Source organism: Rutidosis leptorrhynchoides, chromosome 4 (genome assembly GCF_046630445.1).
Source record: "Rutidosis leptorrhynchoides isolate AG116_Rl617_1_P2 chromosome 4, CSIRO_AGI_Rlap_v1, whole genome shotgun sequence".
Lineage (NCBI taxonomy): Eukaryota > Viridiplantae > Streptophyta > Magnoliopsida > Asterales > Asteraceae > Rutidosis > Rutidosis leptorrhynchoides.
In genome coordinates this window covers 539566890-539855247 of record NC_092336.1, presented here as the reverse complement: position 1 = coordinate 539855247, position 288358 = coordinate 539566890, and the positions used below count along the sequence as shown (strand labels likewise).

Below are 288358 nucleotides of genomic sequence, written 5' to 3'. Positions count from 1 at the left end.
CCAACTTTTCCCATCGAAGACCAAATTATTTCGCCTTTTCCAAATGATGTAAATACAAACCCACCTAACGGCTTGCCATATCATTCTCCCTTTTGTCGATAATGCGGAGGGGTTATCGGTTGAGAGAAGATGAGATATGGAGTTCATCGTGTTGGGTTGTACATTCCACCATTTAAAAATCCGATCCCACACCTTTCCACAAAAGTAGTTAATATTATCATGTTTACAATTACTAAAAACACCCCTAAATATTATTTTAAATATTACTCCTTATTGTTATTGTCTTTAGAGGTAATTTACATCAATAAATTACAACTAATTTATCAAAGACATGAAAAATAATTAACTCTAGAGTTCATCTTCAAAAATAAGCTCAAGCATTAGCTATAAGCTTTAGCTGTAATTTGAGCTATAAGCTTCAGCACCCACTATTTTCGTTCAAACACACCATGTATAAGTTATAGTTACACATGTCAAATCAAGATCACATACATACATACCTTATTGATTCTTATAGTACTATACTAAATAATAATGTTTTCATATTTGTAACTAATCGAGAATGGTAGTAAATTGTTTTGTGACTACTTTTATCCATGATGCATATCTTCACAGTCACACTGTGCGACATCAACGTTACCTCAACACTTCATTTTTATCACTTACTCATCACGTTGCACTAGCATCCATGACATCTTCACAATCACATTGGCTCCACTTCTATTATTTTATTTATTATACTTATTATTATTATTATTATTATACTTATTATTAATTATTAACTATTATTGAAATACAATTAATAAATTAAAAATAACATTTTTAAAAAAATAACGTTACAATTACATAAAAAATCTTATGAATACATTAAAGTAAATAAAAAATATTACGATTACATAAACGAAAACTACAAGTGCGTAAATTAATCTGTGATATCCCTCATCACTGCTATGAGGAAGGCCATCAAATATATGCTTAGAATAAAACTCAAATCGTTTCGAGCATACTATAACTTTCTCGACTATTGTATACCATTTTTTTTCGTTTTTAAGAAACACGAATTCTTTCCAGTCTTCATCATAATATGCAAACTCCGATGCCTCAAGACCACGTTGTCGTCTTAAAAATCGAACAAACACCCTAAATTAAAGTCGGTAACGTCAACATCTTCTAACGTTTTTTTCAAACCACCGTGGTACTGTCTCATGTCTTCGCTAAAAAAATCCACCATAACGAACGTCAAATGTAACGAAACACGGAGTCATTAAGAAGTTCAATAAAATTAAAATAGTAAAATGGTAGTGAGATTGTAGTGAAGAACTATGAAGTGTTTGATAATTGGAAGTGAAATGGTGGGTTGTATACTTATATTAGTTGTATACATTGTCGGGTATATATATATATATATATATATATATATATATATATATATATATATATATATATATATATATATATATATATATATATATGGTGATGATTCATGGAGAACTTAGGTGTGTAAAGAACTCAGAGAACTCACATATCAAGGTGCAGATTGACTCAATCTGTGTGCAGATTGAGCTCAATCTGTGAGTTCAATAGGTTCTCTTCCACCCCACCTGACAATGTCTTCTGCCCGGATTGACCCGCCGAAGCGAGTCTTGGGTCAGGCCCCTATGTGTGTGTCGCCGTCGCTACAAAGAGATCGAGTCAGGCCGCTATCGTGCTGCCATCTCTACAACCGTTCCACGCCTTGATGTGAGGGGGCGTGTTGGGAAGTTATCCCACATCGGCCATGGGACAAAAATAAATGTATGTATATAAGTCAAAGGGGAAGTCCCTCTATCACCAATTGGTTTTAGAAAAGGATGGATTCTTGGGCTTATATTTTGGACATGTTGTTGGACTATACGATTTATCAATTCTGTCATGGTATCAGAGCTTAGGTAAGTGGTTTTACAAAGCGAGTCCGAGTCAGGCCCCTATGTGTGTGCCGCCGTCGCTACAAAGAGATCGAGTCAGGCCGTTATCGTGCCACCATCTCTACAACCGTTCCACGCCTCGATGTGAGGGGGCGTGTTGGGAAGTTATCCCACATCAGCCATGGGACAAAAACAAATGTATGTATATAAGTCTAAGGGGAAGTCCCTCTATCACCAATTGGTTTTAGAAAAGGATGGACTCTTGAGCTTATATGTTAGACATGTTGTTGGACTATACGATTTTTTAATATATATATATATATATATATATATATATATATATATATATATATATATATATATATATATATATATATATATATGGTGATGATTCATGGAGAACTTAGGTGTGTAAAGAACTCTGAGAACTCACATATTAAGGTGCAGATTGACTCAATCTGTGTTCAGATTGAGCTCAATGTGCAGATTGAGCTCAATCTGTGAGTTCAATAGGTTCTTTTCCACCCTTAGTTCTCTCTGGATCCCTTAACTATATATATAACCTGTAGCGACCCGACAAAATTGTCATTGACGGCGCCGACTACTTAGGTCTCGTTACGTGGTCATAAGTCTTTAAAATAACGTTTGACCAAAATATTTCGCATTCATTTCAAATGTAAAGGTTGTTTCAAAGTTTACAAGAATGGTTCAACCATTAGTTACGTTATAAAGCTATAAGTACAAGTGGAACCTATGCGATACAATTTAAAAGTAGCCAAAAGACGCTCCTTGTATGCATATATACTCGACATCCAATGAAAGTATCAAAATAATGAGCGGAAGCATGTATCACATATTGTTCAAAGACCTGAGAAAAATATAGAAATCTGTCAACGAAAACGTTTTTGAAATCATAGGATTAAGTAAGTAAGTAAGTAAGTAAGTACAAATGAACCACAAGATTTATAACTTTGAAGTAATAGTAAACCATTCTAAAAGTTGTCACGAGCACCCAATTATCAAGGCTTAACTTTCCATCCATAGAACCTCGTCACAATAGTGTTAGAACATACACTGTTTCTCGAAAATATATTTCATCCGAATAACGGTAGCGATCTGTCCGAATGAGGGTTTGTCAAACCCATATGGCCATGCAACATAAGTTCTCGCTTACACCCAGCAAGTGTAACTAATGATAATCGAATTGAGGATTTTTGTTCTAACTCGTATGTAGAATGTTTGTTTCTGTACTTGTGTTCACTTTGTAAAATGAAACGTTTATGTTTTCTCATCCCAATGTAAGTTTAAAAGAGTAAAAGTGGGACTATGATCTCACCTTGAGTGCACGAGTAATAAAGTACTTCACAAGTAAACGTGTGTAAGGACAATTGCTAGTCTTGACCTAAACAAGTAGGTTGTATCAATAACGGTAAACACAGTTGGTCAAAGATGTTCAATTAGTCTTATGGCTCGTTACGACTCGATTAATGTAGCATGTGAATCAAATTGTCAAGTTTCATGAAAGATTCGAGTATAAAAGTATGTTAGAAACGATCGCATAAGTATTCGGTTAAATTTGATTAAAAGTCAAACTTGGTCAAAATTGGTAAAAGTCAAAGTCAACGGGGTCGGGTCGGGTATCCGACAATTTTTCTATGAAAGATAAGCATATATAAGTATGTTGGCCAAGTTTCATGTTAATCGGACATGTAAAGCATAGCGGGAATTAAACGAAAAATAAAAATAAAAAATTTGGACAGCAGCCTTCAGATGCGCCGCATCTGAAAGGACCCGTTCATATACATTATAAACGATTCACAATAGTTGATTACATCGCGAGGTATTTGACCTCTATATGATACATTTTGCAAACATTGCATTCGTTTTTAAAAGATAAACTTTCTTTACAACGAAAGTTGACGGCATGCATACCATTTCATAATACATCCAACTATAATTGACTTAATAATAATCTTGATGAACTAAACGACTCGAATGCAACGTCTTTCGAAATATGTCATGAATGACTCCAAGTAATATCTCTAAAATGAGCAAATGCACAGCGGAAGATGTCTTTCATACCTGAGAATAAACATGCTTTAAAGTGTCAACCAAAAGGTTAGTGAGTTCATTAGTTTAACATAAATAATCATTTCCATCATTTTAATAGACCACAAGATTTTCATTTTCAGTTCTCATAAAAATACGTCACATGCATAGAGACAAAAATAATCATTCATATGGATTGAACACCTGGTAACCGACATTAACAAGATGCATATAAGAATATCCCCTATCATTCCATAAAATCCTTCGGACATGATAAAAAAACATCGAAGTACTAAAGCATCCTCTACAACGGATGGGGTTTGTTGGGCACAATATATCTATCTTTAGGATTCGCGTCAATTAGGCGTGCACTAATTCTCAAAATTAGTGATGTTCCCTAATTCTTAGGTTACCAAGCAAAAAGGGGTATATTCGGCTTCGATCATTCAACCATATAATGTAGTTTCAATTACTTGTGTCTATTTCGTAAATTAGTTATAAAAATTGCGCATGTATTCTCAGCCCAAAAATATAAAGGGTAAAAAGGCAAATGAAACTCACCATACTGTATTTTGTAGTAAAAATACACATGACTACATTGAACAAGTGTAAAGTTGGCCTCGGATTCACGAACCTATATTATTTGTGTATTCATCAATATATATAATCGTAATTGAATAAATATATATATTATCATTAGTAATATGCTTGTTAAATTATTTGTTATATGAATGTAGATATATTCAATATACACATTTTATTTAACTAGTGTTTATCTTTCATTATATCATGTTAATAATAATAATTTATATTAGAGTTTCTATATGATAAACTATATATGTATATATTTAGCTGATATATTTTATATGTATATATTTCATTTGTTTGTTAAAATAGTAATTATAATAATACTAAAATAATATTAGTAGTGATTAAAATAATGATAATTAATAATACTAGTATTAAAAATAATGATAATGAAAATAATAACTTTTATAATAATACATACTAATAATTATTATAACAATTTTGTTACTAATGGTAATCTTAATAATATCACTTTTGTTAATAATAATAAGTCTAAAATGATACTAATATACTAATATTAATAATAGAAATAATAGTTTGTATTGTGTTCATAATAATAATAATAATAATGATTTTAATCGTAACAATACTTATATCAAATCAATATTAATATACTAATAATAACAATAATGTTCATTTTACTTGTAATCATGGTAATAATAATAATAATTATAATCCTAATAATATTTAGTAATAATATCATTAATAAATTATAACAATAATAATAATAACAATAACAATAACAATAACAATAACAAAACAACAACAATAATAATAATAATAATAATAATAATAATAATAATAATAATAATAATAATAATAATAATAATAATAATAATAATAATAATAATAATAATAATAATAATAATAAGATAACAAGATTACTACCTCACATAAACTAAGCTTCAAAAAGAATAGAATGGCATTGCCCGGACTTGTAATGACCCGTCCTAATCCTCCTGGACGAAGTCATCAACATTTAGTTCCATTGCAATGATCGATTCCAAGATATGTCCTTAACATGAGCAAATGCACAGCGGAAGACTTAATTCGTACCTGAGAATAACATGCTTTAAAAAGTCAACATAAAGTTGGTGAGATATATAGGTTTGATGCTAGCAGCGTTATAACAATGGACCACAAGATTTCAAGATTATAAACATAATACACTCGCAAGTGTATGAAAAGCATTCCAAGTTGTGGGCACCCGGTAACTAGCCTTAACAAGAGTGTGTACCCCTGAGTTATAATAATATGTGCACCGAATCAAGTGCGTTCTGTTAACCTCGAAGTACTAAACACCCGTTCTTCTAGTTTACTAGAACAACATCTGGGTGGGGGTGTAAAACCCGATAGATCTATCTTTAGGATTCGCGCCTACCAGTTCATAAACTAATAGTTAAAGTTACCAAGCTAGGGGATTTTTGATTCAAACCCATGTAGAACGTAATTTTAGTCACTTGTGTCCATAACGTAAATCATTTATAAAAATAGCGCATGTATTCTCAGCCCAAAAATATTTAAAGTTTAAAAGGGATCTATATACTCACCATACTGTATTTTGTAGTAAAAATACATATAACATCATTTAACATATGCGAGGTTGGTCTTCGATTCACGAACCTATATATCATTCATATTTTATATTAAAACATATTCTTGTAATTGAATAAGTTTTATATTATTATTTTAATTATTTATATTTTTATATTTATTGTATATACTTTTGTATATGTTTTATAATAGTATTTTGATAACAATTTTTGTCATAATAATAATAATAATAGTAATTTTGATAATAATAATAATAATAATAATAATAATAATAATAATAATAATAATAATAATAATAATAATATAGTAACAACAATAATAATAATAATAATAATAATGTTTCTAGTAATAATAAAATGATAGTAGTAATAATAATATTAAGAAAATAATAATATTAGTGTAAAAAAAATAATAATAATTATAATATTAACAATAATAAGAATACTTTTAATAATTAATAATAATAATAATAGTAATGATAACTAAAATTCATAATTTACTAATAATTATCATAATGATAATTTTAATTAATATTAATGATAATAATAATAATTAATACATAATAATAATAATGATAATAATAAAATGTTAATAATAATAAGAATAATAATTAAAATCAATAAGACTACCTTTAAAAGCTTCTAATAAAAAGAATGGCCTCGGTGAGGATCGAACCCGAGACCCTTGGCTAACCCGAAACACCCCTCACCATTGAACCGATTGTGTTTTTCTGAAATAGAATGGTTTTAACCAAATATAAACCGTATAACTACCATGCCTTCTTCTCCACTGATTCGATAACAATCCAGGTACCATAACATCAAATAATTCATGTGGCTTTAGGACACTCAAACAAAACAGGAACGACTACTATATGATTGAATTGAATTTTATAACAGAAAAAAATATAAAAAAAAAAATCTGTTTCAGTCTCGATGTCACGGTTTTAAACTCAAAATCGATTTCGAAATTAGAGGCCTTTATAGACCACGATGTCAACACGAAAAATGTTTCAAATACCTATTAGAAACTTTCTGTTATCTTTAATTATCCTGAAGCATCGAATTAAGCTTGAATTTTACAATGAACGAGAAGTTTAACTTTTTAGTATTTCACTAAATTCGAAATCAATTCAAAGAGTTGAAAGCTGAAAACTTTCAGACAGATCAAATGGTTCATTCCTAACACAAACGTATTTTTAGATTTTCCTAATTGATATGAAGTTGAGCCATCGACCTAAGCCGTTCTTGAAGAAAAGAAAAAAAAAACAGAACCTGTTCTTTATTTTTATTTTTTTTCTAATTAAAATAACATAGCAGCTGGATAATAGATATTCGATGTTAGAACTTGTTGTGATCGACTGCCTCAAACACCCGTGATATAAATTGATATTTAGGGTAAATTCAAAGTTGTTTTCTAGTGGTAATTGGGGAACACGAATGGGGAAAAAAATAGGGATGTGGAGAAATTGGAAAGCTGTCAAAATAAATGGAATCTAATTCCCATCTATCTATATCTGTATACCATAATGTTCATATATAATATTAATATATAAATAAATATTAATATTAATAATAATTATTATTATATTAATAATCCAAATAAAAATAAGATAATAATAATAAATTGTATTATTTTTATAATAGTAATGATAATAATAGTGATATCTATAATAACAATAAATATAATCCTTTTTAATCATAATGGTGTTAATTCTTATAAATAAGAATGATATTAATAATAATATTAATCTTATTGATAAAGAAACTAATAAATAAAAATAATAATAATGATATCTATATCAATAAAAATAATAATATCAAAATAATACCAATGTGTTTATTAATGATGGAAGTAATAAAAGTAATGTTATAAAATAATAACTTTTTGTGATAATAATAACAATAATCATAAATATATATATATGATTATACTTTTTCTACTAATTTTAATAATAATAGTATTATTAGTGATAACAATAATATTACATCCATCAATCATATAATTTATTGAATTTTTAATATTTAATTATAATATTACTTTTGTTCCAAATTCTTATATATATATATATATATATATACATACATTCTATTATAAACAATTATTCGTGAATCGTCAGGCTTGGTCAAAAAGGGTAACTAATTATTCAAATATAGATTTCAAACTTTCTAGACTCAAAATTAGGGTTTTTGCTTATCGTGTCGGAAACATATAGAGATTAGGGTTTAAATTTGGTCGAAAATTTCCGGGTCGTTACAGTATCCACCCGTTAAAGAAATTTCGTCCCCGAAATTTGATAGAGGTTGTCATAGATAACACTAGGAATATTTTCATGACAATTATGAGGTAAATATGGAGTTTTATCATATTTAAGTAATATAATTCGATTATGCGAAGAGTATGAGTGAAGCTATTGCGGGAGAGTGAAATGAGTAAATATGAAATCGTTTTACCCGTTGACGTAGTTATGATTAATTTCCGGAATTTATGGGATTCAAAGAAAATCTTACGTATTAAGATTTGGTTCTTCGGCGATCGGGATCTTCTTAGATTTAATGCGGCAATCTGTTTCGATTTCTTTGTCGGATATTTCACTATAAATTCACCTCTTTCCCTTCCTTACTTCCATACCTCACATCTTCTATTCTTCCTTCTCCAATTCATACCTTTCAAAATACTCCATCCCGTTCTGATTTTTATTATTCTTCTAACCTCCATATCTTTCATTCTTCTCTTTCATCTGCCGCTAGAAGAATCTATTTACTTCTATTATTTTCTCGGAATTATAATGTTTTTAATTCTCCCGTGTCTTTACGTTGCAATACGTATTGATATACACGGTTTGTAAATCCTGGGTGGTCTTCGGCCTTTGTATTCTTCATTATTTTTCAAAGTTTTATGTTTTCGTTTTCTCTTCCCGACTTGAGTCAAGCGAATAATGGTTCGGAATTCGTAGGTATGAAATTCAAAATGAACATAGCTAATGCTCTTAGAAAGAAATAGTCATGGCACGATTTAGACTTGTCAAATTACCAGAATATCCTGTAAAGATTGAATCATCAAGAGAATACTTTCTTGATATGTTTAGAGATTAGATAGAATGTATGAGCCGTGTAACATGGCACATGATGATGGTACTGTGAATTATCACATTCCATTAGAAACTTAACATGACTTATTGTAATATAATGAAGTTGATCAAGTTTCATTATATTATACTAATTCATGTATCAGTTTCCAACACTACTTCAATACATTCATATTTTAAACTCGAAGGGTTCAGAATTTAGAAACTAACATAGTTTCTTTTATGTTGTAACACAGATATTACGGAGGGATTCATGATCTCGGATAAGTTGTGAATATATCTTCAGAAATATTGAGGATATTTATAATGAAAGATATGATAATATCTTGGAACTTCTAATGCCGAAGGATGATGATGAAGAATAGTGTCAGCAAAGGTTTTAGAGTAAGGAGTAGGGTATGTACTAAGGATTTCAGCAGGTACTAAATCTTTTAAATTCTTTGAAGTCAAACTTATTCTTTGTGATTTGTCCACGGCTTACTTCATAGTTTCGCATAATCCGCTTTTTGATACTAAATTTTCTATTGAGTGTTTCCAATACTCCGTTCTTTATCATCAACTTTTGGCTATTAAGACCATCTACAGCATGCTGCTTCGTCAGCATTCTCAAAGTTAACGGATCTGGGTCATCAGTTATCAAACTGAGGTGGTTTCAGGAGAATTGTGTTTTTAGATGGTTAAATGCTGATGATGGAATATAAAAGATTCTCCGGTAACGACAGCGAAAGAATAACGCGTATATATATCGAAACTAACCTTTCTGAGAAGTCGAGGTTAACTTGCTGGAGCTGTGACAAAATTGGCTAATTTGAAAAGGAATTGCAAAGTTATTTTGGGTAATAATAACACTAAAGAAATTAACACTGCTGCGTGTTAAACGTTGACTCAGTCTCCGAGAGTCTTACAGGAGCATAAGTCTTTTCTTCCGTAGATGAAACGCGGTTGGTTCATCCTCTCGATCGAGGTGTTTTCAAGAATCATGAAAAGATTTGAACGCGGATTGTAATTGTCGAGGTACAAATGAGGTTTAAGATGAAATCAAGTGGCAAGCTTGAAGAATTATTTAGTTTCATATGTTATAATCAATATTTTAATTCATTTTAATTGTCCAAAATTAGCAGTCCAGTTGTCCACTAGTCCAATATATTCATATATAATTTAATATATAATATTCGAATTAATTAATACGTATCGTGACCCGTGTACCGGTCTCAGTATTGATCACAACTCAAACCATATATATATTTTGAAATCAACCTCAACCCTGTATAGCCAACTCCAACATTCACATATAGAGTGTCTATGGTTGTTCCGAAATATATATATAGATGGGTCGATATGATAGGTCGAAACCTTGTATACGTGTCCCGTTATTTAAAGTGCGTAAAATAAATAACAGAACTTAAATGACAATAAATTAAATTGCGATAAAATGTAATACGGAATTAACAGTTAGCTGGGAACAGTTAACTAGGAACAGTTAGCGTGGATTCCTAACAGAATTTCTCATAATTAATTTGTTTGTTTCTAACACTTTTTATTTCGTCCAATGTTTTCTTCATTATGCCACCTGTTGGATTCTGATAGATAAAAATCCAAATATGAAATTTGAATAAAAATGGTTATTCGGTGGTGAACAGATACAAATATCGGTGGTTGTAAGTAGAATAGCAAATGACCGTTGAATCAGATTCGAAGAATATACACTGTAACTTATTAATGTGAGATCTAAATATTCCTCGGGTACTACCTACCCGTTAAAATATTTTCATCATTAACAGTTTGTACGAAAGAATTTTTTTTAATTACGGTCTTTATGAAAATATACTTGCATATATATTTTCTTCAGATGTAATTATGGATTTAATGAGTCACTAGGATATTAAACTCATTTGATTTATCGTTATCACTAGATTACATGATCTTTAAAACATTAAAGATTACATGATCGCCATGTCGAATGGAGTAAAACGTTACGTAAAACAAAAATAATCGATGTAGAACGATATGTAGAACGAAAATCATACTCAAAGTACAGTATGGTGATATTGAAGCGTGTGAGGCTGATATCCGAGATACAGATTACGATGTTGAGGTTTACAACGCGGTTGTGGTTGAGGGTGATAAGGGTACTGTTGGCGTTGATGATTGTGGTACGGTTTATGCCGCTGGTGCTGCTGCTGGTATTTGTAACCTTCGCACCATGTTTTCCAAAGCCGTCACGCGAGCGCGAAGTTCGTTAACTTCTGCTAGTACACCGGGATGATTGGTGGTTGGAGTGAGCGAATGAACAAGATCTGAAATATGGGATAGTATATAATCGTGACGAGATACTCTAGAAATGAGAGAGAAAATGGTTTCTCGAACAGGTTCGCCGGTAAGTGCTTCAGGTTCATCGCCAAGAGGGCAATTTGGTGGATGGAAGGGATCGCCCTCTTCATGTCTCCAGTGACTTAGTATATTACGAACCCACCCCCAATTCATCCAGAATAGATGATGGGAAATTGGTTGATCCATTCCAGTGACACTGCCTTCGGAGCCCGAATGAAAATCCATATCAGCGTAACTGTCGGAGTCGGAGGAATTCGAACTGGACGCGGAGTTCATCTTGTATAGTCGGGGAATGAATTTTTGGTTTGGGATAAATTATAGGAGTTGGGTTTGATATTCTTCAATACATAACTTACATATGTATTTATAATACTCAAAATCCCGTGATTTGCGGAGAATCTTTGAAATTCGCCAGACAATGTCTATAGCAACAGATACGCTAGGATACGAATTTTGTCTATACACTACTGATGCACTATATGCAGTAAAGCGTGTCTAGACTTGAGAATACTAAGCAGGCAATTCCTATGGATGATAAGCAGATGATTTCCGACTAAATATGATAAGCAAAACTTTTGACATATAGACACGGTCAAAGTCCAGACTCATTAATGTATTCTAACAACTACTAGTCAGACACACTAATGCAAGATCTGGTTCACTAAGACCAACGCTCTGATACCAACTGTAATGACCCGTCCTAATCCTCCTGGACGAAGTCATCAACATTTAGTTCCATTGCAATGATCGATTCCAAGATATGTCCTTAACATGAGCAAATGCACAGCGGAAGACTTAATTCGTACCTGAGAATAACATGCTTTAAAAAGTCAACATAAAGTTGGTGAGATATATAGGTTTGATGCTAGCAGCGTTATAACAATGGACCACAAGATTTCAAGATTATAAACATAATACACTCGCAAGTGTATGAAAAGCATTCCAAGTTGTGGGCACCCGGTAACTAGCCTTAACAAGAGTGTGTACCCCTGAGTTATAATAATATGTGCACCGAATCAAGTGCGTTCTGTTAACCTCGAAGTACTAAACACCCGTTCTTCTAGTTTACTAGAACAACATCTGGGTGGGGGTGTAAAACCCGATAGATCTATCTTTAGGATTCGCGCCTACCAGTTCATAAACTAATAGTTAAAGTTACCAAGCTAGGGGATTTTTGATTCAAACCCATGTAGAACGTAATTTTAGTCACTTGTGTCCATAACGTAAATCATTTATAAAAATAGCGCATGTATTCTCAGCCCAAAAATATTTAAAGTTTAAAAGGGATCTATATACTCACCATACTGTATTTTGTAGTAAAAATACATATAACATCATTTAACATATGCGAGGTTGGTCTTCGATTCACGAACCTATATATCATTCATATTTTATATTAAAACATATTCTTGTAATTGAATAAGTTTTATATTATTATTTTAATTATTTATATTTTTATATTTATTGTATATACTTTTGTATATGTTTTATAATAGTATTTTGATAACAATTTTTGTCATAATAATAATAATAATAGTAATTTTGATAATAATAATAATAATAATAATAATAATAATAATAATAATAATAATAATAATAATAATAATAATATAGTAACAACAATAATAATAATAATAATAATAATGTTTCTAGTAATAATAAAATGATAGTAGTAATAATAATATTAAGAAAATAATAATATTAGTGTAAAAAAAATAATAATAATTATAATATTAACAATAATAAGAATACTTTTAATAATTAATAATAATAATAATAGTAATGATAACTAAAATTCATAATTTACTAATAATTATCATAATGATAATTTTAATTAATATTAATGATAATAATAATAATTAATACATAATAATAATAATGATAATAATAAAATGTTAATAATAATAAGAATAATAATTAAAATCAATAAGACTACCTTTAAAAGCTTCTAATAAAAAGAATGGCCTCGGTGAGGATCGAACCCGAGACCCTTGGCTAACCCGAAACACCCCTCACCATTGAACCGATTGTGTTTTTCTGAAATAGAATGGTTTTAACCAAATATAAACCGTATAACTACCATGCCTTCTTCTCCACTGATTCGATAACAATCCAGGTACCATAACATCAAATAATTCATGTGGCTTTAGGACACTCAAACAAAACAGGAACGACTACGATATGATTGAATTGAATTTTATAACAGAAAAAAATATAAAAAAAAAAATCTGTTTCAGTCTCGATGTCACGGTTTTAAACTCAAAATCGATTTCGAAATTAGAGGCCTTTATAGACCACGATGTCAACACGAAAAATGTTTCAAATACCTATTAGAAACTCTCTGTTATCTTTAATTATCCTGAAGCATCGAATTAAGCTTGAATTTTACAATGAACGAGAAGTTTAACTTTTTAGTATTTCACTAAATTCGAAATCAATTCAAAGAGTTGAAAGCTGAAAACTTTCAGACAGATCAAATGGTTCATTCCTAACACAAACGTATTTTTAGATTTTCCTAATTGATATGAAGTTGAGCCATCGACCTAAGCCGTTCTTGAAGAAAAGAAAAAAAAAACAGAACCTGTTCTTTATTTTTATTTTTTTTCTAATTAAAATAACATAGCAGCTGGATAATAGATATTCGATGTTAGAACTTGTTGTGATCGACTGCCTCAAACACCCGTGATATAAATTGATATTTAGGGTAAATTCAAAGTTGTTTTCTAGTGGTAATTGGGGAACACGAATGGGGAAAAAAATAGGGATGTGGAGAAATTGGAAAGCTGTCAAAATAAATGGAATCTAATTCCCATCTATCTATATCTGTATACCATAATGTTCATATATAATATTAATATATAAATAAATATTAATATTAATAATAATTATTATTATATTAATAATCCAAATAAAAATAAGATAATAATAATAAATTGTATTATTTTTATAATAGTAATGATAATAATAGTGATATCTATAATAACAATAAATATAATCCTTTTTAATCATAATGGTGTTAATTCTTATAAATAAGAATGATATTAATAATAATATTAATCTTATTGATAAAGAAACTAATAAATAAAAATAATAATAATGATATCTATATCAATAAAAATAATAATATCAAAATAATACCAATGTGTTTATTAATGATGGAAGTAATAAAAGTAATGTTATAAAATAATAACTTTTTGTGATAATAATAACAATAATCATAAATATATATATATGATTATACTTTTTCTACTAATTTTAATAATAATAGTATTATTAGTGATAACAATAATATTACATCCATCAATCATATAATTTATTGAATTTTTAATATTTAATTATAATATTACTTTTGTTCCAAATTCTTATATATATATATATATATATATATATATATATATATATATATATATATACATACATTCTATTATAAACAATTATTCGTGAATCGTCAGGCTTGGTCAAAAAGGGTAACTAATTATTCAAATATAGATTTCAAACTTTCTAGACTCAAAATTAGGGTTTTTGCTTATCGTGTCGGAAACATATAGAGATTAGGGTTTAAATTTGGTCGAAAATTTCCGGGTCGTTACAGGACTCGAACCCGTGACCACCCGCTCACCCGTCACACCCTCTAACCATTCTTCTGCATTTGTTTTTCTGATAAAAACTGATTCCTAAATTTATTTATACCTTATTCCTGTTATCTCCTTCTTCTTCCTCGCATGATAACTCGACTGACATGGGCAGCTCCATTATAATATCTAATTACTGAATTGAGTTTAATCCTAATTAATCTGTGTGGAATACGTTTAATTAACAGACAACAAAACAAAACAAAAAAATGAAATAAAAAAAAAATTGCTGTACAGCCTTCGTGAAGAACACCCACAACTCAAAACTTGTTTGAATGATTAAGACGTTTTTAGACAAAAATCACAACACGAAGTAGGTTGGAAATCTCTTTTAGAAACTATCTGTAGTCTTAATTAAACTTAAAACATAAAGATAAAATCGAATTTGTTCATAGAAAATCTGTTTGACTTTTTGATTGAATCTTTGACTCTCAAAATTCGAATTTGATATGAGGATTTGGGAATTCATACTTTGCAGATAGTTTATACGTATGATTACTAACTTATCTGCATTAACACGTTTTGAAAAGTAATTCGAATTCGAGCTTTTGGAAATAAAGATGAAGAACAGGGCAGTCGATGGGTTTCTTCAAAATTGGAACTGAATTTCTGTGTTTTTGTTCAAGTTACGTTATCAGAAGGTTATATAAAGATTACGTAATATTATTATAACTTAATTGATTCAATTATCATTCATTTTATAGCTAATTGGACTAGACAAAGAAAATATCCTGTCAGAAAGAAAATATAAAAAGTAAGATCGATTCTCAACCGCTTTTGTTTGATTATATGACTTAATTGGAACGGATGGTACCAGTTTGCAAATAAATAAAAAAATGATTCAAACACAGTTGATAATGATAGGAACAGATTTTAATTATCTTAGGATTAATTACGTATCTATATTTATTTATAAATATATATAATTGTATTTATATAAATATATATCTGTATATGCGTTTTTATATATGTATATTTGTATTATATATATATATATATATCTATAAGTGTTTATATAAATCTGTTTATATATATTTGATTATATATAATTCATAAACTTTAATATTTATAATTTTATTAATAATAAAATACTAATACTAATAATAACTTATAATAAATTTATTAATAAAATTTCGAAATAATATTAATAATAATAAGAATAATATTAATGATAGTAATATCTATAATAATAATAATTGTTTTAATAATAGTTATAAATAGTAGTGATATTAAGAATCACAAAATTTGTAACAGACTCGTCCCACATCGGTGGGAGAGGAAAACAAAGCACTCCTTATAAGGGTGTGGATACCTCTTCTGGTATGACGCGTTTTGAGGGTGTTTACCCGAGAAGCAAATCCGTGAGGTAGAAGTGCGATCCGGGGTTGTACTCGTGTGCGGGTAGCCCGTCGGTGATCGGCTTGTGTCCAAAGCGGACAATATCATACTACGGGCTGATGGTGATGTTACTTATGGTATCAGAGCTGGGGCCCGCATCGATGTGCACTGCGGGGACGCAGTGTCCCGAACGGGGGGAGAGTTGTAACAGACTCGTCCCACATCGGTGGGAGAGGAAAACAAAGCACTCCTTATAAGGGTGTGGATACCTCTTCTGGTATGACGCGTTTTGAGGGTGTTTACCCGAGAAGCAAATCCGTGAGGTAGAAGTGCGATCCGGGGTTGTACTCGTGTGCGGGTAGCCCGTCGGTGATCGGCTTGTGTCCAAAGCGGACAATATCATACTACGGGCTGATGGTGATGTTACTAAATTGATAATCTTAATAAGTTTACTAATAACCATCATAATAAAACAATAACAATAATATTTTTATTAATACTAATAATAATACTACTCTTCATAATATTGTTGATAATAATAATATTAGAAATTTTGATAATATAATAACTTACATCAAATTTCATATATACCTATATATTTGTATATTAAATATATAATGAATCATAATAACATTAATTATACAAATTTTAATATCTAATATTAATGAAATAGATGATAATAATAATAACAATGGAACTTATGATGATAATAAAACTAATGTCAAATTTCATATATACATTATATAATAGTATTAATGATATCAATATTGAGGATAATAATGAATTTAATGGTAATACTATTAATATTACAAATATATTACTATCAACTATATAACTTATTGAATCTTTAATATTTATAAATTACAATATATATAATATTACTTATGTATAGCATTTGTTTATACATATTTATTTACTTATTTATTTACACATAATTATTCGTGAATCGTCGAGCACAGTCAATGGGTGATTAATTTCATGGAATAGTTCAGAAATTTTGAGATTCAATTAAATAGACTTTGCTTATCATGTCGGAAACATATAAAGATTGAGTTTAAATTTGGTTGGAAATTTCCGGGTCGTCACAGTACCTACCCGTTAAAGAAATTTCGTCCCGAAATTTCAGTGAGGTGGTCATGGCTAACAATAAAAATATTTTCATGACGAATATAGGTTGATAAATAGGGTTTTTATCTTTATTGAGTAATATGGATAAAACAATTTGATTGCGCGGTGAGTATTAGTGAAGCTATCGTAAAAGAGTGAAATGATAAAGATAAAATTTCGTCATATCTTTTGACATAGACAGGTTGATTTTCGAAATTCTAGAGATTTGGAGAAGATCTTAGTAATAAGAGTTGATTAAGAAAATTAGGATCTGATTTAAATGCGATCATCCATTTTGATTGTTATGTCGAAGAATATCTTACTATAAATCCACCTCCTTCGTTTCCTTACAACTTACACCTTCCATTCTTTCTCCTCAATTCATATTTTAAAGCATTCATTAATATGCTTCATCCAGTTCTAATTCTTGATATATTCATCACTTTCATATATGTTGTTCTTCTTTTTCATTTGCCTCCGGAAGAATCTATTTACTTTTACTATACTCTTGGGTTTATAGTGTTTCTAGTTCTCCCATGTCTTTATATTGCTATATGCATTGATATATACGGTTTATAATTTCTGTTAAGTTTTATATCTTCCCTTATATTTCGAAGTCCCTGCTTCTGTCTTCTATAATCATTGTAATCCCCAGTTAATGCTCTCTTTTATTTTCTGCGATTTATACTCTAATTTCTATTTCGGAGCCTTGTCCCTTCGTTTCTTCTTCTTGTGATTGGACATCTCTTGTAATGGTTCAGAATTCGCAGATATAAGTTTCAGAATGAACATTGTTAATGTTCTAAGTAAGAAACGGTAATAGCACAATATGACTTGTCAAGTTACCAGAATTCAAGGAAAAGGTAGGACTATCAAAAATATGTTCTTGATTTGTTTATAGATTAGATAGAACGTAAGAGTCGTGTAACCTGGCATATGATGACATTAAGATCTGTGAATCATCATGTTCCATTTAGAAACTCAGCATGACTTACTGTAATATAATCACGCTGATCAAGTGTCATTATATTATACTAACTCATGCTTCAGTTCCCAACACCACTTCAAAAACATCCATATTTTAAACTCGAAGGTTTCAAAATTTAGAAACTAAAATAGTTTTTTTTTTATGATGTAACACAGATAGCGCGAAGAGATAACTAATTTTGGATAAGAATAGTTATGAAATATCTTCAGAAATATAGAGGATATTTATAATGAAAGATACGATGATATCTTAGGATTTCTAATATCAGAGGATGATGAAGAATATTGTCCGTAAAGGTTTAGTATCAGGAGCAAGGTATTCGTTAATGACTTCAGCAGATACTGAATCATTTGGATTCTTTGAAGACAGGTTCAGTCTTTGTGATTTGTCTACAACCTCTTCATACTTTGCTCAATCCGTTTTCCAGTTTCAAAACTTCTCTTTTTCTGAGCTTTGCCAATACACTAATCTTTATCATCAAACTTTTTACCGTTAAGGTCGTCTACAGTTTTTGTTGCTTCATCAGCATTTCGAGAACTAGTTCGCGGTTCAGAGTGTTTTTCAGAAACTTCACATTCGAAGTATGTAAGCCTTGGAGATAGACGTTATATGTATAACTGTTGGCGTCAACATGCTGCGAGATTTCAAAATACTGATTGCTAATTCCCAATGATTCGTATGGCAATTCTCGTTACAAGAGGCAGATGGGGTTTTGATAAAAGGAATGACTTTTCGGAAAATCTCAGATCATTACGGTTGCTGATAAGTTTACTGCTACTGTGGCGAGATATGAAAAGTTCTCCGGTAACAATGGCGAAAGGATAACATATATATCAATATTATGATAAGGCTACTCCGAATGAAAAATCGAAGTTGTCTTGCTGGAGCTGTGATAGAATTTGCTACTTTGCAAAGGAATTGCAAAGTTATTTTTGCTAATAAATTCCAAAGGATCTGACACAGATATGTGTTGAATTATGACTTTGGTTTCGAGATCTTTTTAAGTACATAACTGTGGGTAATATGCGATTGAATCATCATCTCGATTGTTCATTATTTGAAGTGTCTTCAGAAATTTTCGAAGGGTTTGAACACATATTGTAATCATTAATATACATTTGATGTTCTAACACAGTTTTGAAGTCAATGTATAGCTTTGAAAGATGTAAGAATCTAAAAGTGATGGTACCGGTTATATTTTGTATTGAATTCTGAGGGTTCAAAATTAGAATATGTAATTGGGTTTGAATGAGTATTGTTGTTTTGATTACTATGAAAGAATGTATATTATTGTGAAAGTAGGAAGTATAGTTGATTATTTGCTTAATCAGATTCGAAGAATGTAACATATTAATTGTGAATATATATATATCTCTCGGGTATTACCTACCCGTTAAAAAATTTCACAACTAATATTTTGTACAAAAGAATTTTATTACAGTCTTTATGAAAATATATATGTATATATTCTCTTCAGATGTAACATAGATTTCAATGAGTCAATACTAAATTAAACTCATTTGATTTATTGTTGAAACCAAAATTGAATAATCCCTTGAAGGCCTTAGAGATTACATAAGTATTTCTTCAATAATATTGAAATTATGAATCAATACTTCGTTATTTGTTGAGATGTGATGTTGGTTTTCGTTAAATTCTTGTGAACTTCGCAAAGTACGAATGATTCTTTCTGAAAAGTTTCGGTTACATCAATGATGAAGTGTAAAATCAAATATATACTTGATTTATTAGGAATTGGAATTTGTTGAATTGGGACAGATATTGTAGTTAACGATGGTTAAGTCGCGGGTGAGGGACGTACATTATTGCATATTTGTAATATGAATTAACCGCGTAGTTAAGATTCACATACAATAGCTTAGCACGGAAAGATTTATTTTTATTTCAAACTATATATATATAAAATATACATATAATTTCTTCAGAGGGAATGAGTTAATTCTTCATAACTTGTTGATACAATGTACGCGTTATTGATTCGTAATGATGTCCATAGTGATTCTTGAACTGATGGAGTTTGTGATGTTATAGGTGTTGTTGATTCCGATGTTGACTGTAATGACGATGCTGGTGACGCTGACGGTACTGCTGATGCTGTTGGTAAAACAAGTTTAGCTTATTAATCACACACCATTTTTGTCAGAGTTTCTACTCTTCCTTCTATCATTTTGGTTCGCTTAACTGATTTATGGTTAGGGCTAGATTAGATAATCTCTAAGACTTTAGAGATTACATAATCGCCGCGGAATGTTTCTCCAATGAAGTTATGAGTTAATACTTCGTCAGTTATTGTTGTTGGTACTCCTTGGTATCTATGGTGCGTATGACGTTGATGTTCGTGGGACAGATTGTGAATTTGAGGTTTACGACGCGGTTGTGGTTGAAGGTGGTAATGGTACTGTTGGCGTTGATGATGGTGGTACTGGTTATGCTGTTGGTGTTTGTAATCTCTGCACCATATTCTCCAAAGCCACTACCCGAGCGCGAAGCTCGTTGACTTCTTCCATTACTCCGGGGTGATTTTCGGTTCGGACGAGTGGATAAATAAAATCTAGAATTTGATGTAGTATATAATCGTGACGAGATACTCTGGAAATGAGAGAGAAAATGGTGTTTCGGACAGGTTCGCCGGTAAGTGCTTCAGGTTCTTTGTCATGAGGGCAATGTGGTGGATAGAAAGGATCACCTTCTTCTTGTCTCCAATGACTGAGGAGGCTACGAACCCATCCCCAATTCATCCAGAATAGGTGATGATTAATTGGTTGATCCATTCCTGTCACACTGTTTTCGGAGCTTGAGTGGGATTCCATTTCAGAATCCGAAGAACTTGAACTAATGGCGAATTCCATTTTGTACGATTGAATAAAGAATTTTTCGATATGAAATGATCTTCTGGCTATCGGATGGTATTCTAATTACATAGAATATCTATATATATAGAGCAAAAGATTTCATAAATTACGGACGAATTTACGAAATATATCAGGCAAAGTTTAAAGTGATAGATACGATAAGATATGATTTAGCAGATACGCTAAGATATGAATTTTGTCTGTACACTATACATGCAATCAATGCAGCAAGATGTGTCTAGACTGAGAATAATAAGCAGGTAATTTCCTAAGGATGATAAGCAGATGATTTCCGACTCAAAATGATAAGCAAAACTTTTGACATGCAGACACGGTCGAAGTCCAGACTCACTAATGCATCCTAACGACTTATCAGTTAGACACACTAATGCAGACCTGGTTCGCTAAGACCACCGCTCTGATACCAACTGAAAGGACCCGTTCATATACCTTATAAATGATTCACAATATTTGATTACATCGCGAGGTATTTGACCTCTATATGATACGTTTTACAAACATTGCATTCGTTTTTAAAAGACAAACTTTCTTTACATCGAAAGTTGACGGCATGCATACCATTTCATAATATATCCAACTATAATTGACTTAATAATAATCTTGATGAACTCAATGACTCAAATGCAACGTCTTTCGAAATATGTCATGAATGACTCCAAGTAATATCTCTAAAATGAGCAAATGCACAGCGGAAGATTTCTTTCATACCTGAGAATAAACATGCTTTATAGTGTCAACCAAAAGGTTGGTGAGTTCATTAGTTTAACAAAAATAATCATTTCCATCATTTTAATAGACCACAAGATTTTTATTTTCAGTTCTCATAAAAATACGTCTCATGCATAGAGACAAAAATAATCATTAATATGGATTGAACACCTGGTAACCGACATTAACAAGATGCATATAAGAATATCCCCTATCATTCCGGGAAATCCTTCGGACATGATAAAACAACATCGAAGTACTAAAGCATCCGCTACAACGTATGAGGTTTGTTGGGCACAATATATCTATCTTTAGGATTCGCGTCAATTAGGCGTGCACTAATTCTCAAAATTAGTGATGTTCCCTAATTCTTAGGTTACCAAGAAAAAAGGGGCATATTCGGCTTCGATCATTCAACCATATAATGCAGTTTCAATTACTTGTGTCTATTTCTTAAAACAGTTATAAAAATTACGCATGTATTCTCAGCCCAAAAATATAAAGGGTAAAAAGGCAAATGAAACTCACCATACTGTATTTTGTAGTAAAAATACACATGACTACATTGAACAAGTGTAGGGTTGGCCTCGGATTCACGAACTTATATTATTTGTGTATTCATCAATATATATAATCGTAATTGAATAAATATATATATTATCATTAGTAATATGCTTGTTAAATTATTTGTTATATGAATGTAGATATATTCAATATACACATTTTATTTAACTAGTGTTTATCTTTCATTATATCATGTTAATAATAATAATTTATATTAGAGTTTCTATATGATAAACTATATATGTATATATTTAGCTGATATATTTTATATGTATATATTTCATTTGTTTGTTAAAATAGTAATTATAATAATACTAAAATAATATTAGTTGTGATTAAAATAATGATAATTAATAATACTAGTATTAATAATAATGATAATGAAAATAATAACTTTTATAATAATACATACTAATAATTATTATAACAATTTTGTTACTAATGGTAATCTTAATAATAACACTTTTGTTAATAATAATAAGTCTAAAATGATACTAATATACTAATATTAATAATAGAAATAATAGTTTGTATTGTGTTCATAATAATAATAATAATAATGATTTTAATCGTAACAATACTTATATCAAATCAATATTAATATACTAATAATAACAATAATGTTCATTTTACTTGTAATCATGGTAATAATAATAATAATTATAATCCTAATAATATTTAGTAATAATATCATTAATAAATTATAACAATAATAATAATAACAATAACAATAACAAATCAACAACAACAACAACAACAACAACAATAATAATAATAATAATAATAATAATAATAATAATAATAATAATAATAATAATAATAATAATAATAATAATAATAATAATAATAATAATAATAATAATAATAATAAGATAACAAGATTACTACCTCACATAAACTAAGCTTCAAAAAGAATAGAATGGCATTGCCCGGACTCGAACCCGCGACTACCCGCTCACCCGTCACACCCTCTAACCATTCTTCTGCATTTGTTTTTCAGATAAAAACCGATTCCTAAATTTATTTATACCTTATTCCTGTTATCTCCTTCTTCTTCCTCGCATGATAACTCGACTGACATGGGCAGCTCCATTATAATATCTAATTATTGAATTGAGTTTAATCCTAATTAATCTGTGTGGAATACGTTTAATTAACAGACAACAAAACAAAACAAAAAAAAAATGAAATAAAAGAAAAAAAATGGCTGTACAGCCTTCGTGAAGAACACCCACAACTCAAAACTTGTTTGAATGATTAAGACGTTTTTAGACTAAAATCACAACACGAAGTAGGTTGGAAATCTCTTTTAGAAACTATCTGTAGTCTTAATTGAACTTAAAACGTAAAGATAAACTCGAATTTGTTCATAGAAAATCTGTTTGACTTTTTGATTGAATCTTTGACTCTCAAAATTCGAATTTGATATGAGGATTTGGGAATTCATACTTTGCAGATAGTTTATACGTATGATTACTAACTTATCTGCATTAATACATTTTGAAAAGCAATTCGAATTCGAGCTTTTGGAAATAAAGATGAAGAACAGGGCAGTCGATGGGTTTCTTCAAAATTGGAACTGAATTTCTGTGTTTTTGTTCAAGTTACGTTATCAGAAGGTTATATAAAGATTAAGTAATATTATTATAACTTAATTGATTCAATTATCATTCATTTTATAGCTAATTGGACTAGACAAAGGAAATATCCTGTCAGAAAGAAAATATATATAGTAAGATCGATTCTCAACCGCTTTTGTTTGATTATATGACTTAATTGGAACGGATGGTATCAGTTTGCAAATAAAAAAAACGATTCAAACACAGTTGATAATGATAGGAACAGATTTTAATTATCTTAGGATTAATTACGTATCTATATTTATTTATAAATATATATAATTGTATTTATATAAATATATATCTGTATATGTGTTTTTATATATGTATATTTGTATTATATATATATATATATATATATATATATATATATATATATATATATATATATATATATATATATATATATATATATATATATATATATAAGTGTTTATATAAATCTGTTTATATATATTTGATTATATATAATTCATAAACTTTAATATTTATAATGTTATTAATAATAAAATACTAATACTAATAATAACTTATAATAAATTTATTAATAAAATTTCAAAATAATATTAATAATAATAAGAATAATATTAATGATAGTAATATCTATAATAATAATAATTGTTTTAATAATAGTTATAAATAGTAGTGATATTAAGAATCACACAATTGATAATCTTAATAAGTTTACTAATAACCATCATAATAAAACAATAACAATAATATTTTTATTAATACTAATAATAATACTACTCTTCATAATATTGTTGATAATAATAATATTAGAAATTTTGATAATATAATAACTTACATCAAATTTCATATATACCTATATATTTGTATATTAAATATATAATGAATCATAATAACATTAATTATACAAATTTTAATATCTAATATTAATGAAATAGATGATAATAATAATAACAGTGGAACTTATGATGATAATAAAACTAATGTCAAATTTCATATATACATTATATAATAGTATTAATGATGTCAAATTTAATGGTAATACTATTAATATTACAAATATATTACTATCAACTATATAACTTATTGAATCTTTAATATTTATAAATTACAATATATATATTATTACTTATGTATAGCATTTGTTTATACATATTTATTTACTTATTTATTTACACATAATTGTTCGTGAATCGTCGAGAACAGTCAATGGGTGATTAATTTCATGGAATAGTTCAGAAATTTTGAGATTCAATTAAATAGACTTTGCTTATCGTGTCGGAAACATATAAAGATTGAGTTTAAATTTGGTTGGAAATTTTTGGGTCGTCACAGCATCTGTATCTGTTTCAGTGAAACTGCCTTAAAACATAACAAGTCTCGAACCAAACTTCAATTTAACGCAATTTATGATCCGTAAACATCTAAACATGTATCTTATATCGTTGGAAAGGTATTTTGACAAAGAACACAACTAACCACATTCCGTCAACCAAAATCATCACTTACAATAATCAAAATCAAATTGAAAGCTCATTAAATGCTCACCATAAATGTTTTCAAGTTCATAAATACATTAGATGATTCGGGAATTTAATGCACACATATGATACGCCGTTTTGTAGGTAATCAAGCATGCAATCCAACTAAACACTTACCAACAACATTTCATAGCATTCAATGCATCAAAAGTTCGTTTTAAAGTTCATTAAACCCTAATCCAAAATCACAAAATCAATAATCATGTTAGTGGAGTTTTCTTAATCAACCTACACATCAAATTGAATCTAATGATGCTAGTAACATATTTAATACATGAACTTTAACATTTAAACAATATTTAATCACCCAAAACTCAAGATTAAGCACACCCATTTTTCATAATCAAACTAGTTACTCAAAACAACAAATCGAGCAAACTAAACACATATTCATGTTAGACTTGAGCCATAGACACTAATTAACACCATTTCAAGTCTATAAAACGAATTTAGAGAAATCTAGTGTTTTAGAAATGTTACCCAAAATCGATGAAGTTAGTATCAAATCGTAGAGGATGAAGAGAGGATCAAGAATATGTAGTCGGATTTGTTGTGAGCTTGCTAGATGTGAAATGGATGATGAATTCTTGTTTGAGTGTTTGAGAGAAAAAGAGAAAGTAAGAAAGAAAGAAAGAGATGAATGAATGAGTGGAGGTGGTGAGGTGGTTGACTAGTCAACTACTAGCCACCTCTTTGGTCAAGTGGCAAAACTAGTCCCTCGATTTCGGATGCGGGTGCGTGAATTACTTAAACGAAATATTTTTAAAACGCGTATTAACGGAAGATGTTATAATTAAATAATGGGAAATATTAAGAATGTTAGCTAACGGAGAATACGAATCTAGATACGAAGGGTATTGTCAAAATAAAAAGACGGGCGTTAAAATAATTTAACGAAAAAATGCGGGATGTTACATTACCCACACCTTAAAAGAAATTTCGTCCCGAAATTTAGTTGGAAGTTGTGGTCTATGTTTCTTCCTCGAGACCCTGTGTTGTTAATTCTACGAATAAGTAAAGGTACTTTCTTTTCATTTGATCTTGCCTTTCCCGAGTAAACTCGGGTACTCTTTTGGCATTCCAACGAACTTGAACAGTCGGGGTTTTACGTTGTCTTACGGTTTTGTCTTACGATCCATAATTTCAACTGGTTCTCCTATGAAGTGGAGCTTGTCATCGATAGTAAGTTTATCTAGAAGAATAGCACGTTCCTGTTCCGCAGGACACGTCTCTAAGTTTGTTATATGGAACGTAGGGTAAATGGAAACTTAATTGAGTCGGAAGATCTAAACGGTAGGAAGCGGTTCCAATATGCCCCAAGATTTCAAAAGGATCAATATTGCGGATATAACTTTCCTCGATTTCGAGAATGGATTACACCTTTCCAAGGTGCGGTTTTTCAATATTCCACGGTTACTGACTTGGAATTCGGAAGGTTTATGCCTAACATCGGCATAGTCCTTTTGGCGACTACGGGCCGTCTTGAGCCCTTCTCGGACTTGAACTATCTCAACGGTTGTTTCTTGAATTGTAGCGACCCCGACAAATCGTCAAGTGACGGCGTCGGCTACGTGGGTCCCATTACCTGATTATAAGTCTTTAAGATAACGTTTGACCAAAATATGTCGCCTTCATTTCAAAATAAGATTGTTTCAAAGTTTACAAAAATTGTTCAACCAAAAGTTAAGTTACAACGTTATAAGTACGATTGAAATCTAGGCGACACGGTTTAAAGTAAAGTCAAAAGACGCTCCATGAAATGCATGTATACTCGACATCGGATGCAAGTATCAAATAGTGAGCGGAAGCATGTATCACATATCGTGCAAGACCTGAGAAAAACATAGAAGAATCTGTCAACGAAAACGTTGGTGAAATCATAGGTTTAGTAAGTATTAAACGTTGTCTTTGAACCACAAGATTTTTGTATATCCATAATGTAGATTATCCAAATCATTTGCATTCCAAAAGTGTTGTTATACGCGAGCACTCAATTATCAAAACTTAACCAACGTTACCCCATCACACAGTGCTAGAACCCGCACTAAGACACAAAAATATATTTCATCCGCATAACGGTAGCGAACCGTCCGAATGAGGGTTTGTTAAACCCGTATGGCCACACAATATAAGTTCTCGCTTACACCCTGCAAGTGTAACTAATGATAATCGAATTGAGGCATTTTTGTTCTAACTCGCACGTGGAATGTTTGTTTTCACACTTGTGTTCAAAACATAATAGTAAGTAGTACAAGATGTAACAAAGTAGATGTTTTCTCAGCCCACGATTTAAAAGTATAAAAGTTGTTGAAAAAGGTGGGACTATGATCTCACCTTGAGCGCGAGAGTTAATAAAGTACTTCAACAAGTAAACGCGTGCAAAGACAAAGCTAGTCTTGACCTAAACAATAGGTTTGTATCAATAACGGTAAACACGATAGGTCAAAGATGTTCAATTAGTCCTATGGCTCGTTACGACTCAATAATGTAGCATGTGAGTCAAGTTGTCATGTTTCATGCAAGGTACAAGTATAAAAACATGTTAGAACGATTGCACAATTATTTGGTTAAGTTTGATTAAAAGTCAACTTGGTCGGGTTAAAGTCAACAGAAAAGTCAACGGGGTCGGGTTGGATATCCGACAATTTTTCTAAGTTATATAATCATATATGAGCATGTTGGCCAAGTTTCATGTTAATCGGAGGTCCGTAGCATAGCAAACATTTTCATGTCAAATGACCAAGTGAACAGCCAGTTTTAGCACAATGGGACGGCGTCCCAAATAGCTAGACGGCGTCCCAAATTGAAGAGTGGGACGGCGTCCTAATGGGCTAGACGGCGTCCCAAATTGAAGAGTGGGACGGCGTCTTGAGTTTCTGGACGGCGTCCCAAATGCCTTCCAGGCCCTGTTTGCTGAATTTCTCAATTACACGAACCAAAACACAAACCAACACATTTTACAAACCGCAAACAATTAGAACATGTATTTTATATCATCGGAAAGCTCTTTCGACAAGGAACGCAACTAAGCACTTTTCATCAAGCAAAAACATCATATACTATAACCGAAATCCCGTCAAGCGATCAATAGAGGTTTATTTTCAAGTTTTAAGTTTATCAATTGCAATTCAAGTTTCGGGAATCCAATTTATACATATGATATGCCGTTTTGAAGGTAATGAAATGTGTAATACAACTAAACACTTATCAATAACATTAACAAGCATTCAACGCATCAAAAGTTCGTTTTTAAGAGTTGTCAAACCCTAACCAAACCTCAAAATCACTAATCATGTTAATGTAAGGTTTTCATGTCAATCAACACACCAAAACGAAGCTATTGAAGTAACTAACACTTTGAACACACAAACATTAACATCTAAACACATTTCATCATCCAAAATCAAAGATTAAGCATACACTTTTCATTATCAAGCTAGTTACACCTAAACATCAAGATCGAGCATACAAATCATATATTCATGTTATACACGAGCCATAGACACTAACTAACAACATATCAAGTCAAAAACACGAATTTGAGAAATCTAGAGTTTTAGAAATGTTACCCAAAATCGAAGTGGTTAGCATCAAATCGAAGAGGATGATGAGAGGATCAAGAATATGTAGTCGGATTTGTTGTGAGCTTCCAAGATCAAAATTAGATGATGAATTTGTGTTTGTGTTCTTGAGAGAAAAGGAAGAAAGAAAAAGAGGAAGAAGATGGTGAAATGAAGTGTGTGGTGGTGAGGAGTCACTAGTTAGCCAAGTTTACCCGAGTGGCGAGATTAGTCCCTCAAGTTTGTTGTCGGGTGCGGGAAATAACCAAACGACTATTTTTAAAACGCAAGTTAACGAGAGATGTTATAATTAAATGACGGAATTATTATGAACGTTAGTCAACGGAAACTACGAATTTAAATAACGAAAGGTATTATTTAAAAGAAAAAGACGGTGTTAAAAATAAATTTAACGGAAAAACGCGGGATGTTACATGAATAAGTTCGGATCCTGTGATTTCTTGTCACCTACTTCGGTCCAACGAATAGGAGAACGACATTTGCGGTCATTTAAAGTTTCAAAAGTGCGGTGTTAATACACGAGTGGTAACTACTGCTGTAAGAGGGAAACAACTAAAGGCAACAATACATGTTTGTAACATGTCTTTCTAAGATTTGAATTGCACGTTTGCTTGGTCCGTCGGGGTGTGGATGATACGCGGTACTCATGTCTAAACGTGTTCCCAAGGTGATAAGGCTAAAAAGGAACATATATTTTATAGCAATATCCCTCCTAAATAATAGGTTTTCATATGTAATTGTATTATATTTTCATTGTAATTGTTTAAATAAATAAGTGCGAAGACAAAAGGCGAAAATGAAGATTTGAAGACACAAACGTCCAAAAAGCTCAAATGTACAAAATACAAATAAAAAGGTTCAATTTATTGATGAGAAACGTCTCAAAATGACAAGAGTACAAGTTACAAAACGCAAAGTACAAGATATTAAATTGTACGCAAGGACGTTCGAAAATCCGGAACCGGGACATGAGTCAACTATCAACGCCCGACGCAATGGACTAAAAATTATGAGTCAACTATGCACAAGAATAAAATATAATATATAAATAATTATATAAATTATTTATATATTATAAATATATATATAATCATGTCGACAAGCTATGAGACAAAGGATCCTGAGCTGGATTTTCAAACTCCACGACTCGCGGAGTTTGCAGGCATAAAACTCCACGACTCGCGGAGCTGTCAGAAATCAAAATGCCTATAAAAGGCCATGCATTCGTTCGATTTTAATATATATAAAAAAATATATATAAATAATAATAATAATAATACTAAATAATAAATAAATATATATATAATATATATATATATATATATATATATATATATATATATATATATATATATATATATATATATATGTATATATATATATATATATATAGTATAGGGTAGTTTTGTATTAGATTAGTCCGGGTTATGTAAATGTTATTTTACGGGTTTTGAAGTCGAAATTCTGTCCGTGTACCACTACGCGATAAATAATCAATGTAAGCTATGTTCTCCTTTTTAAATTAATGTCTCGTACTTAAGTTATTATTATGCTTATTTAAGATGAAGAAATCATGATGTTGGGCTAAAATATTAAAATTGGGTAATTGGGCTTTGTACCATAATTGGGGTTTGGACAAAAGAACGACACTTGTGGAAATTAGACTATGGGCTATTAATGGGCTTTATATTTGTTTAACTAAATGATAGTTTGTTAATTTTAATATAAAGATTTACAATTGGACGTCCCTATAAATAACCATATACACTCGATCGGACACGATGGGCGGGGTATTTATATGTACGAATAATCGTTCATTTAACCGGACACGGGAATGGATTAATAGTCTATGGAATTATTAAAACAGGGGTGAAATTATGTACAAGGACACTTGGCATAATTGATAACAAAGTATTAAAACCTTGGGTTACACGCAGTCGATATCCTGGTGTAATTATTAAACAAAGTATTAAAACCTTGTTACAGTTTAAGTCCCCAATTAGTTGGAATATTTGACTTCGGGTATAAGGATAATTTGACGAGGACACTCGCACTTTATTTTTATGACTGATGGACTATTATGGACAAAAACCAGACGGACATATTAAATAATCCATGACAAAGGACAATTAACCCATGGGCATAAAACTAAAATCAACACGTCAAACATCATGATTACGGAAGTTTAAATAAGCATAATTCTTTTATTTCATATTTAATTTCCTTTATTTTATATTTAATTGCTCTTTTAATTATCGTACTTTTATTTATCGTTATTGTATTTAATTGCACTTTTATTTATCGCAATTTCATTATCGTTATTTACTTTACGCTTTAAATTAAGTCTTGTATTTATTTTTAATATTTTACATTAGGTTTTAATTGTGACTTAAAATATAAAATCGACAAACCGGTCATTAAACGGTAAAAACCTCCTTTTATATATTATTAATATAATATATTTTGTACAAATATAATTGTTTAAAAATATAGTGTGCAATAAGCCCGCTCCCTGTGGAACGAACCGGACTTACTAAAAACTATACTACTCTACGATTAGGTACACTGCCTATAGTGTTGTAGCAAGGTTTAGGTATATCCCATCTGTAAATAAATAATTAAAACTTGTGTAATTTTTAACGTATTTCGTAGTAAAAATATAGTACTATCACGTACCCCCACGCTACCACATCAAGTTTTTGGCGCCGCTGCCGGGGAACTTGGCGAAACGCTAGATTTTTAATTTATTTTTGTATAAATATATTTATATATCATTTTAGAAAAACAATATAAAATTTAAAAAAAAAAAAAAAAAACTCCACGACTCGCGGAGTTTGCAGGCTTAAAACTCCACGACTCGCGGAGCCGCCCTGTCAGGCCACAAAGAAACCCTAAAAAGCATTAATTACGGGGTATTATTAATTATTATTATTATTTAACCCTAATTAATTTATTATTATTATTATTATTTAGTTTAAGTTTTTAAATTAATTAGTTATAATTAATTATATTTAGTTTTAATATATAAAAAATTAATACTTTTATAAAATATAAAAATAAAAATATAAAAATAATATTATTTTATAAAAATAAGTAATTTTATCACTTTTTATAATTTGTATCCTTTTATTTAGTGTAATCGTAATATTTTATATATTTTTTGTTCGCAATTAGTTTTAAAATTAGTTTTTCCGTAGTTATTTTATATGTATAGATTCTTAGGCTTTGCCGTAAAATCCCTTAAGTGCTATTTCTTTAGACTAAGATTTAGGTGCTTTAGAATTTTGCGACGATTTTAAAATTTTAGTGCCTTTTAAGTCACGACTCGCTACTTTCTTATTTTTATTTTTCGACGTTTTTCGACGCGCATTTTTTTTCTTTCTTATTTCTCGACGCTTTAGTTTTTAGGACTTAGAAATTTTCTCTATTTCTTATCTACTATCTCAAACGGAAAGAAAAATTATTTAAGTGGTTAAATTAATGGACGTTGACAATTTTCTGCTTCGTAGTAATAGTTGGATTTGTTAGTGGCTGAGTTGTGAGCTTCCGATTTAAAGGGTTCTGGCTCCCTGCTGCATCTTTTGGCTATTCGAAACGTGGGCAAAAGCAAAAAAGTCTATTAATTGGACAACTTATATAAGTTTTTCTATTTTTATAACTAATAGGATAATTAGTAAATACACCACATTGTAGCTAAAATTTGGCCATCGCAATAAAATGGAAAATTTTGAAAACAAGGCTATGGAAACTCTTTTTGATATCCAAAATCAATTAAATCAATACTCTCAAACGGGTGTTGATGACAATTCATTCGGTCAATCTTGGATCATGAATGACGAAACAATAACTGGTTGTGAAATCTGTGGAGATTATCACTCAACATGGGAATGTTATTATTACATTCCTATGGAAAATTACGCACCCACGGAACCTGAATCGAATGATTATGAAGAATACAATTCAAATTGGGATTATTCCCAAGAATATTTCCAAACTCAACAACCAGTAGACGAGGAAAATTACGTGTCTGAAAATTTATTAGACAATATGAAAATCAAACTCGAAGAACTCAATGCTCAAAATGAACAAATGAGAGAGTTTGTAAACCGGCAAGCTGAAACTCTATCAGACTACACACCTGTTGATCTGAGGAGTATTGTGCAAGAAAATCTCATATCATCGAATTTTGATGAATTCGAGAGCTCCGAAATCACCAATTATCCCGATGATACTTTTTATTCAGTCTTACCAATTTCACAACATATCGACACATTAGCCTCTACCGACGAAATCATCGATCCATCAATGGATAAAGAAGAAGTAAGGGTGACAAATTGGTACTCTTGGGAATACGATAACGTTGAAAATTTTACCCCCGAGGCCAAACCGAACTTCACCATTCCACAACGTTCCAACCCAATATTCTCAATAGACGAGTCATCCACCGGAAATGAACTACGAGCTGTAATAGATAATGACACCTCGAATTTCACCCAATTGGGTAATAGAGGTGAAAACTTTGATCCTGAGAATAAAAGGAAGGAAATATTAGGAATTGTCCACCCTATAGAAATAAGTATGTCGGTGTATATCGATCCATTTGACCAAGAACCAGAAAAGAGACATATCCATTTACTAAAAGCTACACTTAAAAAAGAATTAAGTAGTGACGATCTGGTGAGTCTAAACTTTAAACCCATTGATATATTATACACCACCCGAAATGTAAATAACTGGCTCACTACTCTAATTCGTGGAACTCATTCTACCGACTTCACATGTCGTCAGCTAAGTGTGGGGAAGTCTAACCCCACTTAACGTTAAATTAGGGGTTCGGGTTAGTGCATAACTCGTTAATAAAAATGCATGATTAGGGTAAAAGACACTTTTTCAAATATTAGTAAACAGTTCAGAAAAGCAGCCATTTTTGAAAGAAAAAAAAAGCATGTGTGATAAAACAAGAAGGAATGAACGATGAGGCGCGACATCTATCATTCGACGAGCTTTGTAATTACAAACTGGGTATTTTCAATCACTTTTCTACACTAATCACCCTCATGAATTTATAATTAGAGTCTGATTTCATGCAAATGAGGGCATTGCATGATCTCAAGTGTGGGGAAGGGTTATAAATTCTCTCGGGTTTATACTTGGTTTATTTGCCAAATTTTATGAAAATTTGAAAAAATTTTCAACAAAATGAATTTAAAATCATGTTTATATATATTTATGAACGGTGAAAACTAGGTGTTAATACCGAAATTATCGTTACCTCGGAAAGGACATAAATTGAGAAACACCCTAAAACGATTGAATTCATTTAAAATGGAATAAAGGAGAATAAAAAGGCAAAGAAAGAAACTAAGTGTGGGGAGAATGTGCCAAGTTATTCAATTAAAAACTATCTATCACATGTTTCTGTAAAGTTTATTGCAGGTGCTTTTGTTTTGGACTAAATTAACTATTTTACCCGATGAAAGAAAAGAAAAGATGGATCTACACGATGAATCAATTCCATCATTAAAAGGAAGTAAAGTCTTCCGAAAAAGACACTCGCTTCTTGATTTAGGTCAAGAAGTTGTCATCCAGACCAGTTGTAGGTTGACGAAAAATCTAGAAAAGTCATCACTAAAATCAGCAGGAAATCCACGGACCTCAGCATCAAACAGGGTCGCCAAGTGGTCAGACTTATCCTAATCATGAGAGGGTCTGTCTCGTAAAATGGGGAGGGCGCCGTGCAAATTAGCTTGATAAGACTAATGAATCAGATCCCCAGAAAGGATAATCTCCTTAAAGATTAAAAATCAGCTTTTAAGCCTGATATTACTCAATCCTTGAGATTGACTTTAAAGATTGAGAATTACAAACTCATGGAATTCATTGATATCTAAACTCGAGCTTGAACGAGAAAATATTTTGATCAAAAATTACAAACCGATTTGTTTTCTGAAAACCTATTTTCAATGCGTTCATTACCATTGAACATAAAATCCTAGGAATTCACCTGGAATTCATTAGGTCACCTGAACCAAATCGGGTGTCAACCGTAAGAACGGTGGTTGCATAGCATGGTCAAAGACAGGACCTTGTGCCAGACCGAAAAAATTATAGGATGATCTTTACTATTGCTCCTACAAAGGATAGTAATTGCGTCCGACACGTTATAGACCATAATTAAATGCATGTCATTAGACATTGCCTTAACAGTTTCTTGTTCATCGCTTTCCTTTACAACCGGACGGTAGTTTACCGAAAGGTAATTTACGGAGCAAGTATACTGGACGTGTTGCTTTCCCAATACAAGGTTAGCAAGTGGGTAACACAAAACCACAAGTGTTGAGCTAAAATTTTCAAATCTGAAACCCACACAACCCACACAAAAAAATATTTTGCAAACAACGGTGAAGGGTTATTCCGGAAAACTTATCTAGGGTAAAAGCTAGATTGAATTTTCAAAAGATCAAATATTTTCATAAAGATCCAATTTCCTTAAGGATCTACATTTTCATAGTCATGTGGGACTGTAAACCGCCTTTCAAATGTGCACTTTGCTTTAGAAACCGAAAGTAAATCGGCTATTTGATTGCAAGTATCGTTGACCTAAACCCGAGGCAACTGTGGATGACACACCCACCTTTAACCATGGTTCTATCGTTACTATCATTGTTTATACCACCATATCAAAATCACTAATGTACAAAGTGTGATGAATAAAAAAGTGATTCATGTATGTTTTTATTTCAAGTTCTATATTGCTTGAGGACAAGCAACGCTCAAGTGTGGGGATATTTGATAAGGCTAAAAAGAAACATATATTTTATAGCAATATCCCTCCTAAATAATAGGTTTTCATATGTAATTGTATTATATTTTCATTGTAATTGTTTAAATAAATAAGTGCGAAGACAAAAGGCGAAAATGAAGATTTGAAGACACAAACGTCCAAAAAGCTCAAATGTACAAAATACAATTCAAAAGGTTCAATTTATTGATGAGAAACGTCTCAAAATGACAAGAGTACAAGTTACAAAACGCAAAGTACAAGATATTAAATTGTACGCAAGGACGTTCGAAAATCCGGAACCGGGACATGAGTCAACTATCAACTCCCGACGCAATGGACTAAAAATTATGAGTCAACTATGCACAAGAATAAAATATATTATATAAATAATTATATAAATTATTTATATACTATAAATATATATATAATCATGTTGACAAGCTATGAGACAAAGGATCCTGAGCTGGATTTTCAAACTCCACGACTCGCGGAGTTTGCAGGCATAAAACTCCATGACTCGCGGAGCTGTCAGAAATCAAAATGCCTATAAAAGGCCATGCATTCGTTCGATTTTAATATATATAAAAAAAAATATATAAATAATAATAATAATAATACTAAATAATAAATAAATATATATATAATATATATATATATATATATATATATATATATATATATATATATATATATATATAGTATAGGGTAGTTTTATATTAGATTAGTCCGGGTTATGTAAAGGTTATTTTACGGGTTTTGAAGTCGAAATTCTGTCCGTGTACCACTACGCGATAAATAATCAATGTAAGCTATGTTCTCCTTTTTAAATTAATGTCTCGTACTTAAGTTATTATTATGCTTATTTAAGATGAAGAAATCATGATGTTGGGCTAAAATATTAAAATTGGGTAATTGGGCTTTGTACCATAATTGGGGTTTGGACAAAAGAACGACACTTGTGGAAATTAGACTATGAGCTATTAATGGGCTTTATATTTGTTTAACTAAATGATAGTTTGTTAATTTTAATATAAAGATTTACAATTGGACGTCCCTATAAATAACCATATACACTCGATCGGACACGATGGGCGGGGTATTTATATGTACGAATAATCGTTCATTTAACCGGACACGGGAATGGATTAATAGTCTATGGAATTATTAAAACAGGGGTGAAATTATGTACAAGGACACTTGGCATAATTGATAACAAAGTATTAAAACCTTGGGTTACACGCAGTCGATATCCTGGTGTAATTATTAAACAAAGTATTAAAACCTTGTTACAGTTTAAGTCCCCAATTAGTTGGAATATTTGACTTCGGGTATAAGGATAATTTGACGAGGACACTCGCACTTTATTTTTATGACTGATGGACTGTTATGGACAAAAACCAGACGGACATATTAAATAATCCATGACAAAGGACAATTAACTCATGGGCATAAAACTAAAATCAACACGTCAAACATCATGATTACGGAAGTTTAAATAAGCATAATTCTTTTATTTCATATTTAATTTCCTTTATTTTATATTTAATTGCTCTTTTAATTTTCGTACTTTTATTTATCGTTATTGTATTTAATTGCACTTTTATTTATCGCAATTTCATTATCGTTATTTACTTTACGCTTTAAATTAAGTCTTGTATTTATTTTTAATATTTTACATTAGGTTTTAATTGTGACTTAAAATATAAAATCGACAAACCGGTCATTAAACGGTAAAAACCTCCTTTTATATATTATTAATATAATATATTTTGTACAAATATAATTGTTTAAAAATATAGTGTGCAATAAGCCCGCTCCCTGTGGAACGAACCGGACTTACTAAAAACTATACTACTCTACGATTAGGTACACTGCCTATAGTGTTGTAGCAAGGTTTAGGTATATCCCATCTGTAAATAAATAATTAAAACTTGTGTAATTTTTAACGTATTTCGTAGTAAAAATATAGTACTATCACGTACCCCCACGCTACCACATCAAGTTTTTGGCGCCGCTGCCGGGGAACTTGGCGAAACGCTAGATTTTTAATTTATTTTTGTATAAATATATTTATATATCATTTTAGAAAAACAATATAAAATTTAAAAAAAAAAAAAAAAAACTCCACGACTCGCGGAGTTTGCAGGCTTAAAACTCCACGACTCGCGGAGCCGCCCTGTCAGGCCACAAAGAAACCCTAAAAAGCATTAATTACGGGGTATTATTAATTATTATTATTATTTAACCCTAATTACTTTATTATTATTATTATTATTTAGTTTAAGTTTTTAAATTAATTAGTTATAATTAATTATATTTAGTTTTAATATATAAAAAATTAATACTTTTATAAAATATAAAAATAAAAATATAAAAATAATATTATTTTATAAAAATAAGTAATTTTATCACTTTTTATAATTTGTATCCTTTTATTTAGTGTAATCGTAATATTTTATATATTTTTTGTTCGCAATTAGTTTTAAAATTAGTTTTTCCGTAGTTATTTTATATGTATAGATTCTTAGGCTTTGCCGTAAAATCCCTTAAGTGCTATTTCTTTAGACTAAGATTTAGGTGCTTTAGAATTTTGCGACGATTTTAAAATTTTAGTGCCTTTTAAGTCACGACTCGCTACTTTCTTATTTTTATTTTTCGACGTTTTTCGACGCGCATTTTTTTTCTTTCTTATTTCTCGACGCTTTAGTTTTTAGGACTTAGAAATTTTCTCTATTTCTTATCTACTATCTCAAACGGAAAGAAAAATTATTTAAGTGGTTAAATTAATGGACGTTGACAATTTTCTGCTTCGTAGTAATAGTTGGATTTGTTAGTGGCTGAGTTGTGAGCTTCCGATTTAAAGGGTTCTGGCTCCCTGCTGCATCTTTTGGCTATTCGAAACGTGGGCAAAAGCAAAAAAGTCTATTAATTGGACAACTTATATAAGTTTTTCTATTTTTATAACTAATAGGATAATTAGTAAATACACCACATTGTAGCTAAAATTTGGCCATCGCAATAAATACACCACATTGTAAAACTAGAAGTGAAACGAGTATTGTGATCCGAGATAATTGACAATGGTGCACCGTGTTGGAATAGAATTCTTTAAGATGTGTTTGAACAAGTTAGTTAGGGCTCGAAAACGTTTGTTGGAGCAAGTTTCTTATCGGCATCTGAAAACGTTCGTCAGGGCTATTCACCCTCGTGGCGAATACTAGTCATACGTGAAGAGTCTCTCTCTCCGTTGAAAATTTAGATAAAAGGTTTCCTTATACGGAAGTATGAGCGAAAAAGATAGGAGCGAAATGAGAATTTAGAGTATGATGAGTTTACATCTTGATGTAGCCATATTGCGCATCTTGTGATCAAATGTTAAGACTTGGTGGGAACGAGATAGTACACGTAGTTGTATAGTTCAGAGTTGGGTAATAGTTAGCTGTATTTCAGAAGCATAAGGACGATGAGTCAAAGAAGAAAGAGGTATCCTTGGATTGTGTGTTATTTTAGGTTCCAGTAATATCAGACGGTAACAGTGAAATAACAGAGTTATGTAATGTGGTACGGTGTGATGAGAAAATTGATCGGACCCATAATTTAAGTATTCGAATTCTCCGTGCAAAATAACGAATTTCAGTTTCCTTGATTTCGAGTCGAGTGGGTATGCCCTTCAGGCGTTCACGTAGAAGTATTTCCATATTTGAGTTTCATCTTGTGCTACACGAATTTAGCTGGTAAGGTTGGTGTGGATAATCACGTTCGAGGCTCGGACACGGAGAGATTCAAGGACGAGCAATATAGGAAAAATCGGAAATGAATCTTCGGTAGTAACCGGCGAGATCTAGGATTTTACGAATTCAAGTCGGAGTCGTGAAGGTTTCCCGATTACGTGTGGCTTTGATTTCGCGAGATCTACTTTAATACCTTGACCACTAACAACATGGTTTAGAATTTGGACTTCGTTTAACCAAAATTCTCTCTTGGAGAATTTGGCATAGAGTTGCTCTTTTCTCAAGAGTTCGAGCGTAGGACAGAGACGTTGTTCGTTTTCTTCTTCACTTGAATTGAATAGGTTAAGACATCATCTATGAATACCATAACGGATTTGTCTACATACGTTTACATACGCGATTCATGAGATCTATGAATACGGTCAGAGCCTTAGTTAAACTGAACGGTCCTAAGAGAAATTCATGAATATCGTAGTGAGTTCGGAAAGCGGTTTAGGAGACATCGTCTCCCTTAACCCTAAATTGATGATAACCAGAATGAAGGTCGAATTTGGAATACACGCGAGATCCTTGTAACGGTTTAAGAGGTTGTTGATACGGGGAATTACATATCGGTTCTTAACCGGAAATTATTTAGTTCACGATAATCTATACACATGTAAGGAATCATTTTCTTCTTAACGAATAGGTTTTGAGCTCCCTAGTTCTATAGGTATCAAGTCAAAAATTCAAATTATCCACCCAATAAGTTTAACGTACACCCTCCGATAAAATTTATCGGTACGCAATAGTTTTCTGTTGGTCACTTGAATGACGTAAGTAGTGTCTAGTGAAAGTGGTGGTGTGCAAAGAGTAGGCTCCAAAGCCTTGGATACGAAACATTTATCGACACCAGCATCGAATAAACATGAAACATAAGAGTTGTTGAGAAGAAACGTACCCGTGACTAGTTTTCATCCCGGGCATCCTAGGTGTTGATGTTGAAAGTTCAATCGCGTGCGTTGGGGTTGGCTTTCTTACTTGGGCATGCATTCCTAAAATGACCCAGTTGGCCACATTTGAAACAAGCACCCGTTCTGTGTGCATTGGGCGCCTGTTGAGCGACGGTAACGGTACTCTTACAAACATGGGCCACATGGCCACTTCTTTGACACTTGATGCAAAATGGTTTGCCACATTCACCCAAATGATGTTTGCGACACTTGTTACAATAAGGTAGGTTTTCGGCATAACCTTTCTTACCGCTGGGGGTGAAATGCTTCTTGGTGAAGTCGTTGTGGTTGTGGTTGCTTGATTGAGAGGCTTCCCATTTTCTTTTGTTGTTACCCGTTTGGTCCTCAGTCGTTGGTGTCGGCGCTTCAATTTCATCTACCGTTTTTATAAATTTGCTGGCTGTCGTTAAAGCCTCTTGTAGGTTAGTGGGTTTGGATGACATTACCCCATGTTGAATGCTCTTAGGGAGGCCATCTATGTAAAGTTCAACTCTTAGGGACTCGGGAGTCATGAGGTTCGGACACCTTAAGGCTAGTTCGGCAAACCGTTGATTATAAGCTTCGAGATCATTCCCGACCGTTTTTAAATTTCTTAGCCCCTGTTCAAGCCTTCGAGTCTCGTCACGCGGGAAGTATTCGGTGATCATTCTTTCTCTTAATTCGGTCCAAGAGAGTGTGTGGGCTTCATCGATACCCACCGATTGTAGATACGTGTTCCACCATGAGAGAGTAACACCGGTGAAAGTGAGGGTGAAAAACGTGACCTTATCTTGGTCCCGACAACTGCTTATGCTAAAAACAGCTTCCGTTTGATCAAACCATCGGGTGAGAGCAACCGGTCCCCCGGTTCCATCGAAAGTGGGAGGTTTGTATCCCATGAAGTTTTTATAGGAGCACCCCACGTTTGAATCACCGGTTCCATGATTGTTGTTGTTGTTAGAGAAGTGAACGGCCACGGCCTCACCCACGACGGTGGCTATCATTCGTTGAAGAGCTTGTTCTAGAGTTTCAGGAGGAGTATTGTGTTGACCTTGGTGAGCCATTGTTCCTTCATGACATAAGAATATCGTTGATTAGTATTCTCAATAATACTAACCATGATATGGAATAATGATGAAGAGAAAATTTTCCTTGACCCGTCTTAAATTCTTTATGTCATAATGTCCGAACGTCCATATGGGTCACCATAATATAATCCCGGCAAATATATTACCCTAAATCATATGTGCATTCGACATTATCTCACAAAGTCAAGGTGATGTGTCAATCAAACTAAATAACTGAGATTAAGATAGAATAAGAGTTAGGTATGAATAAAAGAGTTCGAGTATAAATGCACAAGTAGTCAAGTAATTCCTACTTCAAATCTATATGCCGGTTGTAGTCTAGACTCACTAATGTACCCTATGACTCGGGGTTGACACCAATGAACTCTAAATCCCTACAACCAAAGCTCTGATACCATCTGTAGCAACCCGACAAAATCGTCATTGACGGCGCCGACTACTTAGGTCCCGTTACGTGGTCATAAGTCTTTAAAATAACGTTTGACCAAAATATGTCGCATTCATTTCAAATGTAAAGGTTGTTTCAAAGTTTACAAGAATGGTTCAACAATTAGTTACGTTACAAAGTTATAAGTACAAGTGGAACCTATGCGACACAATTTAAAAGTAGCCAAAAGACGCTCCATGTATGCATATATACTCGACATCCAATGCAAGTATCAAAATATTGAGCGGAAGCATGTATCACATATCGTTCAAAGACCTGAGAAAAACATAGAAATCTGTCAACGAAAACATTAATGAAATCATAGGTTTAAGTAAGTAAGTAAGTACAAATGAACCACAAGATTTATAACTTTGAAGTAATAGTAAACCATTCTAAAAGTTGTCACGAGCACCCAATTATCAAGGCTTAACTTTCCATCCATTGAACCCCATCACAATATATTTCATCCGAATAACGGTAGCGAACCATCCGAATGAGGGTTTGTCAAACCCATATGGCCATACAACATAAGTTCTCGCTTACACCCGGCAAGTGTAACTAATGATAATCGAATTGAGGATTTTTGTTCTAACTCGTATGTAGAATGTTTGTTTTTGTACTTGTGTTCACTTTGTAAAATGAAACGTTTATATTTTCTCATCCCAATGTAAGTTTAAAAGAGTAAAAGTGGGACTATGATCTCACCTTGAGTGCACGAGTAATAAAGTACTTCACAAGTAAATGTGTGCAAGGACAATTGCTAGTCTTGACCTAAACAAGTAGGTTGTATCAATAATGGTAAACACGATTGGTCAAAGATGTTCAATTAGTCCTATGGGTCGTTACGACTCGATTAATGTAGCATGTCAATCAAATTTTCAAGTTTCATGCAAGATTCGAGTATAAAAGTATGTTAGAAACGATCGCATAAGTATTCGGTTAAATTTGATTAAAAGTCAAACTTGGTCAAACTTGTTCAAAGTCAACGGGGTCGGGTCGGGTATCCGAAAATTTTTCTATGAAAGATAAGCATATATAAGTATGTTGGCCAAGTTTCATGTTAATCGGACATGTATAGCATAGCGGAAATTAAACGAAAAAAAAAAATTTGGACAGCTGTCACGACCCTACTTTTTCCGTTATCTTTTTCAGTTAATTATTTAACGACCGTTAACTGTTAGTGTGCCACGTCATTTCTATGACCTATATTATTATTTTTATATATATATATATATATATATATATATATATATATATATATATATATATATATATATATTAATTATTATGTGTTATGTGAATATTTGTATTCATATTTTAATTTATACGTTTCTACGTCTCGCGGATTTCCATCCGGCGAATCTTTTTGGTTTTCAAACCAACGGACGCGTTTTTGGGATATTTAAATCCTAAATATTTTAAATATGATATTTTAGGATCATATTATTATATAGTGTATTTATATTTATTTTTCGTCGCGCGTTTGTTATCTTTCCGAATTTTTAATCGCGTAAGTGCGTTTTCGCGTTTCGGGACTCGTTCGGGCTTTCGGGCCACAAGGAATATACATTTAAGTGAGATGGACCAAGTGGGGCCCACCCCACTGAAAATTTCGGCTGAATGGGGGAGGGAGGGAGTATTACTCCCTTGATTTCTTTTTTTGGAGATTATTTTTCATTCCACCAAAATATCCCTAAAACCTAGCTTTCAATTTTGATCTCCTTTTCTCTCTTCCCCTTGCCTTGGCCGTCGCCCATCCACCACCATTTATCACCATCATCATCTAAAATTAAAGCTTGGATCAAGGATTGATTAATACCAACGCGCTCCTCTCGTTCTTCTCTACGCGATTACATAAATCGTTTCTCGATTAGGGTATAAACCCTAACCCTAGAACTTTCAATTTTTCAATTATTTTCTGTATTTTGATGTTTATTTAGTAGTATGATGTTTGTGGATTATTGTAATGATGTTGGTATGCATAGATGTACTCGAAATCACATGTTTTCGGTTTGTAAAATTCTGGACAGCAGCTAATTCGTGTATTCTGAGTTTGTGACTGATATAAAAGTTAAAATAAACTATCTACATGAGTTCCTCTCATCAATACATTAATTTTAGACTCCGGATTCATGTCGTTTCGATTCCCGGAGCCCTAGTTATGATCAAATTACTATTTTGTTAAAATTGAATTGTGGATTGACATGAAACAGGTTTGGCCCGACCTTGTGACCTTCCTTGGTGTATTTAGGGTGTGTTAGTGTGTTAGGACTGATGGTGGGACGAACTTTCATGTTCGGGTTACCTAAATCCGAGCCACGGTTCACCCGTTACGACTAAAACACGGTTTTGAGAAAATTGAAGGTCCAAGTGGTGTCATGGCTGATTACCAAGACTTGTGGACTGTTCTTGGTGTGTTCTTGAGTGCATCATTGTGTCGGGTGGTTTAAATAGGCGGAGATGCATATAAGGCTCGCCATAAATCGACACCCGGGGCTCAAAATACGACCCGATGAACTTTTGAATTAAAACTTATGATTAATTCTAAAACTTATGATAAAAATAATGAAACTCATTATTAATTAATTACTTATGATAAAAGAAGTAATTATTATTATTTAAGAATTATGATATAAATATTTATTATATCATTTAATTATTATTTATGATTTAATTAACATTTTAATTTAACTTATGATTAATGACACTTTTATTATTAATGGAAAATACTTATGATAAGTATTAAATTTATTTTATAAGAATATTATTATAAGACTTATAATGAAGATTAAATAATTATTTAATTATTATAAGACTTAATTATTATTTAATTATGACTTAATTATTAAATACTTATGATTTAATAATTATATTTAGAAACTTATGATATGATTAATAATTCATTATTAATTAATAATACTTATGATATGATTTAAAATTTATTATTAATTAATAATATTTATATTATGACTAATATTTAATTAATTAATTAAATACTTATGTTATATTAATTATATCATTTCAACTTATATTAACTTTAATAATTCATTTTATTTAATTAAACTTATGTTATGACATAATTATACACTTTTAACTTTAATAAACATTATAACTTATGTTATTATTATAACTTACACTTTTCAAATTAACGTTGACTATGTTTGACTGAGTTTGACTTTTGAGTTGACTTTCGGTTCACTTTGACTTTTAGTTGACTTTTGTTGACTTTCTAAATAAGGAAACTTTCCTAACTTAAAAACTTTCTAAATATAGAACTTTCTAAATTTGGAAACTTTCCAAAAATAGAAACTTTCCAAAAATAGAAACTTTCCAAAAATAGAAACTTTCCTAAAATAGAAACTTCCCAAAAATGGAAACCTGCTAAAAATATAAACTTTCTAACAATAGAAAGTAAGTGTCCGTACGCTGTTCCAGTCAAACCGATGCGTGCCGAGTATTGTTCTATGTCTACTTGCAACATGTACAATAGCTATCATACTAAGACTTGACCTAAGTTAGTTATTTATATCGACCTGCTTTATTTATAGGTTGGCGTTGTGATCGTTCCTGATCACTTTATTCTATTTGTTGTTCGCTTGTTTTGTGTGGTTTCTTCAGTTGCTTTTAAAGTGAGTTATAGTCCCGTTTTTACATACTTTTCAAAGTATATTTTTGGGATGTGATTACATGCATTTTCATTTACGTTTAGACACAAGTAACAGTTAAATTTAATTATTCATTGTGAGTCGGACAAAAATATTCTCTAGTCTGGTAACTGTAATCATTGGTTTCTACCGGTGAACGCGAATCCTACGGATAGATCTATCGGATTTGACAACCCCATTTCGAGCTAGTCGCGCTAGCAATTTATAATCGGAATGTTTAGTACTTCATAATTTGTTGTAGATACACTGTCCAAGTGTATATTTTTATTGTGTTTGGCAAGGGTAAATAAAGGGTTAAGTGGTTACCAGGTGGCTCATTGATAATGGAATAATGTTTAATGTTTTCTAACATTTTTAAATCTTGTGGTCTAAAGTTTACTTATTTATTTAAACCTATAATTCACTCAACCTTTGTGTTGACAGTTTACTTGCATGTTTTTACAGGTACTTGAGTTATATGATGCTTCCGCTGTCTTTAGAAGAGTCTGCATGCATTTGGGCAGATTTTATTGAAATAATTTATGAAACTTAAGCTTGCATTCTATTTATGGATAATTTAAACTTGTGGGTTTGTTGGCAAGGTTTTGTGTCAACTTTTAGTTTATTACTATGGTTGGTTGTTTTGAAACTACATATTTTGGTTTGTTTCCTTTTTGGGAAACTTTTGAAATAAAAGAATGCAACTTTGTTTATTTAATTCATTTAAGTCCGATCAAGCTGTGGGACCAACTGACGGATCCGTTAAGTGTTTTGACGAGGTCGTCACATGTGGTATCAGAGCGTTGGTTGTAGGGAACTAGGCGGTCTTAATGTGGTCAACCCGTGGTTATTAAGGTGCATTAGAGTCTAGTCTACAGCCCGACCTTTTTGCTATAGCATTATTATGCATTTCATTTCGTATAAGTTATATTATTAGCTTTCATATCTTTTTGGTATGTGGTTTGCGGTTTTGCTGTTTGCAGATGTCGACTTCGAGCGATAACTCTGTTGCTGCTCCTGCTCCACCGTCTCCTGCTAGACGCCGTGCTAATCAACCAGAGATTGATGATCCTATTCATTACTATTTTTCTACCATTACTCATATGAATCGGGCTTATAATGAGGTGACACGTATTAACGCCCTTAGTGATTGTTTGCACACTTTGCCACATAATGAAGTTATGGACGAGATCCGTGCCGACATGGGTAACTTTATCACTTTCAAGCATAGGGTTGAGGATGTGAACCATAAGCATGATCGAGAAGTTAAGGCTAAGTTCGAGGCTCTCGAGAGCACTGTTCGTGTGTTGAAGGAAGAGTTGGATGTTGTGAAAGGGAAGTTGCGTAAGTATGAGGATCCTGCCGAGACTCAAGCTGGACCAGCTTATCACACCCGCTCTAAGCGAATGTGATGTGATTATTCATATTGATTATCTATTTCATCAGACTTAATGTCCTTTTTATACATACATTTTGGGTTATGTACGGCGTTTTGCCGAGGATTTTATTAAGTTTTTGTTATGGGATACTTTTCATTATGTATGGATGGTTATTTTTATGACATCTATTATCATTATCATGTTTTATTTCTGATGTTGTGGCTCTTGGCATGTTATATTATGCGTAATATATGTTCATGTATGTTAGGTGCTATGTATGTTGTATGATGTTATCATAAAATATGTATGCATGTGATGGTTATTTCTATAACAATCATAACTGTCATGTTATTACTCATAGTGTTAGTTGACTAATATCTTGATGGTTAATCTTTTCGTGTTTTGATCTATTCCTTTATGACACTAGTATTATTCTTGGTACTAACAGATGTGTTATTCTATTTTGAAGATCATGCCCCCAAGAGAGTCCACTGAAGCGCGTATGCAACGCCTGATCAATGAAGGAATTGCTGCTGCTATGGCAGCAAATGCTAATGTTAACGCCAATGTGAACAACAACGTGGGATGCTCCCACAAAACTTTTATGGCTGGTCGACCCCAAGAATTCAGTGGTACGGAAGGACCAATAGGGCTTACTCGTTGGTTCGAGAAAATCGAATCTATTTTCAGGGTCAGTCGGGTCCGTGAAGAGGACAAAGTTAGTTTCGCTAGTTGCACTCTCAAGGATAGTGCCTTGACATGGTGGAACAATCTGGTTAGTAGTTTGGGAAGCGATGTAGCTTATGGGTTGGCCTGGAATGATTTTAAGGAAAGATTGATCACCCGATATAGACCTCGGGGTGAGGTTAAGAAGCTAGAGGTTGAGCTCAAGAATTTGAAAATGCATGGCACCGAGTTAGATGCCTATGAACGAAGGTTTTTAGAGTTAACTTTGCTGTGTCCTAGGGTTTATGCGGATGAGGACCGCAAAATTGAGGCTTACATTGATGGTTTGTCCGAGAAGATTGAACACGGGGTTGAGTCTAGTGAACCCCAGACTATTGAGGCGGCTATGTCTATGGCCCACAAACTTAATGACAAGGTGTTGAGAAGAAGCAAGACTACAGTTGTTGAAACTAGTGAGGAGGTTGTCAAGAAGGCTGATAATGGGAAACGAAAGTGGGATGACAACCGCAATCAAAACCAAAATTAGCAGAAGAAACAGGATACCTCAGGTGCTAATAACAGAAATCAGCGTGTGTGTCCTTGTTGCTATAAAGCTCATGATGGTTACTGCACAGTTACTTGTAAGAGGTGCTCTAAGCAAGGGCACATTGCTAAAGATTGTACAGTGCTTTTGCCGGGGTCTGCTACTCTCGCGACTGGTGGTAACAATAATAATGTTGGTAATAGAGGTGGTAACGGTAAGGGTAATGCGAAATCGAATAATGGAGGTAATCCAAGGGTTTGTTATGAGTGTGGGAAGCCGGGGCATTTCCGAGATGCTTGTCCCAACAAAAAGACTGCAGAGACTGCACGCGGCCGAGCGTTCAACATTAATGCTAAGGATGCGGAGGAAGATCCTAAGCTTGTTACTGGTACGTTCTCATTCAACGATTTATCAGTTTATGTATTATTTGATTCAGGGGCTGATTTAAGTTTCGTGTCGAGTAAATTAAGTCCGAGAATCAAAACGCCGTTAACTCTCTTAGACAATACTTATGTTGTTGAAGTAGCTAATGGTAAGGAACTTACTGCTATGACTGTACATCGTAAATGTAACATTAATCTGGGTGGTAGGGATTTTGAGATAGATTTGATACCGATTGAACTTGGTAGTTTTGATATTGTTATTGGTATGGATTGGTTGTCTGCGAACCGTGCTGAGATCGTGTGTTGTGATAAGGCTATTCGTATTACTGATGTGATTGGAGAGCTACTGATGGTCTTTGGATATAAGAAATGCACACAGTTAAACCTTATTAGCTGTATGAAAGTTCGTAAACATCTCCGCAAAGGCTGTCATGCTATTCTTGCTCATGTTGTTGATCCTAGTAAGGAAGTAAAGAACGTTGATGACGTTCACATTGTTAGGGATTTTCCCGAGGTGTTTCCCGATGACTTACCTGGCCTTCCGCCGCAACGCGCGGTAGAATTTCAGATTGATCTTGTTCCCGGCGATGCTCCTGTAGCACGTGCTCCTTATCGTCTTGCGCCTTCCGAACTTCAAGAATTGTCGAGTCAACTTCGTGAGTTGTTAGACAAAGGTTTCATTCATCCTAGTTCGTCCCCTTGGGGAGCTCCCATTCTGTTTGTTAAGAAGAAAGATGGTTCCTTTCGTTTATGCATTGATTACTGTGAACTGAATAAGCTCACTGTTAAAAATCGTTATCCTCTTCCGAGAATTGATGATCTGTTCGATCAACTTCAGGGTTCGTCTGTTTATTCAAAAATTGATCTTGGTTCTGGCTATCATCAGTTGCGTGTTAAAGAATCTGATGTTTCGAAAACTGCTTTTCGCACCCGTTACGGTCACTTTGAATTTCTTTTTATGCCGTTCGGATTGACAAATGCACCTGCTGTGTTCATGGACCTCATGAACCGTGTGTGTAGACCCTATCTGGACAAGTTCGTTATTGTTTTCATCGACGACATCCTTATATATTCCAAGAGTGATGAAGAGCACGAAGAACACTTGAGGTTAGTGCTTGATTTGTTAAAGAAAGAAGAGTTGTACGCTAAGTTCTCTAAGTGTGCTTTTTGGTTAAGAGAAGTTTAGTTCCTTGGTCATATTGTTAGTAAACAGGGAATACAAGTTGATCCTGCTAAAATTGAGGCGATTGAAAAGTGGGAAACCCCGAAAACTCCTACTCAGATTCGTCAGTTCTTAGGGTTGGCAGGTTACTATCGAAGGTTCATCCAGGATTTCTCTCGTATTGCGAAACCTCTGACTGCTTTAACGCATAAGGGGAAGAAGTATGAGTGAAAGGATGAACAAGAGAATGTTTTTCAGATTTTGAAGAAGAAGTTGACTACCGCTCCGATTTTGTCACTACCGGAGGGTAAAGACGATTTTGTTGTTTATTGTGATGCATCGCGACAAGGCTATGGTTGCGTTTTGATGCAATGAAAGAAGGTTATTGCGTATGCGTCACGACAGTTGAAGATTCACGAACAGAACTATACAACTCATGATTTAGAGTTGGGGGCTGTTGTTTTTGAGCTTAAAATTTGGAGACACTATCTTTATGGTGTTAAGAGTACTGTGTACACCGATCACAAGAGTCTTCAACATATCCTCGATCAGAAACAGTTGAACATGAGACAACGAAGATGGATTGAGACGTTGAATGATTATAATTGTGACCTTTTGTATCACTCGGGTAAGGCCAATGTTATGGCTGATGCATTGAGTCGTAAAGAAAGGACTGAACCTCGCAGGGTTAGGGCCTTGAATATGACAGTTAGATCAAACCTCGTTAGGCAGATTCTTGAGGCACAACAAGAAGCCTTAAAGGAGGAGAATTTCGTGAAGGAGAATGTAGAAAAGGTAGCTAAGAAGTTTGAAGTACGAGCTGATGGTACTAGGTATTTTACGGGATGTCTATGGGTTCGGAAATTTGGAGGTCTTCGACAACTTGTTTTGGATGAGGCTCATAAGTCTAGATACTCTATTCATCCTGGTTCAGGAAAGATGTATAAGGATCTTAAGGAGCTATATTGGTGGCATAATTTGAAGGGTAATGTGGCTACGTATGTGGCTAAGTGTTTGACATGTGCTAAGGTCAAAGCTGAACATCAAAAACCGTCTGGACTTTTGGTGCAACCAGAAATTCTCGAGTGGAAGTGGGAAGGTATCACTATGGATTTTATTACTAAGTTACCAAGAGTTTCGGGTGGCTATGATGTGATTTGGATGATTGTAGATCGACTCACTAAGTCGGCTCACTTTTTGCCGATTAGGGAAACGGATTCGATGGAGAAACTCACCCGTTTGTATTTGAAAGAGACTGTTTCTAGGCATGGTGTTCCCGTGTCCATTATTTCCGACCGAGACAGTCGATTTGTGTCGAGGTTTTGGCGATCTTTACAGGAAGCCTTGGGTACTAGGTTGGATATGAGCACCGCTTATCATCCTCAAACGGATGGTCAAAGTGAAAGGACCATTCAGACATTAGAAGATATGTTGCGAGCATGCGTCATTGATTTTGGAAATGGGTGGGATAAATATTTGCCGCTAGCTGAGTTTTCTTATAACAACAGTTACCACGCAAGTATTAAAGCCGCACCGTTTGAAGCTTTGTACGGTAGGAAATGTAGGTCTCCTATTTGTTGGAATGAGGTTGGGGATGCTCAACTTACAGGTCCAGAGATTATTCACGAGACTACTGAGAAGATTGTACAAATTAAAGAAAGTTTGAGAACTGCTAGAAGTCGGCAAAAGAGTTTTGCCGATAAGGGAAGGAAAGATGTTGAATTTCAAGTTGGTGATCGTGTTATGTTAAAGGTTTCGCCTTGGAAGGGCGTAATCCGTTTTGGTAAAAGAGGGAAGTTAAGTCCTCGTTTCGTGGGACCTTTTGAGATCATTGAAAGAGTTGGACCGGTGGCTTATCGTTTGAAATTGCCACAAGAACTCAGTGTTGTTCACGATGTTTTCCATATTTCGAATTTAAAGAAGTGCTTGACTGAATTTGATCAGACTATTCCTTTGGAGGAACTTCAAGTTGATAAGCAATTGCATTTTATTGAGGAGCCTGTTGAAATCATGGACCGAGAGGTTAAGACTCTTAAACAGAGCAGAATTCCTATTGTTCGGGTCAGATGGAACGCTAGACGCGGTCCCGAGTTCACTTGGGAGCGTGAAGACCAGATGAAGCAGAAATACCCGCATTTGTTCTCAGATGTCGAGTCAACCCCTGCGTCTGCTTAAATTTCGGGACGAAATTTCCGTAACGGGAAGGTACTGTCACGACCCTACTTTTTCCGTTATCTTTTTCAGTTAATTATTTAACGACCGTTAACTGTTAGTGTGCCACGTCATTTCTATGACCTATATTATTATTTTTATAATATATATATATATATATATATATATATATATATATATATATATATATATATATATATATATATATATATATATATATATATATATATTAATTATTATGTGTTATGTGAATATTTGTATTCATATTTTAATTTATACGTTTCTACGTCTCGCGGATTTCCATCCGGCGAATCTTTTTGGTTTTCAAACCAACGGACGCGTTTTTGGGATATTTAAATCCTAAATATTTTAAATATGATATTTTAAGATCATATTATTATATAGTGTATTTATATTTATTTTTCGTCGCGCGTTTGTTATCTTTCCGAATTTTTAATCGCGTAAGTGCGTTTTAGCGTTTCGGGACTCGTTCTATATATATATATATATATATATATATATATATATATATATATATATATATATATATGATGGACCAAGTGGGGCCCACCCCACTGAAAATTTCGGCTGAATGGGGGAGGGAGGGAGTATTACTCCCTTGATTTCTTTTTTTGGAGATTATTTTTCATTCCACCAAAATATCCCTAAAACCTAGCTTTCAATTTTGCTCTCTTTTTCTCTCTTCCCCTTGCCTTGTCCGTCGCCCATCCGCCACCATTCATCACCATCATCATCTAAAATTAAAGCTTGGATCAAGGATTGATTAATACCAACGCGTTCCTCTCGTTCTTCTCTACGCGATTACATAAATCGTTTCTCGATTAGGGTATAAACCCTAACCCTAGAACTTTCAATTTTTAAATTATTTTCTGTATTTTGATGTTTATTTAGTAGTATGATGTTTGTGGATTATTGTAATGATGTTGGTATGCATAGATGTACTCGAAATCACATGTTTTCGGTTTGTAAAATTCTGGACAGCAGCTAATTCGTGTATTCTGAGTTTGTGACTGATATAAAAGTTAAAATAAACTATCTAGATGAGTTCCTCTCATCAAGACATTAATTTTAGACTCCGGATTCATGTCGTTTCGGTTCCCGGAGCCCTAGTTATGATCAAATTACTATTTTGTTAAAATTGAATTGTGGATTGACATGAAACAGGTTTGGTCTGACCTTGTGACCTTCCTTGGTGTCTTTAGGGTGTGTTAGTGTGTTAGGACTGATGGTGGGACGAACTTTCATGTTCGGGTCACCTAAATCCGAGCCACGGTTCACCCGTTACGACTAAAACACGGTTTTGAGAAAATTGAAGGTCCAAGTGGTGTCATGGCTGATTACCACGACTTGTGGACTGTTCTTGGTGTGTTCTTGAGTGCACCATTGTGTCGGGTGGTTTGAATAGGCGGAGATGCATATAAGGTTCGCCAGAAATCGACACCCGGGGCTCAAAATACGACCCGATGAACTTTTGAATTAAAACTTATGATTAATTCTAAAACTTATGATAAAAATAATGAAACTCATTATTAATTAATTACTTATGATAAAAGAAGTAATTATTATTATTTAAGAATTATGATATAAATATTTATTATATCATTTAATTATTATTTATGATTTAATTAACATTTTAATTTAACTTATGATTAATGACACTTTTATTATTAATGGAAAATACTTATGATAAGTATTAAATTTATTTTATAAGAATATTATTATAAGACTTATAATGAAGATTAAATAATTATTTAATTATTATAAGACTTAATTATTATTTAATTATGACTTAATTATTAAATACTTATGATTTAATAATTATATTTAGAAACTTATGATATGATTAATAATTCATTATTAATTAATAATACTTATGATATGATTTAAAATTTATTATTAATTAATAATATTTATATTATGACTAATATTTAATTAATTAATTAAATACTTATGTTATATTAATTATATCATTTCAACTTATATTAACTTTAATAATTTATTTTATTTAATTAAACTTATGTTATGACATAATTATACACGTTTAACTTTAATAAACATTATAACTTATGTTATTATTATAACTTACACTTTTCAAATTAACGTTGACTATGTTTGACCGAGTTTAACTTTTGAGTTGACTTTCGGTTGACTTTGACTTTCAGTTGACTTTTGTTGACTTTCTAAATAAGGAAACTTTCCTAACTTAAAAACTTTCTAAAAATAGAACTTTCTAAATTTGGAAACTTTCCAAAAATAAAAACTTTCCAAAAATAGAAACTTTCCAAAAATAGAAACTTTCCAAAAATAGAAACTTTCCTAAAATAGAAACTTCCCAAAAATGGAAACCTGCTAAAAATAGAAACTTTCTAACAATAGAAAGTATGTGTCCGTACGCTGTTCCAGTCAAACCGATGCTTGCCGAGTATTGTTCTATGTGTACTTGCAACATGTACAATAGCTATCATACTAAGACTTGACCTAAGTTAGTTATTTATATCGGCCTGCTTTATTTATAGGTCGGCGTTGTGATCGTTCCTGATCACTTTATTCTATTTGCTATTCGCTTGTTTTGTGTGGTTTCTTCAGTTGCTTTTAAGGTGAGTTATAGTCCCGTTTTTACATACTTTTCAAAGTATATTTTTGGGATGTGATTACATGCATTTTCATTTACGTTTAGACACATGTAACAGTTAAATTTAATTATTCATTGTGAGTTGGACAAAAATATTCCCTAGTCTGGTAACTGTAATCATTGGTTTCTACCGGTGAACGCGAATCCTACGGATAGATCTATCGGGTTTGACAACCCCATTTCGAGCTAGTCGCGCTAGCAATTTATAATCGGAATGTTTAGTACTTCGTAATTTGTTGTAGATACACTGTCCAAGTGTATATTTTTATTGTGTTTGGCAAGGGTAAATAAAGGGTTAAGTGGTTACCAGGTGGCTCATTGATAATGGAATAATGTTTAATGTTTTCTAACATTTTTAAATCTTGTGGTCTAAAGTTTACTTATTTATTTAAACCTATAATTCACTCAACCTTTGTGTTGACAGTTTACTTGCATGTTTTCACAGGTACTTGAGTTATATGATGCTTCCGCTGTCTTTAGAAGAGTCTGCATGCATTTTGGGCAGATTTTATTGAAACAATTTATGAAACTTAAGCTTGCATTCTATTTTTGGATAATTTAAACTTGTGGGTTTGTTGGCAAGGTTTTGTGTCAACTTTTAGTTTATTACTATGGTTGGTTGTTTTGAAACTACATATTTTGGTTTGTTTCCTTTTTGGGAAACTTTTGAAATAAAAGAATGCAACTTTGTTTATTTAATTCATTTAAGTCCGATCAAGCTGTGGGACCAACTGACGGATCCGTTAAGTGTTTTGACGGGGTCGTCACAAAAGCAGCCTTCAGATGCGCAGCATCTGCATGTGATGCGCCGCATCTGCAGCAGATGCACTGCATCCAAGGCAGATGCGCCGCATCTGTATCTGTTTCAGTGAAACTGCCTTAAAACATAACAAGTCTCGAACCAAACTTCAATTTAACGCAATTTATGATCCGTAAACATCTAAAACATGTATCTTATATCGTTGGAAAGGTATTTTGACAAGGAATACAACTAACCACATTCCATCAACCAAAATCATCACTTACAATAATTAAAATCAAATTGAAAGCTCATTAAATGCTCACCATAAATGTTTTCAAGTTCATAAATACACTTAGATGATTCGGGAATTTAATGCACACATATGATACAATCCAACTAAATACTTACCAACAACATTTCATAGCATTCAATGCGTCAAAAGTTCGTTTTAAAGTTCATTAAACCCTAATCCAAAATCACAAAATCAATAATCATGTTAGTAGAGTTTTCTTAATCAACATACACATCAAATTGAAGCTAATGATGCTAGTAACACATTTAATACATGAACTTTAACATTTAAACAACATTTAATCACCCAAAACTCAAGATTAAGCACACCCATTTTTCATAATCAAACTAGTTACTCAAAACAACAAATCGAGCAAACTAAACACATATTCATGGTAGACTTGAGCCATAGACACTAATTAACACCATTTCAAGTCTATAAAACGAATTTAGAGAAATCTAGTGTTTTAGAAATGTTACCCAAAATCGATGAAGTTAGTATCAAATCGTAGAGGATGAAGAGAGGATCAATAATATGTAGTCGGATTTGTTGTGAGCTTCCTAGATGTGAAATGGATGATGAATTCTTGTTTGAGTGTTTGAGATAAAAAGAGGAAGTAAGAAAGAAAGAAAGAGATGAATGAATGAGTGGAGGTGGTGAGGTGGTTGACTAGTCAACTACTAGCCACCTCTTTGATCAAGTGGCAAAACTAGTCCCTCGATTTCGGATGGGGTGCGTGAATTACCTAAACGAAATGTTTTAAAAACGCGTATTAACGGAAGATGTTATAATTCAATAACGGGAAATATTAAGAATGTTAGCTAACGGAGAATACGAATCTAGATACGAAGGGTATTATCAAAATAAAAAGACGGGAGTTAAAATAATTTAACGAAAAAATGCGGGATGTTACATAACCGTTGATATAATAACGAACGTAATTTCAATTTTTTTTTGTTTTTTATTTATTTATCCTTCGTGGTTGAAATCGATGTACAACGACAAACCAAACCGCGCTCATCAACGGTGGCCTCAACGACGCTTGTTAGTATCGGCGCCGTCAAGCCACACAACTAACGATGGCCTCAACGGTTCCCCGACATAAGCGGTTTTATACGAGTTATTAAAATAGGGAGAAACATTTTAAAATTTGTGTTGAGGGTAATGTTTATCTATTTATAGAAATTAAAATTTGGAAAAGCACCGGAAGATGGATGTTCTCGGCATGTTGGATTTCAAATGTGACATTTCAAATTTAGAGATTCATATGCACACCCATCTTTGGTTACGTGGAAAGTGGTACCCCACTTGTATTTTTGTAGCTTATGTGAGACATTTTTTAACCTTTTTATTTAATATAAACACCTTTTTTACATTTGGATAAGATTTTATATACCTATTATATGTTTTTCTAGAATGAGATATTGGCACTCACCCACCAGATCATTTTATGTTACAAACATTACACTCCTATCGCTCTTCAGAAGGAAACTCATACGACAAATTCATACGGGCATCACGTGAGATAAAAATTTTCTTGGAGAAGCTTGAACGCAATACATCTGAGACCTTCGAGGCCCTTGAATAGGCGTGTAAACTTAAGAGAAATATTTTGCAGCTAACTGAGGTCGAACCTCTCACCTCCCTTATGAAAGTCAGGTCAACACTAATGATCCAACACATTGACGTTTATATACTTATATATATATAATATGTGTGTGAGTGTATATATATATATACACACACACACATACACACACACACACATATTATATAGGATTCATGGAGAACTTAGGTATGGTGAGGATCTGGGGAACTTATTTATGCATATGGGTATTTTTGACATTTTACAATTGATTTCAAGTCTCGATTTTTATTTTAAATGAAAAAACACGTGGCTCTATGAGTTAACTCCAATCAAAACTTCTCTGTGATTCCTTGTAACACCCTCAGACTGGGCCTGACAAGAAAGGACCATTTTACCCTTGTATGTTATCATTATTGATTTTAATATTCATGTGATAATAATTATTTAGTTGTTTAGGTAGATTCGTTTTGTGACAAGGGTCGCAGAACTTGATTGTTTTTAGATGTGGACCCCATTAGGGCTGCCAAACAAGGTGTGTAAGACGTCTGGAAACTGATTAATACCCGTGTGATATGGGGTATGGGTTACCCATTTATGTATGTGTGTGTCTGGATACTTCTTCAATTTTCCCAATTAGAAACAAACAAGTACGCACCTAACATTTTAAAGCTCTAAACCCTAACTTGAATTCTTGTTGAATTTGGATAGAATCAAGTTTTCTTCTTATTCCTTGCGATTTTAGTAGTTTAAAACAAGGTGGGTGTTATCTGATTCATGCTTAGATTCTTGTTAAATTTAGGGTTTTTGTTCATAAGTGTGTTAAATGGATTTTGGTTTGATTCTTGCTTAAAAGTGTTTGTTAGGCCTGTTTGGGGTATAGAGCCGGTTTAAGCTGCTGCTTATGAGCTTAAGCTCAACCGATCGGATGAGCTTAAGCCGATCGGACGAGCTTCTCGTCCGATCAACTTAATCTCATCCGATCGACTTTAGCTCATCTGATCGGCTGATAACCTCGTTCGATCAGTTGACAAGCTCGTCCGATCAACTGATCGAACGAGGTTATCAACCAATCAGGTGAGCTTAAGTCTATCGGATGAGATTAAGTTGATCGGACGAGTTTATCAGCCGATCAGATGAGCTTAAGCCGACCTATCGGATGAGCTTAAGTCAATCGGATGAGCTAGTCAATTGAATGAGCTTAATCAGTCATTCGGACGAGCTTAAGCCGATCGGGTGAGCTTATCAGCCGATCGGATGAATTGGTCAGTCAATCGGGTGAGATATTGAAGTGTGAATTGTTTTGGTGTCACCTGATCCAATGAGAACCTCAACTGATCGTGTAAGATCTCAGTTGATTGAATGTGATATGAGCCGAATTACCTGCTTGTGCGTTTATGTAATTCTATTGTTTGTCTGACTTGTTGTTGATATTGAAATATGATTACTGACTCGAGTTTTATCTTTCTGAGATGATAAGGACAAGATAAACCCTTCTAGATATATTTTAATAAAAAGTGAATGGAGTATGGTGTTATTTTACATATATAGTGCTTACGGAGAATAAGATAAACACTTCAAATAAAATTATGTCGAGATTTATTTCTAAAATAAATTTCATTTTGAGTATTTGTGGTAGGATCAAGAGGGAAGTAACTAATTGGGGGAAACGGGGGGAAGCAATATATTTTTTTTTTCGTTTTTTTGAAAAAAAAACTATGTTCGCGAACATTATAGATTGGATGAAAATATGAACATTTAATAAAGACACTTTGTGATAAATGTTTTTATTTTGGCGGAAAAACGCTCGAAGAACTAATATATAACAATTATCGTGTTTTTCGAGCCTATGTTGAGGTTTTAGATATTAGGGTTTAGATATTAGGGTTTATAGGGTTTAGATATTAGGGTTTAGAAATTTAGGGTTTAGGGTGTAGATTTAGGGTTTAGATTTAAGATTTAGATTGAGTTTTAAAACGAACGGTTTAGAGTTTAGGGTTTAGGGTTTGGTGTTTTGGGTTTATGGAATAAACCCAAAACACCAAACCCTAAACCCTAAACTCTAAATCGGACTAAATTTTTGTTTCACAAAACATGAAGAAAAAAACGTTAACATTCTTCACGAACAATATTATCTTGAATGTTATTTTTGTCGATCGTTTTTCCGCCTAAATAATAACATTCATCACGAAGTGTCTTTTCTAAATGTTCATGTTTTCGTGTGATCTTGGTGCCTGAAAAAAAATAAAAAAAATAAAAGAATTTTTTTTTTTTTTGCTTTCCCCCGCTTTCTCCCGATTGGTTACTTCTCCATCGATCCTGCACCTTGAGTATTTTATATTATATATAAATATAAATAGTTGATCAATGGTTTACATAAGTTTTTATTAATACCTAATAATAACACGTGTTTTGTATAATGTATAGGATAGATAGATAGATATAGTAGATAGATGTTTATGGATAATTTTGAATATATAAACTTAAACTATAAACTAATAAAAAATATATATTTGTACCTATATAATTTGGGATATAATAATGTGGTGTATAGACACCTTCAGATACGTTACGTTACTGTATTGTGTTTCATGACCAAATCCTACGTGGCGACCACCAATCTTGTCTGCCCAAGTAAGATCTCATTACCTACTCGTGAAGAAAAAGGTCCAAGTACCACTGCACAAAGTACTACCAGTTGACTGCTCAATTCTGTCCCTTCGTGACTCCCTGGAGACGCTTTTTAATGCCACGTCAATAATACTTCTTACCGTCCCACGTGGTACACTAGCGTGCCGCCAACTTGTCACCTCTCCCTGCTCACAAATTTTATACGGAGTAATTATTATTATAATTATTACTATAATTATAATTATCAACTTCATTTTAATAACAAATAATTTATTTATAATATATTCAGCAATTAAGGTTTACTTTTAATTTATAATAGGAAATAAATATATATGATGAGAAAATATTATATTATGAAATAATAATGTAAATGTAAAGACTTGTAACGCGACAAAGTTAGTTGATGACAATATTATAATGTAAAAGTAAGGTTTCGCATTAGCATCGAATTATTAGAAAATTAAAGTTTTACTCACAATATAATTGCCAAATTCTTTATGGTGATTTAAAATATGAAATATATAACCTACCATTAATTGTTAGTTTAGTTCATTGTGACAAACTACAATTTTAGTGTATATATATATATATATATATATATATATATATATATATATATATATATATATATATATATATATATATATATATATATATATATATACTAGGTTTTTAGCCCGTGCGATGCACGGTCATTGATAAATCAATTAAAAGATTAGTTATGATATATCGTGTTCATTATATCATTAAGCCCCTGTGATACATTGCATGGTCGCTGAAAAATCATTAAAAGATTAGTTATGATAAATCACGTTCATTATATTACTAAGTCATGCCATGAACCATACAATTATTGATAAATTAACTAAAAGATTGGTTATGATAAATCGCATTCATCATATCATTAAGCTTGTGTGATGCACGACCGGTAAAAAATAAACAATTAATTATGATTTATTTTAATATAATACTGTAATATCATATGTAAAAGGTAGTAAGTTTGCAAATACAAATGTTATCATATACAATTATTATATATACTCTAATACGTAGTATAACTAATTGAAATTTGATTGTTCTCATAAATTGACATGCCAATAATTTTTAAAATAAACGGTAAATAAGGTTGCCACACAGGATGTTTACTTGGTTTTATATAATGTACTATGTTTTAGCCCGTACGATGTACAACCACAAAAAGACAATCATTATAAGATTAGTTTGATTTTCTCGGGTTAGTGATTTTGATAACATATATAAACCCTAAGTACCAAAGAAATAATTACGGTTAAATTAAAAATAAACAACATTATATTTGAGCGAAATATTAATGATCCGTTTGGTCGACGGAATTTTTTTTTTTTAACATAATAGAATATGTGGAAGGATTAAAATATGAAAGAATTATAATTTCTTGGGATTTTTCATGAAATGTCGTTATGAATGGATCAAATAAGCATGCATGTTTGGTTAATGTGGAATGTAATTGAATTTCATTTTACGTTAGCGTATGTATATTTATTTTACATATATTTAATTTCGTATATATTTATTACCGATTAAAATGACGTGTTTACCTATCAGTGCCGCTTTTTGCATTTCAGTTTTCAGAATTTGAAAAATATGCATCGGTCGACCCGTCTAAAAAAGTTGACTCGTTCGTCCAGTTTAAAAATATAACCCGCTTGACCCGTTTAAGAAGTCTAACCCATTCGCCCTATTTAAAAGGTTTGACCCGTTCGACCATTTAATAACCTTTACCGTTCGATCCGTTTAATAAAGTTGATCCTTTCAACCCGTCTTAAAACTCGTCTAAATATCACATGTTCGTCTCGTGAAAAAATATGACACGTTCGATGCGTCAAAAGATAAGACACTCTCGACCCGTATATAAAACTCAAATATTACACCCAAATGAACAAAAATTAAAACTCAAAGATTACATTTGAAGCTAAATATTTCTTTAATGGTAGATTAATAGAATTATTCGTAGATGCTAAATTTCAATGTAAATAATTAAATAATTAAAATGTAATTGTAATCATGGAGTACCAATTTACGTTGGAGTATTTTACAATATTTCTAATGGTGAGTAAACCCATCATAGTGTTTGATTTAAGAGTAAATTTGTTATAAGATTCGAGAATTTTAATTCAAATATTACAATCATAAAATAATACTCCGATTTTGTCTCTAAAAATAATGCATCAAGATCGCATAGTGTTGTTGTATTTTTTTTTTTTTAATAAAATAATACGAAGTAATCCCCCTATAATTTATCCAAGTCACCCGTTAACCTCTTTGAACAATATTTACTTTGTTATGGTATTTTTTATATTTTAAGATTTTTGAGCAATATCTTAATTTATTTTGTTAATTTTAATTTTATCTTAATAAAATTTTGTTTCCATAAATAATCTCTTTTGTACTTTCTTTTATAATAATAATTATTTAATATTTAATTCAGTTTAATAATAAAATGACACATAGGATTAGTTTAATTAAGAAATTGACACATAGGATTATTTAATTTAGTTTAATTGAGAAAATGACACATACGATTTATAGCACGTGCTTTATAATAATGTATAGATAGATAGTGGTAGGATCAAGAGGGAAGTAACCATTCGGGGGGAAGCGGGGGGAAGCAAATTTTTTTTTTTTCGTTTTTTGAAAAAACTTTGTTCACGAACATTATAGATGAGATGAAAATATGAACATTTAGTAGAGACACTTTGTGATAAATGTTTTTATTTTGGCGGGAAAACGCTCGAAAAAGTAATATATAACAATTATCGTGTTTTTCGAGCGTATTTTGAGGTTTTAGCTATTAAGGTTTAGATATTAGGGTTTAGATATTAGGGTTAATAGGGTTTAGATATTAGGGTTTAGAAATTTAGGGTTTAGGGTTTAGATTTAGGGTTTAGATTTAGGATTTAGATTGAGTTTTTAACACGAATGATTTACAGTTTAGGGTTTAGGGTTTGGTGTTTTGGGTTTATGGAATAAACCCAAAACACCAAACCCTAAACCCTAAATTCTAAATCGGGCTAAATTTTACTTCACAAAAAATGAAAAAAAAACGTTCATATTCGTCACGAACAATATTATCTTGAATGTTATTTTTGTCGATCGTTTTTCCGCCTAAATAATAACATTCATCACGAAGTGTCTCTTCTAAATGTTCATATTTTCGTGTGATCTTGATGCCGGGAAAAAAAAATTTCAAAAAAAAAACGAATTTTTATTTTTTTTTGCTTCCCCCCGCTTCCCCCCGATTGGTTACTTCCCCATTGATCCTGCCCCTATATATATATATATATATATATATATATATATATATATATATATATATATATATATATATATATATATATATATATATATATATATATATATATATATATATAGTGAAAGGATCCCTAGAGAACTAGAGTATGTAGAGAACTCATAGAACTCATAGATTGAACTTCAATGTATGTGGAGATTGAGCTTCAATCTATGAAAAAAATACAATATGGAAAAAAAACTGCAAAAAAAAACTGCAAAAAAAAAACAGCGAATCTACACAGAAAAAAAAGTGAATCTGCAAAAAAAAAAAACTGCAAAAAAAGTCAATCTGCACGCAGATTGACTCAATCTGCACAGAAAAAAAGTCAAATCTACACAGAAAAAAGTCGATCTGCAAAAAAAAAACTGAAAAAAAGTCGATCTGTAAAAAAAAAAAAAACTTGAAAAAATCGTCAATCTGCACGCAGATTGACTGAATCTGCAAAAAAAAAAAAAATCTGAACAGAAAAAAAAAATCTGCAAAAAAAAAAAAATGTGAATCTGCACGCAGATTTAGTGAATCTGCACGAGTTCCATGAGTTCTCTACTACCATGAGTTCTCCATGGATCCTCACCCTATATATATATATATATATATATATATATATATATATATATATATATATATATATATATATATATATGCTGCATATGAGTTTTTTAACGACATACGATGGATGCATGTAAGGACAATCAGGATAGCCACGCTCAATGATCGATTTTTTTTTGTATTTATATGTTAAATTTCGTTTAACACCATTTTTTATTGTCTTTACAACTTTTAACGTTTAGCACCCGTTCAAGAAGATTTTGAATCCGCCACTCCATCAAACATTGTTGGTTAATATGAGCTAAAATATGCATTCAATAAGTGTAGTAATTAGTTATATTCTCATACTGCATTAGAGTATTTTATAAAAAAAATTCGGAGTAAATAATTACCAACTAATCATTACTTTAATTGAATTTTATTAATTGAATTAGAACTTTTTTTGTGACATGGAAACAAACCACAAAGTTTACAAAGAATAATTCACAATTTAATGACGTGATTTTAATTAATTTACCCGGCCTACTAATATTTACGTTAATATAATATATGTATATAAGTTCGTATTATAACAACACATGCTAATTATCAGAATTCAACGTTAAATTATTTTTTTTAAATGTAGTAAGATAATATAAACTAAAAAGTTGGTGCCCAGAAAAGAAAAGGATTATTCCATTATTATTCCAAGTCTGATCCATCCCATAATTCCATGTTCAGCTGTTTATTTTCAAATTATTGTATATTTTAATATTTAAATTTATAGATAAATGTTTTAAGCTTTGACATATCTTTTTTCTTTGTGTTGAAGTAATTAATTATTTTTTTTGGTTTGTCTAAAATATTTTTTATAATTAACCTTACGAGTACAATTTTCGTGTATGAAAAGGTGCCACTTCTTTAATTAATCATCACGAATTCATTTCATGATAATAATTATAATTATATAGGTAAAAAAGTTCAAATTGCGATCTACCTATTTCTTTCAAATAAAATTAAAAGGGTAAACTGAACTAAATAATAAAATATATATACAAACTAAGGAATCAATTATATTAAACATTTGATCATATGACAGAAGATCTTACCTAATATTGCAATTTTCTTTTAATTCTATAACCTTTTACTCCGTATATGTTATTCCAAAGAAGAAGAAAAAACTCAAGTTTCAAAAACGTTTAGCCCGTAGTAAAAGGAACTCTTTTTGTTTAATACATGCAATAACAAAATACTCATTTTGACACTTCTAAGCGTAATTAACATTTTACCAAATTCATATGCATAACGAATTAATCAATTTCAAGTACGTAGCACCATAAAATATTACTAGCATTTAGACCCAAGTAACAGACACGTTTAATTAAATAGGTTAAATAAATTCAAGATTGAGATAATAGGAGATAATAGTACTCTGTACTCGCATACAAGTAATACAACAGAATATATAACCAACGGCGATTAAGTTTGTCCACGCATTGTTACGAACGGGATGATTTTTGATGTCCAAAACTATATTTTTCATTAAATATTTACCTGAAGTGATCTTAATAAATGGAAAAATAGCAATAACCTGATTGGTGGTCTGACTCCTTTAAAGGAGGTCGGGAGTTCGATCCTCGTTGGCTACATATTAACCTACAATTTCATCTATGCATGCCATTAAGTTCCACCTATTGCACCTTTCCCACATCGCGTTGGGGGATAAAGGGGATGTGGTTTTACCGTCCATGCTCCGTATGAGATTGGTGCGGGTTTTCTCCTAGGCACGCAGTTGGGAGGCGGGTATAATTGTGTAGGAGATGAACGTGTGAGTGGTTAAGTCCTCCTGTGTGATCCTAACAGCTGTAAAAAAAACATATTAAATTCAAAAAATTTATGTTTTTTATAATTAATCTAATCTAACCTAACCCCACATAAGTTGAATTTTTCTTTTTTCAATCAATAGTAACATCTGAAAAAAGCTATGTAAATAAATGAAACAAAAAATTAATTTCCTATCGACAGCTCATCAAATGCACCACTAAAACGAAACCAAACAAAAACAGCCAAATCGAAAAACAAACCGCCTATATGCCATCATTATAAAAAAATTATCCAGCTCGGCCCCATGTACTTTACATTACATATAAGGATAAAACTGACGTTTATCATACCTATTTTAAATCCAACAAATATAACTACTTGACATTTTTTTTTTGGACGAGAGGAGTATATATGTAAGCCCCTTTTTATGTTCATTCAAATCCCCTTTTAAATTATTTTTTATTAACTTAAGTTTGAATGCTCTAACTATATTCATTTACTTGATTTTTTTTGGATTTTGCTATACAACCTTTAGAGTTGTCGTTAACATGCATAATATATTTATATAATTCATAATCGCCAATATAAAGTCAATGTGTAACTGCCATGTACAGTGGCGGAACTTGACCCCGACTCGGGAGGGGGCGAAACTAATCGAAGGGGGGGTAAACACTAAAAAACCCTTATTTTTTCGTAAATTTTTTTTTTTTTAGTGTAAATTTTTTTTTTCCCGAAATCGAGGGGGGGCGGATACCTCCTTTGATCCCTTAAATGTTCCGCCCCTGGCCATGTACAAACATTTTAGATACGTTAACGAAAGTTCTAAGGGGTGTTTGTTAACAAATTCTTTTATCTAATACCGAGTATTATTTACTGGCCGTTAACTTAATATAAAATTAAGGTCTTGAATATACTAATATTTTATATTTGTAGGTGCAACTGAGTTTATGGTAATTAACATATAAATTTTTTTAGCTTTAAGAACTAATTTACATCTATTGATGTAAGGGTATGTTTGGAAAAAATACTTGGTAACTAGTAACTTATAAGCAATAAATTATAGTTTGTAGTTTGTAGGGTAGCTAATAGTTTGTAGCTTGTTACACTTAGATTTTTATAAGTATATAGGTTCTTAAAATAAAGAATAAAACTAATAACTTATAGGTTGTAATTTGTAGGGTAGCTAATAGTTTGTAGCTTGTTACACTAGGCTTTTTATAAGGGGGATGATTCTCACATACTGTTTTTTAATCCTCACACACCCTTTTACCCTATTATTAGGGAGGAGTTCAAGTAAATTGGTGTGTGAGGATCAAAAAACAGTGTGTGAGAATTATCCCCTTTTTATAAGTATATAGGTTCTTAAAATAAAGAATAAAATTAACGATAAGCTATGAATTTTTTTAAACGTTAATTTTATAATAGGTGGACAGATCGAGATATTGAGTGTAAATTAATGATAGACTTCGTGGTCTTCTAGACTAAACGAACCTCCACATCACGCCTCCAAAATAATTATTATTTTATATTAAATATAAATTAACAATTAAATTAACTTAAGCTAAAAAAAATATATGGTTTATTCCAGGATGCTTCGAATAAAGATTCTATATTGAGTAATAACTAAAATAAAAAACAAGATTAGGTCTAATTTGATGATCGTTTTCGCCACGTATAACCGAACCTCCGCATCACGCCTCTCAATTATTTACTTAATTAAATATAAATAAATATATATAAAATATAATGCAGATATAATTGCTTATAAAAAAATTACTATTAAATTTTACGAGTACATATACAACAACAACAACGAAATTCAATACCACATGAGTGCTTTCGAGTGGACCTCCGGCCAATAACTAGGAAACAAAAATTTTAAAAAAATAAAATAAAACTAAAAATAAAATTGAGACGCGATGAAAATGGTAAAATAATCAAATTTCCATGACTGAAATTTACTTTATATAAATATATATATTATACATATACATTTTAAAATTTTGATTGTTTTAACGAACTCGTTTAGAAATATCTGGTGAAGTAATTTACTGGTCCAAGATAAAGTATAATTGTACACGAAAAATAACGCTTTTTAGAATTAATTTTATTAAAAAGGTAATGCTAATTAAATAAAAATATTGATTTTTAAAAAATAATAATAAAACAACAATCGATCTTCCCCAAGATTGAGGCCTCACCTTCATTGGTTATTTTTTGATAATCTTTAGAGTTTAGAGATAATATATACTAACAATCTAAATCGATCTAACATCATGCATGGTGTCATTTGTTTTCGACCAAATCCTCGCTCATGTACCTTTCCTATAACTTTCATATGAACCTATAGAATTTTTGTTTTATTTCAAAATAGTTATAGCATAGTTTTGATGATAACTTTACGGAGACAAAACATGAGTGAAAATTGAAGCTAGGGAAATACGTAGTAATTAACTGTTTAAGCATGTGACGATAAGGAAATATAACGGTGATTCTAGAATCAAAACTCAATGGAATCAAAAAAAGCTTATTAGATAGAATACTTGCACGAAATATTAAATGTGTCGGGTAAAATCAGGTCAGGTCACAACTAAAACACAAGCATAAAATTGATAACAGTCACAAACTATAAGATCGTTGATATTTTTACTGTTGTCATTGCAATCACCATCAAACAAAAGCATGTCAATAATACAAAAATATCACATATTCATTCCACTAAATACTAAATGTAAATTTATACTTTTGTCTATGAGGTTTCATACGATAAAATTCATTAATAATTGCATCATTGTTAATACCATCTAACACATCTTTCTCAATATATGAAAATAGAAAATTATTCATAAATTGATCTCTCGGATCAATTTTTGTATACATTATGAAAGGAGCTTGATGTTCATCTTCGTCAAGTACTTCTTCCTGAACATGATGTTGTTCTTCAACGGTGTTTACTGACGCACTAGCATAAATTTTATATTAACCTGACTTTTTGAAGCATCTTAACATAACATGTTAACATTAGTTATCAATTTGAAATCACAATCAATTTATACACTTCTAGCCACCCACTTGATCATATTTAGGAAGTCAAATGTCATGCTCAGTTCGAATTTTGTGTTAAATTGAACTTGCCACCTATTGTGTTGCCTGAGCCAGTTAGTGTAGAAGTAGATGATGGTAAAACCATACCCGTCACAACGTTTGTGTCTAGGGTTTGTATTGAGATTGAAATGAAGTCATTTTCGCTTACTTGTCTGGTGTTACCTATTCCTAGTTTCGAAGTAGTGTTAGGAATGGATTGGATGAGCCAACTTAGAGCAGTGGGAGTGGAGCCCGTCCCCAAGCTCGTTCCCTGGCTCGTCGCCGGTCACCCCACTCCCCGACCCCGTCAGTTTGCTGCGTCCCACTTGTGTCAGTCGCGATGGCGACGGATGAAAATGTTTACATTGAATAAAAAAAATTATATATATATATATATATACAACGGATACATAGCCGTTGGAGGCTTTTTCTGTTTTTTTTTTCTTTTTTACTTTCTATATATATACAACACATACACAAACACAAACATAAACAAAAATCTCATTCACAAACACAAACAAAAATCTCATTCACAAACACAAATCTCATTCACAAAAAAAATGTCAAATTATTATCATCCACAATGGAGTCCACTCTCACCCTATTCACCCGGATTGGCTCAAGGTTCAGCTAGTGGTGGTGGTGAGGCTAATATCGGTTTTTCAAATTTTGCCAATTCACAATAATCATTTCCACAAATGTCTCCCGAGCAAATGCAAGCGTTTATGTTGTGGCAACAACAACAACAACAACAATCACAATTTCCACAAACACAAGTTCAACAAACACCACAAGCACCAAAACGCAAGTCGAGAGCAAAGGCTAAAGGAAAAGAAGTTGCGGTCGATTCGTCTCAACCTAGAAGACGAACTGAGTACTTGTGGGAACCCGAAGATGAGCTACGTTTAGCTCAATCGTGGATTGCGGCTTCTGAAGATCCAAACCAAGGCATTGATAAAAAGTCATCTTCGTTTTGGAACGTGGTTATGAATGAGTACCATTCTAGGAGTCCACCTTACAAAAGAACAAAGGATATGTTGACCTCCAAATGGACAAAAATGAATGAATGTTGCAGAAAGTATGGTGGAATCGTGAGTCGCCTCAAACGAGTTCCACGTAGTGGCAGGGTGATGTCAATTTCAAAGAACGTTGTGATGCACAATACAAGGTGGAGACGTTTAAGAAGTTTAACAATTACCTAGCTTGGGAATTCCTAAAAGACAAGCAAAAGTGGAACAACCCGACTCCACTTAAAATAACCAAACGTGATTGTATTAGTTTGGATGATTGTGATCTAGATGAGGAACCGGAAGAACGGGAAGAGAATCCAAATGCGGAGCTATATAGGGAGGATGCAACACCACGACCTCTCGAAAAATCAAGAAAATCAAAATCACAAAAGACGTCTTCGAGCTCCGCCGCTTCCGCAAGATCCTCGTTTGATGAAAGTGCAAGCGGCACTTTTGATTCAATGACTAGTTACTTTGATTTGAAAATACTACAAATGTCTACCGCGGGAATGGATGAAGAAGATGCATTGGTTCTTCAAGCGAAGAAAGCGGCGATTCGGGCCAAGCTTCGAAGTGGAAATTGAATCATTTCGTATTTGTTCTTAATAAATAGGAATTGTAATGTTTTTTTATTTATTTAGGAATTGTAATTTTTTTTATAGGAATTGTAATGTTTTATTTTTATTTTAATGAAAGTTATTTCTATTTATGTTAAATTTTATAATTATATTCATTTATGTTATATTTTAAATCATAAAAATAATAACAAAAATATAAACTGACATGTCCAATTGACAGAGGTCACCACTCTTCACTTTTTCTGACTCAGCAAATCAGGCCTAACATGCCAAGTTACCTCAGTCACCACTCTCAGTGCTCTTAGAGCTAGTATTAGAACTTATAAAATAAAAAAGAAATAATGAGCCACATCACATCTGCAAAATTACCATGAGCTCAGTCAATTACTTTCACTTGGAGTTTCAGTCGGTGATCCGTATTCAAACGAAACTTTCAGTTGAGTTGATCCAAACTACTTTCACTTGAAGATACGAAATGCTCTTATAATAAAACCTCCCACACCCTCGTGATAATATTAGTGAATCCAATGAAGTAGTTGAACATGAAATCAATCATAGTTTCACATTATAACCATTAACAACGTGTATTTCAAAATAATTACTCCGCATATAAATGATGAAATCATTTTTGTTTATCAATCTTTTTATTGATCACGAGTAGCCTCAAGGCCGTCACCCAGGTAATGGGAAATGTCACGTTCTTATCTTTTCACTTTTGTTCTCCACCTTAGGAGCCAACATCACCATTTTACATCATTTATTATTATTATTATTATTATTATTATTATTATTATTATTATTATTATTATTATTATTATTATTATTATTATTATTATTATTATTATTATTATTATTATTATTATTATTAATTTGAACCCTTTCAAATACATTTTATTTTATTATTAATTATTATAGAATTTTATCTATTGTTGTTAACTAAGATTCCGATGTCAGTTACAACTAGGGATGACAATGAATCAGATATGGATCGGGTAACGCCGTATCCATATCCATATCCATTTAATTTTTGTTCATCCATATCCATATCTATATACATATACATTTAGTTCCAGGTCATCCATCTATATCCAGTAGATTAAGCGGGTTAATGGATATCCAATGAATATTAAAATTTTGTTATAATATTTTGTAATATGTGATTAAAATAAAAATGTAATATAACAAAAATGAATATAACATGACAAATTAAAATCTATCCATAAGAATGTATAATCTTTGTGAAGATATAAAAAAAATTGTTAAATTTACTATAAAACATAGATTATAAAAAATTAAATATGAAATTTGTACGTGTTTTATTGTAATATATTATAGTTATTTTATTATAGGGTTTAAAGAATAATGTAAATCTAATAGTAAATGAACTTGTAATAGTAAATATGTAACCATATATCTATATTTATGTATTTGTATATTGATAATGCTAAAAATAAACATATATTTCATAGCATTATCCTTCAAGAAAGACAAGCTTTTGGTTGCAATCGTTCTATTTACAAGTGATATTCGTTTAAAATATAAAAGGTGAAGACAAAAGACAGATTCAACGATTTGAAGACGCAAACGACCAAAAAGCTAAAAAAGTACAAATTACAATCAAAGTGGTTCAAATTATTGACGAGAAACGTCTAAAAGTTACAAGAGTACGAGCCGCGAAACGCAAAGTACAAGATATTAAATCGTACGAAAGGACGTTCGAAAATTCGGAACCGGGACATGAACCAACTATCAACGCGCGACGCAACGGACCTAAAATTACGAGTCAACTATGCACAAGAATATAATATAATATATATATAATTATATAAAATTATATATATATTATATTATATATTATTAAATAAAACATCGGCAAATAAGAAAACAAAAGTATGTGAGCTGTCCCAGGTGGCCATGCGATCACATGGCCAGGTAGTGTTAAATCTATGCGGTCGCATGGAACACTGTAGCTGCCCATGTCCTATAAATTGGAACGTTTTCTGCCGAGTTTGAGTACCCCTTTTCTACTTCATACTCTCAACATATATTTATATTTTAATTTTAATTTTAATTTTAATTTTAAGTTAATAGTAATAAGGTTATAGTGGCGAATGTTTTAAGTTTGTAAGTCGAAATTCTGTCTGTGTAACACTATGCGATTAATACTCATTGTAAGTTATGTTCAACCTTTCTAAATTAATGTCTCGTAGCTAAGTTATTATTATGCTTATTTAAACCGAAGTAATCATGATGTTGGACTAAATATTAAAGACGGGGTTATTGGGCTTTGTACCATAATTGGGGTTTGGACAAAAGACCGACACTTGTGGAAATTAGACTATGGGCTATTAATGGGCTTTATATTTGTTTAATTGAATGATAGTTTGTTAATTTAATATAAAGATTGACAATTGGACGTACCTATAAATAACCACATACACTCGATCGGACACGATGAGCGGGATATTTATAAGTACTAATAATCGTTCATTTAACCGGACACGGGGATGGATTAATAGTCAATGGACTCATTAAAATAGAGGTGGATTACATACAAGGACACTTGGTGTAATTGATAATAAAGTATTAAAACCTTGGATTGCACATAGTCGATAACCTGGTGTAATCATTAACAATGTATTAAACCTTATTACAGTTTAAGTCCCCAATTAGTTGGAATATTTTACTTCAGATATAAGGATAATTTGACGAGGACACTCGCACTTTATATTTATGACTGATGGACTGTTATGGACAAAAACCGTATGGACATATTGAATAATCCAGGACAAAGGACAATTAACCCATGGTAATAAATTAAAATCAACACGTCAAACATCATGATTACGGAAGTTTAAATAAGCATAATTCCTTTATTTTATATCTCATCGCACTTTTATTTATTGTCATTTTATTTATTGCACTTTAATTATCGTACTTTTAATTATCGTACTTTTATTTATCGTCATTTACTTTACACTTTAAATTAAGTTGTATTTATATTTAGTATTTTACATTAGGTTTTAATTGCGATTTAAGACATAAAATCGACAAACCGGTCATTAAACGGTAAAAACCCCCTTTTTATAATAATAATACTTATATATATATATATATATATATATATATATATATATATATATATATATATATATATATATATATATATATATAAATATAGTTTAAAAATATAGCGTTAAACTTGGCTAGCTCCCTGCGGAACGAACCAGACTTACTAAAAACTACACTACTCTACGATTAGGTACACTGCCTATAAGTGTTATAGCAAGGTTTAGGTATATCCACTCTATAAATAAATAAATAATTTGTGTAAAATTGTATCGTATTTAATAGTATTTCGTAGTAAAAAAAATAAATATTTCGTATACACCTCGCATAACATCAAGTATTTTTAGCGCCGCTGCCGGGGAAACGAGCGAAACGCTATAGAAAAAATATTAAGTTTTTAATCTATTTTTGTAAAAAAATTATATTAATTTAAAAATATAAAAACATAAAAAAAAATAGTTATTTCTATATTCTTAAGTATTTAAATTAAAAAGTTTATATTTTTATTTTTCGTTTGTTAAAAATTAAGATTAATAAGTAATTTTTTTTATATAAGTTTTTATTAGATATTATTTTTTTTATAAATTAAAAACAGAAAATTAAATTAAAAAAAAATAAGTAAAAGTAATCGGGCCTAACTGTAGCAGCCCAAACAATTGGCCTGGTACCCGAAGCCATGCGACCGCATGGTATTAAAACACTCAGCTCATGCGATCGCATGAGCTGATTGGACAGGTCTGAAACCTTAGACAACAGAATTAGGGTTACGTATTATTAATTATTATTATTAATTAATAATCTAATTAGGGTTTAAATATTTAATTAGTTATTAATATTAGTTTATAATTAGTAATATTAAGTTTTAATATTATTATTATTTATATAAATTAATACTTTTATAAAATATAATATAAAAATAATATTTTTATAAAAATTGTATTTTTATAACTTTAAGTTTATTTTTATATTTTGTATATTTTTATCGTTTATTCATAAATTGTATATTTATCGTTCGTAATTAGTTTTAAGTTTAGTATTTTGCCGTAGTTTATTTTTATTTCTAGATTTTTAGGCTTTGCCGTAAAATCCCTTAAGTGCTATTTCTTTAGATTAAGATTTAGGCGCTTTAGAATTCTACGACGTCGCTTATCGCCTTAGTATTTAATAGATTTTAGTGCCTAATTAAGTTATTGTCGTTTTGGATATAGAATTCCTTTAAGCTTTAATACCTTTAGACGCAACTTTTAATATTTAGTTTTTAGAATTTTAAGTTTCGACGTGCTACTTTCTTATTATTTTTCAACGCTTATTTTTCGACGTTTTCCGACGCACTCTTTTTCTTTCTTATTTCTCGACGTTCTAGTTTTTAGGACATAGAATTTTCTTTATTTTCTTTAAAACTTTGACGAAAAATTATTTTAAGCGGTTAAATTGATAGACATCCAAAATTTTCTGGTTCGTAGTAATAGTTGGATTTGTTAGTGGCGAGTTGTGGGCTTCCGATTTAAAGGGTCCTGGCTACCTGCTGCATCTATTGGCTATTCGAAACGTGGGCAAAATCAGAAAAGTCTATTAATTTGATAACTTTAATAATTGTTGTCTTTTATAACTAATAGGATATTCAGTGAATGCACCGAGCAAAACGTTCACCACCTTTCATACGTTCACCACCTGTAACTCGATCAAGACATCTAGCCAATATTGTCGCCGTTGATTTTTCTTTAGAATCGTCATCTAGTCGATCAAGTACTCCAATTCAAATTTTCAATAATCCATTTTTTGAACCCGACCTCACAATTGAGAATCCGGAGGATATTCGGGGACAATTCAGAGATCCTGAACCACTAATCATTCCTCCTGAACCACAAATCACTCATCCAGAGATTGTCGAGGAAGAAACCATTAAATCAGAATCCTCTAGTGATTCAAATTCAACAATTTTAATCATGGAAAATCTGGAACCTCTAAGTATGGAAGACCGAATGAGAGCTAAACACACTGGCCAAGGTCACGCAATTACTCAACCAGACATTAATGCACCAGATTATGAAATCAAATGACAAATCCTACACATGGTAACAAATCAATGCCAATTTAGTGGTGCGCCGAAGGAAGATCCAAACGAACATCTTCGAACCATTAATAGGATCTGTACACTATTTAATATCCGAGAAGTGGAGGATGAACAGATCTATCTCATATTATTTCCCTGGACTTTAAAGGGAGAAGCCAAAGACTGGTTAGAATCATTACCTGAAGGGGCGATTGATACATGGGATGTTTTAGTTGAAAAACTTCTTAAACAATTCTTTTCGGCATCTAAAGCCGTGAGACTTCAAGGAGAAATTGTTACATTCATGCAAAAGTCAAATGAAACATTATATGAGGCATGGACAAGATTTGGAAAGTTGTTGAGAGGATGTCCTCAACATGGTTTAGACACCTATCAAATAGTACAAATATTCTATCAAGGATGCGACATCACTACAAGAAAACACATCGACATAGCAGCTGGTGGTTCCATTATGAAGAAAACCGCAACTGAAGCTTTCAAAATTATTGATAACACTGCTTCCCACTCACATGAGTGGCACCAAGAAAAAGATATCGTTAGATCATCTAAAGCGGCTAGAGCCGATTCTAGCCATGACTTTGATTCCATTTCTGCAAAGTTAGATGCTTTCGAGAGACGAATGGAAAAGATGACTAAGGATATTCACGCAATACGAATTAGTTGTGAACAGTGTGGAGGACCACATTTGACAAAAGATTGTCTCAGTATTGAACAAACAATGGAACAAAGAGAGAATGTTTCATACATGAACCAAAGGTCTGTAAATAATTATCAGAATAATTATCAACTGCCAAGACCAATCTACAATCAAAATCAGAATTATAACTGAAATGTTTCATACAACAATCAATAAGGTCCTAACAATCATCAAGTATCCAATAATACTTACAATCAGCAAAGACCTATTTTTCCAAATAAACCACCACAAACAGATGATAAAAATCCAAATTTAGAAGATATGATGTCGAAGCTAGTTGAATCTCAAATGCAGTTTTTCACATCTCAGAAACAAACTAATGAACAAAATGCTCAACCATTTAGAAATCAACAAGATTCTATTCAAAATCTGGAACAAGAAGTAAGCAACCTAGCAAGGTTGATAGGTGAAAGAAAATCGGGAAGTCTACCTAGCGATACAAATGCTAACCTCCGAAATGAAACAGCTAAAGCCATTACCATAAGAAGTGGTATTACACTTAAACCACCTGAAATACCTGAAATTTCTGATGACTCTATTCCTACTCCACAAGAACCACAATCTGAGCAAGAGAAGGAATCAGAACCGGTAGTTGAAAAGGTTAATGAAGAGAATACAGTTAAGGCTGAACCTTATGTTAAACCATACCAACCATCACTTCATTACCCAAGTAAAATGAGAAAAGAAAGACTTGAAGTCGAGTAATCCAAATTCCTGGATATGTTTAAACAAATAAATGTCAATCTTCCTTTCATTGATGTGATTTCAGGAATGCCTAGGTATGCCAAATTCTTGAAAGATCTAATCACAAATAGAAAGAAAATGGAAGAACTCTCGGCTGTTACAATGAATGCTAATTGTTTTGCAGTGCTGTTGAATAAGCTACCAGAAAAACTCTCAGATCCAGGAAGTTTCACAATTCCATGTTTTCTGGGTAGTCTAAGTTCAATAGAAGCATTGGCAGACTTAGGTGCTAGTATAAATTTAATTCCATATTCATTATACGCTAAACTAGACCTTGGAGAATTAAAACCAACACGAATAAGCATACAACTAGCCGATCGATCAGTAAAATATCCTAGAGGGATAATGAAGAACATGCTAGTTAAAGTTGGTACTTTAGTATTTCCAGTAGACTTTGTTATTCTGGACATGGAGGAAGATTCTCAAGTTCCTCTCATATTAGGAAGACCATTCTTAAACACGGCTAAAGCAATAATAGACGTGTTCGGTAAGAAACTAACCCTAAGTATAGAGGACGAGAGTGTTACCTTTTCTGTTGATAGAGCCATGCAACAACCGCAATCTGCAGATGATACATGTTATTATATTCAAACTATAGATTCACATGCAGAATTGTTAGAAGAATTTCCAGAATTACAAGGAACAGGAGAATGTTCTTTAGGAGAAGGAACTGAACCAATTGATGAAGCTAAAATGTTAGCCGCACTTATGGCTAACGAATACGAACCAACAATAGAAGAACTTCAAATGCTAAAAGAGAAAGACAGATATCGATAAAATCATCGATAGAAGAACCACCGACATTAGAGTTAAAGCCACTTCCAAACCATTTGGAATACGCTTATTTACATGGTGAATCTGAATTACCTGTAATAATATCATCTTCTCTTACGGAAAATGAAAAATCTCGACTCATTTCTGTGTTAAAAGCTCATAAACCAGCTATTGCATGGAAGATTCATGATATTAAAGGCATAAATCCTTCGTATTGCACACATAAAATCCTTATGGAAGAAGGTCATAAAACGTATGTGCAACACCAACGAAGACTAAATCCTAATATGCAAGATGTTGTTAAGAAAGAAATTATTAAACTACTAGATGCACGTTTAATTTATCCAATCTCTGATAGTCCATGGGTAAGCCCAGTTCAATGCGTACCTAAGAAAGGTGGCATGACTGTCATCACAAATGAAAAAAATGAGCTTATTCCTACTAGGACTGTAACAGGATGGCGTGTTTGTATTGATTATAGAAAATTAAATGACGCCACCAGAAAAGATCACTTTCCCTTACCTTTCATTGATCAAATGTTGGAAAGGTTGGCTGGGAACAGTTACTATTGTTTTCTTGACGGTTTTTTCGGATATTTTCAAATTCCAATAGCACCTGAGGACCAAGAGAAAACCACGTCCACGTGCTCTTATGGTACTTTTGCTTATAAACGCATGCCATTTGGACTTTGCAACGCCCCTGCAATCTTTCAAAGGTGCATGATGGCGATTTTTCATGACATGATAGAAGAATGCATGGAAGTTTTCATGGATGACTTTTAAGTCTTCGGTGATACTTTTGAATCATGTCTAGTTAATCTTGAACGAATGCTTATTAGATGCGAACAATCAAATCTAGTTCTTAATTGGGAGAAATGCCATTTCATGGTTAAAGAAGGCATCGTTCTTGGTCATAAAATTTCAAAGGAAGGTGATGTCGTAGCGTGGGGGTACGAAATAGTTTATATTTTACTAGGAAAAACTATTAAATACGATACATTTTTACACAAGTTATTTATTTATTTACAGATGGGATATACCTAAACCTTGCTACAACACTATAGGCAGTGTACCTAATCGTAGAGTAGTATAGTTTTTAGTAAGTCCGGTTCGTTCCATAGGGAGACGGTTACACTATATTTTTATATAATTATATTTGTACAAAAATATATAAATATATATATATATATATATATATATATATATATATAATAATATATAAAAGGGGGTTTTTACCGTTTAATGACCGGTTTGTCGATTTATATTTTAAGCGAAGCGTAAAGTAAATGACGATATTTAACTAACAATATAAAATAAATAACAATAATTAAAATGACAATAAATAAAAGTACGAGAAAATATAAAATAAAATATATTATGCTTATTTAAACTTCCGTAATCATGATGTTTGACGTGTTGATTTTTAGTTTATTCCCATGGGTTAATTGTCCTTTGTCCTAGATTATTTAATATGTCAGTCTGGTTTTTGTCCATAACAGTCCATCGGTCATAAATTTAAAGTGCGAGTGTCCTCGTCAAATTATCCTTATACCCGAAGTCAAATATTCCAACTAATTGGGGACTTAAACTGTAACAAGGTTTTAATACTTTGTTTAATAATTACACCAGGATGTCGACTGCGTATAACCCAAGGTTTTAATACTTTGTTATCAATTATGCCAAGTGTCCTTGTATATAATTTCACCCCTGTTTTAATAATTCTAGTGACTATTAATCCATTCCCGTGTCCGGTTAAATGAACGATTATTCGTACATATAAATACCCCGCCCATCGTGTCCGATCGAGTGTATATGGTTATTTATAGGGACATCCAATTGTAAATCTTTATATTAAAATTAACAAACTATCATTTAGTTAAACAAATATAAAGCCCATTAATAGCCCATAGTCTAATTTCCACAAGTGTCGTTCTTTTGTCCAAACCCCAATTATGGTACAAAGCCCAATTACCCCGTCTTTAATATTTAGTCCAACATCATGATTACTTTGGCTCAAATAAGCATAATAATAACTTAAGTACGAGACATTAATTTAAAAAGGAGAACATAACTTACATTGAGTATTTATCGCGTAGTGTTACACGGACAGAATTTCGACTTCAAAACCCGTAAAATAACCTTTACATAACCCGAACTAATCTAATATAAAACTACCCTATACTATATATATTCTATATATATTTATTTATTTATTTATTACAGAGTATTATTATTATTATTTATATTTTTAAACTCGGCAGAATGCATGGCCTTTTATAGGCATTTCGGATTTTTGCAGCTCCGCGAGTCGTGGAGTTTTAAGCCTGCAAACTCCGCGAGTCGTGGAGTTTGAAAATCCAGCTCACACAATTTTGGAGCCTTGCTTGTCGACGTTATTAAATAATAATATAATATATATATAATTTTTAAGAATTATTTATATATTATATTTTATTTATGTGCATAGTTGACTTGTAATTTTTGCACCGTTGCGTCGCGCGTTGATAGTTGACTCATGTCCCGGTTCTGAATTTTCGAACGTCTTTTTGTATAATTTAATATCTTGTACTTTGCGTTCCGCAACTTGTACTTTTGTCATTTTAGACGTTTTTCATCAATAAATTGAACCACTTGGATTGTATCTTGTACATTTGAGCTTTTTGGTCATTTGCGTCTTCAAATCGTCGTTTTCGCCTTTTGTCTTCGCACTTATTTAATATAAACGATTACAACTTAAAATAGGACAATTACAACTAAATAATTTACATATTGGGAGGATATTGCTACTAAATATATGTTCATTTGGAGCACTATCAGAAGGAATTGAAGTAGATAGAGCTAAAGTAGATGTAATTGCTAAACTTCCACATCCCACCAATGTTAGAGGAGTTAGGAGTTTTCTAGGGCATGCCGGTTTTTACCGACGTTTCATAAAAGATTTTTCTAAAATTGCCACTCCTATGAATAAACTCCTTGAAAAGGATGCTCCATTCATCTTTTCGGATGAATGCATCAAATCTTTTAATATTCTTAAAGAAAAACTCACTAATGAGCCGATCATGATAACTTCAAATTGGAATCTACCATTTGAACTTTTGTGCGATGCAAGTGATTTTGCAATGGGAGCCGTTTTAAGACAAAGGATTGAAAAACAATTTCAACCTATTTATTACGCTAGTAAGACGTTACAAGGAGCACAAACGAATTACACAACTACTGAAAAAGAACTCCTTGCTATTGTCTTTGCTTTTGACAAATTTCGTTCATAACTCGTTCTAGCAAAAACGGTGGTCTATACCGACCATTTTGCTCTTAGATACATATTTTCAAAACAAGATGCCAAACCACGATTAATCCGTTGGATCTTACTCTTACAAGAGTTCGATATTGAAATTCGAGACAAAAAGGGAGTAGAAAATCTCGCCGCTGATCATCTTTCTCGCCTTGAAAATCCTGAATTAGAAGTTCTAAATGAATCGGCCATACAAGATAACTTTCCTGATGAATATCTATTGAAGATAGATTATAATGAAATACCATGGTTTGCAGACTATGCAAACTACTTAGTATGTGGATTCCTTGAAAAAGGGTTGTCGTACCAAAAACGAAAGAAATTCTTTAGTGATATAAAACACTATTTTTGAGAAGATCCAAATTTGTTTAAAAGTTGTCCCAATGGAATAATACGTCGATGTGTATTCGGAGATGAAGCTAGTCAAATCTTAAACCATTGTCACACAGGACCAACAGGAGGGCATTATGGGCCTCAACTCACAGCAAGAAAAGTTTACGACGCTGGATTCTATTGGCCTACAATTTTCAAAGACGCACACCTTCTTTGTAAATCCTGTGATGCTTGTCAAAGGGCCGGAAAAATAAGTCAACGTGATGAAATGCCACAAAATGTCATTCAAGTATGTGAAGTATTTGACGTTTGGGGTATTGACTTTATGGGTCAATTTCTAAAATCTCATAATAATCTCTACATTCTCGTTGCCATTGATTATGTATCTAAATGGGCGGAAGCACAAGCTCTCCCAACTAACGATGCACGAGTTGTAGTCAATTTCTTAAAATGTCTTTTTGCTAGGTTCGGAACACCGAAAGCTTTAATAAGTGATCGGGGTACTCATTTTTGTAATAATCAACTTGAGAAAGTTCTCAAAAGATATGGAGTAACTCATAAAATCTCAACCGCTTATCATCCATAAACAAATGGACAAGTTGAAAATACCAACCGAGCATTAAAACGTATTCTAGAGAAAACCGTAGGATCAAATTTGAAGGAATGGTCCATGAAATTGGAGGATACACTTTGGGCTTTTCGAACAGCCTACAAAACTCCAATTGGAACCACACCTTTTTAACTCGTTTACAGAAAAGCATGTCATCTTCCAGTAGAAATTGAGCACAAAGCATTTTGGGCTTTGAAGACATGTAATCTTGATTTGCATGAAGCCGGACGTCTACGATTAAGTCAATTAAATGAATTAGAAGAGTTAAGACATGAAGCATATGAAAATTCTTTAATCTATAAAGAAAGAACGAAGAAATGGCATGATAAAAGAATCAGAAGTTCAAAAGAATTTAAAGAAGGAGACATAGTTCTTCTTTTCAATTCACGATTCAAGCTATTTCTTGGAAATTGAAATCAAGATGGTCTGGACCATTCATAGTCAAAAGAGTTTTCCCATATGGAACAGTAGAATTGATAAATTCAAATGGGATTGAATTTAAGGTTAATGGTCACAGAGTTAAACATTACATAGATAATCCAATGGAAGTTGAAGATGAAGTTAATCACAATTTTGACACCACAGCTAACTAAGTGTGGGAAGATTCGAATCTGTTAAGGGTAATATGTATTTCTGTTAGAGTTAGATATTCTGTTCTCGGTAGTTTCCGAGAATGGAATCCGAATGGTCTTTCTCTAGCAGACCCTAAAGAACTAGTCTTCTCCTTCCATTCTTAATTTTTATTTCTTTTAGGTTTCACGAGATGAAGAATTCCTTTGATCTGAACCATGGTCTACTACTACACGCTATGATTACTAAACGTAATAATAACATCTTTCCGAGTGAACTGGTATCATTCATAAGAGGCAAAATGGACGAAGTAAGGAAAGAACTCAGGAAGAATCATCATAAGATACATTTTGGTAAAGGAAAATCAAAATCCGCAACAAAAAGAAGAGCACGACACCTTGAAAGATGTCATAAATGCGGAAAATGGTCACACGAAGGTAAATGTTCGAACAATCAAACATATTCATATACCGAATTTGTTACTCTATGCAGAGAAGGACCGTTCATATGTTTAGAAGAAAAGTTATTGAAGAATCGAGGTTACGCTTATGTAGCTATGGAAAACCAAATCACACGACTCTCCTATGAGTCGGCTAAAGCAGGTCTCTGAGAATTCTATCTCACAGGTAAGTATGTACAATTTTATTTTTTATTTTATTGCTTTTAACCTTTTGATAATAAACGCTGAATCGTTCGCTATAAAGTATTAAATTGATATTCAATAAAATTAGGTATGCGAAACCGAAATTATTGATATCATACAAAAATTTATTACATCACTGCGAAATTTACCGTTTATTCTTAAGGTATAAATATCTTTAATCAATCAATCCAAAATATTTCAAAAATTCTTCAGGAGTAAAACTAGGTAAAATACCCGAAATTACTTTACCCAAAAGAGGGGCGTATATTTTTGATAATATTTGATTGATTAAAGTGGGATAAAAGACCAAAAAGATTTTTAATTTTAATTTTTACCTTGTTTTTAATTTAATATTAAATTATTATTGTAAATTTTTAAAACCAATATATTTAAGTTTTTTTTAATATTTTAAAAATTAATATTTTCAATATAAAGTTTGTAAAATTAATGTATAAAAATATTAAAGATATTTATATGAATTTTTAAGTTTATGCATTTTAAATTTAAGTTTGGAGTGAATTTGAAAACAAAATTTACTTTATTTCATTAAGTTAAAAATATGATTTTTAAAATTCGTCGTAAATTGAAGACTAGGTCGTTGAACCGAAATTGCTTTACCCGAGGGCGGGACGAGAAATTTTATTATCATTATTTTTAATCTTATTGAATTAAAGTATGCCAAAAACATTTAAAAAACCCAAAAATCTTTGCTTTTAAAACAATTGCTTAAAAATGACAAATTTTAAATTTTGCCGAGGGACGGACTAGATAAACATACCGAAACGACCTCTTCCTAAATAAAAAGGAAAACAAAATTTTAAATAAATCACTTATTTGTTTTAAGAAGTTAAAGGTTTTATAAGAAAAAAAAAATAGGGATCAGACCCCATGCGATCGCATGGGGATTCCTCTTCAAAGTCATGCGGTCGCATGACCCCATAAAGCTGGTCAGGAACAAAAAGGCAGTCGACCTGCTCTGTCTCTCACAAAAACACACACATACATACGCGATTTACTCCCAAAAATCACCCAAAAATCTTTATTTTTCAACCAAAATTCAGGAAATTTCTTCCTACAATCCGCTATAATCATGTCTTTTCTCAGATGGGGAAGCAGAAAGGTAAAAATTTCACCCCTAAACTCATAAATTTCCTAATTTTTGTGATAATTACAAATATTTACAATAATTTGATTTTGTTAATTTCTAGTGTAATTAGAGTTAAATTGTTAGTATATTATGCATGTATAACCTAGATTGATGCTATTTAACATGATTTGAAGCCTTAAACTTCAAAATTTTTAGAAATCTAGGGTTTGTGTTCTTGAGCAATTTGGGGCTTTTTGATATAAACAGGTTATGACTGATTTTTGTTATGAATTAGCACTAAATTAAGTAGTGTAACATGTTTAGGTAGCTAAATGATCCAAACTTTGATCCTAAACATGATTTTTGAGAATTAAAGTGGACTTTTTAAGTCTAAAATTCATGAACTTGATTAATTTGATATAAATGTCATTTGAAACTTGTTTGATTGCTAATAATGATTATTTTAACATGTTATTTGAGATAAAAGCTTATGAACTTTGTAAACATTTTCATATGTGCTTATTTGAAAAAATTGTAGAATTGATAAAAATATGAAAATGAGTATAAGTTTAATATGGATTAAACATGTTATTGTAATTGTTTTAATTTGTTATTTTGCTAACACTAATGCATATTTGGATGCACAAATTTTGTGTTTAATGTGTTTTGCAGAGAAATACAGATACTGACGGTGCATCATCGTCTAGGTAACCTGATCCGGAACCACAGCCAGAGATGCAATATCACGAACCGGAACAACAACCTGAACAACAACAACAACATTATGATCAACACGTACCATACTATGAGCCGGAGCCACAATTTTTTATTGCCTACGTAGTATTTCCCGTTCACCATATAATAGAACACCCAACAATTCATGAAGAACAGTTGCATCCAAATTTAAGAATTGATAGAAGTTGGAGAGATTACCCGACGTACCAAAGTAACAAATTTAAGCTTTGGACCAAAAATGTAGAAGTACCAAGGGTAATAGATTGGGAGCCTTTGGAAAGGGTCCACCTAGCTAACCCAGTTAGGCAGCATCTAATCCAAAGGTATGTCAGCTCTTCTTTTACTGATTGGGAACGTTTATTTACCACTCGTAGGCCTGTATATAAAGAGTGGTGTGTTGAGCTAATGAGTACTATAGCTTTTAATAAGGATGTAGATAGGTTAGACGATAAGAGTTTTCTTAGATTTTTACTTGACCGTAGGATGTACAGGATGTCCATGCTGGACATGGCTAGGGCTTTACAGATTTACACTCCCGCTGAATTACTATCACCTGATTGTACAAATTTGATTTATCATGGTGAGCGGGTAGATAGAAATTTTGACGCTAACGCCATCTGGAGGCGTATGTCAAATTTTAATGTGTTTACGCGGGGAGGAAGACACTCCTATTTAGATATTAATAAAGCCGAGCTTCGTATAATACATAGATTCTTAGCAAACTCGATTACACAAAGAGGTAACAACAAGAAGAAAATGACCCTACACGATTTATTTTACCTTAAGTGCATTCGAAACACTAGAAGCTTTGTTAATATCCCTTACTGTGTTGGTTTTTATCTGTCCAAAATGGTGGAAGGAATACAGGAAGGGGGAATAATAGGAGGAGGCATTTTTGTTACTCTCATTGGAGAGTATTTAGGTGTAGATAGGGATCAAGGGGGTCCGATGATGATTTGTAGGGAACAGGACGAGACTTTAGGTGTGCAAGTCTATCAAGGTGCAAAGGTATTGACTAGGAGACGTAATCAGGCAATACCATATCAGGGCCGCCATCCACAGGTAGAGAGGGGTTTCGATGAGGAAATGGAGGAAGCGGATGACATTAGGGATGTCATTAGGGATAGTGCTACTGACGTTTTCCAGTGTATAGATGAGGTATAAATGACTAATGAGGATAGGCATCGTCGGTATGAGCAGTGGCAAGCCGCGAATGAGTATGAGACTTCCAGGCGACGCTAACACGATAGCTAGCAAGTTCATCACACCAAATCATGAGCCAGCTATCATATCAGGTACCAAATAACTACATCCCGACTCGGCCTGCTTACTATCCACCACATCAGCCCGACATGCGACCACCCTATGACCTGTACGACCCCAATAAAGCATACCAGAACACCTATCACCAACCATGGAACCCAAATGCTGATATAAATTGGAACTCCTATCTAAATCAATAGTGTTCCATTGGTGATGTCTTCTGTTTTATTATTTTATCTATTTATGTTAAACATTTAACATTTTGATACTTTAATGTAATATTTAATATTTTTATTATTTTGTACTAATATTTCATTTTTTTGTAATTTGAAAGTGGGATATTAAGTCCCATTTCAAATTACCATGCATGTTTATATTTGTATTGTATGTATTTTATCTCATGTACACAATAGGGTAAAACAGTCCATTTTCAAAGACTGACATTAAGTTCAGCAAAAGCTATTAATTTTGACGACAAAACGGAAAACAAGTGTGATGTAACAACAGACGGAATGAACAAATGATGTGCACCATTTATCATTCAACACAAAAAACAATATGTTTGGAAACTTTGGTAAAATTTAATCATTTTTCTACACTAATCACCCTCAGTAATTTAAATTGTTACTGATTTCTTGTAAATGAGGGCATTGCATGATCTTAAGTGTGGGAAGGGGTTAAATTCTTTCGGGTTTTAAAATTTTAATTTAAACACTTGGTTACCATTAAAAATACTAGTAACGCAGTAGTTGTATTAGAATCTAGTGCTCTATGATAATAAAGAACAGCCCTAGTCTTATATACTGAATACCCAATTCTAGTAAATTTTTTAAAAAAATTTCAAATAAATGAATTCAAAATCATGTTTATACATATTTATGAACAATAAAACTAGGTGTTAACACCGAAATTATTGTTACCTCGGAAAGGACATAAATTGAGAAACAACCCAAAATGCTTGAATTCATTTAAAATGGAATAGAGGAGAATAAAAAGGCAAAGAAAGAAAAATAAAAGCCAAGTGTGGGAAAAATTTACCAAGTTATTTAGAACATATATCACATATTTTTGTACAAATAATTGAAGATACTTTTGTTTTGGACGATTTTAATCAAGTTTTACCCAGTTTATTGTAATAAAATTTAAAAGGAAGTAATGTCTTCCGAGAAAAAGACACGCGCTTCTTGATTTAGGTCAGGAAGTTGTCGTCCAGACCAGTTGTAGAGTCTACGAAAAACCTTGAAAAGTTTTCTCGAAAATCAGCTGGAAATCCACGGACCTCATCATCAAACAGGGTCACCAAGTGGTCAGACTTATCCTAACCATGAGAGGATCTGTCTCGTAAAATGGGGGGGCACCATTCAAATTAGCTTATAATACTAATGAATCAGATCCCCAGAAAGGATAATCTCCTTAAAGATAAAAAATCAGCTTTTAAGACTGATATTACTCAATCCTTGAGATTGACCTTAAAGATTGAGAATTCAAACTCATGGAATTCGATGATATCTAAACTCGAGCTTGAACGAGAAAATATTTTGATCAAATTACAAACCGATTTATTTTCTGAAAGCCCATTTTTAATGCGTTCATTACCATTGAACGTAAAATCCTAAGAATTCACCGGAATTCATTAGGTCACCTGAACCAAATCGGGTGTCAACCGTAAGAACGGTGGTTGCATAGCATGGTCGAAGACAGGACCTTGTGCCAGCCCAAAAAATTATAGGGTGATCTTTACTATTGCTCCTACAAAGGATAGTAATTGCATCCGACATGATATAGACCATAATCAAAAGCATGTCATTAGACATTGCCTTAACAGTTGCTTGTTCAACGCTTTCCTTTACAACCGGACGGTAGTTTACCGAAAGGTAATATACGGATCAAGTAAACTGGACGTGTTGCTTTTCCAATACAAGGTTAGCAAGTGAGTGACACAAAATCGCAAGTTTTGAACTAAAATTTTCAAATCTGAAACCCACAAAACCCACAAAAACAATTTGCAAACACCGGTGAAGGGTTATTCCGAAAAACTTATCTAGGGTAAAAGCTAGATTGAATTTTCAAAAGATCAAAAGTTTTCATAAAGATCCAATTTTCTAAAGGATCTAAATTTTTATAGTCATATGGGACTGTAAACCACATCGTTACTACCATTGTTCATACCGCCATATTAAAATCACTGATGTACAAAGTGTGAAGAATAAAGAAGTGATTCAAGTAAAGTTATATTCAAGTTCTATATTGCTTGAGGACAAGTAACGCTCAAGTGTGTGAATATTTGATAATGCTAAAAACAAACATATATTTCATAGCATTATCCTTCAAGAAAGACAAGCTTTTGGTTGCAATTGTTCTATTTACAAGTGATATTCGTTTAAAATATAAAAGGTGAAGACAAAACACAGATTCAACGATTTGAAGACACAAACGACCAAAAAGATAAAAAAGTACAAAGTACAATCAAAGTGGTTCAAATTATTGATAAGAAACGTCTAAAAGTTACAAGAGTACGAGCCGCGAAACGCAAAGTACAAGATATTAAATCGTACGAAAGGACATTCGAAAATCCGGAACCGGGACATGAACCAACTATCAACGCGCGACGCAACGGACCTAAAATTACGAGTCAACTATGCACAAGAATATAATATAATATATATATAATTATATAAAATTATATATATTATATTATATATTATTAAATAAAACGTCGAAAAATAAGAAAACAAAAGTATGTGAGCTGTCCCAGGTGGCCATGCGATCGCATGGCCAGGTAGTGTTAAATCCATGCGGTCGCATGGAACACTGTAGCTGCCCAAGTCCTATAAATTGGAACGTTTTCTCCCGAGTTTGAGTACCCCTTTTCTACTTCATACTCTCAATATATATTTATATTTATATTTTAATTTTAATTTTAATTTTAATTTTAAGTTAATAATAATAAGGTTATAGTGGCGAATGTTTTAAGTTTTTAAGTCGAAATTCTGTCCGTGTAACACTACGCGATTAATACTCATTGTAAGTTATGTTCAACCTTTTTAAATTAATGTCTCGTAGCTAAGTTATTATTATGCTTATTTAAACCGAAGTAATCATGATGTTGGACTAAATATTAAAGACAGGGTTATTGGGCATTGTACCATAATTGGGGTTTGGACAAAAGACCGACACTTGTGGAAATTAGACTATGGGCTATTAATGGGCTTTATATTTGTTTAATTGAATGATAGTTCGTTAATTTAATATAAAGATTGACAATTGAACGTACCTATAAATAACCACATACACTCGATCGGACACGATGGGCGGGATATTTATAAGTACTAATAATCGTTCATTTAACCGGACACGGGGGATGGATTAATAGTCAATGGACTCATTAAAACAGGGGTGAATTACATACAAGGACACTTGGTGTAATTGATAATAAAGTATTAAAACCTTGGATTGCACACAGTCGGTAACCTGGTGTAATCATTAACAATGTATTAAATCTTATTACAGTTTAAGTCCCCAATTAGTTAGAATATTTGACTTCGGATATAATGATAATTTGACGAGGACACTCGCACTTTATATTTATGACTGATGGACTGTTATGGACAAAAACCGTATGGACATATTGAATAATCCAGGACAAAGGACAATTAATCCATGGTAATAAATTAAAATTAACACGTCAAACATCATGATTACGGAAGTTTAAATAAGCATAATTCCTTTATTTTATATCTCATCACACTTTTATTTATTGTCATTTTATTTATTGCACTTTTAATTATCATACTTTTAATTATCGCACTTTTATTTATCGTCATTTACTTTACGCTTTAAATTAAGTTGTATTTATATTTAATATTTTACATTAGGTTTTAATTGCGATTTAAGACATAAAATCGACAAACCGGTCATTAAACGGTAAAAACCCCCTTTTTATAATAATAATAATAATAATAATATTTATATATATATATATATATATATATATATATATATATATATATATATTTATATATATATTTATATAAATATTGTTTAAAAATATAGCGTTAAACTTGGCTAGCTCCCTGCGGAACGAACCGGACTTACTAAAAACTACACTACTCTACGATTAGGTACACTGCCTATAAGTGTTGTAGCAAGGTTTAGGTATATCCACTCTATAAATAAATAAATAACTTGTGTAATATTGTATCGTATATAATAGTATTTCGTAGTAAAAAATATAACTATTTCGTATACACCTCGCATAACATCATATATGTATTTCGAGTAGTAAAGGATATATCCATGGATGAAACCTTTTATCCATGTCCATAGCCATATCCATTTAGGTTCATCCATATCCATATCCATTTAGGTTCATCCATATCCATCACGAAGCGGTGGATCAGGTGGATATCCACCGAATCGGGTGGCCATTGCCATCCCTAGTTACAACTTGTTCAGTATCATTGAAAAATAACTACAAATATCGTCATTATACTGGGTAATACGATATGATATTTGTCTAACGTCCGTTCACGACATCTCATCTTGTACTTCTTCAAGACGATGTCATACACACAGTCTAATTTAGATGATAGTCTTGGCCATTTCGTCTTGTACAAAACATTTACATAAGTTGTGTTTGTGTATGTTTTTAGTAGAAACGACAATTTGACATCAAATCCTCTCATTTGTCATCCACACACCCGTTAGAAAGAAACTCCTCGCATACATCGCGCAAAGCGTACCCGGAATATTTTAGATTAACTGCTTGGCCCACAACGAGGGAAGGATACCAGAGGCACAAAACCAACTGAAATTTTTTACCACTCAACCAATAATTCGGTGGTTTATGTTTGTGTGTGTTTATGTGTTTGTGACTGAATTGAGTCCTATCACATATGCTCTTAAGTTCTTCAAATCCGGATTCATGATTGTGTAAGCCTTGTATATGTTGATTCTAATGTTACAATAGGTAGCATTCAATCTTGGTTTAATCATTTTGTTTTGGTGCTAATATGTTAGTAAATAAGTTTAAAAGTGTGTTTGATTACCCCTTAAATGAATGGATCTAAATTACGTATAGTGCCGAATTGTTCAACATTCAGTGTTTCTGAAGTACTCTCTTAACAATTAAACACCTAAATTTTATGTAATATCACCTTTTAATTATATCAAGAACACTTATTCAATAACTATATTATTTTTATTTATGTAAAAGGTTAGTAAATTAATTTTACTTAATTCATATTGTTCATTTAAAATGATTATCAAGTATATTATTGTCATTCAAAACTTGATTTATAATCTTCAAATCATTCAGATAATGAATCATACAACACCAAATCATCCACTTTTGTTAAATGCAACCTAAGTGTAATAACACATTCTTCATCTCTCATATTTTAACCGGTATTAATATAGGTTCACGGGTAACTCGTAAAGCGACTTATCGAATTGAAATTAGTCAGCTCGCATAGCTAGTTGAATCACTCCAGTGGCGAATCCAGGATGAAAATTCATTGGGGTCCCAAAATTTTTTCTAAAGCTAATTATAATTGAACTGTACTTTAGTGGTTGTTTACTTCTAAAAAAATCATAAGTTTTTAAAATATATGGGGGCGTATAATTAAATTTAATGGTGTCCTACAGTCGGAAAAAAAGTTGTTTGTAGCTAAACAATTTATTTTTACCATAATTTGATTTAGTATACGTGTATTTAAACTTAGTGCTTATTAAAATAAAATATGATTGGTGGGGGTTTGATTATCCGATATTTTATATACTATGAGAAAGTCAATGTGCTCGTTTATAAGAGAGTTTTCTTGTTTACTAAAAACAAATACTTTTGTACATGTAATTTGCTAAAAAAAATATTTTATGAACTTATCAAAATCTAGAAGTATTTTTTTATGGGACCAAAGAGTAGCAATTATACAAGTATACAATTAAAGACGTTGGCGTTAACATCTTTAATTCTTCTTATTATTTTTTTAACGGCAAAGAAATATATATATCATATATCAACACGAAATAATTACAAGATAGTTTGTATTACAAAAGCGAACCTATATCTAGGAAAGCAAAACAATAGTCTATAAAACACGAGATGGCAAGACTCCACAAGTGACAGGAAAACGCCTTAGTCTGTTTATTATCATTAAGGGAGAGATTGGACTTGAAAAGAATTAACTAGACAAGCTGGAGTGGGGACAGAGCACAGTGTTGGCAATTCAATGACAAAGCACCCCGATCCACCCCAAATTCTCTCGACCAAAACGACTACTCCAGGAGTGGGGCAAAAAACCTGCGTGGAGGAAAACCAATTAACCAATCCCGGATCTCCTAGATGAAAATGCAAGTGAATCATATACTCGTGGATCTACTAACCAGACATCTCATTCGATATTAATACCTTTGATCCTGTTGGAGAACCATTCGAAGCATTTAAGTTGGATATTTTTAAAAACCATTGCACTTGTCGGTTTTACCTTAGTGAAGGTGAAAGCGTTCCAATTTTTCCAAATCATGTAACCCGTTACCCATTCAGTGGCTTGCCACAACTGCTTTCCCAGGTCGGAGGTAAAATTATACCCATTTCCGAGGAAAGATTCATTTATGCTCAAATTCGAAAAGTGGCCAAGATTCCACCAGGCAAACACCCGATTCCATATGTCAAGAGCAAAATTGCATAGGATGATGGAGTTCTCTACCGATTCCAAACTATTATCACAAACCGGGCTACAGATAGTACCCAAGTCCACCCCTCGCTTGTCAAGTTCAACTCTTGTAGGTAACCTTTTGTGTCAAGTACGCCAAATAAACAGTTCAACTTTGAGGGGGACAAGGTGGTTACGAAGCGACCTAATGCACGTGGAGGTGGTGACGAGGTTTCTTCGAACCAGAATATCCGTAAGTTTGTGTATCAAAAACGATCCGTCATTACACCAAGACCACGACCATTCTTCACGACCCGAGCTGCAAGGTACAAAGCTAGATAAAAGATTAGTAAGGTTGTTGAGGTCCCCGACCAATCTCCCCGAGATATTGCAGGACTAACACCAAGTCGTGTGAAAATTACCACCCTTTCATCGAACCCGGTCTCGAATTATGGCAGATTTATTTGTGTCAAGTCGGTAAAGTTTATTAAATTTATCTTTAAGAGCCGATTCCCCAATCCATAAAATCCTCCCAAAACCGTGTATTACACCCATCAACAATCCTTTTTTTTAAAAGAGTGAGCGAAAGCGGAATTAGCGTTAGAGATATTTTTACCCAATTTAAGGATACCCACCCATGTAGAAGAAGCCCGAGTGGAAGGGAGGGAGGTGCTAAATCCCCCATCCTCACCGTAAATGTTTTTAACGAGGATAAAAAGCCCGCGCTTCGCTGCGGGGTAGTTTTGATTGTTTAACGGTTACTTTGTTTAACGTGTAAAAAAGGTTAACGGTAGGTTAATTAAAGGTTTAAAATGGTTAACGGTGGTTAACTGCTCTCGTGGTGGTTTTGTCGGTTAACGGTAAGTTAATTTAACATTTAGAAAAAGGGTTAACGGTCGATAAACTAAACATTTAAAAAATATAAACGGACGGTTATTTAAAGCTTTAAGAATTGAAGGGATGCAAAATAATTAGTAAAAAGTTGTAAAAAAAGTTAAAAAAAAACCCCAACTTACCAAAGCGAATCATTTTCATGTTTAAAAGTCTCATGGGGTTTAGTATATTTATAAATAATTGACACCCAAAGCGAATCATTTTCATGTTTAAAACGCCACCAACATTTTGCAAGTAAGGCACGATTTTTAGAAGCAAGAGGGGCAATATCTAATCCACCATATTCACGGGGCTTAAGGTAAATATTCCATTTGATCCATGCCATTTTTGAGACCTCGGAGGACCCGCCCCAAAAAAACCGACATATTAAACCCTCAAGTTTTTTAATTACACAAGACGGGGAAAGGTAAAGCGAGAAAAAATAAAGAGGTAGACTAGATAATACCTATTTAATTAGTGTAAGCCTACCACCATATGAGAGAGATCGAGCTTTCCAATCCGCAAGCCACTTGCCAAACTTTTCAAAACACCGGGTCCCATGACTTCGAGAGTTTCATCGACGACCCAAGTGGAAGGCCGAGGTAGGTAATGGGGAGTGTACCTGCTACACACCCGTGCCAAGCCGCCATATTTTCCGTTTCCACTTTCGATACCCCAAGCCCATAAACACAACTTTTATGAAAGTTGATTTTTAAACCCGATGTCGATTCAAAGCACTTTAGAATTTTAGTAAGATTTTGCACGTTACGTCTATTCCATTCACCAAAGAATACGGTGTCATCCGCATATTGTAAGTGCGTTACACGTAAATCCCCCCGCCCTATTGGGATCCCTGAAAATTGATTATGAAGTGCCGCTGTTTTAGTAAGATGATTCAATCCTCGGCAACCATGATAAAGAGATAAGGGGAAAGGGGGTCCCCTTGCCTCACTCCTTTCTGAAGGGCAAATTCTTTAGTCGGAGATCCATTAACCAAAATCGAAATGGACACAGACGAAAGGCATGCAAAGATCCATTGTCTTGTAAGACCCAAATATTTATTGTACATAATGTATTTATGGTGTACGATGCATGTATGAAGTGTACAAAGCATGTACATGTTGATTGCTCGAATGTCGAAGAAAACTGGACGTTGTTTGAGTTACAAGGTGTGTACGTATCTTTTTAACCCCTAAGTTTGAGATTATGCTTCAAAGCCTTAACATTGGAAAGAATATCTTATTACGTTTCCAACGATATTTGATTCATCAAAAACGGAGTTACGGTCGAAAAGTTATGGCCAAAACAAATTGTTGAAACCTGTTTTGCTCGGCTGCCAGTATCTGAAGGTTGGTGTAACATCCCGCCTTTTTCCGTCAACTTTTCCGTTTAACTATTTTAAACTCCGTTATATGTTTATAACATCTCCCGTTAATACGCGTTTCGATTTATCTTGTTTAGGTAATTTAACGCACCCGATTGGAAGTAGAGGGACTTGTTTTGCCAAAACACTAAAGTGGTGACTAGCCACTTGACTAGTCAACACTTCCACCTCATTTCTTCATTTTCATTTTCCTTTTCATCTAACACTTTCATATTTTTCTCAAATTCTTCATAAAGCAATTCATCATCCATATTCAAACGATCAAGCTTCGGGCCAAACAAATTACATATTCGAGCTCCTCGTGATCTCCTCTTCGATTCCATACCAATCTCATTTTATTTGGGTAACTTTCTAAAATCACTAATTTTATGTGTTCTTGAGATTTTTGAGTTAAAAGGTTGTTAATTAGTGTCTATGGCTCAAGTCTAGTATAATTATGTGATTTGTATGCTTGTTCTTGCTATTTTGGTGTAACTAGTTCATATTGAAAGAATGCTTGCTTAATCTTGAGTTTTAGGTGTTCATATGTTGTTGAATGATGAAAGTTCATGTTTTAATTGTGTTCCTAACATCACTAGCTTCAAATTGGTATGTAGGTTGACATGGATTAGTTTCATATGCAAGATTGTTGAATTTGTGATTTTGGGTTAGGGTTTGATAGAAGTAAATTGAATTTTTGATGCATTAAATGCTTGTTAATGTTACTTGTAAGTGTTAGGTTGTGTTGTATGCTTAATTACCTTCGAAACGACATATCGTTCATGTAATTTGGTTGCCAAATCATTAAATTGCAATTTTGACTTGTATGCATTGATTATGGAACATTAATTGCGGTTTTTGGTTGTTTTAAGTGCAAGTGTGATTGATGATATGTGTTTAGTTGCATTCCTCGTCAAAATACCTTTCCAACGATGTATGATAGGCGTTATAAGTGTTTGCGGGTCAAGTTTTGTGTTAAAATTGATTTTGGCTCGTGCATAGTTTTGCAAAACAGAAAAATGTCTGTACAGGTGGTGGCGCGGCGCGCCCCTTACCCGCGCGGCGCGCAGATTATGCTGGACAGATTCTGACCTCTTGGTCCCAATTCACGCGAAATGTTTGACTAGTTACCGACCTCCGATTCACATGAAACTTGTTTTAATATACTTGTATATGAATAATTAGCATAGAAAATTTGTCCGGGACCCGACCCGAACATGTTGACTTTTTCGTTGACTTTGACCCGACCAAGTTTGACTTTTTGTCAAACTTAACCAATTAATTATGCAATCTTCCTAACATGCTTTTATACTTGTATCTTGCATGAAACTTGACAATTTGCTTCACAGGCTACATAATCGAGTCGTGTCGAGCCATAGGACTAATTGAACAACTTTGACCCTTCGTGACTATCGTTATTGATACAACCTATTTGTTTAGGTCGAGACTAGCGTTGTCCTTTGCGCACATTACTTGTTGAAGTACTTTTTGTTCGTGCATACAAGGTGAGATCATAGTCCCACTTTTTACTCTTTTGAACTTACTTTTGGGATGAGAAAACATAAACGATCCTTTTGAACTAAGTAAACACAAGAACGGGAAAACAAACATTCTACATACGAGTTTAGAACAAAAATCCTCAATCCGATTATCATTAGTTACATCAGATGGTGTAAGCGAGAACTTATGTTATATGGCCATATGGGTTGACAACCCTCATCTTTGACGGTTCGCTACCGTCTACGGATGAAATATATTTTCGGGAAACAGTGTTGTTCTAGCACTAATTTATGGGGTATTCAACGGACGGAATGTTAAGCTTTGATAATTGGGTGCTCGTGAATATTAACTTTTAGAATGTATTACTACTTTATAAATATTGCAACTCTTGTAGTTCAGCTTGCTTTTACTCATTTACTTATTTAAACCTATGATTTCACCAACGTTTTCGTTGACAGATTCTCTATGTTTTTCTCAGGTCCTTGAACTTAGGTGATACATGCTTCCGCACATACTTTTTGATACTTGCATTGGATGTCGAGTATACTTGCATACGTGGAGCGTCTTTTTGGCTATTTTAAACTATGTCGCACGTGTTTCATATGAACAATAACTTTTGTTATGTACTTGTCTTGGGAATTACTTTTGTAAACATTGAAACATCCTTTATGAAATGTATGCGACATATTTTCGGTCAAACTTTGTTATAAATACTTATAACCATGTAATGGGACCATACGTAGACGACGCCGTCACTTGACGATTTGTCGGGGTCGCTACAAGTGGTATCAGAGCTTTGGTTGTAGGGATTTAGAGTTCATTGGTGTCAACCCCGAGTCATAGGGTACATTGGTGAGTCTAGACTACAACCGGCATATAGACTTGACATAGGAATTACCTGACAATTTGTGCATTTATACTCGAACTCTCTTACTCATATCTACTCTTATTCTATCTAAATCTTGCGTTGTATAATTTAATTGACACGCCACCTTGACTATATGATGTAATGTCGAATGCACATATGAATTAGGGTAATATAATTCCCGGAAATTATATTACGGTGACTCATATGAACATACCGACATTATGCCATAAAGAATTTAAGGCGAGTCAAGGATAATTTTCTCTTTATCTTTATTCCATATCGCGGTTAGTATTATTTAGAATACTAACCAATGGTATTCTTTTGTTTTGAAGGAACAATGGCTCCTCGTCGTGTACGCCGCAATGAAACTCCCGAACAAGCTCTCGAACGGATGATAGCTACCGCCGTAGATGCGGCCATGGCCGGTCACTCTTCCAACAACAATAACAATAACAACAACCACAACAACAACAATGGGGCCGGTAACTCAAACGAGGGATGCTCCTACAAAGCTTTCATGGGGTGCAAACCTCACACTTATGATGGAACCGGGGGACCGGTTGTGCTTACTCGTTGGTTTGAACAAACCGAGGCCGTCTTTAGCATAAGCGGTTGCCGGGACCAAGACAAGGTCAAATACTCCACCCATACGTTCTCCGGTGTTGCTCTCACTTGGTGGAACACCTATGCTCAATCGGTGGGTACCGATGAAGCTCATGCCCTCTCTTGGGCCGATTTGAAGGAAAAGATGATTGTCGAATACTTTCCGCGCGAAGAAACCCGAAAGCTCGAGGAAGAACTAAGAGCTTTGAAAGCGGTCGGAAACGATCTTAAGGCTTATAATCAACGCTTCACCGAACTATCCTTGATGTGTCCTAATCTTGTTAACCCCGAATCTCAAAGGATTGAGCTCTACATGCTCGGTCTTCCAAAAAGCATCAAACAAGGGGTGATGTCATCCAAACCCGCTACTCATCAAGCCGCTATGAACATGGCCCGTCAATTAATCGAAACGGTTGACGAAATCGTAGTGCCGGCTCCTAAGGCCGAGGACAAGTCGGGTGGCAACAAAAGGAAATGGGAAGCCACTCCATCAACCAACTACAACAACAACACCTTCACCAAAAAGCCTTTCAACAACGATGGCAAGAAGGGTTATGTCGGAAACTTACCTTTTTGCAACAAATGCCACAAGCATCATCACGGCGAATGTAACAAGCTAGTTTGTCACCGTTGCCAAGGTGTTGGTCATAGGGCCAACAATTGCACAAGTGCCGCCCCCGTTGCTCGAAAGGGGCCCAATCCTCCAAAAACGGTCACTTGTTACGAATGTGGCCAAACGGGCCATTATAAGAACGAATGCCCGAAAAAGAAAACCAACCCCAACAACCGAGGCCGAGCCTTTAACATCAACACCGAGGAAGCCCGAGATGACAATGAACTAGTCACGGGTACGTTTCTTCTCAACAACTCTTATGTTACTTGGTTATTCGATTCGGGTGCCGATAAATGTTTTGTGTCTAAGACTTTGGCTCCTACCCTTTGCACTCCACCACACCCTTTAGATACTACTTATTCCATCGAAGTGGCCGACGGAAAACTCTTAAGTGCCGACACATATTACCGGGGGTGTACTTTGAACATTTTGGGTAAGGAATTTGAAATTGACTTGATACCCATGGAATTAGGGAGTTTTGATGTAATAATCGGTATGAATTGGATGGTCAAAAATAAATCTCACATTCTTTGCGATCTTCACGCAATCCGAATTCCTATCGAGAATGGTGAACCATTGATTGTCTATGGCGACAAAAATTGCACCGGACTCAATCTCGTTTCGTGCCTTAAAGTTCGAAAGCTACTTCGCAAGGGTTGTTTCGCGATTCTTGCTCACGTTAAGAAAGTCGAGGCCGACGAAAAGCGCATCGATGATGTGCCAATCGTTAATGACTTTTCCGATGTATTTCCCGACGAATTACCGGGCCTTCTACCTCATCGACCGGTTGAATTTCAAATCGATCTTATTCCCGGAGCCGCACCCGTAGCGCGTGCACCATATAGACTCGCTCCACCCGAATTGCAAGAATTGCAAAGTCAACTCCAAGAACTACTTGACCGTGGTTTTATCCAACCTAGCCATTCACCATGGGGCGCTCCGATTTTGTTCGTCAAGAAGAAAGACGGATCCCTACGAATGTGCATTGATTATCGTGAACTAAACAAATTGACGGTTAAGAACCGATATCCTCTTCCTCGCATTGATGACCTTTTTGATCAACTACAAGGTTCTCGTGTATACTCAAAAATCGATCTCCGTTCGGGTTATCATCAACTAAGGGTTAAGGGGGAAGATGTCTCCAAAACCGCTTTCCGGACTCGTTATGGTAGTTATGAATTCCTTGTCATGCCTTTCGGTCTCACTAATGCACCGGCGGTGTTCATGGATCTCATGAACCGCGTGTGCAAACCTTACCTCGACAAATTCGTTATCGTGTTCATCGATGATATTTTGATCTATTCTAAAAACGAAGAGGAACACAAAGAACATCTCCGACTCGTGCTCGAGCTCTTGAGAAAAGAGCAACTATATGCCAAGTTCTCCAAGTGTGAATTTTGGTTAAAGGAAGTTCAATTTCTTGGTCATGTTGTAAGTGATCAAGGCATTAAAGTCGATCCCGCAAAAATCGAAGCCATTAGTAAATGGGAGACTCCTACTACTCCTACTCAAATTCGTCAATTCTTGGGTCTCGCCGGATACTATCGTAAATTCATCAAGGATTTCTCCCTAATCGCTCGTCCTTTAACCGCGTTAACTCACAAGGAACGAAAATTCGTTTGGACCTCCGAACAAGAAACCGCTTTTCAAATCTTGAAAACTAAGCTAACCACCGCTCCTATCTTGTCACTTCCCGAAGGCAATGATGATTTTGTTGTATATTGTGATGCCTCGAAAAACGGTTATGGATGCGTATTAATGCAACGAAAGAAAGTCATTGCTTATGCCTCTCGACAACTCAAAGTCCACGAGCGAAACTACACGACACATGATCTTGAACTCGGTGCCGTCATCTTTGCACTTAAGTTATGGAGACATCATCTTCTTGGTACCAAGAGTACTATCTTTACCGATCACAAAAGTCTCCAACATATCTTCGATCAAAAGCAACTAAACATGAGACAACGAAGGTGGATTGAGACCTTGAACGATTATAATTGCGAGCTTCGTTACCACCCCAGAAAGGCAAATGTAGTGGCCGATGCCTTAAGTCGAAAGGAAAGAGCGGTGCCTCTTCGTGTCCGAGCTTTGAATATCACCATCCACTCCAACCTTAATAGCCAAATTCGGGTAGCCCAAGATGAAGCTCTTAAGGACAACAACATCGCATGCGAACTTTTAAACATTCTCGTCTCCCGATTCGAAGTTAAGGAGACCGGACTTCGATATTACGCCGGAAAAATTTGGGTGCCTAGATATGGCGATCTACGAAACCTCATCCTAGACGAAGCCCACAAATCGCGATACTCGATTCATCCCGGCGCCAATAAGATGTACCATGACCTTAAAGAACAATATTGGTGGCCGAACATCAAAAAGGAGGTTGCTAGATACGTCGCCAATTGTTTGACTTACGCTAAAGTCAAAGCCGAACACCAAAGACCGTCCGGGTTACTTCAACAACCCGAGATCCCGCAATGGAAGTGGGAAAGGATCACGATGGATTTTATCACCAAACTACCGAAAACGTCGGGCGGTTATGATACAATTTGGGTCATTGTTGACCGTCTCACCAAATCCGCGCACTTTCTCGCCATGAAAGAAACCGACAAAATGGAGAAACTTGCACGACTTTACATTAAAGAGATTGTAGCCCGACACGGAGTACCGTTATCGATTATCTCCGACCGAGATGGTCGTTTCGTTTCAAGATTTTGGCGTACGTTACAAGAAGCGTTGGGAACGCGTTTGGACATGAGCACCGCATATCATCCCCAAACCGATGGGCAAAGTGAACGTACAATACAAACCTTAGAGGATATGTTACGAGCCTGCGTTGTTGATTTTGGAAAAGCTTGGGACAATCACTTACCTCTCGCCGAATTCTCTTACAACAATAGTTATCACGCGAGTATTAAGGCCGCACCTTTTCAAGCATTATATGGTCGAAAATGTCGCTCTCCTCTTTGTTGGGCCGAAGTGGGTGACGTGTAAATTTCCGGGCCTGAACTCATTCACGAAACCACCGAGAAGATTCTTCAAATCCGAGATAGGCTTCGGACGGCCCGGAGTCGTCAAAAATGCTATACCGACAAAAGACGCAAAGACCTCGAATTTCAAGTCGGTGACCGCGTCATGTTAAAAGTCGCACCTTGGAAAGGTGTCATCCGTTTCGGGAAACGTGGGAAACTAAACCCGCGGTATGTTGGTCCTTTCGAAATCTTAGAGCGTGTTGGAACCGTTGCTTATCGTTTAAACCTTCCGCCTCAACTAAGCTCCGTCCATCCTACTTTTCATGTATCTAACTTGAAGAAGTGTCTCGCCGAGCCCGATATCGTCGTCCCTCTCGAGGAACTTACTATTAATGACAAACTCCATTTTGTGGAGGAACCGGTTGAAATTGTGGACTACGTCGAGAAGGAATTAAAACAAAACCGGATCCCGATTGTTAAGGTCCGATGGAACGCAAAAAGAGGACCCGAGTTTACTTGGGAAAGGGAAGATCAAATGCGAAAGAAACACCCTCATCTATTTCCGGTTCCGGAAACGTCAGATTCTGAGGAAGAAACAACGACTACTACGCCTACCTAAATTTCGGGACGAAATTTCTTTTAAGGTGTAGGTAATGTAACATCCCGCCTTTTTTCGTCAACTTTTCCGTTTAACTATTTTAAACTCCGTTATATGTTTATAACATCTCCCGTTAATACGCGTTTCGATTTATCTTGTTTAGGTAATTTAACGCACCCGATTGGAAGTAGAGGGACTTGTTTTGCCAAAACACTAAAGTGGTGACTAGCCACTTGACTAGTCAACACTTCCACCTCATTTCTTCATTTTCATTTTCCTTTTCATCTAACACTTTCATATTTTTCTCAAATTCTTCATAAAGCAATTCATCATCCATATTCAAACGATCAAGCTTCGGGCCAAACAAATTACATATTCGAGCTCCTCGTGATCTCCTCTTCGATTCCATACCAATCTCATTTTATTTGGGTAACTTTCTAAAATCACTAATTTTATGTGTTCTTGAGATTTTTGAGTTAAAAGGTTGTTAATTAGTGTCTATGGCTCAAGTCTAGTATAATTATGTGATTTGTATGCTTGTTCTTGCTATTTTGGTGTAACTAGTTCATATTGAAAGAATGCTTGCTTAATCTTGAGTTTTATGTGTTCATATGTTGTTGAATGATGAAAGTTCATGTTTTAATTGTGTTCCTAACATCACTAGCTTCAAATTGGTATGTAGGTTCACATGGATTAGTTTCATATGCAAGATTGTTGAATTTGTGATTTTGGGTTAGGGTTTGATAGAAGTAAATTGAATTTTTGATGCATTAAATGCTTGTTAATGTTACTTGTAAGTGTTAGGTTGTGTTGTATGCTTAATTACCTTCGAAACGGCATATCGTTCATGTAATTTGGTTGCCAAATCATTAAATTGCAATTTTGACTTGTATGCATTGATTATGGAACATTAATTGCGGTTTTTGGTTGTTTTAAGTGCAAGTGTGATTGATGATATGTGTTTAGTTGCATTCCTCGTCAAAATACCTTTCCAACGATGTATGATAGGCGTTATAAGTGTTTGCGGGTCAAGTTTTGTGTTAAAATTGATTTTGGCTAGTGCATAGTTTTGCAAAACAGAAAAATGTCTGTACAGGTGGTGGCGCGGCGCGCCCCTTACCCGCGCGGCGCGCAGATTATGCTGGACAGATTCTGACCTCTTGGTCCCAATTCACGCGAAATGTTTGACTAGTTACCGACCTCCGATTCACATGAAACTTGTTTTAATATACTTGTATATGAATAATTAGCATAGAAAATTTGTCCGGGACCCGACCCGAACATGTTGACTTTTTCGTTGACTTTGACCCGACCAAGTTTGACTTTTTGTCAAACTTAACCAATTAATTATGCAATCTTCCTAACATGCTTTTATACTTGTATCTTGCATGAAACTTGACAATTTGCTTCACAGGCTACATAATCGAGTCGTGTCGAGCCATAAGACTAATTGAACAACTTTGACCCTTCGTGACTATCGTTATTGATACAACCTATTTGTTTAGGTCGAGACTAGCGTTGTCCTTTGCGCACATTACTTGTTGAAGTACTTTTTGTTCGTGCATACAAGGTGAGATCATAGTCCCACTTTTTACTCTTTTGAACTTACTTTTGGGATGAGAAAACATAAACGATCCTTTTGAACTAAGTGAACACAAGAACGGGAAAACAAACATTCTACATACGAGTTTAGAACAAAAATCCTCAATCCGATTATCATTAGTTACATCAGATGGTGTAAGCGAGAACTTATGTTATATGGCCATATGGGTTGACAACCCTCATCTTTGACGGTTCGCTACCATCTACGGATGAAATATATTTTCGGGAAACAGTGTTATTCTAGCACTAATTTATGGGGTATTCAACGGACGGAATGTTAAGCTTTGATAATTGGGTGCTCGTGAATATTAACTTTTAGAATGTATTACTACTTTATAAATATTGCAACTCTTGTGGTTCAGCTTGCTTTTACTCATTTACTTATTTAAACCTATGATTTCACTAACGTTTTCGTTGACAGATTCTCTATGTTTTTCTCAGGTCCTTGAACTTAGGTGATACATGCTTCCGCACATACTTTTTGATACTTGCATTGGATGTCGAGTATACTTGCATACGTGGAGCGTCTTTTTGGCTATTTTAAACTATGTCGCACGTGTTTCATATGAACAATAACTTTTGTTATGTACTTGTCTTGGGAATTACTTTTGTAAACATTGAAACATCCTTTATGAAATGTATGCGACATATTTTCGGTCAAACTTTGTTATAAATACTTATAACCATGTAATGGGACCATACGTAGACGACGCCGTCACTTGACGATTTGTCGGGGTCGCTACAGTTGGAGCGGTGCTCCACCCTTTAGAGTGGCACTTCGATAGCCTCTGATGCATTTTTAAGCATTTTTAAAGGGTTTAAATGAGGGGTGTTATAGTCCTTTCGCATATGGACGGTTTGGGGACCTCAAAACTGATCCAAAAACCTTATCCAACCTCATTTCCTTCCTCCTCACTCACATCCACTCACACACCAAACCCTAGTGTTAGGACCCCGAAGTTGTATAGTGTTAATGTGAATTAAGCTTAAATGAAGGTTCCTTAGAAGAGGGCTATATAAGGAACCTAAGTAGTCCTAATTAGATAGCCATTACATTGTAAATGAGTTCTAGAAGCTATGGAATGTAATTTTACCGATTCTCTCTCATACTGAGTCTCATTCCTACATACCGAATCTCACTCTATCTTATCATTTCTCTAAATCTCATCATGATCTGACCTATCATTTGGTATCAGAGCTTCCAGGAAGTGATTCTACATCACTATATCGATCCAGAGATTGTAGATTACAGAATCTGAATACTCTCGGTAAAATGAATCAGATTCGGTATTATCGAATTTGATAATCTGACCTTCAGATTCTTGTGATAAGTTCAGCGAAGGTGTATTAGGTCTATTAGAAAGAGTTTCGATCATCATTACAGCTTTTTAACTTCAATTATGGAGAATCAAGTTGATTTTTAGAGTTTGTGGCTAAAACTCTCGGTATTGCTTAATTCAAGCTTGATTCTGGAGTTTTATGAAGATTTAAAGATTCAGTTGTGTTCGTGAGGTGTTAAATCACATTGCTGTCGATTCAATTTCTCCAATTCTTCAAGTTTTGAAGATTTGATCAACACTCGGTATCGTAACTGTCATACCGAATCTGCTTCATTACTGAAAATTCATCTTAAGTGTTGCAGATTGTGGTGTGTTTGTGATTCTATCACATTCGGTTTGATCATACGCAGCTAATTGGTGTAGTTTGAGAAAGGATTCTGTTATATTTCTAAGTTTTAGACTTAGACTCGGTATTGTCAACTGCTACAGTTGACATTCGGTATCCTGAATCTTCGGTATCATTGATATTCTGTTTGTTACTAACTTGTGTTCTTGTGCAGCAAGGTTACCGAATCTAATTCAAGGGTATTGGATTGAGTTTACACATAATATTTTACAGAATTTGACTACCGAGTCATTTACCGAATCAGAATCTCGATTTCACTTAATTCTTTGGTTTTAAGTATTTTGAGGCTTTAAGTTGTGTGGTTACCGAATCCATACCGAATTTGGGTGTGTTACTTGTAATTCTTATCAGTTTCTGATACAGAATCTGGTTTACCGAATTGTTACCGAATCTGCTACAGTACCGAACTGTAGTGACCCGAACTTTTCCATGTTTATATATATTAATTGAGATTGATATTTACATGATTAAATGTTTCCAACATGTTAAGCAATCAAACTTGTTAAGACTTGATTAATTGAAATATGTTTCATATAGACAATTGACCACCCAAGTTGACCGGCGATTCACGAATGTTAAAACTTGTAAAAACGACATGACGATATATATATGGATATACATATGGTTAACATGATATTATGATAAGTAAGTATCTCCATAAGTATATTAACAATGAGTTATATACATATAAACAAGACTACTAACTTAAGGACTTCAAGACATATATCAAAACACTCATAATTAACGAAAATAGTTACAGTTACTTTTCAATTCTTTTCTTTCATCAAGAATTCTAGTCGTATTCTTACCCGTATTATACACAGCTTCAAAACGTACTTACTATGAGTATATACCAATAGGAACTAGCATGGGATTCCACTCTTGATTATGTCATGTATGACTAATCAATTTTAACTTCTACCATGAGCTAGTCAACTAACTAGAACTCCTTTTAACCCCACTCACCACTCATCATTCACTCCATTTCACTTCCAATTCTCTTTCTAATTCTCTCTCAACACACACACACACACACACTATTATGAACGTATTTTTCCAGTAGTTAATTATCATCTTCATCAAAAATCACTTCAAGAATCAAGCTATAATCATCATAGGAAGAACACTTCAAGAACACTTCAAAAATCCCTTCAAGTTTACTAATTTACTTCCAAGCTTTCTAATCCATTCCAAGTAATCATCTAAGATCAAGAAACCTTTGTTATATACAGTAGGTTATCTTTCTTATTCAAGGTAATATTCATATTCAAACTTTGATTCAATTTCTATAACTATAAACTATCTTAATTCGAGTAAAAATCTTACTTGAACTTGTTTTTGTGTCATGATCCTACTTCAAGAACTTTCAAGCCATCCAAGATCCTTTGAAGCTAGATCATTTCTTGTCACTTCCAGTAGGTTTACCTACTAAACTTTAGGTAGTAATGATGTTCATAACATCATTCGATTCATATATATAAAACTATCTTATTCGAAGGTTTAACCTCGTAATCATTAGAACATAGTTTAGTTAATTCTAAACTTGTTCGCAAACAAAAGTTAATCCTTCTAACTTGACTTTTAAAATTAACTACACACATGTTCTATATCTATATGATATGCTAACTTAATGATTTAAAACCTGGAAACACGAAAAACACCGTAAAACCGGATTTACGCCGTCGTAGTAACACCGCGGGCTGTTTTTGGGTTAGTTAATTAAAAACTATGATAAACTTTGATTTAAAAGTTGTTATTCTGAGAAAATGATTTTTATTATGAACATGAAACTATATCCAAAAATTATGGTTAAACTCAAAGTGGAAGTATGTTTTCTAAAATGGTCATCTAGACGTCGTTCTTTCGACTGAAATGACTACCTTTACAAAAACGACTTGTAACTTATTTTTCTGACTATAAACCTATACTTTTCTGTTTAGATTCATAAAATAGAGTTCAATATGAAACCATAGCAATTTGATTCACTCAAAACGGATTTAAAATGAAGAAGTTATGGGTAAAACAAGATTAGATAATTTTTCTCATTTTAGCTACGTGAAAATTGGTAACAAATCTATTCCAACCATAACTTAATCAACTTGTATTGTATATTATGTAATCTTGAGATACCATAGACACGTATACAATGTTTTGACCTATCATGTCGACACATCTATATATATTTCGGAACAACCATAGACACTCTATATGTGAATGTTGGAGTTAGCTATACAGGGTTGAGGTTGATTCCAAAATATATATAGTTTGAGTTGTGATCAATACTGAGATACGTATACACTGGGTCGTGGATTGATTCAAGATAATATTTATCGATTTATTTCTGTACATCTAACTGTGGACAACTAGTTGTAGGTTACTAACGAGGACAGCTGACTTAATAAACTTAAAACATCAAAATATATTAAAAGTGTTGTAAATATATTTTGAACATACTTTGATATATATGTATATATTGTTATAGGTTCGTGAATCAACCAGTGGCCAAGTCTTACTTCCTGACGAAGTAAAAATCGGTGAAAGTGAGTTATAGTCCCACTTTTAAAATCTAATATTTTTGGGATGAGAATACATGCAGGTTTTATAAATGATTTACAAAATAGACACAAGTACGTGAAACTACATTCTATGGTTGAATTATCGAAATCGAATATGCCCCTTTTTATTAAGTCTGGTAATTTAAGAATTAGGGAACAGACACCCTAATTGACGCGAATCCTAAAGATAGATCTATTGGGCCTAACAAACCCCATCCAAAGTACCGGATGCTTTAGTACTTCGAAATTTATATCATATCCGAAGGGTGTCCCGGAATGATGGGGATATTCTTATATATATATGCATCTTGTTAATGTCGGTTATCAGGTGTTCACCATATGAATGATTTTTATCTCTATGTATGGGATGTGTATTGAAATATGAAATCTTGTGGTCTATTATTATGATTTGATATATATAGGTTAAACCTATAACTCACCAACATTTTTGTTGACGTTTTAAGCATGTTTATTCTCAGGTGATTATTAAGAGCTTCCGCTGTCGCATACTTAAATAAGGACGAGATTTGGAGTCCATGCTTGTATGATATTGTGTAAAAACTGCATTCAAGAAACTTATTTTGTTGTAACATATTTGTATTGTAAACCATTATGTAATGGTCGTGTGTAAACAGGATATTTTAGATTATCATTATTTGATAATCTACGTAAAGCTTTTTAAACCTTTATAGATGAAATAAAGGTTATGGTTTGTTTTAAAATGAATGCAGTCTTTGAAAAACGTCTCATATAGAGGTCAAAACCTCGCAACGAAATCAATTAATATGGAACGTTTTTAATCAATAAGAACGGGACATTTCAGTTGGTATCCGAGCGTTGGACTTAGAGAACCAGAAAATTTGCATTAGTGTATCTTATCGAGTTTGTTAGGATGCATTAGTGAGTCTGGACTTCGACCGTGTTTTCTTTAAAAATGATTGCTTAACATTTTTGTTGGAAACTATATATTTTTAACATATGAATATTATGTGATATATTAATCTCTTAACGTGTTTGATATTATGTGATAGATGTCTACCTCTAGAACAAGTCCCATTGACTCACCTAATAATAATGAAGAGTCAAATGTAAATTGGAATGATTCGTGGACTGATTCACAAGTTCCCGAAGTGGAACCGGAAGAAGAGTCGGAACCGGAAGAAGAATCGGAACCGGAAGAAGAATCGGAACCGGAAGAAGAAATAGAACCGGTGGGGGAAATAATAAAACGGTTAAGTAAAAGAGAATCCTCAACCAACCGACCAAGGTTAATTATGGTCAATGGTGTTTCCGCCAAGGAAGCAAAATATTGGGAGGATTACCAATTCTCCGATGAATCGGATTCCGAAGAGAATTCCGATGATGTTATAGAAATTACCCCAACTGAATTTAAAAAGGCAAAAGAAAATAATAAGGGAAAGGGCATAAAAATAGAGAAATCTAATTCCAACCCCGATGAACTTTATATGTATCGTCAACCCCCGAAGTCCTTAAGTTGTAACAATGACCCGGGAACCTCTAAACCACCAGGTTTTTCTAAACCAATGTGGACAACGACGGCTCGTAATAGGGGAACATCATATATCCCTAGAAACTTGGCAAAACGAACCAAAACCGAACAAGAAGAAACGAGCGAGTCAGAATAAGATAGTTGTATTTGTGTGGTGTAATATATGTAATATAGTGTGCTTATGCTTTATGATATATGTAAAAATTGCTTGTATTAATAAGTATTTTTTTTATGAATCTAACTCTTGTCTATTTTACAGTATAAAAACACAAAATGGATAGACAACCCAATATTTTAAGAGACCTACCCGGAGACATGATTGATGAAATCTTGTCTAGAGTCGGTCAGAATTCCTCGGCACAACTATTTAAGGCGAGATCAGTTTGTAAGACATTCGAAGAACGTTCCAAGAATGCCTTGGTTTATAAAAGGCTTTCGTTCGAAAGATGGGGGATATCACATTGGGAAATCCATAAGTTACGATGTGTTTACTTTGACGCATATATTGCGGGGAACCCAAATGCTATTTTACGCAACGGGTTAAGAAATTATTTTGACTCAGTATATCCGAATATAGGACTTCGTGATTTAGAAAAAGCGGCTAACATGCAACATAAAGAAGCATGTTATGCTTACGGGTTAGTAATGTTCGCTTCTCACCAAAGTGAGAACAAGAACATCGGTATACAACTATTAAACAAAACGTTCCCACAAGTGACGGAGTCGGTAATTGGGGTAAGAAATGAGGTTTTTAGGTTATTACGAGACTGTTGGTCATTACGTAACCCTCGTCCCTTTGACGACGTTACAACACGCTGTCTTATCAACGGCCATAACGGTTATGTTCCACAAGACCAAGGATGGGAAGTAGTCCTAGTAAAACCAGAATGCATGACTTGTTTCTGGACGTATGAATTACGTGTCTTTATTGCCTTTGCTGAACGACTTGTGTACTAGCTAGAATTATCTTCACAACTATCTTGTATCAAAGTTATTATGTGCTATATTTCATGATTTATGTAAAATAAGCGGTATTGTAAGTTTGTAAAATATTGTATAAAAGTTTGAACACGAAATATTATTACAATCAGTTTTTCATATAGAATTGTAGTAGTTGAATTGTATATTAGCTACTAAGTATGAACTTAACGGGTAGGTACTACCCGAATTTAAACTTATAAAACGCTAATATGAAGAAAAAGCTTTTATAAATGAGTTCATATTATGCTACGAAATACTATTAACTACTCTTAATATTCTGTATGATTAACTTGTTCCATTTGACTATTTTGAAGGAAATGGCATCGACTACTCGACACACCGTGAATATGAATGAAGAGGAATTCCGTACTTTTCTAGCTTCAAACATAGCCGCAGTACAGGCTGCGCTACATACCAACAATAACCTTGGATCTGGCAGTACAGGAAATCGTGTAGGATGCACCTACAAAGAATTCACTGCCTGCAAACCTTTGGAATTTGATGGAACCGAAGGACCGATCGGATTGAAACGGTGGACCGAGAAGGTCGAATCGGTGTTTGCCATAAGTAAGTGTACTGAAGAGGATAAAGTGAAGTACGCTACGCGTACCTTCACAGGTTCTGCGTTAACATGGTGGAATACCTATCTAGAGCAAGTGGGACAAGATGATACGTACGCACTACCGTGGTCAGCATTCAAGCACTTGATGAATGAGAAGTACCGTCCCAGAACCGAGGTCAATAAGCTCAAGACAAAACTTAGAGGGTTACGAACCCAAGGATTTGATATTACCACGTACGAAAGACGATTCAAAGAATTGTGCCTATTGTGTCCGGGAGCATTCGAAGATGAGGAAGAGAAGATCGACGCGTTTGTGAAAGGATTACCGGAAAGAATCCAAGAAGATATAAGTTCACACGAGCCCGCCTCCATACAACAGGCATGTAGAATGGCTCACAAACTAGTGAACCAGATTGAAGAAAGAATTAAAGAACAGACTGCTGAAGAGGCCAATGTGAAGCAAGTCAAAAGAAAGTGGGAGGAAAACGGTGATAAGAATCACCAATACAACAACAACAGCAATCACAACAATAATCGCAACAATTATCCCAACAATCGCAACATCAATCGCAACTACAACAAACGGCCCAACAACAACAACAACAACAATAACAGCAACTACAACAATCATCCCAACAACAATAATAACCGCAACAACAACAACAATCAGAAGCAGCTATTCCAAAGGTGTGAAAAGTATCACTCGGGGTTCTGCACCAAATTTTGCAACAAGTGTAAAAGAAATGGTCATAGCGCGGCGAAGTGTGAGGTCTACGGACCAGGGGTTAATAGAACGAAAGGAACAAATGGTGTCGGAACGAGTAATGGCGGAGCAAGTAGGGTCGGAGCAAGTTATGCCAATGTAGTTTGTTATAAATGTGGAAAATCGGGCCACATTATTAGAAATTGCCCGAACCAGGAGAACACGAATGGACAAGGCCGCGGAAGAGTTTTCAATATTAATGCGGCAGAGGCACAGGAAGACCTGAAGCTTGTTACGGGTACGTTTCTTATTGACAATAAATCTGCTTACGTTTTATTTGATTCGGGTGCGGATAGAAGCTATATGAGTAGAGATTTTTGTGCTAAATTAAGTTGTCCATTGACGCCTTTGGATAGTAAATTTTTACTCGAATTAGCAAATGGTAAATTAATTTTAGCAAATAATATATGTCGGAATCGAGAAATTAAACTGGTTAGCGAAACATTTAAGATTGATTTGATACCAGTAGAGTTAGGGAGTTTTGATGTGATAATCGGTATGGACTGGTTGAAAGAAGTGAAAGTCGAGATCGTTTGTTACAAAAATGCAATTCGCATTATACGAGAAAAAGGAAAACCCTTAATGGTGTACGGAGAAAAGGGCAACACGAAGCTACATCTTATTAGTAATTTGAAGGCACAAAAACTAATAAGAAAAGGTTGCTATGCTGTTCTAGCACACGTCGAGAAAGTACAAACTGAAGAAAAGAGCATCAATGATGTTCCCATTGCAAAAGAATTTCCCGATGTATTTCCGAAAGAATTACCAGGATTACCCCCACATCGATCCGTTGAATTTCAAATAGATCTTGTACCAGGAGCTGCACCAATAGCTCGTGCTCCTTACAGACTCGCACCCAGCGAGATGAAAGAACTGCAAAGCCAATTACAAGAACTTTTAGAGCGTGGTTTCATTCGACCAAGCACATCACTGTGGGGAGCTCCTGTTTTGTTTGTCAAGAAGAAAGATGGTACATTCAGGTTGTGTATCGACTACTGAGAGTTGAACAAACTTACCATCAAGAACCGCTACCCACTACCGAGAATCGACGACTTATTTGATCAACTACAAGGCTCGTCTGTTTATTCAAAGATTGACTTACGTTCCGGGTATCATCAAATGCGGGTGAAAGAAGATGATATTCTAAAGACTGCTTTCAGAACACGTTACAGTCATTACGAGTTTATGGTCATGCCGTTTGGTTTAACTAATGCACCAGCTGTGTTCATGGACCTTATGAACCGAGTGTGTGGACCATACCTTGACAAGTTTGTCATTGTTTTCATTGATGACATACTTATTTACTCAAAGAATGACCAAGAACACGGTGAACATTTGAGAAAGGTGTTAGAAGTATTGAGGAAGGAAGAATTGTACGCTAAGTTTTCAAAGTGTGCATTTTGGTTGGAAGAAGTTCAATTCCTCGGTCACATAGTGAACAAAGAAGGTATTAAGGTGGATCCGACAAAGATAGAAACTGTTGAAAAGTGGGAAACCCCGAAAACTCCGAAACACATACGCCAATTTTTAGGACTAGCTGGTTACTACAGAAGGTTCATCCAAGACTTTTCCAGAATAGCAAAACCCTTGACTGCATTAACGCATAAAGGGAAGAAATTTGAATGGAATGATGAACAAGAGAAAGCGTTTCAGTTATTGAAGAAAAAGCTAACTACGGCACTTATATTGTCATTGCCTGAAGGGAATGATGATTTTGTGATTTATTGTGACGCATCAAAGTAAGGTCTCGGTTGTGTATTATTGCAACGAACGAAGGTGATTGCTTATGCGTCTAGACAATTGAAGATTCACGAACAAAATTATACGACGCATGATTTGGAATTAGGCGCGGTTGTTTTTGCATTAAAGACTTGGAGGCACTACTTATATGGGGTCAAAAGTATTATATATACCGACCACAAAAGTCTTCAACACATATTTAATCAGAAACAACTGAATATGAGGCAGCGTAGGTGGATTGAATTGTTGAATGATTACGACTTTGAGATTCGTTACCACCCGGGGAAGGCAAATATGGTAGCCGATGCCTTGAGCAGGAAGGACAGAGAACCCATTCGAGTAAAATCTATGAATATAATGATTCATAATAACCTTACTACTCAAATAAAGGAGGCGCAAAAAGGAGTTTTAAAAGAGGGAAATTTAAAGGATGAAATACCCAAAGGATCAGAGAAGCATCTTAATATTCGGGAAGACGGAACCCGGTATAGGGCTGAAAGGATTTGGGTACCAAAATTTGGAGATATGAGAGAAATGGTACTTAGAGAAGCTCATAAAACCAGATACTCAATACATCCTGGAACGGAGAAGATGTACAAGGATCTCAAGAAACATTTTTGGTGGCCGGGTATGAAAGCCGATGTTGCTAAATACGTAGGAGAATGTTTGACGTGTTCTAAGGTCAAAGCTGAGCATCAGAAACCATCAGGTCTACTTCAACAACCCGAAATCCCGGAATGGAAATGGGAAAATATTACCATGGATTTCATCACTAAATTGCCAAGGGCTGCAAGTGGTTTTGATACTATTTGGGTAATAGTTGATCGTCTCACCAAATCAGCACATTTCCTGCCAATAAGAGAAGATGACAAGATGGAGAAGTTAGCACGACTGTATTTGAAGGAAGTCGTCTCCAGACATGGAATACCAATCTCTATTATCTCTGATAGGGATGGCAGATTTATTTCAAGATTCTGGCAGACATTTCAGCAAGCATTAGGAACTCGTCTAGACATGAGTACTGCCTATCATCCACAAACTGATGGGTAGAGCGAAAGGACAATACAAACGCTTGAAGTCATGCTACGAGCATGTGTTATTGATTTCGGAAACAGTTGGGATCGACATCTACCGTTAGCAGAATTTTCCTACAACAACAGCTACCATTCAAGCATTGAGATGGCGCCGTTTGAAGCACTTTATGGTAGAAAGTGCAGGTCTCCGATTTGTTGGAGTGAAGTGGGGGATAGACAGATTACGGGTCCGGAGATTATACAAGAAACTACCGAGAAGATCATCCAAATTCAACAACGGTTGAAAACCGCCCAAAATCGACAAAAGAGCTACGCTGACATTAAAAGAAAAGATATAGAATTTGAAATTGGAGAGATGGTCATGCTTAAAGTTGCACCTTGGAAAGGTATTGTTCGATTTGGTAAATGAGGGAAATTAAATCCAAGGTATATTGGACCATTCAAGATTATTGATCGTGTCGGACCAGTAGCTTACCGACTTGAGTTACCTCAACAACTCGCGGCTGTACATAACACTTTCCACGTCTCAAATTTGAAGAAATGTTTTGCTAAAGAAGATCTCACTATTCCGTTAGATGAAATCCAAATCAACGAAAAACTTCAATTCATCGAAGAACCCGTCGAAATAATGGATCGTGAGGTTAAATGACTTAAGCAAAACAAGATACCAATTGTTAAGGTTCGATGGAATGCTCGTAGAGGACCCGAGTTCACCTGGGAGCGTGAAGATCAGATGAAGAAGAAATACCCGCATCTATTTCCAGAAGATTCGTCAACACCTTCAACAACTTAAAATTTCGAGACGAAATTTATTTAACGGGTAGGTACTGTAGTGACCCGAACTTTTCCATGTTTATATATATTAATTGAGATTGATATTTACATGATTAAATGTTTCCAACATGTTAAGCAATCAAACTTGTTAATACTTGATTAATTGAAATATGTTTCATATAGACAATTGACCACCCAAGTTGACCGGCGATTCACGAACGTTAAAACTTGTAAAAATGACATGACGATATATATATGGATATACATATGGTTAACATGATATTATGATAAGTAAGTATCTCCATAAGTATATTAACAATGAGTTATATACATATAAACAAGACTACTAACTTAAGGATTTCGAAACGAGACATATATGTAACGATTATCGTTGTAACGACATTTAAATGTATATATATCATATTAAGATATATTAATATATCATAATATCATGATAATATAATAATTTAACATCTCATTAGATATAATAAACAATGGGTTAACAACATTAATTGAGATCGTTAACTTAAAGGTTTCAAAACAACACTTACATGTAACGACTAACGATGACTTAACGACTCAGTTAAAATGTATATACATGTAGTGTATTTAGATGTATTAAAATACTTTTGGAAGACTTCAAGACATATATCAAAACACTCATAATTAATGAAAATATTTACAGTTACTTTTCCATTCTTTTCTTTCATCAAGAATTCTAGTCGTATTCTTACCCGTATTATACACAGCTTCAAAACGTACTTACTATGAGTATATACCAATAGGAACTAGCATGGGATTCCACTATTAATTATGTCATGTATGACTAATCAATTTTAACTTCTACCATGAGCTAGTCAACTAACTAGAACTCCTTTTAACCCCACTCACCACTCACCAATTACCACTCATCATTCACTCCATTTCACTTCCAATTCTCTTTCTAATTCTCTCTCAACACAAACACACACTATTATGAACGTATTTTTCCAGTAGTTAATCATCATATTCATCAAAAATCACTTCAAGAATCAAGCTATAATCATCATAGGAAGAACACTTCAAGAACACTTCAAAAATCCCTTCAAGTTTACTAATTTACTTCCAAGCTTTCTAATCCATTCCAAGTAATCATCTAAGATCAAGAAACCTTTGTTATATACAGTAGGTTATATTTCTTATTCAAGGTAATATTCATATTCAAACTTTGATTCAATTTCTATAACTATAAACTATCTTAATTCGAGTAAAAATCTTACTTGAACTTGTTTTTGTGTCATGATCCTACTTCAAGAACTTTCAAGCCATCCAAGATCCTTTGAAGCTAGATCATTTCTTGTCACTTCCAGTAGGTTTACCTACTAAACTTGAGGTAGTACTGATGTTCATAACATCATTCGATTCATATATATAAAACTATCTTATTCGAAGGTTTAAACTCGTAATCATTAGAACATAGTTTAGTTAATTCTAAACTTGTTCGCAAACAAAAGTTAATCCTTCTAACTTGACTTTTAAAATTAACTACACACATGTTCTATATCTATATGATATGCTAACTTAATGATTTAAAACCTGGAAACACGAAAAACACCGTAAAACCGGATTTACGCCGTCGTAGTAACACCACGGGCTGTTTTGGGTTAGTTAATTAAAAACTATGATAAACTTTGATTTAAAAGTTGTTATTCTGAGAAAATGATTTTTATTATGAACATGAAACTATATCCAAAAATTATGGTTAAACTCAAAGTGGAAGTATGTTTTCTAAAATGGTCATCTAGACGTCGTTCTTTCGATTGAAATGACTACCTTTACAAAAACGACTTGTAACTTATTTTTTTGACTATAAACCTATACTTTTCTGTTTATATTCATAAAATAGAGTTCAATATGAAACCATAGCAATTTTATTCACTCAAAACGGATTTAAAATGAAGAAGTTATGGGTAAAACAAGATTGGATAATTTTTCTCATTTTAGCTACGTGAAAATTGGTAACAAATCTATTCCAACCAAAACTTAATCAACTTGTATTGTATATTATGTAATCTTGAGATACCATAGACACGTATACAATGTTTCGACCTATCATGTCGACACATCTATATATATTTCGGAACAACCATAGACACTCTATATGTGAATGTTGGAGTTAGCTATACAGGGTTGAGGTTGATTCCAAAATATATATAGTTTGAGTTGTGATCAATACTGAGATACGTATACACTGGGTCGTGGATTGATTCAAGATAATATTTATTGATTTATTTCTGTACATCTAACTGTGGACAACTAATTGTAGGTTACTAACGAGGACAGCTGACTTAATAAACTTAAAACATCAATATATATTAAAAGTGTTGTAAATATATTTTGAACATACTTTGATATATATGTATATTTTGTTATAGGTTCGTGAATCAACCAGTGGCCAAGTCTTACTTCCCGACGAAGTAAAAATCTGTGAAAGTGAGTTATAGTCCCACTTTTAAAATCTAATATTTTTGGGATGAGAATACATGCAGGTTTTATAAATGATTTACAAAATAGACACAAGTACGTGAAACTACATTCTATGGTTGAATTATCGAAATTGAATATGCCCCTTTTTATTAAGTCTGGTAATCTAAGAATTAGGGAACAGACACCCTAATTGACGCGAATCCTAAAGATAGATCTATTGGGCCTAACAAACCCCATCCAAAGTACCGGATGCTTTAGTACTTCGAAATTTATATCATATCCGAAGGGTGTCCCGGAATGATGGGGATATTCTTATATATATATATGCATCTTGTTAATGTCGGTTATCAGGTGTTCACCATATGAATGATTTTTATCTCTATGTATGGGATGTGTATTGAAATATGAAATCTCGTGGTCTATTATTATGATTTGATATATATAGGTTAAACCTATAACTTACCAACATTTTTGTTGACGTTTTAAGCATGTTTATTCTTAGGTGATTATTAAGAGCTTCCGCTGTCGCATACTTAAATAAGGACGAGATTTGGAGTCCATGCTTGTATGATATTGTGTAAAAACTGCATTCAAGAAACTTATTTTGTTGTAACATATTTGTATTGTAAACCATTATGTAATGGTCGTGTGTAAACAGGATATTTTAGATTATCATTATTTGATAATCTACGTAAAGCTTTTTAAACCTTTATTGATGAAATAAAGGTTATGGTTTGTTTTAAAATGAATGCAGTCTTTGAAAAACGTCTCATATAGAGGTCAAAACCTCGCAACGAAATCAATTAATATGGAACGTTTTTAATCAATAAGAACGGGACATTTCACGAACCACTTACCAAATCTGCTACTGTACCGAATCTTTACCGAATCTGACATTCTTGTTAGATTTTATACTGAACCCTGATCATAGATTGTGTTTAATACCGAATCTATACCGAATCTACCTCAATTTAAGATGTCTACACAAGATACTCTTATCATTGGATCAGATTCCCGACCTCCAGTGTTGTTTGATGGCAAGTACACTCAGTGGCTTCATCGTATCACTCAGTACATAGACTATAAGGGTGAGAAAGCTAAACATATATGTGCTTCTCTAAGAGATGGTCCAGTTTTTGATTTTCATCCGGATACTGGTATGCCAATTCCAGTCTATGAACTTTCTGGTGATAAATGTGAAAGAGCTCAGGGTGACATAGAGGCTAAGAATATTGTCATGCAAGCTATCCCATATGAGCTATTTGAAAATGTTGATAGCAACACTACTGCAAAAGATATATGGGATGAGATCAAACGACAACAAGAAGGTTATGACATGTCAGACGTTACTAAATTGAATAAGGCTATGGGATTGTATGAAGATTTCAAGCAGGAACCAGAAGAACAACTCAAGGATACCTACCGTCGTTTCAATGGTGTTCTCAATGAGTTGAAAAGGTGTAAGATTGTAAAAGTACATGCTGAAGTCAACATGAAATTCCTCAAAAAGCTCAATGCTGATTGGCTTCCTTATGGAACCATTGTTCGATCTACCAAAGAGATTGACAAATTGACTATTCATGAGCTTGTTGGAGTTCTTATGCATTACCAACCTGAGGAGTCTAAACTTCAAGAAGGAAGGAAAGAGTCTTCTCCGAGCGATCCTCTTGCCCTAATTGCCAAAAAGAAGAGCAAATCATTTACGACTTCTAAAAGCTTGTCCAAGAAAGTGCTTGTTGAAGAATCAACTGATTTTGAAGAGTTGAATCTTTCTGATGTTGATGATTCTCACCTTGAATTAGTCAATATGGCAGCCATGTTCATAAACGCCTTGAACAAACACAAGTTTAAAGGCAAATCAAGCAATCAACGCAAACACTCATCATCTTCCTCGTACTACAAGAAAGCTGATCAATCCAAACAGCAACGTGCTGATGATTCCAAGAAGGAAGATTCAATCTGTTTCAATTGTGGCAAAGCTAGTCATTATTCTCATGAGTGTAAGATGCCTAAGAAGAAGGACGCAGCTTACTACAAGAAGAAAATGTTGATGGCTAAGATTGTGGAAACTGGGGGAGAGCTGAAACCGGTTGATGATACTTGGTTTAACTGGACTGATGATTCAGACTCAGAGGTGGAACATGCAAATGTCTGCAAGGTGACTAAGCTCATCAAAGCTAAGGAAGCATTGGAGAATTCTGACTCAACATCTGACGATGATGAGGTACAATCAACTGAAATCTCACCCGATTTTATAAAAATACAAAATGACTTGATGAAGAATCTGGTCTCAATGTCAAAAGAAGTCAAAGGCTTAAAATCTGAAAACAAGATTTTAAAAGATAAAATCAAACTAAATGAGACCAGACCTTCCTCATCCAAATTGCAAACGGATGTGCAACGATTGACTCTCCAACTCAACTCTACGGAAACTGAGTTAGAAGATCTTAAAAAGACAATTCATCCGATTAAAGTCGAACGAACTGATTATCGTTTAAAATCTGAACGACTTGCAGAAAAAGTTCAATTCTTAGAAAAAGATCTTTCTGATTTAAAAAACCAACATGAACCCACACTTTCAAAGCTAAACAAGAAAATTATTCATTTGAAAAACACCATAATTGAAAAAGAAACTGAAATTTCTTCGTTGTCAAAAGAGTCTGTTCAAATGAAAGCACAACTTGCTCGATATGAGGAGAAACTCTATCGAACAGAGCAATCCAAAGCTATCATGGATATAGAACTTTCAAAACAAACGATTTTCATGAATAGACCAAAAATGATTCATGGTGAAAAGTGGGGGTTGGGTTATGAAGATCCTAAGATCTTAGATGGAGCTTCCAAAAAGATTCCAGGATTATATCATTCTGATTACTTTCAAGCTGGTTTACCACCGCATTTTGTGCATTCTTCTGATGCCGATTTTGATGATATTATTGTTAATTGCAAATCTAAAAAATACCATAAAATTAGCTTAATGTATGAGAAAATTAATGCAAAAATGGGTAAATCAAATCCTGATTTCTTGAAGGAACTTGTTGAAACTGAAAAGAATGTGCAATGTGCTAATTATGTGCCGATACGTAGATTGGTTTACATTCCTACACTCATGCTAGAGAAATACATTTTAATGCTTGAGAATGAAGTGTTTAACAAACCTAGTTCTAGCATTGTTAACGTAGATGAGGTGTTTGATGAATCAACTTTTGATGTGAAACCAATTCTACCTACTTTACCTGCATGTTCTGATAATATTTTCCGTGAAGACCTAGCACATGAACTAACTGTTTTCTTTGAGATAGAATCTCTAGGTCAAAAATCTTTAGATGAAAAAGTAGAACCTCATAATGAACCAATCATTGAACCTTTGATAGATTTTGAAAGTCAACTTGATCCTTTGCACGATTATTATTTGCATTTACCTGCTGTACGTAATTTGAATCGTACAGTAGCTTAACTAGAACAGGAGAATATTGACTTGCAGCTTAAGTGCCAATCATTAGAACAAATGCTTGCTTTGTGTGATAAATTGCCTTCACTGCCTAAGAAAGAATGTACCTATGCTTTTAAGGAGGGTGAAGTGATAGTTTCTGCTGAAGAATTATGTCTTGAGATTAAAAGCTTAAAACAAAAGATAATTCAACGGAAACAGTCTAACACACTTAAGCAATCGTCTAATGTTGCAACCAATGTGCTTGAATGTATTGGTGGGATTACTAAGAAGGGGAAGGGAACAACAACATCTAAGGATGTAAAACCCATTACTATTCTTAAAAATCCTCTACGTTCTCAATTTGGCAATCGTGGTTCAAAAGTTGTTTCTACAACTCAATTTGTTGTCAAAAAGGTTCATTGTCCCGATGGTTATGTGTCAACTGAAAAGATTCTTATGATTCCAATGTCAAAAACTTCAAAAACGAGTCTTTTAATGACATCAGTTAAGTCCATGCAACACACAAGTCCTAAACCTGATTTAAGTGAGTATGATGCAAAAGAACGTAAAATCAAATTGGAAATTTTGCAAAATCAATCATCTCATGTGTCAAGTGAAAAGTTTGGACGTCTAACTAACAAAGGTGTTTTTCGTGTCATAGGTCATAATCCAAACTTGAATTATAAATCTGTATGGGTTCCTAAGTCCACGACTAAGAAAGTAGCAACCAAACCAACGCAATCTCCTAGTCGGCCTAGGAAATCATCTCATGTTTTTCAATTTTCGTCTGTGAACAAAATATCTACTTGGAATAAATTGTGTGTTAAGACTTCTGATAACGATGTAAAACTTGATATTGCGTATGATGCATCATGTAATGTGGTTTTAAATGATGCTTTATTGTCTAAACTGCATGATGCTTTACGTGATTATCTTGTTTTTGATCCAAAGTTTATTGCTGGTACTAACCGTAGAGGACCCAAGAAACTTTGGGTACCTAAACTCTAGGAAATTCACATTTACAGGGTTTCAACGTCTGTGTTTGGTATATCAATTCCGGTTGTTCTCGACACATGACGGGCGATAAATCCTTGCTTGTCAACTTCATTGACAAATTCCTAGGAACGGTTACTTTTGGAAATGATGAAATTGCAGCGATAACGGGTTACGGAGTTTATGTGCAAAATGGTATAACAATCAAACGGGTTTCATATGTTGAAGGTTTGGGGTGCAGTTTATTTAGTGTGAGTCAATTCTGCGATGGAGATCTTAAAGTTCTGTTTGAACGTCGACAATGCTCGGTGCAATCCACCGAAGGAAATGATCTTCTTGTTAGTAAACGTTGTGCTTCACTATACACTATTGACCTCAATGATGCACCTTCACATGCAACCATGTGTTTGGCTACTCGTTCTACCAAAGAAAATTCATGGTTATGGCATCATCGGATGTCACACCTGAATTACAAGGGTATCAATCGACTAGTCTCTAAAGACTTAGTTGATGGTATTCCAACCTTTCAATATGATAAGCACCATGTGTGTCCATCATGTGCGATGGGTAAGCTGAAACGGTCTAATCATCCGCTTAAGCAAAACCCCAGTACTTCATCGTCTTTGCAATGATTGCATATGGACTTATGTGGACCCATGCGTATTTCTAGCCTCGGTGGCAAGAAACATGTGCTTGTCATTGTCGATGATTATACCCGGTTTACATGGATTTTTCTTTTGCGAACTAAGTCAGAAAGCCCCGCCATTATCATTGAGTTCATTAAAAAGACTCAACGCTCTTTTAACAAACATGTTAAGAGCATTCGAACTGATAATGGGACGGAATTTAAGAATGCCCCGCTTGATAGTTATTTGAAAGACCAAGGCATTGAACATCAGTTCTCTGCTGCTCGGACCCTCCAACAGAATGAAGTAGTCGAACGATGTAATCGTACGTTGTGCCAAGCAGCTCGAACGATGCTTGCTTACTCCAAACTACCTCCAAAAATGTGGGGGGAGGCCATTTCAATTGCATGCTATACCCAAAATCGTTGTATTGTTAATAAACGTTTTGATAAAACTCCATATGAGTTATTATATGGTAGACGCCCGAATGTCAAATATTTCCGTGTCTTTGGTTGTATATGCTATGTGCTTAACGATTTTGACAGCCTCGGAAAGTTTGATCTAAATGGCGATCAAGCCATAGTTCTCGGTTATTCTTCGAACAAAGTTGCTTATCGGGTTTATCACAAACGGACAAAAATGATTAAAGAGAGCATCAATGTCAAGTTCGATGAATTTTCGGGAATGGCTTTTGAACAACTCAGTTCAAAACCCGATCCTAACCTGGCTACTTCTTCTTCCGCACAAAACTTAATTTTCTCGACGAAGGGTGTTCCTACGGTTACATCAGAGGAACTGGATATTTTGTTTGATAGTCTTTATGCTCCTCCACGGAATTCAAATGTTCAAGCCGTACCGGTTACATCGTCACAGTCAACTACTGTGGAGACTCAACAAAGTCTTTTTGATGAAGATACAACACCAACTGATTCACCTGTTGCTTTTTCATCCTCCCTACCACCTCTTGTTACTGATAATCTTGAACCAATTCAAGATTCATCAGTTAATACAACTCCAGCAGTTTCTCCAGATAATCAATTGAATCCATTAGATCATGTTACATCAGATCAAGCGGATCAAGGCTCAACGTCAACAACGGTTGATGTTTCAATGGATGCCACTGATGTACAACATCTTCCACACAACCGATGGACTAAAAGTCATCCAATAGATCATATTATTGGTGATGCATCTGGTCCAGTCTCAACTTGAAGGGATACTTGGAATATGTGTCTATACACTGCCTTACTTAGTAAGATTGAACCAACAACGGTTGCTCAAGCTTTACTAGATCCGAACTGGGTGGTTGCAATGCAAGAAGAGATCAATCAATTTGAACGGTTAAAAGTATGGCGATTAGTTCCAAGACCAACGGGTCAACGACCAATAGGGGTTAAGTGGATTTTTAAGAACAAGAAGGATTCTGAAGGAATTGCGGTTCGAAATAAGGCACGTCTTGTGGCCAAGGGATATCGATAACAAGTGGGTATTGATTATGATGAAACGTTTGCTCCGGTTGCTAGGATTGAGGCTATTCATCTTTTCCTTGAATTTTCTTCTCATATGAAGTTCACAGTGTTTCAAATGGACGTCAAAACTGCTTTTCTAAACGGTCATCTTCAAGAGGAAGTCTATGTCGATCAACCAGAAGGCTTTGTCGATTCCATTCATCCAAATCACGTATACTACTTGGAGAAAGCTTTATATGGTCTGAAGCAAGCACCGCGTGCATGGTACGAGACCTTAACAAAGTATTTACTGGACAATGGCTTCTCTCGTGGAACGATTGATACAACGCTATTCATCCGTAAAAACCACGGTCACATTCTCTTGGTTCAAATTTACGTTGATGATATTATTTTTGGTTCCACATCCCCGGCCTTATACAAAGAATTTGGTGACCTTATGGCCAACAAATTCGAAATGAGCATGCTTGACCAGTTAAATTTCTTTTTGGGGTTACAAGTAAAACAATTACCAAACGGGATTTTTCTCAGTCAAACAAAGTATATCAATGATATGCTAACACGTTTTAAAATGACTGCTTTAAAACCAATGACAACCCCAATGAGAACTTTACTGGATGCTGATACTAATGGGGAACCCTTTGATATTATGCTTTATCGAAGCATGGTTGGTTCTTTAATGTATCTGACTGCAAATCGACCTGACATTACACTTGCTGTAACTGTCTGTGCCCGCTTTCAGTCAAACCCTAAGAAATCTCATTCCAAAGCGGTTGTTAGGATTTTTCAGTACCTTAAAGGTACACCTAACCTTGGGATCTGGTATCCTCATAGATCCGATTTCAATCTCACTGCTTACACTGATGCGGATCATGGCGGTTGCCATGTTGATAGAAAAAGCACATCTGAATCAATTCAGATGTTGGGGAATAGGCTAGTTGGTTGATCATCTAAAAAGCAGAACTGTGTGTCTTTATCAATAGCTGAGTCTGAGTACATTGCTGCAGCTCATTGTTGTTTACAAGTTTTGTGGATGCAAATTCAACTTTCAGACTATGGCTTTAAGTTTTCTAAGACCCCGATTTACTGTGATTCACAAAGTGCTATTGCAATAACAAGCAACCCGGTCCAGCATTCTAAGACTAAACACATAGATATTCGCTATCATTTCATTAAGGACCATGTAGAGAAAGGGGATGTAGAGTTATACTTTGTGCCTACCAAAGTGCAATTAGCTGACATGTTCACTAAGCCCTTAGATGAACTTAGGCTAAAGTTCTTGATCAAAGAGATTGGCATGGTAGAGTATAGTGCTTGATATTCCTTAGATCTGTTGGGACTTATTCTTGGGATCTTGTGTTTAGGGGGAGTAGATACATTCTAGGGGGAGCAACTACTTTCATATGCTTTGGATATCATCTTTTAAGGGGGAGCCTTTAGATTTATGATAACTTCCTGGATATAATTATTCAATGGTTACGTAATGGGGAGGTAACTCATTGATACCATCTTTCAAGGGGGAGTTAATTCATTTTCTTGGGAATTTTATCAAAATGCTGATTTACTTTCTTGTATCTCACATTTTGAGGGGGAGAAAAAGGGAGAAAATGAGAAAATTACTCAAAAATATTGTTTTTCAAAAAGTGAATTCATAAATTCTTTGTTTTATATCTGAAATAATTCACTAAGGCTTGTATACATCTCAGTATGCAACCCGTTTTAACAATTGGTATCACTGAAGATTTGTACTTTGTTCACTAATTCAAAAGTTCTTTTAAGTACAAATCTTATTTTGAAATATTCATAAAAATTGGAAAAGATAAAATCCAAAAAATATTTGATTTTTACTGAATAAATTCTATTTTTAGCATTATACCGAATCTGACATCCAACAGTACAGATTCGGTAAGTTCAAAGTTTTCAAAAATTGTCTCAGAATTGTTTATCATGAAAAGATTGAAATGAATTTTAATAGGAAAAATCAATTTGTCAAGATTTTGAAGTTAAATTGATAAAATTTTGAAAAGTGGGCTGTATTCGGTAAAATAGGCCCATTCGGTAAAGCCCATTCGGTACTTTATCTTCGGTATATATAAAAGGAGGGTCAAAGTTAAACTAACTCTCTTACTGTGCTTAATTACCTACCGAGTCTTATTGAACATACCGAATCTGCCTAATCTACCGAATCCGTTCTTCTGTTCTTCAAATCTTTGGTATAATTTCATTTTAATCATTGCTTTAGATACATACGTGTAGATCTGAGATAATTAAATGTTTTTCAACCAGAAAAGATTAAAATAACTGGATTGTGACTCTCAATTTTGAAATTTTGTTGATTATACCGAGTCTGAGTCGTATTCTACTAATCTTTGATTAAACTCAATTGATTTGGTTAATTAACATGAATTCTTGTCTACTCTGAGTTATATTAATTGATCTATCATTTGAACAAGTTTGATTACATGTTTAATTGATTGTTTGATGGATTCTGTATCTACCGAATATGTTCTATCTACAGTACCGAGTCTGTTCATACGATTAACATGTTGATCTGCTTCTAATTGAGTGGTTAATTGATTATGGTTGTGATTTTACATGATAGAATATGCATGTTTGAGTGACTTTATGTTAATTTTGGAGATACCGAATCTGTTCTTCTCTTGATACCGAGTCTAACTTTTGGTACCTTGAAACTTTCTGATTTTTATCTTCAAACACTTAACATGTTTATTTTATATCTTTCTGATCTGAAAACTCAAGCTTATTTGGTTACAGAATCTCAAGTTTTCATGACTACCGAATCTGCTTGTACTGTGTTTAAAAATTGACTAAGTGTTGTTCTGATTCTTTGTGTTATATAATTGATTTTGCATGATGAATTTGTATTGTGATGAATATCATATGAATGTCATGATTGTCAATTACTTGTTCATATTTGAGTATAAAGGATTTTTATATCTTTGAAAAACCATAAAAATCATAAAATATAAAAGATAAAACATATACAAAGGATTTCAAAGGCAAATAAGAATAGAGATATATGCTTTATGTTAAATATCTTGTGGTCTTCTATTTCTTATTTATACAGCTAAATGACGAACAATCACTTCATCAACTCTGAAACCAACATTCCCTGCAACTACTGGACTGCAATTCTAGAGAGGCACACTCTGTGGCCTGCTCTAAACTCTATAGTCAGTGTACCTGTAACAGATCTGGAGCTACTTAACAGAACAATTAGGTTTGTGGAAGCTACACAACCTACTGCTGAAAATCCAGAGGGAACACAAGCTCGTTTTGAATTTCAACTGAGAGGAGTTCAAGGGAGGAGGAGTATCACTAAGACTGATTTTAGGAGGATATTCAGACTTCCTGTTGTGCAGAATGCTCCTGCTTTTCCTGCTACTCAGCAGATGATGTCATATGTCTTCGATCATGGTTATGTTAGAGCCTGCAATGTTCCTCCGGCTGAGTTTCAGAAGAAATATCTGCACTCAAGGTGGTATGTGATCTTCTCGATCATCAACAGATGCTTGCTGATGACAAGGAGTGGATCCAACAGCCTGACTATGCCTATGCTGAAGTTGTTCTACTCTTTCATAAGAGTAGAAGCTCCTGACTATGCAGAACTAATATGGGATTTGGTTCAAGTTCAAGTTGATAAACTAAGGGGTTCATACAACCCTTGTGAAAGGTTTTTCTGTATCTTTATCCATGATGCTGTAAATGCTTGCAGAAATGCAAATATATTTGTACAAGGTACACATGGATTACAGATGAAACGATTTGGGGAGCTGAAGATGAATACCCTGATGGTATCTGATAATCAATTCACTGGGCCGATTCCAAATTGGCTAGTGAGGCTAGCTGAACCCCAAGACACTCGTATGCGTTCTTATTTTGATGCTGTAGGAATACCTCTTCCGAACCCGGTACAACAAGAACAAGTTGAACCCACCGCGGTTCCAGCCCCAGAGGTTGTAGAGGAACCTGTAGTACAACCACCCGGACCAGCTAATCCTCCACTTAGGGTGAACCTTAAACGTTCTAGGGCAGCACACCAAGCTCAACCCGTGAGGATCAGGGAACCTAGTCCAACTAGGATTGAACCAACCTTTCCACAACACCCGAAGTGAGCAGTGACACCGACACTTCAGCAACAGCATCTGAATCGTCTCCCGACCATTCTCCTAAGAGAACTCGATATATACCTGATGAGATGATTCAGACTCCACCAACCCAACGAGTAACTAGATCTAGGACTTCGACACCTATCGTTCGCCAAGCAGTTACTACAACCGTTGGTGATACAGACCAAGACCTAGAATTAATTAGGTCACCCTCACCCATTTCCGTATCACATTCAATAATAACAGTAAGCTCTACGCTAAATGAAGCGCAAGCTTCGGTAGGCAAGAGATCTAAATGCACGGATGGTAAAAAGACCACTAAGCCCATCCAATCTAAACAGGACTTAATAATAAATCCTACAAAGCAAGGTGCTTCGGCATCTAAGGAAGTAAAGTCTTCCTCTATAGTAAAGTCTGCGTTGACTCAATCGATTGAGGCAACTCAATCATTGAAGTCGAGAACGGCCGAAGGGGAGCCGAAATGTCTTGAAAAGGTACCCTGTGTATCAGCTAGAAATCCTCCTGTGCCTCAACGTACAACAGGGTCTAGAGGTCTGGCTTATCTTAATGAGGGAGATCTGCTGCGTCCCATGGAAATGGGTCAACATGACAATCCTTCGGGATATTTATCAGACTTCTAGCAGACTGATCCCTTGGTTCATGAAAGTAATCCATTGGATCAAACCACTTCTCTTCTGGATTCTGAATCTCAGGGTCTGGAGGAAGAGTCTTTAACTGAAAGAGATGTGCCACCTCATGGTATATCAATGATTTCAGGAGTCGGAGATAGTAATATCTCTGCAAGAGCTAAACCGACGGGTAGTTCTGCTACTCTGTCAGAGTCCCATGAGACTAAAGTCATGGAGGTGGATGCTTCGAAAGAAACTTCACCGGTGACAACTCCGGTTGTTACCCCACCTCCATCAGAAGGGGATATCACGAATCTGACTAGTAGTATGTACAGCCCTACATATAAGAATAATACCACATAATCATCCTTACCTGCCCTCACAGCAACTCAAACACTTCCATCGACATCGCCTTCATCCGATGCTGCTGCTGCTGCTATTTCCATTGTTACTTTTCCATCATCACCCCTCTCGTTTACCACATTTCTATGATGCGTTGGAGCAAGAATATTTCAGTCGTATATTTTCTAGAGTCAATCTTGATGTTCTTCGACGCACTTCGCTTCAAGCATTGTTTCGTGCTCGTGTTCGATATACACTTACTTCCTGCTCTTCTCCTTTGAGTCCTCACCGTGATGATGAACATGACAATTCTGATCCTCAGAATAGCCATGAGGGGGAGATAGGAGTAGATGCAGAATATCTATCGGTGAACATTTCAACCAAGGGTGGTGGTGTAAGGTCTTCATTAGATTCACAAGCTCAATAAGTTCAAATGGAATCAGAGATGGTTTCTACACATGATGAAATTGATGATAAGGAGCATGAGCAAGTTATAATTCCAATTGTTCATAATGAGGCTGATAGTGGACCAGTAGATGAGGATTTGAACTTAAGTGATTTTTGTCTTGAAGAAACGGATGATGATGGGTTTGTCATCTTAAGCAAGTTATCTTCAGTATCTTCAATTCCAGAAGATGTAGAGATTGTAGATGAAGGGAATCCTGATCCAGTAATAGAAAGTGATGATAAAATGGATTCTTCTGATAACGATGAAGACAATCTTTATGTTAATCCAAATGAAGATGATATCTTTGATCATATTGAAGATTATGATGTTCCAAATGATGATGCAACAAATCCTACTGATCATTCATTGAATTCTACACCCTCATCGGGTTCACATCCAACAAATACTAATGAAAGCTCAACTTCTGGTACATCTACATAAAGTAAAACAGTAAATTCCAGATTCAAATACAACCATGGAATATTCTTTAAGAATCGGGAACAAAGATTGTTATTGGGAGTTGAACATGATTTTTAATGTTACGAAACACATTCATCGAAGAAAATGATTACAAGATCTTCCGCATCAATGATACACCAAGGAGTAAAAGGTTTACTTATATAGGTTCACGATTGCTTCCAGCAAGTGAAAGGAATTGGTATGAGTATATGTGGAGGAAACATATCAACAAAGATGAAGATGATTTGTGGCTTCAAAGAAAATATCGTATTTCAGAAGTGTTGAATATTGCTCGAGTCGGAGTAGAGATAAGCGAAAAGAAAGACGTCATAAGTCAGTTCCACATTATTAGAGAAGATGAGAAAGAGTACAAGTTCACAGAAGCAGATTTTCATAATCTTGATATGCTTGACATCATTCACATCTACAACTACCTCAGTATCATCACCATTCGACCTTTTGCTAAGGCTCAAGCTTTGGAAGCTGTGAAAAGATATATGATGGAGACAATTGAACTGATGAGACGTGAAGATTTTCAAATAGGTCTAGAAGCAAATAGGAAAAAGATTCAAATAACGTGTCCGAATCAATTTACGGAGGGACTGAAGGATATGAGGATGTTTCAAATGCAATTCGAACCAGAAGGGTTTGTATTTGTAAATTCTCAAAAAGAAAAGGTGTTCATTCGTACTGAAGAGCTGAACAAATATTCAGATGGAACACTTCAGGCTGCACTGAAATATCTTAAAATTCGTCAAAGCAAGGTTGATGACTTTGATACAAAAATGGGTCTTGGAGAGTTTATAAAGCATATCAGAGATCGTTTAAAGCTCTGAATCCGTACAAGACAGTTTGAGATTCTTCGTGGCCAGAGAAAGAGAAGGTATTTCAAGGATATGGATGAATATCCATTACATGAGGGAGATCCAAGGAAAGCGTGGGGAGTCTGGAAAACTTCTAAGCAAATTTCATAAAATCAAGTAGAAGTTTCAAAACCAGATGGTTCACGATGGAAACTAACATTTGGACCTCTCAAGATTTCACAATAGGATTATATTATAAAGTTCACATTTAACACTAAGGGGGTGATTGTTAGGACCCCGAAGTTGTATAGTGTTAATGTGAATTAAGCTTAAATGATGGTTCCTTAGAAGAGGGCTATATAAGGAACCTAAGTAGTCCTAATTAGATAGCCATTGCATTGTAAATGAGTTCTAGAAGCTGTGGAATGTAATTTTACCGATTCTCTCTCATACCGAGTCTCCTTCCTACATACCGAATCTCACTCTATCTTATCATTTCTCTAAATCTCATCATGATCTGACCTATCACCTAGAGAGAGGGTAGAGCTCTAGAGAGAAAGCTCGAATCGGGGAAGAAGAAGTGGGTCGGGTCACAAGAGTTAACGTTGTTCTCCTCGTTCACGGCTACGTTGTGGTAGTGTTGGTAAGTTCTAACTCCAAGTTTTTATTATTTGATTTGATAATCAATTTGGGGTTTTAAGTTGTATGTTCTTGAGATAACCCAATTACTTCATTAATGGAAGATTGGAACTAGTAATCGGGTTTATTGTTGATGTTGGTGGGTTTTAGGTTAGTGAACGATTTAGCTTTGTTTAAAGCTTGTAAATGGTGTATAATCACTAGTGTTAGTGATTATAGAAGTGTTGGAAACCATTTGAGTATATTTGGTTGACTAATTTTGTAATGAGTCAAAATTTGGGTTAGTTGGTGATTTTTGGATCGGTTTTCGATTATGTAAAGTTTATTAACTTATAAGTGTTAAGTTAAGAAGACAAACTTGAATTAAAAGTGTTTTGGTGTCGAAACTAGCAAATATTGGAATTTGACTTTGTAAGGGTCAAAATGGGTTTTTGTGCGAAACTCAGGCTAGTGAGTGTTTAATGGCTAACTGTGGTGTCATTGGGTATTTTGAGAACGCGAGAACTAGTCTCCATAATTTTGGACCTTCGGGTAATGTTAAAAGTGCAAAAAGGTGTATATTGCACTTTATGTCAATCTGGGCGGGTCAAGAGTCCAAGTGGGTGATTGGTTGATCAAACCTCGTGTAAAATGTACTAATGGAACATAATCACTAGTTGATTGTGATTATGGGTGGTTTGGGTGAGTTTTGACATAGTCAAAGTTAGTGCATGTGTAAATGGTCGAAATTGCATTTATGGTGATTTGAGTATAAGCTTAGGTGTAAAGCTTATTTGTTGTGAATCTCTTAGGTGATTTACATTTGGATGATTAGGAGCTCAAGCGGGATTGGCTCTTCAAGTAATCGAGGTGAGTGGAATAATTATATGCGAATGTATATAATGTGTTTATTTGTGTGCTATGGTATGAACCAAAGAGCCGGTAGTGCCATAGTATGTGAGAGTGTGCTACGATGTGAACCAAAGAGCCAGTAGCATCGAAGTACGTGTGTTGTAGTGTGAACCAAAGAGCCAGTAGCACTATGGCACGAGTCGTTAGGGTGTGAACCAAAAAGCCGGTAGCACCTTAGTGCGAGATTCGTTAGAGTGTGAACCAAAGAGCCGGTAGCATTTAGCGTGAGTATGACTCGAGTTGTGATGTGAACCAAAGAGCCGGTAGCATCATGACAAATGCGTATGGTGTGAACTAAAGAGCTGGTAGCGCCATGACGCGAGTATGGTTAACCATGTGGTTTGTGTATGATTTGTAGTGTAGCATATTATATTGTTTGGCGTATATGCTATTGGTTATGCTAGATGTGGTTTTGGAGGTTGTTAACTTATTACTTGAGATGGTATGCTAATTATATTGCTAGCATGTTTGCGGTATTTGTGTAAGTGTTTGCAAGTAGGTATATTATATATGTATGTGTATAATTATTACATTCACTAAGCTTTTATAGCTTACCCTCTCGTTGTTTAAATTTTTATAGATTTGCGTGGAGGTGATGGCTCGGGTAAGCGTGGGGACTAGTGGACTTGCATAGTTTGCTTTAGAAGACGTGTTGTTGGATTTGATTAGAATTGGATAGCGTATCCCCAATTGCCATGCTCGGTCTATGTTTTGTATTAAACTAAAATGAGTCGAAATGGTCACTTTGTCGTAATTTGGGTCGATGTGGGCCCGGTGTTGTAAAACTCAATTTTATTGTGAGGAATTCTTAGTTTTACTTATATAGACGTGTAATGATAATTTGTTTCATTTAAAAGTGTTGAGAAACGTGTTTTACGAATGAGCATAAAAAAAAGAAGTGGACAGGCCACTTTGGAGCGGCGCGCCCCTATATGGAGCGGCGCTCCATGTGTCTGAACTGGACTGTTTTTTAACAAAAAAAAAATAAAAAATTCTAAGTGTTTTCGGTTGGATAACGGGTTGGGTCGTTACATGTCTCCACCGATGACCGAAGCCCATTAACTCCATAATTTCCATAAGAAATTCCCAACTAATACTATCAAAATCCTTCTCAAAGTCGACCTTAAATAAGAAGCCTTTTCTTTTGGTTACCTTAATATCATGAAGAACTTCATTCGCAATTAACACACCATCAAGAATGTAACGGTCTTTAATATAAGCACTTTGTTCGAAACCGATGACCGAAGATATAACCCTTTGTAGTCTTTTGGTCAAGACTTTTGATAGAATTTTATATAGGCTCCCAATTAAACTGATAGGGCGGTAATCACAAAATCCTTATGGATCATTCTTTTTCGGGATTAATGTAACAAAAGAAGAATTACAGCCTTTAGATATTTCACCAACCTCCCAAAAATGAGTGAACACCGCGAGGAGGTCATCTTTGACCACATCCCAATATTTTGAGAAGAATTTCATGTTGAAACCGTCAGGCCCCGGGGCCTTTTCACCACCACAGTCTAATATCGCATCATGAATTTCAGTTAATGTGAAAGGTATTTCGTGTAGTGACCCGTCCTAATCCACCTGGACGAAATCTTCAACAGATGGTCCCATTGCGAGGTTCTGACCTCTATATGCCATGAACAACTCCAAGTAATATCTCTAAAATGAGCAATGCACAGCGAAATATTTCTTTAATACCTGAGAATAAACATGTTTTAAAGTGTCAACTAAAAGGTTGGTGAGTTCATAGGTTTATCATAAACAATAAAATTCATCATTTTGATAGACCACAAGATTTAAATGTGCATGGTACAAATGGGCCCGAATCCTATACCCACCTGTAATGTACATGCGATATCTTTTAAATACAGTACACCTTTGTCGTGTACGAAACCATTATTCATAAATCTTAGTAACCGTACACATATCTCGTGTACAAAATAACATACACATAACCTGTGTATAAAATCATTCTCTCGATATATAACATTCACTTTGCTTTCTTTGCTTGGCTTGGTAACCGACCTTAACATTTAATGCGCATCAATCATATCCCCAAAATAAACAGAACTTTCAGTCTGTAATAATATATAAACCTCGAAGTACTAAACACCACGCCTACTAGCTCTTCCGTCTAGTGAACATTCTGGGTGGGGGTGTTAAAACCGGTAGCTACCTTTAGGATTCGCGTGAATTAGGGGCCATACCCATTTCCTAATTCTTAGGTTACCAAGCTATAATAATCAGGGGGAAATATTCACATCAATTAGTGGCAATTATAACGTCCAACTAATTCAATAATAATTCACAGAACTTCTGTCTGCATAATAATTCATTCGAGGAATGTTTTGCTCGTGTCTATCTCATCAAACATTTATAAAAGCATCTCATGTATTCTCAGTCCAAAAATATAGATTTCAAAGGCATTTAATAAAATAGTTGTAAAAACAGCGCATGCATTCTCAGTCCCAAAAATATAAAGACTAAAAGGGAATCAGATGAACCCACTATACGATATTTTGTGGCAAAATATGCATACGACGGAACTGAACAATGCAGGGTTGACCTCAGATTCACGAACCTATATCAATTATATGTATATATATATATATATATATATATATATATATATATATATATATATATATATATATTAAAACTGATGTTATGCGAGGTGTACTAGGAAATAGTATTATTTTTACAACGTAATACTATTAAATATGATACAATTTTACACAAGATATTTATTTATTTATAGAATGGATATACCTAAACCTTGCTACAACACTTATAGGCAGTGTACCTAATCGTACAGTAGTGTAGTTTTTAGTAAGTCCGGTTCGTTCATAGGGAACTCTTAAACAAGCTTAACGCTATATTAGTTTTAAATTTATAAAAATACAAATATATATATAAGTGATATTATTATTTTAAAAGGGGGTTTTTACCGTTTAATGACCGGTTTGTCGATTTTTAAAACTTTAGTCGCAGTTAAAACCTAATGTAAAATATTAAAAATAAATATAACTTAATTTAAAGCGTAAAGTAAATAACGATAATGAAATTGCGATAAATAAAAGTGCGATAAAATAAAATTGCGATAATTAAAGAGTACGATAATTAAAAGAGCAATTAAATACAATGACAATAAATAAAAGTGCGATAATTAAAAGTGCAATTAAATATGAAATAAAAGAATTATGCTTATTTAAACTTCCATAATCATGATGTTTGACGTGTTGATTTTTAGTTTATTCCCATGGGTTAATTGTTCTTTGTCCTGGATTATTCAATATGTCCATACGGATTTGTCCATAATAGTCCATCAGTCATAATCATAAAATGCGGAAGTCTTCGCCAAATTATTCTTATTCCCGAAGTCAAATATTCCAACTAATTGGGGATTCGAATTGTAACAAGGTTTTAATACTTTGTTTAATGATTACACCAGGTTATCGACTGCGTGTAAACCAAGGTTTTACTACTTTATTAACAATTACACCAATTACCTTTGAATGTAATCCACCCCTGTTTCAACAAGTCTACTAACTATTAATCTAGTTCCGTGTCCGGTAAAATGAACAATTATTGGTATTTATAGATATCTCGCCCACCGTGCCCAGTCAAGCATATGTGGTTATATATAAATACGTCAAATTATAAGTCTATATATTAAATTAACGAGGCATCATTTAGTTAATATAAAGCCCATTAATAGGCCATAGTCTAATTTCCACAAGTGTCCTTCTTTTGTCCAAACCCCAATTATAGTACAAAGCCCAATTACCCAATCTTAATATTTTTAGCCCAACATCATGATTACTTCGTCTTAAATAAGCATAATAATAACTTAGCTACGAGACATTAAATTAAAAATAACATTAACCATAACTTACAGTGATTAAAAATAGCGTAGCGTTACACGGATAGAATTTCGACTTACACCCTTACAACATTCGCTAACATAGCCTTATTATTAGAATTAAAATTAAAATTATAATATATATATATATATATATATATATATATATATATATATATATATATATATATATATATATATATATATATATATATATATATATATATATATATATATATATATATGTTTACGTATGAGTAAGAAGAAGAAAAGATGTATGTATGATGAACCAAAGCTGCGAATTTATAGGACTGTGGGCTGGATTTCAGGGCCATGCGATCGCATGGCTTTTGTGCCTCCAGGCCATGCGATCACATGGGGGTAGGTAGCAGCTCACATATTTTTGTTTCTTTGCTTGTCGACATTTTAATAAATAAATATAATATATAAATAATTATAAGAATTATTTAAATATTATATTATATTTATGTGCATAGTTGATTTGTAATTTTTAGTCCGTTGCGTCGAGCGTTGAGAGTTGACTTTGGTCCCGGTTCGGGATTTTCGAACGTCCTTGCGTATAATTTAATATCTTGTACTTTGCGTTTTGCGTCTTGTACTCTTGTAATTTTGAGAAGTTTCTTATCAATAATTGGAACCACTTTGATTGTACTTTGTACTTTCGAGCTTTTTGGTCGTTTGCGTCTTCAATTCGTCGAATCTGTCTTTTGTCTTCACCTTTTATTATTTAAACGAATATCACTTGTAAATAGAACAATTGCAACTAAAAGCTTGTCTTTCTTTAGGGATAATGCTATGAAATATATGTTCGTTTTTAGCATTATCAAATATTCCCACACTTGGGAGTTGCTTGTCCTCAAGCAATATTGTCTTGAAATAAAAATACTAGAATCACTTCTTTATTCTTCACACTTTGTACATCAGTGATTTCTATACGGCGGTATGAACAATGGTAGTAACGATGTAGTTTACAGTCCCACATGACTATAAAAATTTAGATCCATTAAGGAAATTGGATCTTTATGAAAACATTTGATCTTTTGAAAATTAAATCTATCTTTTACCCTAGATAAGTTTTCCGGAATAACCCTTCACCGGTGTTTGCAAATTATTTTTGTGGGTTTGGTGGGTTTCATATTTGAAAATAACCCGATTTGGTTCAGGTGACCTTAATGAATTCCAGGTGAATTCCTAGGATTTTACGTTCAATGGTAATGAACGCACTGAAAATGGGTTTTCAGAAAACAAATCGGTTTGTAATTTTGATCAAAATATTTTCTTGTTCAAGCTCGAGTTTAGATATCATCGAATTCCATGAATTTGTAATTCTCAATCTTTAAAAGTCAATCTCTAGGATTGAGTAATATCAGTCTTAAAAGCTGATTTTTGATCTTTTAAGGAGATTATCCTTTCTGGAGATCTGATTCATTAGTCTTATTCAGCTAATTTGCACGGCGTCCTCCCCATTTTACAAGACAGATCCTCTCATGGTTAGGATAAGTCTGACCACTTGGTGACCCTGTTTGATGCTGAGGTCCGTGGATTTCCTGCTGATTTTAGTGATGACTTTTCTAGATTTTTCGTCAACCTACAGCTGGTCTGGACGACAACTTCATAACCTAAATCAAGAAGAGTGTTTCTTTTTTCAGAAGACTTTACTTCCTTTTAATGATGGAATTGATTCATCGTGTAGATTCATCTTTTCTTTCAAATATATTACAGTAAATTGGGTAAAACTGTTTAGATTAGTCCAAAGCAAAAATATCTTCAGTTATTTGTACAAAAATATGTGATATATGTTTTAAATAACTTGGTAAATTTTCCCACACTTGGCTTTTATTTTCCTTTTTATTGTCCTCTATTCCATTTTAAATGAATTCTAACATTTTGGTTTGTTTCTCAATTTATGTCCTTTCCGAGGTAACAATAATTTCGGTGTTAACACCTAGTTTTATTGTTCATAAATATGTATAAATATGATTTTGGGGTCATTTAATTGAAAATTTTGAAAAATTTTACTAGAATTGGGTAGTCAGTATATAAGACTAGGGCTGTTCTTTATTATCAGAGAGCACTAGATTCTAATACAACTACTGCTTTACTAGTATTTTTAATGGTAACCAATTGTTTAAATTAAAAATTTTTAAAATCCGAAAGAATTTAACCCCTTCCCACACTTAAGATCTTGCAATGCCCTCATTTGCAAGAAATCAGTAACAATTTAAATTATTGAGGGTGATTAGCGTAGAAAAATGATTAAATTTTACCAAAGTTTCCAAACATATTGGCGTGGTGCATATCATTTGTTCATTCTATCTTGTTGTTACATCACATTTGTTTTTCGTTTTGTCGTCAAAATTAGTAGCTTTTGCTGAACTTAATGCCAGTCTTTGAAAATGCGCTGTTTTACCCTGTTTTGTACAATTGACAATATACATACATACAAATATAAACATGCATGGTAATTTGAAATGGGACTTAAAATCCCACTTTCAAATCAAATATGAAACATTAGTACAATATAATAAAAATATTAAACATTACAATAAAAGTATCATAATATAATGTGTTTAAACATAAATAAACAGAAATAATAATAAAAATTAGAAATCATATAAATTACCAACCGGAACTAAATCAATCTGGATAGGGGTTCCAGTTCATGTCATCGTCCGAGTTCCATGGTTGGTGATAGGTGTACTGGTATGCCTGGTTAGGGTCGTAGAGTGTATAAGGTGGTCTCATCTCGGGCTGGTGTTGAGGATAGTAAGCGGGTCGGGTCGTTGTCTTAGTCCATCCCTCGACAAAATTTTAAAATTTGTCAATTCAAAGCGCGGTTTTAAAAGTAAAGATTTTTTTGGGTTTTTTTTAAATGTTTTTGGCATACTTTAATTCAATAAGATTAAAAATAATGATAATAAAAGTTCTCGTCCCTCCCTCGGGTAAAGCAATTTCGGTTCAACGACATAGTCTTCAACTCACGACGAATTTTAAAAATCATATTTTTAACTTAGCGAAATAAAGTAAATTTTTGTTTTTAAATTCACACCAAACTTAAATTTAAAATGCATAAAATTAAAAATTTATATTAAAAATTCACACCAAACTTAAATTTATATTTTTGTTTTTATACATACAAACTTATATTAAAAATATTAATTTTTCAAATATTTACAATTTTAAATATATTGATTTAAAAAGTTTACAATATTATTTTAATATTAATTTTAAAAACAAAGTAAAAATAAAATTAAAAATCTTTTTGGTCTTTTATCCCACTTTAATCAATCAAATATTATCAAAAACATACGCCCCTCTTTTCGGTAAAGTAATTTCGGTTACATAACCTAGTTTAACTCATGACGAATTTTTGAAATATTTTGGGTTGATTGATTAAAGATATTTATACCTTAAGAATAAACGGTAAATTTCGCAGTGATGTAATAAATTTTTGTATGATATCAATAATTTCGGTCGGAAAACCTAATTTTATTGAGTACCAATTTAATACTTTATAGCGAACAATTTAGCGTTTATTATCAAAAGGTTAAAAATAAAAATAAAAATGAAAACTGTACATACTTACATGTGAGATAGATTTCTTAGTGATATGCTCTAGCCCACTCATAAGATAGTCGGACTAATTGGTTTTCCATAGCTATATAGGCGTAACCTCGAGTATTCAACGTTTTTTCTTCTAAACATATGAATGGTCCATCTCTGCATAGCGTAACAAATTCGGTATTTGAATAGGTTTGATTATTTGAACATTTACCTTCGTGTGACCATTTTCCGCATTTGTGACATCTTTCAAGGTGTCGTGCTCTTCTTTTCGCTACGGATTTTGATTTTCCTTTACCAAATTGTAACTTATTATTTTCGTTCCTGGATTCTTTTCTTACTCTGTCCAATTTACCTCTGATTAATGATACTATTTCACTTGGAAGGGTGTCATTATTACGTTTAGTGATCAAAGCGTGTAGCATTAGGCCATGGTTTAGTTCACAGGAAGTCTTCATCTCGTAAAACCTAAAAAAAATAAAAATTCAGAATGGGGGGAGAAGACTAGTTCTTTAGGGTCTGCTAGGAAAAGACCATTCGGATTCCATTTTCGAGAACTACATGAAAACAGAAAATCTAACTCTAACAGAAATACATATTACCCTAAAAATATTTGAAACCTCCCCACACTTAGTTAGCTGTGGTGTCGAAATTGTGATTAACTTCGTTGTCGACTTCCATTGGACTATCTATGTAATGTTTAACTCCGTGACCATTAACTTTAAATTCAATCCCATTTGAATTTATTAACTCTATTGTTCCGTATGGGAAAACTCTTTTGACTATGAATGGTCGAGACCATCTTGATTTCAATTTTCCAAGAAATAGCTTGAATCGTGAATTGAAAAGAAGAACTCTATCTCCTTCTTTAAATTCTTTTGAACTTCTGATTCTTTTATCATGCCATTTCTTCGTTCTTTCCTTATAGATTAACGAATTTTCGTATGCTTCAAGTCTTAATTCTTCTAATTCGTTTAGCTGACTTAATCGTAGACGTCCAGCTTCATGTAAATCAAGATTACATGTCTTCAAAGCCCAAAATGCTTTATGTTCAATTTCTACTGGAAGATGACATGCTTTTTCGTAAACGAGTTTAAAAGGTGTGGTTCCAATTGGAGTTTTGTAGGCTGTTCTAAAAGCCCAGAGTGCATCCTCTAATTTAATGGACCATTCCTTCGGATTTGATCCTACGGTTTTCTCTAGAATACGTTTTAAAGCTCGGTTGGTATTTTCAACTTGTCTACTTGTTTGTGGATGATAAGCGGTGGAGATTTTATGAGTTACTCCATATCTTTTGAAAACTTTCTCAAGTTGATTATTACAAAAATGAGTACCCCGATCACTTATTAAAGCTTTCGGTGTTTCGAACCTTGCAAAAAGACGTTTTAAAAAGTTGACTACAACTCGTGCATCGTTAGTTGGGAGAGCTTGTGCTTCCGCCCATTTAGATACATAATCAATGGCAACGAGAATGTAGAGATTATTATGAGATTTTGGAAATGGACCCATAAAGTCAATACCCCAAATGTCAAATACTTCACTTACTTGAATGACATTTTGTGGCATTTCAATACGTTGACTTATTTTTCCGGCCCTTTGACAAGCATCACAGGATTTTCAAAGAAGGTGTGTGTCTTTGAAAATTGTAGGCCAATAGAATCCAGCATCGTAAACTTTTCTTGCTATAAGTTGAGGCCCATAATGCCCTCCTGTTGGTCCTGTGTGACAATGGTTTAAGATTTGACTAGCTTCATCTCCGAATACACATCGTCGTATTATTCCATCGGGACAACTTTTAAACAAATGTGGATCTTCCCAGAAATAGTGTTTTATATCACTAAAGAATTTCTTTCGTTGTTGGTACGATAATCCTTTTTCAAGGAATCCACATACTAAGTAGTTTGCATAGTTTGCAAACCATGTAATTTTATTATAATCTATCTTCAATAGACATTCATCAGGAAAGTTTTCTTGTATGGCCGATTCATTTAGAACTTCTAATTCGAGATTTTCAAGACGAGAAAGATGATCAGCGGCGAGATTTTCTACTCCCTTTTTATCTCGGATTTCAATATCGAACTCTTGTAAGAGTAAGATCCAACGGATTAATCTTGGTTTAGCATCTTGTTTCGAAAATAGGTACCTAAGAGCAGAATGGTCGGTATAGACCACCGTTTTAGCTAGAACGAGATATGATCGAAATTTGTCAAAAGCAAAGACAATAGCAAGGAGTTCTTTTTCAGTAATTGTGTAATTTGTTTGTGCTCCTTGTAACATCTTACTAGCATAATATATAAGTTGAAATCGTTTTTCAATCCTTTGTCCTAAAACGGCTCCTATTGCAAAATCACTTGCATCGCACATAAGTTCAAACGGTAGATTCCAATTTGGAGTTATCATGATCAGTGCATTAGTGAGTTTTTCTTTAAGAATATTAAAAGATTTGATGCATTCATCTGAAAAGATGAATGGAGCATCCTTTTCTAGGAGTTTATTCATAGGAGTGGCAATTTTAGAAAAATCTTTTATGAAACGTCGGTAAAAACCGGCATGCCCTAGAAAACTCCTAACTTCTCTAACATTGGTGGGATGTGGAAGTTTAGCAATTACATCTACTTTAGCTCTATCTACTTCAATTCCTTCCTTTGAAATTTTATATCCAAGAACGATGCCTTCTTTAACCATGAAATGGCATTTCTCCCAATTAAGTACTAGATTTGATTGTTCGCATCTAATAAGCATTCATTCAAGATTAACTAAACATGTTTCAAATGTATCACTGAAGATTGAAAAGTCATCCATGAAAACTTCCATGCATTCGTCTATCATATTCATGAAAGATCGCCATCATGCACCTTTGAAAGGTTGCAGGGGCGTTGCAAAGTCCAAATGGCATGCGTTTGTAAGCAAAAGTACCATAAGGGCACGTGAATGTGGTTTTCTCTTGGTCCTCGGGTGCTATTGGAATTTGAAAATATCCGGAAAAACCATCAAGAAAACAATAGTAACTATTTCCGGCTAATCTTTCCAACATTTGATCAATGAAAGGTAAGGGAAAGTGATCTTTTCTGGTGGCGTCATTTAATTTTCTATAATCAATACAAACACGCCATCCTGTTACTGTCCTAGTAGGAATAAGCTCATTTTTCTCATTTGTGATGACAGTCATGCCACCCTTCTTAGTTACGCATTGAACTGGGCTTACCCATGGACTATCAGAGATTGGATAAATTAAACCTGCATCAAGTAGTTTAATAATTTCTTTCTTAACAACATCTTGCATATTAGGATTTAGTCTTCGTTGGCATTGTACAAACATTTTATGACCTTCTTCCATAAGGATTTTATGTGTGCAATACGAAGGACTTATTCCTTTAATATCATGAATTTTCCATGCAATAGCTGGTTTATGAGCTTTTAGCACAGAAATGAGTTGAGAATTTTCATTTTCAGTAAGAGAAGACGATATTATTACAGGTAATTCAGATTCACCATGTAAATAAGCATATTCCAAATGGTTTGGAAGTGGCTTTAACTCTAATGTCGGTGGTTCTTCTATCGATGATTTGTATCGATATCTTTCTTCCTCTTTTAGCATTTAAATTTCTTCTGTTGTTGGTTCATATCCATTAGCCATAAGTGTAGCTAACATTTCAGTTTTATCAATTGGTTCAGTTCCTTCTCCTAAAGAACATTATCCTGTTCCTTGTAATTCTGGAAATTCTTCTTATAATTCTGCATGTGAATCTATAGTTTGAATATAATAACATGTTTCATTCGCAGATTGCAGTTGTTGCATTGCTCTATCAACTGAAAAGGTAACACTCTCGTCCTCTATACTTAGGGTCAGTTTCTTACCGAACACGTCTATCATTGCTTTAGCCGTGTTTAAGAATGGTCTTCCTAATATGAGAGGTACTCGAGAATCTTCTTCCATGTCCAGAATAACAAAATCTACTGGAAATACTAAAGTTCCAACTTTAACTAGCATATTCTCCATTATCCCTCTAGGATATTTTACTGATCTATCGGCTAGTTGTATGCTTATTCGTGTTGGTTTCAATTCTCCAAGGTCTAGTTTAGCGTATAGTGAATTCGGCATTAGATTTATACTAGCACCTAAGTCTGCCAATGCTTCTATTGAACTAAGACTACCCAGAAAACATGGAATTGTGAAACTTCCTGGATCTGATAATTTTTCTGGTATCTTATTCAACAGCACTGCAGAACAATTAGCATTCATAGTAACAGCCGAGAGTTCTTCTATTTTCTTTCTATTTGTGATTAGATCTTTCAAAAATTTAGCATATCTAGGCATTCCTGAAATCACATCAATGAAAGGAAGATTTACATTTATCTATTTAAACATATCCAAGAATTTGGATTGCTCGGCTTCAAGTCTCTCTTTTCTCATTTTACTCGGGTAAGGAAGTGGTGGTTGGTATGGTTTAACATAAGGATTAGCCTTAACTGTGTTATGTTCATTAACCTTTTCAACTACCGGTTCTTTTTTCTTATCTTGATCAGATTGTGGTTCTTGTGGAGTAGGAATAGCATTATCAGAAATTACAGGTATTTCAGGTGGTTTAAGTGTGATACCACTTCTTGTGGTAATGGCTTTAGCTGTTTCAATCCGGGGGTTAGCATTAGTATCACTAGGTAGACTTCCCGGTTTTCTTTCACCTATCAACCTTGCTAGGTTGCTCCCTTCTTGTTCCAGATTTTGAATAGAAGCTTGTTGATTTCTAAATGCTTGAGCATTTTGTTCATTGGTTTGTTTCTGAGATGTGAAAAATTGAGTTTGAGATTCAACTAGCTTCGACATCATGTCTTCTAAATTTGGCTTTTTATCATCGGTTTGTGGTGGTTTATTTTGAAAAATAGGTCTTTGCTGATTGTAAGTATTGTTAGATACTTGTTGATTGATAGGACCTTGTTGATTGTTGTATGGAACATTTCGGTTATAATTCTGATTTTGATTGTAGATCGATCTTGGCGGTTGATAATTATTCTGATAATTATTTCCAGGCCTTTGGTTTATGTATGAAACATTCTCTCTTTGTTCCATTGTTAGTTCAATACTGAGACAATCTTTTGTCAAATGTGGTCCTCCACACTGCTCGCAACTAATTCGTATTGAGTGGATATCTTTAGTCATCTTTTCCATTCGTCTCTCGACAACATCTATCTTTGCAGAAATGGAATCTAAGTCATGGCTAGAATCGGCTCTAGCTGCTTTAGATGATCTAATGATATCTTTTTCTTGGTGCCACTCATGTGAGTGGGAAGCAGTGTTATCAATAATTTTATAAGCATCAGTTGCGGTTTTCTTCATAATAGAACCACCAGCTGCTATATCGATGTCTTTTTCTTGTAGTGATGTCGCATCCTTGGTAGAATATTTGTACTATTTGACAGGTGTCTAAACCATGTTGTGGACATCCTCTTAATAACTTTCCAAATCTTGTCCAAGCCTCATATAGAGTTTCATTTGGCTTCTGTGTGAACGTAACAATTTCTCATTGAAGTCTCACGGCTTTAGATGCCGGAAAGAATTGTTTGAGAAATTTTTCAACTAAAACGTCCCATGTATCAATCGCCCCTTCAGGTAACGATTCTAACCAATCTTTGACTTCTCTCTTTAAAGTCCAGGGAAATAACATGAGATATATCTGTTCATCCTCCACTTCTCTTATTTTAAATAGTGTGCAGATCCTATTAAAGGTACGAAGATGTTCATTTGGATCTTCCTTCGGCGCACCACTAAATTGGCATTGATTAGTTACCATGTGTAGAATTTTTCCCTTGATTTCATAATCTGGCGCATTTATGTCAGGTTGAGTAATTGCGTGACCTTGGCCAGTGCGTTTAGCTCTCATTCGGTCTTCCATACTTAGAGGTTCCAGATTCTTCATAATTGAATTTGTTGAATCTGAATCACTAGAGGATTCTGATTTAATGGTTCGTTCCTCGACAATCTCTGTTTGAATGATTGGTGGTTCCGGAGGAAAGATTAATGGTTCAGGATCTATGAATTGTCCCTGAATATTCTCCGGATTCTCAATTGTGAGGTCGGGTTCAAAAAATGGATTATCGGAAATTTGAATTGGAGTACTTGGTCGACTGGATGACGATTCTAAAGAAAAATCAACGGCGACAATATTTGCTAGATGTCTTGATCGAGTTACAGGTGGTGAACGTACAAAAGGTGGTGAACGTTTTGCTCGGTGCATTCACTGAATATCCTATTAGTTTTTAAAAAGAAAGAAAAATTATATAAGTTATCCAATTAATAGACTTTTCTGATTTTGCCCACGTTTCGAATAGCCAAAAGATGCAGCAGAGGGGCAGGATTCGTTTGGTCTCAATATAATTGAGTACTGTTTGGCTCCAATAATCCGGTCCACGTACAAATCCAACTATTACTACGAACCAAAAAATTTTGATGTCTATCAATTTAACCACTTAAAATAATTTTTCATTAAAGTTTAAAGAAATTTAGAGAGAAGAAATAGAAAAATTCTATGTCCTAAAAACTAGAATGTCGAGAAATAAGAAAGAAAAAGAGCGCGTCGAAAAACGTCGAAAAATAAAAAGTCGAAATATAAAAATAAGAATGTAGCGCGTCAAAACTTAAAAAGGAACTAAAAATTAAAAGTTGCGTCTAAAAATATTAAAGCTTAAAAGAAATTCTATATCCCAAATGGCAATAACTTAAAAAGGTACTAAAATATAAAAATGGCGTCGCAAAATTCTAAAGCACTTAAATCTTAGTCTAAAGAAAAAGCACTTAAGGGATTTTACGGCAAATCTTAAAAATCTAGAAATAAAAATAACTATGGCAAAAACTATATCTTAAAACTAAAAACGAGCGAAAAATATAAATATTACGCTAAAACAATTAAAAGGGTACAAAATATAAAAATATACTTAAAGTTGTAAAAAGTACAATTTTTATAAAAATATTATTTTTATATTAATTATTTTATAAAACTATTAATTTTATAATTTAATTAAACTAATTAAACTTAAAATACAAATTAAATAAAAACTAAATTAACTAAATTAATAACTAAACCCTAATTAGGGTTTAAATTAAATAATAATAATAATTATTAACCCTAAACTGGCAGCTAAGGTTACCAGACCTGTCAACTCACCTCATGCGATCGCATGAGGTGTTAGTTGGTTTTCCATGCGATCGCATGGACTCGGGTACCAGGCCTGGATATGGGCTGCTACAGTGATCGGGCCGAATATTTTTTTTTCCTTTCTGTTTTATATTTATACAAAATATTTAAATAAAACTTATATTTTTTAAACTAAAATAAAAAATAAAGAAACTTTATAAAACTTATATATTTAATAAACTCTTAAAAATTTATATAAATTTTGTTTTTTCTTTTTATATTTTTGAGTATATTATTTTTTAAAACGTATTTTTACAAAAAAGTATTTTTATAAAAGCAAACTTAAAAATTAATAAAAATCTTTTTTTTATAGCGTTGCGCTTTCGGCGTTTTAGCGGTCCCCGGCAGCGGCGCCAAAAATACTTGATGTTATGCGAGGTGTACTAGGAAATAGTATTATTTTTACAACGTAATACTATTAAATATGATACAATTTTACACAAGATATTTATTTATTTATAGAATGGATATACCTAAACCTTGCTACAACACTTATAGGCAGTGTACCTAATCGTACAGTAGTGTAGTTTTTAGTAAGTCCGGTTCATCCACAGGGAACTCTTAAACAAGCTTAACGCTATATTAGTTTTAAATTTATAAAAATACAAATATATATAAGTGATATTATTATTATAAAAGGGAGTTTTTACCGTTTAATGACCGGTTTGTCGATTTTTAAAACTTTAGTCGCAGTTAAAACCTAATGTAAAATATTAAAAATAAATATAACTTAATTTAAAGCGTAAAGTAAATAACGATAATGAAATTGCGATAAATAAAAGTGTGATAAAATAAAATTGAGATAATTAAATAGTACGATAATTAAAAGGGCAATTAAATACAATGACAATAAATAAAAGTGCAATAATTAAAAGTGCAATTAAATATGAAATAAAAGAATTATGCTTATTTAAACTTCCATAATCATGATGTTTGACGTGTTGATTTTTAGTTTATTCCCATGGGTTAATTGTTCTTTGTCATGGATTATTCAATATGTCCATAAGGATTTGTCCATAATAGTCCATCAGTCATAATCATAAAATGCGGAAGTCTTCGCCAAATTATTCTTATTCCCGAAGTCAAATATTCCAACTAATTGGGGATTCAAATTGTAACAAGGTTTTAATACTTTGTTTAATGATTACACCAGGTTATCGACTGCGTGTAAACCAAGGTTTTACTACTTTGTTAACAATTACACCAATTACCTTTGAATGTAATCCACCCCTGTTTCAACAAGTCTACTAACTATTAATCCAGTTCCGTGTCCGGTAAAATGAACAATTATTGGTATTTATAGATATCCCGCCCACCGTGCCCAGTCAAGCGTATGTGGTTATATATAAATACGTCAAATTATAATTCTATATATTAAATTAACGAGGTATCATTTAGTTAATATAAAGCCCATTAATAGCCCATAGTCTAATTTCCACAAGTGTCATTCTTTTGTCCAAACCCCAATTATGGTACAAAGCCCAATTACCCAATCTTAATATTTTTAGCCCAACATCATGATTACTTCGTCTTAAATAAGCATAATAATAACTTAGCTACGAGACATTAAATTAAAAATAACATTAACCATAACTTACAGTGATTAAAAATAGCGTAGCGTTACACGGACAGAATTTCGACTTACACCGTTACAACATTCGCTAACATACCCTTATTATTAGAATTAAAATTAAAATTAAAATTAAAATTAAAATTATAATATATATATATATATATATATATATATATATATATATATGTTTACGTATGAGTAAGAAGAAGAAAAGATGTATGTATGATGAACCAAAGCTGCAAATTTATAGGCCTGTGGGCTAGATTTCAGGGCCATGCGATCGCATGGCTTTTGTGCCTCCAGGTCATGCGATCGCATGGGGGTAGGTAGCAGCTCACATATTTTTGTTTCTTTACTTGTCGACGTTTTAATAAATAAATATAATATATAAATAATTATAAGAATTATTTAAATATTATATTATATATATGTGCATAGTTGATTTCTAATTTTTAGTCCGTTGCATCGAGCGTTGAGAGTTGACTTTGGTCCCGGTTCGAGATTTTTGAACGCCCTTGCGTATAATTTAATATCTTGTACTTTGCATTTTGCGTCTTGTACTCTTGTAATTTTGAGACGTTTCTTATCAATAATTGGAACTACTTTGATTGTACTTTGTACTTTTGAGCTTTTTGGTCGTTTGCGTCTTCAATTCGTCGAATCTGTCTTTTGTCTTCACCTTTTATTATTTAAACGAATATCACTTGTAAATAGAACAATTGCAACTAAAAGCTTGTCTTTCTTTAGGGATAATGCTATGAAATATATGTTCGTTTTTAGCATTATCAAATATTCCCACACTTGAGCGTGGCTTGTCCTCAACCAATATAGTCTTGAAATAAAAATACTAGAATCACTTCTTTATTCTTCACACTTTGTACATCAGTGATTTCTATATGGTGGTATGAACAATGGTAGTAACGATGTGGTTTACAGTCCCACATGACTATAAAAATTTAGATCCATTAAGGAAATTGGATCTTTATGAAAACATTTGATCTTTTGAAAATTAAATCTAGCTTTTACCCTAGATAAGTTTTCCGGAATAACCCTTCACCGGTGTTTGCAAATTATTTTTGTGGGTTTGGTGGGTTTCATATTTAAAAATTTTAGCTCAAAACTTGTGGTTTTGTGTCACCCACTTGCTAACCTTGTATTGGGAAAGCAACACGTCCAGTATACTTACTCCGTATATTACCTTTCGGTAAACTACCGTCCGGTTGTAAAGGAAAGCGTTGAACAAGCAACTATTAAGGCAATATCCCTTGACATGCTTTTAATTATGGTCTATAACGTGTCGGATGCAATTACTATCCTTGGTAGGAGCAATAGTAAAGCTCACCCTTATAATTTTTTGGTCTGGCACAAGGTCCTGTCCTTGACCATGCTATGCAACCACCGTTCTTACGGTTGACACCCGATTTAGTTCAGGTGACCTTAATGAATTCCAGGTGAATTCCTAGGATTTTACGTTCAATGGTAATGAATGCATTGAAAATGGGTTTTCAGAAAACAAATCGGTTTGTAATTTTGATCAAAATATTTTCTCGTTCAAGCTCGAGTTTAGATATCATCGAATTCCATGAATTTGTAATTCTCAATCTTTAAAAGTCAATCTCTAGGATTGAGTAATATCAGTCTTAAAAGCTGATTTTTGATCTTTTAAGGAGATTATCCTTTCTGGGGATCTGATTCATTAGTCTTATCCAGCTAATTTGCACGGCGTCCTCCTCATTTTACAAGACAGATCCTCTCATGGTTAGGATAAGTCTGACCACTTGGCGACCCTGTTTGATGCTGAGGTCCGTGGATTTCCTGCTAATTTTAGTGATGACTTTTCTAGATTTTTCGTCAACCTACAGCTGGTCTGGACGACAACTTCATGAACTAAATCAAGAAGAGCGTTGCTTTTTCAGAAGACTTTTTATTTCCTTTTAATGATGGAATTGATTCATCGTGTAGATCCATCTTTTCTTTCAAATATATTACAGTAAATTGGGTAAAACTGTTTAGATTAGTCCAAAGCAAAAATATCTTCAGTTATTTGTACAAAAATATGTGATATATGTTTTAAATAACTTGGTAAATTTTCCCACACTTGGCTTTTATTTTCCTTTTTATTGTCCTCTATTCCATTTTAAATGAATTCTAACATTTTGGTTTGTTTCTCAATTTATGTCCTTTCCGAGGTAACAATAATTTCGGTGTTAACACCTAGTTTTATTGTTCATAAATATGTATAAACATGATTTTGAGTTCATTTAATTGAAAATTTTAAAAAATTTTACTAGAATTGGGTAGTCAGTATATAAGACTAGGGCTGTTCTTTATTATCAGAGAGCACTAGATTCTAATACAACTACTGCTTTACTAGTATTTTTAATGGTAACCAAGTGTTTAAATTAAAAAATTTTAAAATCCGAAAGAATTTAACCCCTTCCCACACTTAAGATCTTGCAATGCCCTTATTTGCAAGAAATCAGTAACAATTTAAATTATTGAGGGTGATTAGCGTAGAAAAATGATTAAATTTTACCAAAGTTTCCAAACATATTGGCGTGGTGCATATCATTTGTTCATTCCATCTTGTTGTTACATCACATTTGTTTTTCGTTTTGTCGTCAAAATTAGTAGCTTTTGCTGAACTTAATGCCAGTCTTTGAAAATGCGTTGTTTTACCCTGTTTTGTACAATTAACAATATACATACATACAAATATAAACATGCATGGTAATTTGAAATGGGACTTAAAATCCCACTTTCAAATCAAATATGAAACATTAGTACAACATAATAAAAATAGTAAACATTACAATAAAAGTATCATAATATAATGTGTTTAAACATAAATAAACAGAAATAATAATAAAAATTAGAAATCATATAAATTACCAACCGGAACTAAATCAATCTGGATAGGGGTTCCAGTTCATGTCATCGTTCGGGTTCCATGGTTGGTGATAGGTGTACTGGTATGCCTGGTTAGGGTCGTAGAGTGTACAAGGTGGTCTCATCTCGGGCTGGTGTTGAGGATAGTAAGCGGGTCGGGTCGTTGTCCTAGTCCATCCCTCGACAAAATTTTAAAATTTGTCAATTCAAAGCGCGGTTTTAAAAGTAAAGATTTTTTTGGGTTTTTTTAAATGTTTTTGGCATACTTTAATTCAATAAGATTAAAAATAATGATAATAAAAGTTCTCGTCCCTCCCTCGGGTAAAGCAATTTCGGTTCAACGACCTAGTCTTCAACTCACGACGAATTTTAAAAATCATATTTTTAACTTAGCGAAATAAAGTAAATTTTTGTTTTTAAATTCACACCAAACTTAAATTTAAAATGCATTAAATTAAAAATTCATATTAAAAATTCACACCAAACTTAAATTTATATTTTTGTTTTTATACATACAAACTTATATTAAAAATATTAATTTTTCAAATATTTACAATTTTAAATATATTGATTTAAAAAGTTTACAATATTATTTTAATATTAATTTTAAAAACAAAGTAAAAATAAAATTAAAAATCTTTTTGGTCTTTTATCCCACTTTAATCAATCAAATATTATCAAAAACATACGCCCCTCTTTTCGGTAAAGTAATTTCGGTTACATAACCTAGTTTAACTCATGACGAATTTTTGAAATATTTTGGGTTGATTGATTAAAGATATTTATACCTTAAGAATAAACGGTAAATTTCGCAGTGATGTAATAAATTTTTGTATGATATCAATAATTTCGGTCGCAAAACCTAATTTTATTGAGTACCAATTTAATACTTTATAGCGAACAATTTAGCGTTTATTATCAAAAGGTTAAAAATAAAAATAAAAATGAAAACTGTACATACTTACATGTGAGATAGATTTCTTAGTGATATGCTCTAGCCTACTCATAAGATAGTCGGACTAATTGGTTTTCCATAGCTACATAGGCGTAACCTCGAGTATTCAACGTTTTTTCTTCTAAACATATGAATGGTCCATCTCTGCATAGCGTAACAAATTCGGTATTTGAATAGGTTTGATTATTTGAACATTTACCTTCGTGTGACCATTTTCCGCATTTGTGACATCTTTCAAGGTGTCGTGCTCTTCTTTTCGCTGCGGATTTTGATTTTCCTTTACCAAATTGAAACTTATTATTTTCGTTCCTGGATTTTTTTCTTACTCCGTCCAATTTACCTCTGATTAATGATACTATTTCACTTGAAAGGGTGTCATTATTACGTTTAGTGATCAAAGCGTGTAGCATTAGACCATGGTTTAGTTCACAGGAAGTCTTCATCTCGTAAAACCTAAAAAAAATAAAAATTCAGAATGGGGGGAGAAGACTAGTTCTTTAGGGTCTGCTAGGGAAAGACCATTCGGATTCCATTTTCGAGAACTACATGGCCCAACAACATATCTTATTGGACTCAAGGTCACGGCCCAACAACATCTAAATCTAGTGGTCCATTAACCATTTGAAGTTATTTTGTTTGCAGCTTGCTTAAATGTAAACAAAAACAATGAACACTTCATCACCACTGTGTCATCATCGAGTACCAACATCAATGGTTAGTTATCTTCCTTACTTCTTGATATTTATTGACTACAAACCAAAACAACCCCAAGGTGGGCCTGCTGGTTCTTTCCAACGCATAACACACACAACTACAAACCCCAAAAGCCTACCTCCCTTTTAAAAATTCATTTTCATAAAGACCCTACCATAACTTTAACATCCCACTTATAATCAATTGAAATAATCTGTCTGTTTCACTTTTAATTTCTAAAAGCCATGTTGTAAATTATTTAATCCATAATCCAATTAACAGTCCACTCTAAAACCTATTGAAAGGTTTCGATGGTTTGTAGGTGGAGAAAAAAAATGAACGGCATAGCAACAACACAACAGTTATAGCAGCAGCTGGAAACAGGAACAGACGAGTAGTAGCTGCAAGTTAATGAGTAGAGGTTGTGGTGATTTAATAGGTGGCGAAACAGAAGAAAGAAACAGTAGCAAAAAGAAATGGGGCTGCGGGGTTTTTAGAGAGAGAAGGGTGCAATTAAGGTGGTTTATGGAGTTCAAGGTGGTAGTTGTGTAGTGGTGATGGTGTTTAAAATGGCGGTTTGAGAAAAAATATAAACAGAAATGTAACAGCAACATTTTATATAGGGGTTCACGAAAAATGAGAGCAAGAGAGAGAGAGAGAGAGAGAGAGAGAGAGAGAGAGATGAGAGATATGGAGATGGTGGTTAGCGGTGATGTTTTACGGTGGTCTTGAGGTTGGAGAAAAACATGAATTAATGGTGGTGGTGTTTGGTTATGCTCACACAGAAAAACGAAAGGAAGAAGAAAATGAAAGAAAGAAAATAGAGATGATAATGGGGTGGTTCTCGATTGTACAAGGTGGTGATATGGGTGGTTGAGATGGTGGCCGGAAGTGGTGGCAGCAGTCGCAGGTAAAGGTAGGGTGGCAGTGGACTGTGTGCTCCCGAGTCATAAGGATGAACCAAATGGTAATGTGTATGTGTGTCTTCCAAAGTGCATATAGATGTAAATATATATAACATTATTGTTGAAAAGTTGAAACACAGTATATGGAGCATACAATTCTTAAAACGTGTTTACATCTCAATTATCTATATATGTAATAATATATAAATATAGTACTCATAGTGGAAAGTCAAAAGGTACACAATAATATAAATAGAAAACAAACACCCGTGAATTTCATTTGTCAAAAGGTTACAGTTTTATTAGAGTATTAATTCGCACCCGTTGATAATTAGTGGCGGACAAAAGATCTCAGAAAAATTCCAAATTTTTACATTAAATATCTTTATTTTTTCAGTTATTATTATACAATTAACTGTTTAAAATTATCAAATAAAAATTAACTCAATTGTCCGCGCTCGATCTTGGGTAAAAATATAAAAAGTTCTAAAATCTAACAAATAGCTCCTAAATACATTTTTAATAAGTCTATAATTTATAGAACCCGGTTTCGGATCATCGTTTATTTTAAAATCATATAAGTTCGAATTTATCATGCTTAATATTAATCGGAACATCAAACGAGTATTACAATTATTTAATATTTATTTTAAATATATTCTATATATATTTATATATATATATGGATTCATTTTAATTAATAATTTTATTATATCGTTTGTTATTTTACATATTTATTTCTAATATTCAAATCATATATTACTTCCAATTATATTTCAAATTACTATATATATATATATATATATATATATATATATATATATATATATATATATATATATATATATATATATATATATATATATATATATATATATATATATATATATTAAATATATATGTATCTATTTACCAATAGTTGTTCGTGAATCGTCGGGAACGGTCGAAAGTCAATTGCATATATGAAACAGTTCAAAAATTTTGAGACTCAACCTATCAGACTTTGCTTATCGTGTCAAAATATTAAATCGTATCGAGAGTTTGATTTAAAATTAGTCGAAATTTTCCGGGTCGTCACAGTACCTACCCGTTAAAGAAATTTTGTCCCGAAATTTGATAGAGATCGTCATGGTTGACAATAAGAATGTTTTCATGACGAATAAGAGTTGACAAAATAGGGTTTTATCATCATTGAGTAATATGGATAATTAATTCGATTACTCGAAGCGTATGAGTGAAGCTATCACAAAAGAGTGAAATGAAGTACTTAGAGCTTCGTCTTAACTTTTGACGTAGTCACTGTTGAATTCCGGAATTTAAGAGATTTAAAGAAAATCTCCGTAATCTATATAAGATATGATTCTTCGGTAATTAAGGAAATTAGGATTCTCTTTAATTAAATACGGTTATTTGCCTCGATTGCAATGTTTGATATTTTCACTATAAATTCATCTCTTTCGTTCCATTATTTTCACCAATCCTATACTTTCTTTCTCAATTCATACTTCCAAAGGATCTGCTAATACGCTCAATCCAGTTCTGATCCTTGATATTTTCTTAACTATCGCATCTGTCATTCTTCTTTTCCATTTACCACCGGAGAAATCTATTCACTTCTACTATTACCTTGGGGTTATAGTATTTCTAATTCTCCCGTGTCTTTATCTTGCTATTCGCATAGATATACACGATTTGTTATTTCTGTTTTGTTATCGGACTTTATATCTTCCCTTATAATACGGAGCTTCATGCTTTTGTCTTCTCTTTTCGACTTTTAAGATACACAAGTAATGGTCCAGAATTCTTAGGTATGGAGTTTCGAATGATCATAATATACTAAGCAGAAAAGAAGGGAAATAGCACGATTTGATTTGTTAAATTACTAGAAATCACGGAAAAGACAGAACCATCAAGAAAATATTTTCATGATATGTTTAGAGGTTAAGTAGAATGAAAGAGTTATGTAACATGGCACATGATGAGGGTATGATATGTGAACCATCATCATGTTCCATTAAGAATTCAGCATGACTTACTGTACTATAACCACGTTGGCCGGGCGTCATTATATTATACTAACTCATGCTTCAACTCCCAACACTTCTCCAGAAATCATTCATAATTTAAACTCAAATTTTATAAAATGATAGAAACTAAAGCAGTTTCTTTTATGATGTAACATAGATAGCACGAGGAGATAGATAATTTTCGAACAAAGATATTTATGAATGTATCTTCAGAAATATTGAAGATATTTATAATGAAAGATACGATGATATCTTAGAATTTTAAAATATCTAGAATCAAGGATGATGAATAAAATTTTTTCGCAAGAATTTAAAATAAGTAAGGAGCAAAGTATTCGCTAAAGATTTCATCAGACACTGAATCATCTGGATTCAGGTTTAGTCCTCGTGATTTGTCCATAGTCTCCTTCAGGGTTTGCTCAATCCATTTTTCAGTTCCAAACCTCCTTTTATAATATTACTACCTATATATAATTATATATATTTATAAAAATATATTTGTTAAAAATATAGTACGTAATCACTAGCTCCCTGTGGAACGAACCGAACTTACTAAAAACTACACTACTCTACGATTAGGTACACTGCCTATAAGTGTTGTAGCAAGGTTTAGGTATATCCATTCTATAAATAAATAAATAACTTGTATAAAATTGTATCGTATTTCGTAGTATTTCGTAATAAAAATATAAGTATTTCGTATACACCGCTGCACACATCAAGTATTTTTGGCGCCGCTACCGGGGACTCGGTGAAAAACGCTATATTTCATTATAATTATATTTTTGTAAAAATATATAATTTCTTATTTTGTAAAAAAAAATATATTGTTTTTGTAATAAGTGTTAAAAATTATATATATATATATATATATATATATATATATATATATATATATATATATATATATATATATATATATATATATATATTAAGATTTTGTCTATAAAAAGTATTTTTATTTCAAGTTTTTAAAATATAAGTTATTTTTATAAATTTTCTATCTATTATTTTATAAAAATTAAAATCAAATTAATATAAAAATTATAATTTGGGCCGATTTAATTCGTAACCCAAAATTAAGCCCAAAACAAATATAAAGATACTAGTGGGCCGAACTGTTTAAGCCCAACAGATAAGCCGGGTACTGTATTACTCTGCGACCGCGTATCTATAGAGTCTAAGTCTTACGCCATCGCGTAGATCTTTCTGACACAGAACCTTAAACGCATTAAATACTGGATTAGGGTTGTAATTTAATTATTATTAATTAAATTAGGGTTTAATTATAATATTAATTAGTTTAGTTTTATTTTTAGTTTTAATTTGTAATTTCAAGTTTATTTATTATTATTAATTATATAGTTTAATACTTTTATAAAATAATAATATAAAAATAATAATTTTATAAAAATTGTAATTTTATCATTTTTAGTTTCTTTTTATAAATTGTATATTTTTATCGTTTAATTCGTAATTTTTATATTTTTCGTTCAATATTTGTTTCGTAATTATAGTTTTGCCTTAGATTAAGTTTAGATTTTTAGTTTTGCCGTAATTTTCCCTTAAGATCTTTTTCTTACAACTAGATTTTAGAGGCTTTAGAATTTTACGACATCGCTTATCGCTCTAGTTTTTAATAAATTTTAGTGCCTTTTAAGTAATTGTCGTTTTCCGTTTAGACTTCCTTTTAAGCTTTAATACCTTTAGACGCAAGTTTTAGTTTGTTTTTTGACCTTTTGTTTTTCGACGCACTCTTTTTCTTTCTCATTTCTACGCTCTAGTTTTTAGGACATAGATTTTTATTTCAAAATTTCGACCAAAAAATTATTAAAAGCGATTAAATTAATAGACATCCAAATTTTCTGGTTCGTAGTAATAGTCCAATTTGTTAGTGGCGATTTGTGGATTTTCCGATTTAAAGGATCCTAGCTACCTGCTGCATCTTTTGGCTATTCGAAATGTGGGCAAAATTAGAAAAGTCTATTAATTTGATAACTTTAATAATTTTTATATTTATAACTAATAGGATATTCAGTGAATGCACCGGACAAAACGTTCACCACCTTTCATACGTTCACCTCCTGTAACTCGATCAAGACATTTAGCCAATATAATCGCCGTTGATTTTTCTTTAGAATCATCATCTAGTCGAACAACAACTCCAATTCAAATTTCTGATAATCCATCTTTTGAACCCGATTTCACAATTGAGAACCAGGAGGATATTCAAGGACAATTTCAAGATCCTGAACCACTAATCATTCCTCCTGAACCACAAACCGTTAAATCAAAATCTTCTAGTGATTCGGATTCAACAAATTCAAAAATGGAAGTAACGGAACCTCAAAGTATGGAAGACCGAATGAGAGCCACACGCACTGGCCAAGGTCACGCCATTATTTGGCCAGATGTTAATGCGCCAGATTATGAAATCAAAGGACAAATCCTACACATGGTAACTAATCAATGCCAATATAGTGGTACGCCAAAAGAAGATCCAAACGAACATCTTCGAACCTTTAATAGGATTTGTACTCTATTTAAAATCAGAGAAGTTGAGGATGATCAGATCTATCTCGTGTTGTTTCCCTGGACTTTAAAGGGAGAAGCCAAAGATTAGTTACAATCGTTACCTGAAGGGGCGATTGACACATGGGATGTTTTAGTTGAGAAATTTCTTAAAAGATTCTTTCCGGCATCTAAAGCCGTGAGACTTCAAGGAGAAATTGTTACGTTCGCGCAAAAGCCAAATGAAACATTATATCAGGCGTGGACAAGATTCGGAAAATTATTGAGAGGATGTCCTCAACACGGTTTAGACACTTATCAAATAGTGAAAATACTCTACCAAGGTGTCGACATCGCCACACGAAAAGACATCGACACAGCAGCTGGTGGTTCTATTATGAAGAAAACCGTAACTGAAGCTCACAAGATTATTGATAACACAACCTCCCACTCGCATGAGTGGCACCAGGAAAAAGATATCTTTCGTTCATCTAAAGCGGCTAGAGCCGATTCTAGCCATGACTTTGATTCCGTTTTTGCAAAAATAGATGCTTTCGAGAGACGAATGGAAAAGATGAATAAAGATATTCACGAAATACGAATCAGTTGTGAGCAATGCGGTGGACCACACTTAACGAAAGATTGTAATATTGAATAAATGATGGAACAACGTGAGAATGTTTCCTACATGAACCAAAGGCCAGGAAATAATTATCAACCGCCAAGGCCAAACTTCAATCGAAATCAAAACATTCTTTACAATCCAAATGGACCCAACAATAACTCGTATAACCAACAAGGTTATAATAACCAACCAACTCAAAACAACACTTTTAATCAACAAAGACCTGGCTTATATAAACCACCACAACAAACCGAAGAGAAAAAGCCAAATCTGGAAGAAATGATGGCAAAGCTAATGGAATCTCAAACACAATTTATTACAACTCAAACCCAAACAAATGAGAAGTTTGATCAGTAATTAAGAAATCAACAAGCTTCCATTCTGAATCTCGAAAAACACGTAGGTACTCTTGCTAGCATGATGAGTGAGAGGGAACAAGGAAAGCTACCGAGTAATACTGAAGTAAATCCTCGGAATGAGAATGTTAATATGGTATCAACTAATTCTGAAAAACCATCATCAGAAGATGGGAAAGTTTTAGATGTGAGTAACAATGAAGAAGTTATACCACCACCACCACCACCACCACCACCACCCGAGTATGTAAAACCAGTGGTGGCACCCTACAGACCACCCATCCCGTTTCCAAGAAAAGGAGTTGAGTATGAGCAAGTAATAGGTAATAAAGTTTGTGATACCTCTGGAAAGAAGAAGAAGAATAAGAAAGTGCAAGAAACAAAAACCGTAGAAGTAAACCCGGTGAAGACAGTTCCACCAAAACCTCCACCAAGGTTGGGTGATTCGGGTGAATTTATTGTTCCTTGTCTACTTAGTGATTGTGTCATGTATGATGCACTAGCAGATTTAGGTGCAAATGTGAGTGTTATGCCTCTTTCATTATATAAAAGATTAGGTGTAGGTGAGTTAAGTCCAACAGAGATGAGTGTTTGACTTTTTGATCAAACCATTAGGCACCCAGTTGGAATTGCTGACAACCTACCCGTTCAAGTAGGTAATTTAACCTTTCTAGTCGAATTTATTGTCATTGACATAGAAGAGGACTCAAACATTCCTTTAATTTTAGGTCGACCATTCTTAGCGTCCACCGAGGCGTTATTTGATGTAAGAGAGGGTAAAATGACACTTAGTGATGGTGACAAATCGATCACCTTTGTGAGTCGAAAGGCTAAATCTCCACCAACCAAAACCGTTGAACTAACAAAAACGATTGGTAAGAACAATATTGTTTTACCAACTCCAACGGTAGTACTTAACAATAATAAAACGCCTAAGTGTGGGGAAGATAAAGTAACACCTAATGATGACATGATAACAAAGAACCCCGTTGTTGATACGAAATTAAATGACCCCGTTATTAAAGTTCAATGAAGAAACTTATTAAACGGATTTGCGATGCTAGAACCAAGGGGAACTCTAAGTTATGTAACCGGTTGGTATCCAATCTATCGCCCAAAGAAAAGGCGAAACTGGTTGAATTTGTGGATATTACACAAGAATTCGACCAATGGCTTAAAGCAAAAGTCACAGTTATGCAAGTTGATTATAGTCCAAGAGAAATTGACAGTGAAGTTAACCACAATTTCGACACCACAGCTACCTAAGTGTGGGTAGATTCAAATGTTCTAAGAAAAAAATGCTGTCTAGAGTTAGTTGTTCTGTTCTCGTATAGTTCTGAGAATGGAATCCGATTGGTCTTTTCCGCTAGCAGACACTAAAGAACTAGTTTTCTTCCCCCATTCTGAATTATTTTTTGTTTTGTAGGTTTTATATGAAATTAATATGCTTTCTAAATTTAAGTTTTGTGTGAATTTAAAAACAAAATTTACTTTATTTCATTAAGTTTAAAAAATGATTTCTAAAATTTGTCGTAAGTTAAACACTAGGTCATAGAACCGAAATTGCTTTACCCGAGGGCGGGGCAACAAATTTTATTATCATTATTTTAATATTATTGATCTAAAGTATGCCAAAAAAAAAATAAATTAAAAACCCGAAAATCTTTGCTTATTAAAACACTCGCTTTAAAACGACAATTTTTAATTATTCATTTAAATTGTTTCAATAAATAAAGGTTTTATAAAAAAAAGGTGTATATTTTTGTTTGTAGTTTATATTATGTACAAAACAGGGTAAAACAACGTACTTTCAAAGACTGGCATTAAGTTCAGTAAAAGCTATTAATTTTAACGACAAGACGTAAAATATCAAATGTAATATAAAACATTATGTTTACAAACTCGGCATTTTTAATCATTTTTCTACACTAATCACCCTCATGAATTTAAATTCTTACTGATTTCTTGCAAATGAGGGCATTGCAAGATCTCAAGTGTGGGGAAGGGTTATAAATTCTCTCGGGTTTACACTTAGTTTAATTGCCAAATTTTGTGAAAATTTGAAAAATTTTCAGCTAAATGAATTCAAAATCATGTTTATACATATTTATGAACGATAAAACTAGGTGTTAATGCCGAAATTATTGTTACCTCGGAGACAACATAAATGGAGAAACAACCCAAAATGCTTGAATTCATTTAAAATGGAATATAAGAGAATAAAAAGGAAAAGAAAAGAATAAATAAAAGCTAAGTGTGGGAAGAATTTATCAAGTTCTTTAAAACACATATCACATATTTGGTACAGATTATTGCAGGTACTTTTGCTTTGGACTAAACTAATCAGTTTTACCCAATTTATTGTAATACCTTTAAAAGAAAAGATGGATCTACACGATGAATCAATTCCATCATAAAAAGGAAGTAAAGTCTTCCGAAAAAGACACGCGCTTCTTGATTTAGGTCAGGAATTTGTCGTCCAGACCAGCTGTAGGTTGACAAAAAATCTAGAAAAGTCATCTCTAAAATCAGCAGGAAATTCACGGACCACAGCATCAAACAGGGTCGCCAAGTGGTCAGACTTATCCGAACCATGAGAGGATCTGTCTCATAAAAGGGGGAGGGCGCTGTGCAAATTAGCTTGATAAGACTAATGAATCAGACCCCCAGAAAGGATAATCTCCTTAAAGATTAAAAATCAGCTTTTAAGCCTGATATTACTCAATCCTTGAGATTGACCTTAAAGATTGAGAATTACAAACTCATGGAATTCGATGATATCTAAACTCGGGCTTGAATGAGAAAATATTTTGATCAAATTAAAACTGATTTGTTTTCTGAAAACCCATTTTCAATGCGTTCATTACCATTGAACGTAAAATCCTAAGAATTCACCGGAATTTATTAGGTCACCTGAACCAAATCGGGTGTCAACCGTAAGAACGGTGGTTGCATAGCATGGTCGAAGACAGGACCTTGTGCCAGACCAAAAAATTATAGGGTGATCTTTACTATTGCTCCTACAAAGGATAGTAATTGCATCCGACACGTTGTAGACCATGAACATCTGCATGTCATTAGACATTGCCTTAACAGTTGCTTGTTCATCGCTTTCTTTTACAACCGGACGGTAGTTTACCAAAAGGTAATTTACGGAGCAAATAAACTGGACGTGTGCTTTCCTAATACAAGGTTAGCAAGTGGGTGACACAAAATCGCAAGTTTTGAGCTAAAATTTGAAAATATGAAACCCACAAAACCCACAAAAACATTTTGCAACACCGGTGAAGGGTTATTCCGGAAAACTTATCTAGAGTAAAATCTAGCTTGAATTTTCAAAAGATCAAATGTTTTCATAAAGATCCAATTTCCTTAAGGATCTAAATTTTCATAGTCACGTGGGACTTTAAACCGCCTTTCAAATGTGCACTTTGCTTTGGAAATCAAAAGTAAATCGGCTATTTGATTGCAAGTGTCGTTGACCTGAACTCGAGGCAACTGTGGATGGCACACCCACCTTTAACCATGGTTCTATCGTTACTATCATTGTTTATACCGCCGTATCAAAATCACTGATGTATAAAGTGTGAGAATAAAAAAGTGATTCGAATGAAGTGTGATTTAATTTCAAGTTCTGTATTGCTTGAGGACAAGCAATGTTCAAGTGTGGGGATTTTGGATGGCGCTCTAAATTAACATATATTTAGTATCAATATCCTTCCAATATGTAAAGTTTTTAGTTACTATTGTTCTATTTTTATGTAATAATCGTTTAAACAAATAAGTGCGAAGACAAAAGAAGAAAACGAAGATTTGAAGACGCAAACGTCCAAAAAGCTCAAATGTACAAGATACAATCAAAGTGGTTCAATTTATTGATAAATAACGTCTAAAAATGATAAGAGTACAAGCTTCGAAATAAAAAGTACAAGATATCTTAGCGTACGAGAAGACGTTCGAAAATCCGGAACCGAGACATGAACCACCTATCAACGTACGACTCAACGGAGCTAAAATTACAAGTCAACTATGCACAAGAATATAATATAATATATATAAAATTATATATATTATATTATATATTAAAAAAAAATACCAGCAGCCCACGTTTTGTATTTATTGGATGAACTGGAATTCGAACCTCCGCAATCGCGGAGCACCAAGGCAAAAAAGTACCACGATCGCGGAGCTGCCTGGGACAGAATTGCCTATAAAAGCCAACGCATTCGGACGATCAAACGCACCCCTTTTCTATCTTTCTTTCTCAGTTTATATTTATATTTATATATTATACTTATAATTTTAATTTAAGTTAATAATAATAACGTTATAGTGGCGAATGTTTTACGTGTTTTAAGTTGGAACTTTGTCCATGTAATGCTACGCAATAAATAATCACTGTAAGCTATGTTCTTCCTTTTTAAATTAATGTCTCGTAACTAAGTTATTATTATGCTTATTTGAGCCGAAGTAATGGTGATGTTGGGCTAAATATTAAAGACGGGGTTATTGGATTTTGTACCATAATTAGGGTTTGGACAAAAGACCGACACTTGTGAACATTGGACTATTGACTATTAATAGGTGGGGGGTATTGTCTAATTGAATGACAACTCATTAGAACCTGTCGAACCTATCTTCAAATTAGTTAATCTAATAATTATTAAAATGATTACGAATGCCCTATTTAGTGACGTTTATACGACATCATTTACAATCATTTAATTAATCAATTGGATTGGGTAATTGATTATTCATTTTGGCCAAGTGGATAAATTAATATATCATGGACTAATTAAAACAGGGGTGGATTACATACAAGGGTAATTGGTGTAATTGTTAACAAAGTATTAAAACCTTGAATTACACGCAGTCGATAACCTGGTGTAATTATTAACAAAGTATTAAAACCTTATTACAGTTTAAATCCCTAATTAGTTTGAATATTTGACTTCGAGAATAAGGTTAATTTGACGAGCATTTTATAATTATGACCGATGGACTATTATGGACAAAAACCAAATAGGTATCAAATAATACAAGACAAAGGACAATTAACCCAGGGTAATAAATTAAAATCAAAACATCAAACATCATGATTACGGAAGTTTAAATAAGCATAATTCTTTTATTGTATTTCTCATCGTACTTTTATTCCCTGTCATTTTATTATTCGCAATTTTATATATCGTCATTTAAATATTGTTATTTATTTTACGCACTTTAATTATCGTCATTTATTTTTACGCTTAATATTTAAAATCGACAACCCGGTCATTAAACGGTAAACCCCCTTTTATAATATTACTACCTATATATAATTATATATATTTATAAAAATATAGTTGTTAAAAATATAGTACGTAATCACTAGCTCCCTGTGGAACGAACCGGACTTACTAAAAACTACACTACTCTACGATTAGGTACACTGCCTATAAGTGTTGTAGCAAGGTTTAGGTATATCCATTCTATAAATAAATAAATAACTTGTATAAAATTGTATCGTATTTCCTAGTATTTCGTTATAAAAATATAAGTATTTCGTATACACTACTGCACACATCAATAGCTTTTGCTGTTTCATCAGCATTCTCATATCTGAATCTTTGATTATCAATTTGAGGTGTTTTCAAGAGTTTGAAGGGTTTGAATGAAGATTGTAATCGTCAAGATACAAATGATGTTTAAGATTAAATCAAATGACAAACTTGAAGAAATATTTAACTGTAGTAGATGTAATTTATTAACGATATTTTAAGTTAAAATGTGTTGTAATTAATATTTTCTACTCTTTTAATACTTTTGAATTGTCCAAGGTTAGTAGTCCAATGTTAGTAGTCTAATAGTCCAACAGTTCAATATATAATCTAGTTTATCAAGGTTATATTATATTGTCCCGGGATTAATCAAGACTAGTATATTATGATAGTATTTAAATGACGATATTTAAAGTGCGTAAAATAAATAACAGTATTTAAATGACGATAAATAAAATTGCAAGTATTAAAATTGCGATAATTAAAATGACAATAAATAAAATGTAATAAGGAAATAGTCATAACCGGTATAGGAACAGTTAGCTAGGATTTGGTTAGTATAGATTTAAAATTTTTACATAGTTAATTAATTGGTTACTAATCAATTTTATTTTATTCATCATTTTCTTCATTATGCCACTTGTCAAATCTTGACTTGGATTCTGAAAGGTCAAAATCCGAATATAAAATTGAATTTGAATGAAAACAATTGTTCTTCGATGAACAAATACGTATATGTGTGGATTTGAGCAGTATTGTTAATGACTATTGAATCTAAATTGAAGAATGTACAGTGTAACATGTTAATGTGAGATATAAATATTTCTAGGGTATTACCTACCCGTTAAAATATTCTCATTATTAATAGTTTGTACAAGAGAACTTTTAACTACAATCTTTATGAAAATATATGTACATATATATTTTCTTTCGATGTAATCATGGATTTAATGAGTTAATATAATATTAAACCCATTTGATTTACCGTTAGAACGAGAATACATAATCTCTAAAATATTAGTGATTGTATAATCGTCATGAAGAATGAAGATAATGATGTAGAACAAGATGTTAAACGAAGATTATGCTCGGGGTATAGATTGTGATGTTGAGGCTTGTGATGTTGAGGCTTGTGTTGTTGGTGATTCTGTTGGTGCCGATGGTGCTGCTGGTGCTTGTAATCTTTGCACCAGATTCTCCAAAGTTATTATTCAGGCGCGAAACTCGTCGACTCCTTCTATTGCTCCGGGATGATTGGCGGTTTGAACAAAGGGATGAATAAGTTTTAGAATGGTAGATGTTATGTAATCGTTGCGAGCTATTCTGGAAATGAGGGTGAAAACGGTGTTTTGTACTGGTTTGCTGGTAAGTGCTTCAGGTTCTTTGCCAAGAGTACGGGTTGTTGGGTGGAAAGGATCGCCTTCTTCTTGTCTCCATTGATTAAGTCAACTACGTACCCATCCACAATTCATCCAGAATTGAAGATGACTAATTAGTTGATCCATTCCGGTTACACTACTTTCAGAGCTTAGGTGAATATCTATGTCGGAATAGATATCGAAATTCGAGGAACTTGAACTGGTTGCAGAATTCATCTTGCACGGTTGGATAAAGAATTTTTTGATATGAAATAATTTTCGGATATCGGATGATATTCTAATTACATAGAATACCTATATATAGTACAAAAGATCCCATAGATTACGGAGGGAATTAAGGAAATGTGTCAGACAATGAAATGTCCCGTTCATATTGATTATAAACTTTCCATATTAATTGATTTCGTCGCGAGGTTTTTGAAATGTCCTGTTCTTATTGATTAAAAATGTTCCATATTAATTGATTTCGTTGTGTGGTTTTGACCTCTATATGAGACGTTTTTCAAAGACTGCATTCATTTTAAAACAAACCATAACCTTTATTTCATCAATAAAGGTTTTAAAAAGCTTTACGTAGATTATCAAATAATGATAATCTAAAATATCCTGTTTACACACGACCATTACATAATGGTTTACAATACAAATATGTTACAACAAAATAAGTTTCTTGAATGCAGTTTTTACACAATATCATACAAGCATGGACTCCAAATCTCGTCCTTATTTAAGTATGCTACAGCGGAAGCTCTTAATAATCACCTGAGAATAAACATGCTTAAAACGTCAACAAAAATGTTGGTGAGTTATAGGTTTAACCTATATATATCAAATCATAATAATAGACCACAAGATTTCATATTTCAATACACATCCCATACATAGAGATAAAAATCATTCATATGGTGAACACCTGGTAACCGACATTAACAAGATGCATATATATAAGAATATCCCCATCATTCCGGGACACCCTTCGGATATGATATAAATTTTGAAGTACTAAAGTATCCGGTACTTTGGATGGGGTTTGTTAGGCCCAATAGATCTATCCTTAGGATTCGCGTCAATTAGGGTGTCTGTTCCCTAATTCTTAGATTACCAGACTTAATAAAAAGGGGCAAATTCGATTTCGATAATTCAACCATAGAATGTAGTTTCACGTACTTGTGTCTATTTTGTAAATCATTTATAAAACCTGCATGTATTCTCATCCCAAAAATATTATATTTTAAAAGTGGGACTATAACTCACTTTCACAGATTTTTACTTCGTCGGGAAGTAAGACTTGGCCACTGGTTGATTCACGAACCTATAACAATATATACATATATATCAAAGTATGTTTAAAATATATTTACAACACTTTTAATATATTTTGATGTTTTAAGTTTATTAAGTCAGCTGTCCTCGTTAGTAACCTACAACTAGTTGTCCACAGTTAGATGTACAGAAATAAATCGATAAATATTATCTTGAATCAATCCACGACCCAGTGTATACGTATCTCAGTATTGATCACGACTCAAACTATATATATTTTGGAATCAACCTCAACCCTGTATAGCTAACTCCAACATTCACATATAGAGTGTCTATGGTTATTCCGAAATATATATAGATGTGTCGACATGATAGGTCGAAACATTGCATACGTGTCTATGGTATCTCAAGATTACATAATATACAATACAAGTTGATTAAGTTATGGTTGGAATAGATTTGTTACCAATTTTCACGTAGCTAAAATGAGAAAAATTATCCAATCTTGTTTTACCCATAACTTCTTCATTTTAAATCCGTTTTGAGTGAATCAAATTGCTATGGTTTCATATTGAACTCTATTTTATTAATCTAAACAAAAAAAGTATAGGTTAATAGTCAGAAAAATAAGTTACAAGTCGTTTTTGTAAAGGTAGTCATTTCAGTCGAAAGAACGACGTCTAGATGACCATTTTAGAAAACATACTTCCACTTTGAGTTTAACCATAATTTTTGGATATAGTTTCATGTTCATAATAAAAATCATTTTCTCAGAATAACAACTTTTAAATCAAAGTTTATCATAGTTTTTAATTAACTAACCCAAAACAGCCCGCAGTGTTACTACAACGGCGTAAATCCGGTTTTACGGTGTTTTTCGTGTTTCCAGGTTTTAAATCATTAAGTTAGCATATCATATATATATAGAACATGTGTGTAGTTAATTTTAAAAGTCAAGTTAGAAGGATTAACTTTTGTTTGCGAACAAGTTTAGAATTAACTAAACTATGTTCTATTGATTACGAGTTTAAACCTTCGAATAAGATAGTTTTATATATATGAATCGAATGATGTTATGAACATCATTACTACCTCAAGTTTAGTAGGTAAACCTACTGGAAGTGACAAGAAATGATCTAGCTTCAAAGGATCTTGGATGGCTTGAAAGTTCTTGAAGTAGGATCATGACACAAAAACAAGTTCAAGTAAGATTTTTACTCGAATTAAGATAGTTTATAGTTATAGAAATTGAATCAAAGTTTGAATATGAATATTACCTTGAATAAGAAAGATAACCTACTGTATATAACAAAGGTTTCTTGATCTTAGATGATTACTTGGAATGGATTAGAAAGCTTAGAAGTAAATTAGTAAACTTGAAGGGATTTTTGAAGTGTTCTTGAAGTGTTCTTCCTATGATGATTATAGCTTGATTCTTGAAGTGATTTTTGATGAAGATGATGATTAACTACTGAAAAAATACGTTCATAATAGTGTGTGTGTGTTGAGAGAGAATTAGAAAGAGAATTGGAAGTGAAATGGAGTGAATGATGAGTGGTAATTGGTGAATGGTGAGTGGGGTTAAAAGGAGTTCTAGTTAGTTGACTAGCTCATGGTAGAAGTTAAAATTGATTAGTCATACATGATATAATCAAGAGTGGAATCCCATGCTAGTTCCTATTGGTATATACTCATAGTAAGTACGTTTTGAAGCTGTGTATAATACGGGTAAGAATACGACTAGAATTCTTGATGAAAGAAAAGAATGGAAAAGTAACTGTAACCATTTTTGTTAAGTATGAGTGTTTTGATATATGTCTTGAAGTCTTCCAAAAGTATTTTAATACATCTAAATACACTACATGTATATACATTTTAACTGAGTCGTTAAGTCATCGTTAGTCGTTACATGTAAGTGTTGTTTTGAAACCTTTAAGTTAACGATCTCAATTAATGTTGTTAACCCATTGTTTATTATATCTAATGAGATGTTAAATTATTATATTATCATGATATTATGATATATTAATATATCTTAATATGATATATATACATTTAAATGTCGTTACAACGATAATCGTTACATATATGTCTCGTTTCGAAATCCTTAAGTTAGTAGTCTTGTTTATATGTATATAACTCATTGTTAATATACTTATGGAGATACTTACTTATCATAATCTCATGTTAACCATATGTATATCCATATATATATCGTCATGTCGTTTTTACAAGTTTTAACGTTCGTGAATCGCCGGTCAACTTGGGTGGTCAATTGTCTATATGAAACATTTTTCAATTAATCAAGTCTTAACAAGTTTGATTGCTTAACATGTTGGAAACATTTAATCATGTAAATATCAATCTCAATTAATATATATAAACATGGAAAAGTTCGGGTCACTACAGTTTTGACCTCTATATGAGATGTTTTTCAAAGACTGCATTCATTTTTAAAACAACCATAACCTTTATTTTATCGCTAAAGGTTTAAAAAGCATTACGTAGATTATCAAATAATGATAATCTAAAATATACCGTTTACACACGACCATTACATAATGGTTTACAATATGAATATATTACATCAAAAATAAGTTTCTTGAATGCAGTTTTACATAATATCATACAAGCATGGACTCCAAATCTTGTCCTTATTTTAGTATGCAATAGCAGAAGCTCTTAATAATCACCTGAGAATAAACATGCTTAAAACGTCAACAAAAATGTTGGTGAGTTATAGGTTTAACCTATATATTATCAAATCATAATAATAGACCACAAGATTTCATATTTCAATACATCCCATACATAGAGATAAAAATCATTCATACGGTGAACACCTGGTAACCGACATTAACAAGATGCATATAAAAATATCTCCATCATTCCGGGACATCCATCGGACATGATATAAAAACTCGAAGTACTAAAGCATCCGCTACAACGGATGGGGTTTGTTGGGCCCAATAGATCTATCTTTAGGATTCGCGTTAATTAGTAGACTGGTTTACTAATTCTTAGGTTACCAAGTAAAAGGGGCATATTCGGCTTCGATCGTTCAACCATAGAAAGTAGTTTCATGTACTTGTGTCTATTTTGTAAAACATTTATAAAGCTGCATGTATTCTCATCCCAAAAATAGTATATTTTAAAAGTGGGACTATAACTCACTTTCACAGATTTTTACTTCGTCGGGAAGTAAGACTTGGCCACTGGTCGAATCACGAACCTATAAAAAATAAGTACATATATATATCAACGTATGTTCAAAATATATTTACAACATTTCTAATACGTTTTAATGTTTTAAGTTTATTAAGTCAGTTGTCCTCGTTAGTAACCTACAACTAGTTGTCCATAGTTAGATGTACATAAATAAATTGATATATTATCTTGACCCAATCCACGACCCAGTGTATACACGTCTCAGGCTAGATCACAACTCAAAGTATATATATTTTTGGAATCAACCTCAACCCTGTATAGCTAACTCCAACATTACTACATATAGAGTGTCTATGGTTGTTCCAAATAATATATATAGATGGGTCGATATGATATGTCAAAACATTTGCATACGTGTCTATGGTATCCCAAGATTACATAATATATTAGAATATATGTATTATACAATATAAGTTAGCTAGGATATGATTAATATAGATTTGTTACCAATTTTCACGTAGCTACAACAAGTAAAAATATCCAATCTTGTTTTACCCATAACTTCTTCGTTTTAAATCCGTTTTGAGTGAATCCAATTGCTATGGTTTCATATTGAACTTAAGTTTATGAATATATACAGAAAAAGTATAAGTTTATAGTCGGAAATACAGGTTACAAGTCATTTTTGTAAAAGTAGTCATTTCAGTCGAAAGAACGACGTCAAGATGACCATTTTGGAAAACATACTTTCACTTTGAGTTTAATCATGATTTTTGGATATAGTTTCATGTTCATAAGAAAAATCATTTTCCCAGAAGAACAATTTTTAAATCAAAGTTTATCATAGTTTTTAATTAACTAACCCAAAACAGCCCGCGGTATTACTACGACGGCGTATATCCAGTTTTACGATGTTTTTTGTGTTTTCAGGTTTTAAATCATTAAGTTAGCATATTATATAGATATACAACATGTGTCTAGTTGATTTTAAAAGTCAAGTTAGAAGGATTAACTTTTGTTTGCGAACAAGTTTAGAATTAACTAAACTATGTTCTAGTGATTTCAAGTTTAAACCTTCGAATAGGGTAGTTTTATATATATATGAATTGAATGATGTTATGAATATCATTACTACCTCAGGTTTTGTGGATAAACCTACTGTAAATGAGAAAAATAGATCTATCTTCAAAGGATCCTTGGATGGCTTGAAAGTTCTTGAAGCAGAATCATGACACGAAAACAAGTTCAAGTAAGATTTCCACTCGAAATAAGATTGTTATAGTTATAGAAATTGAATCAAAGTTTGAATATGAGTATTAACTTGTATTAGAAAGATATTTTACTGTAAATAAGAAAGATTTCTTGAGGTTGGATGATCACTTTACAAGATTAGAAGTAAGCTAGCAAACTTGGAAGTATTCTTGATTTTATGAAACTAGAACTTATAGAATTTATGAAGAACACTTAGAACTTGAAGATAGAACTTGAGAGAGATAAATTTTATGAAGAAAATTGAAGAATAAAAGTGTTTGTAGGTGTTTTGGGTCGTTGGTATATGGATTAGATATAAAGGATGTGTAATTTTGTTTACATGTAAATAAGTCATGAATGATTACTAATATTTTTGTAATTTTATGAGATATTTCATTCTAGTTGCCAAATGATGGTTCCCACATATGTTAGGTGACTCACATGGGCTGCTAAGAGCTTATCATTGGAGTGTATATACCAATAGTACATACATCTAAAAGTTGTGTATTGTACGAGTACGAATACGGGTGCATACGAGTAGGATTCTTGATGAAACTGAACGAGGATGTAATTATAAGCATTTTTGTTAAGTAGAAGTATTTTGATAAGTGTCTTGAAGTCTTTAAAAAGTGTATGAATACATATTAAAACACTACATGTATATACATTTTAACTGAGTCGTTAAGTCATCGTTAGTCGTTACATGTAAATGTGGCTTTGAAGCCTTTAGGTTAACGATCCTGTTAAGTGTTGTTAACCCATTGTTTATTATAATAAATGAGATGTTAAATTATTACATTATCATGATATTATGTTTTAATAATATATATTAATATGATATATATATATATATATATACAATTAAATGTCGTTACAATGATAATCGTTACATATATGTCTCGTTTCGAAATTATTAAGTTAGTAGTCTTGTTTTTACATATGTAGTTCATTGTTAATATACTTAATGATATGTTTACTTATCATAATACCATGTTAACAATATATATATATATCCATATATATGACATCATATATTTTTTAAAAGTTTTAACGTTCGTGAATCACCGGTCAACTTGGGTGGTCAATTGTCTATATAAAACCTATTTCAATTAATCAAGTCTTAACAAGTTTGATTGCTTAACATGTTGGAAACACTTAATCATATAAATATCAATTTCATTTAATATATATAAACATGGAAAAGTTCGGGTCACTACAGTACCTACCCGTTAAATAAATTTCGTCCCGAAATTTTAAGCAGTTGGAGGTGTTGACGTATCTTCTGGAAATAAGTGCGGGTATTTCTTCTTCATCTAATCTTCTCATTCCAAGGTGAACTCAGGTCCTCTACGAGCATTCCATTGAACTTTAACAATTGGTATCTTGTTTTGCTTAAGTCTTTTAACCTCACGATCCATTATTTATACGGGTTCTTCGACGGATTGAAGTTTTTCATTGATTTGGATTTCGTCTAACGGAATAGTGAGATCTTCTTTAGCAAAACATTTCTTCAAATTTGAGACGTGGAAAGTGTTATGTACAGCCGCGAGTTGTTGTGGTAATTCAAGTCGGTAAGCTACTGGTCCGACACGATCAATAATCTTGAATGGTCCTATATACCTTGGATTTAATTTCCCTTGTTTACCAAATCAAACAACGCCTTTCCAAGGTGCAACCTTAAGCATGACCATCTCTCCAATTTCAAATTCTATATCTTTTCTTTTAATATCGGCGTAGCTCTTTTGTCGACTTTTGGCGGTTTTCAACCGTTGTTGAATTTGGATGATCTTCTCGGTAGTTTCTTGTATTGTCTCCGGACCCGTAATCTGTCTATCCCCCACTTCACTCCAACAAATCGGAGACCTGCACTTTCTACCATAAAGTGCTTCAAATGGAGCCATCTTAATGCTTGAATGGTAGCTGTTGTTGTAGGAAAATTCTGCTAACTGTAGATGTCGATCCCAACTGTTTCCGAAATCAATAACACATGATCGTAGCATGTCTTTAAGTGTTTGTATCGTCCTTTCGCTCTACCCATCAGTTTGTGGATGATAGGCAGTACTCATGTCCAGACGAGTTCCTAATGCTTGTTGTAATGTCTGCCAGAATCTTGAAATAAATCTGCCATCCCTATCAGAGATAATAGAGATTGGTATTCCATGTCTGGAGGCGAATTCCTTCAAATACAGTCGTGCTAACTTCTCCATCTTGTCATCTTCTCTTATTGGCAGGAAGTGTGCTGATTTAGTGAGACGATCAACTATTACCCAAATAGTGTCAAAACCACTTGCAGTCCTTGGAAATTTAGTGATGAAATCCATGGTAATGTTTTCCCATTTCCATTCTGGGATTTCGGGTTGTTGAAGTAGACCTGATGGTTTCTGACGCTCAGCTTTGACCTTAGAACACGTCAAACATTCCCCTACGTATTTAGCAACATCGGCTTTCATACCTGGCCACCAAAAATGTTTCTTGAGATCTTTGTACATCTTCCCCGTTCCAGGATGTATTGAGTATCTGGTTTTATGAGCTTCTCTAAGTACCATTTCTCTCATATCTCCAAATTTTGGTACCCAAATTCTTCCAGCCCTATACCGGGTTCCGTCTTCCCGAATATTAAGATGCTTCTCCGATCCTTTGGGTATTTCATCCTTTAAATTTCCCTCTTTTAAAACTCCTTGTTGCGCCTCCTTTATTTGAGTAGTAAGGTTATTGTGAATCCATAGCTTTTACTCGAATGGGTTCTCTGTCCTTTCTACTCAAAGCGTCAGCTACCACATTCGCCTTCCCCGGGTGGTAACGAATCTCAAAGTCGTAATCATTCAACAAATCAATCCACCTGCGCTGCCTCATGTTCAGTTGTTTCTGGTTAAATATATGTTGAAGACTTTTGTGGTCGGTATATATAGTACTTTTGACCCCATATAAGTAGTGCCTCCAATTCTTTAATGTGAAAACAACCGCGCCTAATTCCAAATCATGCGTCGTATAATTCTGCTCGTGAATCTTCAATTGTCTAGACGCATAAGCAATTACCTTCGTTCGTTGCATTAATACATAACCGAGACCTTGCTTTGAAGCGTCACAATATATCACAAAATCATCATTCCCTTCAGGTAATGACAATATATGTGCCGTAGATAAATATTTCTTTAACAATTGAAACGATTTCTCTTGTTCATCCTTCCATTCAAATTTCCTCCCTTTATGCATTAATGCTGTCAAGGGTTTTGCTATTCTAGAAAAATCTTGGATGAAACTTCTGTAGTAACCAGCTAGTCCTAAAAATTGGCATATATGCTTCGGAGTTTTCGGGGTTTCCCATTTTTCAATGGTTTCAATCTTTGCTAGATCCACCTGAATACCTTCTTTGTTCACTATGTGACTGAGGAATTGAACTTCTTCCAACCAAAATGCACACTTTGAAAACTTACCGTACAGTTTTTCTTTTCTCAGCAACTCTAGCACTTTTCTTAAATGTTCTTCATGCCCTTGATCATTCTTCGAGTAAATAAGTATGTCATCGATGAAAACAATGACAAACTTGTCAAGATATGGCCCACATACTCGGTTCATGAGGTCCATGAACATAGCTGGTGTGTTCGACAATCCAAATGGCATAACCATAAACTCGTAAGGACCGTAACGCGTCCTAAAAGCGGTCTTTGGAATATCATCCTCCTTCACCCACATTTGATGATACCCAAAACGTAAATCAATCTTCGAATAAATCGACGATCCTTGTAGTTGATCAAATAAGTCGTCGATTCTCGGTAGTGGGTAGCGGTTCTTGATGGTAAGTTTGTTCAACTCTCGGTAGTCGATACACAACCTAAATGTACCATCCTTCTTCTTGACAAACAAAATAGGAGCTCCCCACGGTGATGTGCTTGGTTGAATGAAACCACGCTCTAAAAGTTCTTGTAATTGGCTCTGAAGTTCCTTCATTTCGCTAGGTGCGAGTCTGTATGGAGCACGAGCTATTGGTGCAGCTCCCGGTACAAGGTCTATTTGAAATTCAACGGATCGGTGTGGAGGTAGTCCCGGTAATTCTTTCGGAAATACATCGGGAAATTCTTTTGCGATTGGAAGATCTTTGATGTTCTTTTCTTCAGAATTGACTTTCTCGACGTGTGCTAGCACATCATAGCAACCTTTTCTTATTAGTTTTTGTGCCTTATCGTTACTAATAAGATTTAACTTCGCGTTTCTCTTTTCTCCGTACACCATTAAGGGTTTTCCTTTTTCTCGTATAATGCGAATTGCATTTTTGTAATAAAGAATCTCTGCTTTTACTTCTTTCAACCAGTCCATACCGATTATCACATCAAAACTCCCTAACTCTACTGGTATCAAGTTAATCTTAAATGTTTCGCTAACCAGTTTAATTTCTCGATTCCGACATATATTATCTGCTGTAATTAATTTACCGTTTGCTAATTCGAGTAAAAATTTATTATCCAAGGACGTCGGTGAACAACTTAGTTTAGCACAAAAATCTCTACTCATATAGCTTCTATCCGCACCCGAATCAAATAAAACATAAGCAGATTTATTGTCAATGAGAAATGTACCTGTAACGATCTCCGGGTCTTCCTGCGCTTCTGCCGTATTAAAATTGAAAACTCTTCCGTGGCCCTGCCCATTAGTATTCCCCTGATTCGGGCAATTTCTACTAAAGTAGCCCGGTTTTCCACATCCAAAACAAACTATGACGGTATTATTTGTTCCGACATTATTTGTTCCTTTAGTTCTGTTATGCATTGGTCCGTAGATTTCGCACTTCTTCGCACTATGACCATTTCTTTTACACCTGTTGCAAAATGTCGTGCAGAACCCCAGGTGATGCTCTTCACATCTTTGGCATGGCTGTTTTTGGTTTTTGTTGCCATTGTTGTTATTGAGATTGTTGTTGGAATTGTTATTGTTGCTGTTGTTGGGACGTTTGTTAAAGTTGTTGTTGCGATTGATGTTGCGGTTATTGGGATAGTTGTTGCGATTTTGGTTGTGATTGTTGTTGTTGTATTGGTGACTCTTGTCATTGGTTTCTTCCCACTTTCTCTTGACTTGTTTCATGTTAGCCTCTTCGGTCGCTTGCTCTTTAATCCTTCCTTCGATCTGGTTCACTAATTTGTAAGCCATTCGACTTGCCTTTTGTATGGAGGCGGGCTCGTGTGAACTCACATCTTCTTGAATTCTTTCTGGTAACCCTTTTACAAATGCGTCGATCTTCTCTTCTTCGTTTTCAAACGTTCTGGGACACAATAGGCACAATTCTGTGAATCGTCGTTCGTACGTGGTGATATCGAAACCTTGCGTTCGTTATCCTCTAAGCTCTACCTTGAGCTTATTGACCTCGTTCCTGGGACGATACTGCTCATTCATCAATTGCTTGAATGCTGACCATGGTAGTGCGTAAGCAGCATCTTGTCCTACCTGCTCGAGATAGGTATTCCACCACGTTAACGCCGTACCTGTGAAGGTATGCGTAGCGTACTTAACTTTGTCCTCTTCAGTACACTTACTTATGGCAAACACCGATTCGACCTTCTCGGTCCACCATTTCAATCCAATTGGTCCTTCAGTTCCATCAAATTCCAAAGGTTTGCAGGCAGTGAATTCTTTGTAGGAGCATCCTACACGATTTCTTGCGGAATTAGTTCCACTGCTAGATCCAGAGTTATTGTTATTTTGCATTGCAGCCTGCACTGCGGCTATGTTCGCAGCAAGAAAAACACGGAAGTCTTCCTCACTCATGTTCTAGTTCTGACGAGTCGCCGGTGCCATTTCCTTCAAAATAGCCAAAAAAATTGAGTTAATCATATAGAATTTAAGAGTAGTCAATAGTATTTCATAGCATAATATGAACTTATTTATAAAAGCTTTTTCTTCATATTAGCATTTTATAGTTTTAATTCGGGTAGTACCTACCCGTTAAGTTCATACTTAGCAGCTATTATACAATTCAACTACTACGATTCTATATGAAAAACTTATTACAATAATATTTCGCGTTCAAACTTTATACAATATTTTACAAACTTACAATACCACTATAATATATATAGGATGAAATATAGCACATAATAACTTTGCTACTCGGCAGCTATGAAGGCAATTCTAGTTAATACGCAAGTTGTTCAGCAAAAGAAATAAAGACACGTAATTCATAAGTCCAGAAACAAGTCATGCATTCAGGTTTTACTAAGATGACTTCCCATCCTTGATCTTGTGAAAAATAACCGTTATGACCATTGGCTAGGCAGCATGTTGTAATATCGTCAAAAGGATGAGGGTTTTGTAATGTCCAACAGCCCCGTATTAATCTAAAAACCTTGTTTCTCACCCCAACTACTGAATCCGTCACTTGTGGGAAGGTTTTATTTAAAAGCTGCAATCCGATGTTCTTTTTCTCACTTTGGTAAGAAGCGAACATCACTAACCCGTAAGCATAACATGCTTCTTTATGTTGCATGTTAGAAGCTCTTTCTAATTCACGAAATCCTATGTTGGGATATGTTGAGTCAAAATAGGTTCTTAACCCGTAGCGTAAAATTGCATTTGGGTTCCCCGCATTTAACGCAAAACACGGCGTAACTTACGGTCTCCCCAATGTTATATACCCCACCTATCAAAGGAAAGCCTTTTATAAACTAAGGCATTTCTGGAAAGTCTTTCAAATGTTTGACAAGTTAATTTCGCCATAACTAAATGTGCTGATGAATTATGACCGACTCTAGACAAGATTTCCTCAATCATATCCTCTGGTAGGTCTTCTAAAATATTCGGTTGTCTACCCTTAACGTCCATTTTGTTTTTATACTGTAAAATAGACAAGGATTAGATTCGTAAAAGATAATTAACAAACAATACAAGCAATTTTTACATAGAACATAAAAGTACAAGCACACTACAATACATATAATACACAACATGATTACAACCCTCTAATCTGAATCACTGGTTTCTTCTTCTTCGGACTTGGTTCGTTTTCCTAATTTTCTAGGAATATATGGTGTTCCTCTAATACGAGCCGTCGTTTTCCACAATGGTTTAGAAAAACCTGGTGGTTTAGAGGTTCCCGGGTCATTGTTACATTTTAGGAAATACGGATGTTACCGATACATATAAAGTTCATCGGGGTTGGAATCGGGTTTCTCTATTTTTGTACCTTTTCCCTTATTATTTTCTTTCGCTTTATTAAATTGGGTCGAGGTAATTTCTATAACATCATCAGAATCCTCATCGGGATCCGATTCATCGAAAAATTGATAATCTTCCCAATATTTTGCTTCCTCGGCGGAAACACCATTGACCATTATTAACTTGGGTCCGTTGGTTGAGGATTTTCTTTTATTTCATCGATTTACTATAGGTATCAATATTTCTTCCTCCGAAACCTCTTCTTCTTCCGGTTCCTCCTCTTCTGATTCATCTGCTTCCGGTTCCTCTTCTTTCGGTTCCCCTTCTTCCGGTTCCTCTTCTTCCAGTTCCTCTTCTTCCGGTTCCTCTTCTTCCGATTCCTCTTCGGGAATTTGTGAATCTTCCCAAATTATATTCGACTCTTCATTATTATTAGGTGAGTCGATGGGATTTGTACAAGTGGTAGACATCTATCACACAATATCATACACATTAAGAGGTTAATATATCACATAATATTTATATGTTAATAATATATAGTTTCCAACAAAAGTGTTAAGCAATCGTTTTTAAAGAAAAAACGGTCGAAGTCCAGACTCACTAATGTATCCTAACAAACTCGATAAGATACACTAATGCAAATTTCTGGTTCTCTAAGACCAACGCTCTGATACCAACTGAAATGTCCCGTTCATATTGATTATAAACGTTCCATATTAATTGATTTCGTCTCGAGGTTTTGACCTCTATATGAGACGTTTTTCAAAGATTGCATTCATTTTAAAAACAACCATAACCTTTATTTTATCAATAAAGGTTTAAAAAGCATTACGTAGATTATCAAATAATGATAATCTAAAATATACCGTTTACACACGACCATTACATAATGGTTTACAATATGAATATATTACATCAAAAATAAGTTTCTTGAATGCAGTTTTACATAATATCATACAAGCATGGACTCCAAATCTTGTCCTTATTTTAGTATGCAACAGCGGAAGCTCTTAATAATCACCTGAGAATAAACATGCTTAAAACGTCAACAAAAATGTTGGTGAGTTATAGGTTTATCCTATATATTATCAAATCATAATAATAGACCACAAGATTTCATATTTCAATACATCTCATACATAGAGATAAAAATCATTCATACGGTGAACACCTGGTAACCGATATTAACAAGATGCATATAAGAATATCCCCATCATTCCGGGACATCCATCGGACATGATATAAAAACTCGAAGTACTAAAGCATCTGCTACAACGGATGGGGTTTGTTGGGCCCAATAGATCTATCTTTAGGATTCGCGTCAATTAGTAGACTGGTTTACTAATTCTTAGGTTACCAAGTAAAAGGGGCATATTCGGCTTCGATCGTTCAACCATAGAAAGTAGCTTCATGTACTTGTGTCTATTTTATAAAACATTTATAAAGCTGCATGTATTCTCATCCCAAAAATATTAGATTTTAAAAGTGGGACTATAACTCACTTTCACAGATTTTTACTTCGTCGAGAAGTAAGACTTGGCCACTGGCCGATTCACGAACCTATAAAAAATATGTACATATATATCAACGTATGTTCAAAATATATTTACAACATTTCTAATACGTTTTAATGTTTTAAGTTTATTAAGTCAGTTGTCCTCGTTAGTAACCTACAACTAGTTGTCCATAGTTAGATGTACAGAAATAAATTGATATACTATCTTGACCCAATCCACGACCCAGTGTATACACGTCTCAGGCTAGATCACAACTCAAAGTATATATATATTTGGAATCAACCTCAACCCTGTATAGCTAACTCCAACATTACTGCATATAGAGTGTCTATGGTTGTTCCAAATAATATATATAGATGGGTCGATATGATATGTCAAAACATTTGCATACGTGTCTATGGTATCCCAAGATTACATAATATATTATAATATATGTATTATACAATATAAGTTAGGTAGGATATGATTAATATAGATTTGTTACCAATTTTCACGTAGCTACAACAAGTAAAAATATCCAATCTTGTTTTACCCATAACTTCTTCGTTTTAAATCCGTTTTGAGTGAATCCAATTGCTATGGTTTCATATTGAACTTAAGTTTATGAATCTATACAGAAAAAGTATAAGTTTATAGTCGGAAATACAGGTTACAAGTCGTTTTTGTAAAGGTAGTCATTTCAGTCGAAAGAACGACATCTAGATGACCATTTTGGAAAACATACTTCCACTTTGAGTTTAATCATGATTTTTGGATATAGTTTCATGTTCATAAGAAAAATCATTTTCCCAGAAGAACAACTTTTAAATCAAAGTTTATCATAGTTTTACGGTGTTTTTCGTGTTTTCAGGTTTTAAATCATTAAGTTAGCATATCATATAGATATAGAACATGTGTCTAGTTAATTTTAAAAGTCAAGTTAGAAGGATTAACTTTTGTTTGCTAACAAGTTTAGAATTAACTAAACTATGTTCTAGTGATTTCAAGTTTAAACCTTCGAATAAGGTAGTTTTATATATATGAATCGAATGATGTTATGAACATCATTACTACCTCAGGTTTTGTAGATAAACCTACTGGAAATGAGAAAAATAGATCTAACTTCAAAGGATCCTTGGATGGCTTGAAAGTTTTTGAAGCAGAATCATGACACGAAAACAAGTTCAAGTAAGATTTCCACTCGAAATAAGATTGTTATAGTTATAGAAATTGAATCAAAGTTTGAATATGAGTATTACCTTGTATTAGAAAGATATCTTACTGTAAATAAGAAAGATTTCTTGAGGTTGGATGATCACTTTACAAGATTGGAAGTAAGCTAGCAAACTTGGAAGTATTCTTGATTTTATGAAACTAGAACTTATAGAATTTATGAAGAACACTTAGAACTTGAAGATAGAACTTGAGAGAGATCAATTAGATGAATAAAATTGAAGAATTAAAGTATTTGTAGGTGTTTTTGGTCGTTGGTATATGGATTAGATATAAAGGATGTGTAATTTTATTTACATGTAAATAAGTCATGAATGATTACTAATATTTTTGTAATTTTATGAGATATTTCATTCTAGTTGCCAAATGATGGTTCCCACATGTGTTAGGTGACTCACATGGGCTGCTAATAGCTGATCATTGGAGTGTATATACCAATAGTACATACATCTAAAAGTTATGTATTGTACGAGTACGAATACGGGTGCATACGAGTAGAATTGTTGATGAAACAGAACGAGGATGTAATTGTAAGCATTTTTGTTAAGTAGAAGTATTTTGATAAGTGTCTTGAAGTCTTTCAAAAGTGTATGAATACATATTAAAATACTACATGTATATACATTTTAACTGAGTCGTTAAGTCATCGTTAGTCGTTACATGTAAATGTTGTTTTGAAGCCTTTAGTTTAACGATCCTGTTAAGTGTTGTTAACCCATTATTTATTATATCAAATGAGATGTTAAATTATTACATTATCATAATATTATGATATATTAATATATCTTAATATTATATATATACAATTAAATGTCGTTACAACAATAATCGTTACATATATGTCTCGTTTCGAAATCATTAAGTTAGTAGTCTTATTTTTACATATGTAGTTCATTGTTAATATACTTAATGATATGTTTACTTATCAAAATACCATGTTAACTATATATATATCCATATATATGACATCATATAGTTTTTACAAGTTTTAACGTTCGTGAATTACCGGTCAACTTGGGTGGTCAATTGTCTATATAAAACCTATTTCAATTAATCAAGTCTTAACAAGTTTGATTGCTTAACATAATGGAAACACTTAATCATATAAATATCAATTTCATTTAATATATATAAACATGGAAAAGTTTGGGTCACTACAGACAAGGTCTAATGTGATGGAATATGAATTTGTCTGTACACCATCTATGCAATAATTGCAATAAGACGTGTCGAGACCGAAAATGATAAGCAGATATTTTTCGACAAGGAGTGATAAGCAAAACTTTTGATATGCAGACAAGGTCCAAGTCTAGACTCATTAATGTATCCTAACAATTACTAGGTCGAAGTCCAGACTCACTAATGCAAGACCTGGTTCGCTAAGACCACCGCTCTGATACCACCTGTTGTGATGACCCGGAAATTTCTGACCAAATTTAAACTTAATCTTATTATGATTTCGACACGATAAGCAAAGTCTGTAATGTTGAGTCTCAAAAAAAAATTGAAACAGTTTACATGTGACAACCCGGAAATTTTTGACCAAATTTAAACTTTATCTTTAAACGATTTAATGTTTTCGACACGATAAGCGAAGTCTGTAATGTTGAGTCACGAAAGTTTTGGAACTATATTCATGTAATCAATTATTCTTTGAATGTTCTCGAAGATTCACGAACAATATATATAACTTAATGTGCATATATATATATATATATATATATTTATATATATATATATATATATATATATATATATATATATATATATATATATATATATATATATATATATATATATATATGATCTTAAGTTATTTAGTAAACGATAGTAACATTCGATTATTGATTCGATTGATATTTAGATAAGTTAACTAAAACGTTTAAGATGAACCAGTAAAACACTAATTTGCTACAGTATTTTCGAATTGCTACAGTACCCGAAAAGCTACAGTGTTTTCGAAAATCACTATTTGCTACAGTAAAATACTATTTCAAAATGAAAATGTATATATGTATATGTATATACTACGAGGCGATGATTTATAGAAGCAAATAACCAAAATACTTAATTGATTAAAGCTACACTTCGAGTGACATAGTTTATCAATGATTAAGTTTAATTTTTGATAAAGGTACATGTCGCGTAACGAAAAGTACTAGTTTTCTAAGCGTATGAAAATGCATACGAGAAACCGGAACCGGGACATAAGTTGAGTGACAACGTACGAGTCAACGGACCAAAAATTACAAGTCGACTATGCACGTGAATATAATATAATATATAATTAATTATATAAATTAAATATATTATATATAATTAAATAATATGTCGACAAGCTACACGATAAATCAATTGTGAGCTGTAATCTAGTCCCATGCGATTGCATGGGAATGTGGCTTGATAGCCATGTGATCGCATGGCTATGGAATCCAGGAAAGATCTATAAAGCGAGCTCGTTTCTCATTTCTCTGATCACTCTATCTCTAAATCTCTCAAATCTCTGTATATATTTATAATAATAATAATTATTATTATTATTATTATTAAGATTAATATTATTATTAATCGTATTATTATTATTTAGTAGTATGAGTATTATTCTTAGTAGTATACATAAAATACTACGACGAGGTCATGAGCGAGTTATTTCAAAACGGGTTTTGCGAGCGGGATAGAGCTAAGGAAACTATGGGTTGTAGCTATGGAGGTTATGGGTAATGTTCATGAGTATTGTTCGCAAGTCAAAACTAGTGTTTATCATCTCCGTTGCGTCTACATACTTTCCTACAATATTGAATCACAATATTGATAAGTAAGCATTTATATTTTATCTTTTATAAATTAATAGTGTATCCATGAGTAGTGCTCAAGTATATATGTTTATACATGCTTGTATGCTTTAATTTTGTCGTTAGATAGTTTATGATGAATCACGAATTTGATACATATTTTATTGATAAAAGGTATATGATATGCATGTTGTTGGAAAGCTGTCGAAAAATTAATAACTTTTCATTTAGAAATCGTGTGTTTTCGAGGAACGGATTAAAAGTTATGGTCAACTGAATTATGATTAACATTAATCGGAATTGCTTTTAAATCTGCAATTGATATTTAAACAACTTGTTTATGAGATTGATAAATTGGATTTTCAAATATTACTAATCGAGTAAATGAATTTCTATATAAGGCACGTTTCGTCTTGTTGAACAATTGTCAAAGTTGACTGTCTTATCATGTTTTAAAGCTTTATAAACACTATAATCTGATTTTACAATTATTGAAAAACTATGTGAAATAATAAAATATGTTCGATTGCCATGATAATTCAAATATAATATAGCTCCTGAAATAAATAATACTTTAAGCTTAATAAACTATAAATTCGTTCAATTATCAAGACTTATATTATGTTAATAAACATGTATAGATTTAAAGATCATATTGGGTCAGGTTGACTTTTGATATGACTTTTGTTAACGTTTTCGAGCATTAGGATTGTGATACACTATGACCCAACCTAACTTATTAGACATGTATTGACCAACATATGTTCTCTAGGTTGAGATCTACGATTAATTTTGTATTCCGAGTTTCGGTCACATTTCAGTGAATGACCTTATGTGCTGCTAAGGTGAGTTTCATTTGCTCCCTTTTTAATTGCTTTTGCAATCTATATTTTTGGGATGAGAATACATGTACTTTATTTTATACGCAATGGATACAAGTACATACTAAATTCTACACTGAGTTTAAACTGAAAATCCCTTAGCTTTGGTAACTAGTAACTGCCAGTTATAAGAACTGGTGGGCGCGAGTAGTAGTATATGGATCCATAGGGCTTGATATCCCCGTCCGAGCTAGAGCACTAGCCTTTTAATGGACGTATGCTATTTGAGAAGCGTACACGTTGGTTTGCGTGTATTATTAAGATGATTATACAAAGGGTATAAATTATATATACGTTAAGTTTAGTTACCAGGGTGCTCAATTTCGTAGAATATTTTGATAAACGTTTCTGGATGAAACAACTGAAAACTTGTGATTCACCTTTATATACAGATTATGCGCAACATTAAAACTATGAACTCACCAACCTTTGTGTTGACACTTTTAAGCATGTTTATTCTCAGGTTCCTAGAAGTCTTCAACTGTTTGCTTATACGTTATACAAGATATGTGCATGGAGTCATACATGCTTTATTCGAGAAAATTTTGCATTCACAAAATCATCACCATGTATCTTATTTTGACTGCATTGTCAACAGATGTATTATGGTAAACTATTATATACGATGATTGTCTATACGTAGAAATCAACAAACGTCGAAAACCTTAGATTTATATATTCATTTATGGTGTGCCTTTTCAAAAGAATGCAATGTTTACAAAACGTATCACATAGAGGTTAAAACCTCACTATCAAATCAATGAATGATGTATTCGTCCAAGTGGATTTGGACGGGTCGTCACATTACATGAATGCATTGACCTTCGACTGCTCTCGACGATTCACAAACAATTAATTGTAAATAGATATGTGTGTATGTATATATAAAAAATAATTCAAAACATAATTTGAAGTATTATATGTTGTTGTTATTAAAAATCAATAAAATAAAAAATAGGATATTATAATAATTTTTTATATATATCTATATATATAAATATAGTATATTAAAAATAAATATTAAATGATTGTAATACTCGTCTGATGTTCCGATTGATATTAAGAAAGTTAAATTCAAACATATGCAATTTTAAAATAAACGGTGATAAGAAAATGAGTTCTATAAATTTTAGGCTTATTAAAAATGTATTTATGGACTATTTGTTAAGTTTTCACACTTTTTATATTTTACCCAGAAATGAGAGGGACAGTTGATGTAATTTTTATTTAACAAATTAAGAATCGAATTTTATACCATAATGACCAAAATAAAAAACATACTTACATTAAAATTTTGGGATTTTTTCGAAGACTTTTATCCGCCCCTGATTTCAAATAGTGCACGATACACGGGCCGTGAAAAAGTGTCGGCAGTCTAAACAGAAATTATACCCGTGAGTTGGTTTATTAAATGATAAAGTTTTCTATTCTTTTTTAATCTTTATCTCACTCTCTCTATATATGTATAAGGATACTAGATATAAATGGAGACACATAAACTTTCTTGCATCATCTTGATGAACCACCACTTTGATCACCTTCAATCACCACCACTTCGCCACCTTTAAACCTACCTTCACAAGCTTCACCTTCCACCATTAATAATCAATCATCACCAAACTTCGATCCTTCTCACTGCTCGTTTGTTAATAATCGAATGCAACTCAGAAGACAAACCATTGGACTGTTACCGTTGTGTTATTCGAAACAACCACAAAACATCACCATCGGTCACCTCATACTACAACCCATCTCCTGCCTTTTGTTTTACATCTTATTTCAACCAACCCAAACCGCCACCTAAAATAGCTTGTCTTGTGGTTTATACTCGATGAAACCCAACTAGCTCGATCACTTTATTACTACTACAGCTGCTTGGTATCGTTGTTCGGCCAGAAAACCACCATCATCGTTTACTTCTGTACCACTGCAACGCGTGTATTTTTTTTTTATTTACTGTTGAAACGCCACCCGAGCACCATCACAAACCATAACTGTCGCTACTATTGTAATGTTTCTTTTACTCTTTTAGCGGGAGTAGGAATGATGATGATGATGAAACGAAGAAGACGATGAACAGTAAGTTAATGATGATGTCACGATGTCGAAGTGATGATAAGATGATGAACCGTATAATATCATGATGGTAATGATATGAAGGATAAACGAGATGAATTGATGAAGATGAAAGGGATGGTGATCGGTTGTTGATGCTTCTTTTGTAAACCCTATATTTTTTTATTGCTGTTGCTCCATAAAACTGCAAACGATCGAGCCTTTGATGAGTTGATACACCGGGCTGCTCACTGACTTTTATATTTGGGCTGCACATATTGGGCTTGTGGTGAACTAGATACTGGGTCATACATATTCGAGGGTTAAAAGAATTTTCGTAAGACGTATAATTAAGAAAACAATAAGCAGCTTGATGGTTAGAAGTGTTTGTCTTGAACGTGAGGTCATGGGTTCGAGTCTGGGCAGTGGCATTTTATTTTTAGGAGCATGTTTCTTCAAAGGTTGTATTATAAAAATTTGTGTTATTATTATTATTATTATTATTATTATTATTATTATTATTATTATTATTATTATTATTATTAGTATTATTATTATTATTATTGATTAACATTAAAAATTAACATTAACATTATAACTAAAATTATTACTATCATTAGAATTAATATTATTTCTATCATTATTAATATTATTATAAGTATTAACATTTTACTTATCATTATAATTATTATTATTATCAAAATTATTATTTTCATTATCACTATTAAGATTATTATTATTATTATTATTCTTATTATTATTATACCAATCTTGATATCATAGTTATTATATTATTAATATCATTAATGCTAATATAATTAAGATTACGAATGTTAAGATAAAAAAAATTAAGGTTGTGATCATGAATATAGTTAAAGTAATTACTACCGAAAAGTATAATTATAAGTACGTTTATGAGTAAAGCTGAACATAAATACAATTAAGTCGTGATTAAATAAAATTATCATTTTTATTAATATTAACATTATTATTAAGAATAACATGTTTATTAAAATCATCATTTAAATTATTACTAGTATTATCATTAAAATTATCATTTTTATTAAAAACTATCATTATTAGTAAAATTATCATTATTTTTAATATATTAATTATTTTTAATATATTATTATTATAATTATTGTTATTACAATAAAAATTAATCATATAAAAACATACATAATAAAACTATATTATAATTATTTATTTAAAGTATACAAAATAAATGTAATTATTTAGGTTATTAATGAAACACATAATTAAAATAACAATCATAGCACTAACAATATAAATTGGTTCGATTACAATTATGTGTGTTAATATATATATATATATATATATATATATATATATATATATATATATATATATATATATATGATTTAGGTTCGTGAATCCGAGGCCAACCCTGCATTGTTCAGTTCCGCCGTATGCATATTTTTACTATAAAATATCGTATAGTGAGTTTCATTACTCCCTTTTTAAATACTTTTGAAATATATATTTTTGGAACTGAGAATACATGCGTTGTTTTTATAACTGTTTTATTAAATGCTTTTTAGATACATTTTTGAACTGAGAATACATGAACTGCTTTTATAAATGATTGACAAAATAGACACAAGTATTCAAAACTATATTCTATGATAGAATTATTTGGATTCAGAGGTTCGATTTCTATAAAGATTGTATTATCGACCATCGGCGAGATGATTTTGTCATTGCACGCACGCATTAGCTCCCGAAATGGTTCGATTTTATAGTTAGTAACGGAGAGATGATTTTTTCATTGCACGCACGCATTAGCTCCCGTTTTAGCTACCATCGGCGAGATGATTTTGCATTGCACGCACGCATTAGCTCCCGATGTATTGTATTGTATTGTATTCGACTTTGTAGTTAGTAACAGAGACATGATTTTGTCATTGCACGCACGCATTAGCTCCCGTTTTAGCTACCCTCGGAGAGATGATTTTACATTCCACGCACACATTAGCTCCCGTTGTAAAATTATATAAACTACCACGGTTTGATTATTTTGCATTGCACGCACGCATTAGCTACTGTTGGTGAGTTGTTTGAAAGGTTCCGGTGTTCTTCATATGAATGATTTTACAGCAGGAGTAGACCTGCTCAGATTGTTTTCTAAATATGAGTATCTTGTGGTCTATTATATTATTGGAAATGATTGTTTATGATAAACTAATGAACTCACCAACCTTTTGGTTGACACTTTAAAGCATATCCATTCTCAGGTATGAAAGAAATCTTCCACTGTGCATTTGCTCATATTAGAGATATTACTTGGAGTCATTCTTGACATATTTCAAAAGACGTTGCATTCGAGTCATCGAGTTCATCAAGATTATTACTAAGTCAATTATAGTTGAATATATTATGAAATGGTATGCATGCCGTCAACTTTCGATATAATGAAAGTTTGTTTTTTAAAAACAGATGCAATGTTTGTAAAATGTATCATATTGAGGTCAAGTACCTCGCGATGTAACCAAATGTAATGTATTCGTCCAGATGGATTAGGACGGGTCTCTACAGGTGGTATCAGAGCGGTGGTCGTAGCGAACAAGGTCTTGCATTAGTGTGTCTAACAGATAGTCGTTTGGATGCATTAGTGGGTCTGGACTTCGACCGTGTCTGCATGTCAAAAGTTTTGCTTATCGCTTCGTGTCGAAAAATTACTTGCTTATCATCCTTAAAGTCTAAACACGTCTTACTGCCTCTATTGCATAGATAGTGTATAGAAAAATTCATATCTTAGCGTATCTGTTACTGTAAATTTTGCCTAACATATTCCGTAAATTTAAACCTTTTATACAAAATCTTTTGTTCTATATATATAGATATTCTATGTAATTAGAATACCATTCGATAGCCGGAAATCATTTCATATCAAAAAATCCGCTACTCAATCGTACGAAATGGAACTCGTTACTAGTTCAAGTTCTTCGGAACCCGACAGCTATTCCGACATGGATGTTCACCTAAGCTCCAGAAGCAGCGTCACCAGAATGAATCAACCAATCAGCCATCCCCAATTCATCTGATGAGTTTATAGTCGACTTAATCAATGGAGACGAGAAGAAGGCGATCCCTTCCATCAACCAAATTTCCCTCTTGGTGATGAACCTGAAACACTTACCGGCGAATCAGTCCGAAACACTATTTTCACTCTCATTTCCAGAGTAACTCGTCACAATTATATACTATCTCAGATTCTAGATCTTATTCATTCGCTCATTCGAACCGACAATCATCCCGGAGTAATACAAGAAGTCAACGAACTTCGTGCTCGAGTAATAGTTTTGGAAAATATGGTGCAAAACTTACCAGCTTCAGCAACATCACCGACATCAACAGGACCACCAGCAATAGCACCCGTACCATCAACAACACACGCCTCAGCATCCCATTCTGTACCTCGAGTATAATCATTATTCTGCATATCGTTCTACATTATTTATCTTCGTTCGACATGGCGATTATGTAATCTCCAATGTTTTAGAGATTATATATTCTTGTTCTAACGGTAAATCAGATGAGTTAATATCATATTAACTCATTAAATCCATGATTACATCTGAGGAAAATATATATGTAAGTATATTTTCATAAAGATTGTAATTAAAAATTCTTTTGTACAAACTGTTAATGGTGAAACTATTTTAACGGGTAGGTAATACCCTAGAAATATTTAGATTTCACATTAATAAGTTACACTATACATTCTTCGAATCTGATTCAATAGTCATTTACTATCCTACTTACAACCACAGAAGTACGAATCCGTTCATCACAGAATAACCATTTTCATTCAATTTCATATTTGGATTTTGACCTATCAGAATCCAACAAGTGCCATAATGAAAAAAATATTGGACAAAATAAAAATTGTTAGAAATAAACAAATTAACTATGAGAAAATTTTTGTTAAGAATCTACGCTAACTGTTCCTAGCTAACTGTTCCTAGCTAACTGATTACATTTTATTTATCGCAATTTATTTATCGCAATTTATATTCTCGCAATTTTATTTATCGTCATTTAATTTCTGTTATTTATTTTACGCACTTTAAATATCGGGACACGTATACAAGGTTTTGACATATCATATCGACGCATCTATATATATTATTTGGAATAACCATAGACACTCTATATGCAGTAATGCTCGAGTTAGCTATACAGGGTTGAGATTGATTCTACAATAATATATATACTTTGAGTCGTGATCGAGTCTAAGACATGTATAAAATGGGTCACGATACGTATTAATTAATTCGAATATTATATATAACTGTGGACTACTAACTGTGGACTACCAACATTGGACAATTAAAATGAATTAAAATACTGATTATAACATATGAAACTAAACAATTCTTCAAGTTTGCCACTTGATTTCATCTTAAACCTCGTTTATATCTTGACGATTATAATCTGCATTCAAACCTTTCATGATTCTTGAAAACACCTCAATCTAGAGGATGAACCAACCGCACTTCATCTACGGAAGGAAAGATTTATGCATATAGTTATGCACCTGAAAACACTCGAAACTTGAGTAAACGTTTAACACGTATCTGTGCTAGCTCCTTTGGCATTGTTATTACAGAAAATAACATTGCAATTCTTTTTCAAATTAGCCAATTTTGTCACACCTCCAGCAAAATCAATTTCGAATTTTCATTCGAATTTGCCTTATTATAACCTTGATATATACGTTTGCCCTTTCGTCATCGTTACCGGGGAACCTTTTATACCCCACCACATTAGCAGTAAACTTTACAACAACTGTGTTGATCTTTGATTTTCAGAAAAATCATTATATTCGTTACAACCTTATCATATACTCATCCACATCTTGTAACGAGAATTGCCATACCAATTACCGAGAATCAGTAATCAGTATTTTGAATCTCGCAGCATTTCTACATCAACAGTTATATGTATACATATAACCTTTATCTCTTAGAATTATGATTTTCCATTCTGAAATTCTGAAAAGCACCCAGTCTACGAATCAATACTCAGAATGTTGAAAATGCTGATGAAGCAGCAAACACTGTAAATGACCTAAACAGTCGAAAGTTTGATGATAAAGAATAGTATGTTAGCAAAGCTCAGAAATGTTGGAACTGGAAAATGGATTAAGCAAACTATGAAAGAGGCTGTGGATAAATCTCAAAGACTAAACCTGCCTTCAAAGAATCCAAATGACTCAGTATCTGCTAAAGTCGTTAACGAATACCTTACTCCTGATTCTAAACCTTTACGGATAAATTTTCTTCATCATCCATCGATATTAGAAATTCTAAGATATCATCGTATCTTTCATTATAAATATCCTCGATATTTTTGAAGATATTTTCATAACTATTCTTATCTGAAATCACTTATCTCTTCGCAATATCAGTGTTACATCAGAAAGTAAACTATTTTAGTTTCTAAATTTTGAAAAATTCAAATTTAAAATTCAAATGTTTTTGAAGAAGTGTTGGGAACTGAAGCATGAGTTAGTATAATATAATGACACTTGATCAACGTGATTATATTACAGTAAGTCATGCTCAGTTTCTAATGGAACGTGATGATTCACAGATTATAACGTCATCATATGCCATGTTACACGACTCTTACATTCTATCTATTATATAAACATATCAAGAACATAATTTATTGATAGTTTTATCTTTCCTCTTAAATTATGGTAATTTAATCAGTCAAGATCGTGATATTACAATCTCACCCTTAGAACATTAACTCTATTCATTCCGAACTTCATACCTACGAATTCTAGACTATGATTCGCTTGACTTAAAGTCGAAAAAAAAAATGGAACTCCAAAATATAAAGGAAACGAAAGGAGTGGAATTTATAGTGAAATATCAGACAGAGAAATCGAGATAGATCATCGCCTTTAATCAAAGAGGATTCTAAGTACCAAATCTTATTACAAAGATTTCCTCTAAATCCTTGAATTCCGAAAATCAACCACGATTACGTCATTGGTTAAGACAAACCTGCATTTACTCATTTCATTCTTTTGTGATAGCTTCACTCGTACTCTCCACATAAATGAATTGTTTTATTCATTTTACTCACTGATGATAAGACTCTAATTTTCAGCACGTATGCGTCATGAAAACATACTTATTGTCAGCCATGACCATCCCAATCAAATTTCGGGACAAAATTTCTTTAACGGGTAGGTACTGTGACGACCCAGAAATTTCTGACCAAATTTAAACTTAATCTTATTATGATTTCGACACGATAAGCAAAGTCTGTAATGTTGAGTCTCAAAAAAAATTGAAACAGTTTACATGAATGCATTGACCTTCGACTGCTCTCGACGATTCACGAACAATTAATTGTAAATAGATATGTGTGTATGTATATATAAATAATAATTCAAAATATAATTTGAAGTATTATATGTTTTTGTTATTAAAAATCAATAAAATAAAAAATAGGATATTATAATAATTTTTTATATATATCTATATATAAATAAAGTATATTAAAAATAAATATTAAATGATTGTAATACTCGTCTGATGTTCCGATTGATATTAAGCAAGTTAAATTCAAACATATGCAATTTTAAAATAAACGGTGATACGAAAATGAGTTCTATAAATTTTAGGCTTATTAAAAATGTATTTAGGAACTATTTGTTAAGTTTTCACACTTTTTATATTTTACCCATAAATGAGAGGGACAGTTGATGTAATTTTTATTTAACAAATTAAGAATCGAATTTTATACCATAATGACCAAAATAAAAAACATACTTACATTAAAATTTTGGGATTTTTCCGAAGACTTTTATCCGCCCCTGATTTCAAATAGTGCACGATACACGGGCCGTGAAAAAGTGTCGGCAGTCTAAACAGAAATTATACCCGTGAGTTGGTTTATTAAATGATAAAGTTTTCTATTCTTTTTTAATCTTTATCTCACTCTCTCTATATATGTATAAGGATACTATATATAAATGGAGACACATAAACTTTCTTGCATCATCTTGATGAACCACCACTTTGATCACCTTCAATCACCACCACTTCGCCACCTTTAAACCTACCTTCACAAGCTTCACCTTCCACCATTGATAATCAATCATCACCAAACTTCGATCCTTCTCACTGCTCGTTTGTTAATAATCGAATGCAACCCAGAAGACAAACCATTGGACTATTACCGTTGTGTTATTCGAAACAACCACAAAACATCACCATCGGTCACCTCATACTACAACCCATCTCCTGCCTTTTGTTTTACATCTTATTTCAACCAACCCAAACCGCCACCTAAAATAGCTTGTCTTGTGGTTTATACTCGATGAAACCCAACTAACTCGATCACTTTATTACTACTACAGCTGCTTGGTATCGCTGTTCGGCCATAAAACCACCATCATCGTTTACTTCTGTACCACTGTAACGCGTGTAATTTTTTTTATTTTTATTTACTGTTGAAACGCCACCCGAGCACCATCACAAACCATAACTGTCGCTACTATTGTAATGTTTCTATTACTGTTTTAGCAGGAGTACGAATGATGATGATGATGAAACGAAGAAGACGATGAACAGTATGTTAATGATGATGTCACGATGTCGAAGTGATGATAAGATGATGAACCGTATAATATCTGTGACGACCCGGAAATTTCCGACCAAATTTAAACTTAATCTTTATATGATTTAATGTTTCCGACACGATAACAAAGTCTATAATGTTGAGTCTCAAAAATTTTGAACTGTTTTCATATATTAATTTGACCTTCGACCAGTTCCGACGATTCATGAACAATGAATTGTAACTTGATATGCGCATATATATATAAATAATAATTGGAAAAATAATTTTAATATAGTATGTTGTTGCTACTAAAATTTATTTATGTAAAGTAAAATAAAAATAGGATATTATAATAATTGTTATTTAAAATATATCTCTACATATAAATAAAGTATATTAAAAATAAATACTAAATGATTGTAATACTCATTTGATGTTTCGATTGATATTAAGCACGTTAAATTCAAACTTATGTAATTTTAAAATAAACGGTGATACGAAAATGAGTTCTATAAATTTTAGGCTTATTAAAAATGTATTTAGGAAATATTTGTTAAGTTTTAACACTTTTTATATTTTACCCATAAATGAGAGGGACAGTTGATGTAATTTTTATTTAACAAATTAAGGATCGAATTTTATACCATAATGACCAAAATAAATAAATATAGTTAATCTAAAAGTTTGGGATTTTCCTGAGACCTTTTTATCCGCCACTGATTTAACAACGGAGTACGATTTAGCAGTCCGTGAAAACTGTCGGCATATAATATCAAATATAAGAGATGTAAAGTGATTGATGATTGTGCACGTTTTTCTTCTTGATACTAATTCATTGAATTTGATTGTTAATATTATATTATTTTAATATTTTATATATAGTATATTACATACATTATTGAACCAAGAAACCAGTTTTGTGTTTCATGATTTAACCATCACCAATTCCTTTGTTCTCCTTTATCACCACTCAACCTCATAACCATCTACGACTCTTCATCACCATCCATGTAAAACACTTGCATTTTTCTTCCTTGTTTCTTTCTTTGTCGACACAACCTTCTTCTCTTCCTTGATCGTGAAAAACAACAAGCCACCAGCACCTTGAAAACTTTGATCAACCACCACTACCATGTTTCTAAATAACTATTGTAAACCCACATCACCTTTGTTTCGTTGGCATCTGTAAACCGAGACCAAACTCATCAATAAGTCACCATTTAACCACCTCTTTAAACACCCATTAGACACCGCCATCACGAACTCAATCACTATCATTATCCTTCTGTATTTGCTTCTGTACAACTCAAACACCTACCTCTCCTATCATAATAACTGAGAACCATCACCACAATTACCATCTTCAACCTCTAGAACGCCACAACTCAACACCATAAGTTAACGGCTATTGCTACCTTCACTTTTAATGTACTATTCTCTTTAAGATTCGATCAAACCCAGAACCGAACTCCATGGTTACTGAAATGTCCCATTCATATTAATTACAAACGTTCCATATTAATTGATTTCGTCGCGAGGTTTTGACCTCTATATGAGACATTTTTCAAAGACTGCATTCATTTTTAAAAACAACCATAACCTTTATTTTATCGATAAAGGTTTAAAAAGCATTAGGTAGATTATCAAGTAATGATAATCTAAAATATACCGTTTACACACGACCATTACATAATGGTTTACAATAAGAATATATTACATAAAAAAAAAAGTTTCTTGAATGCAGTTTTTACATAATATCATACAAGCATGGACTCCAAATCTTGTCCTTATTTTAGTATGCAACAGCGGAAGCTCTTAATAATCACCTGAGAATAAACATGCTTAAAACGTCAACAAAAATGTTGGTGAGTTATAGGTTTAACCTATATATTATCAAATCATAATAATAATAAACCACAAGATTTCATATTTCAATATACATCCCATACATAGAGATAAAATTCATTCATATGGTGAACACCTGGTAACCGACATTAACAAGATGCATATAAGAATATCCCCTATCATTCCGGGAAATCCTTCGGACATGATAAAAAATGAATTCGAAGTACTAAAGCATCCGGTACTTTAGATGGGGTTCGTTAGGCCCAATAGATCTATCTTTAGGATTCGCGTCAATTAGTAGATCGGTTTACTAATTCTTTGGTTACCAAGCAAAAGGGGCATATTCGGCTTCGTTCATTCACCCATATAATGTAGTTTCATTTACTTGTGTCTATTTCGTAAAACATTTATAAAACTGCATGTATTCTCATCCCAAAATATTAGATTTTAAAAGTGGGACTATAACTCACTTTCACAGATTTTTACTTCGTCGGGAAGTAAGACTTGGCCACTGGTCGATTCTCGAACCTATAACAAATAAGTACATATATATTAAAGTATGTTCAAAATATATTTACAACACTTTTAATACATTTTGATGTTTTAAGTTTATTAAGTCAGCTGTCCTCGTTAGTAACCTACAACTGGTTGTCCATAGTTAGATGTACAGAAATAAATTGATATATATATTCTTGAATCAATCCATGACCCAGTGTATACACGTCTCAGGCTAGATCACAACTCAAAGTATATATATGTTTGGAATCAACCTCAACCCTGTATAGCTAACTCCAATATTACTGCATATAGAGTGTCTATGGTTGTTCCAAATAATATATATATATATATGGGTCGATATGATATGTCAAAACATTTGCATACGTGTCTATGGTATCTCAAGATTACATAATATATTAGAATAAATGTATAATACAATATAAGTTAGCTAGGATATGATTTGTATAGAATTGTTACAATATTTCCCGTAGCTACAACAATCAAAAAATATCCAATCTTGTTTTACCCAAAACTTCTTCGTTTTAAATCCGTTTTGAGTGAATCAAATTGCTATGGTTTCATATTGAACTCTATTTTATGAATCTAAACAGAAAAAGTGTAGGTTTATAGTCAGAAATATAAGTTACAAGTCATTTTTTTAAGAGGTAGCCATTTCAGTCGAAAGAATGACGTCTTGATGACCATTTTGAAAAACATACTTCCACTTTGAGTTTAACCATGATTTTTATATATAGTTTCATGTTCATAAGAAAAATCATTTTTCCAGAAGAACAACTTTTAAATCAAAGTTTATCATAGTTTTTAATTATCAAACCCAAAACAGCCCGCGGTGTTACTACGACGGCGTATGTCCGGTTTTAGGGTGTTTTTCGTGTTTCCAGGTTTTTAAATAGATCTAGCTTCAAAGGATCCTTGGATGGCTTGAAAGTTCTTGAAGCAGAATCATGACACGAAAACAAGTTCAAGTAAGATTTCCACTCAAAATAAGATTGTTATAGTTATAGAAATTGAATCAAAGTTTGAATATGAGTATTACCTTGTATTAGAAAGATATCTTACTGTAAATAAGATAGATTTCTTGAGGTTGGATGATCACTTTACAAGATTGGAAGTAAGCTAGCAAACTTGGAAGTATTCTTGATTTTATGAAACTAGAACTTATAGAATTTATGAAGAACACTTAGAACTTGAAGATAGAACTTGAGAGAGATCAATTAGATGAATAAAATTGAAGAATGAAAGTATTTGTAGGTGTTTTTGGTCGTTGGTATATGGATTAGATATAAAGGATGTGTAATTTTATTTACATGTAAATAAGTCATGAATGATTACTAATATTTTTGTAATTTTATGAGATATTTCATGCTAGTTGCCAAATGATGGTTCCCACATGTGTTAGGTGACTCACATGGGCTGCTAAGACCTGATCATTGCAGTGTATATACCAATAGTACATACATCTAAAAGCTGTGTATTGTACGAGTACGAATACGGGTGCATACGAGTAGAATTGTTGATGAAACTGAACGAGGATGTAATTGTAAGCATTTTTGTTAAGTAGAAGTATTTTGATAAGTGTCTTGAAGTCTTTAAAAAGTGTAAGAATACATATTAAAACACTACATGTATATACATTTTAACTGAGTCGTTAAGTCATCGTTAGTCGTTACATGTAAATGTTGTTTTGAAACCTTTAGGTTAACGATCTTGTTAAATGTTGTTAACCCATTGTTTATTTTATCTAAAGAGATGTTAAATTATTACATTATCATGATATTATGATATATTAATATATCTTAGTATGATATATATACAGTTAAATGTTGTTACAACGATAATCGTTACATATATGTCTCGTTTCGAAATCATTAAGTTAGTGGTCTTGTTTTTACATATGTAGTTCATTGTTAATATACTTAATGACATGTTTACTTATCATTTATCATGATTAAACATAGTATATCAATATCTTAATATGATTCATATGTATTTAGTAAGACATTGTTATAACGATAATCGTTATATATATCGTTTCGAGTTTCTTAATTCAATAAACTCAATTTTATGTATATAACTCATTGTTAAACTACCTAATAAGATACTTACTTATCATAATATCATGTTAACTATATATATAATCATATATATGTCATCATATAGTTTTTACAAGTTTTAACGTTCGTGAATCACCGGTCAACTTGGGTGGTCAATTGTTTATATGAAACCTATTTCAATTAATCAAGTCTTAACAAGTTTGATTGCTTAACATGTTGGAAACACTTAATCATGTAAATAATAATTTCATTTAATATATATAAACATGGAAAAGTTCGAGTCACTACAGTACCTACCCGTTAAATAAATTTCGTCCCGAAATTTTAAGCAGTTGGAGGTGTTGACGTATCTTCTGGAAATAAGTGCGGGTATTTCTTCTTCATCTGATCTTCTCATTCCCAGGTGAACTCGGGTCCTCTACGAGCATTCCATCGAACCTTAACAATTGGTATCTTGTTTTGTTTAAGTCTTTTAACCTCACGATCCATTATTTCGACGGGTTCTTCGATGAATTGAAGTTTTTCGTTGATTTGGATTTTGTCTAACGGAATAGTGAGAAATACATTTCTTCAAATTCGATACGTGGAAAGTGTTATGTACAGCTGCGAGTTGTTGAGGTAACTCAAGTCGGTAAGCTACTGGTCTGACACGATCAATAATCTTGAATGGTCCTATATACCTTGGATTTAATTTCCCACGTTTACCAAATCGAACAAAGCCTTTCCAAGGTGCAACCTTAAGCATGACCATCTCTCCAATTTTAAATTCTATATCTTTTCTTTTAATGTCAGCGTAGCTCTTTTGTCGACTTTGGGCGGTTTTCAACCGTTGTTGAATTTGGATGATCTTCTCGGTAGTTTCTAATATTATCTCCGGACCCGTAATCTGTCTATCCCCCACTTCACTCCAACAAATAGGATACCTGCACTTTCTATCATAAAGTGCTTCAAACGGTACCATCTCAATGCTTGAATGGTAGCTGTTGTTATAGAAAAATTATGCTAACGGTAGATGTCGATCCCAACTGTTTCCGAAATCAATAACACATGCTCGTAGTATGTCTTCAAGCGTTTGTATCGTCCTTTCACTCTGCCCATCAGTTTGTGGATGATAGGCAGTACTCATGTCTAGACGAGTTCCTAATGCTTGCTGTAATGTCTGCCAGAATCTTGAAATAAATCTGCCATCCCTATCAGAGATAATAGAGATTGGTATTCCATGTCTGGAGACGACTTCCTTCAAATACAGTCGTGCAAACTTTTCCATCTTGTCATCTTCTCTTATTGGCAGGAAGTGTGCTGATTTGGTGAGACGATCAACTATTACCCAAATAGTATCAAAACCACTTGCAGTCCTTGGCAATTTAGTGATGAAATCCATGGTAATGTTTTCCAATTTCCATTCGAGATTTCGGGTTGTTGAAGTAGACCTGATGGTTTCTGATGCTCCGCTTTGACCTTAGAACACGTCAAACATACCCCTAAGTATTTAGCAACATCGGCTTTCATACCTGGCCACCAAAAATGTTTCTTGAGATCCTTGTACATCTTCCCCGTTCCAGGATGTATTGAGTATCTGGTTTTATGAGCTTCTCTAAGTACCATTTCTCTCATATCTCCAAATTTTGGTACCCAAATTCTTTCAGCCCTATACCGGGTTCCGTCTACCCGAATATTAAGATGCTTCTTTGATCCTTTGGGTATTTCATCCTTTAAGTTTCCCTCTTTTAAAACTCCTTGTTGCACCTCCTTTATTTGAGTAGTAAGGTTAGTGTGAATCATTATATTCATAGATTTTACACGAATGGGTTCTCTGTCCTTTCTGCTCAAGGCGTCGGCTACCACATTTGCCTTCCCTGGGTGGTAACGAATCTCAAAGTCGTAATCATTCAACAATTCAATCCACCTGCGCTGCCTCATGTTCAGTTGTTTCTGATTAAATATGTGTTGAAGACTTTTGTGGTCGGTATATATAATACTTTTGACCCCATATAAGTAGTGCCTCCAAGTCTTTAATGCAGAAACAACTGCGCCTAATTCCAAATCATGAGTCGTATAATTCTGTTCGTGAATCTTCAATTGTCTAGACGCATAAGCAATTACTTTCGTTCGTTGTATTAATACATAACCGAGACCTTGCTTTGAGGCGTCACAATATATCACAAAATCATCATTCCCTTCAGGTAATGACAATATAGGTGCCGTAGTTAACTTTTTCTTTAACAATTGAAACGCTTTCTCTTGTTCATCTTTCCATTCAAATTTCTTCCCTTTATACGTTAATGCAGTCAAGGGTTTTGCTATTCTGGAAAAGTCTTGGATGAACCTTTTGTAGTAACCAGCTAGTCCTAAAAATTGGCGTATGTGTTTCAGAGTTTTCGGGGTTTCCCACTTTTCAACGGTTTCAATCTTTGCTGGATCCACCTGAATACCTTCTTTGTTCAATATGTGACCGACGAATTGAACTTCTTCCAACCAAAATGCACACTTTGAAAACTTAGCGTACAGTTTTGCTTTTCTCAGCAACTCTAGCACTTTTCTCAAATGTTCTTCGTGCTCTTGATCATTCTTCGAGTAAATAAGTATGTCACCGATGAAAACAATGACAAACTTGTCAAGATATGGCCCACACACTCGGTTCATGAGGTCCATGAACACAGCTGGTGTGTTAGTCAATCCAAACGGCATAACCATAAACTCGTAATGACTGTAACGCGTCCTAAAAGCAGTCTTTGGAATATCATCCTCCTTCACCCGCATTTGATGATATCCAGAACGTAAATCGATCTTCGAATAAACAGATGAGCCTTGTAGTTGATCAAATAATTCGTCGATTCTCGGTAGTGGGTAGCGGTTCTTGATGGTAAGTTTGTTCAACTCTTGGTAGTCGATACACAACCTGAATGTACCATATTTCTTCTTGACAAACAAAACAGGAGCTCCCCATGGTGATGTGCTTGGTCGAATGAAACCATGCTCTAAAAGTTCCTGTAACTGACTTTGTAATTCTTTCATTTCGCTGGGTGCGAGTCTGTATGGAGCATGAGCTATTGGTGCAGCTCCTGGTACAAGGTCTATTTGAAATTCAATGGATCGATGTGGGGGTAATCCCGGTAATTCTTTCAAAAATACATCGGAAAATTCTTTTGCGACGGGAACATCACTGATGTTCTTTTCTTCAGGTTTAACTTCCTCGATGTGTGCTAGAATGACGTAACAATTTTTCTTCATAATATCATGTTAACTATATATATAATCATATTTATGTCATCGTATAGTTTTTACAAGTTTTAACGTTCGTGAATCACCGGTCAACTTGGGTGGTCAATTGTCTATATGAAACCTATTTCAATTAATCAAGTCTTAACAAGTTTGATTGCTTAACATGTTGGAAACACTTAATCTTGTAAATGACAATTTCATTTAATATATATAAACATGGAAATGTTCGGGTCACTACAGTTACTACTGTTACGGTTAGATCTTTGTTCTTTCCTGTAAAAGTTGCAGCTACTGCTGCGAAGACTTTGGTTTCTGATCAAAACCTCGCAAACCATCACCTTTGTCACTCATTTTCATCCAGACCCATTTAGAAACACCACCGGCCGTTACAACCCATCACCTTACCACCTTGATAAACACCTTTCACTACCCTCTTCAACCACCACAAACACCCCATCTCTCTCATCCTCTATCTCTCACTTATGTACACTATTTCTATTCTCTTCGTGAACCCAAAATCGTCACTCTCTTCCTTCATTTGATCTACCACCGTAAACCACCGCTGCCATGGTTAAACATGCAATCGTTATATATTTCTTTTTCTTTTGTTTCGATCACAACTACAATCAACCAAAACCGCCACTTGCTGGTCCACTTCTGTTTATCCTTCTATTGATATACTTGAATATTATCTCGCAAGAGGCTGGAAAACTTTCGTGTGCAAGATGCTTTCGTGAACCGTTTTAAGAAACATTAACAACCTACAAAACAATAGTGCATGTGCACAAAGTTTAGGAAATGATAAAATGAGCATGTGATTTCCAATATCACTGTCAAGATGTTGTGTTACAATATCAATAATATCCGATTTAAAAAATGGAGAGTGGGTCCAAGCGTATAAAAAGAAAAAAAAGGTGTTCTTGTTCCTCTTTTCCTTGTACCCACGTGAACAACACCAACACTTACAATTAATTAATCAAATTGTTATTCTCTGGATCCCTTTTTGCTTTTGATGTGTGTCGAACAAAGGGGATGGCGACTGTGAATGATGACAGGTTGCTGCATGAGATTAAGTGTAGAACCGTAACCCTAATACATGGGGTCGAGTAATTCGTTTTTGGATCAGTGTATATTTTTTTTTACCGATTCAAATCAAATGGTATCAAATCATTGGCCTTTTTTTTGCAACATGGATTGGTAATCTGATCGAGTTATTTAACGGGCCATCGTTGGGCCATAAATGCCTTGTGCGCTAGTGGGCCGTTATGTTGTTCTGTTAGGCTACAAGTTCCTGATTGGGCCAAAATAATACGGGTTATATATAATGAATACCGAATATAAAGGAGAAAAGAAGAAACGGTCAAATGGTTAAGAAGGTGTTTTGGGTTTGCAGGAGGTTACGGGTTCGAGTCCCGTCTGGAGCATTCTTTTTAGACAAAGCTTTAAGGGTATACACAATTACTTTTATTTCTATTATTATTATTATTTATTATTATTATTATTATTATTATTATTATTATTATTATTATTATTATTATTATTATTATTATTATTATTATTATTATTATTATTATTATTATTATTATTATTATTATTATTATTGTTACTATCATTAGTTATTATTATTATTACTAGTACTATAATTATTATTATTATCATCTTAATTATAAGTATCATAACCATTATTAGTAATATTATTGATATTATGAGTATTATTAATTATTGTATGTTAATATTAATATTATGATTGTTATATTTATCATTTTAATTATTATTATGAAATATCACTAAGTATTACTAATATTATTATTATTATTATTATTATTATTATTATTATTATCATTGATATAAGTATGATTATTATTATTATTAGTATTATTATTATTATTATTATTATTATTATTATTATTATGAATATGATTATTATTATTATTATTATTATTATTATTATTATTATTATTATTATTATTATTGTTATTGTTATTACGAAAATAACACAAACTATTATTATTATCATTAATATTGGTATTGTATCGAGTTATTATTATTACTATTATTATTATTATTATTATTATTATTATTATTAACATAAATATTATTATCAATATTATCATTATATTTATTAATCTGATTATTACTACTATTTTTATTAAAACTATCTCCTTATCAAAAAATTAACATTTTTAATAAAGTTATTATAATTATTAAAATTTCATTTAGTTTAGTACTATTATCATGAATAATATTTATAAAAATACTTACATATAATAAACTATCGATTTTTAAATATAACACTACACATATATTTATAGATATATTAATATAACAAAATGAATAAAAATTTATTTTGAATGTATATATAAAAAATAGATATATAACATAAAATTTAAGATATTATACATATAAATAAAGTATATGTATTAAATAAAAATTTAGTATAAAATTTATATAACTACAAACACATAAATATTATATAAGTAATAAATGAAATTATGAGATTTCCAATACATGTTTTAATAAAAATACAATTGATATAGGTTCGTGAATCCGAGACCAACCTTGCACTTGTTCAATGCCATCATATGCATAATTACTACGAAATACAGAATTGTGAGTTTCATTACTCCCTTTTTATATATATTTTTGGGACTGAGAATACATGCGTTGATTTTACTAATGTTTTACGAAATAGGCACAAGTGATCAAAAATTACATTCTATGGCTGGATTATGAATATTGAATATCACCCCTTTTTAGCTTGGTAACCTAATGATTAGGAAACGGGTATGACCCCTAATCGACGCGAATCCTAAATATAGATCTATGGACCTCGAAAAGTCCCATCCGGAGTACGGATGCTTTAGTACTTCGAGATTATTATTATTATACAGACGAGAGGTTCTGTTTAGGGATATTCTATGCATTAAAGTTAAGTCGGTTATCAAGCGTTCACCATATAAATGATTTTTAATTCGCGGGTTACGCGTGTTATTTTGTACTCGGGTTACGGGTACAATTAAATTATGAAATCTTGTGGTCTATTAAAATGATGGAAATGAATATTTATGATAAACTAATGAACTCACCAACCTTTTGGTTGATACTTTAAAGCATGTTTATTCTCAGGATTTAAAGAAATCTTCTGCTGTGCATTTGCTCATTTTAAAGATATTATTTGGAGTCATTCATGGCATATTTCAAAAGACGTTGCATTCAAGTCATTGAGTTCAGTAAAGTTTATGATTAAGTAAATGACAGATTAGATCATTTATAGTTGGATATTATGAAATGACAGATTAGATCATTTATAGTTGTGATCATGAATATAGTTAAAGTAATTACTACCGAAAAGTATAATTATGAGTACGTTTATGAGTAAAGCTGAACATAAATACAATTAAGTCGTGATTAAATAAAATTATTATTTTTATTAATATTAACATTATTATTAAGAATAACATGTTTATTAAAATCATCATTTAAATTATTACTATTATGATCATTAAAATTATCATTTTTATTAAAAACTATCATTATTAGTAAAATTATCATTATTTTTAATATATTAATTATTTTTAATATATTATTATTATAATTATTGTTATTACAATAAAAATTAATCATATAAAAACATACATAATAAAACTATATTATAATTATTTATTTAAAGTATACAAAATAAATGTAATTATTTAGGTTATTAATGAAACACATAATTAAAATAACAATCATAGCACTAACAATATAAATTGGTTCGATTACAATTATGTGTATTAATATATATATATATATATATATATATATATATATATATATATATATATATATATATATATATATATATATATATATATATATATATATATATATATATATATGATATAGGTTCGTGAATCCGAGGCCAACCCTGCATTGTTCAGTTCCGCCATATGCATATTTTTACTACAAAATATCGTATAGTGAGTTTCATTACTCCCTTTTTAAATACTTTTGCAATATATATTTTTGGGACTGAGAATACATGCGCTGTTTTTATAACTGTTTTATTAAATGCTTTTTAGATACATTTTTAAACTGAGAATACATGAACTGCTTTTATAAATGATTGACAAAATAGACACACGTATTCAAAACTACATTCTATGATATAATTATTTGGATTCAGAGGTTCGATTTCTATAAAGATTGTATTATCGACCATCGACGAGATGATTTTGTCATTGCACGCACGCATTAGCTCCCGAAATGGTTCAATTTTGTAGTTAGTAACGGAGAGATGATTTTGTCATTGCACGCACGCATTAGCTTCCGTTTTAGCTACCATCGATGAGATGATTTTGCATTGCACGCACGCATTAGCTCCCGATGTATTGTATTGTATTGTATTCGACTTTGTAGTTAATAACGGAGAGATGATTTTGTCATTGCACGCACGCATTAGCTCCCGTTTTAGCTACTCTCGAAGAGATGATTTTGCATTGCAGGCACGCATTAGCTCCCGTTGTAAAATTATATTAACTACCACGGTTTGATGATTTTGCATTGCACGCACGCATTAGCTACCGTTGGTGAGTTGTTTGAAAGGTTCCGGTGTTCTTCATATGAATGATTTTATAGCATGAGTAGACCTGTACAGATTGTTTTCTAAATATGAGTATCTTGTGGTCTATTATATTATTGGAAATGATTTTTTATGATAAACTAATGAACTCACCAACCTTTTGGTTAACACTTTAAAGCATGTCTATTCTCAGGTATGAAAGAAATCTTCCGATGTGCATTTGCTCATATTAGAGATATTACTTGGAGTCATTCTTGACATATTTCAAAAGACGTTGCATTCGAGTCGTCGAGTTTATCAAGATTATTACTAAGTCAATTATAGTTGGATATATTATGAAATGGTATGCATGCCGTCAACTTTCGATATAATGAAAGTTTGTTTTTTAAAAATGAATGCGATGTTTGTAAAATGTATCATATAGAGGTCAAGTACCTCGCTATGTAACCAAATGTAATGTATTCGTCCAGATGGATTAGGACGGGTCTCTACAGGTGGTATCAGAGCGGTGGTCTTATCACTTCGTGTCGAAAAATTACTTGCTTATCATCCTTAAAGTCTAAACACTTCTTACTGCCTCTATTGCATAGATAGTGTATAGAAAAATTCATATCTTAGCGTATCTGTTACAGTAAATTTTGCCTAACATATTTCGTAAATTTAAACCTTTTATACGAAATCTTTTGTTCTATATATACAGTACACATTTCTCGTGTACGAAACCATTTTTCATAAATCTTAGTAACCGTACACATATCTCATGTACAAAATAACATACACAGGTTCACATAACCTGTGTATAAAATCATTCTCTCGATATATAACATTCACTTTGCTTTCTTTTCTTGGCTTGGTAACCGACCTTAACATTTAATGCGCATCAATCATATCCCCAAAATAAACAGAACTTTCAGTCTGTAATAATTTATAAACCTCGAAGTACTAAACATCACGCCCACTAGCTCTTCCGTCTAGTGAACATTCTGGGTGGGGATATTAAACCCATTAGCTACCTTTAGGATTCGCGTGAATTAGGGGCCATACCCGTTTCCTAATTCTTAGATTACCAAGCTATAATAATCAGGGGGAAATATTCACATCAATTAGTGGCAATTATAACGTCCAACTAATTCAATAATAATCCACAGAACTTCTGTCTGCATAATAATTCATTCAAGGAATGTTTTGCTTGTGTCTATCTCATCAAATATTTATAAAAGCATCTCATGTATTCTCGGTCCAAAAATATAGATTTCAAAGGCATTTAATAAAATAGTTGTAAAAATAGCGCATGCATTCTCAGTTCCAAAAATATAAAGAGTAAAAGGGAATCAAATGAACTTATTATACGATATTTTGTCGCAAAATATGCATATGACTGAACTGAACAATGCAGGGTTGACCTCGGATTCACGAACCTATATCAATTATATATATATATATATATATTAAAACATATAATCGTAATCGAACAAGTTTATGTTTTATTATTAATTGTTATGTTAGTGACTTGTATGTTTCATTAGTAACTAAATTAACTATACTTATTTTATATACTTTAGATGAATAATTAGTATTTATTATGAAAATATTAATGTTGTTAGGTGATGTGTTTTAAATATATTCTTATATAGCTATTTATTTGATAAAATAATATCAATAATAATAAATAAAAATTTGTATCTTTTTATGATAATAATAATAAAAATAATTAGATTTAGTAATGATACTAATATTAATAGTTTTGATAATAATACTAATAATAAAAGTAATGTTAGTAATAATAATAATTTTATTAAAAATGATAATAATGATAATATAAAAATGTTAGTTTTCATAGAAATAATATTTTAAATAATAATGGTACTTTTAATAAAAGTATTGATTTTAATAGAAATTGTAATAGTCATATTAATAATAATACCAATATTAATGTTAAAATGATAATTCTAATATTATTATTACTAATAATGATACTTTTAGTAATAACGGTTACAATAACAATACTTATGATATTCATAATACTAATACTCATATTAATAATAATAATATATTTTTTAGTAATAATAATAATGATAATAATATTAATTATACTAATAATCTTATTTCTAATATTGGTAATAATAATAATTACTTAATAACAATCAATAAATAATAATAATAATAATAATAATAATAATAATAATAATAATAATAATAATAATAATAATAATAATAATAATAATAATAATAATAATAATAATAATAATAATAATAATAATAATAATGAAATAATGATAATAAGAGTATTAGTAATAACTACCTCAAAGAAGTAGCCCTTAAAAAAATGCCCAAGTCCGGGTTTGAACCCGCGACCTCCCGATAACATCCTTAACCATTACGCTATGTGTTTCGATTCTGAAATAACACCCAACTTAAATTGTTTTTATCTTTTATTTCTGCATCCTTCTTCTTCTTTTCTAAAAAAAAAATGCCCGAGCCCAGGCTTGAACCCGAGACCTCTCGCTCACCATCAACACCCCAAACCACTACACTATCTATGCTTTTCTGATTTATATCCTAATATAAATCTATTAACCATCTCTCGGCCCAACAGGATGCACACCATGGATCTCGGCCCAATTAACATATAAGGCCCGAATAGAGAATATAAACAAGGTGGCCCAAAAATAAATCCTAGTACTCTGCGGCCCAACAACATATCTTTTGGACTCGAGGTCACGGCCCAACAACATCTAAATCTAGTGGTCCATTAACCATTTGAAGTTATTTTGTTTTGCAGCTTGCTTAAATGTAAACAAAAACAACGAACACTTCATCACCACTGTGTCATCATCGAGTACAAACATCAATGGTTAGTTATCTTCCTTGCTTCTTGATATTTATCGACTACAAACTAAAACAACCCCAAGGTGGGCCTGCTGGTTCTTTCCAACGCACAACACACACGACCACAAACCCCAAAAGCCTACCTCCCTTTTAAAAATTCATTTTCATAAAGACTTTACCATAACTTTAACATCCCACTTATAATCAATTGAAATAATCTATCTGTTTCACCTTTAATTTCTAAAGCCATGTTGTAAATTATTTAAGCCATAATCCAATTAACAGTCCACTCTAAAAGCTATTGAAAGGTTTCGATGGTTTGTAGGTGGAGAAAAAAAAAATGAACGGCATAGCAACAACACAACAGTTATAGCAGCAGCTGGAAACAGGAACAGACGAGTAGTAGTTGCAGGTTAATGAGTGGTGGTTGTGGTGATTTAATAGGTGGCGAAACAGAAGCAAGAAACAGTAGCAAAAAGAAATGGGGCTGCAGGGTTTTTAGAGAGAGAAGGGTGCGAATAAGGTAGTTTATGGTGATAGTTCAAGATGGTGGTTGTGTAGTGGTGATGGTGTTTAAAATGGCAGTTTGCAAACAAATATAAACAGAAATGTAACGGAAACATTTTATATAGGGGTTCACGAAAAATGAGAGGGAGAGAGAGAGAGATGAGAGATATGGAGATGGTGGTTAGCGGTGATGTTTTACGGTGGTCTTAAGGTTGGAGAACAACATGAATTAATGGTGGTGGTGTTTGGTTATGCTCACACAGAAAAATGAAAGGAAGAAGAAAATGAAAGAAAGAAAATAGAGATGATAATGGGGTGGTTCTCGATTGTACAAGGTGGTGATATGGGTGGTTGAGATGGTGGCCGGAGGTGGTGGCAGTAGTCGCAGGTAAACGTAGGGTGGCGGTGGACAGTGTGCTCCCGAGTCATAAGGATGAACCAAATGGTAATGTGTATGTGTGTCTTCCAAAGTGCATATAGATGTAAATATATATAACATTATTGTTGAAAAGTTGAAACACAGTATATGGAGCATACAATTCTTAAAACGTGTTTACATCTCAATTATCTATATATGTAATAATATATAAATATAGTACTCATAGTGGAAAGTCAAAAGGTACACAATAATATAAATAGAAAACAAACACCCGTGAATTTCATTTGTCAAAAGGTTACAGTTTTATTAGAGTATTAATTCGTACCCGTTGATAATTAGTGGCGGACAAAAGATCTCAGAAAAATTCCAAATTTTTACATTAAATATCTTTATTTATTTAAGTTATTATTATATAATTAACTATTTAAAATTATCAAATAAAAATTAACTCAATTGTCCGCGCTCGATCCTGGGTAAAAATATAAAAAGTTCTAAAATCTAACAAATAGCTCCTAATACATTTTTAATAAGTCTCTAATTTATAGAACTCAGTTTCGGATCATCATTTATTTTAAAATCATATAAGTTCGAATTTATCATGCTTAATATCAATCGGAACATCAAACGAGTATTACAATCATTTAATATTTATTTTTAATATATTCTATATATATTTATATATATATGGATTCATTTTAAATAATAATTTTATTATATCATTTGTTATTTTACATATTTATTTCTAATATTCAAATCATATATTACTTCCAATTATATTTCAAATTACTATATATATATATATATATATATATATATATATATATATATATATATATATATATATATATATATATATATATATATATATATATATATATATATATATATATATATATATATGTATCTATTTACCAATAGTTGTTCGTGAATCGTCGGGAACGGTCGAAAGTCAATTGCATATATGAAACAGTTCAAAAATTTTGAGACTCAACCTATCAGACTTTGCTTATCGTGTCAAAGTATTAAATCGTATCGAGAGTTTGATTTAAAATTAGTCGAAATTTTCCGGGTGGTCACATTTCGAGGCTTGATGCCTCATCGACACCAAGTTGTTTACTCAAGGGGCCACGTAATTTGAAGGTACGAGAGTTGTTGTTACTAAAATGAGTTTTGAAATAAGTGAAGGCCGCATTTTTGATATCTTCCGGGTTTTCTATCCATAAACCATTAGAATTAATACCCCTTATGTTGTTTTTGTTTTGACTTCTCTTAATACACGAGTGAAAAAATTTGCTATTTTCATCCCCATCAGTTACCCCCATTTGATCCTGGCCTTTTGTTTTAGTATATCAGCTTTTTCCTTATCTTTTTTAATCCACTTTTTTTTATTCTAACCAAGAGGCAATTTCAGCGTCCGAAAGATCCCGAGACCCAATAATATTTTCCCACTCAGAAATTTCCTTGTGAAGTGAGTCAATTTCAGCATTTAGACTTTTATATTTTGGATTACCATTTTCTTTTAGCACCGCTTTGACGTTCTTTAACTTATCACGAAATATACAATCGACCCTTTGGTTCCGAATGACACCACCCGACGCATCTCTAATCAAGCCATCACATTTTCCATCATCGAACCAATTGTTGAAAATCCTAGTAGGTTTCGGCCCGAAGTCATTGTTTAAATCCTTCAAAAAGATGGGACAATGGTCGGAGTAGTCCCTATCAAGAGTACATGCGGTAATTATAGTGACCCGAACTTTTCCATGTTTATATATATATTAAATGAAATTGTTATTTACATGATTAAGTGTTTCCAACATGTTAAGCAATCAAACTTGTTAAGACTTGATTAATTGAAATAGGTTTCATATAGACAATTGACCACCCAAGTTGACCGGTGATTCACGAACGTTAAAACTTGTAAAAACTATACGATGACATATATATGGTTATATATATAGTTAACATGATTTTATTATAAGTATGTATCTCATTAGGTATTTTAACAATGAGTTATACACATAAAAATGAGACTATTAATTTAAGAAACTCGAAAACGATATATATAACGATTATCGTTATAACAACGTCTTACTAGGTACATATGAATCATATTAAGATATTGATACACTTGGTTAATTATGTTAAATGATAAGTAAATATATTATTAAGTGTATTAACAATGAAATACATATGTAAAAATAAGACTACTAACTTAATGATTTCGAAACGAGACATATATGTAACGATTATCGTTGTAACGGCATTTAACTGTATATATATCATACTAAGGTATATTATATATCATAATATCATGATAATATAACAATTTAACATCTCATTTGTTATAATAAACAATGGGTTAATAACATTCAACAAGATCGTTAACCTAAAGGTTTCAAAACAACATTTACATGTAACGACTAACGATGACTTAACGACTCATTTAAAATGTATATACATGTAGTGTTTTAATATGTATTCATACACTTTTGAAAGACTTCAAGAAACTTATCAAAATACTTCTACTTAACAAAAATGCTTACAATTACATCCTCGTTCAGTTTCATCAACAATTCTACTCGTATGCACCCGTATTAGTACTCGTACAATACACAGCTATTAGATGTATGTACTATTGGTATATACACTCCAATGATCAGCTCTTAGCAGCTCATGTGATTCATTTAACACATGTGGGAACCATCATTTGGCAACTAGCATGAAATATCTCATAAAATTACAAAAATATGAGTAATCATTCATGACTTATTTACATGAAAACAAAATTACATATCCTTTATATCTAATCCATACACCAACGACCAAAAACACCTACAAACACTTTCATTCTTCAATTTTCTTCATCTAATTGATCTCTCTCAAGTTCTATCTTCAAGTTCTAAGTGTTCTTCATAAATTCCAAAAGTTCTAGTTTCATAAAATCAAGAATACTTCCAAGATTGCAAGTTTACTTCCAAGTTTTCTAAATCCATTCCAAGTAATCATCCAAGATCAAGAAACCTTTGTTAGTTACAGTAGGTTATCTTTATAATACAAGGTAATAATCATATTCAAACTTTAATTCAATTTCTATAACTATAACAATCTTATTTCGAGTGGAAATCTTACTTGAAATTGTTTTCGTGTCATGATTCTGCTTCAAGAACTTTCAAGCCATCCAAGGATCCTTTGAAGCTAGATCTATTTTTCTCACTTCCAGTAGGTTTATTCAAGGAACTTGAGGTAGTAATGATGTTCATAACATCATTCGATTCATACATATAAAGCTATCTTATTCGAAGGTTTAAACTTGTAATCACTAGAACATAGTTTAGTTAATTATAATCTTGTTCGCAAATAAAAGTTAATCCTTCTAACTTGACTTTTAAAATCAACTAAACACATTTTCTATATCTATATGATATGCTAACTTAATGATTTAAAACCTGGAAACACGAAAAACACCGTAAAACCGGATTTACGCCGTCGTAGTAACACCGCGGGCTGTTTTGGGTTAGTTAATTAAAAAATATGATAAACTTTGATTTAAAAGTTGTTATTCTGGGAAAATTATTTTTATTATGAACGTGAAACTATATCCAAAAATTATAGTTAAACTCAAAGTGGAAGTATGTTTTCTAAAATGGTCATCTAGACATCGTTCTTTCGACTGAAATGACTACCTTTACAAAAACGACTTGTAACTTATTTTTCCGACTATAAACCTATAATTTTTCTGTTTAGATTCATAAAATAGAGTTCAATATAAAATCATAGCAATTTGATTCACTCAAAACGGATTTAAAATGAAGAAGTTATGGGTAAAACAAGATTGGATAATTTTTCTCATTTTAGCTACGTGAAAATTGGTAACAAATCTATTCCTACCATAACTTAATCAACTTGTATTGTATATTATGTAATCTTGAGATACCATAGACACGTATACAATGTTTCGACCTATCATGTCGACACATCTATATATATTTCGGAACAACCATAGTGTGACGACCCGGAAATTTCCGACTAAATTTAAACTTTATCTTTATATTATTCTGACACGATAAGCAATGTTTGTTAAGTTAAATCTCAAGGATTTTAAACTATGTTTATACATTCATTTAAACCTCAACCAAATTCCAATGATTCACGAACCATTAAATGAACATATATGAATATGTATGTATATGTGTATATGTTATAAATTGAAAATGTTAACAAAGTATTTAAATGTATAATGCTTTATATGAATGTATTTGTTTCAATATGATTATCGACAAAATTAAAAAATATATATATTAAATGATTGAATTATCAGAAACATTGAATTATGATTACAAGTCTCTGTTGAGAGGTCCACTATGATTTGAGAAAATCTATTCCTCTTAACGATATTCAGAATAATTTGTAAAGCTATTTATAAATAAAAATAAAAAGTGTCATTTACGAAAGTTAGACAAAAGCTAGTGGAGAATTGGTTTCCATAATATTCTATTAATCTATTTTCAAACGTACAAAAACGTTTTCAGTTTAAAAAGAACTTTATTATTAAAACGTATATAACTTTTATAAATATCTAAAATCACTTTTGACAACTCATTACTTAACCAGTATAATAAATATAACGATATTTATATTTTATTTCATTAAATATATATAACGATTTAAATTAATATTATATATATTTATACGCGTATTATACATACAGAGTTTTTATACTTTTACTATACTTTAACTTTACCTTTACTTTACTTTTACTTTACTTTAACTTTAATAATTCACTTTAATAATTCATACTTTAATAATTTACTTTAATAATTCATACTTTAATAATTCACTTTAATAATTTATACTTTAATAATTCACTTTAATAATTCATACTTTAATAATTCACTTTAATAATTCACTTTAATAATTCATACTTTAATAATTCACTTTAATATTTCAAAAATCTATTATAAATAGAATTCAATAGGTTTCATTATTTCATAGAAACTTGAAAATATATTTCTCTAAACTCTCTCAATCGATTTATATATATATATATATATATATATATATATATATATATATATATATATATATATATATATATATATATATATATATATATATATATATATATATATATTTTTGCTCTGTATTATTTCAAGATATTATTAGTATACATAAAATATTACGACGGAGTGATGTCCGAGTGATTTCAAAATAGTTTTTTTAATGAGTCGAAGCTAAGGAAATTATGGGTTATAGCTATGGAGGTGATGGGTATGGTTCATGGGTATGCTCGTGAGGTCAATCTAGTGTTTATCATCTCCGTTGCGTCTACGTACTTTCCTGCAATATTGAATCTCAATATTGATACGTGAGCACTCATAACTTAACTTTTATATATCAATAGTGTATCCCTGACTAATGCTCGAGTATATAGGATTATGCATGCTTGTACATTCGATATTGTCCTTAGATAGGTTTGTTGAATCCTGAATTAGATACATATGCTACTGAGATAGGGTATATGATATGCATGTCATTGGAAAGCTAGCGAAAAATTAAGAACTTTTCATTTAGATATCGAATGGTTTCGATGAACGGATTTGAAGTTATAGTCAACTGAATTTTAGTATTATTGTTAAAATGATTATTATTACTATCGTCGTTATTATTTTAATAGAAATATCATTGTTATTATAAAATATCATTATTACTATTATGTTAGTATTATCATTTTATCATAATAACATTTTTAGTAAATATAAATATTGTTATTTTTTTATAGAATAATAATAATTATTATTACAAAATAATACAACTTTTACTTATTATTATTATGATCAATATTATTTTATCAAATAAATAGGGGATACAAAGATATTTTTCACCACGCGTAATATAATTACATTAATAATACTTACCACTATAGTTTTACGATATTAAGTGAACTTTATAAATTTTACTACTTAAGATATATAAAAGTATATTTTATCATATATAAACGTTAATATAAATTTTTATTAATAAATGACTTTTATTATTATAAAATCTAATAAATATATTTAAATATATAAAACGACTATAGTTAAGTTATATAATACACACGTATAAATTTTAGAAGTCATTTTGGGTCAAGTTGACTTTTGTTGACTTTTGCATATTAGTCTCGAGCATTAGGATTGTGGTACACTATGAGTTGACCAAAAATTGTTAGACAAATATTGACCAACATATAAATATATATAATTAATATAGGTTCATGAATCCGAGGCCAACCTTGCACTTGTTAAATGACGTTATATGTATTTTTACTACGAAATACAGTATTGTGAGTTTCATTTGCTCCCTTTTATATATATTTTTGGGACTGAGAATACATGCGCTGTTTTTATAAATGTTTTACGAAATAGGCACAAGTACTAAAACTAATTCTACGTGGGTTTAAACCAGAAATATACCCTTAGCTTGGTAACATTAAACTACTTGTCTATGTACGGTAGGCGCGAATCTTAAAGATAGATCTATTGGGCCTGACAAACCCCATCCTGACTTTGGGATGCTTTAGTACTTCGAGGTTATTTTAAACACACCTGATCTGGTGTACTTCAGAGGGTAAAACATGAACGTTAAGGCTTGTTACCGGGTGCCTACAACTTATAGAATACTTTTATACACTTGCGAGTGTACATATATTTATAAACGGAAATCTTGTGGTCTATTAATATATTGAAATGATTGTTATGATAAACCTATGAACTCACCAACCTTTTGGTTAACACTTTAAAGCATGTTTATTCTCAGGTATTAAAGAAATCTTCCGCTGTGCATTAGCTCATTTTAAGGATATTACTTGGAGTCATTCATGGCATATTTTGAAAGACGTTGCATTCGAGTCATTGAGTTCATCAAGATTATTATTATGTCAATTATAGTTGGATGTATTATGAAATGGTGTGCATGCCGTCAACTTTCGTTGTAAAGAAAGTTTGTCTTTTAAAAACGAATGCAATGTTTGTAAAATGTATCATATAGAGGTCAAATACCTCGTGATGTAATCAACTATTGTGAATCGTTTATAATGTATATGAATGGGTCCTTACAGTTGGTATCAGAGCGGTGGTCTTAGCGAACCAGGTATGCATTAGTGTGTCTAACTGATAGTCGTTAGGATGCATTAGTGAGCCTGGACTTCGACCGTGTCTGCATGTCAAAAGTTTTGCTTATCATTTTTGTCGGAAATTGTCTGCTTATCATTCTTAGTCTAGACACGTCTTACTGCATTGATTGCATGAATAGTATACAGACAAAATTCATATATTAGCGTATCTGCTAATCCATATCTTAGCGTATCTGTTACTGTAAACTTTGCCTGACATATCACGTAATTTCCTCCGTAATCTACGAAATCTTTTGCGCTATATATATAGATATTCTATGTAATTAGAATACCACCCGATAGCCGAAAAATCATTTCATATCGAAAAATCCTTTATTCAATCGAACGAAATGGAATTCGCCATTAGTTCAAGTCCCTCGAATTCCGATATGGAATCCCACTCAAGCTCCGAAAGTAGTGTGACCGGAATGGATCAACCAATTAGCCATCATCTATTCTGGATGAATTGGGGATAGGTTCGTAGCCTCCTCAATAATTGGAGACAAGAAGAAGGTGATCCCCTCCATCCACCACATTGCCCTCTTGACGATGAACCTGAAGCACTTACCGGTGAACCGGTCCGAAACACCATTTTCTCTCTCATTTCCAGAGTATCTCGTCACGATTATATACTACATCAAATTCTAGATTTTATTTATCCGCTCGTCCGAACCGACAATCACCCCGGTGTAATAGAAGAAGTCAACGAGCTTCGCGCTCGAGTAGTGGCTTTAGAGAATATGGTGCAAGGGTTACAAACACCAACAAATAACGAAGTATTAATTCATAATTTCAATTTTATTGAATAAATACTCCGTAAAAGTTATGTAATTTCTAAAGTCTTTAGGGATTATTCAGTTCTAGTTTCAACCGTAAATCAAATGAGTTTAATTTAATATTAACTCATTAAATCTATGTTACATCTGAAGAAAATATGCACATATATATTTTCATAAAGACTGTAATAAAATTCTGTTGTACAAAATATTAATTGTGAAAAAAAAAATTAACGGGTAGGTAATACCCGAGAGATATATAAATTCACAATTAATATGTTACATTTTTCGAATCTGATTAAGCAAATCATTAACTATACTCCCAAAATCTCACAACAATATACATTCTTGTATAGAAATCAAAATAACCATTCTCACCCAAATTTGATTACGTATTCTGATTTTGACAAATCAAAATCCAAGTCATGATTTAACAGAAGACATCACTCTTAGATTCCTACATCTTTCAAAGCTATACTTTGACTTCAAAACTATGTTAGAACATCATATGTATATTAACGATTACAAACTGTGTTCAAACTCTCTGAAGTTTTCGAAGACACATCAAACAATGAACAATCGAGATGATGATCCAACCACATATTACCCACATTTATGTACCTAAAATGCTCTCGAAGCCAAAGTCATAGTTCGCCGTGTATCCGTGTCAGACCCTTTGGCATTTATTAGCTAAAATGACTTTTCAATTCCTTTTCAAAGTAGACAGTTTTGTCACAGCTCCAGCAAGTCAACTTCGAGTTTTCAGTCGGACTAGTCTTATTATAACCTCGATAGATACGTTGCCCTTTCGTCATCGTTACTGGGGACCTTTCATATCTCGCCACCTTAGCAATAAACTTACCAACAACTTCAATTATCTTTGACTTTTCAAAAAATCATTATATTTATTGAAATCACATCATTTACTCATTCGCATCTTGTAACGAGAATTGTCATATGAATCATCGGAAAACAGTAACCAGTATTTTGAAATCTCGCAGCATGTCTACGCCAACAGTTATATGTGTACGTAAAACATCTATCTCCTGGACTTACATAATTTGAATGTGAAGTTCTGAAAAATATTTTGAACTGCAAACTAGTTCTTGAAATGCTGACGAAGCATCAAAAACTGTAAACGATCTTAACAGTAAAAAGTTTGATGACAAAGAATAGTAAGGTGGTAAAGCTGAGAAAAAGAGAAGGTTTGAAACTGGAAAACGGATTGAACAGACTATGAAGGAGGCTGTGGACAAATCACAAAGACTAAATCTACCTTCAAAGAATCCAAATGATTCAGTGCCTGCTAAAGTCATTAACGAATACCTTACTCTTTATTCTAAACCTTTACAGACAAATCTTCATCATCATCCATCAATATTAGAAATTCTAAGATATTATCGTATCTTTCATTATAAATATCCGTGATATTTCTGAAGATATTTTCACAACTAATCTTATCTGAAGTCATTTATCTCTTTGCGCTATCAGTGTTACATCATATAAGAAACTATTAGTTTCTATATTCTATAAACTTTCGAGTTTAAATTATGAATGTTTTGAAGTAGTGTTGGGAACTGAAGCATGAGTTAGTATAATATAATGACACTTGATCAACGTGATTATATTACAGTAAGTCATGCTGAGTTTCTAATGGGACATGACGATTCACAGACCATGCCGTCATCATGTTTCATGTTACACGACTCTTGTATTCTATTTAATCTCTAAAAATATCAAGAATATATTTTCTTGATGATTCGGTCTTTTCAGGGTATTCTGGTAAATTAACAAATCAAGATCGTGCCATTACCATTTCCTTCTTAGAACATTAACTATGTTCATTCTGAAATTCATATCTGCGAATACTGGACCATTACAAACGTTGCTTAATCGCAAGAAGAAGAGACGAAAGGACAAAACTCCAAAATAGAAATTGGAGTATAAATCGCAGCAAATAGAAGGGAGCATTAACTGTAGATGTCAATGATTATAGAAGACAAAAGCAAGGGCTTTGAAATATAAGGGAAGATATAAAACCCAACAACCACCCAAAAATTATAAACCGTATATATCGATGCATATAGCAATATAAAGACACGGAAGAACTAAAAACACTATAAAACCGAGAGTATAGTAGAAGTAAATAGATTCTTCCGGAGGCAGATGAAAAAGAAGAACGACAGATATGAAAGTGAGGAGTATATCGAGAATCAGTACTGGATGAAGCATATTGACAAATACTTTAAAATATGAGTTGAGGGAGAAAGAATAGAAGGTGTGAGTTGTAAGGAAACGAAGGAGGTGGATTTATAGTGAAATACCCGACAGAGAAATCAAGATGGATTATCGTATTAATTCAAAGAGAATCATAATCTCCTTAATCACCGAAGCATCAAATCCAACATAGATTACAAAGATTTTCTTTAAATTCGGAGATCAATTGTGATGACGTCAAAAGATATGACGAATCACTATAATCTTATTTCCTTCATTTACGATAACTTCCCTCATACGCTTCGAGTAATCGAATTATTTTATCCATACTTCTTAGACATGATAAAACTTCATAATCGTCATAATAACATTCTCATTGTTAGCCATAACGACCTCTATCAAATTTCGGGGACGAAATTTCTTTAACGGGTAGGTACTGTGACGACCCGGAAATTTCCGACTAAATTTAAACTTTATCTTTATATTATTCTGACACGATAAGCAATGTTTGTTAAGTTAAATCTCAAGGATTTTAAACTATGTTTATACATTCATTTAAACCTCGACCAAATTCCAATGATTCACGAACCATTAAATGAACATATATGAATATGTATGTATATGTGTATATGTTATAAATTGAAAATGTTAACAAAGTATTTAAATGTATAATGCTTTATATGAATGTATTTGTTTCAATATGATTATCGACAAAATTAAAAAATATATATATTAAATGATTGAATTATCAGAAACATTGAATTATGATTACAAGTCTCTGTTGAGAGGTCCACTATGATTTGAGAAAATCTATTCCTCTTAACGATATTCGGAATAATTTGTAAAGCTATTTATAAATAAAAATAAAAAGTGTCATTTACGAAAGTTAGACAAAAGCTAGTGGAGAATTGGTTTCCATAATATTCTATTAATCTATTTTCAAACGTACAAAAACGTTTTCAGTTTAAAAAGAACTTTATTATTAAAAAATATATATAACTTTTATAAATATCTAGAATCACTTTTGACAACTCATTACTTAACCAGTATAATAAATATGACGATATTTATATCTTATTTCATTAAATATATATAACGATTTAAATTAATATTATATATATTTATACGCGTATTATACATACAGAGTTTTTATACTTTTACTATACTTTAACTTTACCTTTACTTTACTTTTACTTTACTTTAACTTTAATAATTCACTTTAATAATTCACTTTAATAATTCATACTTTAATAATTCACTTTAATAATTCATACTTTAATAATTCACTTTAATAATTCATACTTTAATAATTCACTTTAATAATTCAAAAATCTATTATAAATAGAATTCAATAGGTTTCATTATTTCATAGAAACTTGAAAATATATTTCTCTAAACTCTCTCAATTGATTTACATATATATATATATATATATATATATATATATATATATATATATTTGCTCTGTATTATTTCAAGATATTATTAGTATACATAAAATATTACGACGGAGTGATGTCCGAGTGATTTCAAAATAGTTTTTTTAATGAGTCGAAGCTAAGGAAATTATGGGTTATAGCTATGGAGGTGATGGGTATGGTTCATGGGTATGCTCGTGAGGTCAATCTAGTATTTATCGTCTCCGTTGCGTATACGTACTTTCCAGCAATATTGAATCTCAATATTGATACGTGAGCACTCATAACTTAACTTTTATATATCAATAGTGTATCCCTGACTAGTGCTCGAGTATATAGGATTATGCATGCTTGTACATTCGATATTGTCCTTAGATAGGTTTGTTGAATCCTGAATTAGATACATATGCTACTGAGATAGGGTATATGATATGCATGTCATTGGAAAGCTAGCGAAAAATTAAGAACTTTTCATTTAGATATCGAATGGTTTCGATGAACGGATTTGAAGTTATAGTCAACTGAATTTTAGTATTATTGTTAAAATGATTATTATTACTATCGTCGTTATTATTTTAATAGAAATATCATTGTTATTATAAAATATCATTATTACTATTATGTTAGTATTATCATTTTATCATAATAACATTTTTAGTAAATATAAATATTGTTATTTTTTTTATAGAATAATAATAATTATTATTACAAAATAATACAACTTTTACTTATTATTATTATGATCAATATTATTTTATCAAATAAATAGGGGATACAAAGATATTTTTCACCACGCGTAATATAATTACATTAATAATACTTACCACTATAGTTTTACGATATTAAGTGAACTTTATAAATTTTACTACTTAAGATATATAAAAGTATATTTTATCATATATAAACGTTAATATAAATTTTTATTAATAAATGACTTTTATTATTATAAAATCTAATAAATATATTTAAATATATAAAACGACTATAGTTAAGTTATATAATAAACACGTATAAATTTTAGAAGTCATTTTGGGTCAAGTTGACTTTTGTTGACTTTTGCATATTAGTCTCGAGCATTAGGATTGTGGTACACTATGACTTGACCAAAAATTGTTAGACAAATATTGACCAACATATAAATATATATAATTAATATAGGTTCATGAATCCGAGGCCAACCTTGCACTTGTTAAATGACGTTATATGTATTTTTACTACGAAATACAGTATGGTGAGTTTCATTTGCTCCCTTTTATATATATTTTTGGGAATGAGAATATATGCGCTGTTTTTATAAATGTTTTACGAAATAGGCACAAGTACTAAAACTAATTCTACGTGAGTTTAAACCAGAAATATACCCTTAGCTTGGTAACATTAAACTACTTGTCTATGTATGGTAGGCGCGAATCCTAAAGATAGATCTATTGGGCCTGACAAACCCCATCCTGACTATGGGATGCTTTAGTACTTCAAGGTTATTTTAAACACACCTGATCTGGTGTACTTCAGAGGGTAAAACATGAACGTTAAGGCTTGTTACCGGGTGCCTACAACTTATAGAATACTTTTATACACTTGCGAGTGTACATATATTTATAAACGGAAATCTTGTGGTCTATTAATATATTGAAATGATTGTTATGATAAACCTATGAACTCACCAACCTTTTGGTTGACACTTTAAAGCATGTTTATTCTCAGGTATTAAAGAAATCTTCCGCTGTGTATTAGCTCATTTTAAGGATATTACTTGGAGTCATTCATGGCATATTTTGAAAGACGTTGCATTCGAGTCATTGAGTTCATCAAGATTATTATTATGTCAATTATAGTTGGATGTATTATGAAATGGTGTGCATGCCGTCAACTTTCGTTGTAAAGAAAGTTTGTCTTTTAAAAACGAATGCAATGTTTGTAAAATGTATCATATAGAGGTCAAATACCTCGCGATGTAATCAACTATTGTGAATCGTTTATAATGTATATGAACGGGTCCTTACAATTGGTATCAGAGCGGTGGTCTTAGCAAACCAGGTCTGCATTAGTGTGTCTAACTGATAGTCGTTAGGATGCATTAGTGAGCCTGGACTTCGACCGTGTCTGCATGTCAAAAGTTTTGCTTATCATTTTTTTTCGGAAATTGTCTGCTTATCATTCTTAGTCTAGACACGTCTTACTGCATTGATTGTATGAATAGTGTACAGACAAAATTCATATATTAGCGTATCTGCTAATCCATATCTTAGCGTATCTGTTACTGTAAACTTTGCCTGACATACCACGTAATTTCCTCCGTAATCTACAAAATCTTTTGCGCTATATATATAGATATTCTATGTAATTAGAATACCACCCGATAGCCGAAAAATCATTTCATATCGAAAAATCCTTTATTCAATCGAACGAAATGGAATTCGCCATTAGTTCAAGTCCCTCGAATTCCGATATGGAATCTCACTCAAGCTCCGAAAGCAGTGTGACCGGAATGGATCAACCAATTAGCCATCATCTATTCTGGATGAATTGGGGATAGGTTCGTAGCCTCCTCAATAATTGGAGACAAGAAGAAGGTGATCCCTTCCATCTACCACATTGCCCTCTTGACGATGTACCTGAAGCACTTACCGGCGAACCAGTCCGAAACACCATTTTCTCTCTCATTTCCAGAGTATCTCGTCACGATTATATACTACATCAAATTCTAGATTTTATTTATCCGCTCGTCTGAACCGACAATCACCCCGGTGTAATAGAAGAAGTCAACGAGCTTCGCGCTCGAGTAGTGGCTTTAGAGAATATGGTGCAAGGGTTACAAACACCAACAAATAACGAAGTATTAATTCATAATTTCAATTTTATTGAATAAATACTCCGTAAAAGTTATGTAATTTCTAAAGTCTTTAGGGATTATTCAGTTCTAGTTTTAACCGTAAATCAAATGAGTTTAATTTAATATTAACTCATTAAATCTATGTTACATCTGAAGAAAATATGCACATATATATTTTCATAAAGACTGTAATAAAATTCTGTTGTACAAAATATTAATTGTGAAAAAAAAATTTAACGGGTAGGTAATACCCGAGAGATATATAAATTCACAATTAATATGTTACATTTTTCGAATCTGATTAAGCAAATCATCAACTATACTCCCAAAATCTCACAACAATATACATTCTTGTATAGAAATCAAAATAATCATTCTCACCCAAATTTGATTACGTATTCTGATTTTGACAAATCAAAATCCAAGTCATGATTTAACAGAAGACATCACTCTTAGATTCCTACATCTTTCAAAGCTATACTTTGACTTCAAAACTGTGTTAGAACATCATATGTATATTAACGATTACAAACTGTGTTCAAACTCTCCGAAGTTTTTGAAGACACATCAAACAATGAACAATCGAGATGATGATCCAACCACATATTACCCACATTTATGTACCTAAAATGCTCTCGAAGCTAAAGTCATAGTTCGACGCGTATCCGTGTCAGACCCTTTGGCATTTATTAGCTAAAATGACTTTTCAATTCCTTTTCAAAGTAGACAGTTTTGTTACAGCTCCAGCAAGTCAACTTCGAGTTTTCAGTCAGACTAGTCTTATTATAACCTCGATAGATACGTTGCCCTTTCGTCATCGTTACTGGGGACCTTTCATATCTCGCCACCTTAGCAATAAACTTACCAACAACTTCAATTATCTTTGACTTTTCAAAAAATCATTATATTTATTGAAATCACATCATTTACTCATTCGCATCTTGTAACGAGAATTGTCATATGAATCATCGGAAAACAGTAACCAGTATTTTGAAATATCGCAGCATGTCTACGCCAACAGTTATATGTGTACGTAAAACGTGTATCTCCTGGACTTACATAATTTGAATGTGAAGTTCTGAAAAATATTTTGAACTGCAAACTAGTTCTTGAAATGCTGACGAAGCATCAAAAACTGTAAACGATCTTAACAGTAAAAAGTTTGATGACAAAGAATAGTAAGGTGGTAAAGCTGAGAAAAAGAGAAGGTTTGAAACTGGAAAACGGATTGAACAGACTATGAAGGAGGCTGTGGACAAATCACAAAGACTAAATCTACCTTCAAAGAATCCAAATGATTCAGTGCCTACTAAAGTCATTAATGAATACCTTACTCTTTATTCTAAACCTTTACAGACAAATCTTCATCATCGTCCATCAATATTAGAAATTCTAAGATATTATCGTATCTTTCATTATAAATATCCGCGATATTTCTGAAGATATTTTCACAACTAATCTTATCTAAAGTCATTTATCTCTTTGCGCTATCAGTGTTACATCATATAAGAAACTATTACTTTCTATATTCTATAAACTTTCGAGTTTAAATTATGAATGTTTTGAAGTAGTGTTGGGAACTGAAGCATGAGTTAGTATAATATAATGACACTTGATCAACGTGATTATATTACAGTAAGTCATGCTGAGTTTCTAATGGAACATGACGATTCACAGACCATGCCGTCATCATGTTTCATGTTACACGACTCTTGTATTCTATTTAATCTCTAAAAATATCAAGAATATATTTTCTTGATGATTCGGTCTTTTCAGGGTATTCTGGTAAATTAACAAATCAAGATCGTGCCATTACCATTTCCTTCTTAGAATATTAACTATGTTCATTCTGAAATTCATATCTGCGAATACTGGACCATTACAAATGTTGCTTAATCGCAAGAAGAAGAGACGAAAGGACAAAACTCCAAAATAGAAATTGGAGTATAAATCGTAGCAAATAGAAGGGAGCATTAACTGTAGATGTCAATGATTATAGAAGACAAAAGCAAGGGCTTTGAAATATAAGGGAAGATATAAAACCCAACAACCACCCAAAAATTATAAACCGTATATATTGATGCATATAGCAATATAAAGACACGGAAGAACTAAAAACACTATAAAACCGAGAGTATAGTAGAAGTAAATAGATTCTTCCGGAGGCAGATGAAAAAGAAGAACGACAGATATGAAAGTGAGGAGTATATCGAGAATCAGTACTGGATGAAGCATATTGACAAATACTTTAAAATATGAGTTGGGGGAGAAAGAATAGAAGGTGTGAGTTGTAAGGAAACGAAGGAGGTGGATTTATAGTGAAATACCCGACAGAGAAATCAAGATGGATTATCATATTAATTCGAAGAGAATCATAATCTCCTTAATCATCGAAGCATCAAATCCAACATAGATTACAAAGATTTTCTTTAAATTCGGAGATCAATTGTGATGACGTCAAAAGATATGACGAATCACTATAATCTTATTTCCTTCATTTACGATAACTTCCCTCATACGCTTCGAGTAATCGAATTATTTTATCCATACTTCTTAGACATGATAAAACTTCATAATCGTCATAATAACATTCTCATTGTTAGCCATAACGACCTCTATCAAATTTCGGGGACGAAATTTCTTTAACGGGTAGGTACTGTGACGACCCGGAAATTTCCGACTAAATTTAAACTTTATCTTTATATTATTCTGACACGATAAGCAATGTTTGTTAAGTTAAATCTCAAGGATTTTAAACTATGTTTATACATTCATTTAAACCTCGACCAAATTCCAATGATTCACGAACCATTAAATGAACATATATGAATATGTATGTATATGTGTATATGTTATAAATTGAAAATGTTAACAAAGTATTTAAATGTATAATGCTTTATATGAATGTATTTGTTTCAATATGATTATCGACAAAATTAAAAAATATATATATTAAATGATTGAATTATCAGAAACATTGAATTATGATTACAAGTCTCTGTTGAGAGGTCCACTATGATTTGAAAAAATCTATTCCTCTTAACGATATTCGAAATAATTTGTAAAGCTATTTATAAATAAAAATAAAAAGTGTCATTTACGAAAGTTAGACAAAAGCTAGTGGAGAATTGGTTTCCATAATATTCTATTAATCTATTTTCAAACGTACAAAAATGTTTTCAGTTTAAAAAGAACTTTATTATTAAAACGTATATAACTTTTATAAATATCTAGAATCACTTTTGACAACTCATTACTTAACTAGTATAATAAATATAACGATATTTATATTTTATTTCATTAAATATATATAACGATTTAAATTAATATTATATATATTTATACGCGTATTATACATACAGAGTTTTTATACTTTTACTATACTTTAACTTTACTTTTACTTTACTTTTACTTTACTTTAACTTTAATAATTCACTTTAATAATTCATACTTTAATAATTCACTTTAATAATTCATACTTTAATAATTCACTTTAATAATTCATACTTTAATAATTCACTTTAATAATTCACTTTAATAATTCATACTTTAATAATTCACTTTAATAATTCATACTTTAATAATTCACTTTAATAGTTCAAAAATCTATTATAAATAGAATTCAGTAGGTTTCATTATTTCATAGAAACTTGAAAATATATTTCTCTAAACTCTCTCAATCGATTTACATATATATATATATATATATATATATATATATATATATATATATATATATATATATATATATATATATATATATATATATATATATATATATATATATATATATATATATATATTGCTCTGTATTATTTCAAGATATTATTAGTATACATAAAATATTACGACGGAGTGATGTCCGAGTGATTTCAAAATAGTTTTTTTAATGAGTCGAAGCTAAGGAAATTATGGGTTATAGCTATGGAGGTGATGGGTATGGTTCATGGGTATGCTCGTGAGGTCAATCTAGTGTTTATCATCTCCGTTGTGTCTACGTACTTTCCTGCAATATTGAATCTCAATATTGATACGTGAGCACTCATAACTTAACTTTTATATATCAATAGTGTATCCCTGACTAGTGCTCGAGTATATAGGATTATGCATGCTTGTACATTCGATATTGTCCTTAGATAGGTTTGTTGAATCCTGAATTAGATACATATGCTACTGAGATAGGGTATATGATATGCATGTCATTGGAAAGCTAGCGAAAAATTAAGAACTTTTCATTTAGATATCGAATGGTTTCGATGAACGGATTTGAAGTTATAGTCAACTGAATTTTAGTATTATTGTTAAAATGATTATTATTACTATCGTCGTTATTATTTTAATAGAAATATCATTGTTATTATAAAATATCATTATTACTATTATGTTAGTATTATCATTTTATCATAATAACATTTTTAGTAAATATAAATATTGTTATTTTTTTATAGAATAATAATTATTATTATTACAAAATAATACAACTTTTACTTATTATTATTATGATCAATATTATTTTATCAAATAAATAGGGGATACAAAGATATTTTTCACCACGCGTAATATAATTACATTAATAATACTTACCACTATAGTTTTACGATATTAAGTGAACTTTATAAATTTTACTACTTAAGATATATAAAAGTATATTTTATCATATATAAACGTTAATATAAATTTTTATTAATAAATGACTTTTATTATTATAAAATCTAATAAATATATTTAAATATATAAAACGACTATAGTTAAGTTATATAATAAACACGTATAAATTTTAGAAGTCATTTTGGGTCAAGTTGACTTTTGTTGACTTTTGCATATTAGTCTCGAGCATTAGGATTGGGGTACACTATGACTTGACCAAAAATTGTTAGACAAATATTGACCAACATATAAATATATATAATTAATATAGGTTCATGAATCCGAGGCCAACCTTGCACTTGTTAAATGACGTTATATGTATTTTTACTACGAAATACAGTATGGTGAGTTTCATTTGCTCCCTTTTATATATATTTTTGGGACTGAGAATACATGCGCTGTTTTTATAAATGTTTTACGAAATAGGCACAAGTACTAAAACTAATTCTATGTGGGTTTAAACCAGAAATATACCCTTAGCTTGGTAACATTAAACTACTTGTCTATGTACGGTAGACGCGAATCCTAAATATAGATCAATTGGGCCTGACAAACCCCATCCTGACTATGGGATGCTTTAGTACTTCGAAGTTATTTTAAACACACCTGATCTGGTGTACTTAGAGGGTAAAACATGAACGTTAAGGCTTGTTACCGGGTGCCTACAACTTATAGAATACTTTTATACACTTGCGAGTGTACATATATTTATAAACGGAAATCTTGTAGTCTATTAATATATTGAAATGATTGTTATGATAAACCTATGAACTCACCAACCTTTTGGTTGACACTTTAAAGCATGTTTATTCTCAGGTATTAAAGAAATCTTCCGCTGTGCATTAGCTCATTTTAAGGATATTACTTGGAGTCATTCATGGCATATTTTGAAAGACGTTGCATTCGAGTCATTGAGTTCATCAAGATTATTATTATGTCAATTATAGTTGGATGTATTATGAAATGGTGTGCATGCCGTCAACTTTCGTTGTAAAGAAAGTTTGTCTTTTAAAAACGAATGCAATGTTTGTAAAATGTATCATATAGAGGTCAAATACCTCGCGATGTAAAAAACTATTGTGAATCGTTTATAATGTATATGGACGGGTCCTTACACATAGACACTCTATATGTGAATGTTGGAGTTAGCTATACAGGGTTGAGGTTGATTCCAAGATATATATAGTTTGAGTTGTGATCAATACTGAGATACGTATACACTGGGTCGTGGATTGATTCAAGATAATATTTATCGATTTATTTATGTACATCTAACTGTGGACAACTAGTTGTAGGTTACTAACGAGGAAAGCTGACTTAATAAACTTAAAACATCAAAATATATTAAAAGTGTTGTAAATATATTTTGAACATACTTTGATATATATGTATATATTGTTATAGGTTCGTGAATCAACCAGTGGCCAAGTCTTACTTCCCGACGAAGTAAAAAATCTGTGAAAGTGAGTTATAGTCCCACTTTTAAAATCTAATATTTTTGGGATGAGAATACATGCAGGTTTTATAAATGATTTACAAAATAGACACAAGTACGTGAAACTACATTCTATGGTTGAATTATTGAAATCGAATATGCCCCTTTTTATTATGTCTGGTAATCTAAGAATTAGGGAACAGACACCCTAATTGACGCGAATCCTAAAGATAGATCTATTGGGCCTAACAAACCCCATCCAAAGTACCGGATGCTTTAGTACTTCGAAATTTATATCATATTCGAAGGGTGTCCCGGAATGATGGGGATATTCTTATATATATGCATCTTGTTAATGTCGGTTACCAGGTGTTCACCATATGAATGATTTTTATCTCTATGTATGGGATGTGTATTGAAATATGAAATCTTGTGGTCTATTGTTACGATTTGATATATATAGGTTAAACCTATAACTCACCAACATTTTTGTTGACGTTTAAAGCATGTTTATTCTCAGGTGAATACTAAGAGCTTCCGCTGTTGCATACTAAAATAAGGACAAGATTTGGAGTCCATGTTTGTATGATATTGTGTAAAAACTGCATTCAAGAAACTGATTTCGATGTAACATATTTGTATTGTAAACCATTATGTAATGGTCGTGTGTAAACAGGATATTTTAGATTATCATTATTTGATAATCTACGTAAAGCTTTTTAAATCTTTATTTATGAAATAAAGGTTATGGTTTGTTTTAAAAATGAATGCAGTCTTTGAAAAACGTCTCATATAGAGGTCAAAACCTCGCAACGAAATCAATTAATATGGAATGTTTTTAATCAATAAGAACGGGACATTTCAGTTGGTATCCGAGCGTTGGTCTTAGAGAACCAGAATTTTGCATTAGTGTGTCTTATCGAGTTTGTTAGGATGCATTAGTGAGTCTGGACTTCGACCGTGTTTACTTGAAAAATGATTGCTTAACAAATTTTGTTGGAAACTATATATTTTTAACATGTGAATATTATGTGATATATTAATCTCTTAACGCGTTTGATATTATGTGATAGATGTCTATCTCTAGAACAAGTCCCATTGACTCACCTAATAATAATGAAGAGTCAAATGTAAATTGGAATGATTCGTGGACTGATTCACAAGTTCCCGAAGAGGAACCGGAAGAAGAGTCGGAACCGGAAGAAGAATCAGAACCGGAAGAGGAGGAACCGGAGGAGGAAATAGAACCGGTGGGGGAAATAATAAAACGGTTAAGTAAAAGAAAATCCTCAACCAACCGACCAAGGTTAATTATGGTCAATGGTGTTTCCGCCAAGGAAGCAAAATATTGGGAGGATTACCAATTCTCCGATGAATCGGATTCCGACGAGAATTCCGATGATGTTATAGAAATTACCCCAACTGAATTTTAAAAGGCAAAAGAAAATAATAAGGGAAAGGGCATAAAAATAGAGAAATCTAATTCCAACCCCGATGAACTTTATATGTATCGTCAACCCCCGAAGCCCTTAAGTTGTAACAATGACCCGGGAACCTCTAAACCACCAGGTTTTTCTAAACCAATGTGGAAAACGACGGCTCGTATTAGGGGAACATCATATATCCCTAGAAACTTGGCAAAACGAACCAAAACCGAAGAATAAGAAATGAGCGAGTCGGAATAAGATAGTTGTATTCGTGTGGTGTAATATATGTAATATAGTGTGCTTATGCTTTATGATATATGTAAAAATTGCTTGTATTAATAAGTAATTTTTTTTATGAATCTAACTCTTGTCTATTTTACAGTTTAAAAACACAAAATGGATAGACAACCCAATATTTTAAGAGACCTACCCGGAGACATGATTGATGAAATCTTGTCTAGAGTCGGTCAGAATTCCTCGGCACAACTATTTAAGGCGAAATCAGTTTGTAAGACATTCGAAGAACGTTCCAAGAATGTCTTGATTTATAAGAGACTTTCGTTTGAAAGATGGGGGATATCACATTGGAAAACCCATAAGTTACGATGTGTTTACTTTGACGCATATATTGCAGGGAACCCAAATGCTATTTTACGCAAGGGTTAAGAAATTATTTTGACTCAATGTATCCGAATATAGGACTTCATGATTTAGAAAAAGCGGCTAACATGCAACATAAAGAAGCATGCTATGCTTACGGGTTAGTAATGTTTGCTTCTCACCAAAGTGAGAACAAGAACATCGGGCTACAACTATTAAACAAAACGTTCCCACAAGTAACGGAGTCGGTAATTGGGGTAAGAAATGAGGTTTTTAGATTGTTACGGGACTGTTGGACATTACGTAACCCTCGTCCCTTTGACGACGTTACAACACACTGTCTTATCAACGGCCATAACGGTTATGTTCCACAAGACCAAGGATGGGAAGTAGTCCTAGTAAAACTAGAATGCATGACTTGTTTCTGGACGTATGAATTACGTGTCTTTATTGCCTTTGTTGAACGACTTGTGTACTAGCTAGAATTATCTTCACAACTATCTTGTATCAAAGTTATTGTGTGCTATATTTCATGCTTTATGTAAAATAAGCGGTATTGTAAGTTTGTAAAATATTGTATAAAAGTTTGAACGCGAAATATTATTATAATCAGTTTTTCATATAGAATTGTAGTAGTTGAATTGTATATTAGCTACTAAGTATGAACTTAACGGGTAGGTACTACCCGAATTTAAACTTATAAAACGCTAATATGAAGAAAAAGCTTTTATAAATGAGTTCATATTATGCTACGAAATACTATTAACTACTCTTAATATTCTGTATGATTAACTTGTTCCATTTGACTATTTTGAAGGAAATGGCACCGACTACTCGACACACCGTGAATATGAATGAAGAGGAATTCCGTACTTTTCTAGCTTCAAACATAGCCGCAGTACAGGCTGCGCTACATACCAACAATAACCTTGGATCTAGCAGTACAGGAAATCGTGTAGGATGCACCTACAAAGAATTCACTGCCTGCAAACCTTTGGAATTTGATGGAACCGAAGGACCGATCGGATTGAAACGGTGGACCGAGAAGGTCGAATCGGTGTTTGCCATAAGTAAGTGTACTGAAGAGGACAAAGTGAAGTACGCTACGCATACCTTCACAGGTTCTGCGTTAACATGGTGGAATACCTATCTAGAGCAAGTGGGACAAGATGATGCGTACGCACTACCGTGGTCAGCATTCAAGCACTTGATGAACGAGAAGTACCGTCCCAGAACCGAGGTCAATAAGCTCACGACAGAACTTAGAGGGTTACGAACCCAAGGATTTGATATTACCACGTACGAAAGACGATTCACAGAATTGTGCCTATTGTGTCCGGGAGCGTTCGAAGATGAGGAAGAGAAGATCGACACGTTTGTGAAAGGATTACCGGAAAGAATCCAAGAAGATATAAGTTCACATGAGCCCACCTCCATACAACAGGCATGTAGAATGGCTCACGAACTAGTGAACCAGGTTGAGGAAAGAATTAAAGAACAGACGGATGAAGAGGCCAATGTGAAGCAAGTCAAAAGAAAGTGGGAGGAAAATGGTGATAAGAATCACCAATACAACAACAACAGCAATTACAATAATAATCGCAATAATTATCCCAACAATCGCAACATCAATCGCAACTACAACAAACGGTCCAACAACAACAACAACAACAACAACAACAACAATAACAACAACAACAGCAACTACAACAATCATCCCAACAACAATAACAACCGCAACAACAACAACAATCAGAAGCAGCTATGCCAAAGGTGTGAAAAGTATCACTCGGGGTTCTGCACCAAATTTTGCAACAAGTGTAAAAGAAATGGTCATAGCGCGGTGAAGTGTGAGGTCTACGGACCAGGGGTTAACAGAACGAAAGGAACAAATGGTGTCAGAACGAGTAATGGCGGAGCAAGTAGTGTCGAAGCAAGTTATGCCAATGTAGTTTGTTATAAATGTGGAAAACCAGGCCACATTATTAGAAATTGCCCGAACCAGGAGAACACGAATGGACAAGGCAGCGGAAGAGTTTTCAATATTAATGCGGCAGAGGCACAGGAAGACCCGGAGCTTGTTACGGGTACGTTTCTTATTGACAATAAATCTGCTTACGTTTTATTTGATTCGGGTGCGGATAGAAGCTATATGAGTAGAGATTTTTGTGCTAAATTAAGTTGTCCATTGATGCCGTTGGATAGTAAATTTTTACTCGAATTAGCAAATGGTAAATTAATTTCAGCAGATAATATATGCCGGAATCGAGAAATTAAACTGGGTAGCGAAATATTTAAGATTGATTTGATACCAGTAGAGTTAGGGAGTTTTGATGTAATAGTTGGCATGGACTGGCTGAAGAAGGTGAAAGCAGAGATCGTATGTTATAAAAATGCAATTCGCATTGTACGAGAAGAAGGAGAACCCTTAATGGTGTACGGAGAAAAGGGCAACATGAAGCTACATCTTATTAGTAATTTGAAGGCACAAAAACTAATAAGAAAAGGTTGCTATGCTGTTCTAGCACACGTCGAGAAAGTACAAACTGAAGAAAAGAGCATCAATGATGTTCCCGTCGCAAAAGAATTTCCCAATGTATTTCTGAAAGAATTACCGGGACTACCTCCATATCGATCTGTTGAATTTCAAATAGATCTTGAACCAGGAGCTGCACCAATAGCTCGTGTTCCTTATAGAATCCCACCCAGCGAGATGAAAGAACTGCAAAGCCAACTGCAAGAACTATTAGAACGTGGTTTCATTCGACCAAGCACATCACCATGGGGAGCTCCTGTTTTGTTTGTCAAGAAGAAGGATGGTACATTTAGGTTATGTATTAACTACAGAGAGTTGAACAAACTTACCATCAAAAACCGTTATCCACTGCCGAGAATTGACGACTTATTTGATCAACTACAAGGCTCGTCAGTTTATGCGAAGATCGATTTACGTTCTGGATATCATTAAATGCGAGTAAAGGAGGATGATATTCCAAAAACTGCTTTTAGGACGCGTTATGGTCATTACGAGTTTATGGTTATGCCGTTTGGATTGACTAACGCACCAACTGTGTTCATGGACCTTATGAACCGAGTGTGTGGGCCATATCTTGACAAGTTTGTCATTGTTTTCATCGATGACATACTTATTTACTCAAAGAATGATCAAGAGCACGAAGAACATTTGAGAAAAGTGCTAGAAGTATTGAGGAAAGAAAAACTGTACGCTAAGTTTTCAAAGTGTGCATTTTGGTTGGAAGAAGTTCAATTCCTCGGTCACATAGTGAACAAAGAAGGTATCCAGGTAGACCCGGCAAAGATCGAAACCGTTGAAAAGTGGGAAACCCCAAAAACTCCGAAGTATATACGTCAATTTTTAGGATTGGCTGGTTACTACAGAAGATTCATCCAAGATTTCTCCAAAATAGCAAAACCCTTGACTGCATTAACGCATAAAGGGAAGAAATTTGAATGGAAGGATGAACAAGAAAAGGCGTTTCAATTATTGAAGAAAAAGCTAACTACGGCACCTATATTGTCATTGCCTGAAGGGAATGATGATTTTGTGATTTATTGTGACGCATCAAAGCAAGGTCTCGGTTGTGTATTAATGCAACGGACGAAGGTGATTGCTTATGCGTCTAGACATTGAAGATTCACGAGCAAAATTATACGACGCAAGATTTGGAATTAGGCGCGGTTGTTTTTGCATTAAAGACTTGGAGGCACTACTTATATGGGGTCAAAAGTATTATATATACCGACCACAAAAGTCTTCAACACATATTTAATCAGAAACAACTGAATATGAGGCAGCGTAGGTGGATTGAATTGTTGAATGATTACGACTTTGAGATTCGTTACCACCCGGGGAAGGCAAATGTGGTAGCCGACGCCTTGAGCAGAAAGGACAGAGAACCCATTCGAGTAAAATCTATGAATATAATGATTCACACTAACCTTACTACTCAAATAAAGGAGGCTCAACAAGGAGTTTTAAAAGAGGGAAATTTAAAGGATGAAATACCCAAAGGATCGGAGAAGCATCTTAATATTCGGGAAGACGGAATCCGGTATAGGGCTGAAAGAATTTGGGTACCAAAATTTGGAGATATGAGAGAAATGGTACTTAGAGAAGCTCATAAAACCAGATACTCAATACAGGACGGGGAAGATGTACAAGGATCTCAAGAAACATTTTTGGTGGCCGGGTATGAAAGCCGATGTTGCTAAATACGTAGGAGAATGTTTGACGTGTTCTAAGGTCAAAGCTGAGCATCAGAAACCATCAGGTCTACTTCAACAACCCGAAATCCCGGAATGGAAATGGGAAAATATTACCATGGATTTCATCACTAAATTGCCAAGGACTGCAAGTGGTTTTGATACTATTTGGGTAATAGTTGATCGTCTCACCAAATCAGCACACTTCCTGCCAATAAGAGAAGATGACAAGATGGAGAAGTTAGCACGACTGTATTTGAAGGAAGTCGTCTCCAGACATGGAATACCAATCTCTATTATTTCTGATAGGGATGGCAGATTTATTTCAAGATTCTGGCAGACATTACAGCAAGCATTAGGAACTCGTCTAGACATGAGTACTGCCTATCATCCACAAACTGATAGACAGAGCGAAAGGACGATACAAACGCTTGAAGACATGCTACAAGCATGTGTTATTAATTTCGGAAACAGTTGGGATCGACATCTACCGTTAGCAGAATTTTCCTACAACAACAGCTACCATTCAAGCATTGAGATGGCGCCGTTTGAAGCACTTTATGGTAGAAAGTGCAGGTCTCCGATTTGTTGGAGTGAAGTGAGGGATAGACAGATTACGGGTTCGGAGATAATACAAGAAACTACCGAGAAAATCATCCAAATTCTACAAAGATTGAAAACCGCCCAGAGTCGACAAAAGAGCTACGCGGACAGTAAAAGAAAAGATATAGAGTTTGAAATTGGAGAAATGGTCATGCTTAAGGTTTCACCTTGGAAAGGCGTTGTTCGATTTGGTAAACGGGGGAAACTAAATCCAAGGTACATTGGACCATTCAAGATTATAGATCGTGTCGGACCAGTAGCTTACCAACTGGAGCTACCTCAACAACTCGCGGCTGTACATAACACTTTCCACGTCTCAAATTTGAAGAAATGTTTTGCTAAAGAAGATCTCACTAATCCGTTGGACGAAATCGAAATCAATGAAAAACTTCAATTCATTGAAGAACCCGTCGAAATAATGGATCGTGAGGTTAAGAGACTTAAACAAAACAAGATACCGATTGTTAAGGTTCGATGGAATGCTCGTAGAGGACCCGAGTTCGCCTGGGAGCGTAAAGATCAGATGAAGAAGAAATACCCGCATTTATTTCCAGAAGATACGTCAACACCTCCAACTGCTTAAAATTTCGGGACGAAATTTATTTAACGGGTAGGTACTGTAGTGACCCGAACTTTTCCATGTTTATATATATATTAAATGAAATTGTTATTTACATGATTAAGTGTTTCTAACATGTTAAGCAATCAAACTTGTTAAGACTTGATTAATTGAAATAGGTTTCATATAGACAATTGACCACCCAAGTTGACCGGTGATTCACGAACGTTAAAACTTGTAAAAACTATACGATGACATATATATGGTTATATATATAGTTAACATGATTTTATTATAAGTATGTATCTCATTAGGTATTTTAACAATGAGTTATACACATAAAAATGAGACTATTAATTTAAGAAACTCGAAAACGATATATATAACGATTATCCTTATAAAAACGTCTTACTAGGTACATATGAATCATATTAAGATATTGATACACTTGGTTAATTATGTTAAATGATAAGTAAATATATTATTAAGTGTATTAACAATGAAATACATATGTAAAAATATAACTACTAACTTAATGATTTCGAAACGAGACATATATGTAACGATTATCATTGTAACGGCATTTAACTGTATATATATCATACTAAGATATATTATATATCATAATATCATGATAATATAACAATTTAACATCTCATTTGTTATAATAAACAATGGGTTAACAACATTCAACAAGATCGTTAACCTAAAGGTTTCAAAACAACATTTACATGTAACGACTAACGATGACTTAACGACTCAGTTAAAATGTATATACATGTAGTGTTTTAATATGTATTCATAAACTTTTGAAAGACTTCAAGACACTTATCAAAATACTTCTACTTAACAAAAATGCTTACAATTACATCCTCGTTCAGTTTCATCAACAATTCTACTCGTATGCACCCCTATTAGTACTCGTACAATACACAGCTATTAGATGTATGTACTATTGGTATATACACTCCAATGATTAGCTCTTAGCAGCCCATGTGATTCATCTAACACATGTGGGAACCATCATTTGGCAACTAGCATGAAATATCTCATAAAATTACAAAAATATGAGTAATCATTCATGATTTATTTACATGAAAACAAAATTACATATCCTTTATATCTAATCCATACACCAACGACCAAAAACACCTAAAAACACTTTCATTCTTCAATTTTCTTCATCTAATTGACCTCTCTCAAGTTCTATCTTCAAGTTCTAAGTGTTCTTCATAAATTCCAAAAGTTCTAGTTTCATAAAATCAAGAATACTTCCAAGATTGCAAGTTTACTTCCAAGTTTTCTAAATCCATTCCAAGTAATCATCCAAGATCAAGAAACCTTTGTTACTTACAGTAGGTTATCTTTCTAATACAAGGTAATAATCATATTCAAACTTTAATTCAATTTCTATAACTATAACAATCTTATTTCGAGTGGAAATCTTACTTGAAATTGTTTTCGTGTCATGATTCTGCTTCAAGAACTTTGAAGCCATCCAAGGATCCTTTGAAGCTAGATCTATTTTTCTCATTTCCAGTAGGTTTATCCAAGGAACTTGAGGTAGTAATGATGTTCATAACATCATTCGATTCATACATATAAAGCTATCTTATTCGAAGGTTTAAACTTGTAATCACTAGAACATAGTTTAGTTAATTATAAACTTGTTCGCAAATAAAAGTTAATCCTTCTAACTTGACTTTTAAAATCAACTAAACACATGTTCTATATCTATATGATATGCTAACTTAATGATTTAAAACCTGGAAACACGAAAAACACCGTAAAACCGGATTTACGCCGTCGTAGTAACACCGCGGGCTGTTTTGGGTTAGTTAATTAAAAACTATGATAAACTTTGATTTAAAAGTTGTTATTCTGGGAAAATGATTTTTATTATGAACATGAAACTATATCCAAAAATTATGGTTAAACTCAAAGTGGAAGTATGTTTTCTAAAATGGTCATCTAGACGTCGTTCTTTCGACTGAAATGACTACCTTTACAAAAACGACTTGTAACTTATTTTTCCGACTATAAACCTATACTTTTTCTGTTTTGATTCATAAAATAGAGTTCAATATAAAATCATAGCAATTTGATTCACTCAAAACGGATTTAAAATGAAGAAGTTATGGGTAAAACAAGATTGGATAATTTTTCTCATTTTAGCTACGTGAAAATTGGTAACAAATCTATTCCTACCATAACTTAATCAACTTGTATTGTATATTATGTAATCTTGAGATACCATAGACACGTATACAATGTTTTGACCTATCATGTCGACACATCTATATATATTTTGGAACAACCATAGACACTCTATATGTGAATGTTGGAGTTAGCTATACAGGGTTGAGGTTGATTCCAAAATATATATAGTTTGAGTTGTGATTAATACTGAGATACGTATACACTGGGTCGTGGATTAATTCAAGATAATATTTATCGATTTATTTCTGTACATCTAACTGTGGACAACTAGTTGTAGGTTACTAACGAGGACAGCTGACTTAATAAACTTAAAACATCAAAATATATTAAAAGTGTTGTAAATATATTTTGAACATACTTTGATATATATGTATATATTGTTATAGGTTCGTGAATCAACCAGTGGCCAAGTCTTACTTCCCGACGAAGTAAAAATCTGTGAAAGTGAGTTATAGTCCCACTTTTAAAATCTAATATTTTTGGGATGAGAATACATGCAGGTTTTATAAATGATTTACAAAATAGACACAAGTACGTGAAACTACATTCTATGGTTGAATTATTGAAATCGAATATGCCCCTTTTTATTATGTCTGGTAATCTAAGAATTAGGGAACAGACACCCTAATTGACGCGAATCCTAAAGATAGATCTATTGGGCCTAACAAACCCCATCCAAAGTACCGGATGCTTTAGTACTTCGAAATTTATATCATATCCGAAGGGTGTCCCGGAATGATGGGGATATTCTTATATATATGCATCTTGTTAATGTCGGTTACCAGGTGTTCACCATATGAATGATTTTTATCTCTATGTATGGGATGTGTATTGAAATATGAAATCTTGTGGTCTATTGTTACGATTTGATATATATAGGTTAAACCTATAACTCACCAACATTTTTGTTGACGTTTAAAGCATGTTTATTCTCAGGTGAATACTAAGAGCTTCCGCTGTTGCATACTAAAATAAGGACAAGATTTGGAGTTCATGTTTGTATGATATTGTGTAAAAACTGCATTCAAGAAACTGATTTCGATGTAACATATTTGTATTGTAAACCATTATGTAATGGTCGTGTGTAAACAGGATAAGCTTTTTAAACCTTTATTTATGAAATAAAGGTTATGGTTTGTTTTAAAAATGAATGCAGTCTTTGAAAAACGTCTCATATAGAGGTCAAAACCTCGCAACGAAATCAATTAATATGGAACGTTTTTAATCAATAAGAACGGGACATTTCAGTAATTCCATCCCATGATGCATAACACGATTCCGATACCAAGAACCTATCCAGTTTACTATATCTTAATACATTGTAAAGTCTATATCTTAATATCTTAATACACAGTGGCGAGTATAGGAGTACTCCTACGGGGTCCTGTGACACCACTAGTTTTTCGAAAATTATCACAAAAATATATTTTTTTCTGTATAGGACACCACTAAATATAATAATGTGACCCCATATATTTTTAGATTTTAAAAATTCATAGTTTGAACTATTAAAATATTTGAAATTAGCCCGCTTATAATTTTATAGTATGGGCAATTTATATATTTAAACAAAAATAAACTTAGCCTTATCTAATTTTCAATTGACTCTATTAAGTGAGTCGAATATTAAGTGTCGATTTATTGGCGACTTGACTACCGCTTAGAGCCTAAATTTAATTTCAGACAGGTTTTAAAACCAATGGAAATTTAATTCTAATATTTCCATGACGTCTCATTTTAATTTTATTTTATTATTTTAAAGTTTTCCTACTTATGGACTGAAAGTGCTTTTGAAAGCAATCTCTCTATTCATAGAACATTAAGAGGGATGACTTTTAATACTCTTGGGGTGTTTCACTCTAGTTAGAAAAATGATTTGTCTTTATTCTAGGAGATGAGAATGATTGTCTACATCTTACCTCCTTCATACCTCACTTTTGCGAGATTGTATTTTGTTGTTGTTGTTGTTGTTGTTGTTGTTGTTGTTGTTGTTGTTGTTGTTGTTCAATTTCCTATTTCCTTTGTATCTAGCGACCATCGATGATCATATGTGATTTCATTACGTCATTCCTAATTTCGTGTCCTTCCCTCTTCATCCGAGTCATCCATTATTATGTAAGTATATTTACATTCATAAGGTTGCACTACTCCTTTTGTATGGATGTACATATATATATTAATAATAAATGTCAATAAAATTGCATTTCTAAAAAAGTAACTTAGTTGAGCTTTTTTGCTAATGATGTATCATGTATACATGTTTATAATTAGTTAGTCAAATGATTGATTTTCATTTAAGTATATATGTTTAGTTTATGTTTATAATTGTAACTTTTTAGTACTTATCTTTAATTTAAGTATATATGTTTATAATTGCAATTTTTTAGTACTAATGTATCATGTATATATTTTAATTTTATTGGTGTATCATGTATATATGTTTGTAATTAGTTTTCTTAGATGATTGATCTTTTTTGGTACTAATGTAATTACTAAAATTGTCTTTTCGTACTTTAAATTTTTAGTACTGATGTATCAATAAAATTGCCTTTTGGTTTTTGAATTTGACAACTATTATTAACATGTTAAGATACTTCGATTTGTGAATGATTATCTACTTGCATATATTGAGAAATATGTGTTAGATTATATTAGCAATCATGCAATTATGGATGAATTTTATCTTATTCAATCTCGTAGACAAAAGTAAAAACTTACTTTTAGAGTTGATTGTATTAAATATATGATATTTTTGAATAAGGGTTAATATTTGCGGAAATATCGATTCCCTTTTTGTATAAATGATATCATTTTGTACGGTGAGTACTATCCAAAATCCCGACCCGACCCAATTTAACCCGACTCGATTTGACCTGAGACATTCAATATTTGTGCAAGTAAGTTATCGAATAAGATTTTTGGGACCCCATTAGATTTTCATCCTGAAATCGCCACTGTTAATACATTAATTTACATTATGTTGCTTTTACATGAAAATAATTTATGCGTATCTTGATATTACACAAAAAATTATTTATCTTTTTCTTAAGATAGATAATGTTATAATGTTATTTTTACATTAGATAGATTTACCTTTCAAATTCCTAAATATCATATATAGTAATTATAATTATTGAATTTTTTTTTTTTTTTTTTTTTTTTTTTTTTTTTGCTGATAGTATACAGGGATACAAAATTATGTGCAACTCTGCAAGGTCACTAATTAGTTACGGAGTAATCTTTTAAGATTCTCTATAAAAAAAAATCCATTTACACATATTTGGATTAAAAAAAATGATAAAAGCGCAACTCATAAACAAAGTAAGAAATTTTCATAAAACTAAAGTTTTTGATAAAATAATCTTTCCCCGTAAGTTTTTGGCCGACACACAGAAAAAAGTCCAACTAATCATGTTGAAAAAAATATAAATAATCATTTACAAAACTAGAAGCTCATTTCCATTTGATCGATTACCATTGGTTCAAAGAGGCGACAAAATTTATCATCACGTGTTTTAAGGCAACTTTATTGTTATTTTATCTATTTTAAGTTTATATAATTAATGAGGCATTAAGAAAGGATTAGGGTAATTGAACATCACCTTATACTTCAAGTTTTATTTCATGCATAATTAACTGTCGTTTAATTTTCTTCTTTTATTGTTTATTTTTGTTTTTTTATTATACTAAGTAAAATATATTTCCTTTATATTTCTTCTTTTATTATTTTAAATGTACCAAGAAAGATATATATAAGTTTAATAACCGAAGTATTATTTTCTATAAATGGAAAGTACTAAAATTATTTCCGAAGGACGTGGATACAAAACGAAAAATGTAAGTCGTTGAATCAAATAGATAAGTCAATGCCCAAAATCTCCTACACCATCCTTTCTATTTATATCAAAAAATTTGACAGACCGAAGTATTTAAGAAAACATAATAATAATAATAATAATAATAATAATAATAATAATAATAATAATAATAATAATAATAATAATAATAATAATAATAATAATAATAATAATAATAATAATAACTAGTCCGGACCGGTCCGCGCGTTGCGGCGGGGGCATTCGGCATGTGTATTCATATTTAATGTAGCGTTGTGTATTTACAGAGAGGAACACGGCTCATGTATTAAGTGCCGTTCTGGATGTCGTTATGTTAAGCGTTTTTTAAAAAGTATCCGTTTCGAACGTAGTTAGTTTTGTTTTGTTCAATAATTTTTTTCGAGTGTAACGGTGCTGTCGGAAAAATTTAACTCGCAGCGAACAGAAAGATACGGGCTGTCGTTGTGTTTAACGTTTTTTAAAAAGTGTCCGTTTCGCGTATAGTTAGTCCTGTTGGGTTCGCAAGATTTTTTCGAGTTGAACGGTGGTCTCGGGAAAATTTAACTCGCACCGAGCGAGAAGATAAAGCCTGTTATAAATTCAGGTGGAATTAGTTTCTTTTATTTTAATAAAATTATATATTTACACTTTTTACCCCTGAAAAATTGTAAACTTGAGGGACCGTTGCGTAAATATAGCCGAAGTTGAGGGATTGTTTGTAGTGTGAACGTAAACTCAAAACGACAATCCGTTATAACTGAAACCACGAAAAAGGCCACGCCTTTTAGTATATATAAAGTATTAATAATAATAATAATAATAATAATAATAATAATAATAATAATAATAATAATAATAATAATAATAATAATAATAATATCTCAAATCAACCTATATACGCCGTAGTACATTTCAGAGACAGAGATGGAGAGCAGAGTAACTATTCAGAGAGAGATGGAGAGAGAGAGTAATTTAGAGAGAGAAAGAGAGGATGGTGAGTGGATAGATGTGAGGAGAAATCGATCAGGTGGCACGGATAGAGCTAGGAAATTTCATAGCGGTAACTACGGGACCTATAACACGCGTTCAACCGGAAAGCATTTGAAATCGTTCATGTTCTACAACTTTCCTGAAGATTGGAAGATAGTAGAACTTTAGAGGATGTTCAAATAGTAGAACTTTAGAGGATGTTCAAACAATATGGAAGTGTGAGGGATGTTTACATAGCAAAAAAGAGACTTCAAAATGGAAAAAGGTTTGCGTTCATACGATTTGGAGATGTTAGCGATGAAGACAATCTACTATTGTCTCTAAGGAAAATCAAGGTTGATGGTTCCATATTATTAATTTACAAGGCAAAAGAGAGGCCTGAAGAGGAGGGGTCTGGAGAAGACAAACAAACCCATCGGCGATCAAAAGATGTTGGATCTGCTGATGACAACAACAACAAAATCAACATGGAAAGAACCTTCACGCTTCACCTCCACAGGCCTTTAGAGACGGTCGAAGGTTCAACGAGGTTGTAGGCAATTACAGAAGAGAGGAGAAGAGCCACACTCATGACTTAAGAGACACAATGTTCAACAAGAATAAGGGAAACACTAGTTCAGATAGCCCAATGGAGCATATGCGTACTGTTAACATTGAAGAAGAAGAACATGATAATCTCAAATTAATGCAGTAGGCTGTAATCGGTGACGTCAAAAAGCTCGAGCACTTTAGGTAATTTTCGTTCTTTATGTGGTGCGGAAGGTTTAAACAACTACCAGTTGAAGTATCTCGGCGGAATAGAGATGATGATTATCTTTGACAACGAAACTACTGCAAGAAATATTATTGAACAAGATAACCATTTTCTCAAAGCATGGCTAGACAATATGCGCATGGGTGATAATCGATACTCGACGGCAGCAAGACTAACGTGGCTAAACATTATGGGTGTGCCAATTAGACTGTAGTATGAAAAAACCTTTCGCAAAGTTACACAATGGTATGGTCAGATTATTGAGACTCAAAACTACACATTCGAAGGGGATCAAAACCTAATCTTTGGTAGGGTTTTAGTCAAACTAAGGGGTACCAACTTCATCAATGAAACAATTAAGCTCAAATCAGGGTCGAGTGTGACGACCCGAAAATTTCTGATCAAATTTAAACTTAATCTTTATATGATTTCGATACGATAAGCAAAGTCTGTAATCTTGAATCTCAAAAACTTTTGAACTATTTTCATATATTAAATTACCCTGTGACTAATCTCGACGATTCACAAACAATTAATTGTAATTAGATATGTGTGTATGTGTATATAAATAATAATTCGAAATATAATTTGAAGTATTGTTATTATTAAAAATTAATAAAATAAAAATAGTATATTATAATAATTGTTATTTAAAATATATTTATATATATAAATAAAATATATTAAAAATAAATATTAAATGATTGTAATACTCGTTGGACGTTTCGATTATCATTTAGAGAAGTTAATTCGAACTTATATGATTTTAAACTAAACGGTGATCCGAAAATGAGTTCTATAAATTTTAGGCTTACTAAAAATGTATTTAGGACCTAGTTATTAAATTTCAATATTTTTTTATATTTTACCCAGATTTGAGAGGGACAGTTGATGTAATTTTTATTTAATAGTTAATGATCGAATTTTATACCATAATGACTAAATTAAATAAATATAATTACTGTAAAAATTTAGAATTTTTCCGAAGACTTTTATCCGCCACTAATTTAACAACGGGGTACAATTTAGCAGTCCAAGATAAAGTGTCGGCGCATATAACAAATTTTGACTATGCATGCCCGATTTTTATAATCTTCCTTTTGATATTTTTATTGTACCTATCATTACTATTAATAAAGTATATGTGAAAGATACAATCAATAATATGCATATATGCATAAGTCTCGATCAATCATGAACACTTGGTTTCATATTACTACACGATCACTAGTACCACCAAATTATAATTCCTATTATTGATTGAGTCCTTTTTACACCACTAACTTATTAAATATATGTACTTACATATGTATCTTTCTACCTATCTCACTCGTCTAATATATATACTTCTGTTTTGATTTCAAGAACACCACAAAAACAAAAACAAAATATGCATTTCATGCACAAACTACCAGCACCTCAATCAACTTGACCACATCATCTCCCCTTTACTTCTCCCTCTTACTTCTATCTTTCAACATCGAATACCACCCTAGCTTCCTCTTCATCCTCCATCAAGACCACCATGAACTACCACTACTACAATCATCATCGTGGTAAATTCTTTTTACTTTTCTAACCGAGAGCACATCACGACCAAAACACACTCGAAACTACCTAGCTGCTATTGTTTCCTATTTTGCAGCCCACATCAAAGCCACCACCACCGTGAGCACCACCCACCTCCACAACCACCATCACTTTCCTCTCTCTCTATATCTCTCTCTCTGCAAACGTGAATCACCATCGGCAACCACCTCAGTTTATCACCTCCATCGAGCCACCGTACACCACTAGAGACTGCTACAATTATCCTTCTGTCTTGTACTGTTACAGCAGCGTTTTGCAGTGGAGAACTCAACCAAAAACTGCTGCTATATATATATTTTTTTTCGAAACCCAGAACTGTTCAATTACTACTTTTGAACTACTGCAGCTCGAGAACTACCGGAATAACACCACCATCAATCACCTCTTACAATTTCTGCTGTTGTCATTCAGCTTCTGTTTCAATTTGAAAATCATCATCAAACCACTTCTGCTGCTGCAATTCTTTTGTTCCATTCCTGTGTAAATGAACGATGATAATCATGATGGGAAGATTATAAAGATTATGAGATGAATGATAGAAGATGTTTGGTGATGAATAAAGATGATGAACGTTGGATCGTGATTAACATAATGAATAACCAATATTGATAATGATGCGTTTATTTTTTTTCTTATTGGCCGACAAACCCTAAAGCCCCACTTCCAATTCTAAAGCGTTCTGATATTTTTTTTTTTACAAACTGAAACCTGTTATTTTGCAACATGGGTCTATTAACTTGTATTGAGATTGGGCTTTAAGAATTCTTTTGATCAATATAAATGGGTTAGCATATTGTAGGCTTGTGGAATTGTTAAATGGGCCGTGATCCATGTTAGTGTGGACTAGAAATGGAACAGATAGCATTTGAGTTAAATGGGCCGTGACCCATGTTCCTGATCGATTCATGTTGGGGAGGAAAAAGGAACAGATAGCATTTGAGTTATATATTTATTTCTGCGGAATTATAATAGAAATTCAAATGGCCGAATGGTTGGTGTGGTGTTGGGTTAGCGAGAGGTCGCGGGTTCGAGTCCCGGCTTGGGCGGTTTGTTGTTTTTTTTGAGACTTTAAAGGTAGTTCCATTATCAATTTATTATTATTATCATTATTATTAGTTGTATTATTATTATAATTGTAATTGTAATTATAATTATTATTGTTAATGTATGTATTATTATTTTTTTAACATGATTAGGATTATTATTAGTATTATTTATTAGTTATTAGGATTATTATTATTATTAATCTAAGTATCATTATCATTAATATTAGTATATTAGGAGTACCCTTTTACATTAATTTTAGTATTATTAATTATGAACACTAAAAATTTCTATTTAAAACGATAATTATTATTAAACTTACCAATACTATTGAAAATGCTATTTTTGCTAAAACTATTATTTTTTACTTTATCATTACTAATAGAATTACCGTTTTTACTAAAATTACTATTATCAGTATTATTATTATCCTTAAACTAGTATTGCTACAATTGATAAATTTTACAAAACAAACGAAATATATATATAAATACAGATATATTTACTAAATAAAGTATACTAATACTACATAAAATTTCGTTTTAACTAGTAACATTAATTAAATATCAAATAAGTATCATAATGTAAAGTAAGTATTAATAAAATTATATATATATATATATATATATATATATATATATATATATATATATATATATATATATATATATATATATATATATATATATATATATATATAAGAACATTAATCTTAATACATAAAATAATAGATATACACTTGTTTGATTACGATTATTTGTTTTAATATAAATACAAATTATATAGGTTCGTGAATTCGAGGCCAACCCTGCATTGTTCAATGTCGTCATATGTATTTTTAATACAAAATACAGTATTGTGAGTTTCATTATTCCCTTTTTAAATACTTTTGCAATATATATTTTTGGGACTGAGAATACATGCGCTGCTTTTATAAATGCTTTACGAAATAGACACAAGTGATCAAAACTACATTCTATGGTTGGATTATCAAATCGAATATCACCCTATATAGTCTGGTAATCTAAGAATTAGGGAACAGAAACCCTAATTGACGCGAACTCTAAAGATAGATCTATCGGGCCCAACAAGCCCCATCCAAAGTACCGGATGCTTTAGTACTTCGAAATTTATATCATGTCCGAAGGAGGATCCCGGAATGATGGGGATATTCTTGTATGCATATTGTGAATGTCGGTTACCAGGTGTTCAATCCATATGAATGATTTTTGTCTCTATGCATGGGACGTATGTTTATGAGAAATGAAAATCTTGTGGTCTATTAAAATATTGGAAATGATTATTTATGTTAAACTAATGAACTCACCAACCTTTTGGTTGACACTTGAAAGCATGTTTATTCTCAGGTATGAAAGAAACATTCCGCTGTGCATTTGCTCATTTTAAAGACAGTATTTGGAGTCGATCATCGCAATGGAACCAGTTGTTGGTGACTTCGTCCAGATGGATTAGGACGTGTCCTTTCAGTTGGTATCAGAGCGGTGGTCTTAGTGAACCAGGTCTTGCATTAGAATGTCTAACTGATAGTTGTTAGGATGCATTAGTAAGTTTGGACTTCGACCGTGTCTGCATGTCAAAAGTTTTGCCTATCATTTTCTAGTCGAAAATCATCTGCTTATCATCCTTAGGAAATTACCTGCTTATCATTCTTAGTCTAGACACGTTTTACTGCATTGACTGCATGAATAGTGTAAAGACCAAAATTCATATCTTAGCATATCTGCTACTTTATATCTTAGCGTATCTGTTACTGTAACTTTGCCTGACAACTTTCGTAGATTCCTCCGTAACTTATGGGATTTTAGTATTATATATGCATATGTAAATTATGTATTGCAGGGTACTAATCTACATCCTATAACCTATTTCTTATCGAAAATCCTTCATCTGATCGTACGAGATGAATCCTGCAACCAGTTCGAGTCCCTCAGATTTCGATAGCTATTCCGATAGTTATTCCGACCTAGATGTTCACCTAAGCTCCGAAAACAGCGTCATCGGCATGAATCAACCAATCAGCCATTATTAATTCATCTGATGGGTTCGTAGTTGACTTAATTAATGGAAACGCGCAGAAGGCAATCCCTTCCACCAACTGAATTCACCTCTTGATAATGAACCTGAAGCGTATACCGGCGAACCTATTCGAGACACTATTTTTAGTCTCATTTCCAGGGTAACTCGACAAGATCATATTCTATCCACAATTCTAAACCTTATTCATCCGCTCGTTCCGACTGACAATCATCATGGAGTAATAAGTCAACGAACTTCGCGCTCGAATAATCAATTCGGAGAATATGGTGCAAAATGTACCAGCTTCAGCAACATCATCAGCACCAACAGTACCATCAATAACAGTACCAGTACCATCAACAATCCATGCTTCAATATCATCGTCTGTACTTTGAGTATGATCTTCGTTCTACGTATCGTTCTACCTCATTTATCTTCGTTCGACATGACGAATATGTAATCTCTAAAGTTTTAGAGATTATTTATTCTAGTTCCAACCGAAAAGCAAATGAGTTTAATATCATGTTAACTTATTAAATCCATGAGTACATCTGAAGAAAATATATATGTATATATGTTTTCATAAAGATTGTAATTAAAAATTCTCTTGTACAAACTGTTAATGGTGAAAATATTTTAACGGGTAGGTAATACCCGAGGAATATTTAAAATTTCACATTAATAAGTTACATTGTACGTTCTTCGAATTTGATTCAACAGTCATTTACTATCATATTTACATCCACTGATATACAAATCCGTTCACCACAGAATAACCATATTCATCCAATTTCAAATTTGGATTTTGATTTATCAGAATCCAACAAGTGGCATAATGAAGAAATAATGGACACAATAAAAATTGATTAGAAACAGACTAATTAACAATATGAAATTTTGTTAAGAAATCACGCTAACAAGATCCTAGCTAACTGTTCCTAGCTAACTGGTTACATTTTATTTATCGCAATTTAATTATCGCAATTTACATTCTCGCAATTTTATTTATCGTCATTTAATTTCTGTTATTTATTTTACGCACTTTATTTATCGTCATTCTGTTATTTACGCATTTTAAATATCGGGACACGTATACAATGTTTTGACATATCATATCGACCCATCTATATATATATATATATATATATATATATATATATATATATATATATATATATATACTTTGAGTTGTGATCGAGTCTGAGACGAATACGGGTCACGATACGTATTGATTAATTCGAATATTATATATTAAATTATATATTAATTGTTGAATTGCTAACCGCGGACTATCAATCGAGGACTACCAACATTGGACAATTAAAATGAATTAAAATATTAATTATAACATATGAAACTAAACAAATCTTCAAGTTTGCCACTTGATTTCACCCTAAAACCTCATTTGTATCTTGACGATTACAATCTGCGTCCAAACCTTTCGTAATTCTTGAAAACACCTCAATCGAGAGGATAAACCAGCCGCATTTCATCTACGGAAGAAAAGATTGATGCATATAACTTTTCACCTGAGAAACTCTCGGCAACTGAGTAAACATTTAAACATAGCTATGCTAATTTTTTTTGTGTTATTATTACCCAAAATAACTTTGCAATCCCTTTCTGAATTAGCAAAGTTTGTCACAGCTCCAGCAAGTCAACTTTGACTTTTCGTTCAAAACAACCTTATTATAACCTTGATTCATATGTGTACTCTTTTATTATTATCGGAGAACCTGTTATATTCCACCACATTACCGTCAGCGTTTAATCATCTAAAAACACAATTATCTTCAAATCATCTCAGAACGATAACCAATGATTCAGATATGGTAGCAGTAAATGTAGAGGAATCGGCAATCAGTACTTTGAAAACTCACAGCATATCTACATCAACAATTATATATATAATAATTATCTCCTAGAATTACGACCTTCAATTCAAAAATTTTGAAAAGGTACCCAGTTTACGAATCGATACTCTGTATGTTGAAAAAGCTTAATGAAGCAGCAGAAACTGTAGGCAATCGTAAACGACCTTAGTCGTCAGAAATTTGATGATAAAGAATAGTATGTTGGAAAAGCTCAGAAACGTTGGAACTGAAAAACTGATTGAGCAAACTACGAAGGAGTCTCTGAACAAATCACAAGGACTAAACTTGTACATTAAGAATCCTGATGATTCTATTTCTGATGAAATCTTTAGCGAATACCTTGCTTCTGACTCCAAACTCTTGCGAACAAATTTTCTTTACCATCCTTCGATATTAGAAATTCCAAGATATCATCGTATCTTTCATTATAAATGTCCTCCATATTTCTGAAGATATTTTCATAACTATTCTTATCTGAAATCATTAATCTCATCGTGCTATCAGTGTTACATCATATAGAAACTGTTAGTTTCTATATTCTGTAAACTTTCGAGCTTAAAATATGAATGTTATTGAAGTAATGTTGGGAACTGATGCATGAGCTAGTATAATATAATGACACTTGATCAACGTGATTATATTATAGTAAGTCATGCTGAGTTTCTAATGGGACGTGATGACTCACAGTACCATCATCATGTGCCATGTTACATGATTCTTTCATTCTATATAACCTCAAGACATATCAAGAATATATTCTTGACAGTTCTATCCTCAGTAATTCTGATAATTTAACAAATCAAATCGTGCTATTACTTTTCCTTTCTGCCTATAATCTTAGTTATGTTCTTTCAAATTTCATACCTACAAACCGAGACGTCTTTATCGCTTTACTTAAGGTCGGGACAAGAAAACAAAAGCATGGGGCTTTGAAATATATGGGAGAACATAAAGTCCGATAATAACACATAAATTATAAACCGTGTATATCAATGTTTATTGCAACATAAAGACACGGGAGAATTATAAACATTATAACCCCAAGGGTGAAGTAGAAGAAAACAGATTCCTCCGGTGGTAGTTGGAAAAGGAGAATGATTGTTGAGATAGTAAGGATAAGGACAAGAATCAGAACTGGATTAAGCATTTTCACAGTCTTTTGAATTTGGGAATTTAGTATAGGAGTGGTAAAAATAATTGAACGGAAGAAGTTAATTTATAGTAAATTAATCGATGAAGAAATCAAGATAGATTTCTGCATTTAATTAGAGAGATCCTAATTTCCTTAATCCCGAGGAAATCAGATCTTATTCAGATTTCAAAGATTTTCTTCAAATCCCTTGAATTCCGGAATTCAACCAAGACAACGTCAAAAGTTAAGACACACCTTATTTTTCTAAATTCAACCGTTACTACATCAAAAGTTAAATCTCTATCTCAATCTTTTGTAATAGCTTCACTCGTACTCTTTGAGTAATCGAATTATATTATCCATATTACTCAACAGTAATAAAACTCTATTTAGCAACTCATATTCGTCATGAAAACATTTTTATTGTTAGCCATGACCACCTCACTCAAATTTCGGGACGAAATTTCTTTAACGGGTAGGTACTGTGACGACCCGAAAATTTCTGATCAAAATTAAACTTAATCTTTATATGATTTCGATACGATAAGCAAAGTCTGTAATCTTGAATCTCAAAAACTTTTGAACTATTTTCATATATTAAATTACCCTGTGACTAATCTCGACGATTCACAAACAATTAATTGTAATTAGATATGTGTGTATGTGTATATAAATAATAATTCGAAATATAATTTGAAGTATTGTTATTATTAAAAATTAATAAAATAAAAATAGTATATTATAATAATTGTTATTTAAAATATATTTATATATATAAATAAAATATATTAAAAATAAATATTAAATGATTGTAATACTCGTTGGACGTTTCGATTATCATTTAGAGAAGTTAATTCGAACTTATATGATTTTAAACTAAACGGTGATCCGAAAATGAGTTCTATAAATTTTAGGCTTACTAAAAATGTATTTAGGACCTAGTTATTAAATTTCAACATTTTTTTATATTTTACCCAGATTTGAGAGGGACAGTTGATGTAATTTTTATTTAATAGTTAATGATCGAATTTTATACCATAATGACTAAATTAAATAAATATAATTACTGTAAAAATTTAGAATTTTTCCGAAGACTTTTATCCGCCACTAATTTAACAACGGGGTACAATTTAGCAGTCCATGATAAAGTGTCGGCGCATATAACAAATTTTGACTATGCATGCCCGATTTTTATAATCTTCCTTTTGATATTTTTATTGTACCTATCATTACTATTAATAAAGTATATGTGAAAGATACAATCAATAATATGCATATATGCATAAGTCTCGATCAATCATGAACACTTGGTTTCATATTACTACACGATCACTAGTACCACCAAATTATAATTCCTATTATTGATTGAGTCCTTTTTACACCACTAACTTATTAAATATATGTACTTACATATGTATCTTTCTACCTATCTCACTCGTCTAATATATATACTTCTGTTTTGATTTCAAGAACACCACAAAAACAAAAACAAAATATGCATTTCATGCACAAACTACCAGCACCTCAATCAACTTGACCACATCATCACCCCTTTACTTCTCCCTCTTACTTCTATCTTTCAACATCGAATACCACCCTAGCTTCTTCTTCATCCTCCATCAAGACCACCATGAACTACCACTACTACAATCATCATCGTGGTAAATTCTTTTTACTTTTCTAACCGAGAGCACATCACGACCAAAACACACTCAAAACTACCTAGCTGCTATTGTTTCCTATTTTGCAGCCCACATCAAAGCCACCACCACCATGAGCACCACCCACCTTCATAACCACCATCACTTTCCTCTCTCTCTATATCCCTCTCTCTGCAAACGTGAATCACCATCGGTAACCACCTCAGTTTATCACCTCCATCGAGCCACCGTACACCACTAGAGACTGCTACAATTATCCTTCTGTCTTGTACTGTTACAGCAGCGTTTTGCTGTGGAGAACTCAACCAAAAACTGCTGCTATATATATATTTTTTTTCGAAACCCAGAACTGTTCAACTACTACTTTTGAACTACTGCAGCTCGAGAACTACCGGAATAACACCACCATCGATCACCTCTTACAATTTCTGCTGTTGTCATTCAGCTTCTGTTTCAATTTGAAAACCATCATCAAACCACTTCTGCTGCTGCAATTCTTTTGTTCCATTCCTGTGCAAATGAACGATGATAATCATGATGGGAAGATTATAAAGATTATGAGATGAATGATAGAAGATGTTTGGTGATGAATAAAGATGATGAACGTTGGATCGTGATTAACATAATGAATAACCAATATTGATAATGATGCGTTTATTTTTTTTCTTATTGGCCGACAAACCCTAAAGCCCCACTTCCAATTCTAAAGCGTTCTGATATTTTTTTTTTTTACAAACTGAAACCTGTTATTTTGCAACATGGGTCGATTAACTTGTATTGAGATTGGGCTTTAAGAATTCTTTTGATCAATATAAACGGGTTAGCATATTGTAGGCTTGTGGAATTGTTAAATGGGCCGTGATCCATGTTAGTGTGGACTAGAAATGGAACAGATAGCATTTGAGTTAAATGGGCTGTGACCCATGTTCCTGATCGATTCATGTTAGGGAGGAAAAAGGAACAGATAGCATTTGAGTTATATATTTATTTCTGCGGAATTATAATAGAAATTCAAATGGCCGAATGGTTGGTGTGGTGTTGGGTTAGCGAGAGGTCGCGGGTTCGAGTCCCGGCTTGGGCGGTTTGTTGTTTTTTTTGAGACTTTAAAGGTAGTTCCATTATCAATTTATTATTATTATCATTATTATTAGTTGTATTATTATTATAATTGTAATTATAATTATTATTGTTAATGTATGTATTATTATTTTTTTTAACATGATTAGGATTATTATTAGTATTATTTATTAGTTATTAGGATTATTATTATTATTATTAATCTAAGTATCATTATCATTAATATTAGTATATTAGGAGTACCCTTTTACATTAATTTTAGTATTATTAATTATGAACACTAAAAATTTCTATTTAAAACGATAATTATTATTAAACTTACCAATACTATTGAAAATGCTATTTTTGCTAAAACTATTATTTTTTACTTTATCATTACTAATAGAATTACCGTTTTTACTAAAATTACTATTATCAGTATTATTATTATCCTTAAACTAGTATTACTACAATTGATAAATTTTACAAAACAAACGAAATATATATATAAATACAGATATATTTACTAAATAAAGTATACTAATACTACATAAAATTTCGTTTTAACTAGTAACATTAATTAAATATCAAATAAGTATCATAATGTAAAGTAAGTATTAATAAAATTATATATATAAGAACATTAATCTTAATACATAAAATAATAGATATACACTTGTTTGATTACGATTATTTGTTTTAATATAAATACAAATTATATAGGTTCGTGAATTCGAGGCCAACCCTGCATTGTTCAATGTCGTCATATGTATTTTTACTACAAAATACATTATTGTGAGTTTCATTATTCCCTTTTTAAATACTTTTGCAATATATATTTTTGGGACTGAGAATACATGCGCTGCTTTTATAAATGCTTTACGAAATAGACACAAGTGATCGAAACTACATTCTATGGTTGGATTATCAAATCGAATATCACCCTATATAGTCTGGTAATCTAAGAATTAGGGAACAGAAACCCTAATTGATGAGAACTCTAAAGATAGATCTATCGGGCCCAACAAGCCCCATCCAAAGTACCGGATGCTTTAGTACTTCGAAATTTATATCATGTCCGAAGGAGGATCCCGGAATGATGGGGATATTCTTGTATGCATATTGTGAATGTCGGTTACCAGGTGTTCAATCCATATGAATGATTTTTGTCTCTATGCATGGGACGTATGTTTATGAGAAATGAAAATCTTGTGGTCTATTAAAATATTGGAAATGATTATTTATGTTAAACTAATGAACTCACCAACCTTTTGGTTGACACTTGAAAGCATGTTTATTCTCAGGTATGAAAGAAACATTCCGCTGTGCATTTGCTCATTTTAAAGACAGTATTTGGATTCGATCATCGCAATGGAACCAGTTGTTGGAGACTTCGTCCAGATGGATTAGGACGGGTCCTTTCATCGAGTATGTTTTACGTCAAAGTCACCGAAGAAATGGGGGATGTGATCGAGTTAGATCTGGAAGATACAAGCATAAGTGAATGGGAAGATGATAACCCTGAGGATGACGATATGGAATACAGTTCAAGTTCTGACGAAGATGAGTTTTTTCAGAAATCTAGTTCTATCAATGGAGAGAAGGCGAATGGAAAAAGGATGCCGGAAGATGAAGGGTCTGGCTGTTGAGGCGGCGTCATTGGGAACGTACACAATGATTGTAGTGTGTAGTATAATTCCAAGAACAATAACTCTAAACTGCACGTGCATCTTGATAAAAGCACTGACACCACGCAAGAGCCTATAGGCCAAAATGTGTCACAGGTAAACCCTAATAATGTTGGGCCCAGTTACGATAAGGAGCCCAATACCGACGAGATTTTAAATGATATACCTCCCAATGAAAATGAGCCCAAGAACGATGCAGTCTTTAATAATGGATCCAAAAAATAAGATATTGGGCTTGGAGATACAAAGGAAGAAGTCATTAGGCTTAACACCGAAACGGATTTGGGGGCAAACTATGACAATTCAGATGGCCCAATAAACAAGGAAGTAGAAGTACAGATTGCGGAAGACGACATTAACGAGACCATCCCCGATACATATCAAGATGTTTGCGATTCAAGTAATGAACACACAGCAGCTCCATCCAAGACGCGAAGGAATTACCCAGATACAGATGGAGATCCTTTTTTTGATGATGTATGCGACGACGGGGTTAACATCGAAGTTCACACTCGAAGAAAAGTTACCAACAATGACAAGACCTCGATCATAGGCAACTGGCGAGCCTCGTCCATGATTATGAGGGCCAAGTGCCTCGCCAGGTCAAAACATAAGAGCGACAGAAGGAAAGAATCGAGCAGAAGCCAATCTTCCTCTAAGTCAGATGGTAAGAAGGATCGAAAGAAAGCGAGAGGCAATCGCCCAAGACAATCAAAATCAAAAAAGCTATCAGGCTGTGGCGAAATAAAACAAGGAAACTCTGAGAAAAGTGTTGAATTAGGGGAATTTGCGAAACAAATAGGATTAGATTGGGACTGCGGTCCTGCTCAGGTCTAAACTATCCTCTTTTCGTGTTATCGTTTATTTTCTTTTCATTAAGAAAATCATGTCTTTAAACTTTTGGGGGTTCGTTCGGGCAAGGATTGCAAAATTGGTGATTTTAGAAAACTAGTATTTCGTGAAAAACCTGATGTAGTTGCGATTCAAGAAACTAAGTGTAATTCAGTGGAAAAAAATTGGGTAAATATGATTTGGAGGTTTAATGACTTCGATTTCATTCACAAGGAAAAAGTTGGCAAATCGGGAGGGCTCTTATTGATTTGGGATTCCAATGAATTTCTGGCGGATCAACAGTTCATAGATGACTTTTTTATTGCCATCAGAGGGAAATGGAAGGGTAGGGATGAAACTTATTTTATTATTAACGTTATGGACCCCATGATGATTATAACAAAAGGAAAATGTGGGCGAGTCTGGAGAATTTTATAGGTCAAAATGAAGGTGCGTGGGTCATATGTGGTGATTTCAACGAAGTTTGGGACATCTCCGAGAGGCAAAGCTGTGTTTTCTTGGAAAGAAGAGTGAGGTGGTTTAATGATCTTATCAAAACAACTCAATTAATGGAGGTTCCGTTATGTGGTAAAAAGATTCATAAGGGTATGTGACAACGGGATAAAGTTTAGCAAGCTGGACGGATTTCTCATCTCCGAGAAGTTCAACTTTATGTGGAAAAATGTTTCAACTGTTGCTTTAGACCGAAAGTTGTCGGATCATTGTCTTATTATTTTGATGGACAAAGTCTTAGACTTTGGCTCCAAACCAACTAAGATATTTGACGAATGATTGATGGCGAAGGGTGCTGAAAGTGTTATTAAAGAAGCATGGAACGTACGTGTTGATGAGCAGAGACTTGATTGTATTTTCAGGAACAAGCTTAAAACGTCAAGCTTGCTCTAAAATAATGGAGCCTTAAGGAATTTAGCTAACTTGATCATGAAATAAAGATGCTGCAAACAGAAACCGAAAGATGGGAATTATTGGCTGAAAACAGAACATTAGATGATGGGGAAAGAAAAGTGTGGCTTGAAACAAGAAAAAAAGTGGCTCGGAAGATCCGACTCAAATTAAACAAGAAACATTCACCTATTTTCGTTCCTTATTCATGAAATGTGCTCATCATAAAATGAAATTGCAGGAAAGTTCCTTTAACAGCGGTGAATTTTTGAAAAAAATCTCCTATGAGTAGGCCGAAGTTCTAGAAAGAAAGTTCACCGAAGAAGAAGTACGAAATGCCATCACTCAATGTTGTTGCTGGAAAGCCCCCGACCAGGATGGATTTAAGTTCAAGTTTTTCAAGCTTTATTGGGAGATAGTGAAAGATGACCTATTAAAATCTCTTGAGTGGTTTTGGGACAAATGTGAAATCTCCAAAGGATATAACGCTTCGTTCGTGACCTTAATTTGCAAAAAAACCGACATTTTGTGTTTAAATGACTACCGACCCATTAGTTTGATCGGTTGCTATTACAAAATCCTCGCCAAAATTCTTTCAATCCGCATTCAAAAAGTAATGTCGTGCCTTATAGGAGATGAACAATTAAAATGCTTTCATGAAAGGTAGCCTTATAGGAGATGAACAATTAAAATGCTTTCATGAAAGGTAGATACATCCTAGACGAGGCTCTTATCGCAAATGAATCCATTGACTACCTCAAGAAGAATAAAAAGAAAAGCCTTATTTTCAAAGTTGATTTCGAGAAAGCGTTTGATAGTTTGAACTAAGATTTTCTCTTAAAAATGATGAAGCGAATGGGGTCCGAGTGTAGATGGAGAAGGTGGATAATGGCGTGTCTAAAATCGGCTTCGATTTCTATTCTAGTGAACGGGTCTCTAACGAGTGAATTTTCCATCAAAAGAGGAGTAAGAAAAGGAGACCCATTATCCCAATTCCTCTTTAATATCGCGGCGGAAGGCTTAAACTACCTCACCAAAAAGACAATCATGGTAGACCTTTATAAAGGGGTGGATATTGGTTCGGATAAGATTCATATTTCGCACTTGCAATACGCGGACGATAACATTTTTTTGGTGAATGGAATAGACAAAATTTTTGCAGTCTTATGAAGCTCCTTCAATGTTTCAAAAATGTTTCGGGTCTCAAAATTAATTTTCAAAAAAGCCTCTTATTTGGATTAGGTGTGAGCAAGGCCGAGGTTAAATCCATGGTAGCTCGTGTCAATTGCAAAATTGTTGAACTACCATTCATCTACCTCGGACTCCCTATCAGTTACAACATGAACAAAGTGGAAAATTGGAGTCCCGTAATCGGTAAGTTCAACTCAAGGCTCGCGGTTTGGAAAGCAAAGACGATTTCGTTTGGTGGAAGGTTAACGTTACTTAAGGCGGTCCTAAGTAGTCTTCCGCTATATTATTTCTCACTCTTTCGCGCCCCGTTGAGTTCATAAAAATAAAAAAAATAAAAAAAACTAGAGTATTAGACGTGATTTTTTTGGGGTGGGTCGGGTGAGAGTTAGAAAATTACTTAGGTTAAATGGGAAGATACTCTATTACCTTACGGTGAAGGATGTCTTAATATCGGGTCCCTTCGGGAAAAATTTTAGCACTCTTGGGTAAATGGTTTTGGCGAATTAAAATCGAACATAACTCGCTTTGGGTCTCTACTATTAAAAGTGTAAGTAACTAGAGGGGGTGAATAGTTACTTAATACGTTTTTACCACTTTTTCGATTGATCACCAAATTCGATTAATTATGATCAACCGATTCAACTCAAACTTGATGTGTGTAGTGTATATGTTCAAAATGATGAATAAAGTAACGTAAAGAATATAAACACAAAGATTTATAGTGGTTCGGGTGGATGTTAACTAATCCACCTTAATCCACTCCCCGGTTACACTAATCGAGATTTGTTGCTTCACTAAGCACTTTTTTCAAACCCAGTGGAGATCCAATTTATAAGTCTTCAACTTCTTTGGTAGACAACAAACCTAATCTTTCTATCTCTTTGAAAGATCAACTCCAACCTAGATCAACCTGTCTTCACCTTGGACAAGTATTAATCTTCAAATAAGATTAATCAACTCCCTAAGTCCCTTTAAGGAAGTAGATCACTAAGATAGCCTATGCTTCCACTAATTGAAGTTACAAGACTTATACACTTTGCAATGATGATCCTAAGATAATACTAGGACATACATTACACTAAGTAAACTCACAAGATTAATGATTTTGATTAGTAAGTTTACAACAACCAAATTCTATATCTATAAGATTATAGAATCTTCTCTTGCTTGATCACATTTGAGTAGTAATTGGAGCCCTTGTGATATCTGGAAATAAGCCTTTGTAATATGCAAGAGGGTTAGCTTCAAATGCTCTTTAATGTTTGCCTTTTATAGTGGGATTCAAAAAATAGCCGTTGACACACGGTTGCCAGCACGGTCGACCGTGTTTCGACCGTGCGTGCTCCAGTCCAAATTTGGTATCCGTTGTATAGCCTTTTGACTCAAATTTGAACACCACATTTTAGCACCTTTACTCCTTCTAGCACCTGTAAAAGAAACCAAACATCTTATGCAAGTACTATATGCATTAAGTGTGTGAGATTTGGTCTTATTATGTGAAAGTGACTTAACATTCCAAAAGTGTTAAACCCAACATTCTTGGAGAAGTGTCTTAATTGATATTTTGGGAAATCTCAGTTTGGTCAAGACTTAGTTAGTCACATTAATGCCTTTGGTTTAATTCTAAAGACTAGTCACTAAGTCATTAACTTCCTAGTTTCAATTAATCACAAGTCATGTTCCATTTGAGTTTAGGTAGAGATTAATTGAATGATGTCTTTCTAAGATAATCATTAAGTATGTAGAGACATCAAAGTTAAGTCATACTTGAATAAGCAATCACACTTAGTTACTTAGACTAAGCAATCACAATTAGTTACTTAGACTAGACCAAATAGACAATTGGCTATAATTTCATTGTGAACCATTTTACACTTAATTTATTGGAGTAGGTTAGTTACTTGAATCCTAACTAGTAAGCACATAGCAAACATATTAATCAAGTTGACAAATTTATGAGTATTAAGCATATTGGCAAGTAGTAAGTAATACTCACACATAGCAAGAGATAGTTATTCTAGGATCAATCATATATATACTTGCACAACTTATAATTCAAGCTTTTAACAAGTTTAATTGCAGTATAACATATTGCTTGATTAATGTGTAAGCACACATTAATGTCCAACACATGCACAAGGGAAGAGCAATCTCTAGTTGGGACTTGGTGACCATCCTAAATGTATCTAAGTGTATTTTAGGATTACAAGTCTTTACTAGTTACACTTGAGAGCATTGTTCCTCATTTAGCCTTAATTAATCACTAAGTCATTTTTAATAACAATTATTGTTCAAGTGATATTGGCTTAAGTGTGTTGGTACTTTATGATCATACTAAGGATGTCTAGATAAGATTTAAGATCACAAGTTATTGTTTAACACTTATTTGTTAAGCCTAATCTTGGCTAAATTGTCATTAAGCCGTCATTAGGTGTAATTAACCACAATTAGGGTTTTTATGACCAAAACTCGATTGAGTATGGAGAGGGCATCTATTCTAAGCATGTTGGGAAAGGTTTCATGAATTATAGATGTCGGAAACTAGTCAAACTTTATTTGGTCAAAATTGGTAACAGAGAAAACTGCGGTCGCACTGCGGTTGACCGTGGTGGCGACCGTGCAACTTGTTTTCATAAAACAGCGTTGCAATTCAGTTTGGGGTTTCACGGCTGGATATACGGTCGACCGTACCTTGACCGTGTATTTAGCTGATCTTTATTTTCATTCTTTAAGCTATGTTTGACTTGGTTATTTGCAAGATAAAGTATGGATTAGTGACCTTGCGTATTTTATGTTAAGATGCCAGTCATCACTTATGCATATGTATGTGTCATCATCAAAACCTATTCCTTGGTTAATCCTCATACTTAGTTTTGTCATTTAGTTCATTAACCAACATTAAACCAACAAAAAGTATTCATGGCACTAATGGACTACCCCCCCCCCCCTTCGGGCCCTCGTAGCCCGCAAGGGAGGAGTGGTGTATGGTTAAATATCTTACGTGCAGATTATCGCTTAAAGAACTTGGGATTGAACTTTGCTAGATCGTTTGTAAAAGTTGTTGGAGATGGATCAAGTACAAAGTTTTGGGATGACTCTTGGTTGATTGACTCCCCACTAAAAGAAAAATTCAAGCGACTATGCTACTTCGAGTCAAACCAGGATGCTAATGTTTGTTACAAAATCGTCTGGAGTGAATCTGCCTACTCATCTTCTTGGTGCTGGAACAGGCTGCTTTAGATTCATGCTCAAGGTGAGTTAGACAACTTAATAAACCTACTGAACTCATATGTTAAACAGGATAAGACCGTGGATTCGTGTGCATGGAACCTCTCCTCAAATGATGTCTTTACAACAAAAGCTTTATCAAGATTAATCGACGATATTCTACTTAGTCATAATACCAGTATCGGGTCATATAATGAAACACTCAAAAACTATTTGGTCCCGAATAAGGTGGAACTTTTGTAACAGCCCAAAACATTATACGAGAAAACACGCTCTTTCTTTTTGTTTTTAAAAGACACATTTTCAGCATGATCATACACGTGGCGCGCGTATGGGTTGCGCGGCGCGCGTTATAACACAAAACCAGAACAGAATTTGACAACAGACTTGACTACCAGCAGTTGGCCACATGCGCGGCGCGCGTTAACACTGGAAAGTCACTGCAGCCCAATTTTAAGCATGACAAACCATTTTCGCCCAACCCGAGTTCTGTTAAACCCCCAAAATCAATTCCAACACTTTGCAAACATTGAAAAACTGGGTTTTTAATCACAAAATACATTACGACCTTTGGGACTCCAACGGCCCGTTATATACATTAAAGTAGCGATTTCGACCCAAATGAGTTTAATTTCCAAACAAACTTTAACGCCCCGTCCTAATCCATCCGGACGAAGTCCATATTGATTATAAACGATTCATAATAGTTGATTACATCGCGAGGTACTTGACCTCTAAATGATACATTTTACAAACATTGCATTCGTTCTTAAAAGACAATCTTTCATTTCATCGAAAGTTGACAGGTATGCATACCATTTCATAATATCCAACTATAAATGACCAAATCCGTCATTTACTTAATAATAATCTCTAATGAACTTCAACGACTCGAATGCAACGTCTTTTGAAATATGTCATGAATGACTCCAAGTAATATCTATAAAATGAGCAAATGCACAGCGGAAGGTTTCTTTCATACCTGAGAATAAACATGCTTTAAAGTGTCAACCAAAAGTTTGGTGAGTTCATTAGTTTAACATAAATAATCATTTCATAATTTTAATAGACCACAAGATTTCATACTTCCATTTCTCATATTCATACGTCCCATGCATAGAGACAAAAATATCATTCATATGGATTGAACACCTGGTAACCGACATTCACAATATGTATATAAGAATATCCCCATCATTCCGGGATCCTCCTTCGGACATGATATAAATTTCGAAGCACTAAAGCATCCGGTACTTTGGATGGGGCTTGTTGGGCCCGATAGATCTATCTTTAGGATTCGCGTCAATTAGGGTGTTTGTTCCCTAATTCTTAGATTACCAGACTTAATAAAAAAGGGCATATTCGATTAGATAATCCAACCATAGAATGTAGTTTCAATTACTTGTGTCTATTTCGTAAAACAGTTATAAAAACAGCGCATGTATTCTCAGTCCCAAAAATATATATTGCAAAAGCATATAAAAAGGAATTAATGAAACTCCCCATACTGTATTTTGTAGTAAAAATACATATAACAGCACTGAACAAGTATAGGGTTGGCCTCAGATTCACGAACCTATATCAATTGTATATCTATTAAAACATATAATGGAAATCACATAATTTCCTTTATTAATTATATATTATTTATGTGTTTGTAGTTTATATAATGTATATTAAATTCCATTTAAAAAGATATACTTATATTATATCTTAAAGTATATGTTATATATATTTATTGTATATATATTTAAAATGATTAGAATCTATACATTTAGTTATATTAATATATCCATGTATATATTTAGTATTATATTAAAAATATCAAATTTGTTGTATGTCGGTATTTATATAAGAAATATTAATATGTCTTGTATATAGTTATATAGATTATTAATATAGTTGTAGTATATATAATAAGTAGGTTTTATGTACCAAATATCTATTTGTTAAAAATGATAGTTTTGATATTAATGATTTTACTAATAATAGTCTACTAATAATAACTTTATTAATGATGATAATACTAATAATAAGAATGATAATGATAATAATGATAGTACATATGTTAATAATGATTCTAATAATACTAATAAGTACCTGATGATACTAATACTAATATTAATAACAATAATAATAGTTTGTGTTATTTTGATAATAATAACAATCTTAATCATTACAATAGTAATAATACATATATTAGTAGTAATAATAATAATGATAAAAATTATAATTTTAGTAAAAATAACATTATTAATAATAATAATAATAATAATTTTTGTAATGAAATATACCTTCCAAAGCTTTTCAAAAAAAATATGTCCCGAACAGGGTTCGAACCCGAGACCTCTCGCTCACCCGCAAACACACTTAACCATTCTACCATTCTTGTTTTTCTGATTATACTACAACCCAAATATATATATCTAGTACTTGTTTCAACTAGTTCATCATCTTCTTCACCATAATTAAAATCAAACAGAGGCAATTTAACAATAACAAACGGAAGGGTTTTGAACTTAGGATTTATAAACAATCATGAAACAAAAAATAAAAGTGTTCTTGTAATTAAGAAAATTCAAAAAAAAACTGAAAACGAGCCTACTGCTGAAGCTCGTAGCTTCAAAAAAAAAAATGTTTTCAGTTTTGAGTTCGTTTTGGACAATCTTTACAACATGAAATATGTTTCAAATCATTCCTAAAAACTATTGGATTCGTCAATTGAACTTAAAACATCAAAATAAGCTCTAATTTCTCGATGAACAAATTAGTTGACTTTTGACAAAATAACTTTGACTCGCAAATTCGAATTCGTTATTAAGAATTGGAACTTGAGATTTTACAGAAAGTTTAAGTAAATGATTCCTAATAACTCTGCATTTTTAGTTTTTGAAATTTGTTTCGAGTTCAAGTTTTTGTATATCACTGTCAAGAACCCATGAACTCAAAATTTGGTTTTTAGATTAAGACTATTATAGATTATGATTACAACATGAATTGTGTTGCAAATCATCCCTATAATCTTTATGGATCATCAAATTAACTGAAAACATCAAAACAAATTCGAATTTGATTCAAGAACACTCAGTTGACTTTTAAAACCAAAACTTTGACTCCAAAATTAGAATTCGATAGAAAGAATTGAGGATTGAAAACTTACAGATAGTTTAGATAGATGATTCCTAACAAGACTGTATTATTACATTTTGGAAATTTGTTCGAATTTGAAATATGGTAAAAATTACCAAGAACAGAGGTGTCGAGCTTATTTTGTGATTTTTGGTTTGTAATTCAATCCTTAACTTCAGTAGTTCATTTATAATGTAAAAATCTTTGTTTTTGAAGTTGACAGATAACAAAATGCAAACATAAAACAAAAATTTTAAAGCTTGATCGTGATATGTAACAAACTGGGAATCTATTTGTACTTATTATTATTATTTTTATATAATTATTATAAATATAATAATAATGGTACTTTAAATATAAAAATAATAATAATATAAATAACAAAAATAATGTTTTTTATTAATCATAATAACCTTAATGATAATTATAACAAGTTTGTATCTTGAAAAATAACAATACTTATAATTATTTTAGTAATTTTAATAATAATAATAATGATATTAATAATATTAATATTGTTAGAAATACTAATATTAATATAACATATTATGCGTATTAAATTTAATATTACTGTTACTAATATTATTATTAGTATTAATATTAATAATGAAATTAATGATCTTAATATAGCACTTATATTCAAATTTGTAATTACCTTTACTATACTAATATTACAATTTATTATTAATTAGGTAATTTTTAACATATCTTCTATATTTAATAATTATATATTTTTATATAGTACAATATACATAAACACGATTTAAATACACGTTGCAAATTATTTATATATCTAACAACCAATATTCCAACTTAAGTTATTTAAACAAAGACATTTTAATAACAAGTTCTATTATAACGAAAAACGTTTTCGCACTTTTGAAAATAGATCAATCAAGTATTATGAAATTCAATTCTCCATTAACTTCTGTCTGACACTAGATAAGTGATTCTTTGTTCTCATTTGAAAATCAATTTACCATTTATTCCGAATACCGTTAAAAAGAAACGATTTCTCAAATTAACGTGGGCCTCGTAACAGAGACTCGTAATCATAATTCAATGTATCTGATAATTCAATCATATGATATTATCTTTTAATTCCATCAATAACTATATTGAACAAATATCGTAACAAACACATTTATGTAAAGTATTATACATCTAATACCTTAACGTTTTCAATTAATAAGTATATATTATATATACATATCTATATACACATAAATGTTCGTGAATCGTCAGACATGGTCAAAGGGTAATTGATTACATGAATATAGATTTCAAAACTTTCGAGACTCAACATTACAGATTTTGCTTATCGTGTCGGAAACATATAAAGATTAAAGTTTAAATTTGATCGGAAATTCCCGGGTCATCACAGTACCTACCCGTTAAAGAAATTTCGTCCCGAAATTTGATCGAGGTCGTCATGGCTAACTATAAAAATGTTTTCATGACGAATATGAGTCGATGGATCGAGTTTTATCATCATTGAGTAATATAGATAAAAAAAATTTGATTACGCGAAGAGTATAATCGAAGCTATCGCAAGAGAGGGAAATGAGTAAATGTAGAATCATTTTAACTGATGACGTAGTTATGATTGATTTTCGGAATTTATGGGATTTAAAGAAAATCTTCGTAATAAGATTTGGTTCTTCGGCGATATAGGAAATCAGATCTTCTTTGATTAAATGCAATAATCTGTTTCGATTGCTCTGTCTGATATTTTACTATAAATCCATTCCCTTCGTTTCCTTATTTTCACAGCTCACACATTCCATTCTTTCTCCCCTGATTCATATTTTTAAAGCATTCATCAATATGCTCCATCCAGTACTGATTCTTGATATACTCCTAACTTTTATATCTATCATTCTTCTTTTTCATCTACCGCTGGAGGAGTCTATTCACTTTTTCCATACTCTTGGCTTTATAGTGTTTTTAGTTCTCACGTGTCTTTACGTTGCAATACTTATTGATATACACGGTTTGTAATTTATGTGTTGTTGTCGGGATTTATATCTTTCCTTATTCTTCGAAGTCCATGCTTCTGTTTCCTATAATCATTGTCATCCATAGTTAATGCTCTCTCCTATTTGCTGCGATCTATACCCTCATTTACACTTCGAAACTTCATTCTTTCGTTTCCTCTTCTTGTCATTAAGCACCGCATGTAATGATCCAGAATTAGTAGGTATGAAGTTTTGGATGAACATAGTTAATGTTCTAAGAAAGAAATCGTGATGGCATGATCTTGATTTGGTAAATTACCAGAATATTATGTTCTTAATATGTTTAGAGATTGAGTAGAATGTAAGAGTCGTGTAAATGGCACATGATGACGGTATGTTCTGTGAATCATCACGTTCCATTAGAAACTAAGCATGACTTTGTAATATAATCACGTTGATCAAGTGTCATTATATTATACTAACTCATGCTTCAGTTCCCAACACTACTTCAAAACATTCATATTTTAAACTCGAAGGTTTCAAAATTTAGAAACTAAAATAGTTTCTTTTATGATGTAACACAGATAGCGCGAAGAGGTAATGATTTCAGATAAGAATGGTTATGGAATATCTTCAGGCATATGAAGGATATTTATAATGGAAGATGTGATGATATCTTAGAATATTTAAGATAAGATGATGATGAAGAATATTGTCCGCAAAGGTTTTAGAGTAAGGAGTAAGGTATTCGTTAAAGACTTCATCAGAAACAGAATCATCAGGATTCTTTAAATACAGAGTTTGGTCCTTGTATTTGTCCTTGGTCTCCTTCATACTTTGCCCAATCCGTTTTCTAGTTCCAAACCTTCTCTTTTTCTCAGCTTTACCACCATACCATTCTTTATCATCAAACTTTTGACTGTTAAAGTCGTTTACAGTTTTTGCTGCTTCATCAGCATTTTTTTTTTCCAATTTCAGAGAACTAGTTCATAGTTTGGGATGTTTTTCAGAGACTTCACATTCGAAGTATGTAAGTCTTGGAGGTAGACGTTATATGTATACATATAACTGTTGGCGTAGAATCGCTGCAAAATTCAAAATAATGATTGCTGATTCCCAGTAGTTGGTATGACAATTACCGTTACGGGATATAGGTGAGTACATGATGGGTTTTAATGAATAAGTATAGTGACTTTTCGGAGAGGCTTAAGTCGAAGGTTAATGAAGTTTTTGATAAGTTTACTGCTAATGTGGCGAGATCTAAAAGGGTCCCCAGTAACGATGGTGAAAGGGCAACGTATCTATCGAGATTATAATAAAATTAGTTTTACTAAAAAGTCAAAGTTGACTTGCTAGAGCTGTGACAAAACTGGCTACTTTGAAAAGGATTCGTAAGGTTGTTTTTGCTAATAAATGATAAAGGATTCAACACGGGTATGTGTTAAACTATAACTTTGGGTTCGAGAGTTTTTCAGGTACAAGACTTCGGGTAATGTGTGGTTGGATCATCATCTCGATTGTTCACTATTTGAAGTGTCTTCCGAAATTTTGAAGTGTTTTAAATGCAGCTTGTCATTGTGAATATCCAAAGGATGAAATCGTCATGAATCTCGATTGATTCCCATATCCTTCTGAGTGTTATAAATAAAAGTGATGTTCTATCACAGTTTTGAAGTCAAAGTATAGCCTTGAAAAATGTAAAGATCTAAGAGTGATGGGTTTGCTTATATCTCGAGTTGCATTCTGAGATTTGAAAATCAGAATATGTAATTGAATTTGAATGAGTATGGTTGCTTTGATTTCTTATAAAATAAGGTATACTTTTGTGAAAATAAGGAGTATAGTTGATGATTTACTGAATTAGAATCGAAGAATGTAATATATTAATTGTGAATTTATATATTTCTCGGGTATTACCTATCCGTAAAAAAAAAATTCACAAATAATATTTTGAACAAGAATTTTTCATTACAGTCTTTATGGAAATATATGTATGTATATTTTTTTCAGATGTAATATAGATTTAATGAGTTAATATCATATTAAGCTCATAGAACTCTTGCTAACTTTGCAAGATACGAATGTTGTTTTCCGGTAAGTTTCGAGTACATCAAAGATGAGAGTGTAAAATCAAACATGTTATTGAATGATACACTTGATTTATTATGAAACTCAATTCATTTAATTGAAACAGATATTGTAGTTAACGATGATTAGGTTGTTAACGAATGATGTACATCATAGCATATTAATAATATGAATTTAACCGAGTAGTATCTACCCTTTTTCAATTCATACTCAATAGCTTAGTACGAAAGATTCATTATAGTTTCAGAATTCATATATATAAAATATATATATAAATTCTTCCGAAAGAATGAGTTATTACTTCATAACTCGTTAATACAATATATTCGTTGTTGATCAGTGATGATGTCCACGACGATTCTTGAACTGGCAGAGCTTATGATGCTATAGGTGCTGCTAGTGCTGATGATACTGACAACACTAACGGTGCCGGTGATGCTGACAATATTGTTGGCACTGGTGATACTGCCGGTGACTGCTGATGATGCTTGTATAACAAGTCTACCTTATAAATCGTGCATCATTCTTGTCAGGGTTTCAATTCTTCTCTTTATCATCTATGTCCACTTATCTGATTTATGGTTAAGGAGGAAATAGATAATCTCTGAGACTTTAGAGATTACATAATCACCGCAGAATGTTTCTCCGATGAAGTTATGAATCAATACTTCATCGTTTGTTGTTGTTGGTAATCCTTGGTATCTATGATGCTTGCGATGTTGATATCCGAGGTACAGATTGTGATGTTGAGGCGTGTGATGCGGATGTGATTGTTGATGGTGGTAATGATACTGTTGGTGTTGATGATGGTGATACCGTTGATTCCGGTGATGCTGCTGGTGCTTAGGATATTGAGGCTTGCGATGTTGATGTTACTGGCGGTACTGGTTATGCTGCTGGTGCTGCTAATGGTGTTTGTAATCCTTGCACCAGGTGTTCCAAAGCCACTACTCGAGCACGAAGCTCGTTAATTTCTGCTAGTACACCGGGATGATTGGCGGTTGGAACGAGTGGATGAATAAGATTCGTAATATGGGATAGTATATAATCGTGACGAGATACTCTAGCAATGAGTGAGAAAATGGTGTCTCAAACAGGTTCACCTGTAAGTGCTTCAGGTTCATCACCAAGAGGGCAATGTGGTGGATGGAAGGGATCGCCTTCTTCTTGTCTCCAATGATTGAGTATACTACGAACCCATCCCCAATTCATCCAGAATAGATGATGGGAAATTGGTTGATTGAAAGGACCCGTCCTAATCCACCTGGACGAAGTCATCAACATTTGGTCCCATTACGATGATCGGCTCCAAGTAATGTCCGTATATTGAGCAAATGCACAGCGGAAGACTTAATTCATACCTGAGAATAAACATGCTTTAAAGTGTCAACCAAAAGGTTGGTGAGTTCATAGGTTTATCATAACAATCATTTCAATATGTTAATAGACCACAAGATTTCATAATCATAAACATAATACACTCGCAAGTGTATGTAAAGCATTCTAAGTGGTTGAGCACTTGGTAACCATACTTAACATTTAATCAACGTCGCATATTCCCTTTATTATGAAATCTCACTACACCGTACCAAGTGTAGTCACCAAAACGAAGTACTGTGCAACCGTTGAATACTGGTCGTCCAGTCCGGTTGGGGTTGTCAGGCCCGATAGATCTATCAACAGGATTCGCGTTTACAATACCGCATGTAAATGGTAGTTACCAAGCTATTAGGGAAAAATATGCAAAGTGGTACAACTCAACGTAGAATATGTTTTTAGTACTTGTGTCCATTTCGTAAAACAGTTATAAAACAGTGCATGTATTCTCAGCCCAAAAATATATATAAAAAGGGAGTAATGAAACTCACTTTTGCCTTGAAGGTATTTAATTCGACTTGTTCTCTGATAGATATCACGAACCTAACCATATATATAATATATCAACATATTTTCTTTTTAAGTAATCGTTTCATATATATATACTTTTAATATTTTCTTAGTCCCTAGTTAGCAGTCCGATGTTAGTGATCCACAATTAGTTGCTTAAATAAAATAAATAAAGACCCCATCGTATTCGTATTGATCAGAATTAATCTCGACCCATGGTACCATGTTGTCAAATGACGTGTTGCGTACATAAAGTACCGTGTTGTCAAATGACGTGTTGCGTACAATCATGAGGTCTTATGATTAATCTTCTCGTGTTGTTTACGGGTGGTCCTGAAATATATAAAATCAAATCATAAGTAATTATATATAAAATATCATATTAATTATAAAAGATATGATTAATTTACTTTTTCTTCAAATATTTTCGTAGCTAAACTAGCTTCGGATACCCAATCTTGTTTTAGTCGTAGTTTCTTCATTACAACTCCGTTTTTGTTGGTTCAACTTGCCACTTCCTTGGATCGAGTCAAATTTTAAGAATATGAACTGAAAATACCTTAGTTTGTATTCAAAATCATAGGTTATAGGTCAAACTTTGGTGAAACTTATGAAAGTGATCATTTTTCATCATAAAAACAACATTTAATGATCATTTTTCTAAAAATACTTACACTTTGAGTTAAACCATGAAATTTTTATGTGTTAACATATTCATAAGAAATATCATTTTTCCAGAACATAAACTTCTAATTCAAAGTTCAAGATGGTTTTTAATTATCCAACCCAAAACAGCCCCCGGTTGCACTCCGACGACGTAGATTCAGTTTTTAAGATGTTCTTTGTAAAACCAAGTTATATCTTGTTAGGTTAGAATATCATTATGATATATTACAGGTCTTGAAGTGTTTTAAAAGTCAAGTTAGAAGGATCTATTTAGTTTGCGAACAAGTTTGAAATCATTCAAACTATGTTCTTGTTGTTAAAATTTTATACCACAAAATACGATAGCTATATGAATATGAATTGAAAAAGATTATGAACAAGGTTACTACCTCAAGTTACTTGGACAAAGTTACTGTAAAAGATAAGAAATAATCTTGGAATCAAAGAGTGGTGGAGTTAGATCAAAAGGTTGGAAGTAAACTTCTTCAAATGGGTGGTTATTTTGATATGTTCTTGAAAGAGTTTTCTTATGGTGTTTAAGGCTTGTAATTGAAGCTAAATGATGGGGAAAATGCTTGGAGATGATCAAGTATGAAGTTAGGAGTATTTTAAGAGAGAAATGAGGGTGTAGGTATGAGAAAATGGAGTGAAGAAATGGTGTTCATTTATAAAAACGTTTTTAGTTTATAAAGAAAGAAAATGATTCCTAATTTTGTTTTCTTACTAATAATTCATACTACTTGACAAATCCTAGTTACCTCATATCTAGGGCAGTAATAATGTTGATTAGGATGTTGATTTTGATGTGTATATACTAATAGTAAATACGTATAGAAGTTGGGTATGATACGGGTACATATACCCTAGATATACGTATAGAAATCTTGAGGAAACGGAACGAGAATTCAAATATAGCTATCTTTTGTGAATATACTTATATTGTTTTATGTGTTTAAGTCCTTAAAAAGTGATTAAATACATTATATATACGATACATGTATAAGCATTATAGATTATAAGTATATATATCAAAGAATATTACGTATAGTTATCGTTTTGAAAACTTAAGTTAGTAGTTTCAAAATATACTTATAACTCATTGTCATTAGTACACAATGAGATGTTAAACCATCCTTAGATCATGTTAAATATATATAAATATATATATATATACACAAACGTATAATTATCGTATGTTATATAGTTCATGATATCATCGGTCATATTGGACGGTCAAACGTTGTGTAAAACTCTTTTCAAAAACACAAGTCTCAATAATTTGGATTGCTTATCATGTTGGTATGGTTTAATTTATGTAAATATTAATCTCATAAGTATAATTTGGTCGGAAAATTCTGAGTCATTACATTGATCCATTCCGGTCACGCTGCTTTCGGAGCTCGAGTGAAAATCCATATCGGCATAGCTGTCGAAATCTGAGGAATTCGAACTGGTTGAGGGATCCATCTCGTATGATCAGGGAGAGAATTTTTTTTGGTATGAAATAGATTATAAGAGTTAGATTTGGTATTCTTTAATACATAATTTACATATGTATATATAATACCAAAATCCCATAAATTACGGAGAATCTTTGAAAAGATGTCAGTCAAAGTTCCCAGTAATAGATGTGCTAAGATAAGAATTCGTCTATACACTATTATGCAATAAATGCAGGAAAACGCGTCTAGACTTAAGTAATTTCCTAAGGATGGTAAGTAGATGATTTTCGACTAGAAATGATAAGCAAAACTTTTAACATGCAGACACGGTCGAAGTCCAGACTCACTAATGCATCTTAACAACTATCAGTTAGACACACTAATGCAAGACCTGGTTCGCTAAGACCACCGCTCTGATACTAACTTTAACGCCCCGTCCTAATCCATCCGGACGAAGTCCATATTGATTATAAACGATTCATAATAGTTGATTACATCGCGAGGTACTTGACCTCTAAATGATACATTTTACAAACATTGCATTCGTTCTTAAAAGACAATCTTTCATTTCATCGAAAGTTGACAGGTATGCATACCATTTCATAATATCCAACTATAAATGACCTAATCCGTCATTTACTTAATAATAATCTCTAATGAACTTCAACGACTCGAATGCAACGTCTTTTGAAATATGTCATGAATGAATCCAAGTAATATCTATAAAATGAGCAAATGCACAGCGGAAGGTTTCTTTCATACCTGAGAATAAACATGCTTTAAAGTGTCAACCAAAAGGTTGGTGAGTTCATTAGTTTAACAAAAATAATCATTTCATAATTTTAATAGACCACAAGATTTCATACTTCCATTTCTCATATTCATACGTCCCATGCATAGAGACAAAAATATCATTCATATGGATTGAACACCTGGTAACCGACATTCACAGTATGTATATAAGAATATCCCCATCATTCCGGGATCCTCCTTCGGACATGATATAAATTTCGAAGCACTAAAGCATCCGGTACTTTGGATGGGGCTTGTTGGGCCCGATAGATCTATCTTTAGGATTCGCGTCAATTAGGGTGTTTGTTCCCTAATTCTTAGATTACCAGACTTAATAAAAAAAGGGCATATTCGATTAGATAATCCAACCATAGAATGTAGTTTCAATTACTTGTATCTATTTCGTAAAACAGTTATAAAAACAGCGCATGTATTCTCAGTCCCAAAAATATATATTGCAAAAGCATATAAAAAGGGATTAATGAAACTCACCAAACTGTATTTTGTAGTAAAAATACATATAACAGCACTGAACAAGTATAGGGTTGGCCTCAGATTCACGAACCTATATCAATTGTATATCTATTAAAACATATAATGGAAATCACATAATTTCCTTTATTAATTATATATTATTTATGTGTTTGTAGTTTATATAATGTATATTAAATTCCATTTAAAAATATATACTTATATTATATCTTAAAGTATATGTTATATATATTTATTGTATATATATTTAAAATGATTAGAATCTATACATTTAGTTATATTAATATATCCATGTATATATTTAGTATTATATTAAAAATATCAAATTTGTTGTATGTCGGTATTTATATAAGAAATATTAATATGTCTTGTATATAGTTATATAGATTATTAATATAGTTGTAGTATATATAATAAGTAGGTTTTATGTACCAAATATCTATTTGTTAAAAATGATAGTTTTGATATTAATGATTTTACTAATAATAGTCTACTAATAATAACTTTATTAATGATGATAATACTAATAATAAGAATGATAATGATAATAATGATAGTACATATGTTAATAATGATTCTAATAATACTAATAAGTACCTAATGATACTAATACTAATATTAATAACAATAATAATAGTTTGTGTTATTTTGATAATAATAACAATCTTAATCATTACAATAGTAATAATACATATATTAGTAATAATAATAATAATGATAAAAATTATAATTTTAGTAACAATAACATTATTAATAATAATAATAATAATAATTTTTGTAATGAAATATACCTTCCAAAGCTTTTCAAAAAAAATATGTCCCGAACAGGGTTCGAACCCGAGACCTCTCGCTCACCCGCAAACACACTTAACCATTCTACCATTCTTGTTTTTCTGATTATACTACAACCCAAATATATATATCTAGTACTTGTTTCAACTAGTTCATCATCTTCTTCACCATAATTAAAATCAAACAGAGGCAATTTAACAACAACAAACGAAAGGGTTTTGAACTTAGGATTTATAAACAATCATGAAACAAAAAATAAAAGTGTTCTTGTAATTAAGAAAATTCAAAAAAAAAAAAACTGAAAACGAGCCTACTGCTGAAGCTCGTATCTTCCAAAAAAAAAATGTTTTCAGTTTTGAGTTCGTTTTGGACAATCTTTACAACATGAAATATGTTTCAAATCATTCCTAAAAACTATTGAATTTGTCAATTGAACTTAAAACATCAAAATAAGCTCTAATTTCTCGATGAACAAATTAGTTGACTTTTGACAAAATAACTTTGACTCGCAAATTCGAATTCGTTATTAAGAATTAGAACTTGAGATTTTACAGAAAGTTTAAGTAAATGATTCCTAATAACTCTGCATTTTTAGTTTTTGAAATTTGTTTCGAGTTCAAGTTTTTGTATATCACTGTCAAGAACCCATGAACTCAAAAGTTGGTTTTTAGATTAAGACTATTATAGATTATGATTACAACATGAATTGTGTTGCAAATCATCCCTATAATCTTTATGGATCATCAAATTAACTGAAAACATCAAAACAAATTCGAATTTGATTCAAGAACACTCAGTTGACTTTTAAAACCAAAACTTTGACTCCAAAATTAGAATTCGATAGAAAGAATTGAGGATTGAAAACTTACAGATAGTTTAGATAGACGATTCCTAACAAGACTGTATTATTACATTTTGGAAATTTGTTCGAATTTGAAATATGGTAAAAATTACCAAGAACAGAGGTGTCGAACTTATTTTGTGATTTTTGGTTTGTAATTCAATCCTTAACTTCAGTAGTTCATTTATAATGTAAAAATCTTTGTTTTTGAAGTTGACAGATAACAAAATGCAAACATAAAACAAAAATTTTAAAGCTTGATCGTGATATGTAACAAACTGGGAATCTATTTATACTTATTATAATTTTTTTTATATAATTATTATAAATATAATAATAATGGTACTTTAAATATAAAAATAATAATAATATAAATAACAAAAATAATGTTTTTTATTAATCATAATAACCTTAATGATAATTATAACAAGTTTGTATCTTGAAAAATAACAATACTTATAATTATTTTAGTAATTTTAATAATAATAATAATGATATTAATAATATTAATATTGTTAGAAATACTAATATTAATATAACATATTATGCGTATTAAATTTAATATTACTGTTACTAATATTATTATTAGTATTAATATTAATAATGAAATTAATGATCTTAATATAGCACTTATATTCAAATTTGTAATTACCTTTACTATACTAATATTACAATTTATTATTAATTAGGTAATTTTTAACATATCTTCTATATTTAATAATTATACATTTTTATATAGTACAATATACATAAACACGATTTAAATACACGTTGCAAATTATTTATATATCTAACAACCAATATTCCAACTTAAGTTATTTAAACAAAGACATTTTAATAACAAGTTCTATTATAACGAAAAACGTTTTCGCACTTTTGAAAATAGATCAATCAAGTATTATGAAATTCAATTCTCCATTAACTTCTGTCTGACACTAGATAAGTGATTCTTTGTTCTCATTTGAAAATCACTTTACCATTTATTCCGAATACCGTTAAAAAGAAACGATTTCTCAAATTAACGTGGGCCTCGTAACAGAGACTCGTAATCATAATTCAATGTATCTGATAATTCAATCATATGATATTATCTTTTAATTCCATCAATAACTATATTGAACAAATATCGTAACAAAAACATTTATGTAAAGTATTATACATCTAATACCTTAACGTTTTAAATTAATAAGTATATATTATATATACATACTTATATACACATAAATGTTCGTGAATCGTCAGACATGGTCAAAGGGTAATTGATTACATGAATATAGATTTCAAAACTTTCGAGACTCAACATTACAGATTTTGCTTATCGTGTCGGAAACATATAAAGATTAAAGTTTAAATTTGATCGGAAATTCCCGGGTCATCACACAAACTACGAGCATGATGTTTGGGGATAAACTACCCAATCCTAGATCGAATCCATAAGTAATCCAAGCAAACATCAAAAGGGGAAATCATCTAATTCCCGAGCATACCCTTGCCAAAATCCGCTTCCGAACCTAAAAAAAACAACGAGAGGGTAAGCTAATGCTTAGTGAATGCAATACTTATACATATACATATGTAATTTACCTACACGTATCCACTTACAAATACCATGCAAACAAAATGCATAAACGAGCTAGCAACACCAAACATACAACTAGCAACAACGTTAGTATATAAATCACCACAATAATATACTAAATCATAACAATGCATAAACATAACAAACCATTCCCCACTATGGAACTACCGACTTGTAAACGACCGATGACGTCGAGTCTCACTCGTATGATGTCACCGACTTGTGACTCATCAGAAGGTGTCACCGACTTGTGAATCACCAAAGGGTGTCACTGACTTGTGAATCACCCACCAATACATATAGGTCACCGACTTGTAAACGCCATGTGGCGTCACCGACTTGTGAAGCGCCATGAAGTGTCACCGACTTGTGAAGCACTATAGGGTGTTACCGACTTGTGAATCACCCGCCACTATAAAAGGGGTCACCGACTTGTGAACCACCAAGAGGTGTCACCGACTTGTGAGTCACCTATCAAGACACTACCGACCCGTAGTTCTCATCACCCATACTATCAATAAGCTTGTGACATCACACCAATACTCACGATGTGGCACCGACGATCCACATCACATGCGAGTAAATAAACTACATACATACATGTATAAATATTCAACTCACCTTAGCACCTCGATGAATGCAACCCAATAAATCCGCAACTTGCCAATGGAATGTACCTATTCCATTTATCACATAACACACAACACAATTAGGGCGGATTACAAATCAAACCAAATTGACACTTAGTGCAATTTCGACCCAATTGCACTTCCAAGCACGAACCGCGTCCAATCTAACCAATAATCACTAACACAAGTGAGAATGATCCTAATACACCAATTAAAGCAAACCACAAGTGTTAAACACTTGTCTTACCCAATTCAACACATAAACCCTAATTTTGACCCATTCAAAATTAGTCAACCAAATACACCCAAATGGGTTTCAATACATCCATAATCACTAAACCTAGTGATTAAACTCATTTTGCAAGCCTTAAACTTGAACAAAACATCAACCAACCCAAAACCCACCAACAACAACACAAAACCCGATTACTAGCATCACTAAACTCACTTCATGAGTTTAAATGGGTTTCTCAACAGTTTAAGTTCAAACCCTAACTTGAATATCAAATCAAACAATGAAATTCGGAGTTTGAACTTACCACAACAACCAAAACATAGCTAGGAGTGAGATGAACAACTTTAACACTCGAGCTTTGGTGAGAATCCGACTTCTTCTTCTCCAAATCAAGCACTCTCTCTCTAAAATCTTTCTCTCTTTCTAGATGAAGGTGTGTGAGTTTGTGGTGTAAAAATGAGGATAAGATGAGCTTGACCAGCTTTTGTGGTCACCAAACCGACACCCAAGTGAATTGACCGAAATGCCCTTTTAAAATATTAAGAATCACGAACCACTCTGCTAGCTGGTTTTGCGCGGCGCAGGGAGGCGCGCGGCACGCTTTTGTGCTGAAACGAAATCCAGGGCCTTACAACTTTTTATATGGAGGTTGTTGAAAAGACGGATCTCTGTCCGTACCGAACTTGACAAAAGAGGTATTAACTAGGATTCCGTTAAATGCCCTCTATGTGATGATGACATGAAAACAATTGAACACTCAATATTCTTTTGCCAACATTCGATGGATGTTTGGGAGAATATCTATAAATGGTGGGGGTTGGGCGCAGTTGTAAACCTAATGTAACGACCCAAACCTCGTTATACCAAATTACGACCCAAAAAAAAAAAATTCTGAGGCAGCACATCTGGATGGCGTCCAGTACTTAAGAACAGGACGGCGTCTAACCAAATGGGACGGCGTCAAAATGAACTAAAATATTCTGACCCCCAAGTCCAACTTACGTGGGCGGAAAACCCGCTTCTCGACACTTTTAGACGAAACCCTATTCACCACATGTTAACATAATTAAACTAAGAAGTTTCCACCATAAAACCAAGTTTTACAACATCGGGCCCACATCGGCCATTTTACGAGTTTCGTTCAAAAATACAAGTTCGCCCATAAGATTTTAAGTTCCAAACGACACCTAGAACATGGTGTTTGGGGTTAAACTACCCACATCTTGGCCAACTTCAAAAGCTAATAATCCAAATGTGTCCCCTATCAAAATAAAGCGGGAGGCCACTAATCCAACCGAACACCCTTACCCTTGTCCACGCCGGAACCTAAAAAGAGTAAACAACGAGAGGGTAAGCAAAGCTTAGTGAGTACAATAATTATACATACACATATATAACCCATCTATTTGCAATCGTACCCACTCATTACCTCATACGAAATTATAACTCAAATAGCATGCCGTCATACTCATAATGTTAACAATTCGTACACTATCACAACACCACATTAGCATATACTCAACACAATATATATATATATATATATATATATATATATATATATATATATATATATATATATATATATATATATATATATATATATATATCATGCTAAACAATATCCAACAACATAATATGGTTAACCATAAACGCTATGGTGCTACCGGCTCTTGGTTCACACCATACGCAATGCTATGACGTTACCGGCTCGTGGTTCACGCCACTACGCATTTGAGTCTCACTCGTTTATAGTGCTACCGGCTCGTGGTTCACACTTGATGCTACCGGCTCGTGGTTCACATCATGACACTCGTCACATACATGCTATGGTACTACCGGCTCATGGTTCATACCATAACATTCACAAATAAATACGCCATATACATATACGCACAATTATTCCACTCACCTTAACGCCTTTGGTGAGTTAATCAATCTCGCAACCTTCAACGCGGCGTACCTATTACATCATTCATATAATCAATCATACAATCGAGTTAGTCAACTAACTTACTCCCTCTTCAAGTGACACATTGACCCATAGTGCAAATTTTGACCCATTTGCACACTTAACCCTAATACTAACCATGTCGGTCTTAATATACCTTTTAACACAATGTCATCGCATTTTCACATCCATTAAACAACTTAGGTCATCAATAACTCCCTTAACCCATTTCAAAGTTAACACACCCATTTGGGTCACCACCATACCCATATAGCACTTACTTACTTAATATCTAGGTGTGCTTGTACCCAACTAACCAATTAAGACTCTTAAACACATTTATCATTTTAGAAACCCTAGGTTAGTCATCTTTGAGTCCTCATGACCCAAACTTACCCAAAACCTCCAAATTACAAGTAAATGGGTTTTAAGTTCATCACCTACCCAAACCCTAACCCTTAAACAATTAATGTAAGGAATTCAAGGTTAAGACTTACCACTACAATCAAGATGTAGCTAGGGAGTGGATGAATAACTTTAAAACACGCACTTTGACCCGAAACTAGCTTCTTCCTCTTTGGATTGAGCTTTCTCACACTAAAACCCTTCTCTCTTTCTAGAATTTAAGTGGATAAGAGGTGGTGGTTGAAAATGGTGTAAATGAGGCTCCCCCAACTGATCTAGGGCCTTAAATTCGTCCACAAAATGAAATTACCAAAATACCCATTTGTAATATCATAAATAAAAACAGCTAGCCCGCCAGTACATCTGGACGGTGTACAGAATACTGGACGGCGTCCAGCTCTTCAAACATGGACGGCGTTGTAACGACCCGAATTTTTCTGATCATTTTATACATATGAGATTAATATTTACATAAGTTAAACATTACTAACATGATAAGCAATCCAAATTGTTGAGTCTTGTGTTTTTAAAAAGAGTTTTACACAGCGTTTGAGCGTCCAATTTGATCGATGATATCACGAACTATATAACATACGATAATTATACGATTGTGTACATATACGTATTTATACATATTTAACATGATCTAAGGATGGTTTAACATATCATTGTGTATTAATAACAATGAGTTATAAGTATACTTTAAGACTACTAACTTAAGTTTTCAAAACGGTAACTATACGTAACGTTCTTTGACATATATACCTATAATCTATAATGCTTATACAAGTATCGTATAAATACGTATTTAATCACTTTTAAAGGGCTTAAATACATAAAACAATATAAGTATATTCACAAAAGATAGTTATATTTGAATTCTCGTTCCGTTTCCTCAAGATTTCTACACGTATACCTAGGGTATATGTACCTGTATTATACACAGCTTCTAGATGTATTTACTATTGATAAATACCAATTATTAGACCTCAATTATCTGCTCTTAGCAGCCTTGGTTAGTCAACAACATGTGGGATCAAGTAGGAAGACTTATGAGCTAAAAATCAAAACTTAAAATCTATATATATACATACATATACACGTTTACATATACATACATATACTTCCATATCAACTTTATTTCAAGATAAATGATCTTCTAAACTCTCTCATCTTCAACCTTCAAGTGTTCTTTAAGGTCTTCATAAGTTTCTAACTTCATAATCAAGGTAAAACTATGTTTAAACTTTGATTCAATTCATGTAAGTTAATTATCTTAAATCAAGATATAAACTTACTTACAACCTTTGTTTCTTTCATGATTTCACTTCTTAATCTTCCAAGTCATCAAGAACAAGTTCATATCTTGTTTATTCAGTAACTTTCTTCATCATACTTGAGGTATAACCTTTGTTCATCATCTTGTTCAATTATAACTATCTTATTAAGAATATACAAATCATAACAACAAGAACATAGTTTGAATGATTTCAAACTTGTTCGCAAAATAAATAGATCCTTCTAACTTGACTTTTAAAACACTTCAAGACCTGTAATATATCATAATGATATGCTAACTTAACAAGATACAATTTATTTTACAAAGAACACCTTAAAACTGAATCTACATCGTTGGAGTGCAACCGGGGGCTGTTTTGGGTTGGATAATTAAAAACCATCTTAAACTTTGAATTGGAAGTTTATATTTTGGAAAAATGATATTTCTTATGAATATGTTAATATATAAAAATCTCATGGTGTAACTCAAAGTGTAAGTATTTTTGTAAAAATGATCATCTAGATGTTGTTTTTACGACGGAAATGATCACTTTCATAAGATTCACCAAAGTTTGACCTATAACCTGTGATTTTGAATGCAAACCAAGGTATTTAAAGTTCATATTCATAAATAATGGCTCGATCCAAGGAAGTGGCAAGTTGAATCAACAAAAGCGGAGTTGTATTGAAGAAACTACGACTAAAACAAAATCGGGTATCCGAAGCTAGTTTAGCTACGAAAATAATTTGAATAAAACCAAACTAATCATATCTTGGCTAATTAACATGATATTTTATATATATTTACTCATGATTTGATTTTGCATATTTCAGGACCACCCGTAAACAATACGAGAAGATTAATTATAAGAACTCATGATTGTATGCAACACGACATTTGACAACACGGTACTTTATGTACGCAACACGTCATTTGACAACACGGTACCATGGATCAAGATTAATTCCGATCAATACGAATACGATGGGGTCTTTATTTATTTTATTGAACAACTAATTGTGGACTACTAACATCGGACTGCTAACTACGGACTATTAGATATTGAAAGTATTATAACTATACATGTAACGATTATTTGAAAAGAAAATATGTTGATATATTATATATGGTTAGATTCGTGATATCTATCGGAGACCAGGTCGGGTTATATATCTTCAAAGCAAAAGTGAGTATATAGTCTCACTTTTAAACTCTAAATATTTCGGGATTAGAATACATGCATTTTATGATTTATGTTATGGACACAAGTGATTAAAAATATATATTCTATGTTGAGTTGTACCACTGGCATACTTCCCTGTAACTTGGTAACTACTATTTACATGCAGTATTGTAAACGTGAATCCTGTTGATAGATCTATCGGGCCTGACAACCCCAACCGGACTGGACGAACAGTATTCAACGGTTGCACAGTACTTCATTTTGGTGACTACACTTGGTACGGTGTAGTGAGATTTCATAATAAAGGGAATATGCGACGTTGATTAAATGTTAAGTATGGTTATCAAGTGCTCAACCACTTAGAATATTTTTATTAAAACGTTTATGTATATTAAATCTTGTGGTCTATATTTATAACGCTTCTAGCATTAAACCTATATCTCACCAAATTTATGTTGACGTTTTAAGCATGTTTATTCTCAGGTGATAAATAAAAGCTTCCGCTGCATTATGCCAAATTTAAGCAGGATTTGGAGTACGCATATTTGTGTCAAAAATAAAACTGCATATCGGAAGATTTGTAATGTGAAATATGTTGGAAATCGTATTGTTATTATCAAATGTAAAGTTTGTAAAACTAAGATTATCGCTAAACGGTAATCATTATTATGCTGTTTGAACCTTTGTTTATAATAAAGGTTATGGTTTGTATTATAAAAACGAATGCAGATTTTGAAAAATGTCACATATAGAGGTCAATACCTCGCAATGACACCAATAAGTATGTGACGTTTATAATCGATATGAATGGGACGCTACAGGTGGAATCAGAGCATTGGTCTTAGAGAACCAGAAAATTTGCATTAGTGTGTCTTATCGAGCTTGTTAGGATGCATTAGTGAGTCTGGATTTTGACCGTGTTTGATTTCGAAAACTATTGCTTATCCTTGTTGGTTAAAAATTAATATGTAAATATTATGTGGTACTAACGTGCTAGTTGTTATGTGATAGATGTCTGGCTTAGAACTTGTTATCACATTCAGCGACTCCGAAC

At 32.7% G+C, this 288358-nt stretch overlaps 1 non-coding gene across 1 annotated transcript; it reads right to left on the bottom strand.

The window, feature by feature from the left end:
• Positions 1-76064: 76064 nt before the first annotated feature.
• Positions 76065-76171, bottom strand: LOC139845724 (small nucleolar RNA R71). Its single transcript, XR_011758485.1, has one exon. It is a non-coding gene; the product is annotated as a small nucleolar RNA R71 (small nucleolar RNA).
• Between the last annotated feature and the right edge of the window lie 212187 nt (positions 76172-288358).